This window comes from Phyllobates terribilis, unplaced genomic scaffold, assembly GCF_046119375.1.
Source record: "Phyllobates terribilis strain yellow unplaced genomic scaffold, ASM4611937v1 Scaffold_4__5_contigs__length_816908805, whole genome shotgun sequence".
Taxonomy (NCBI): Eukaryota; Metazoa; Chordata; class Amphibia; order Anura; family Dendrobatidae; genus Phyllobates; species Phyllobates terribilis.
The window spans coordinates 68545468-68754448 of record NW_027362764.1 but is presented as its reverse complement, the minus strand read 5'-3'; the positions used below and the strand labels follow the sequence as shown (position 1 = coordinate 68754448).

At 47.5% G+C, this 208981-nt stretch overlaps 1 protein-coding gene across 1 annotated transcript; it reads right to left on the bottom strand.

The window, feature by feature from the left end:
• Nucleotides 1–31395: 31395 nt before the first annotated feature.
• On the bottom strand, nt 31396–174114 carry SLC39A12 (solute carrier family 39 member 12). The gene is made up of 12 exons (XM_073677468.1): nt 173658–174114; nt 163227–163511; nt 154044–154245; nt 134297–134511; nt 131178–131358; nt 130906–131078; nt 113998–114165; nt 42922–43029; nt 41548–41626; nt 38182–38340; nt 34887–35074; nt 31396–31535 (listed from the first exon to the last, which is right to left on the bottom strand). Exons 1-12 carry the CDS (start codon nt 173928–173930, stop codon nt 31407–31409), a joined length of 2160 nt encoding a protein of 719 aa, XP_073533569.1. The 5' UTR covers nt 173931–174114; the 3' UTR covers nt 31396–31406.
• Between the last annotated feature and the right edge of the window lie 34867 nt (nt 174115–208981).

Sequence of the window (208981 nt, the reverse complement as noted above, 5' to 3'; positions counted from 1 at the left end):
ACCCGAGGACACTTCACCAGAAACAGACTGGGACACAGAGAGGCAGCAGCAGTACCGGAGAGTACAGGAGAGCGTGGAGCGAAGTCTCTGTCAGGCTAGGGAAAGACAAGAGAAAACTTACAACCAGTATGCTCCCGCTGTTCCCCTGGTACCCGGAGAGCAGGTCTTGAAGAGGAAGAGACGGCTCCACAAGTTGGACGACCAGTGGGAGAAGGACCCGTACACCGTACTGCCCTCAAGCCATGAAAACCCGAAGGTCTGTACCATCAGTAAAGATGGAGGGGAAACCACAGCCATTGTATCCCGGGACCACCTGAAGAAGTGTCCCGAACAACTGAGGAACCCTGAAGAGGAACAAGAAGACCATCGACCCGTAGAGGAAAGGGAAGATATGGTTAGTACCGTGCTCGGGGACTTCCCTCGGTCTTGGACTCAAGTCAATGGTGCAGTTGTGGTACCCGTCCTCACCTTCCTCCAACCATCATCCCAAGAACCTACGGAGCAACCGGTAGAGCTGGAAGAACAGCCGGTCCAGGAGGCAGAAGACTCTACACAAGCAGACCCGGAAAATCAACCCTCTGCTTATAGTGAGCATGCCATACCCCTAGTGAGCCAGAGGGCCCATGGACAGCTGCCCAGTTTACCCTTGGCAGCTCCTACACCCTGTAGTTCAGGGCCAGACAGTCAGCTCCGTAGGTCCACTAGGGCCACTAGAGGCCAGCTACCCGCACGTTGGAGGATCTAAATGTTTAAGCTATCTTTTAATGTTTACTTGTTTATAGTTGCTTGTGTATAATTTTGTGTTTCTAGTTCTTTTTAGGAGTCCTTGGTGGATTTACCGGGAATCCTTGTACATAGTTGGAGCGTAACCCAGGATGGACTAAAGACTGTTAAGGACTTGGGGCAGGACAGGCCCCTACCTGGTTACGTCTCCCTGTTTTGGTGAAATGGACACCTTGCTTTTCAAAACTGCACCCGGTTGCGGACACGCCGTAACCATCTTATGTGTTTTTCTTATTGTATTGTTATTGTTATACCTTGTTATGTTTTTCTAAAAAAAATATGTTTAGTCCCGGAGTACTAAATTTCACTAGGGGGGAATGTGACACCCCAGGGGTCTGGTTGCCACAGTGATAGAGATATTACGTCTGAGAGCAGGTGGGAGGTCCTTTGGTCAGGGATCCTGTGCATGCCACACCTCCTGCCCAGTCTTGGGAGGGGAAGGACTTCTCCTATATAAACCCGGGGCTGAGGCAGAGTAAGTGAGAAAGAAGACAGAACAAGAGTAGAGAAGAGAAGCAGCATAGCAAGAAACATCAGGAGCTCTGTGGGGAGCAGTGTTACAACGAGTCAGGGGCTGGCAGCTACAGAGCTCGCCCTGACTGAGAAGATTTCTTACCGGACCCGGAGTCCGAGGCTGTGGGGACTAACTCCTACCCAGCAGCAGAAACCGTCCGGCAGAGGATTTCAGGTCCTCTGGCCCAGAAGCCCGAAGGCACGGTCACACGCGTGGGACCAGCACCGCCATCGTGGAGCGGAAGCCATTAGAAGGCCCCGAGTCACCGGCCATACGGGTGAGCACCACACGGTACACTCAGGGACGTGGGCTACTTATTCCCGCCTCTAGCAAGGTAGCCAGAAGAGTACAGTTAGTTGGGAAGGCCTACAACTCCGCCTGGCCAGGGGAGATCCCATCTGCTCAAGGACTGACCAGGCCCCTATCACTAGCAAGTACTCCGGGAGGGTCTATCTTTGTCACCAGTAAAGACCCTGAACTACACCGCACCGTCTCTGAGTGGTTCCTGCTACCCCCATCATCCACGTCGGCTGCCCTGAGGCCATACCCCTCCCGTTGGGGGTTATACCATCCACGCTGCACCATCCTTCCACCGGCCTCAGCGGTCTGCCCTGCAGCGGCAGCTCCATAGCTGCATTCAACGGGTGGCGTAGTCACCAACCATCTACTGCTAGTACATCGCCGCTCAGTTTGACTCCCTGGGCGCGGACCGGGTCGCCGCCACGAGACTACAACCCTCAAGAGATCCGGCTCCGGGTAAGCTCCCGCGTGCGCAACGCAGCGCGACACAGGCCCAGGGGCGCGTCACATTGATTAAGATCTTTATGCAGAGTCTTGGACTTGCTGAGACATAACATTATACAGTTTTGACTCCTTCATTAGTATTCTTATACAGGTGCACTGCTCAAAAAAATAAAGGGAACACGTAAACAACACAATGTAACTCCAAGTCAATGACACTTCTGTGAAATCTACCTGTCCAGTTATGAAGCAGCTCTGATTGTGAATCAGTTTCTCCTGCTGTTGTGCAAATGGAACAGACAACTGGTGGAAATGATCAGCAATCAGCAAGATACCCCCTATAAAGGAGTGGTTCTGCAGGTGGTGACCACAGACCATTTCTCTGTTCTCATGCTTTTTGGCTGTTGTTTTGGTCACTTTTTCATTTTGCCATTGCTCTCACCCCTAGAGGTACAGTAGCATGAGGCAGTGTCTACAGTACAACCCACAGAAGTTGCTCAAGTAGTGCAGTTCATCCAGGATGGCACATCAGTGCGAGCTGTGGCAAGAAGAGTAGCTGTGTCTGTCAGCACAGTGTCCAGAGCATGGAGCAGATACCAGGAGATGTGGAGGGAGCCATAGGAGGGCAACAACTCAGCAGCAGCACTGTTACCTCCTTTGTGCAAGGAGGAACATGAGGAGCACTGCCAGAGCCCTGCAAAATGACCTCCATCAGGCCTCAAATGTGCATGTGTCTGTACAAACGGTTAGAAACCGACTCCATAAGGGTGGTATGAGGGTCCGACGTCCAAAGATGGGGGTTGTGCTCACAGCCCAACACCGTGCAGGACACTTGGCATTTGCCACAGAACACCTGGATAGGCAAAGTCGCCACTGGTACCCTGCGCTCTTTACAGATGAAAGCAGGTTCACACTGAGCACATGTGACAGACGTGATAGAGTTTGGAGACGCCGTGAAGAGCGATCTGCTGCCTGCAACATCCTTCAGCATGACCGGTTTGGCAGTGGGTCAGTAATGGTGTGGGGTGGCATTTCTTTGGAGGTCCGCACAGCCCTCCATGTGCTTGCCAGAGGTAGCCTGACTGCCATTAGGTACCGAGAAGAGATCCTCAGACCCCTTGTGAGACCATATGCTGGTGTGGTTGGCCCTGGGTTCCTCCTAATGCAGGACAATGTCAGACCTCATGTGGCTGGAGTGTGTCAGCAGTTCCTGCAAGATGAAGGCATTGAAGCTATGGACTGGCCCGCCCGTTCCCCAGACCTGAATCCGATTGAGCACATCTGGGACATCATGTCTCGCTCCATCCACCAACGTCACGTTGCGCCACAGACTGTCCAGGAGTTGGCGGATGCTTTAGTCCAGGTCTGGGAGGAGATCCCACAGGAGACCATCCACAACCTCATCAGGAGCATGCCCAGGCATTGTAGGGAGGTCATACAGGCACGTGGAGGCCACACACAATACTGAGCCTCATTTTGACTTGTTTTAAGGACATTACATCAAAGTTGGATCAGCCTGTAGTGTGTTTTTCCACTTTAATTTTGGGGGTGACTCCAAATCCAGGCCTCCATTGGTTAATAAATTTGATTTCCATTGATGATTTTTGTGTGATTTTGTTGTCAGCACATTCAACTTTGTACAGAACAAAGTATTCAATGAGAATATTTCATTCATTCAGATCTAGGATGTGTTATTTGAGTGTTCCCTTTATTTTTTTGAGCAGTGTATATGGCAGACCTGTCGACTGCTATTGGGTCTGTGGTAAGAGGGGACCATGCACTGAACTGATTTCCCTAAGGAAAGTCTACATGTAGGTTAGACATATAATACTGCCAGTATTTGAAATGCAATTAGCTACCCCTAATGGTGGCTCCTTACATATGGAGTTTTATCCCACTTAAAAAAAAGACATAGATGTGTTTAGTACTTACCGTCAAACTTTGTTTTTTATAGATAGATCAGCTTCAGTCCCTGGTTCGGTAGCTCACATTCCAGCCCTAGGTTTGACAGAAGGGGTCTGGTTGACTGGCTAATTTTAAAGGGGTTGTCCACTACTCGGGCAACCCCTTCTTAATCCATTTGTTTCCCCCCAGTAAAATAGTAACACTCATTCTCACATCAGGTGTTGGCACTGGTTCTCCCGGGGCTCGCATCACATTGTTATGTCATGCGATCCCTGAGGCCAATCAGTGTTGGTTTCACGCTCCCCTCCTTTGGACAAATCAAGACATCAGGAGGGCATGAGAATTGCTGCTGATGATCTCAATTAAGTCCTTAGTTGGAAAGAAGAATGAAGCCAGCGCTGATTAGTTGCAGGGCATAACAATGTCACGCAATCCTAGGGAGAACCAGTGATGAAACTGCTGGAACGGCTCCAAAGTTGAGTATAGGTGTTACACTTTTTCTAGGGGGAAACATAATGATTTAGAAAAGGTTGTACAAGTAGTGGACAACCCCTTTAATAACTAAGCCAACACCGTTTCTGTTTATGCATTGGTTATAAAAGAAAAAGGGAATTGGCTAGTCTATGACTAAGAAAGGGATGAGCTTAGCACATGAAATTTGCAGTCAGTCAGCCTCCATCACACACATCGCAGTTTACTTTCCCACGTAAAGTAGACGACCTGAAGTGGAGCACTAAACACTAGACCTGGTTGATAGCTAAAGATCAGGTACCTTTGAATATTAGTAAATTCTTCATAATCATATTATGAACATGTTGGAAAGTAATATTTGGAAAGTGTCCACAATACTTTAACTCTGTAGCTATGCTAATAGAAGTAGCAGATTTGTGGGTCTGTGTTTTATGCTTGTTAGACTTACTATATGCTAGGAATCAACATGGTCTGAATGTATTTTTGGAGTTCTGCAACCAGTTCCTTGGCATTTTTAGACAAGTGTGTGGCCCAGGAGTGCTTGGCTTTATCTCCGCCATCAATACTGCTACCAAATTTGCTACAACTTTACCTATTACAAGCAGAAGAATTCTTCTATCCACTGTGCTCTGGGCTCTTTTGGTCCTACCTGAAAACTGTCTTCCCAAGAAAATGTCCTTCAAGTACCGTAGTAATATTTGGGCATTATGGCTCTGTAATTCCAGTATCAGATTGTGGTATAATTTAACCTTTGGATTATTATGTTAGCTTTATTTTTATTAGTTTTATTTTGCTAGCACAGTTAATGTTTAGTCACTGAATGGTGATTTTATATCTGCACTACAGTGGGAGATCCATACTATGCCACTTGGTTCTAGCCATTTTAATCATACCAGGTCTACCACTATTGCAGCATTACTATTTATGCAGTTCTTTGCATCTCTAGATGAGCTTTGTACTCCTATCTTTGTATGGCCTCTCTATAAGAGATGTACATGGGTGATATGCTACTTAAAATAGTTTAGTAACCTGGCCCTTGTTGGAAAAGACATACACCAGCAATGGTGCAAGTTAATTTTACTATTTTACTCATTAGGAGGTAACTAGCTTGATGAGACTCTTTAAGAGGTAACGAGCTTGAACACAGGTAGATGATTAGCATACAGCAACAAGCTAACACTGGAGATACTTTGATCGTATTTCAGAGCGTCTGCTGGCAAACACCTCAGCAGCACTTCCTTCTATCAGACACAATCCTTGTTTCTTTCACAACTCAGCTCAATATCGATCTACAGTGATAGTCACAGCTCCTTCTCACAGTCACCCTTCTTGTCAATAGTGGTGTAGGCCAACATCCAGGACTGTCCTGTTGTCTCCGGTATGGTTGGAATCTATGGATTTATTTTTTGATCATTCATTCACAGCAGCCATAACTTTTTTATTTGACATAACTTTCAATATATGAGGTCTTTATGAGGAAGTTACATTATGTTAAACATGTCTGTAAGGCCATAATCATACATAGTGTAAATGTTGTATGTTGCATTTTTTCCTGCAGGTGTCTGCACCAAACTATGCAATACCAATCTTTTCTGGTTGCTGAATTCTTTTATGTGTTTTTGCCCTTATTTGATGCATTTTTGGTGCATATTTGATGCAGAGTTGTTTTAATGTGTTTTTTATAGTACAGATAGCTTTGATTGTACACTTAAAAATGCAACTGCATTTTTTCAGGTTCGCCATAGAAGCCATATAAAATAATGCACCAAAGCAGTTCAACGACAGGCGGGGAGGAGGAACCACTGAGCAGAGACTGCACGACAGGAGACTACACACCACAGACAGACAGAGAGTGAGTCAAAGTCAGGATGTAGCTCTGACGTCCCGGGACAGTGTGACAGCTCCCCCAAATCAGAACTGTCCTGCTGGATCCAGGATGGTTGGGAGCTATGTTACAAGGTAACAGGTTTACTAGTCCAGTAGTAAAAATCTCCTGCTAATAAAACTGTGATTTTATCAAAACTACAGCAAGCAGCACAATAATTAACAAGTCACTGGAATCAGGTTCTCTGCCTCTAAATTATGCTGCCTTCACATTAGGTGGCAAAAACCTGAAGCAGCAACAGTCTGTAACATTTGTAGGAGGGTGGTTGACCCATTTTCAACTCTCTTACAAGCTATTCATAGACTCACATAACAATGTAGGCAGCTCTGGTGCAATAGACACAAATTCTGCACAGCCCAAGTCCCTAAAAATTCATCTTGAAGACCCCCAACAGCTTATAATACTATGTTGATGTACATTGTCTGCAAATAACAACTACAAAACCCCTTCAACATTTGTCTGACGGTAAGGATTAATCCTATTGCAGCTATTGCAAAATTTCTCCAGAATCTTTTATTCTGCAGTTAAATGAAAGCAAAAATTATGTGAGTCTGACAAGAACACACAATTAAAAAGTCTGCTGAAGACATAAACCACGTCTGAATCACTAAATATATCAAGATCTTTGTCAGGTACAAATAGTTCTAGGAGCGCATGAGGCAGAAGACGAATGATCTTCAGCTGTACGTATGACACCGTAACCGTATTGTTTTTACTTTTTACTTTGTATAATGTACCATCACCTTTAATAAATTTTCATATTTTTCAGCTATTTTTTGGAAAGAGGCTGTGACAAGGACTGATCAATCACATCCTACTTGAATATCTCCTGGGGAAACCACGCTGACATGTTGACCACCAGTACCTTTAAAAGAGTATTCCCACTCCAGTAAGTGTTGACATAAAACTAGAACATGCCTTCACCCAATAGTTTCTGGGTTCTGGGGGGTCCGAAGGTTCCACTGGATCATTTATCAATCCTGGGTTTCCCGATGCTGCTTCAGTGTTGCATTCTTTCAAAGTTTTGTTCAACACCCAGATTTCCATATGTGTGATCTATCTTGCCATTCCTGTCTACACTAACCCAGTACGACACCCAGCTTTCCATATGTGTGATCTATCTTGCTATTCCTGTCTACACTAACCCAGTATGACACCCAGCTTTCCATATGTGTGATCTATCTTGCCATTCCTGACTGCATTAACCTGGTACAACACCCAGCTTTCCATATGTGTGATCTATCTTGCCATTCCTGTGTGCACTAACCTAGTACGACACCCAGCTTTCCATATGTGTGTATATCTGGCCATTCCTGTCTGCACTAACCTGGTATGTTTGTAAGCTGACCACAGCACGACCCCTGTTCAACACTTTTCTTTTCTTTATGACCAGCCTGTTTTACTTTGCTTGTGTTTTATATCCTGCATCTGGCCTAATTTGTACTTATCTGATAAACATGGGTCAGAGGCCTCTCCCCTCTGCTTAACAGCTGATTGCATTTGCTAGCATATATATTGTGAAGTCATACAAGTGTGGCATTGAATTAATTCTGAATTGAACCTGAAGAGAACAGAAGGAAACAGAATACCCAGGCAAAGTAAACAATGTTTCTGTTTGTTTTCACTCTCTCCACTATAGTCCTTCACTTTCTACTAACCCCCTAATCCCTACATCTAATAAGGAACAGTTCATCTCTTCCTCTATCCTCCCCATTCATCTCACCTCCTCCTCAGAACTATTCCTCAATATTCACTCCTGTGTCTCCAAAAACAGACTACCACCTCACGGCCTCTCCTGCTCCCACCTGCTAACACTTTCCCTGCTCCTTCTGACTGCCGGCGATATCTAGCCAAATCCTGGCCCTCCTCAGCACATCCCCATAGTCACTTCCGCCTCCTATCCACGATCTGTCACAAATTCTCCCAACCTTTCAAACCTTATACCCATCCGCCCAGCCCCCGCTTCCCCAGTCCCACTAACAGGAGCTCTATGGAAGGTTCTCTCCGTCTGCAACAAACTTTCCTACATCCATGATCTTTTCATTACTAACAAACTGTCCTTCCTCAGCATCAACGAAACTTGGCTCACCCCCTCTGACAGTCTCCGCAGCTGCATTTTCGTACGGTGGATTCCATCTTTCTCACACATCCTGCTCCAATGGCAAACATGGTGGAAGAGTAGGTTTTCTCCTGTCAGATAACTGCTCCTTCACCCATATCCCACTGCCACCCTCCATTACTCTCCCCTCTTTTGAGGTGCACTGTGTGCGCATCTACTTCCCCTCCAACCGGCCGTCATTTACCGCCCCCCAGGTCCAGCCACCACCTTCTTTGACCACTTCACCACCTGGCTGCTTCATTTCCTTTCCGCTGACATCCCACTATCATCATGGGCGACTTCAGCATCCCCATTGACACTTCCCACTCATCTGTCTCCAAGCTTCTAACCCTCACTTCCTTCTTCAGCCTTGCTCAATAGTCTTCTGACCCCACTCACAAAGATGGCAACACACTGGACCTCATCTTCTCCTGCCTTTGTTCCCTATCTAACCTCTCTAGCTCACCTCTCCCTCTTTCTGACCACAACCTACTCACATTCTCTTCACTCTCCTCTCCAGGTGCACAAGCCCCACTCCACAAACTTGCACACCCTTGCAGAAATCCCAGACAACTTGACCTACATTCACTTTCTGAATCCCTTCTCCCTCTCACAGGCATAAGTTGATTACATGATGCAGATGCTGCTGCCACTTTATATAACACCACAACAGCTGCAGCTCTCAATTCGGTTGCCCCCCTCATACATACCACAGCTCGCCCACTTAACAGACAATCCTGGCACACCAACTTGACTAAAGAACTGTGAAGGGCCTCCAGGGTTGCTGAGCGGAAATGGAAAAGGTCCCACTCCAATGAGCATTTCATCGCATTCAAACAGTTCCTCACTACTTTCAAGTCCACACTTACTGCAGCAAAACAAACCTACTTCTCATCTCTCATATGCTCCCTGTCTCACAACTCGAAACAGCTATTCAACATTTTCAATTCTCTCCTCCATCCCCCAGCACTCCCTCCCTCTCCTCTCATATCAGCCGAAGACTTTGCCTCATTCTTCAAGTAGAAGATTGACCCCATCAGACAAAGCTTTTGCCTAAAGTCCCCACAGCCCCTCCTCATATCTACTCAACCCTCTTCCTCCAAAACCAGCTTCTCCACCATTACGGACGATCAACTTTCCTCTTAACTCTCCAAATCACACCTCACCACCTGCGAACTTGACCCAATCCTGTCCCACCTCATCCCTAACCTCACAACAGTCTTCATCCTAACCTTAACCCACCTTTTCAACCTGTCACTAACAACTGGTGTCTTTCTTTCATGCTTCAAACATGCCTCAATCACACCTAGCCTCAAAAAGCCATCCCTTGACCCATCCTCTCTGTCTAGCTATTGCCCCATATCACTTCTCCCTTACACCTCAAAACTACTGGAACAACACGTCCATTCTGAACTGTCCTCCTACCTCTCCTCCTGCTCCCTCTTTGACTGCTTACAATCTGGCTTCCCACGGCACCACTCCACTGAAACTGCCCTGAGTAAAGTTACCACGACCTACTAACTGCCAAAAACGACACTACTCTGTTCTCCTCCTCCTGGACCTGTCATCTGCCTGTGACACAGTGGACCACTCCCTCTTACTACAGACTCTCTCATCTCTTGGCATCAAAGACTTGGCCCTAGCTTGAATCTTCTCATATTTAACAGACAGGTCATTCAGTGTCTCCCACTCACACACCGCCTCCTCATCTCGCCCCCTATCTGTCGGTGTCCCCCAAGGTTCAGTCTAGGACCCCTGCTCTTCTCCATCTACACCTTTGGCCTTGGACAGCTCATAGAGTCCCATGGCTTTCAGTATCACCTCTATGCTGATGACACACAGATCTACCTCTCTGGACCCAATATCTCCTCCCTACTAACCAGAATCCCACAATGCCTTTCCGCTATTTCATCCTTGTTCTCTGACAGATTTCTAAAACTTAACACAGATAAAACTGAATTCATAATCTTTCCATCGTCTCACTCAAACCCCCCAACTGACCTATCCATCAAAGTCAGTGGCTGCCCACTCTCCCCAGTCCTGCAAGCTCACTGCCTCGGGGTAACCCTGGACTCTAATCTCTCCTTCAAACCACATATCCAAGCCCTTTCCACTTCCGGCCAACTTCATCCAAAAATATCTCCCGAATCCGCACATTCCTCAATCACGAATCTGCAAAAACATTAGTGCACGCCATCATCATCTCTCGCCTCGACTACTGTAACTGACGCACCCCCAGGGCCGTGGGGTACTCGGCAGCTGGGCCTATGGATGCCGGTATGGGGAATATCACGGTGGCTGACCCGGTCCTTGACCCAGGGCGGTCAATAAAAGGGGGGGGGGAATTATTATTTATAGGGGATTTGTGAAGTTTTTGGAAGTGTTCTTGACGCCACCTGTGGAATGCGGCTAAAGGGAGCTGCCGCTGCGGAGTAGTCCTCTGGAGCTGGTGTTATGACAGCAGGGATGGTGTGGCTCTCCACAGGAAGAGCTAGTTCCAGGACGTGTAAGGTGCGCTGGGCGTTGTGGTGCCGGGAGGAAACGGCACAAATGAAAGAATGGACGGAGGCAGTATGGTGCAGTCATCCGAGTTTTTACTCACAGTTCTTATGGCAGTTCCACTGGTGCACTGCACGGGTGCCAGCCTCCCACGTCGCAGTGCGTTCGCCAGGCAGGGGTTCAGCTCTTCCTCAGGCAGATTAGGAGCACCTGACAGAACCCCACTTTCTTGTGTTCCTAGCTAGACCGTCTTCACGCTGGGTCTTTCTCCCTCCTGCCCTGCGCTTCCCCACTCTCAATCCCGCTCGGGTGCTCTGAGGTCCCTCCTGTCTTGCTGGAGTTCCCAGACCTGCTTGACCCTCACAGAGATTAGAATAGGGCTGTGGCAACTGGTCTATGGAAGCCAGAAGCCTCCAGTTTTTCCAGCCGAGACTTGAAGTTACATGACTGGTCCAGGGGCCGGTCCCCTTCTTGCGGCCTACGATCCCTCTGTCTTCTGACAGATTGGGGGCGTACGGGTGCCGTCCTACACACGCCGTACCCCCTAGGATCCCTTCTGTAGATCGGAGCCTACTCCTCTGCTCCCCTCCTGGGCCTCTAGGACTGGGCCCTACTTATAGAGCAGAGCTCCTAAAGAGCCTCTGCTCCCAGACTGACTTCCTGAACTGTTCTTCTGAACTGCACTGCCACCCTAAGATGGCTTCCCTTTAAAGACCCCCTTCTATGGTGCTCCGCTAAACTGCTTCCTCCACCCACACCCACTACTGGTTCCCCCTACCTCTGGGTTCCCCCCACTCCAGCCAGGGACAGGGCTCAGCAGCTGCGCACATGCATGTTGCCCTTCCAGCTGGCCTGGAGTACTGTAGTGTTGAATGTGGGTGTTGGGGTTCCGGGCAGCACTCCCTCCTTACCTGAGAGAAGGAGATACCACACCTCTGGGTGAGGTGCAGTACTTCTGTGGCGACTGAACCCTCACGGGCGCCACATAACCTCCTGCTCTGTGGCCTCCTGTCTAACTCTCTCGCACCCCTCCAATCTATCCTAAACTCTGCGGCCCAACTAATCCACCTGTCCCCCGCTATTTCCTGGCCTCTCCTCTCTGTCAATCCCTTCACTGGCTCTCCATTGCCCAGAGACTTCAGTTCAAAACCCTAACCATGACATACAAAGTCATCCACAACCTGTCTCCTCCATATATCTGTGACCTAGTCTCCCGATACTACCTACACGCAACCTCCGATCCTCACAAGATCTCCTTCTCTGCTCCTATCTTATGTCCTCTTCCCACAATCGTATACTAGATTTCTCCCGTGCACCCCTCTACTCTGGAACTCTCTACCCCAATACATCAGACTCTCGCCTACCTTGAAAAACCTTCAAAAGGAACCTGAAGACCCACCTCTTCAGACAAGCCTAACCCTCGCTCCACCATACCGCTGCACGACCAGCTCTACCCTCACCTACTGTATCCTCACCCATCCCCTGTAGATTGTGAGCCCTCGCTGGCAGGGTTCTCGGAGCTCCTGTACCAGTCGCCGACTTGTATTGTTCAAAATTTATTGAAATTTGTTTGTGCTATGTATATCCCTTTCACATGTAAAGCGCCATGAAATAAATGGCACTAGAATAATAAATAATAATATTAAAAATTAATGAATCTGCTGCAGCTCCCTGCACAGGCATATGGCTGGGGGCACTGCAGCCCCTTTATTGTCGGGAGGCTCAAAAATTGGAACTTTGATTCCAATGATCATTAAAGGGGTTTTCTGAAAATTTTAAAAACTAACTGTACTTATTGCACACTCCCATTGTCCAGCACTGAGTTGCTGATAGCACTTCAGCCAAACAGCGAGCTCATTGGCTCTGAGATGTCTACTGAACTCACTGTTTGCCTGCAGCACTCTCAACGGTAGTACTGTAGACAATAACGGACACCAGGAGCAGTGGCGGAGACTCACAACTGGACCAAGTAAGGGTGAGTACAGTCGGTTCTTTTAAAACAAGCTGCTCTTGGGGACAGAAGTTATCTGAAAACAGAAAATCCCTATCATTAAGTGATGGGCCTTATGGAAGTGGGAATACCCATTTAAGCATGGTGGGTACTCAGTGATGCCTACAGTGAAGCATGGTGGGGGCTCAGTAATGCCTGCTGTGAAGCATGGTGGGGGCTCAGTGAAGCCTACAGTTAAGAATGGTGAGGGCACAGTGATGCCTGCAGTGAAGCATGATGGTGGCTCATTGATGCCTACAGTGAAGCATGGCGGTGACTCAGTGATGCCTATAGTGAAGCATGGTGGTAGCTTAGTGATGCCTACAGTGATACCTGGTATTGGTTCAGTGATTGTCTGGGGCTGCTTTGCTTCCTCTGGCACTGGGAACCTGCAACCTGCAGCATGTGGAGGGCAAGATGGATTCAATGAAGTATCTGGGAATCCTGGAAGAAAACATTGTCTTCTGTGAGGAAGCTGAAGCTTGGGCATCATGATCCCTAACATACTTCACAGCACACCAAGGCTTGGTTTCAGAAGTCCTAGAAAATTCTAGGGTGGCCATCAGAGTTACCTTACTTGAACTTCACAGAAAATCTTTTTGAGACTTGAAGAAGGTGGTTGCAGCATGTAAGCCAAAAAATATTAGTGAATTGCAGACCATCACACATGAGAAATGGGCTGCCTTTCCTCAGGAACGCAGCCAGAAACTGATGTCTAACTATGCATCACGTCTGCAGCAGATTATAACAGCCAGAGTGGCTTTACTAAGTACTAGATTTTTGTCCTATCAATAGGGGATGACTTATTAACTTGGGACATACTCAATACTTGGCTGAATTGAATGTGAAGGTGTATAGGTTGTAGAGCCTACTTTATTCGCTGGGATTTGCAGGCATTTGGCTGTCTACTAGTGTTGATCGAGTACTAAAATGCTCGGGTGCTCGAAGCTCGGGCCGAGCTCGCCGTGATACTCGGGTGCTCGACCCGAGCAACGAGCCCAATGTTAGTCTATGGGAGACCCGAGCATTTTTGCGGTGGCACCCCCGGCAGTCTTTTAAAAGCCTAACAAGTGCCCAAAACGATAGTGACAGTGCTCAAATGACATGGGGACAGCATGGGGATCGCCCCAGGAAGCATTTCTGACCCCCAGGTCACAACGTGGTCAGAGGTATTAAGCCACTTTTACGGGCTCACAATAAAACGTTCAAAAACGAAACTGAAACTTTTTTCCTGTGAAATATGTTAAGGAATTTATTTTCCAGGGTAAAGACTTGTGTATAAGGCAAAATAAATAACCAAAAACAAAAATACTCCTCCACACCTTGGGCTATGTTCACAAGTAGCATTTTTTTAGGCGTTTTTGCACTTTTGTATTGCTTTCAACTGTGACAAATGCATTCACTGGGAAATGTCATTTTAACATTTTACAACCTTATCTGGCCATGTGCTGTGTGACACATACATAAAGTGCTGAAAAGACATGGGAACAGCATGGGGAAGACCCCTGGAAGCATCTCTGACACCCAGGTCACTGTCTAAAAGTGTGCCCATCATAAGTGATCCTTGCAGAAGATGCAGGCTTGCAACTATCCCCGTGCAAGTTCTAGTCCCAGGGCAGTGTTCAATTGTACCTCCCCCATTCCTTGCAATACGAGCGCAAGTATGCAGCCTGCCACCCACCCACCCCCAGGCTGCAATACTATACTGCTTGCTTTCTTGCACTTGAAATTGGGCCTTTTAGGCATGTGGAGGCGGAATCTGGCCACCACGTCATGGCTGCGTTGGCGGCCTGGAATCCATACTCAGTCCCCAGCCGCCCGGCGGCCGGGTGTCCATGCTCGGTCCCCAGCCGCCTGGGGGCAGCCGGGTGTCCATAAACGGTCCCCAGCCGCTCCTATTTCTCCTTGGAACATCCCCCCACACACTTTTCTTAGCCCGGCCTACTTTAGGGCAGCATTGGACGAGCCCACCAGAGAACCAGACTCCTCCGGTGGGCCCTGGCTTCTCCATCAGGGGAGTTGAGAGTGCCAAGGTGAGGAGCATGATGATGATGACAGAAGTTAGCATCTGCATTGTTTTCTTTTAATGCAAGTGTAAGTGTGCAGCCTGCCACCCACCCACCCCCAGACTGCAATGCCATACTGCTAGCTTGCACTTGAAATGGGGCCTTTTAGTTTGGAGGAGGCCGAAGCTGGCCACTACCTCATGGCTGCTTCGGCAGCGAGGTATTCATACTCAGTCCCCAGCCGCCCCTATTTGTCCTGGTGTGCCTTATACATAAGATTAAGCGCGTATACCAAAACATTACCTGTGCCCTCCCCAGTGCATTTAGTGGGAAGGAGAGCCTATTCCGCTGTAGTGTGTGCATGCCAAACCCCTGTTCATGGTACATGCGAAGATGCCTCCCACCCTACACCTGTCATTGCAGACTTGCTAGTATCCCCGTTCAAGTCCTTGTCCTAGGGCAGTGTTCAATTGTACCTCTCCCATTCCTTGCAATGCAAGCGCAAGTATGCAGCCTGCCACACACCCACCCCCAGGCTGAAATACCATACTGCTTGCTTGCTTGCACTTGAAATTGGGCCTTTTAGGCATGTGGAGGCGGAATCTGGCCACCACGCCATGGCTGCGTCGGCGGCCTGGTATCCATACTCAGTCCCCAGCCCCCCGGTGGCCGGATGTCCCCGCTTGCTCCCCAGCCTCCAGGGGGCGGCCGGGTGTCCATACTCGGTCCCCAGCCACCCCTATTTGTCCCGGTAACCTTTCCCACACTTTTCTTAGCCTGGCCTGCTTTAGGGCAGCTTTGGCCGAGCCCACCAGACAACCAGACTCCTCCGGTGGGCCCTGGCTTCTCCATCAGGGGAGTTGAGAGTGCCAAGGTGAGGAGCATGATGAGGATGATAGAAGTTAGCATCTGCTTTGCTTTGTTGTAATGCAAGCGCATGTATGTAGTAGCGGCTAGGCCTGAGGTGGTAAGCGTTTTGGCGCATATCCTACCTCCTCCGAGGATTGCAGGATGTTTTCCTGCTACTATCCAAGTTCTATGACTCCCGTTAAAACAAAGCTTCAGGTGATAAATGATGGATGAGGTAGTGGCAAAGGAGAAAGAGCAGGAGGAACAGGGACCATTCACATCAATATCAGGCCAGTCAACCAGATATGTCTTGTAGGATATGTTTCTGTAACAAAAGGAGCAGTTCGGCTACACAGTTATAGGGCATACAGTGAGTGCAATGCCTACCAAAAATTTCGAGGCACTCCAATGCCCCTTGGAAATGACATGGAGGTCAGAGGGCCTTAACTAAACCTTTTTTTCCATTTATAGCAACTGGGTTTCCTGTGCACTGTTGGCCTAAGCAGTGAGTGGAAGGCTTTCCAAAAATTATGAGGAACTGCAATGCCCCTTACATGAGCCATGCAGTACAGCATATTACAAACATAAGTCCCATTATTGGGGAGTGGGTCTCCCATAGTATTTGCTTATGCCTTCCAAGCAAAAGCTTCCAAAAATTAGGACGGAGCTACTTGCAATGCCCCTTACAAGAGCCATGCAGTACAGCATATTACAAACATAAGTCCCATTATTGGGGAGTGGGTCTCCCATAGTATTTGCTTATGCCTCCCAAGCAAAAGCTTCCAAAAATTAGGACAGAGCAACTTGCAATGCCCCTTACAAGAGCCATGCAGTACAGCATATTACAAACATAAGTCCCATTATTGGGGAGTGGGTCTCCCATAGGATTTGCTTATGCCTTCCAAGCAAAAGCTTCCAAAAATTAGGACGGAGCTACTAGCAATGCCCCTTACAAGAACCATGCAGTACAGCATATTACAAACATAAGTCCCATTATTGGGGAGTGGGTCTCCCATTGGATTTGCTTATGCCTTCCAAGCAAAAGCCTCTGAAAATTAGGACGGAGCAACTTGCAATGCCCCTTACAAGAGCCATGCAGTACAGCATATTACAAACATAAGTCCCATTTTTGGGGAGTGGGTCTCCCATAGGATTTGCTTATTCCGTGTCCTCACCAAGATGACGACTGACCATGCTCTCCTCCTCCTCCCCCCTGTCCTCAGGCCACCCACGCTGAACCGACGGTATGACACTTGTACAGGTACTACCGTCTACAGCGCATGATAGCAGCGCCTGTTCTTCCTCCTCCTCCTCCTCCTCTCACTCATTGTCCCCCAATGCACGTTGGGATGAGATGAGGCTGGGCTGTGTGTAATTGCCCACTACGGCTTCTTGAATCATCTCATCATACTTTGGCTGCAATGCCTCCTCTTTAATTCTCTGCAGAGAGCGTTGCAAAAGACAGACAAGTGGGATGCTGACACTAATGATGGCGTCATCGCCACTCACTATCTTGGTGGCCTCCTCAAAGTTTGTCAGGATGGTACATATGTCAGACATCCAGGTCCACTCATGAGGTCTTATGTGTGGAGTCTGACCTGAATATCGACGGCCTTGTTGCAGCTGGTACTCCACAACTGCTCTCTTATGCTCACAAATCCTTTGACATGTGGAGGGTAGAGTTCCAACGTGTGGGGACATCACACACCAGTCGGTGTGCCGGAAGCTGCAAACGCTGCTGCAACACAGCAAGGGCGGCGGAAGCTGTAGCCGACTTGAGAAAGTGAGCTGACAGGCGGCGTACTTTCACGAGCAGATCTGGCAACTCGGGGTACGATTTAAGAAACCGCTGAACCACGAGGTTAAGCACATGTGCCAGGCATGGTACGTGTGTGATCTCACCTCGCCTCAGAGCCGCCATCAGGTTACGGCCATTGTCACACACGACCATGCCGGGATGTAGGTTCAGCGGTCTCAGCCACAGATCTGCCTGCTCTTTCACAGCTGTCCACAACTCACAAGCAGTGTGAGGTTTATCACCTAAGCTTATGAGTTTCAGCACAGCCTGTTGCCGCTTGGCGGAGGCAGTACTGCAGTGCTTCCAGCTTGTAACTGATGTGGTGATATCTGAGATGGAGGCTGAACATGAGGAGGAGGAGGAGGATGATGCGCAGGAGCTATACACTGTGGGGGCAACTATGACTGACATAGGGCCCGCAATCCTCGGTGTGGGGAGGACGTGCTCCGTCTCAAGGTCCGACTGGGTCCCGGCTTCCACTATGTTTACCCAGTGTGCCGTCAGAGAGATGTACCGTCCCTGGCCACAAGCACTTGTCCACGTGTCCGTTGTCAGGTGGACTCTCCCAGTAACTGCGTTGTTGAGGGCATGGCAGATGCTTTGGGACACGTGCGTGTGTAGTGCGGGGATGGCACACCGGGCAAAATAGTGTCGGCTGGGGACCGAGTACCGAGGGACGGCCACCGCCATAAGATTGCGGAAGGATTCCGTCTCCACCAGCATAAAAGGCAACATTTCCAACGCAAGCAGTCGTGAAATGTGCGAATTTAGGACTGTGGCCTGTGGGGCATTAGCTGCGAATTTCCGCTTTCGTTCAAAGGTCTGGGATATGGACAATTGAACACTGCGGTGGGATGTGGACGTGGACGTTGATGCTGTTTCTTGAGAAACTGCCATAACAAGTGAAGACTGAGAGGAGGGGGCATCTTTACATGCAGTATGGACAGGGGATTGCCTTGCACACACAACAGGGGGTTCTATTGCATGCACAACAGTGAAAGAAGCAGTGGTGACACCCGCTGACACTGGTCGTGGACCCTGGGTTTCGCCCCACAAAGTCGGGTGCTTTGCTGCCATGTGCCTGATCATGCTGGTGGTGGTCAGGCTGGTAGTTTTGTTACCCCTGCTGATGCTGGCATGGCAGGTGGAACATATGGCCTTTTTGGGGTTATCAGCAGAGTCTTTAAAAAAATTCCAGACTCTGGAAGACCTACCGCTTGTACTGGCAACGTCCCTCGTGTTGGTGTTACGGGGAACGGTTGCCCGCCTTCTGTCTGCGGCCACCACACTGCTTCTTCCTGCCTGTTGGGGTACTCTGCCTCCCTCCCCTTGTGTGCTGCTGGCCTCACTCTGCATGACCTCCTGCTACGTTGGGTCAGTTACTAGATCATCCACCACCTCCTCCTCTTCCACTTGCGCACCACAATGCTCCTCCTCACTTCCTGGCAATTGTGTCTCGTCATCGTCCACCTCTTGTGACAAATTGCCAGCGTCGACTTCCTGTGGCCGTGGCTGTTCAAATATTTGGGCATTGCTACATGGGATCTCCTCTTCCACCACTTCAAGCGTATCAGGCGAGGGGCACAAATATGGAAATGGACCAGTGAACAGCTCTTCAGAGTGTCCAAGTGTGGGATCAATTGCTGTCTGACGACACTCGGCATGGTGGGAGGAAGGAGCATCAGGGTGAGGAGGAGTATGCGGTCGAGACTCACGGCTACTAAGAGTTGACCATGTGGAAGACAGACCGGAGGTGGTGGTGCCCAGGTAACTGGAAGTATTATCTGCTATCCAATTAATAACCTGTTCACACTGATCAGTTTGCAATACTGGTGTTGTTCTGTGCTTCCCTAGTAATTCGGTCAAGAAGTGGGAGCGAGAAGATGTGGCTGTTGGTTGTGGCACATTTTCACCTTGGCCACGGCCCCGTCCTCTGCACGAACCATCACCAGAACGTCCACTTCCACGTCCCTTGCCACGCGCCTTGCCCATTGTAAAGGAAGTAAAATAGCTTACACTTGCACTATCAATGGAAAAAGGGTAATAAAAAGTAGATTAGAACCGTGGAAGAGGAAAACCACAGTTCTATTTCTCTGGCCTACACCCGACTCTTTTAAACAATCTGAACAATCAGGGAGAAACTATTACTGTTTTTCTTTACGTAAAAAATACCAAAACCTGAATAATAGAGATTTTTTTACCGTGGGATGGCAAAACCACAGTTATTGTTTACTGGGGTATACCAGACTTATTTAAATATATAGATTTGCGGCTGAACAGTGAGCCACACACTCAAACTGTGTTTTTTTAGATACCAAAGGCCCAAAACTGGATAGTACAGAGATTTGACCCGTGGAACTGCAAAACCACACTGGGATTTTTCGGGCCTACACCAGACTATTTTCAACAGATATATTTTTGTGTCACAACAGTCAGGAGACACTACTGTTTTTATTTACGGAAAATATACCAAAACCTGAATAATAGAGATTTTTTACCGTGGGATGGTAAAACCACAGTTATTGTTTACTGGGGTATACCAGACTTTTTTAAATATATAGATTTGCGGCTGAACAGTGAGCGACACACTCAAACTGTGTTTTTTTTAGATACCAAAGGCCTAAAACTGGATAGTACAGAGATTTGACCCATGGAACTGCAAAACCACACTGGGATTTGTCGGGCCTACACCAGACTGTTTTCAACAGATATATTTTTGTGTCACAACAGTCAGGAGACACTACTGTTTTTATTTACGGAAAATATACCAAAACCTGAATAATAGAGATTTTTTACCATGGGATGGCAAAACCACAGCTATTGTTTACTGGGGTATACCAGACTTTTTTAATTAGATATATTTGCGGCTGAACAGTGAGCGACACACTCAAACTATTTTTTTTTTAGATACAAATGGCCCAAAAGTGGATAATACAAAGGTTTGAACTGTGGAAGTGCAAAACAACACTTCTGTTTCTCTAGCCTACACCTGACTATTTTCATCAGATATATTTGTGTCTGAAAAATCAGAGACACGCTTTTTTTTGGGGGGGGGGACGACACACCAAAAGGTTAATAAGACGGGTATTTGTACAGTGTGAAGGAGGAAAAAAAAAAGAGGATTTAGATGAAAAAAAAAAGGATTTCTCCTGTCCCCTGAGACCTGTAGCTAAGTCCAGCAATTTCAGCAACAGGAGCAGCACACAGGACTGTAATGCAGCGTTTGCTGGTATAACCACTGCGTCTCCTATACAGCCTGCCTGCCTGATATCTGGGATGGATATTAGTCCTGAGAAGGACTGTTTGTTTGATCTGGCAGCCTTTACAGACCATACACTAACTATTTCGCAGTTTATATCTCTCCCTAAATCAGCAGCGCTGTCCCTACACTGTCTGATCCGGAGCGACTGTGTCCAAGATGGCGGCGCCCGGTTTTAAATACTCGAGGTGACGCTGTGCGGCCAGCCAATCACTGTAATGCCCACAACCAACATGGCTGCGGCATTACAGTGACTGGCTGGCAATCCCTGCATGTTCATTGGCTCTGTAAAGAGCGCCAAACATGCAGGGCGGAGACCCGAGCTCCCGCCCGAGTAACCCGGAAATGCTCGGTGCTCGCCGAACATCCTGAGTAGCGTGATGCTTGGGCGAGTACCGAGCAGTGTCGAGCATGTTCGCTCAACACTACTGTCTACCATACCTACACATAGAGGAAGTATAAAAGAGAATACATAAGTAAGAGATAGGCATAAGACACAAAATAGGAGCAAGATTACATATACAGTATATATATATATATATATATATATATATATATATATATATATATATATATATATATATATATATATATATATATATATATATATATATATATATATATATATAATGTATACTAGCTATTGAACCACCCGTTCTACGCCCGGGTGGCGAGCATTTTTATTGGCATATGGTCTCTCATGCTGGTTTGTGCTGCCCCCCTCCTGGTATTTGTGCTGCCCCCATCCTGTCCCCACCATCCTATACTGGTATGTGTGGTACCCCTCACCCCAATCCTGGTATGTGTGGTACCCCTCACCCCAATCCTGGTATGTGTGGTACCCCTCACCCCAATCCTGGTATGTGTGGTACCCCTCACCCCAATCCTGGTATGTGTGGTACCCCTCACCCCAATCCTGGTATGTGTGGTACCCCTCACCCCAATCCTAGTATGCGTGGTACCCCTCACCCCAATCCTGGTATGCGTGGTACCCCTCACCCCAATCCTGGTATGTGTGGTACCCCTCACCCCAATCCTGGTATGCATGGTACCCCATACCTCATCCCTATCCTGGTATGCATGGTATTCCTCATCCTGGTGTGCATGGCCCCCCTCATCCAAATCCCGGTGTGCTTGGCACCGCTCATCCCCCCATTCCCGGTGTGCGTGGCACCCCTTATCCCCCCCAATCCCGGTATGCGTGGCACCCCTCATCCCCCCAATCCCGGTATGCGTGGCACCCCTCATCCCCCCCAATCCCGGTATGCGTGGCAGCAGTCACCCCCCCCAATACCGGTGTGTGCGGCACTTCTCATCCCCCCAATCCCGGTATGCGTGGCACCCCTCATCCCCAATCCATGTAGGCGTGGCACCCCTCCCCCCCATTCCCGGTAAGCGTGGCACCCCTCACCCCCAATTCCGGTATGCGTGGCAACCCTCACCCCCAATCCCATTATGCGTGGCACCCCTCACCCCCAATCCCGGTATGCGTGGCACCCCTCATCCCTATCCTGGTATGTGTGGTACCCCTCACCCCCCAATCCTGGTATGCGTGGTACCCCTCACCCCCAATCCTGGTATGTGTGGTACCCCTCACTCCTGATCCTGGTATGTGTGGTACCCCTCACCCCCAATCCTGGTATGTGTGGTACCCCTCACCCCACAATCCTGTTATTTGTGGCCCCCTCATCCCTATCCTGGTGTGTATGGTATCCCTCATCCTGGTATGCATGGTACCCCATCCCTCATCCCAGTATGCATTGCACCCCTCATCCCCAATCCCGGCATGTGTGGCACCCCTCATCCCCAATCCTTGTATGCGTGGCACCCCTCATCCCCAATCCCGGTATGCGTGGCACCCCTCATCCCCAATCCCGGTATGCGTGGCACCCCTCATCCCCAATCCCGGTATGCGTGGCACCCCTCACCCCCAATCCCGGTATGCGTGGTACCCCTCACCCCACAATCCTGTTATGTGTGGTACCCCTCACCCCCAATCCCGGTATGTGTGGTACCTCTCACCCCAATCCTGGTATGTGTGGCCCCCTCATCCCTTTCACACTGTACACACATACAAAAAAAATAAACCGTTATACTCACCTTTCTTCTCTGTGCTCCAGCGCTGCTGCATCCTCTTCTGCCGGAGGCAGTGTAAATGTGTCTTCAGTAAAATGGCGCCGGATAGCGCAATACGCATGCGCCGGTCCGACACCTTCACTCCGCCCCCCGGTCTCCAGCGAAGAGAGGCGCCGCGGCAACGCTCCTACCGGTCAGGTAAGTATGTAAGTATGGCGCCGGAGATCCGCGGTAAGCGTTCAGTGTCTACGCATACCGCGCGATCTCCGGCGCCATACACCTCCTCTTACCTGTAACGGCTGGATGCCTGCTTCTGTCTGGAGCCAGACTGCGCGTCACGCATGTGCAGTCTATCGAGGCTTCAGACAGAGACACGCTTCTACGATTATATTATAGATATATGTAATGTATATATCATACTGATAGGCTTCAGATAGATATCGGTATTGTAAATAGAAGCTTTATATAGATGGATAGTCAGACGGATCGACATTATTTGCATTCATTATACCTTTCATTCCCGATCTGATTTCTTTCTGATGAATGGTCCTTACAATTTATTACCATGTAAAATATATACACCAGATGGCTCACGTATTTAAACATGAAGTTGACGCGCCCCTGGGCCTGTGTCGCGCTGCGTTGCGCACGCGGGAGCTTACCCGGAGCCGGATCTGTTGAGGGTTGTAGTCTCGTGGCGGTGATCCGGTCCGTGCCCAGGGAGTCAGACTAAGTGGCGCTGTTTTAGCGGTAGATGTTGGACGACTACGCCACCCGTTGAGTGCAGCCAGGGAGCTGCTGCTGCAGGGCAGACCGTTGAGGCCGGTGGTAGGATTGTGCAGCGTGATAGTATAACCCCCAACGGGAGGGGTATGGCCTCAGGGCAGCCGACGTGGATGATGGGGGTAGCAGGAACCACTCGGAGACGGTACTGTGTAGTTCAGGGTCTTTACTGGTGACAAAGATAGACCCTCCCGGAGTACTGGCTAGCGATTGGGGCCTGGTCAGTCCTTGAGCAGATGGGATCTCTCCTGGCCAGGCGGAGTTGTAGGCCTCCCAAACTAACGATACTCTTCTGGCTACCTTGCTAGAGGCGGGTATAAGTAGCCCACGTCCCTGAGTGTACCGTGTGGTGCTCACCCGTATGGCCGGTGACTCGGGGCCTTCGGGTTTCTGGGCCAGAGGACCTGCAATCCCCTGCCGGTCGGTTTCTGCTGCTGGATAGGAGTTAGTCCCCACAGCCTCGGACTCCGGGTCCGGTGATAACTTCTCAGTCAGGGCGAGCTCTGCAGCTGCCAGCCCCTGACTCCTTGTAACACTGCTCCCACAGAGCTCCTGTTGTTTCTTCCTATATTTGCTTCTTTTCTCTGCTTCTTCTCTACTCACTCACCCTGCCTCAGCCCTAGGTTTATATAGGGGAAGATCTTCCCCTCCCAGGATTGGGCAGGAGGTGTGGCATGCATAGGATCCCTGACCAAGAGACCTCCCACCTGCTCTCAGACATAACATTGCTGTTACTGTGGAAAACCAGACCCCTGGGGTGCCACATTCCCCCCTAGTGAAATTTAGTACTCCGGGACTAAACATATTTTAGAAAAACATAACAAGATATAACAATAACAATAAAGAAACACATAAAGGTGGTCACGGCATGTCCGTAACCGGGTGCAGTCTTTGAAGGAAGCAAGGTGTCCATTTCACCAAAACAGGGAGACGTAACCAGGTAGGGGTCTGTCCTGCCCCGAGTCCTTAACAGTCTTTAGTCCGTCCTGGGTTACGCTCCAACTATGTACAAAGGATTCCCGGTAAATCCACCAAGGACTCCTAAAAATAACTAGAAACACATAATTATACACAAGCAACAATAAACAGGTAACCACAAATAAAACAATTTATACACTTCAAATTCTCCAACGTGCAGGTAACTGGCCCCTATTGGCCCTAGTGGACCTACGGAGCTGACTGTCTGGCCCTGAACTACAGGGTGTAGGAGCTGTTAAGGGTAAACTGGGCAGCGGTCTACGGGCCCTTTGGCTCACTAGGGATATGGCAGGCTCACTGCAAGCAGAGGGTTGATCCTCCTGGTCTGCTGGTGTGGGGTCTTCTGCCTCCTGGACCGGCTGTTCTTCCAGCTCTACCTGTTGCTCCGTAGGTGCTTGGGATGCTGGTTGGAGGAAGGTGAGGACGGGTACCACAACTGCACCATTGACTTGAGTCCAAGACCGAGGGAAGTCTCCGAGCACAGTATTAACCATGTCTTCCCTTTCCTCTACGAGTCGAGGGTCTTCTTGTTCCTCTTCAGGGTTCCGTAGCTGTTCGGGACACTTCTTCAGGTGATCCCGGGATACAATGGTTGTGGTTTCCCCTCCGTCTTTACTGATGGTACAGACCTTTGGGTTGTCGTGGCTTGAGGGCAGTACGGTGTACGGGTCCTTCTCCCACTGGTCGTCCAACTTGTGGAGCCGTCTTTTTCTCTTCAAGACCTGCTCTCCGGGTACCAGGGGAACAGCGGGAGCATACTGGTTGTAAGTTTTCTCTTGTCTTTCCCTAGCCTGACAGAGACTTCGCTCCACGCTCTCCTGTACTCTCCGGTACTGCTGCTGCCTCTCTGTGTCCCAGTCTGCTTCTGGTGAAGTGTCCTCAGGTGTCAGGACTCCCATTTCCAGGTCAACAGGTAACTTACCAGGTCTCGCCCTCATTAGGTAAGCCGGGGTACAGTTGGTGGAACCTACCGGGATGTGGTTGTATAGGTCCACCAGATCGGGCAGCTTCTCAGGCCACAGACTGCGTTCTTCCAGGGGCAACGTTTTCAGAAGATCCATTACCACCTGGTTCATTTTCTCACAAAGTCCATTAGTTTGCGGATGATAGGGTGTCGTCCTTATCTTCCGGCAGCCATACAGAGTGCAGAATTCTTGGAAGACCTCCGCTTCAAAGGCAGGTCCCTGGTCTGTCAACACTTGGTCCGGGTACCCATGTGGACGGCAGAAATGCTGCTGGAAGGCTCTCGCTGCCGTTCGAGCTGTTAAGTCCTTGACGGGGACGACAACCAAGAACCGAGAGTAGTGATCCACGATGGTTAGTGCATAGACGTAGCCACTTCTGCTTGGGGTCAGTTTTACATGATCCAAGGCTACCAGTTCCAACGGCTGCCGGGTGACGATGGACTGCAGGGGAGTCTTCTGGCTGGCACGGTCCTTCCTTCTTAGGTTGCACGGGCCACAGTCTCTGCACCACCTCTCGATGGTTCCCCTCATGCCTACCCAGTGGAACCGCTCGCGCAGCAGGAACTCCAGCTTCTTCCATCCGAAGTGTCCAGCCCCGTCGTGGTATGCCTCCATCACCATGGCTGCGTCTCTTCGTGGCACCACTACTTGCCAGATTAGTTCATGCGTCCGGGAGTTAACCATTCTGCGGCACAACTTCCCCTTATAAAGGAACAGTCGACTCTTCTCAGCCCACAGTTGCTTGGCTTCCTCCGGAGCGTCTGGGTCAAGGCGAGCCTCTGGCCGAGTCAGCATCTCCTTCACCATTCGGACGGCAGGGTCACTGTCTTGCGTTTCCTCCCAGTTGTAGTGAGGCAAGGGGTTAAACGTAGCTGCTTGCTTACTCCTTACCCGGTGGGAATACTGGATAGTCCCATGCCGGTGGAACGCAGGGAGTTCGACTTCTTCCAGTCCCTCTGGATCTTCTCCTACGTCCGGTAGGTTTGGCATACTGGACAGGGCGTCCGCGTTGGTATTGGAGCGTCCTGTCCGGTATTTGATTGTGAACTCGTAGTTGGACAGACGGGCCATCCATCTCTGCTCTAGGGCACCGAGTCTTGCTGTGTCCAGGTGTGTCAACGGGTTGTTATCCGTGTACACGACGAACCGGGAAGAAGCGAGGTAGTGCTTAAAGCGTTCGGTGACTGCCCACACCACTGCCAGGAACTCTAGCTTAAATGAGCTGTAATTCTCAGGGTTTCTCTCGGTGGGTCGCAGTTTTCGGCAGGCGTAAGCGATTACTCGTTCTTTCCCCTGCTGGATCTGGGACAGCACGGCTCCTAGCCCGATGTTACTTGCGTCGGTGTAGAGGATAAAGGGCTGGCTGTAATCCGGGTACGCCAGGATTTCATCCCCCGTGAGGGCCATCTTCAGCTGGCGGAAGGACTCCTCTTCCAACTTCTCCCATCTGAAGGGCGGCTTCTGGTTCTTGGCCTTCCGGGACTGGCCTATCAGGAGGTCCTGCATAGGAGCTGCCTTTTTGGTGAAACCGGGGATGAACCTGCGGTAGTAGCCTACCAACCCGAGGAACTGCCGCACTTCCTTTACACTGGAGGGACTTGGCCATTCCTTAATTGCGGTGATCTTATCAGGGTCGGGAGCCACTCCGTCAGCGCTCACCACGTGTCCCAGGTACTGCACCTTTGGTTTCAGGAGGTGACACTTGGAGGGTTTCACCTTTAGGCCGTAGCTTGCCAGAGCTTCGAACACTTCCGCCAGGTGTTTCAGGTGGTCCTCATAAGTCTTAGAATATACGATGACATCGTCCAGGTACAACAGGACCGTCTCGAAGTTTCTATGGCCCAGACAGCACTCCATTAATCGTTGGAAGGTTCCTGGTGCGTTGCAGAGTCCGAACGGCATGCAGGTAAACTCACTAAGTCCCATCGGGGTGGTGAATGCGGTCTTCTCCCAGTCCGCCTCTGCTACAGGAACCTGCCAGTACCCACTAGTGAGATCCAAGGTAGAGAAGAAGTTAGCAGATCTTAAAGCAGCCAAAGACTCCTCTATCCTTGGTAAGGGGTACGCATCCTTGTGTGTGATACGGTTGATTTTCCGGTAATCTACACACATCCTCATGGTGTTGTCTTTCTTTTTGACTAAGACTAGTGGAGCTGCCCAGGGGCTACAGCTATCCCTGATCACCCCAGCCTCCTTCATGTCTCTAAGCATCCCCTTGGCGTGTTGGTAGTGTGCAGGGGGTACGGGTCGATACCTCTCTTTTATGGGAGGATGGTCTCCCGTGGGGATGTGGTGTTCTACCCCCTTGACTCGCCCGAAGTCTAACGGGTGTTTACTAAACACTCTCTTGTACTCTTGAACCACCCGATAGACTCCCTGTTTCTGATGTGAGGGAGTGGAGTCAGTACCCAAATGTAGTTGCTGACACCAGTCCTCCATTGTTTTCTTAGAGCCGTTACCTTCCTCCGGGTGAGATGGAGGCAATGGTTCCACAGATTGTATAGCATTTTGGTTAATGGTATATAATTTGGCTAGCGTGGCATACCGGGGCAGGTACACTTCCCTCTTCCCTATATTGATTATGCGAACGGGCACCCTCCCATGGCGCACATTAACCACCCCCCGTGCTGTCAAGATGGTGGGCCTACTGTCTGAGTAAACTGGTTCTACCATTGCCTGGTAATCTCTACCTCTCAGACCAATAGCTGCCCGGCACCAAATCATCATTTCACTTTTTGGGGGCATGGCAATAGGGAAAGGGTCACACATTCTCACGCTACCAATCTCACCGCCGGAGAGTTCCACCTGTTGCCGTCGCATCAGTGCCCGGATCTCTATTTGGAGCACTCGCTGCTCGCCGGAGCTGGCGTTCTTGGCAACCTGCTGTAAAAGGAAAATCACCTCTGCAAGACAATTTTCAATTACATTAGTTCCTAGAGTTATCTTTGGGTGACTCTCGTGTTTGTCAATGTCTACAATGATCAGTCCCTGTGCTGCCAGTTCAACTCTACCAATTTTAATGGTCACCTCTTTAAATCCGATCTGTGGCACGGGCTGACCATTGCTGGCGATGATACTCAAGTCGTCGTCAGGGTAGCGGGTAATATCCGAGTCATTCCAGTACTGCTTGAAGAGCACGTACGGAATGGTGGTGACCTGTGACCCGGTGTCCAGTAGGGCACTCATAGGAATGCCATCCAGTACCACAGGCAAGACTGGACGTCCTCCCACATATTTGTCGCGCCAGTTTGATGGGCCTGATGATCTTTTTCCTAGGGGTTGGCCCTCTACCCTAGGTTGTGCCAGTTTAAAGGACAGTACCTTGCCATATGTCCGGGTTGATTACAGCGGCGGCAGATGGGTCGTCCGTCCTCGTTGTATCGGTCACTGGGTCTTCCTCTGGCCGGTGGGGTCCTCCTTGGTCGACGCCACGGGATGTCCTCCGGTCCGGATGCCAGCTGGATCTTCCCTGGAGTGGAAACCTGTAAAGACTGCACAGTTCGGGTTAGCGCAGCAACGCTTTTAGCTAGCTCTTGGACCTGATGGTGCAGGTCGGGAGCCGAGTCATTGTTCAAAGCCTGCGCATCAGCTCCTACAGGCCCTGCCGACAAGGGCGCCGCCTCCTGGTGGTAGGTGGTAGTGGGGCGTCTGTGGGTCACAACGCCACCTGGTGCCGGTTCTCGGAGCACCCGGATGGCTCTGTCCTTGAACTGTGCAAATCCCAGATGAGGGTCCTGTAAGGCCATTGCCCGCAACTGGGTTCGGTGGGCATTGCAATATAAACCCTCTATAAATTGTTCAGTTAACAGCCTGTCCTCGTCTCCCACGCCGTCAGGGTCGGTCTGCTTAATGGCTCTCAGGGCCTCTTGTAGGTTCAGGGCATAGTCCCTTATACTCTCATGTGCCCGCTGTTTGCACCCGTAGAATCTAAGCTTGATCTCGGCTGAGGTGCGGGTATCAAAGGTGTCCCTCAGCCGGGTTAGTATCCCTGCGACAGTCCTCCCCCCAGGTGGCCAGGACTTTACCTCCCTTTGGGCTGCCCCGGTTAATTGGGCCACCAGGATGCTTTCTTTTTGCTCTTCTGTGAGGGGGTACACCTGGAAGAGGCTATCCAGTTTTTCTCTAAAGTCCTGCAGGGTATGTGACTCCCCTGAGTACTGGGGTAGCCAGGCTGCCCCCGGGATATAGGGCATGGTGAAAGGCATGACCGCAACAGCGGTGGCGCTGGCGGGGGTTGGAGCGGTGAAGCTCTCCTCCGTATCCGACATCCTTCTCTCCCCTAGTGGACCGTGGCCTACCTTGCGATGATCCTCTTCCGTAGGCCGCGGCTCCGCAGTGGATCGTCAGGGTTGAGGACCTTCCGTCGCGCTCCTGTGACGTCGGCGTCTGCTGGGCTCCTTCCAGGACCTTACGCAACGTCCGGACGTGAGGCGGGGCTTCAGTTCTCGCGCGTTTTAGGAGTCCACGCCCCTCTTCTTCCCGCGCGGCGTCCTCAAGATGGCGTCCAATGGCGGGAAAACTCCACGGATGGCGGGAAGAAGGCCGAAGATGGCGCCGGATGGCGGGAAAACTCCACCGATGGCGGGAAGAAAGCGGAAGATGGCGCCGGATGGCGGGAATCTTCACCACGGGTAAGTTTTCACAGTCTTTTTCAGGCACGCAGTACCCGGTGGTTGCGGGCACGAGATCCTGCCGACTACGCCAAAAGTTGACGCGCCCCTGGGCCTGTGTCGCGCTGCGTTGCGCACGTGGGTGCTTACCCGGAGCCGGATCTGTTGAGGGTTGTAGTCTCGTGGCGGTGATCCGGTCCGTGCCCAGGGAGTCGGACTAAGTGGCGCTGTTTTAGCGGTAGATGTTGGACGACTACGCCACCCGTTGAGTGCAGCCAGGGAGCTGCTGCTGCAGGGCAGACCGCTGAGGCCGGTGGTAGGATTGTGCAGCGTGATAGTATAACCCCCAACGGGAGGGGTATGGCCTCAGGGCAGCCGACGTGGATGATGGGGGTAGCAGGAACCACTCGGAGACGGTACTGTGTAGTTCAGGGTCTTTACTGGTGACAAAGATAGACCCTCCCGGAGTACTGGCTAGCGATTGGGGCCTGGTCAGTCCTTGAGCAGATGGGATCTCTCCTGGCCAGGCGGAGTTGTAGGCCTCCCAAACTAACGATACTCTTCTGGCTACCTTGCTAGAGGCGGGTATAAGTAGCCCACGTCCCTGAGTGTACCGTGTGGTGCTCACCCGTATGGCCGGTGACTCGGGGCCTTCGGGTTTCTGGGCCAGAGGACCTGCAATCCCCTGCCGGTCGGTTTCTGCTGCTGGATAGGAGTTAGTCCCCACAGCCTCGGACTCCGGGTCCGGTGATAACTTCTCAGTCAGGGCGAGCTCTGCAGCTGCCAGCCCCTGACTCCTGTAACACTGCTCCCACAGAGCTCCTGTTGTTTCTTCCTATATTTGCTTCTTTTCTCTGCTTCTTCTCTACTCACTCACCCTGCCTCAGCCCTAGGTTTATATAGGGGAAGTTCTTCCCCTCCCAGGACTGGGCAGGAGGTTTGGCATGCATAGGATCCCTGACCAAGAGACCTCCCACCTGCTCTCAGACATAACATTGCTGTTACTGTGGAAAACCAGACCCCTGGGGTGCCACAATATAACTTATTAAATTCATGTGTCTTCTATTTAAACAAAACAATAAGGACAAAAAACAACTTATAGATATTATAGGTCAGACATTGTTCTTAATACATAAAATCTTACTACATGGTCTGGAAAAAAAGCAATACAGTATAATAAAATGGTAACATCAATGTTATAGTTTAATTTTATGTTCATATATTGCTAATAGCAGCAGGCACAGCCATCCAAGGAGAAGGCCTAGATTTTGCAGGAAAAACATCAACCAAGGTCTCTGCGTCTGAATGTGAGTCATTTCGGGTAACTGCAAAAAATCAGATAAATATTAATAACACTATATCGAGAATGGAGATGGGGTTTCTATTAAGAAGATAATAGATAGATATGTAGATAGATATAATTGATAGATGATAGATAGATAGATATAAATGATAAATAGATAGATATGAGATAGATATATCTATCCCATGTCTATCTATCTCATATTTATATCTATCTATCTATCTATCTATCTATCTATCTATCTATCTATCTATCTATCTATCTATCTATCTATCTATCCCATATCAATCTATCTATATATCTATCTATCTCATATCTATTTCTCTATCTATATATCTATCTCATATCTATCTATCATCTATCTACAGTACAGACCAAAAGTTTGGACACACCTTCTCATTTAAAGATTTTTCTGTATTTTCATGACTATGAAAATTGTACATTCACACTGAAGGCATCAAAACTATGAATTAACACATGTGGAATTATATACTTAACAAAAAAGTGTGAAACAACTGAAAATATGTCTTATATTCTAGGTTCTTCAAAGTAGCCACCTTTTGCTTTGATGACTGCTTTGCACACTCTTGCCATTCTCTTGATGAGCTTCAAGAGGAAGTCACCGGAAATGGTCTTCCAACAATCTTGAAGGAGTTCCCAGAGATGATTAGCACTTGTTGGCCCTTTTGCCTTCACTCTGCGGTCCAGCTCACCCCAAACCATCTCGATTGGGTTCAGGTCTGGTGACTGTGGAGAGCAAAGCACAGATTTCCACTGGTCTAATGTCCATTCCATGTGTTCTTTAGCCCAAACAAGTCTTCTGCTTGTTGCCTGTCCTTAGCAGTGGTTTCCTAGCAGCCATTTTACCATGAAGGCCTGCTGCACAAAGTCTCCTCTTAACAGTTGTTGAAGAGATGTGTCTGCTGCTAGAACTCTGTGTGGCATTGACCTGGTCTCTAATCTGAGCTGCTGTTAACCTGCGATTTCTGAGGCTGGTGACTCGGATAAACTTATCCTCAGAAGCAGAGGAGACTCTTGGTCTTCCTTTTCTGGGGCGGTCCTCATGTGAGCCAGCTTCTTTGTAGCGCTTGATGGTTTTTGCAACTGCACTTGGGGACACTTTCAAAGTTTTCCCAATTTTTCACACTGACTGACCTTCATTTCTTAAAGTAATGATGGCCACTCGTTTTTCTTTACTTAGCTGCTTTTTTCTTGCCATAATACAAATTCAAACAGTCTTTTCAGTAGGACTATCAGCTGTGTATCCACCAGACTTCTGCACAACACAACTGATGGTCCCAACCCCATTTATAAGCCAAGAAATCCCACTTATTAAACCTGACATGGCACACCTGTGAAGTGAAAACCATTTCCGGTGACTACCTCTTGAAGCTCAACAAGAGAATGCCAAGAGTGTGCAAAGCAGTCATCAAAGCAAAAGGTGGCTACTTTGAAGAACGTAGAATATAAGACATATTTTCAGTTTTTTCACACTTTTTTGTTAAGTATATAATTCCACATGTGTTAATTCATAGTTTTGATGCCTTCAGTGTGAATGTACAATTTTTCATAGTCATGAAAATACAGAAAAATCTTTAAATGAGAAGGTGTGTCCAAACTTTTGGTCTGTACTGTATCATCTATCATATATATCTATCCCATGTCTATCTATCTAACGGATAGATAGATAGATATGGGATAGATAGATAATAGATGGATAGATAGATAATATATAGATGATAGATAGATATGAGATAGATAGAGAAATAGATATCAGATAGATATATAATAGATAGATATGAGATAGATATATAGATAGATAGATAAATAGATATGGGATAGATTGTCACGGGTGTGTCAGAGGTGACAGACAGTCACCCTGCAGTGGGTTACTGGAGATCTCTACATTTGGCATTGCAGACAGTTTCTTAGATAAGAGGCTGTCTTTAGGTCCGAGCGGCTACCTCTCTCTTGCTAATTAGCTCTCTGGCCTGGGTGTATATATACCTGGTGTGTCTGAGAGGGAGTCGCCGGCTATATCCATTTCTACTTGTGAAGCTTAGCAGGAGCAGTACTTCGTCCTCTCTGGAGCTTGAGGTTGTGTGCTTATTTGGAGTCCATCTAAAGCTAAGCCATTTCTCCTGTTTTGTCCACCCTTGTTGTCTATACAGTTTAGTGGAGGTTGATTAGTGCTCATCTCCTTCCATCCCTAGCCGTAGTCATAAGCCAGGGAGAGTAGGGCGAGGCATGCGTGCGGCGATTGCTGAGGAGGCAATATAGGATTGATAGTTGAGACAGGGTGACGCTAGACCAGACTAGGAGGTCTCCATTTCCCCCCTTTCCCTAGTGTCTGGGCTCACTTTCCCTTTTCCCTCTGTGTTGCACTAAGTCTTCCCCACACCTGGCGTGACATAGATAGATAGATAGATAGATGGATAGATATGGGATAGATAGAGGGATATATAGATATGAGATAGATGGATAGATAGATATATATGAGATAGATAGCAGTAAAATGACAGCCACAATAGGACTAGGATCTTGTAACGAAGCTGCAGCAAGTCTGATGTTGTTTCAGCATGACACAAGACTGTGGATCCATCTGACGATTATCATATTTCTGACATTAAACTAGAAAGAAATTTTCCAGATGGGTTTTTGTTTAATCTTTCGACTCATGTGTCAATTCCATCTAATGATAGATGTTTTGAGGTTTTTATATCGAGATGATTCAAGAAGGGTCGGACGCATTATGAAACATTTTGCATTAGTTTATATGAAGCACTCATATTATGTTATCTTATTAAATGCCAGCCAACTCGAGTCAGCAACTGGAGGAGGCAGCAAAGACACCATCGATTAGTTGCAGGTTTTGCGCAAAGTCAACTTCTTATAGCAAAAAATAAGTTGAGGTTTATAGTTATCCAAAAACAAGTTTGTGTGAGGCGTACACTGATCATGATGACTGAATAACAGGAACACGATCCTCTGTGCACATTACATGCAAGTCATCCGAAGCCACCAATTTCCAGCCAGATCGACTGACCATCTCATGTGCTTGGCGTTTTCCGACCCTTTGGGGAAGGGGGAGTGAGAAGCATCGAGGAAGAGGAAAGGGTATGATTATCCATTCCACAAATCCATTTGTTTAAAGAGATTAGGGGCTAACAGAGATGTCTGGCAGTATACTTCTTCTGCTCATTCAAAACACATGAACGTTCGGTGCAGATAAGTAATCATTTGCATGGAGTGGTGGCCCTGTCATTTTATTCTTGTGATGATCGGGGATCACAGCGATCAGACCACTACAAGACAGCACTTTTCTGTGTATATGAGGGTGATGAAGTGATATAGCACTGTAGTAATCACTCACCATCTCCACTAGTGACAGATACAGGAACATTCCTGCGGTGATAGCAAATATCCAGATCTGTACATCGGGGTTGCTGGACACTGAGAGGCCAATGTAGAGACCAGCGAAGGCTGTTAATGCACTGATAAAGTTCATGAGAAAGGCAATTTTTGCTGTAAGTCCAGTATTCAGTAACACTGCAAAATCTCCTGTAAGATAAAAAAAAGTTTTTTTTTTCCTTAAAGGGAGTCTTTTAACACAAAATTACTTTTGAAACCAAGCACAGGCTCTCGGTGCACCCTCAGCACAGTTGAGCAGATTAGTGTACCTCCACACCTACTTGTTTTCCATCGATCTTCATCTTTCTCTGACTCTGTAAAGCGAAATGAAGAAAGAGGAGGGCGAAGATAGTTGGAAAACAAGAAGGTGTGAATGAGCACTGAACTGTTTAAACAGACACAAGACTTAAAAGGGTGTTCTCAAGTTTGAACGTTATCTCCTATCCAAAGAATAGGGGATATGCTTCCGATTGTTGCAGGTCTGATGGCCGATCCCGAGAACCGGGGCTCTGAAAAGCCCCTGCTCATTGGAGCGGAGGTCAATAATGCGCACTGCCTCGCCATTCATTTTTATTAGGAGTGCCGAAGATCAGCCAAATAATGTGCTTGGCGATATTCGGCACTCCCATTAAGAATTAATGGAGCGGTAGTGCGCATGATCGATCTTTGCTCCATTCAGCGCTTTTCCTGGTTCTCTGGATTAATGGGGGCCATGGTGGTCTGACAGACAAACGATCAGGAAGTTGTCCCCTATCCCGTAGATAGAGGATAACTTTTAAACTTGAGAACACTCATTTAAATGACTGTATGGATAACATAGCAGACACCATCCACATCAATCCTAGATGGAGAGATGGCGCCTGCAGGCAGAGAGGATGCGCTGAGTATGGTCTGGAGACTCCCTTCAGACCACTTGGTGTCGATTAGCTTATAGCACTCAGAAAATATCAAGCTTCATATTAGATTTATGTGGGACAGCACAGGTTGTATAGAAAGATAGTAGAGTAAGAAAGAGGTTATTGTGTTCAGGCTTGCCAAATCTTACAGAGTTTGGTAGCTCTCATGAGAACTCATTGAAAAGCTATGGTCACAACACCGTGTCTTCTCTCACTCGAGAGAATCAGGCCAATTATGCTAATCACACTCTGATCAGAGTTTGATCACAGTGCGATTTTTTCAAAAAATGGAGGAAATGCAAAAAAAATCTCCATCCATGTTTTCCATGCACTCATTGACTAGCAAGGCCAAGTGTGATCTGAATATAAGACGCAAATCGTGCATGCTGAGATTGTTTACTTGGACAGACTCTGTCCGAGGAAAAAAATCAGACATGTGCACAGACCCATAGAATAACAATGGTCTGAGGGCGATCAGAACTTTTGTCGGATAGCACTAGGACCGAAAATACGGTTGTCTACACGAGCCCAAACAAAGAACTGTTGAGGGGTATGATTAAGCAGGATGGACACAGGGAGTGGATTTTACTTTTTATGTAGCTATGAATTTGGCTATTTGATATTATGTATGAACCGCCTAAATTTATGTATGGAATGACTATATTTATGAAGAGTATAAATAAAAGAACACTCCAGCAAGTCTTGGAGATTTTTGAAATCACAAGCTGAGCATTTCTTTTTCTATTACCGCTTATGTGGTGGTAATCTTGTCTATATCACTGTGTGCACATTCCATTTTATCTCTGTATGCGTCTATTCTACAGTATTATTGTCTCTTTGCATTTGAAAATTATTAAAGAAAACTATTTTTTATAACGTATGAAGTTGTGTTTATGTCGCGCCCCCGGGGCTGTGGGGTACTTTGCAGCACGGGCCTTTAGATACTTGGGGGGTATGGATATCATGGTGGCTGGCCCGGTCCGTGACCCAGGGCGGACAACTGAAAAGAGGGGAATGTATATTGGGATAATAGGTTTGTAAATGTTCGTAACGCCACCTGCGGTATCTGGTAATGGATTACCAGCGCTGCGAAAGTCCGCTGAGGCAGATGTTAGGGGCAGCTTCGATGGGACGGCTCCCCGCAGGTGGAGCAGGCCTCAGGGCAGTGTAATAGTGTAGATGGATAATGGTGCAGGGGAGAGACGGCAAGACGGTCCCGGAGGAAGGACGGACACTCACACGGGGGTAAGCTTCATTACCTTTACTGATGATGCTGCAGGTACGGTCCAGGGTACTCCAGGAGAAGGGCGCATTTCTGGACTCTCCCCAGTGAGCGGGTATAGGGCCTCCTGATCTGTTGCTTATTTTCCCTAAGCTTCTGGCCTGCCTGGAGCTGGGCCTAGCTTGGTTGCTCTCTCTCTCTCTGCACCTGCTGACCTGGTGGTAGGGCCTTCTCTTTGGATTTCACTCTCCCTGGACGCTGGGACCTCTGTGACTCCTGGCTCTGGTACTACAATCAGCAATAGGTGAGCCTGGGACCTGTAGTTCTCCAGGGGTTCCGGTGGTTCCTACTGGGTATAAGGAGTCCCTGTAGGCGCGAACACGGTGTCCGGTATATAAATCGGGGTGAGCTTACTATGCTCCTCTGCTCCCTTAGTTCCACTCTCCTTTTCTCCTCGCCGTCGACCACACTCGGGGCCCTCACTACTTGGCAGCTGGCGTGCTGCGTCTTCACAGCTCTCTGAGCGTCGGCACACTCTCTGCTCACTCAGAGCTGTGTTCCTATCTGAACACTAAACTGTGACTAATCTGAGCTGCCTAGCTCCACCTTCCCTATATATGTCCCTAGCGGGCTCCCTCTGCTGGTCTGAGGTGGTAGGGTGGAGGTGTGTGAATGTGTTGAGAGCCTATTGTGGAGAAGTCCATCCATGCACCCCTCTGGGATCTGTGGCACGAGTGCGCAGCAGGGCGCCACATTTACTCTAAGAATTTCTATTACCATAATTTTAGGAGAATAATGGCCAATTAGTATCTTGGCTGTATTGTAAGGTATGAATGGACTTTTTTTTAGTGGGAGAGAGGTAAGGTGCACTGTGTGTCAAAATTTTAGCAAAAATGTTTTGACTCAAAGTAAGCAAATAATAGGAGGTGTAAAAAAGTAAAAATGCACAAAATTTACTAATCAGCAGGAGCCACTTAAGACTATCTTGTCTAAGTTTACACTTAGTAAATATTAGGCACTTTTATCTTCCTGAGTGTGTCCTGTGGTTTACTAGTGTACTCGCTCTACATGAGTTACTACATTATTCCTTACAATCACAAATGTAACTACAATACATATCAGTGATTTGAAGTACATACCCATTTCATGGGGGATTTCATGACATAGAATTGCAATAGTTGTTGCCACGCCTGTTTCGGTTGAAGATGAAAATGCAGATCCTATAACCATGCCATCAGCAAAGTTATGCAGACTGTCTCCAACCAAGATCATTATTGCTAACAAGGTTATTCCTTTATCTAAAAAAGAAAAAAAAAGTATAAAAGATAATTTTTGCCATCATGTTTATTGCTTAATTGTTTCACATTAGTCAATATATGTAATCTTTATACTGGTTTTAAGGGTATGTGCCCACGGTCCAGACGCTGCGGAAGAGCTGCCTGCGGCTTCCGCTCATTTTATGCAAATGAGCGGCCAACATTTTTTTTTCACAAGCAGACTTTCCCCATAGAGGTTAGGTCTATGGGGAAAGCCCGCATGCAGACCCGCAGAAGAAACTGACATCCTGCGGTTTGGAAAGACGCGCCGCATGTCAGTATCCGCAGGTGCCCAGAAATGCATAGTGGACATGGGATTTCTACAAATCCCATCCACTATGCTGCAACATCTGGCCGCTGTGGGTTTGATGCTGCATAAGTCCGCAGGATCAAAAACCCGCAGCGGTCCGGATCGTCTGCACACACCCTAAAGAGGTTGGCTAGCAGATAAAAACTATTTTTTAAAAAGGCTCAGACTGTTATAAAAAAAAAATACTGTCACTAACCTTCACCGATTTTTCGCAGCTCCCATTCTGATGCTTATCTACTCCCTACTCGTCTCTACTCAACCTGGTTCTCGATACACCAGAAATGCCTGGAAATTCCTGCTCAGCCAATCAATGGCTGAGGAAAGTCATCACTATAGACAGCAATTGGTTGTATCAGTGACTAGCAGGGACCAGGTAAGCATTGAAACACTGCTGCGGGAATTGGTGCTGGTAATTATTTATTCCTTTCTTATTTTATACCAGTCTGAATAAAATATTTTTTATCCCCTCAATATCCCCTTTATTTTCTCTTTTTTATTATGGTCTTTAAGGAGTTATTCCTTTCTTTAGAAGTTATCACCTATCCATAGGATAAGCGATAAGTTGCTGATTAGTGGAGGTTCGTTCTCTGGCACTCCCACAGATTAGGAGACCAGGCTTTGTAGTGCTCCATCTGAATGGACAACTGGACAGGCATGTGCACCAATGCTCCATCCATTCTCCAATAGAATTCCAGAAGAAACGGAAAGCTGTATATTCTGCTGCCTCTGGCAGCCCTATAGTGAATGAATGGAGCGGTTGTCAAGTGCAGCCACCGGTTCATTTAGATGGGGCATATCAGATCTCAATTCTCGGGATTGATGGTGGTTCCAGCAAGTTGAATTCTGTCACAGGTGTGTCAGGTTCGACAGACAGTCATTCTGGATCCGGCTGTAGAAGGTCGCTGCACTTGGCCTTGCAGACACCTTCTTGATCCTTTCATCATCCCTCCCTCTCTAGAACCCAGCGGTGATCTCCACCTTCTGCTGCTAATTAACACACCCTTTCTGGATCTTTAAATACACTCTGTTTCTCCAGAGAGTTGCTGGTGATAGAGTTAATGCCTCTGTTCAGGTCTGGAATTCTAGCTGTTGGCTAGATTCTCCTTGGAGTTTCTTTGTGGATTGTAGTCGTGATCTCTCTGGTGTCTTCTCAAAGCTAAGTGTATCCCCTTGTCTGTTTCCCTGGTTCATCTTTAGTTGCAGTGGGGCTGACTAGTGCTTACCCCTCCCCCTCCCTACCTAGGGCCTAGCTCCAGGGTCAGCCAGGACTAAGGTATCCTGCTTGGCGATAGGTGCGGAACCTATTTAGGGACGATAGGGGAGTCAGGGCGTTGTTAGATCTGCTTAGGGGGTCTCCATTCCCCCTTTCCCTAGTTGCTGGGCTTCCCCCCTTTTCCCGTCATCGTACACTGGGTTCTTCCCATGCCTAGCCTAACAAATTCCCAGTAATGACTAAGTTTTCTTCTATCACATGGATAGGTGCTAACTTCTAAAGTAATTCTTTTTAATTATTTTTTCGTTAAGTACAATGACATTTTATTATAATTTTTGTCTCCTAGGGTTACTTCTGGCTCTCATTAGTGTTCTCCTGAATATTATATCTTGTCTGCCTCTAATGTTTCCATATGTGATCCTTTGGCATTCCAAACATTGACTCATTTTTGCCTGCCCAAACTATTTGGCACTAATTGACAACCTTGTTAGCCCTTGATACTCATCTTCTGTCTAAATTGCGTATGTGTGGCACGATTGTGATTTGCTTAGCTCCAATCATCTAAAATGGGCATAAAATTTTACACACTGTAGAACATTACATCAGCCAGAGAAAGATCAAATGACTTTTCACCTCACATAGTATAGCTGTCACGGGTGTGTCAGATGTGACAGACAGTCACCCTACAGTTGGTTGCAGAAGATCTCTTCGGTTGGCATTACAGACACCTTCTTGAATCTGTCTCACTCTAGGACCCAGTGGCTACCTCCCTCCTGCTAATTGACACCCAGGCCTGGGTGTTTAAATACTTTCTGTTTGCAGCATGGTGGTGCCGGTGATATTCACATGTTTCCTTGTGAAGGCTTGGAGCTGTTGCAGTCGACTTACTTCCTCCCCGGTGCTAGGAGGACGTTTAGTGTAATCTCTCTGAAGTCGGCTCAAGCTAAGCTACTTTTCCCCGTGTGTGTCTCCCTTGTTGTCTTTAGTTGTTAGTGGGGACTGACTACTGATCATTCCCCCTTCCCTTTCCAGGGCCTAGTGCTAGGGAAATACAGGGCTTAGGTTCCTGTGCGGCGATTGGTGAGGAACCAATATAGGGACGATATCAGGGTGATATCAGATCAGCCTAGAAAGTCTCCACTCCCCCTTACCCTAGCGTCTGGGCTCCCTTCCCCTCTTCCCTTCTTGTTGCACTTAGTCTTTCCCATACCTTGCGTGACAATAGCACAGCCAATAAAGGAATACTATCATAGCCAGTGTAAAAGCAGAAGCAGGAAATGCAGCAGCTGTCTTATAATGAATCTGGATAGTGAGAGGACGTCACTGCTCAGAAACAGAGATAGGGAGAGAAAGCCATAAAACACTGAAGAAACTGTACAAATAGTGTGTGACAGCACAGCAGTGAAGGTTACTGTGTAAGGAAAAGAAAATAGTATCATACAAATTTTTCATTGGCTTTGGAGCACTTTCAAATGATCACAAATTGACTAGCCGTCAATTGAATTACATGGGAAAATTTGGTAAATCTGACAAATTTGAATTTTAAAAGATTTATTCATCCAGAGTAACTATCGACACTTTAACAAGACTTGTGTGCCAATTATAACTGGTTAATGTTTCTTTTTCTTTACATAGGATTTAATATTTCTATCTCCAATGTACTTACGTTTCTTTCTAACTCTGAGATTGACTGGATTAATATCTGCTATCACACCATCTGTAGGTTCGCAGTCTTCTGGACTCCTCTATAAAAATAATCGTGAGAAATGTAATGTAAATTAAAAGATCACAAAAAATAAAGTTGTAAAATGCACATCTACCATATAACTAGTATTTATTATTTTAAACTTCATTATTTTACTATGGGTGCAGTGTTACATAGATATAATTAGGATTTTTAAAAGACTCATTCAATAGATGTGAACATTGCGTACTTTTAGCATTTAGTTTCTCCATGTAATGCTCTGTTCCTCATGATTTTTGGTCATTATGTAAGGTTTTTACCCATCAATGCAATTTGAAGTAAAACATTACATACTAAAAATATAATTTAAAACAGAACTATTAAAATGGAAAAATAAATAATAACATGACATTACATATGAATCATTACGATTTCTTCATATGTATAAGGTCCATTCGACTCATACAAAAGTCATACTTTACTAAGTCTAAAAATTATAGCAGTAGCCCGTATCCAAGAGGAATTAATATAAATGTGTCTTTTTGAACTTAAAAGTGCATTTAGAAGACCGATTTCAGCCTGTTAAAGAGCACTGATTAATAGTAAGTTTAGGGCAGCATCTCACCACATATAAATTGATATGTAGGTAGTGGTTGCAAGTATGCCAAAAAGAGAATGTCTTGGCCGGCTCTGGATGTGTCCCCAATAAATCCCAATTTATTTTGGATCTTTTGAAATTTGTACTGTACAATAATTATTTTTTATTTGAAGATAATTTTTATTTACAGTGCCGTGGTACCGCCATGTGCTCTAATGTAACACCAACTTACGCTAATATCTACATGGCAGCCATGGAGGATAATTTCATCTACACTTATTCATATTGAATGCACATTCGGTGCTGGCTGAGATATATTGATGACATATTTGTTATTTGGACAGGTACTGAGGAACTACTTTCTGAATTCCATAGTACATTAAATCACATATATTCAGAACTGCAATTCACTATAACATATTCCAGTAGTGAGCTGCAGTTTCTGGATACAATTATTTACATTGAAGACGTGCAGTTCTATACGGACATTTTCTCCAAGTCAACTAACTGTAATTGTCTGTTGGATTTTTAGGAATAATCATCCCAGAACCATGACGAACAAAAGTGTAACAATGTTTTGAACTTTTGACTTTCAAACTCCATATCTCACCATCCACTACTGCTTCGAACTATTATTTTGCTGAATTTGCGCAGAGGTGAATATATGCTATGAACTTTACCATATACTGTAAATTAAAACAATCACAGTTACTTATTGACATCAGGATTATGTGGCTCCTTCACATCTCAAGACTTACGAGCTGAATAGTAGATGTTGATTTGGCTTTCCTTGACTGATCATTCAAGTGGGATTCCAGTGGGAGGTCGTGGGAATGTGTTAGGTGGCCATTCACTAGTGATAGTCCCTGCATAAAATATTGGAATATGATTAGAAAATTGTGAAACATGTAATTATTCTAGCTCAAAGAATGTGTACAATGATGGAAAAAAATCGTACTAGATCAGTTCCGGTAACCAGAAAAAAAGTAAAGTTTTGTGTATTTAACATCTAAAATATTTAAACCAAGGGCGTACATAAAATCATGGGGACCTATAGCAAGGGTTAATATTGGGCCCCCCAATGTAACTCCATCAGGTTCTTGCAAACACATCACATTGGGCCAATAGTAATGATAGAGGATCCCTCTTGACTACGTAGATGCCATGGTCGCTGTTCACCACAACAACCACAGTGGTTATGCTGCTTCAGTTAGAAATAGTTTCAATTAGAGCATCTGCTGGGTATGGAGTGGTCTTGGCACATGAGTCTACTCCATGTCATGCCTTCCAACATCTACCATATGTATACACAGTGATGTCAGGGGAAGTGAGAGGACACCATGCTCACGAACTTACGAGCCACTAGCAGCTTCATATTGTGCTGCTATTGGTTTATTTATATCCCCTTAGGTACCTTGGCATGCATAAAGGCCTCCGCACATATTAGATAGCTGTCTGGCAAACAATCATTTGGCCAACAGCTCTCTCCCCACCCTCATAGGCATTCCTGTGTCCTCTATGAGAGAGACACACCAAGACCCTTCTGACAGCAGTTTATGTCAGAATTGGCCATTCAATAATTCAATAGGCGGGATCATTTTCTCCCCCAACATCATTTGTAAGGGCAGAGTTGGGAGACCCTGATACACATTAGACTGTAGGATGATTTCACCAGCATCAACAGGTTGTTTTTTTAAAGTAAGATCATGATAGACATAGATATATACACTGTGTGCAGAATTATTAGGCAAGTTGTATTTTAGAGGATTATTTTTATTATTGATCAACAACTATGTTCTCAATCAACCCCAAAGACTCATAAATATCCAAGCTTAATATTTTTGGAAGTTGGAGTGGGTTTTTTTTAGATTTGGCTATCTTAGGAGGATATCTGTGCAGGTAACTATTACTGTGCAGAATTATTAGGCAACCTAATAAAAACCAAATATAATCCCATCTCACTTGTTTATTTTCACCAGGTAAACCAATATCAGTGCACAAAATTTAGAAATAAACATTTCTGACATGCAAAAACAAAACCCCCAAAAATTAGTGATCAATATAGCCACCTTTCCTTATGATGACACTCAATAGCCTTTCATTCATAGATTCTGTCAGTTGCTTGATCTGTTTTCGATCAACATTGCATGCAGCAGCCACCACAGCCTCCCAGACACTGTTCCGAGAGGTGTACTGTTTTCCCTCCCTGTAGATCTCACATTTTATGATGGACCTCAGGTTCTCTATGGGGTTCAGGTGTTCAGATCAGGTGAACAAGGGGGCCATGTCATTATTTTTTCTTCTTTTAGACCCTTACTGGCCAGCCAGTGGAGTAGTTAGATGCATGTGATGGAGCATTGTCCTGCATGAAAATCATGTTTTTCTTGAACGATACCGACTTCTTCCTGTACCACTGCTTGAAGAAGTTGTCTTCCAGAAACTGGCAGTAGGTCTGGGAGTTGAGCTTCACTCCATCCTCAACCCGAAAATGTCCCACAAGTTCATCTTTAATAATACCAGCCCATACCAGTACCCCACCTCCACCTTGCTGGTGTCTGAGTTGGAGTGGAGCTCTCTGCCCTTTACTGATCCAGCCTCTGGCCCATCCATCTGGCCCATCAAGAGTAACTCTCATTTCATCAGTCCATAAAACCTTTGAAAAATCAGTCTTAAGATATTTATTGGCCCATTCTTGACGTTTTATCTTATGTTTCTTGTTCAAAGGTGGTCATTTTTCAGCCTTCCTTACCTTGGCCATGTCCCTGAGTATCGCACACCTTGTGCTTTTAGATACTCCAGTAACGCTGCTCTGAAATATGGCAAAACTGGTGGCGAATGGCATCTTGGCAGCTTCACGCTTGATTTTCCTCAATTCATGGGCAGTTATTTTGTGCCTTTTTTGGCCAACACGCTTCTTGTGACCCTGTTGACTCTTTGCCATGAAACGCTTGGTTATTCCGTGATCACGCTTCAAAAGTTTGGAAATTTCAAGACTGCTGCATCCCTCCGCAAGACATCTCACAATTTTGGACTTTTCAGAGCCAGTCAAATCTCTCTTCTGACCCATTTTGCCAAAGGAAAGGAAGTTGCCTAATAATTAAGCACACCTTATATAGAGTGTTGATGTCATTAGTCAACACCCCTCTTCATTACAGAGATGCACATCACCAGATTTACTTAATTGATAGTTGGCTCTCACGCCTATGCAGCTTGGAGTAGGACAACATGTATAAAAAGTATCATGTGATCAAAATACTTATTTGCCTAATAATTCTGCACACAGTGTGTATGTATATGTGTATATATATATATATATATATATATATATATATAAAGTACAGACCAAAAGTTTGGACACACCTTCTCATTTAAAGATTTTTCTGTATTTTCATGACTATGAAAATTGTACATTCACACTGAAGGCATCAAAACTATGAATTAACACATGTGGAATTTTATACTTAAAAAAAAAGTGTGAAAGAACTGAAAATATGTCTTATATTCTAGGTTCTTCAAAGTAGCCACCTTTTGCTTTGATGACTGCTTTGCACACTCTTGCCATTCTCTTGATGAGCTTCAAGAGGTAGTCACCGGAAATGGTTTTCACTTCACAGGTGTGCCCTGTCAGGTTTAATAAGTGGGATTTCTTGCCTTATAAATGGGGTTGGGACCATCAGTTGTGTTGTGCAGAAGTCTGGTAGATACACAGCTGATAGTCCTACTGAATAGACTGTTAGAATTTGTATTATGGCAAGAAAAAAGCAGCTAAGAAAAGAAAAACGAGTGGCCATCATTACTTTAAGAAATGAAGGTCAGTCAGTGCGAAAAATTGGGCAAACTTTGAAAGTTTCACCAAGTGCAGTTGCAAAAACCATCAAGCGCTACAAAGAAACTGGCTCAAATGAGGACCCCCCCAGGAAAAGAAGACCAAGAGTCACCTCTGCTTTTGAGGATACGTTTTTCCGAGTCACCAGCCTCAGAAATCGCAGGTTAACAGCAGCTCAGATTAGAGACCAGGTCAATGCCACACAGAGTTCTAGCAGCAGACACATCTCTATAACAACTGTTAAGATGAGACTTTGTGCAGCAGGCCTTCATGGTAAAATTGCTGCTAGGAAACCACTTCTAAGGACAGGCAACAAGCAGAAGAGACTTGTTTGGGCTAAAGAACACAAGGACTGGACATTAGACCAGTGGAAATCTGTGCTTTGGTCTGATGAGTCCAAATTTGAGATCTTTGGTTCCAACCACCGTGTCTTTGTGTGACGCAGAAAAGGTGAACGGATGGACTCTACATGCCTGGTTCCCACCGTGAAGCATGGAGGAGGAGGTGTGAAGGTGTGGGGGTGCTTTACTGGTGACACTGTTGGGGATTTATTCCAAATTGAAGGCATACTGAACCAGCATGGCTACCACAGCATCTTTCAGCGGCATGCTATTCCATCCGGTTTGCGTTTAGTTGGACCATCATTAAATTTTCAACAGGACAGTGACCCCAAACACACCTCCAGGCTGTGTAAGGGCTATTTGACGAAGAAGGAGAGTGATGGGGTGCTACGCCAGATGACCTGGCCTCCACAGTCAACAGACCTGAACCCAATCGAGATGGTTTGGGGTGAGCTGGACCGCAGAGTGAAGGCAAAAGGGCCAACAAGTGCTAAGCATCTCTGGGAACTCCTTCAAGATTGTTGGAAGACCATTTCCGGTCACTACCTCTTGAAGCTCATCAAGAGAATGCCAAGAGTGTGCAAAGCAGTCATCAAAGCAAAAGGTGGCTACTTCGAAGAACCTAGAATATAAGACATATTTTCAGTTGTTTCACACTTTTTTGTTAAGTATATAATTCCACATGTGTTAATTCATAGTTTTGATGCCTTCAGTGTGAATGTACAATTTTCATAGTCATGAAAATACAGAAAAATCTTTAAATGAGAAGGTGTGCCCAAACTTTTGGTCTGTACTGTATATAAAACATTTAAAAAAATACATGTAACAGAAAAACCTGATTAAAACAATAGGTTGCTATCTGATAACAGATTCCCTTTAAGACTGCTGGTGAATCTATTCTGTATTTTTCTGTGTTGTAGGATAGCCTGGATTGCTTTACACTTAAGAACATGTTGGTTCAGGATAAATCCGGAGTACAGGAATTTCACTGTGTAGTAATGTTTAGTTCTAGAATCTGGAATTTAAACAAACCACAAGAGCCCTCAATTATGTCTAAGCCACCACTTTTCTATGAAGTTCTTCTGCAGCCTAATGTTCTATTATACTTCTATTTCTGAACATACAGTGATTCAAAAATACTCTGATCAGATTGATAGGCCTGCTCCACTCTGCAGCATGACATTAATAGGTGGAGCATTCCTAAATTGAAGCCAGTTATCAATGTAGGCTTTAAATAGAAGCTACACATCAAAAGCACAAATTCCTTGGCTCCATACGTAAACAGCTTCAGGTTCTTCTGATGATGAGCAGACTGAATACACTTGTTTATGCTGAGCAAAGTTCTTCAAGTTGAGTCAGACCAGATGTCATAAAGTGCTCCACTGACTGGGAACAGTAGACAAAAACATGTGAATTGACTGGTATTCCACCAAGTTCCTTGACTAGTGCCAACTATGTTTCCAATTTTGATTCAATATTAAAAGTTCATGAATGATGAAAAATTGATTATTTCATTTGTTAAGGGTTAAGTGTCCCAATCTTGTGACCACAACCATGGAAATAGAATTGCAATTTTTTATATTGAGCATTAGTTTGCATGGAAAAATAGCAGAATGTGTTATTCTGGTCAAATTATTTATATGGCTGTCTGAACCTGGCCTTCCTGTGATGTGGTGGTAAAGCCTTAGTTACTTACCGGTAACGGGATTTTTCGGAGCCCATGACAGCACCACGAGAGAGAGAGGATCTGCCCATCAAGGACAGGAAACCTACAGATTAAAAAGGGCGGCACCTCTCTCCCGCCTCAGTTTAGTTAACAGAGCATGAGAGGACCACCAAGGTTAATTACAACAAAACAAATTAATTTTAAGCCAATTACTATAACTAACTTCCCCTGAGGGTGCAAAAAAGGAAAATAACTCTACAGGAGTGCGAAAACACCAGTGTAGGGAGGGAATATAAGGGTGCTGCCATGGGCTCCGAAAAATCCCGTTACCGGTAAGTAACTAAGGTTTTATTCATACTCCCATGACAGCACCACAAGAGAATTACAGAGACGAAAGGAGATTAGGGAGGCACCACAGCTTGAAGCACCCTTCTCCCAAAGGTGAGATCAGAAGAGTCACCTAAATCCAATCTATAATGCCTATAGAAGGTGGAGGGAGAAGACCAGGTGGCAGCCTTACATATGTCTTCAATGGAAACCCCCGTCTTCTCTGCCCAGGAGGTTGCTACTGCTCTGGTGGAGTGAGCCCTCAACCCCTCTGGTACTTCCTTATCCCCCGAAGAGTAGGCGAGGGTGATGGCCTCTCTAATCCACCTCGCAATCGTAGATTTTGAAGCTTTACAACCTTTCCTAGCCCCCTGATGATAAACAGGAAACTATCTTTCCTAAAACTGTGTGAAACCTCCAGGTATTTAAGTACACACCTCCTAACATCCAATGTGTGTAGTTTCTCCTCTTTCTGATTCTTAGGGGGAAAACAAAAAGTTGGAAGATTAACCTCCTGAGTCCTATGGAATCGTGAGACTACCTTTGGAAGAAAGGCTGGGTCAGGCTTTAATACAATTCTATCATCCAGAATTTGAGTAAATGGTGGGGATATAGAAAGAGCCTGTATGTTACTTACTCTTCTGGCTGAAGTCAGGGCAACTAACAGGGCTGTTTTAAGAAGAATAATTTTCTGTGAGGCTGAATCTAGGGGCTCGAAGGGAGGGTTAGTCAAGGCATTTAGGACTAGATTTAAATCCCAGGGAGAGGATTTAGTTTTAATAATAGGTCTACACCTAAAAAAGGCTTTTATAAACCACGCTACCCAATAATTAGCTGCTATATCGGAAGTAAACAAAGCTCCTAAAGCCGAAACTTGTACTTTCAATGTACTAGTGGTAAGGCCCTGTTCTAAACTCCGCTGTAGAAATTCTAGTATTTTCCCAATAGGGGGCTCATCCTCTGGTTTAAATTTTGAAAAGGACAGAAACTTCCTCCAATTCCTAGCGTAGATGCGGGTAGTAACGGGTTTTCTGCTACATAGGAGAGTGTTTACTACATTTGTGGAAAAACCTTTGCTAGTTAACAACACCCTTTCAAATTCCAAGCTGTTAAATGGAGATTTGTGGCTGGAGGATGGGAAACCGGACCCTGAGTGAGAAGGTCCGGAAACTCCGGAAGAACCCAGGGGTCTGATATGGACATTCTCCGGAGGCAAGAGAACCACGGTCTCTTGGCCCAAAAGGGGCATATGAGGATCATTCTGGCTTTGTCTGCCCTGATCTTCCTTATGACTGACGGAAGCAGGACCATGGGAGGGAATGCATACGCCAAAGGAAACTCCCAGGGAACCATGAAGGCGTCCACTACCAGGGGCCTTTCTCTGGGGTTTAGGGAACAAAACGCTGCCACCTTTCGATTGGATTTTGTCACAAACAAGTCCACTGTTGGAAGACCCCACATTGCCACAATCCTGGAAAATATCTGAGGGTTCAAGGACCATTCTCCTTCTTTTATGGAAGTACGGCTGAGAAAATCTGCTGTGACGTTTTCTTTCCCTCTTAGATGAACAGCAGAAAGGGAGAGACAATGATCCTCTGCATTCTGAAGAAGTCTGTCCGCTACTCTCATTAAGTCTTTTGAACGGGTTCCCCCTTGACGATTTATATATGCTACTGAGACTTGATTGTCTGAGAGTATACGGACATCCTGGCCCTGTAAATATACAAGGAACTTATTGAACGCATAATCAACCGCCAAAAGTTCCTTAACATTTGAGGAAAACTATACCTCATTTTCTGACCAGGTCCCCTGAATTAAGTTACCTTCAAAATGAGCTCCCCAACCTGTAGCACTTGCATCTGTAGTCAAGACTGCAGTAGGTTTACATTCCCAAGGGGCTCCGCTAGAAAGATTAGTGTGTACCAACCACCAATGAAGGGATTGTAAGGAGCGAGGGGCCAAGGTAAACTCCCGGTCTAGATGTCCATCTAGGATTGAGTCATTATACAATATATCCCATTAAAGTGCCCTTGAGTGAAATTGGGACCAACGCACTGAGGTTAAACTTGAGGTCAGGGACCCTAATAATGATATGGCTTTACGGAGTGACATAGAGGGTCTATCCATACAATGTTTCACTAAGCCCTGGATTTTTGCAATCTTTTCTTCTGATAAATAGCATAACTGTCTTTCAGAATCTAAAATGACCCCCAGGAACTGTTGAGCTTTTAGTGGAGTCAACCTAGATTTTTCCAGATTTAGACCTAGTCCTTCTAGGACAGAAATTGTTACCTGAAGGTGGGCCTCGCATTGAACAAAGGAGTTCCCCATTATCAGGAAATCATCAAGGTAAGGGATTATTAAGATGTGTTTTTCTCTTATATGGGCCATAACCTTTGCCACTAGTTTGGTAAAAACTCTCGGGGCTATAGCCAACCCAAAGGGAAGGGCGGTATACTGGAAGTGTTTAACCACCCCTCTTATTTCAATGGCCACCCTCAAATACTTTTGATAATCCTTATGAATGGGAACATGGTAATATGCATCTTTAAAATCCAGAACTACCATATAACAGTGGGGAAAAAGTAATTTTATTATCGTTGTTAAGGATTCCATTTTAAAGGTGTCTATTTTAAGAAAGCTATTTAAGGGTCTTAAATTTATGATTGTCCTGAAACACCCATCCGGTTTGGGGACCAGGAAGAGCGGAGCGTAAAATCCGTGACCCTCTTCTGTTTCCAGAACCTCAATCAGGACGTTTCTCTTTATTAGGTCTTGAATTTCCGATACAAGGGCAGTCTGCCGCTCTGGGAAGGAACTAGAGGGAATAATCATGAAGCTACTGTAAGGAAGAGTTTGAAATTGAAATTTAAGACCAAATCTAATCAGGCTCAAAATCCAATTACTATGTGAAATACGGTCCCAAGCCGGGAAAAATAATGACAATCTCCCTCCCACCTGGGTCGATTGTGATTCCCCTGGCTTCTGCTCATCTTTGGAAGAAGAACCAAAGAGTAGGCCTCTACCTTTGCGACCTCTTTCTTCGAATTTCTCATGTTCTCTGAAAAATCTTTTTCGGGCAAATTTCTTTTTCTGAAACGATTTCTTAAAAGAGGGTAGAGGTACAGACGGAAATCCCTTCTTAGGATCTCCGGCTTTTTCCAACAGTTCATCCATGGTCTGGCCGAAAAGATATTCCCCCTCACAAGGAATTGTACAAAGTCTAGACTTCGTTTGTACATCTCCAGGCCAGCATTTAAGCCATAGGGCTCGCCGAGCAGCATTTGATAGAGCTGATGATTTTGCTGCCAATCTAACCGAGTCCGCAGACGCATCAGCTAGAAAGGCCGCTGCACCCTGGACTAGGGGAAGGGAAGAAATAATCTCCTTCCTTGAGACACCCTCCTTTAGTTGGTTGTCTAGCTGTTCCAGCCAGACCATCAGGGCTCTGGATGTGCAGGTGGCTGCCACTGCTGGTTTCAGGGCTCCTGCAGCTGTCTCCCATACACCTTTCAGGAAGGTATCGGCTCATCTGTCCAGGGGGTCTCTTAATGCTCTCATGTCGTCCAAGTGGAGAGAAGACTATTTTGATGCCTTAGCAATGGCAACATCTAGCCTTGGTGCTTTTGACCAAGAGGAACATGTGGCATCATCAAATGGATACCTCCTTTTGAAGTAGGGAGGAATGCTGCCCTTCCTGTCTGGCTTTTTCCACTCTTTATCAATAAGATCTTTAACTTTTGTATTCATGGGGAAACATCTCTTCTTTTTCTGACCTAATCCCCCAAACATTACATCCTCTACAGATTTTTCTAGTCTCGTGTCCACAATGCCCATGATAGTTCGGACAGCTTTCACCAAGGCATCAACCTCCTGCAGAGGAAAACACTGTCTATCCGACTCGCTATTAGAGGAAGAGAGGGAAGAGGAAGAAATGTCTGAGATATCAGAGCCTGAGCCTGGCTGAGGGTCCCGAGGAGAATGCCTGGACTCAGAATTCCCTCGCAAAGCCTTGCCTATTTCTTCTTTGATTAAAGTCTTTAGACCTAAGGAAAACCCCGGGGTTTCTTCCGTCATTACCTTGTCAATACAAGGTTGGCACAATTTCTCAATATATGCATCAGGGAGTGGATTGTTGCATAGGGCACATTCCTTATGTTTAGTTTTAAATGAACATTTCTTGCTCGTAGAAGCAGAAGAAGCCATCTTAACCAGCGGAGGATCACGCCGAACAACCGGACCTTCCTTCCTACTTTTTGCGGTGAACTTTATAGTTGAACGATTGGACCCAGACCGGAAACGTCGTTGCACTACCTGTTGTGAGGGCTCCCCAGAGGGCTGCTCCTGCAGCAGTTGTTCTTGCTGAGGTGATAGCTGCTCCTGTGTATCTCCCATGTTTACCAAGGAAAAAACAATGGGCTGGGAAGCACCTCTGTATGTTGCCAGGTCCCTTTTATACTGGCCATACCTGGTACCTGTGTGGTGGGTTTTCGGAAGGAATTTCCCCCTCCCCCCCCAGGTGGGCTGATCACTGGCTGTTAGCAGCACTGGCGGAACGCCCCTGGACTTTCCTCCCATCCGGTGAACAAACTCCTGCTCCGGCGTGCTCACCATGCTCGCATGCGGTCCCCTACTTCCTGCCCGTGTGCGAGCTCCGCCCACTTCCGGTGGAGCCTCCGACGCACCGGAAACAAGTCACAGGGCTGCGCCTGTCATGTTCCCCGCCGGCGCGGCCCAGATCTCTTGCGTAGCATAGCGGGGGGGATGCCCGCATGCGGCTCCACACATGGCGGACCATCTATCTCCACAAGAGGGGAAGTCACGCCGGCTGCAACGCACACGGAGGTGCCCTAATGAGCCCTGCCGTGGCGTCTCCAGAGGTCCAGGACCGACTAGGGCAGGAAACTTCACCGCTCCAGATACCCTGTCGATTCCATCTGGGGCAAGAGACCATCTTCATCCTGCAGGTAAGCCTGAGAGGTCTCCCATCAAGGACAGGAAACCTAAACTGAGGCAGGAGAGAGGTGCCAACCTTTTCAACCTGTAGGTTTCCTGTCCTTGATAGGCGGATCCTCTCTCTCTCGTGGTGCTGTCATGGGAGTACGAATAAATAATGGATAAAAGAGGTGTTATGCACCTGTCACAGATCCGGGCTTTGCTCCCTTCACCTCTATCCGCTAAGCTCTGTTGTGCTCCACATTGGGCTTTGTAGATGGACCGGCATGATTCCATGTGATTATCTGCCTATGCCAATGTGGAACCCCAGGGGTCTGGTTACCACAGTAATAGCAATATTACGTCTGTGAGCAGGTGGGAGGTCTCTTGGTCAGGAATCCTAAGCATGCAACATCTCCTGCCCAGTCCTGGGAGGGGAAGAACTTCCCCTATATAAACTGGGGCTGAGGCGGGGTTAGGGAGAAGAAGAGGAGTCCCAGACAGAGACACAGTCTGGTCTGGAGTGGAGCTGATACAGGGAGAGCAAGATCAGGAGCTCTGTGGGAGCAGTGATAAAAGGGGTCAGAGACTGGAAGCTGTAGAGCTCGTCCTGACTGAAGAGATCTCACCGGACACGGAGTCCGAGGCTGTGGGGACTGAGCCATACCCAGCAGCAGAAACCGACCGGCAGGGGATTTCAGGTCCTCTGGCCAAGAAACCCGAAGGCACGGTCACACGCAAGGGACCAGCACCGCTGTCGTGGAGCGGAGGCTACCAGAAGGCCCCGAGTCACCGGCCATACGGGTGAGCACCACACGGTACACTCAGGGACGTGGGCTACTTTTACCCGCTTCTAGCAAGGTAGCCAGGAAGAGTACAATTAGTGGGGAGGCCTACAACTCCGCCTGGCCAGGGGAGATCCTATCTGCTCACGGACTGACCAGGCCCCGATCGCTAGCCAGTACTCCCGGGAGGGTCTACCTTTGCCACCAGTAAAGACCCTGAACTACACCGCACCGTCTCTGAGTGGTTCCTGGTGCCTGCGAGCAATTCTACTATCCCCATCATCCACGTCCGCTGCCCTGAGGCCATACCCCTCCCGTTGGGGGTTATACTATCCACGCTGCACAACCGTACCACCGGCCTCAGCGGTCTGCCCTGCAGCGGCGGTTTCATAACCGCATTCAACGGGTGGCGTAGTCGAACACTATAACATCTTATACTAAACTCCGCCGCTTAGTTTGACACCCTGGGCACGGACCGGGTCACCGCCACGAGGACTACTATCCCCAGCAGATCCGGCTCCGGGTATCCCCCTGCGCAGCAGAAGCAGCACAGGCCCAGGGGGCGCGTCAACTTTGGAGTAGTCGGCAGAGGGGCGTGGACTCCGTCCGGACGTTGCGTAAGGTCCTGGAAGGAACCCAGCAGACGCCGACGTCACAGGAGCGCGACGGAAGGTCCTCAACCCTGACGATCCACTGCGGAGCCGCGGCCTACGGAAGAGGATCATCGCAAGGTAGGCCACGGTCCACTAGGGGGGAGGAGGATGTCGGATACGGAGGAGAGCTTCACTGCCACAGCCACCGCCAGCACCACCGCTGCTGCGGTCATGCCTTTCACCATGCCCTACATCCCGGGGGCAGCCTGGCTACCCCAGTACTCAGGGGAGTCACATACCCTAAATGACTTCAGAGAAAGGCTGGATAGCCTCTTCCAGGTGTACCCCCTCACAGAAGAGCAAAAAGTGAGCATCCTGGTGGCTCAATTAACAGGGGCAGCCCAAAGGGAGGTAAAGTCCTGGCCACTTGGGAGGAGGAGGACTGTCGCAGAGATACTAGCCCGGCTGAAGGACACCTTTGATACCCATACCTCAGCCGAGATCAAGCTTAGATTCTACGGGTGCAAGTAGCGAGCACATGAGAATATAAGGGACTATGCGCTAAACCTACAAGAGGCCCTGAGAGCCATTAAGCAGGCCGACCCTGACGGCGTGGGAAACGAAGACAAACTGTTGACTGAACAATTTATAGAGGGTCTACATTGTAATGCCCACCGAACCCAGTTGCGGGCCATGGCCTTACAGGACCCTCATCTGGACTTTGCACAGTTCAAGGACAGAGCCATCCGGGTGCTCCGAGAACCGGCACCAGGTGGCGCTGTGACCCACAAACGCCCTGCTACCACTTACCACCAGGAGACGGCGCCCTTGTCGGCAGGGCCTGTGGGAGCTGATGCGCAGGCTTTAAACAATGACCCGGCTACAGACCTGCACCATCAGGTCCAAGAGCTAACTAAAAGCGTTGCCGCGCTAACCCGAACTGTGCAGTCTTTACAGGTTTCTACTCCAGGGAAGATCCAGCTGGCATCCGGACCGGAGGATATCCCGTGGCGCCGACCAAGGAGGACCCCACCGGCCAGAGGAAGACCCAGCGACCGATACAACGAGGACGGACAACCCATCTGCCGCCGCTGCAATCAACCCGGACATATGGCAAGGTACTGTCCTTTAAACTGGCACAACCTTGGGTAGAGGGCCAACCCCTAGGAATAAGATCACCAGGCCCATCGAACTGGCGTGACAAATACGTGGGAGGACGTCCAGTCTTGCCTGTGGTACTGGATGGCATTCCTATGAGTGCCCTACTTGACACCGGGTCACAGGTCACCACTATCCCGTACGTGCTCTTCAAGCAGTACTGGAATGACTCGGATATAACCCGCTACCCAGACGACGACTTGAGTATCATCGCCAGCAATGGTCAGCCCGTGCCACAGATCGGATTTAAAGAGATGACCATTAAAATCGGTAAAGTCGAACTGGCAGCACAGGGACTGATCATTGTAGACATTGACAAGCGCGAGAGTCACCCAAAGATAACTTTGGGAACTAATGTGATTGAAAATTGTCTTGCGGAGGTGATTCTCATTTTACAGCAGGTTGCCAAGAACGCCAGCTCCGGCCAGCAGCGAGTGCTCCAAAAAGAGATCCGGGCACTGATGCGACGGCAACAAGTGGAACTCTCCGGTGGTGAGATAGGTAGCGTGAGAATGTGTGACCCGTTCCCTATTGCCATGCCCCCAAAAAGTGAGATGATGATTTGGTGCCGGGCAGCTATTGGTCTCAGAGGTAGAGACTACCAAGCAATGGTAGAACCCGTCTACTCAGACAGTAGGCCCACTATTTTGACAGCACGGGGGGTGGTTGATGTACGCCATGGGAGGGTGCCCGTTCGCATAATAAATATCGGGAAGAGGGAAGTGTACCTGCCCCGGTATGCTACGCTAGCCAAATTGTATACCATCAACCAAAATTCTGTACAGTCCGTGGAACCCTTGCCTCCATCTCATCCAGAGGAAGGTAACGGCTCTAAGCAACAAATGGAGGACTGGTGTCAGCAACTGCATTTGGGTACTGACTCCACTCCCTCACACCAGAAACAGGGAGTCTATCGGGTGGTTCGAGAGTACGAGAGAGTGTTTAGTAAACACCCGCTAGACTTCGGGCGAGTAAAGGGGGTAGAACACCACATCCCCACGGGAGACCATCCTCCCATAAAGGAGAGATACCGACCCGTACCCGCTGCACACTACCAACACGCCAAGGGGATGCTTAGAGACATGAAGGAGGCTGGGGTAATCAGGGATAGCTGTAGCCCCTGGGCAGCTCCACTAGTCTTGGTTAAAAAGAAAGACAACACTATGAGAATGTGTGTAGATTACCGGAAAATCAACCGTATCACACACAAAGATGCGTACCCCTTACCAAGGATAGAGGAGTCTTTGGCTGATTTAAAATCTGCTAACTTCTTCTCCACCTTGGATCTCACTAGTGGGTACTGGCAGGTTCCTGTAGCAGAGGCGGACCGGGAGAAGACCGCATTCACCACCCCGATGGGACTTAGCGAGTTTACCTGCATGCCGTTCGGACTCTGCAACGCACCAGGAACCTTCCAACGATTGATGGAATGCTGTCTGGGACACCGGAACTTTGAGACGGTCCTGCTGTACCTGGACGATGTTATAGTTTATTCCAAAACCTACGAGGACCACCTGAAACACCTGGCGGAGGTGTTTGAAGCCCTGGCAAACTACGGTCTGAAGGTGAAACCGTCGAAGTGTCACCTGCTAAAACCAAAAGTGCAGTACCTGGGACACGTGGTGAGTGCTGACGGAGTGGCCCCCGACCCTGATAAGATCACCGCGATTAAGGAATGGCCAAGACCCTCCAGTGTAAAGGAAGTGCGGCAGTTCCTCGGGTTGGTAGGCTACTACCGAAGATTCATTCCCGGTTTCACCAAAAAGGCAGCTCCTATGCAGGACCTCCTGATAGGCCAGTCCAGGAAGGCCAAGAACCAGAAGCCGCCCTTCAGATGGGAGAAGCTGGAAGAAGAGTCCTTCCGCCAGCTGAAGATGGCCCTCACGGGGGATGAAATCCTGGCGTACCCTGATTACAGCCAGCCCTTTATCCTCTACACCGACGCAAGTAACATTGGGCTGGGAGCCGTACTGTCCCAGATCCAGCAGGGGAGAGAACGGGTAATTGCTTACGCCAGCCGAAAACTGCGACCCACCAAAAGAAACCCTGAGAATTACAGCTCATTCAAGCTAGAGTTCCTGGCAGTGGTGTGGGCAGTCACCGAACGCTTTAAGCACTACCTCGCCTCTTCCCGGTTCACCGTGTACACGGATAACAACCCGTTGACACACCTGGACACTGCAAGACTCGGTGCCCTGGAGCAGAGATGGATAGCCCGCCTGTCCAACTATGAGTTCACGATCAAATACCGGGCAGGACGCTCCAATACCAACGTGGATGCCTTGTCCAGAATGCCAAACCTACCGGACGTAGGGGAAGATCCAGGGGAACTGGAAGAAGTTGAACTCCCCGCGTTTCACCGTCATGGGACTACCCAGTATTCCCACCGTGTAAGGGGTAAGCAATCCGCTACGTTCAACCCCTTACCTCATTACAACTGGGCAGAAACGCAAGACAGTGACCCCGCCGTCCGACTGGTGAAGGAGATGCTGACTCAGCCAGATGCCCGCCTTGACCCAGACGCTCCGGAGGAGACCAAGCAACTTTGGGCTGAGAAGAGTCGACTGTTCCTTTACAAGGGGAAGTTGTGCCGCAGAATGGTTAACTCCCGGACGCATGAACTGGTCTGGCAAGTAGTGGTGCCAAGAAGAGACGCGGCAATGGTACTGGAGGCATACCACGACGGAGCTGGGCACTTCGGATGGAAGAAGCTGGAGTTTCTGCTGCGCGGGCGGTTCCACTGGGTAGGCATGAGAGGAACCATCGAGAGGTGGTGCAGAGACTGTGGCCCATGCAACCTAAGAAGGAAGGACCGTGCCAGCCAGAAGACTCCCCTGAAGTCCATCGTCACCAGGCAGCCGTTGGAACTGGTAGCCTTGGACCATGTAAAACTGACCCCCAGCAGAAGTGGCTACGTCTATGCGTTAACCATCGTGGATCACTACTCCCGGTTCTTGGTTGTAGTCCCCGTCAAGGACTTAACGGCTCAAACAGCAGCTAGAGCCTTCCAGCAGCACTTCTGCCGTCCACACGGATACCCAGAGCAGGTGCTGACGGACCAAGGACCTGCCTTTGAAGCGGAAGTCTTCCAGGAGTTCTGCACTCTGTATGGCTGCCGGAAGATAAGAACAACACCCTATCATCCGCAAACCAATGGACTCTGCGAGAAGATGAACCAGGTGGTGATAGACCTTCTGAAAACATTGCCCCTGGAAGAACGCAGTCTGTGGCCTGAGAAACTGCCTGATCTGGTGGACCTATACAACCACATCCCTGTAGGTTCTACCAACTGTACCCCGGCTTACCTAATGAGAGCAAGACCTGGTAAGCTGCCTGTTGATCTGGATATGGGAGTCCTGACACCCGAGGACACTTCACCAGAAGCAGACTGGGACACAGAGAGGCAGCAGCAGTACCGGAAAGTACAGGAGAGCGTTGAGCGAAGTCTCTGTCAAGCAAGAGAAAGACAGGAGAAGACTTACAACCAGCATGCTCCCGCTGTTCCCCTGGTACCTGGAGAGCAGGTCTTGAAGAGGAAAAGACGGCTCCACAAGTTGGACGACCAGTGGGAGAAGGACCCGTACACCGTACTGCCATCAAGCCATGAAAACCCAAAAATCTGCACAATCAGTAAGGATGGAGGAGAAACCACAGCCATTGTCTCCCGAGATCACCTGAAGAAGTGTCCCGAGCAACTACGAAACCCTGAAGAAGATCAAGAAAACCCTCGACCCGCAGAGGAAAGGGAAGAGATGGTCAGTACTGTACTCGGAGACTTCCCTCGGTCTTGGACACAAGTAAATGGCGCTGTTGTGGTACCCGTCCTCACCTTCCTCCAGCCAGCATCCCAAGTGCCTACGGAAAAACAGGTAGAGCTGGAAGAGCAGCCGGTCCAGGAGGCAGAAGACCCCACACAAGCAGACCAGGAGAATCGACCCTCTGCTTATAGTGAGCCTGCCGTGCCCCTAGTGAGCCAAAGAGTCCGTAGACAGCTGCCCAGCTTACCTTTGACAGCTCCTACACCCTGTAGCTCAGGACCGGTCAGTAAGCTCCGTAGGTCTACTAGGGCCACTAGAGGCCAGTTGCCCGTACGTTGGAGGATCTAAAGTGTTCAGACTGTTTTATTGGTATTTACCTGTTTACTGTTGCTTGTAAATAATTATGTTTTTTCTAGTTATTTTATAGGTGTCTTTTGTGGATTAACCGGAACTCTGTTGTATATATGTTTGGAGCGTAACCCAGGAACGGACTAAAGACTGTTAAAGACTTGGGGCAGAACAGACCCCTACCTGGTTACGGCTCCCTGTTCTTTGGTGAAATGGACACCCTTTTTGCTTCAAAAATTGCACCCGGTTGCGGACACGCCGTGACCACCCTAATGTATTTTTCCTTATTGTATTGCTCCTGTTTATACCCTGTTATGTTTTCAAAAATATGTTTAGTCCCGGAGTACTAAATTTTACTAGGGGGGAATGTGGAACCCCAGGGGTCTGGTTACCACAGTAATAGCAATATTACGTCTGTGAGCAGGTGGGAGGTCTCTTGGTCAGGAATCCTAAGCATGCAACATCTCCTGCCCAGTCCTGGGAGGGGAAGAACTTCCCCTATATAAACTGGGGCTGAGGCGGGGTTAGGGAGAAGAAGAGGAGTCCCAGACAGAGACACAGTCTGGTCTGGAGTGGAGCTGATACAGGGAGAGCAAGATCAGGAGCTCTGTGGGAGCAGTGATAAAAGGGGTCAGAGACTGGAAGCTGTAGAGCTCGTCCTGACTGAAGAGATCTCACCGGACACGGAGTCCGAGGCTGTGGGGACTGAGCCATACCCAGCAGCAGAAACCGACCGGCAGGGGATTTCAGGTCCTCTGGCCAAGAAACCCGAAGGCACGGTCACACGCAAGGGACCAGCACCGCTGTCATGGAGCGGAGGCTACCAGAAGGCCCCGAGTCACCGGCCATACGGGTGAGCACCACACGGTACACTCAGGGACGTGGGCTACTTTTACCCGCTTCTAGCAAGGTAGCCAGGAAGAGTACAATTAGTGGGGAGGCCTACAACTCCGCCTGGCCAGGGGAGATCCTATCTGCTCACGGACTGACCAGGCCCCGATCGCTAGCCAGTACTCCCGGGAGGGTCTACCTTTGCCACCAGTAAAGACCCTGAACTACACCGCACCGTCTCTGAGTGGTTCCTGGTGCCTGCGAGCAATTCTACTATCCCCATCATCCACGTCCGCTGCCCTGAGGCCATACCCCTCCCGTTGGGGGTTATACTATCCACGCTGCACAACCGTACCACCGGCCTCAGCGGTCTGCCCTGCAGCGGCGGTTTCATAACCGCATTCAACGGGTGGCGTAGTCGAACACTATAACATCTTATACTAAACTCCGCCGCTTAGTTTGACACCCTGGGCACGGACCGGGTCACCGCCACGAGGACTACTATCCCCAGCAGATCCGGCTCCGGGTATCCCCCTGCGCAGCAGAAGCAGCACAGGCCCAGGGGGCGCGTCACCAATACAAGAACTACCAAGATACACACCTGTGTCTTGGTATTAATACTTTTAGTGTTTCTGAGTCCTGTTTGCATGCAACCTGTTTTTGGTCTCCTATCCACCTGCAGACTTTCAGGACCTCTGCTACCTGCTTCTGGTCTGCGGTCTGCCTGCAGCTTACAGGATGTCTTGTTTCCGCCTGCGGCTTACAGGGCCTCTGCTACCTGTTTCCAGTCTCCCAAGACTTCTGCTACATGTTTCTGGTCTTCTATCCGCCTGCAGCTTCCAGAGTATCTCCTGTCCACCTGTGGCTTCCAGGACTTCTTCTACCTGTTCCCGTTCTTCCAGGACCTCGGTTACCTGTTTCCGGTCTCCTGCCTCACTGCGGCTTCCAGGGCGTCTCCTGTCCACCTGCAGCTTTCAGGAGCTCTGCTATCTGTTCCCAGTTTTCCAGGACCTCTGCTACCTGTTCGTCGTCTCCTGTCCACCTGCGGGTTGCAAAAAAGTCTCCAGTCCACTTGTGGTTTCCTGGACCTCTGCTAACTGTTCCCGGTTTTTCCAGGACCTCTTCTACCTGTTACCGGTCTCCTGTCGACCTGCGGCTTCCAGAACGGCTCCTTTCTGCGTGGGGCTTCCAGGACCTCTGCTACCTGTTCCCGGCCTCCTGTCTGCCTGCGATCTCCAGATTTTTGCTACCTGTCTGCAATCTCCCGGACATCTGCTACTTGTTTCTGGTGTGCCTCAGCTGCCTGCTGCACTGATGCTTGAGAACTGTGTGCCCACCTAGACCTAGGACTTTGAGGATCCACCTGACAGGAGGTTGTCCCATAAAGGCAACTTCTTGACAGAGTTTTGGGGAGGGAGTCTCTTTCAAAGGGCCAAACACTGTTCTACTTTAATGAGGGTCAAACACCCAAAAACAGTTGTTTGAGATGAGGTTTTACCTTAGCTGTTATGCCTGGTCATGTTGCAAAGCTTGTTAAAAGGTTTACCATTGACTTATAAGCTAGCTACTGCCATTAGGTTGCACTTTCAGAATTATTTTATTTTATTAGCTAATTTGCATACTTTATTCGCCATGGATTAACTTGAAGCCCTTAGGCCCAAATGCAACAGGTCCCCTAAATATCACTGGTCTATAATATTGGTCTTTTCATATGCGCCAAAGGAACCTTTTGGGCCCCCCTAGGCTCTGGGCAGGACAACTGGAACTCTTTTTCCACAATAGTTATGGCATTGTTGCATTGCCAATAAGACACCATAGTTGAAAGATTATCTTGTAGAGGCCATATCCCCTACTATAGTTGGAATTTTTAAAAAATGTTTTTTATATGTTCTAAATATAGTATTCCTTTAAGGTGATTGTCCCTTTCCAACTAAATTTTGAACATAGGATCAGTGACGTGTATTAAAAAACAAACACTGAGCTTTGCTTACCCTTCCCAAGCCTATCACTGCATTTATATCATTTCCCTGGTTTCTGTTGATCAGCTGCAGTGATGGTGTCATATTAACAGTGTTTCAGCCAATCTCTGAGCCCAGCGACACATGGCCGCAGGCTGTCGATGTGACATTGTGGCACCCTAGGGGTCTGGTTTCCACAGTAACAAGCAATGTTATGTCTGAGAGCAGGTGGGAGGTCTCTTGGCCAGGGATCCTGTGCATGCCACACCTCCTGCCCAGTCTTGGGAGGGGAAGACCTTCCCCTATATAAACCCGGGGCTGAAGCAGGGTTAGTCAGTCAAGGAGAGTAGAGACAATAAACAGTCACAGGAAGAAACAGCAGAAGCTCAGTGGGAGCAATACTACTACAAGTCAGGGGCTGGCAGCTGCAGAGCTCGCCCTGACTGAGAAGCTTTCTTACCGGACCCGGCGTCCGAGGCTGTGGGGACTAATCCTTACCCAGCAGCAGAAACCGACCGGCAGGGGATTGCAGGTCCTCTGGCCCAGAAACCCGAAGGCACGGTCACACGCGTGGGACCAGCGCCGCCATCGTGGAGCGGAAGCCATTAGAAGGCCCCGAGTCACCGGCCATACGGGTGAGCACCACACGGTACACTCAGGGACGTGGGCTACTTATATCCGCTTCTAGCAAGGTAGGCAGAAGAGTACAGTCAGTTTGGGAGGCCTACAACTCCGCCTGGCCAGGGGAGATCCTATCTGCTCAAGGACTGACCAGGCCCCGTTCGCTAGCAAGTACTCCGGGAGGGTCTATCGTTGTTACCAGTAAAGACCCTGAATTACACCACACCGTCTCTGAGTGGTTCCTGCTACCCTCATCTTCCACGTCGGCTGCCCTGAGGCCATACCCCTCCCGTTGGGGGTTATACTATCACGCTGCACAATTCTACACCGGCCTCAGCGGTCTGCCCTGCAGCGACAGCTCCATAGCTGCAAATCAACGGGTGGCGTAGTCGACACTCCAATAACATCTATCAAGACTGCCACACACTGAGTTGACTCCCTGGGCACGGACCGGGTCCCCGCCACTCGGAGACTACAACCCTCATCTGATCCGGTTCCGGGTAAGCCCCCGTGCGCGAGACGCTGCGCGACACAGCAGGCCCAGGGGCGTGTCAACTTTGGCGTAGTCGGCAGGATTTCGTGCCCGCAACCACCGGGTACTGCGTGCCTGAAAAAGAGACTTTTAAAACTTACCATCCGTGAAGTTTTCCCACCATCGGTGAAGATTCCCGCCATCCGGCGCCATTTTCAGCCTTCTTCCCGCCATCTGTGAAGATTCCCGCCATCCGGCGCCATCTTCAGCCTTCTTCCCGCCATCCGTGGAGTTTTCCCGCCGTTGGACGCCATCTTGAGGACGCCGCGCGGGAAGAAGAGGGGCGTGGACTCCGAAAGCGCGCGAGAACTGAAGCACCGCCTCACGGCCGGACGTTGCGTAAGGTCCTGGAAGGAGCCCAGCAGACGCCGACGTCACCGGAGCGCGACGGAAGGTCCTCAACCCTGACGATCTACTGCGGAGCCGCGGCCTACGGAACAGGATCATCGCAAGGTAGGCCACGGTCCACTAGGGGGGAGGAAGATGTCGGATGCGGAGGAGAGCTTCATTGCCTCAACCCCCGCCAGCGCCACCGCTGCTGCAGTTATGCCCTTCACCATGCCCTATATCCCGGGAGCAGCTTGGCTACCCCAGTACTCAGGGGAGTCACATACCCTGCATGACTTTAGAGAAACGCTGGATAGCCTCTTCCAGGTGTACCCCCTCACAGAAGAGCAAAAAGTGAGCATCCTGGTGGCCCAACTAACCGGGGCAGCCAAAAGGGAAGTAAAATCCTGGCCACCTGGGAGGAAGACTGTCGCAGGGATACTAACCCGGCTGAAGGATACCTTTGATACCCGCACCTCAGCCGAGATTAAGCTTAGATTCTACGGGTGCAAGCAGCGAGCGCATGAGAGTATAAGGGACTATGCACTAAACCTACAAGAGGCCCTGAGGGCCATTAAGCAGACCGACCCTGATGGAGAGGGAAACGAGGACAGGCTGTTGACCGAACAATTTATAGAGGGACTATATTGTAATGCCCACCGAACCCAGTTGCGGGCGATGGCCTTACAGGATCCCCATCTGGGCTTTGCACAGTTCAAGGACAGAGCCATCCGGGTGCTCCGAGAACCGGCACCGGGTGGCGTTGTGACCCACAGGCGCCCAGCTATCACTTACCACCAGGAGGCGGCGCCCTTGTCGGCAGGGCCTGTGGGAGCTGATGCGCAGGCTTTGGACAATGACCCGGCTCCAGACCTACACCATCAGGTCCAAGAGCTAGCTAAGAGCGTTGCTGCGCTAACCCGAACTGTGCAGTCTTTACAGGTTTCCACCCCAGGGAAGATCCAGCTGGCATCCGGACCGGAGGACATCCCGTGGCGTCGACCAAGGAGGACCCCACCGGCCAGAGGAAGACCCAGTGACCGATACAGCGAAGACGGACGACCCATCTGCCGCCGCTGCAATCAACCCGGACATATGGCAAGGTACTGTTCTTTAAACGGGCGCAACCTGGGGTAGAGGGCCAACCCCCAGGAAAAAGATCACCAGGCCCATCGAACTGGCGCGACAGATATGTGGGAGGACGTCCAGTCTTGCCTGTGGTACTGGATGGCATTCCCATGAGTGCCCTACTGGACACCGGGTCACAGGTCACCACCATCCCGTACGTGCTCTTTAAGCAGTACTGGAATGACTCGGATATTACCCGCTACCCTGACGACGACTTGAGTATCATCGCCAGCAATGGCCAGCCCGTGCCACAGATCGGATTTAAAGAGGTGACCATCAAAATCGGTAGAGTCGAACTGGCAGCACAGGGACTGATCATTGTAGATATTGACAAACATGAGAGTCACCCAAAAATAACTCTAGGAACTAATGTAATTGAAAATTGTCTTGCAGAGGTGATTTTCCTTTTACAGCAGGTTGCCAAGAACGCCAGCTCCGGCGAGCAGCGAGTGCTCCAAATAGAGATCCGGGCACTGATGCGACAGCAACAGGTGGAACTCTCCGGCGGTGAGATTGGTAGCGTAAGAATGTGTGACCCTTTTCCTATTGCCATGCCCCCAAAAAGTGAAATGATGATTTGGTGCCGGGCAGCTATTGGTCTGAGAGGTAGAGATTACCAGGCAATGGTAGAACCAGTTTACTCAGACAGTAGGCCCACCATCTTGACAGCACGGGGGGTGGTTAATGTACGCCATGGGAGGGTGCCCGTTCGCATAATCAATATCGGGAAGAGGGAAGTGTACCTGCCCCGGTATGCCACGCTAGCCAAATTATATACCATTAACCAAAATGCTATACAATCTGTGGAACCCTTGCCTCCATCTCACCCGGAGGAAGGTAACGGCTCTAAGAAAACAATGGAGGACTGGTGTCAGCAACTACATTTGGGTACTGACTCCACTCCCTCACATCAGAAACAGGGAGTCTATCGGGTGGTTCAAGAGTACGAGACAGTGTTTAGTAAACACCCGTTAGACTTCGGGCGAGTCAAGGGGGTAGAACACCACATCCCCACGGGAGACCATCCTCCCATAAAAGAGAGGTATCGACCCGTACCCCCTGCACACTACCAACACGCCAAGGGGATGCTTAGAGACATGAAGGAGGCTGGGGTGATCAGGGATAGCTGTAGCCCCTGGGCAGCTCCACTAGTCTTAGTCAGAAAAAAAGAAAACACCATGAGGATGTGTGTAGATTACCGGAAAATCAACCGTATCACACACAAGGATGCGTACCCCTTACCAAGGATAGAGGAGTAATTGGCTGCTTTAAGATCTGCTAACTTCTTCTCTACCTTGGATCTCACTAGCGGGTACTGGCAGGTTCCTGTAGCAGAGGCGGACCGGGAGAAGACCGCATTCACCACCCCGATGGGACTTAGCGAGTTCACCTGCATGCCGTTCGGACTCTGCAACGCACCAGGAACCTTCCAACGACTAATGGAGTGTTGTCTGGGCCACAGAAACTTCGAGACGGTCCTGTTGTACCTGGACGATGTCATCGTATATTCCAAGACGTATGAGGACCACCTGAAACACCTGGCGGAAGTGTTCGAAGCTCTGGCGAGTTACGGCCTAAAGGTGAAACCCTCCAAGTGTCACCTCCTGAAACCAAAGGTGCAGTACCTGGGACACGTGGTGAGCGCTGACGGAGTGGCTCCCAACCCTGATAAGAATAACCGCAATTAAGGAATGGCCAAGCCACTCCAGCGTAAAAGAAGTGCGGCAGTTCCTCGGGTTGGTAGGCTACTACCGAAGGTTTATTCCCGGTTTCACCAAAAAGGCAGCACCTATGCAGGACCTCCTGATAGGCCAGTCCCGGAAGGCCAAGAACCAGAAGCCGCCCTTCAAATGGGAGGAGCTGGAAGAAGAGTCCTTCCGCCAGCTGAAGATGGCCCTCACGGGGGACGAAATCCTGGCGTACCCAGATTATAGCCAGCCCTTTATCCTCTACACCGACGCCAGTAACATCGGGCTAGGAGCCGTACTGTCCCAGATCCAGCAGGGGAAGGAACGAGTAATCGCCTACGCCAGCCGAAAGCTGCGACCCACCGAAAGGAACCCCGAGAATTACAGCTCATTTAAGCTAGAGTTCCTGGCCGTAGTATGGGCAGTCACCGAGCGCTTTAAGCATTACCTCGCTTCTTCCCGGTTCACCGTGTACACGGATAACAACCCGTTGACACACCTGGACACGGCAAGACTCGGTGCCCTGGAGCAGAGGTGGATGGCCCGTCTGTCCAACTACGAGTTCACAATCAAATACCGGGCCGGACGCTCCAATACCAACGCGGACGCCCTGTCCAGGATGCCCAACCTGCCGGACGAAGGAGAAGATCCGGAGGGACTGGAAGAAGTTGAACTCCCTGCGTTCCACCGTCATGGGACTATCCAGTACTCCCACCGGGTAAGGAGTAAGCAGGCTGCTACGTTGAACCCCTTACCTCACTACAACTGGGCGGAAACGCAAGACAGCGACCCTGCCGTCCGACTGGTGAAGGAGATGCTGACTCGCCCGGAGGCTTGCCTTGAACCAGACGCTCCGGAGGAAGCCAAACAACTATGGGCAGAGAGGAGTCGACTGTTCCTTTACAAGGGGAAGTTGTGCCACAGAATGGTTAACTCCCGGACGCATGAACTACTCTGGCAAGTAGTGGTGCCACGAAGAGATGCAGCCATGGTGATGGAGGCATACCACGATGGAGCTGGACACTTCGGGTGGAAGAAGCTGGAGTTCCTGCTGCGCGAGCGATTCCACTGGGTAGGCATGAGGGGAACCATTGAGAAGTGGTGCAGAGACTGTGGCCCGTGCAACCTAAGAAGGAAGGACCGTGCCAGCCAGAAGACTCCCCTGCAGTCCATCGTCACCCGGCAGCCGTTGGAACTGGTAGCCTTGGATCATGTAAAACTGACCCCAAGCAGAAGTGGCTACGTCTACGCACTAACCATCGTGGATCACTACTCCCGGTTCTTGGTTGTCGTCCCCGTCAAGGACTTAACAGCTCGAACAGCAGCGAGAGCCTTCCAGCAGCATTTCTGCCGTCCACACGGGTACCCGGACCAAGTGTTGACAGACCAGGGACCTGCCTTTGAAGCGGAGGTCTTCCAAGAATTCTGCACTCTGTATGGCTGCCGGAAGATAAGGACGACACCCTATCATCCGCAAACTAATGGACTTTGTGAGAAAATGAACCAGGTGGTAATGGATCTTCTGAAAACGTTGCCCCTGGAAGAACGCAGTCTGTGGCCTGAGAAGCTGCCCGATCTGGTGGACCTATACAACCACATCCCGGTAGGTTCCACCAACTGTACCCCGGCTTACCTAATGAGGGCAAGACCTGGTAAGTTACCTGTTGACCTGGAAATGGGAGTCCTGACACCCGAGGACACTTCACCAGAAGCAGACTGGGACACAGAGAGGCAGCAGCAGTACCGGAGAGTACAGGAGAGCGTGGAGCGAAGTCTCTGTCAGGCTAGGGAAAGACAAGAGAAAACTTACAACCAGTATGCTCCCGCTGTTCCCCTGGTACCCGGAGAGCAGGTCTTGAAGAGGAAGAGACGGCTCCACAAGTTGGACGACCAGTGGGAGAAGGACCCGTACACCGTACTGCCCTCAAGCCACGAGAACCCGAAGGTTTGTACCATCAGTAAAGACGGAGGGGAAACTACAGCCATTGTATCCCGGGACCACCTGAAGAAGTGTCCCGAACAACTGAGGAACCCTGAAGAGGAACAAGAAGACCATCGACCCGTAGAGGAAAGGGAAGATATGGTTAGTACTGTGCTCGGGGACTTCCCTCGGTCTTGGACTCAAGTCAATGGTGCAGTTGTGGTACCCGTACTCACCTTCCTCCAACCAGCATCCCAAGCACCTACGGAGCAACAGGTAGAGCTGGAAGAACAGCCGGTCCAGGAGGCAGAAGACCCCACACCCGCAGACCAGGAGGATCAACCCTCTGCTTGCAGTGAGGCTGCCATATCCCTAGTGAGCCAAAGAGCCGGTAGACAGCTGCCCAGTTTACCCTTGACAGCTCCTACACCCTGTAGTTCAGGGCTAGACAGTCAGCTCCGTAGGTCCACTAGGGCCACTAGAGGCCAGTTACCCGCACGCTGGAGGATTTAAAGTGTATAAATTGTTTTATTTATGTTTACCTGTGTATTGTTGCTTGTGTATAATTTTGTGTTTCTAGTTATTTTTAGGAATCCTTGGTGGATCTACCGGGAATCCTTGTACAATTAGTTGGAGCGTAACCCAGGATGGACTAGAGACTGTTAAGGACTCGGGGTAGGACAGACCCCTACCTGGTTACGTCTCCCTGTTTTGGTGAAATAGACACCTTTGTTTCTTCAAAAACTGCACCCGGTTACGGACATGCCGTGACCACCTTTATGTGTTTCTTTATTGTATTGTTATTGTTATATCTTGTTATGTTTTTCTAAAATATGTTTAGTCCCGGAGTACTAAATTTCACTAGGGGGGAATGTGGCACCCCAGGGGTCTGGTTTCCACAGTAACAAGCAATGTTATGTCTGAGAGCAGGTGGGAGGTCTCTTGGCCAGGGATCCTGTGCATGCCACACCTCCTGCCCAGTCTTGGGAGGGGAAGACCTTCCCCTATATAAACCCGGGGCTGAAGCAGGGTTAGTCAGTCAAGGAGAGTAGAGACAAGAAACAGTCACAGGAAGAAACAGCAGAAGCTCAGTGGGAGCAATACTACTACAAGTCAGGGGCTGGCAGCTGCAGAGCTCGCCCTGACTGAGAAGCTTTCTTACCGGACCCGGCGTCCGAGGCTGTGGGGACTAATCCTTACCCAGCAGCAGAAACCGACCGGCAGGGGATTGCAGGTCCTCTGGCCCAGAAACCCGAAGGCACGGTCACACGCGTGGGACCAGCTCCGCCATCGTGGAGCGGAAGCCATTAGAAGGCCCCGAGTCACCGGCCATACGGGTGAGCACCACACGGTACACTCAGGGACGTGGGCTACTTATATCCGCTTCTAGCAAGGTAGCCAGAAGAGTACAGTCAGTTTGGGAGGCCTACAACTCCGCCTGGCCAGGGGAGATCCCATCTGCTCAAGGACTGACCAGGCCCCGTTCGCTAGCAAGTACTCCGGGAGGGTCTATCGTTGTTACCAGTAAAGACCCTGAATTACACCGCACCGTCTCTGAGTGGTTCCTGCTACCCTCATCTTCCACGTCGGCTGCCCTGAGGCCATACCCCTCCCGTTGGGGGTTATACTATCACGCTGCACAATTCTACACCGGCCTCAGCGGTCTGCCCTGCAGCGACAGCTCCATAGCTGCAAATCAACGGGTGGCGTAGTCGACACTCCAATAACATCTATCAAGACTGCCACACATTGAGTTGACTCCCTGGGCACGGACCGGGTCCCCGCCACTCGGAGACTACAACCCTCATCTGATCCGGTTCCGGGTAAGCCCCCGTGCGCGAGACGCTGCGCGACACAGCAGGCCCAGGGGCGCGTCAACATCAGCACAACAGCCTTACACACTCTGTCTTATATACTGCAGGCTGTTGTTGAAAGTGTCTCTGCACAGGCGGCGCAGTGACATCACTGCTTGTGCTGGCCAGGGCAGAAGAGAACTCAATGGCTATGGTCATCAAGGATCAGATTAGGTGACTACAACTTTTATTTTTTTCAAGGGGTGCCATTATTATATTTAGGGGGCACTGAAGAGGGCATTATTGCTTAAAGTGGACACTAAGGGGGGCATGATTACTCAAAGAGGCACTCAGGAAGCATTTTTACCTTTATGGGGGAATTAATACTGCTGGGCATAAAGGGCACACAGCGGGGGCATTATTAATTTCTGTTGAGCACACAGTGGGTCCTATTAGAGTGTGAAATCAGAAAGTGAGCATTATTACTGTGTGACACATAGGGGGCACAATTACTGTGTGTGGCACAAATAATGACACTTTTACTGTTTAGGATTAGTGATGAGCGAACGTGTTTGCCACTGCTCCGTACTCGCCCGAGCATCACTGTGCTCGACGAGCTTGGCGCTCGGCGAGTATTTTCGGGTTGCTCGGGCGGGAACTCAAGTCCCCTACCTGCATGTTTGGCGCTCTTTAGAGAGCCAATGAACATGCAGGGATAGCCTGCCATGCACTGTAGTGCCGTTGCCATGTTGGTTGTGGGCATTACAGTGATTGGCTGGCCGCACAGCGTCATCATGTCTATATAAGACCTGGCGCCGCTATGCTCGTCACAGTCTACCCCGGAATCAGGCCGAGTAGGGAGAGCTGCTGCTGTGTCAGGGAGGGATTTGCTTCTTTATAATTAGTATATATATATTCAACAACATATATACAGTATATATCCATCTGAACTAACAGTCCTTATGAGGACTAAGCCAGCTGCATATATTCAGTGGTGATAGCAGGAGTTAGGCAGGCAAGTAGTGTATGTGGCAGACTGCAGTGCATGATACAGCACAAGAGGGTCCATTGAACGTCGTGTTAGTATATTTATTTCACAACATATATATATATATATATCCATCTGAACTAACAGTCCTTCTGAGGACTAATGCTGCTGCATATAATCAGTGCTAGGCAGGCAGTGTATGTGGCAGACTGGAGTATGATACAGCACAAGAGGGTTTATTGAACGTTCTGTCTGCTGCTGCTGTAATAATTACAGATATTTGTAGACATAGCCCCACATATCAGGGGCCAGGAAAAAAAATAATTTGATCTTAATCCTGGTTATTTGCTTAAAAAGCAATCCAGTGTACACCATTTTTCTGCTCCATTTGCTTGTTCTCATTGCAGAATAAAGCCAGATCTGTTCCATATTTCAGCGATAAAAATCCAGAAATTTAAACTGAACGTGGAAAATATTGGCCTCCTTTCCCATTCTGTTGCAGTGTGTCGGTGAAGCTATTCACACTAGGTCTCTGTGTAGAATAGTATTAGTAAATTACAGGCCTGCTATTTAAAACCGTGGTTCTCTGTCAGACATAACACCTTTAAGAGTGTTCCAAAATCAGACATTTCTTCCATTTTCATTCCGTTGCAGTGTGTTGGTCAAGCTATTCACACTAGACGTCTGTGAAGGATAGTATTAGCAAATTATAGGCCTGCTATTTAAAACTGTGGTTCTCTGTCAGACATAACACCTATAATTGTATTCCAAAATCAGACATTTCTTCCATTTTCATTCTGTTGCAGTGTGTCAGTCAAGCTATTCACACTAGGTGTCTGGGAAGGATAGTATTAGCAAATTACAGGCCTGCTATTTAAAACCATGGTTCTCTGTCAGACATAACACCTATAAGAGTGTTCCAAAATCAGCCATTTCTTCCATTTTCATTTCGTTGCAGTGTGTCAGTCAAGCTATTCACAGTAGGTCTCTGTGTAGAATAGTATTAGAAATTACAGGCCTACCATTAACAACCGTGGTTCTCTGTCAGACATAACACCTATAAGAGTGTTCCAAAATCAGACATGTTCACTTCTCCATTTGAAGATCTGGGCATCTCGCCCGGCCAGCATCAAGTGAGTCAAGAGGAGAACGTGTGTAGCGATGCCTAAATATTGGAGCAGCCATGGTCACACAAAGGCGATGGTGGGAAAGTGCAATTACTGTCGCAAGAGGTGGATGATGATGATGATGATGATGAGACACAATTGCCAGAAAGTCAGTAGGAGGACCAGGGTGCGGAAGTGGAAGACGAGGTGGTGGATGATATAGTAACTGACCCAACCTGGCAGGGGGACATACAGAGTGAGGACAGCAGCACACAGAGGAAGGGAGGCAGAGCACCACGACAGGCAGGTAGAAGCAGTATGGTGGACGCAGGCACAAGGCAGGAAAGCGTTCCTCGTAACGCCAAAACGAAAGAAGTTGCCAGTACAACTGTTAGGTCTTCCCAAGTCTGGTTATTTTTTAAAGACTCTACAGATAACCCCAAAAAGGCCATTTTCACCACCTGCCAGGCCAGCATCAGCAGGGGTAGCAAAACTAGCAGCCTGACCACCACCAGCATAATCAGGCACACGGCAGCAAAGCACCTGACTAAGTGGGCCGAACCCCAGGGTCCAGGAACAGTGTCTGAGGGTAACACCACTGCTTGTTCCGCTGTTGTGCGTTCACGCCAATCCCCTGTCCATGGTTCATGCCAAGATGCCTCCCGCCTTGCATCTGTCGTTGAACACTCTCAACTATCACCATCAGCAAACACGTCCACGTCTTTGTCCCAGGGCAGCGTTCAGTTGTCCCTACCCCAGTCCTTGGAACACAAGCGCAAATACGTAGCCAACGCCCCACAGGCCACACTACTAAATTCACACATTTCGCGAATGCTTGCGCTCGAAATGTTGCCTTTTAGGCTCGTGAAGACGGAAGCTTTCCGCAACCTGATGGCGGTGGTCATCCCTCTGTACTCGGTCCCCAGCAGCCAATATTTCTCCCGGTGTGCCATCCCCGCATTACACGAACACCTGTACAACAACATTAGATGTTCCCTCAACAACGCAGATACTGGGAAAATCCACCTAACCACTGACACGTGGACAAGTGCTTATGGGCAGGGACGGTACATCTCGCTGACGGCACACTAGGTTAATATACAAGAAGACGGGACCCAGTCGGACCTTGGGACGGAACACGTCCTCCCGACTCCGAGAATTGCGGGCCCTGGGCCAATCATGGTTTCAGGGTTGACCCCACATTCTACAGCTTCTGCACCTCCTCTTCCTCCTCCTCCTCTTCAGCCTCCATCTCCGAAATGACCACAAAAGTCACAAGCTGGAAGCACTGCAGCACGGCCTCGGCCATGCGGCAACAGGCTATGCTGAAGCTAATATGCTTAGGTGACAATCTGCACAACGCTGAAGAGTTGTGGACAGCTCTGAAAGAGCAGGCAGATCTGTGGCTGACACCACTGACCCTAAAGCCAGGTATGGTCATGTGTGACAATGGCCGGAACCTGGTGGCAGCTCTGAAACGAGGCGAGCTTACACACGTACCATGCCTGGCCCATGTGCTTAACCTCGTGGTTCAGCGGTTTCTCAAAACGTACCTGGATCTGTCAGATCTGCTTGTCAAAGTACGCCACCTGTGTGCCCATTTTAGAAAGTCAGCTACAGCTTCCGCCGCCCTTGCCTTGCTTCAGCAGCGTTTGTGGCTACCATCTCACCGACTGATCTGCGATGTCCCCACGTGTTGGAACTCTACATTCAGATGTTGGGAAGGATTTGTGAGCAGAAGAGGGTAGTTGTTGACTACCAGCATCAACAAGGCTGTCGGTATTCAGGTCAGACTCCACACATAAAACCTCAGGAGTGGACATGGATGGCAGACATATGTACCATTCTCCAAAACTTTGAGGACTCCACCAAGATGGTGAGTGGTGATGACACCATAATTAGTATCACCATCTCGCTTCTCTGTCTTCTGAAACGCTCTCTGTTCACAATTAAAGAGGATGCATTGTAGGCGGAGCACGATGAGATGGAGCAAGGAACCATACAGGGTGATTCCACACAGCCCTGCCTCCACCACCATATCACCACCATATGTACCATATCAACATATCTACATCTCTTGCAAGGGACACTGAAGTTCCTCCAAATTTTTGGCAGCCGATGCTTCACTGCATAGACAAACAGTATGGGAGACACACTTCCTAATAATGGGAACATTGTTTTCAGGAGGCCCTACGACCTCTAATGTACGTCTCTTGCAAGGGGCATTGAAGTGCCTCCAAATTTTTGACAGCCATTGCAGTCACTGCATAGGCAAACAATATGGGAGACCCTCTCCTTTCTAATGGGAATATGTCATTACTGAGGCCCACCTCTATGTGTCTTTAAATTGTTAGTGGGGTTTTTCCTAAATTTTGGCAGCCATTGGACTCACTGCATACCCTATAACTGTATAGCAGACCCTCTCCTTTTTAATGGGAACATGTCGTTACTGTGGCCCAGCTCTATGTGTCTTTAAATTGTTAGTGGGGTTTTTCCTAAATTTTGTCAGCCGTTGGACTCACTGCATACCCTATAACTGAATAGCAGACCCTCTCCTTTCTAATGGGAACATGTCGTTACTGTGGCCCAGCTCTATGTGTCTTTATCCTTTTTAAAGCTGATTCTTACAGCTGACATGTGTCCGCAACAGCCGCAGGTGGAACCGCGATCCACCCGCAGCTGTTAACCAGTTAAATTCCGCTGTCAATCTCTGACAGCGGCATTTAACATCGCCACGCCGGAAGTGCGGCATTAGCCCGCCCATTGGTAACCGCGTCACATGATCGTGGGTCACCGATGCGTGGGCATGACAACTTGGGGTCTGCAGCAGACCCCTGTGGTTGTCATGTAAAGATTGCTATGAGCGCCACATAGTGGTCGGCGCTCATAGCACATGATCATTTATACTGCATACAGGCGATCTGCTCTCCGCCTGTATGCAGTAGAAGCAATCAGACAACTGCTGCTTCTAGTCTCTTATGGAGACTATTGAAGCATGCAGAAAGTGTAAAGAAATGTTTTTAAAAATATTAAAAAAATAAAAAAATATAAAAGTTTAAATCACCCCCCTTTTCGTCCCATTGAAAATAAAATAAAAAAAAACAACCCACATACACATATTTGGTATCGCCACGTTCAGAATCGCCTGATCTATCAATATAAAAAAATAATTAATCCGATCGGTGAGCGTTGTAAAAAAATTTTAAACGCCAGAATTACGTTTTTTGGTCACCACAACAGTGCAATAAAATGCAATAACGGGCGATCAAAACATCGGATCTACCCCAAAATGGTATAAATAAAAACGTCAGCTCGGCGCACAAAAAATAAGCCCTCACCCGGCCCCAGATCCCAAAAAATGGAGACGCAACAGGTCTCGGAAAATGGCGCCATTTTTTTTTTTTTTAGCAAACTTTGGATTCTTTTTCACCACTTAAATAAAAAAGAACCTATACATGTTTGGTATCTACGAACTTGTAATGACCTGGAGAATAAGAATGCAGGTCAGTTTTAGCATTCAGTGAACGTGGTAAAAAAAACAACAAAAAAAAACAACTGTGGTATTGCACTTTTTTTGCAATTTCACCGCACTTGGAATGTGTCTTTAAATTGTTAGTGGGGTTTTTCCTAAATTTTGGCATCCGTTGGACTCACTGCATACCCTATAACTGTATAGCAGACCCTCTCCTTTTTAATGGGAACATGTCGTTACTGTGGCCCAACTCTATATGTCTTTAAATTGTTAGTGGGGTTTTTCCCAAATTTTGGCAGCCCTTGCATTCACAGCATGGGCATTACCACTATAGGAGACCCGCTCCTTAATGATGGGAACATTTTTTTTATTGAGCCCCTCCTCTATGTCTCTTCAAAGGGATATTGGGCTGCGTCCAAATTTTTGGCAGCCTTTGCAGTCACTGCATATGTAATAACAGTATAGGAGACCCGCTCAATAATAATGGGAACAACAAAACATAGCCAACTGCTGGCCCTTTCAGAATAGTAAGGGCCGCCTGATGGCCCTATAAAAATAGGCTTTGTGTCTTTCACAATCCCTCCATCATAAATTAGACAGGATGTGTCTGATGATGTGTCACACACCACATGGCCAGATACGGTTGTAAAATGTTAAAATGACATTTCCCAGTGAATGCATTTGTCTTGGTTGAAAGCAATGCAAAAGTACAAAAACGCATCAAAAACGCTACGTGTGAACATAGCCCAAGGTGTGGAGGAGCATTTTTGTTTTTGCTTATTTATTTTGCCTTATATACAAGTTTGGGGCTGCAAACATCAGAGAATTAGGGGTAGCAGCAACATTTGGAATTTGTGTAGGGATGTTGCTGGAGATGTGAGAATTAATATGTGTGGCGCTCCTGAGGGTTCAGTCGCCACAGGGGTACTGCACCTCAGATAGAGGTGTAGTATCTCCTCTTCCGGGTAAGGATGGAGCATCACACAGGACCCTACTTCACACTCAACCCTACACCACTCCTGTCCTGTAGGGGGCCTAAATGCACCAGGGTGCTGCCCCGGCCCGGGAGAGAGGAGATGGGGGGAACCAAAGATAGGGGGAACCAAGTAGTGGGTGAGGGTGGAGGAAACACTTACAGGAAGCACATACAGTATCATATATAATATACGGCCATCTTATGTTCAAGGTCTTTGATTGTGGGTCTTCTGTCAGGGTCCAGCAAGAGTCTGCAGCTGGCTGAAGATTTGCGGTCCTCGTACTCTGGCCTTGAGACGAGGAGCGGGTCAGAGTTAACCAGTGTCTCTACCCGGTCAGGGTCCTGTTCTAAGAAGGCCTTGGAGGGGAGCAGAGGAGATAGGCTCCACAGGCAAAAGGATCCCAGGGGGATACGGACGGAGTGGAGTCGCCACCTGTATTCTTCACACTGGCTTAGCCAGAGGGATTCCTGCTGCAAGAGGGGTGACTCGCCCCAGATATCTGACTGTGTACTTCACGTCACTGTTGGAAAAGCCCGGCGGCTTAGTGGATCCCAGGGAGGAACACAAGCGGGAGGAGATAAGAAGGAGAGGAACACACCAGCGGGGTCTTAACAGGTGCTCCTGATCTACCTGGGAAGTGCTGAACCCCCTACCCGGTGGCCGCAGTATGCCGTGTGAAGCAGAGAGAAGCTTTGCGGCTGAAAGTTCATCTAAAGTGAGTAAAGACCCGGATGACTTCATTCACCGCCTCCGCTTGTTTATTCTTGCGCGGCACTGCACCCACCATTCCTCCATACTGATCGTGCACCAAACACTGCCCTGAGGCCTACTCCGTCTGTGGGGAGTAGTACCAACCAAGCTGCCAGAACATCAACCTCAGAGGACTGTTGCAGCGCTGGTGGCCTTCACCAGAAACCACAGGTGGCGTAGTCGAACAACCACTCATCCCAAAAATCCCATTTTCTTTTCAAGGCCACGACTGCATCCCTGCGACATCTGCAAGGCCCGGCTCCGAGTACCCCACTGCTCAGGGTGTTATGATCTGCTACAAGAACTAAGGAAAGATAGGAAAACTGTCCCTACAATAGGACTAAGCTGATTCCCTACGATGCAGCAGGCAACCTGTTCCTTGTGAACAGACCCGCCTTCATCCTCAGCTAGTCTGAACGCAGACCTATAGATATAAGGGAGGGGTCCCTAAAAGTACTAAGGACTGGGACAAAATTGGACACCTCCTAGCAGAAGTTGTAGCGGAGCAAAAAGACAAACAGACAAAAATACTTAGAGGTCCAAGGACCAAGCAAACTATAGAGATAGGTAAAAAGCACCTGGCTAGATTAAGAGTCAAAGTAACACTGAAGTCCAGCAAAGCCAGAAGGGCGGAGCTGGAATAAATAGGCAGCAGGTCATGTGACCACAAAATAGAAAAAAACTAACAGGAGGGTTCTAACAGTACCCCCTCTTCTATGAGGATCCTCCAGGCCCAGGCCTATCAGGAAACCTCCTGTGAAACGCTCTGATAAGTCTAGGAGCAGAGACATCATCTGCCCTTACCCAGGAGTTATCCTCAGGACCGAAACCCTTCCAAGCGACGAGATACAGCAATCTCCCTCTATGCCTTCTGGAATTCAGGATACGAGAAATTTCATATTCACCGTCTTCCACCACCGGAGGAACTGTGACAGTGGCATCCCTATCCGATACATCAGCTTTTTTCAACAAGGAAAAATGAAACACCGGAGTAATCTTCCAGGAGGAGGGAACCTCCAACCTAACAGCAGACTGGTTAACCACCCGAAGCACCTTAAATGGTCCCACAAACGTCGGACCCAATTTCTTAGAAGGAATCCTCAACCGCAGATTCTTTGAGGACAACCAAACCATGTCACCAACCGTAAACAAAACCTCTTGACATTTCCTGTTAAAATACTTCTTAGACTTTTTGTTAGCCTCTTGAAGATTACAACGTACATCAGTCCAAACTCTCTCCAAATCACCGGAAAAATTCTCCTCCTCCGGCACAGCCGACACCAATTTGGAGAACGAACCAAACAACGGATGTCTCCCAGTACAACAAAAAAATGGAGAACACCCAGCAGAAGAGGATGTATGATTGTTAAGAGCAAATTCAGCAAGTGGCAGAAACTCAGACCACCCCTCTTCATTGTCTGCCAGAAAACAACGCAAAAACTGCTCAACAACCTGGTTCTTTCTTTCTGTCTGTCCATTAGACTCAGGATGATACCCAGATGAAAATGACAAATGGACTCCCAACCTGTCACAAAAAGCACGCCAAAAACGAACCACAAACTGAGGTCCCCTATCAGAAACAATGTCGGTGGGAACGCCATGGAGTCTGACAATTTCCTTGACAAAAGCCTTAGCGAGTGTCTTAGCGCAGGGTAGTTTAATGAAAGGAACCAAGTGACACATCTTGCTAAAACGGTCCACGACCACCCAGATGACAGAGAAACCCTCGGACACAGGAAGGTCAGTAATAAAATCCATTGCAAGCTGCGTCCAACGTGCACTAGGAACCTCCAGAGGGCAAAGCAACCCCGCCGCAGGAGCATGTGAAGCCTTTGATCTAGTGTAGCACCCCGAGGGCTCGGCTGCTACAGGGGTATTGCACCTCGAACCAGAGGTGTGGTATTCCACTCCCGGGTAAGGATGGAGGGTGGGACTGAGCTCAGCTTGTTGCATGCACTACACTCATCCCATTTCCGGGGGACAGAACAACGGTACTCCCACCAGATAGATGTGCAGGTACGACAGCGTCTGTCCCTGGCTGGAGTGGGAGGGGGGGAGGAACATCCCAGTAGTGTAGGAGCAGTCAGGGGAGGGACTCTGGGCATAGGAGGAGCCCATGGTTGCATTGTGACCTGGGCTCGGGTGTCAGAGGGAGTATATAAGGTGGGCACCATCTTGAGACAGGGTCTGTTCTGAGAGAGAGTTCAGCCAGAGAGGGCTGACAGGGAGCGGTGGCTCCGGCTGGGCCCAGCTCCAGAGCCAGGCCTGGAGTGAAGGCCTGAGGCAGAGAGAGGAAGGAGAAGAAGGAACAGGAACACCAAGAGAAGCCCAGAGACGCATGAGTAGAGGGAACCCTGAGATCCCACAAGAGAACAAGAACGGGTGAAGGGTTGGCAGAAAAGGGTACCGGATCCCAAACTGGTAGAGGCTAATTATCCTTAGCCAGGAACCGGAGGTCGTGGACAAGTTTTGGCGCGACCCCTCACCATATCCACCAGGAAGGCAAACCACGCATAGGGTCAGGGAAGCCGGGAAAGGTTTCGCCACCAAAAGGCCCGAGGGAGCCGGACATAGGTGGGTCCCTGGTGGGGACGGCCCGTAGGAAGGAAGAGAGGGGAGCTCAGGACCACGCTCTGGAACTGCCCGGGAGTTGGCCGAGTCCCGCACCTGGTGGACGCAGCACGGCTCGGGTGGTCACTCTTGGCCGAAGTGACCGGAGCAACACCTGTGAGTAAAAGCCTTGAAACTGCACCACACGTCTCTGAGCTTCCTTGCTGCACCATCACTACCACTATCATCCACATCTGCTGCCCTGAGGCCATACCCCTCCCGTTGGGGGTTATACCATCCACGCTGCACATCCGTACCACCGGCCTCAGCGGACTGTCCTGCAGCGGCGGCTTCATAGCCGCATTCAACGGGTGGCGTAGTCGAACATTCTAACATCTACTGCTAAAGACTGCCGCTCAGTTTGACTCCCTGGGCACGGACCGGGTCACCGCCACGAGACTACTACCCCCATCTGATCCGGCTCCGGGTAAGCCCCCGTGCGCGCGATGCCGCACGACACAGCAGGCCCAGGGGCGCGTCACTAGTACACACAGTACATTGACGCACCCATTTAATGATTTCCTTCTGCCACCCAGGCCACCAAAAACTGCGACCTACCAGTCTCTTAGTCTCAGAAATTCCTGGATGACCTGCCAACCGAGACTCATGATACTCCACAAACAACTCTCTCCTAAAGGTTCTAGGTACAAACAACCTCCCATGGGGAGTGTTAGATGGGGCATCCTCCTGGGCTTTCAGAATCCCATCTTCCAAAACGGAGTCCAATGCTGCTATCACAACTCCTTCCTGTAAAATGCTCTCCTCCTCCTCGGTACCAACCATGGGAGAAAAGCTGCGAGATAAAGCATCAGCTTTAACATTCTTAGTACCCGGGATGTAAGTAACAGGAAAAATTAAACCGCAAAAAAAAAAGAGCCCACCTAGCCTGACGGGCATTCAAGCGCTTGGCAGCATCTAGATAGATCAAATTCTTATTATCAGTGAAAACCTGAATGGGAAATTTAGCACCTTCCAAGAAATGACGCCAATGTTCAAATGCGAGTTTGATAGTCAGCAATTCCCGATTACCAACATCGTAATTAAGTTCGGTTTCAGAAAATTTTTTCGAAAAAAAAGCACAGGGATGAACCCCATCCTTGTTCTCCTGAGACAAAACCGCACCGACCCCCACCGAAGAAGCATCAACCTCGACCAAAAAAGGCTTGGTCTCATCAGCCTGCATAAGGATGGGGGCAGAACTGAACCTCTCCTTGAGATACACAAAAGCTTCAATGGCCTCAGTAGTCCACTGGACCGTATTCGCACCTTTCCTGGTGAGATCGGTCAGCGGCTTAACAATTATAGAAAAATTCTTAATGAATTTTCTGTAATAATTGGCGAAACCCAAAAATCTCTGTATCGATTTTAAACCAATAGGCCTAGGCCATTCTTGCACAGCCTGAACCTTCACCGGGTCCATCTCAAAGCCCTCGCTGGAGATAATGTAGCCCAAAAAACTAATCCTCTGCACAGCGAACTCACATTTCTCCAGCTTAGCAAAAAGTGAATTGTCACTTAATAACTGCAATACCTCACATACGCTCTGCCAATGAGACTCTAGATGTGGCGAATAAATCAAAATGTCATCCAAATACAGAACCACATTCTTACCAATCAAAGGTCTCAGGATGTCATTAATAAGGTACTGAAAAACGCTGGTGCATTGGTAAGACCAAAAGGCATAACCAGATTCTCAAAATGACCCACCGGGCTGATAAAAGCAGTCTTCCATTCATCACCCTCCTTCATTCGCAACAAATTGTATGCCCCCCGGAGATCAATTTTAGAGAACCACTTGGCCCCCACTAACTGGTTAAACAAGTCAGGAATTAACGGCAGTGGGTAGGAATTGCGTACGGTAATTTTATTAATTTCTCGAAAGTCCAGACATGGACGTAAACCGCCGTCCTTTTTTTTTTACAAAAAAAAATCCAACAGCCACAGGTGACTTAGAAGGTCTAATGTGACCAGCAGCCAAGCTCGTCTGTATGTATTCCTCCAAGGCCTTTCTTTCAGGGATAGTAAGATTAAATAAGCGACTCTTGGGAAGAGTAGCTCCAGGAACAAACTCAATGGTGCAATCATAGTACCTATGAGGAGGTAGAATTTGCGACTCCTCCTCTGAAAAAAACTTCCAAAAATCCTGAATAGGTACAGGTAATTCCCCTCTTTCCACAGCAGCAATGCGACCGTTACAACATTTATCATAACACTTAGGACTCCAAGATTTAATCTCATTAGTAGACCAGTCCAGAAAAGAATTGTGCAGTTTTAACCAAGGCAAACCTAAAACTACTGGAGAAGGTAAATTATTTAATACCACTAAATCCAAATTCTCTTGGTGAATACCATTAACAGTGAGGGGAAATTCAAAAACCTTGTGAGCAACACATTTCAAAGGAGTGTTATCAACAGCAACCACAGAAATAGGAGATGACAAAGGTTTTGTCATGGTTGTGTCGCCACGAAGATTGTCACGATTGCACAGCCTGACTTCTCGCAGCTGAGTTTTTGGTGCTTTGTGCTTTTCGGCAGTGAGGGAGTTAACTCTCTCTCTCTCTGTGCTAGACAAGGTCCAGCCTCGCCCAGCTGCAATCAATTCTGCAGTAGTGAGATTCCTTCATATGTCTGCTGCTCTGTTAGGGAAGTGTCGGTGAAAGCATTTCATGCAGACTAACAGAGCGGATCGTGGTATTTGGAGTTTCAGAGATAAGTGTATTTGGAGTGTTTTTTCCCTTCCTCGCTTTATCATTTATCTCCTTTCCCGTTGGTGTTCCCTCTGTTGTAGTTGTGTAGTTTTTGTATGCAAGGTGGTTTTGGTTTTACCCTTGTACTGTCTCGTTCGTCTAAGTACTGAGTGTTGGCATATTATTACCTGTCCCCTTTTGTTGTGATCGGGGTCCTTCTCAGGACTAGATTACTTAGGTGCAGGGATCCTCAGGAGGTAGGGGTTACGCTGGCGGCCTGGACCTCTGTACCTTTAACAGTACCTCCAGGTTGAGGGATTAGTCAGGGCCCCAGCTCAGGGTCAGCTTAGGCCCCCTACCTCCAGTACACAGAGACAGCGTGACAGGTTTGGGTTCCAATTTAAGTTTTTCCAAAACTCCCTCATCAATCACATTCAGTGTAGAACCACAATCCACAAATACTTGAAATTCAATCAACTCCATCTGCAATGAGGTACTCTCTGAAAGAAATACTCCCTTAGAGTTTAAACAAGCAATACGGGCGTAACTGACCTTTTTTTTTTCTTTGTTTAACAGAAGCCCACAGTTCTTAACAAAATGGTCAGATTTACCACAATAAAAACACAATCCCTTGGAAAACCTGCGGTCTTTTTCCTGAGAGCGGAGTGACATCGCCCCAATCTCCATCGGTTCTCTGTCGTCCGAGCAGACCCTCTGATGACTAGGAGCTGCCATAGCAGGAGTTTTCTCCTCATTAACCCTGGCACGCAGTCTCCTGTCCACCCGTATAGCTAATTGCATGGCTTCTTGCAAGGTTCCAGGTGCTGGGAAAGCAATCAGCAGATCCTTAACCCTTTCACTTAAACCAGCAAGAAACAAACATTTTAATGCCGAATCATTCCATCTCACTTCAGAAGACAACCTTCTGAAGTGTGTACAATAATTTTCAACATCACCCGACCCCTGCCTTAAACGTCTCAGTTGTGTCTCAGCAGAAGAGACTCGATCAGGATCGTCATACAACAACCCCATAGCAGAAAAAAAATCTTCCACTGATCTAAAACACGGATCATTAGGTTGGAGAGAAAAAGCCCATCCCTGTGGTTCCTTGCAGAAAAGTGACCTGATAAACCCAATGCGCTGTGATTCATTCCCAGAGGACCTGGGTCTCAAACGAAAATATAATAAACAAGCATTTTTAAAGGAAAAAAAATCTTGTTGTTTACCATAAAAAAAATCAGGCAGCCCTACCTTCGGTTCAACAAAATGCGCTCCAGGACAGCTACTCACGTGTTGCTGGAGGTCGGCCACCTCAAGAGACAATCCCTGCAGGCGTTGAGCCAATTCCTGAACAAACACCATGCTGATCTCCGGATCGCTTTCCTTAGGATTTTTTCTTTTTTTTGATTTTGGGCTGGACTTACTGTTATGATCTGCTACAAGAACTAAGGAAAGATAGGAAAACTGTCTCTACAATAGGACTAAGCTGATTCCCTACGATGCAGCGGGCAACCTGTTCCTTGTGAACAGACCCGCCTTCGTCCTCAGCTAGTCTGAACGCAGACCTATAGATATAAGGGAGGGGTCCCTAAAAGTACTAAGGACTGGGACAAAATTGGACACCTCCTAGCAGAAGTTGTAGCGGAGCAAAAAGACAAACAGACAAAAATACTTAGAGGTCCAAGGACCAAGCAAACTATAGAGATAGGAAACAAGCATCTGGCTAGATTAAGAGTCAAAGTAACACTGAAGTCCAGCAAAGCCAGAAGGGCGGAGCTGGAATAAATAGGCAGCAGGTCACGTGACCACAAAATAGAAAAAACTAACAGGAGGGTTCTAACACAGGGAGGGCGAGTCATATGTATCTATGTTGCAAACTCTGCAGACAAAGAAGTTGGTATGGTGGTCTGGGCACAAATGTAAAAGATGAAAAAGTAAACGGCTCCAATCATAAAGAACCTGTAATTCATTATATATAACTGTACTGTAATCATTGATGTTGTCTGTAGAAATCAACCAATATATGCGATCACATATTGGTGGGGGGGTTTCACTGTTGTAGAACTCACCTCAGGGGCTCTGAAAATATGACATGGTGGCCAAAAAACAATCAAGCAAAATTTTCACTTTGAAAGCCAAATTGTGCTTCTTCTCTTCTGAGCCCTGCCATGTGCAGAAACAGTAGTGTATGACTATATATAGGGTACTATACTTAAGAGCAATTAAGTAAGAACAGTGACAGTGTTGGTTACTGTACTTGTTATTTAGTGTTAAAATAAAGGATTTATTAAAAAAAAATCCTATGGATGCACCATTTCTGGGGCGGCTGATGGCTGGTGTTTTTAGCCTGGGAGGGGGCCAATATTCATGGCACCCTTCCTGGGCTATTAATATCAGCCCCCAGCTGTCTGCCTAGCCTTTGCTAGCTATTAAAATAGGGGGGACCCCACGTAATTTTTTTGGGGGGTCACCCATTTTAATAGCTGGTAAAGGCTAGGTATTCAGCTGGGGGCTGATATTAGTAGCCTGGGAAGCTCCGTGGGTATTACACCCTTCCCAGGCTTCAAACATCTGCCCCAGCCGTCTGCTTAACCTCCGCTAGAGACTAAAATTACGGGGAACCCCACGCCAATTTTTTTTTTTTAATAAATCCTTTATTTTAACACTAAATGACAAGTACAGTAATCAACACTATCACTGTACTTATTATATATGTGACTGGCATGTTTCTATCTATCTAATCTATGTGTAATGCTCTATTCTTTCTGTTCTAAATTGTCTGGTACCGGTGTATGCCGCTGATGAATTGCCGGCCGGCATTTTTAAAGAGACAAAAACACTATTCTTTTTTTTTTTAATAAATCCTTTATTTTAACACTAAATAACAAGTACAGTAACCAACACTGTCACTGTACTTATTATATATGTGACTGATATGTTTCTATCTATCTAATCTATGTGTGATGCTCTATTCTTTCGTTTCTAAATTGTCGGGTACCGGTGTATGCCGCTGATGAATTGCCGGCCAGCGTTTTTAAAGAGAGGGGTGCATGAAAATCGGAGGGCACTAGTGTGTTCCAAGTGCCCTGCTATGTTTTTCATGCACCCTCCTATATACCCTGCCTGCCTGTCTGCCTATATATTCTGCCTGCCTGACGTTTAATTGAGCACTGTTCCCATCGATTTGGGCAATTTTTCACCTTCTGCAGACCGCCGGGGGGACCACCAGAAAAATGCTCGAGTTTCCCATAGACTTACATTGGGCTCGTTGCTCGGGTCGAGTGTAATAGTGGGGAAGGGCGTAGCCTTCCCTTGGTACTGAGATAGTTAAAGGGAGTGTTCCTGAAGTCAGACCTCTCTGAACTGTTGGTAGACCAAGCTAAGGGGTTAGCTTTACTGGTCCAGTCAGTAGAGTAAAGGGGGAACTTAGTGCCCGGATCAAGCCTTGAGTGATATAGAGCTTGTTCCTGGCATAATTCATTGTGGGCTGCAGTACCTGTAAACAGCCACAAGATGCCACTGTTCTGAGTGCAGAGGTCAGGTTGAGTCTGCTAGCAGGGTTGCAGACAGTGATGAGTTAATGCTGTGTGATGACAGCTCACAGGGGGTGGGCACATTGGCAAAAAGCCTCAGTTTTAGTGTCCAGAGGCCATTAAGAGACAGTACGGGGAATCGTGCGGGCAGCCTGACTATAGTGGCTGCTAGGGTAGACGGGAGCTCTACACCCTCAGACAGTGGGATCACTACTGTGCAAGTATCCTCACGCAAGAGCAAGAGTCCTGTTAGCTGGTCGGAGAAACTCATCAGAGATAGTGAGGACCCGAGGCACTTCTAGTCTGCAGGAAGCAGGAAGAAGATAAATAGGACTCCAGGCTAGGACGTGGGGGAGACATTTGATCCAGGTCACTGTTAATGTTACAGAAGAGTCTCGTGGACTAGAGATAGAGTCACCGAGATGCTTCACTTAAAGAGGGAACCAGGGCTGAAGATGTTGCCAGTGCCTGTGAGAGAGATGATAGCCTGTCGGGCCTTATCCATTATATCTGCCTGTAAATACTGTAAATATTCCTCTTCCTCAAGTAAAGTTCAAGTTCTGGTTAAGAACCTCGTGTCCTCTGAATTTATTGCTGCCCTGGTCCCAGAAGAGAAATGCCTGGAGACAGCCGCGATCGGATGGCTTGAAGTAAGTGAAGAGCACCACATACACAGCCACACTTCAGAGGGAGGACACGTATTGTCTGTAGGGTGCCATAGCGAGTGGGGACTACAGCTCGCCCACGACTACCTCGCTGGGGCACCTTACATTTGGCGTAGTCGGCAGGATGCAAGCTCCTTGCATGAAGAAAGCGGGGAAGAGCCGACGCAGAACACTGAGGAGAAAGTGTTGGAAGGCATGCGGCCCAAGATGGCGGCCCGAAGCATGGATTCCAAGATGGTGACGACGGCGGTAAAGTCCGGGGGAAGAACCGCCTATCGTGGGAGTGGACGGCGCTGGAGAGCGCGAAAAGATGTCCAGCCCCTACGAGTTCCGGCCCAAAGAGGGATGGGCCCAGCGGTGAAGATGCGTCCCAGGATGGGACGTCAAGAGAGGAAGAGGACGCGGCGTAAAGTGAAGCCTGGCCCCATGAGTATCAGCGCGCACAGAGAGGGGGCGCAGCTGAAGGGGGAGCGGCCGAGAGTGACGAGTGATGCGGCGGTCGCGTCAGAAGGCCGGCCTAGGAAGAGGCGGAGCTGGACGCGCAGGACGCGCGTCACCGGTAAGCGACCGGCGCCATTTTCTGTCTGACACGTCAGGAGAAGGAGATCTGGCAGCGGACGTCTTGCAAGAATGGCAGCCTCAGAGCCTAACAGCGTGTGAGAGACCGGCGGAGAGTTGGAACCCCTGCAGATTATTACCCCAGGGGCCGCGGCTGGAAGCTGTTCGCCGGCGGGCGCTGCCCGCGAACCGTTGCCTTTACCCCCAGTGGCTGTCCAGTGGGCCACTAGGCCCGATCCGGAGCTGGGCCTGCTACTTCACGAGCTTCGTGTGTGGTGCTGGAGCCGGATACCGGAGGAGTCGTTCCCCTCAGCTGAGGGAGGAGAACATCCCGGTGGGGCCGGAGCAATAGTTGCAGCGGAGCTAAGAGAAGGTGAGCGGTCCATGCCCCAGCGGCCGGTCACCCCTGTAGAACCTGCCCCAGCAGCCTCGGCAGCAACAGAGGCCCTCAGGCCCTCAAGAGGCGGAGCAGAAGAGAAGCCCCCTAAAAGAAAGGCCCCGCAAGATAGCTTCTGGTCATTGGCCTTGGAGGCCCTACATTCCCCCTCCGCAGAGCGGTACACCAAGCCCGGAAGTCCACAGTGGGCCACCTGCGACCCTCCGATGACCTCGCGGGAGCAGCGGCAGTGGACCGACACCTTCCTAAGAGGCTGCCTAGAGGGGTCCAACGCGGCGCGGAGGGAGTCAGGGGAGGACTCCCAGACCCGGGGGCGGGTTGTGGAGTTCCGTGTCCGCGAGGGATACGGGTTCCTCGAGGAAGAGTGGACCGGGCATGAGGTGTTTGTCAGCCGGGAAGCCGTCAAGCGCGAATACCTGCCCGATCGCCTCCACAACCTGCATGAAGGGGAGATAGTTTACTTCGTGAAATGCGAGTGTGCAAGGGGGTGGTACGCGGCTGCGGTCATCCGCCCATATAAATGGGAGGACGTCCTGGAAAAGGACAGGCAGGTCTTCCGGCGAAGAGCTGAGAGGGAGGCTCGGCAACGTCGGGCTAGGGAAGCCCCTGGAGGATTCGTGTCCCCTCCCAAGGCCGGCATCCCACAGGAAGAAGAGTCTGGACGCCAGCAGCGGGGAGCTGGCGTCGAAAAAGAGAAGGATGTCCCGGGTTGTAATAGGGCTGACTCTCCCAGTGAGGCTGTAGGCTCAACCACCAAACACCCAGAAGGGGCCGAGGCGGTTAGTCGTGGAGTCGCCGAAAGGACTCAGGCTGCTGTCAGTCAGGAGGTTCACAACTTCACCGTGACTAGCTACGGCCCCACACAGGTTGGCTGTGGCAGCGCCACCTCCTCGGATGAGGACCCCGGGCGTAGCCGATACCCTGACCAGCCCTGGAGGTGGAAGAAGCCACCTTCCTCTACAGCATGGGCCGCCTTAATGAAGGAAAGGAAGGAGGCCCGAAAGAAGTGAGCTGGCTGAAAGGTCCGTTGACCTTCCACTTTCCTCTTTAGGACCCATCGATGGTGGTCTTGTCTGCAGTTTGGGACTGTTACCCAGTGGGGGCGGAGTGCCCCATGTTGATTTAAGTTGAAAAAAAATAAATAAATAAAAATGGAGGACTGTTCCCCTACCTCCCAGGCCAGGAAGGCCTTAAGCAGCACCCAAAAGTTGTGTGCCCAGGAGAGCTACTCTTTTGTTTTTACTTTTTATTTTTATTTTTGTTGCGCCTGTTGCGCCTTTTTCTGCTGGAATTTACAATGCTGAGGCACACCTTGAGGATGGATATCCTCCAAACCTAAGAGACTTGCGGCCTAGCGGGAAGAACCGGTGACCCCCGCTAGGGCCAAGAAGAAAGAGACTCACAGGGTGTTACCTGTGACTGTGTGCCTCAGAATGCAGCCCTCAAAGGAGATTGGGGGCTATTGAGGTGTTGGCCTGCCCTAAAAATATGGACATGGACATTGCGTTTCCAGGGTCCTTGCCAAGAAGGACCGGTACCTCTGAGGGGTTGATAATGGACTGTCCTGAATTGCTGTTCCGGGGCCCTTAACCGAGAAGGGCCGGTCTTCCATCCAAGAAGATGACCTCAGGACCAGTCGTTTGCTAAAATGTTTTAGTAAAATTTAGTAATGTGATATAATGTCATAGCTGCTGATTTGTGTTTATTGTTTAGTGTGGTCGGGGACGACCAACATTAAAGTGTCGGGGAATGTAATAGTGGGGAAGGGCGTAGCCTTCCCTTGGTACTGAGATAGTTAAAGGGAGTGTTCCTGAAGTCAGACCTCTCTGAACTGTTGGTAGACCAAGCTAAGGGGTTAGCTTTACTGGTCCAGTCAGTAGAGTAAAGGGGGAACTTAGTGCCCGGATCAAGCCTTGAGTGATATAGAGCTTGTTCCTGGCATAATTCGTTGTGGGCTGCAGTACCTGTAAACAGCCACAAGATGCCACTGTTCTGAGTGCAGAGGTCAGGTTGAGTCTGCTAGCAGGGTTGCAGACAGTGATGAGTTAATGCTGTGTGATGACAGCTCACAGGGGGTGGGCACATTGGCAAAAAGCCTCAGTTTTAGTGTCCAGAGGCCATTAAGAGACAGTACGGGGAATCGTGCGGGCAGCCTGACTATAGTGGCTGCTAGGGTAGACGGGAGCTCTACACCCTCAGACAGTGGGATCACTACTGTGCAAGTATCCTCACGCAAGAGCAAGAGTCCTGTTAGCTGGTCGGAGAAACTCATCAGAGATAGTGAGGACCCGAGGCACTTCTAGTCTGCAGGAAGCAGGAAGAAGATAAATAGGACTCCAGGCTAGGACGTGGGGGAGACATTTGATCCAGGTCACTGTTAATGTTACAGAAGAGTCTCGTGGACTAGAGATAGAGTCACCGAGATGCTTCACTTAAAGAGGGAACCAGGGCTGAAGATGTTGCCAGTGCCTGTGAGAGAGATGATAGCCTGTCGGGCCTTATCCATTATATCTGCCTGTAAATACTGTAAATATTCCTCTTCCTCAAGTAAAGTTCAAGTTCTGGTTAAGAACCTCGTGTCCTCTGAATTTATTGCTGCCCTGGTCCCAGAAGAGAAATGCCTGGAGACAGCCGCGATCGGATGGCTTGAAGTAAGTGAAGAGCACCACATACACAGCCACACTTCAGAGGGAGGACACGTATTGTCTGTAGGGTGCCATAGCGAGTGGGGACTACAGCTCGCCCACGACTACCTCGCTGGGGCACCTTACACGAGCACCCGAGTATTCCAATGTGCTCGACCCGAGCTTCGAGCACCCGAGCATTTTAGTGCTCGCTCATCACTAGTTATCTACTATACTAATACCTCAGGGGTTCTGCAAATGCAATATGTCAGCCGAATTTTTTTTAATCAAAATTAGTGCTTGAAAGCCAAATGGCGCTCTTTCCCTTCAGAGCCCTACAGTGTGCCCAAACAGGTAATGTATGACCACATATAGGGTTTTTCCATACAGTTTGAAAAAACTGTGTAATAAATTGCGGGGTGCTTATCCTTTCATAATCTTTTGATGTAATAAATAAAATAATTAAAACCAAAATAATTAAAATCAAATATATTAGAAAAAATACAGTTTCTAATTTGCATCAGCCCGTACTATAAAACTCTATCAAACACTTTTGGGATCAAAATGCTCAATACACCCAAAGATAAATTGCATTATATAGATGCCTGACAGCTGCATTCCTCCAGGACATGACCTGTGTATAGCTAGTCTAGTTTTAGTGTAGCGTATGTATGCAATGACTAAGGACATAAGCGTCTGAAACGCGTATCGATTACTCTGGAGTTTTTTATGGATTTCCAATAAAGAAGAATTTTTTTATGAGAACCCAGTGCTGGATGTACCTTCCTTTTCTCTTCATTGTTCCTTGCTATACTACAAGACATCGGTACAGAGGAGATCCTAAGTCCATGGGTGAGCTGAATACCAGGTTACCACAAGGTTTCCTATGACTTTCATTAAAATGCTCAATACATCCAAAGATAAATTGCATTATATAGATGCCTGAAAAAATCATAATAAAGATAAGGCCCCAAAATCCACAAAGTGCATTTTAATCTCTAAGGCTTTTGTTTCAGTCAAGTAGTACACTAGGTCCACATAGGGCATTTCTAAAATCTGCAGAAACAGGGTAATAAGAATTAAAGAGGTTTTGCACTACTAATTTAATGCCCTTTCATATGTCCTAACTCTTCCTAACTATCAGTTTTCTAATATACTTCTATTACCTATCCTGCTCCTGTAAGCTCATCTCTATGTTGGTCATCTAGTCTTCTGTTCCGGAATAGGACGAACTGAGTAGCGCACGTCATTAGTGGGGGCGCGACTACCTCTTAGATCAGACTTCACTCTCTTCCTCTACCTGGATCCGTGCCGATGCTTTTGAGTGCCATGCCTTGAGTTGACGAGTGCTGTGATATGCTGCTCCTCATTAGAAAGTATATCACAGGGCTTCTCAGCTGAAGGAACGTCACTTCAAAGCTTTGTCAGAGTCAGTCTGCACCACGCATGACAGAGCTGAGATCAGGCTTCAATCTCCTTTCTGATTGGATCCTGCCTATGCTTTAAAGTGCGCTCCCACCAATGATGTGCGCTGCTCAGTTCATCTGATTCCGATTTCCAGATCAGTAGTAGCAGAGCCAGAATCACAACAGAAGACTAGATGACCTGTAAGGAGGTAGACAGGAGAGAAGACAAGCACATGTGATGCCTAATTGAGTAACTGCAAGCCAACTCCACCATTTCCTGGTCAAAGGCAAAAGTGAAAGTAAAGAAGGAATTATAGTGGTAGGAACCCTAAAAGTTGAAATGTATGTTCCCAGGGAAGAGATTGAAGACGATTCTGGGTCAGGTGACACCTGTGTCACAGTTACTAATTTTAAAAGGCCTGGACAAGTCGAGAAGGGAGGAGTTGGCGCCAGAACCTATACCAGGCAGGTCAGGTGGCCACAAAGTGGGCTTACAGCTACCATAACAACAGAAGGATCCAAGAGCGGTCAGATTTCGGAGAAAGGCTGAGCTGTGAGGAAGACCATAACCAGCCACAGTAGAAGACCGTAAGCAACGCCGGTAGAAGACTGTAAGCAACACCAGTAGAGGACCGTAAGCAATGCCAGAAGAAGACCGTGACCAGGCTTGGGAGACGATCCAGGTGTAGCAGAGGACCGTTCCTGTGGGCGCAGTGGACCGTTCCTGTAGGCCGTTATTTCCAGCGTAGACGTATGGTAAAGGGTTTGGGTTCAGGCCATGCTTCAGGGAACAGAGATGGCCAGTGTAATGAGCACATTGTATACCTAGTGACTCATATATCTATAACTTGCAGCCTAGAAATACCGGTGACCCCCGCTAGGGCCAGTGTAGCGATTAGAGATGCTTATAGAGACTACGACGGGAACAGGCCTAGTATTGAGAGTAATGCCTGTTAAGCTGAGACATAAAGGCATTAATATTAATAGCATTAATATGCAAATTGTCTCTTCAGAAAGGAAGAGGACTAAAACTCTAGTGCCACCTGCAGGAAGTAGCAATCCTAAAAGTCAATAATGACCCTTTAACAAGCCTTATCACATGACTTAGGATGTAAGCCAGAATCAGAAACTCAATTTGCAGACACTGTGTTTCGAGGTACTGACCCTCGTCAGTACAAAGTGTGAGTTCTGGTTTGGCTGGGTGAGAGGCATCAGACCGGTATCTAAGGGGTAACTTTTCTCCTTGCGGAGAGAGACATGTTAATCATGTCAAGGTGAGGAGACTTTTAAAGTCGCAGTGCTCCTCTGGGAAATATGCAAATTGTCTCTTCGGAGAGGAAGAGGACTAGAACTCTAGTGCCACCTACAGGAAGTACCAATCCTAAAATAGCATTAATAGTCATTTAACTGCTGGATAATAAGAAAATTAAGAACAATGTATATAATATAAAATTGCATAGATGTTACATTTAGTCACATCGCTGTGTTCTGATAGTATAGTGTCATAGCATACTGCATTGATCTTGCTACTGTTACCCCCAATCTAGTGCTTACCTGTATATAAATACTTATAGATAGATTTTGTTTCTGTTTAGTCAAATGAATAGTGTTGGTTAAGTACCAGTCTCCTAATTGTCTGTGCTGTTGAATTGAAGTAACTTGCTTACAGGCCCACACAGAGATACGCTTACAGGAGCAGGGCAGGTAATAGAAGTATATTAGCAAACTGATAATTAGGAAGACTTAGGAAAGGGGGAGAAATTAGTAGCGGAAAACCTCTTTACTTGATTTTCCCTGCTTTGGATGGCTGTGTTACAGAATAAAAATGGCTAAAATTGAATATCTGCATATCAAATTTCATAAGCACTTCAAGGCCACTTTTGAACTGAATACGTCCCTAAAAAATAGGCTTCTGAAAGGTTGTAATGTATAAAAAAAAATAAAAGGAGGTATAAAAAATTATAGAGAAAAAGGTGTTCATGCAGCAGCCGCTATATCAAATCTCCTCCACCCTCTTTTTTCCTGGGAATCTCTTTCCTACAAATAACTTTGCTTTCCATCAGACACATTGTCACGATTAAGAGCATTTTGCTCGAAACGCGTAAACCAAGCGTCTGGATACCCAATGCCAGGATTTTGTGTTTTTTTTCCAGTTTTTAATGTTAATCCAAATTAATATTAAGTTTTAATTTTTTGGGTTTTGATATAGCGGCTGCTGGATGAACACCCTTTTCTCCTGCATTATTTAACCCAAGAACAGGCCTGGAGCTATCCGTACACCGATCCCTATCTAGCATTCCTCCTTCACTGGTGAGCTGATGGCTTTTTCCCCCCCTTTCTCACTGTATTTTGATAAAAAAAATGATGCCAACATAAAATACACATATGATAAATGACGCGCCCTGGGCCTATGTGATGCAGCGTTGCGCACGCAGGGACTACCCGGAGCCGGATCTGATAGGGGTAGTAGTCTCGTGGCGGTGACCCGGTCCGTGCCCAGGGAGTCAGACTAAGTGGCGGTATATTAGCAGTAGATGTAGAACGACTACGCCACCCGTTGAATGCAGCTATGGAGCTGCCGCTGCAGGGCAAACCGCTGAGGCCGGTGGGAGGATGGTGCAGCGTGGATGGTATAACCCCCAACGAGAGGGGTATGGCCTCAGGGCAGCCGACGTGGATGATGGGGGTAGCAGGAATCACTCAGAGACGATACGGTGTAGTTCAGGGTCTTTACTGGTGACAAAGATAGACCCTCCCGGAGTACTGGCTAGCGGTCGGGGCCTGGTCAGTCCTTGAGCAGATGGGATCCCCCTTGGCCAGGCGAAGTTGTAGGCCTCCCCAACTAATTGTACTCTTCTGGCTACCTTGCTAGAGGCGGGTAAAAGTAGCCCACGTCCCTGAGTGTACCGTGTGGTGCTCACCCGTATGGCCGGTGACTCGGGGCTGGTCCCACGCGTGTGACCGTGCCTTCGGGTTTCTTGGCCAGAGGACCTGAAATCCCCTGCCGGGCGGTTTCTGCTGCTGGGTCTGGGTTAATCCCCACAGCCTCGGACTCCGGGTCCGGTGGTAACTCTTCAATCAGGGCGAGCTCTACAGCTGCCAGCCCCTGATTCCCTTTTAGCACGACTTCCCCAGAGCTCCTGATCTCTCTTTCCTATAGCTGCTTCTCTTCTTCTCAACTCTTCTCTAACCCTGCCTCAGCCCCAGGTTTATATAGGGGAAGTCCTTCCCCTCCCAGGACTGGGCAGGAGGTGTGGCAGGCATAGGATTCCTGACCAAGAGACCTCCCACCTGCTCTCAGACATAACACTGCTGTTACTGTGGAAACCAGACCCCTGGGGTGCCACATTCCCCCCTAGTGAAATTTAGTACTCCGGGACTAAACATATTTTAGAAAAACATAACCAATACAAACAGAAACGGTACAATAAAAAAAAACATATTAGAATGGTCACGGCGTGTCCGCAACCGGGTGCAGTTTTTGAAGAAAAGCAAGGTGTCCATTTCACCAAAACAGGGAGACGTAACCAGGTAGGGGTCTGTCCTGCCCCGAGTCCTTAACAGTCTTTAGTCCATTCGTAAGTTACGCTCTAACCAATTGTACAAGGATTCCCGGTAAATCCACCAAGGACTCCTAAAAATAACTAGAAACACATAATTATTTACAAGTAACAGACAGGTGACCACAAATAAAACAATTTAAACACTTCAAATTCTCCAACGTGCGGGTAACTGGCCTTTAGTGGCCCTAGTGGACCTACGGAGCTGACTGTCTGGCCCTGAACTACAGGGTGTAGGAGCTGTCAAGGGTAAACTGGGCAGCTGTCTACAGGCTCTTTGGCTCACTAGGGGTATGGCAGGCTCACTATAAGCAGAGGGTTGATCCTCCTGATCTGCTTGTGTGGAGTCTTCTGCCTCCTGGACCGGCTGTTCTTCCAGCTCCACCGGTTGCTCCGCGAGTACTTGGGATGCTGGTTGGAGGAACGTGAGGACGGGTACCACAACTGCACCATTGACTTGAGTCCAGGACCGAGGGAAGTCTCCGAGCACAGTACTAACCACATCTTCCCTTTCCTCTACGGGTCGAGGGTCTTCTTGTTCCTCTTCAGGATTCCGTAGCTGTTCGGGACACTTCTTCAGGTGATCCCGGGATACAATGGTTGTGGTTTCCCCTCCGTCTTTACTGATGGTACAGACCTTCGGGTTGTCGTGGCTTGAGGGCAGTACGATGTACGGGTCCTTCTCCCACTGGTCGTCCAACTTGTGGAGCCGTCTTTTCCTCTTCAAGACCTGCTCTCTGGGTACCAAGGGAACAGCGGGAGCATACTGGTTGTAAGTTTTCTCTTGTCTTTCCCTAGCTAGACAGAGACTTCGCTCCACGCTCTCCTGTACTTTCCGGTACTGCTGCTGCCTTTCTGTGTCCCAGTCTGCTTCCGGTGAAGCGTCCTCGGGTGTCAGGACTCCCATCTCCAGGTCAACAGGTAGCTTACCGGGTCTTGCTCTCATTAGGTAAGCCGGGGTACAGTTGGTGGAACCTACAGGGATGTAGTTGTATAGGTCCACCAGGTCGGGCAGCTTCTCAGGCCACAGACTGCGTTCTTCCAGGGGCAATGTTTTTAGAAGATCTATCACCACCTGGTTCATTTTCTCACAAAGTCCATTCGTTTGCGGATGATAGGGTGTCGTCCTGATCTTCCGGCAGCCATACAGAGTACAGAACTCTTGGAAGACCTCCGCTTCAAAGGCAGGTCCCTGGTCCGTCAGCACCTGCTCTGGGTAGCCGTGTGGACGGCAGAAGTGCTGCTGGAAGGCTCTAGCTGCTGTTTGAGCCGTTAAGTCCTTGACGGGGACGACAACCAAGAACCGGGAGTAGTGATCCACAATGGTTAATGCGTAGACGTAGCCACTTCTGCTTGGGGTCAGTTTTACATGATCCAAGGCTACCAGTTCCAACGGCTGCCGGGTGACGATGGACTGAAGGGGGGTCTTCTGGCTGGCACGGTCCTTCCTTCTTAGGTTGCATGGGCCACAGTCTCTGCACCACCTCTCGATGGTTCCTCTCATGCCTACCCAATGGAACCGCCCGCGCAGCAGGAACTCCTGCTTCTTCCATCCGAAGTGCCCAGCCCCGTCGTGGTATGCCTCCATCACCATAGCTGCGTCCCTTCTTGGCACCACTACTTGCCAGATCAGTTCATGCGTCCGGGAGTTAACCATTCTGCGGCACAACTTCCCCTTGTAAAGGAACAGTCGACTCTTCTCTGCCCACAGTTGCTTGGCCTCCTCCGGAGCGTCTGGGTCAAGGCGAGCTTCTGGCTGAGTCAGCATCTCCTTCACCAGCCGGACGGCAGGGTCACTGTCTTGCGTTTCCGCCCAGTTGTAGTGAGGTAAGGGGTTGAACGTAGCGGCTTGCTTACCCCTTACACGGTGGGAATACTGGATAGTCCCATGACGGTGGAACGCAGGGAGTTCGACCTCTTCCAAATCTTCTGAATCCTCACCCTCGTCCGGTAGGTTTGGCATCCTGGACAGGGCGTCCGCGTTGGTATTGGAGCGTCCTGCCCGGTATTTGATTGTAAACTCATAGTTGGACAAGCGGGCCATCCATCTCTGCTCTAGGGCACCGAGTCTTGCAGTGTCCAGGTGTGTCAACGGGTTGTTATCCGTGTACACGGTGAACCGGGAAGAAGCGAGGTAGTGCTTAAAGCGTTCGGTGACTGCCCACACCACTGCCAGGAACTCTAGCTTAAATGAGCTGTAATTCTCAGGATTTCTTTCGGTGGGTCGCAGTTTTCGGCTGGCGTAAGCAATTACCCGTTCTTTCCCCTGCTGGATCTGGGATAGTACGGCTCCTAGCCCGATGTTACTGGCGTCGGTGTAGAGGATAAAGGGTTGGCTATAATCAGGGTACGCCAGGATTTCATCCCCCGTGAGGGCCATCTTCAGCTGGCAGAAGGACTCTTCTTCCAACTTCTCCCATCTGAAGGGCGGCTTCTGGTTCTTGGCCTTCCTGGACTGGCCTATCAGGAGGTCCTGCATAGGAGCTGCCTTTTTGGTGAAACCGGGTATGAACCTTCGGTAGTAGCCTACCAACCCGAGGAACTGCCTCACTTCCTTTACACTGGAGGGGCTTGGCCATTCCTTAATTGCGGTGATCTTATCAGGGTCGGGAGCCACTCCGTCAGCACTCACCACGTGTCCCAGGTACTGCACCTTTGGCTTCAGGAGGTGACACTTGGAGGGTTTCACCTTTAGGCCGTAACTTGCCAGAGCTTCAAACACTTCCGCCAGGTGCTTCAGGTGGTCCTCGTAGGTTTTGGAGTAGACGATGACATCGTCCAGGTATAACAGGACCGTCTCAAAGTTCCGGTGTCCCAGACAGCACTCCATCAATCGCTGGAAGGTTCCTGGTGCGTTGCAGAGTCCAAACGGCATGCAGGTAAACTCACTAAGTCCCATCGGGGTGGTGAATGCAGTCTTTTCCCGATCCGCCTCTGCTACAGGAACCTGCCAGTACCCGCTAGTGAGATCCAAGGTGGAGAAGAAGTTAGCAGATTTTAAAGCAGCCAAAGACTCCTCTATTCTTGGTAAGGGGTACGCATCTTTGTGTGTGATACGGTTTATTTTCCGGTAATCTACACACATTCTCATGGTGTTGTCTTTCTTTTTGACCAAGACTAGTGGAGCTGCCCAGGGGCTACAGCTTTCCCTGATTACCCCAGCCTCCTTCATGTCTCTAAGCATCCCCTTGGCGTGTTGGTAGTGTGCAGGGGGTACGGGTCGATACCTCTCTTTTATGGGAGGATGGTCTCCCGTGGGGATGTGATGTTCTACCCCCTTGACTCGCCCGAAGTCTAACGGGTGTTTACTAAACACTCTCTCGTACTCTTGAACCACCCGGTAGACTCCCTGTTTCTGGTGGGAGGGAGTGGAGTCAGTACCCAAATGTAGTTGCTGACACCAATCCTCCATTTGTTGTTTAGAGCCGTTACCTTCCTCCGGAGAAGATGGAGGCAAGGGTTCTACAGACTGTATAGAATTCTGATTGATGGTATACAATTTGGCTAGCGTGGCATACCGGGGCAGGTACACTTCCCTCTTCCCGATATTTATTATGCGAACGGGCACCCTCCCATGGCGTACATTGACCACCCCCCGTGCTGTCAAAATGGTGGGCCTACTGTCTGAGTAAACTGGTTCTACCATTGCCTGGTAATCTCTACCTCACAGACCAATAGCCGCCCGGCACCAAATCATCATTTCACTTTTTGGGGGCATGGCAATAGGGAAAGGGTCACACATTCTCACGCTACCAATCTCACCGCCGGAGAGTTCCACCTGTTGCCGTCGCATCAGTGCCCGGATCTCTTTTTGGAGCACTCGCTGCTGGCCGGAGCTGGCGTTCTTGGCAACCTGCTGTAAAATAAAAATCACCTCTGCAAGACAATTTTCAATTACATTAGTTCCTAGAGTTATCTTAGGGTGACTCTCGCGCTTATCAATGTCCACAATGATCAGTCCCTGGGCTGCCAGCTCGACTCTACCGATTTTAATGGTCACCTCTTTAAATCCGATCTGTGGCACGGGCTGACCATTGCTGGCGATGATACTCAAGTCGTCGTCAGGGTAGCGGGTTATATCCGAGTCATTCCAGTACTGCTTGAAGAGCACGTACGGGATGGTGGTGACCTGTGACCCAGTGTCCAGTAGGGCACTCATAGGAATGCCATCCAGTACCACAGGCAAGACTGGACGTCCTCCCACATATTTGTCACGCCAGTTTGATGGGCCTGATGATCTTTTTCCTAGGGGTTGGCCCTCTACCCTAGGTTGTGCCAGTTTAAAGGACAGTACCTTGCCATATGTCCGGGTTGATTGCAGCGGCGGCAGATAGGTTGTCCGTCCTCGTTGTATCGGTCGCTGGGTCTTCCTCTGGCCGGTGGGGTCCTCCTTGGTCGGCGCCACGGGATGTCCTCCGGTCCGGATGTCAGCTGGATCTTCCCTGGAGTAGAAACCTGTAAAGACTGCACAGTTCGGGTTAGCGCAGCAACGCTTTTAGCTAGCTCTTGGACCTGATGGTGCAGGTCGGGAGCCGGGTCATTGTTCAAAGCCTGTGCATCAGCTCCCACAGGCCCTGCCGACAAGGGCGCCGCCTCTTGGTGGTAAGTGGTAGTGGGGCGTCTGTGGGTCACAACGCCACCTGGTGCCGGTTCTCGGAGCACCCGGATGGCTCTGTCCTTGAACTGTGCAAATCCCAGATGAGGGTCCTGTAAGGCCATTGCCCGCAACTGGGTTCGGTGGGCATTGCAATATAAACCCTCTATAAATTGTTCAGTCAACAGCCGGTCCTCGTCTCCCACGCCGTCAGGGTCGGTCTGCTTAATGGCTCTCAGGGCCTCTTGTAGGTTTAGTGCATAGTCCCTTATACTCTCTTGTGCTCGCTGCTTGCACCCGTAGAATCTAAGCTTGATCTCGGCTGAGGTGCGGGTATCAAAGGTATCCTTCAGCCGGGTTAGTATCCCTGCGACAGTCCTTCCCCCAGGTGGCCAGGACTTTACCTCCCTTTGGGCTGCCCCAGTTAATTGGGCCACCAGGATGCTCACTTTTTGCTCTTCTGTGAGGGGGTACACCTGGAAGAGGCTATCCAGCTTTTCTCTAAAGTCATGCAGAGTATGTGACTCCCCTGAGTACTGGGGTAGCCAGGCCGCTCCCGGGATATAGGGCATGGTGAAAGGCATGACTGCAGCAGCGGTGGCGCTGGCGGGGGTTGAGGCAGTGAAGCTCTCCTCCGTATCCGACATCTTCCTCCCCCCTAGTGGACCGTGGCCTACCTTGCGATGATCCTCTTCCGTAGGCCGCGGCTCCGCAGTGGATCGTCAGGGTTGAGGACCTTCCGTCGCGCTCCTGTGACGTCGGCGTCTGCTGGGCTCCTTCCAGGACCTTACGCAACGTCCGGACGTGAGGCGGGGCTTCAGTTCTCGCGCGCTTTCGGAGTCCACGCCCCTCTTCTTCCCGCGCGGCGTCTTCAAGATGGCGTCCAACGGCGGGAAAACTCCACGGAAGGCGGGAAGAAGGCTGAAAATGGCGCCGGATGGCGGGAATCTTCACCGATGGCGGGAAGAAGGCTGAAGATGGCGCCGGATGGCGGGAATCTTCACCGATGGCGGGAAGAAGGCTGAAGATGGCGCCGGATGGCGGGAATCTTCACCACTGGTAAGTTTGAACAGTCTTTTTCAGGCACGCAGTACCCGGTGGTTGCGGGCACGTAATCCTGCCGACTACGCTAAAAGTTGACGCGCCCTGGGCCTATGTGATGCAGCGTTGCGCACGCAGGGACTACCCGGAGCCGGATCTGATAGGGGTAGTAGTCTCGTGGCGGTGACCCGGTCCGTGCCCAGGGAGTCAGACTAAGTGGCAGTATATTAGCAGTAGATGAAGAACGACTACGCCACCCGTTGAATGCAGCTATGGAGCTGCCGCTGCAGGGCAAACCGCTGAGGCCGGTGGGAGGATGGTGCAGCGTGGATGGTATAACCCCCAACGGGAGGGGTATGGCCTCAGGGCAGCCGACGTGGATGATGGGGGTAGCAGGAATCATTCAGAGACGATACGGTGTAGTTCAGGGTCTTTACTGGTGACAAAGATAGACCCTCCCGGAGTACTGGCTAGCGGTCGGGGCCTGGTCAGTCCTTGAGCAGATGGGATCCCCCTTGGCCAGGCGGAGTTGTAGGCCTCCCCAACTAATTGTACTCTTCTGGCTACCTTGCTAGAGGCGGGTAAAAGTAGCCCACGTCCCTGAGTGTACCGTGTGGTGCTCACCCGTATGGCCGGTGACTCGGGGCCTTCTAGTGGCTTCCGCTCCACGACGGCGGTGCTGGTCCCACGCGTGTGACCGTGCCTTCGGGTTTCTTGGCCAGAGGACCTGAAATCCCCTGCCGGGCGGTTTCTGCTGCTGGGTCTGGGTTAATCCCCACAGCCTCGGACTCCGGGTCCGGTGGTAACTCTTCAATCAGGGCGAGCTCTACAGCTGCCAGCCCCTGATTCCCTTTTAGCACGACTTCCCCAGAGCTCCTGATCTCTCTTTCCTATAGCTGCTTCTCTTCTTCTCAACTCTTCTCTAACCCTGCCTCAGCCCCAGGTTTATACAAGGGAAGTCCTTCCCCTCCCAGGACTGGGCAGGAGGTGTGGCATGCATAGGATTCCTGACCAAGAGACCTCCCACCTGCTCTCAGACATAACACTGCTGTTACTGTGGAAACCAGACCCCTGGGGTGCCACAATAAATTTTAATTATTAACTATTTTTTGTGATATACTTGTTAATTATTGTTAATTAACTAATTGTTAATTAATTGTTAATAATTAACTATTTTGTGTGATATACTTGTTTTAAGATCAGACACATTAAAGGTTAAAAATGTAAAAATTTTTTATTTTTTTTATTTTTTTAAATAAACTCAGAACAGATCGACCTAAATTTATGGAAAATATGATGTATCACAATTATTTCCACTTAAAGTGATTTGAAAAATGGGGCTGTATCCTAGTTATTAACCCCTTAATAACATCTGACGTACTAATACGCGTCTGTGCCCTGGGACTTAAGAGCCAGACCCGTATTAGTACGTCATCGCGATCGCGCGCGCACACAGGCTGTGCGGGCGCGATCGCCGCCGGGTGTCAGCTGATTGTCACAGCTGACACCCGGTACTATGTGCAGGGAGCGGTCCTGCACCGCTCCCAGCACATTAACCCCCGCGATGCTGCGATCGAAGTCGATCGAAGTCGATCGCGGCATTGCGGGGGCAAGGGGAGGTGATCGGCGATACTCACCTCCTCTTCCGGCTTCCAGCGCAGTCTGCAAAGGCTTCCCGGGTGTTGCCATGACGACCCGATGTCGTCATGACAACATCCGGGTCACCAGAGAGCAGGAAGATTGCTTGGACATGCGCAGTGCATCTCCAAGCAATCTTCACACTGTGCACTTCTGACAGCCTTCATGGCATAGGGATGGTGCTCCATTCCTGTGCCATGCAGGCGATCAGAAAAAAAAAGTGAAAGTCCCAGAGTGGGACAAAGTAATAAAGTGTATAAACTGTGTGAAAGTGGAAAAAAAAAAAAAAATGTGCAAAAATATTATAAAAAAATAAAAAAAATAATACACCAAAAATAAAAATATAATGTACCCATCAATAAATATTATTATAAAAAAAGAAAAAAAAAACAATAAAAGTACACATATTTGGTATCGCCGCGTCCAGAACAACCTGACCTATAAAACTGTCCCACTAGTTAACCCCTTCAGTGAACACGGTAAAAAAAAAAAAAACGAAGCAAAAAACAATGCTTTATCACCATACCGCCAAACAAAAAGTGGAATAACACGCGATCAAAAAGACGCATATAAATAAAAATGATACCGCTGAAAACGTCATCTCGTCCCGCAAAAAACAAGCCGCCATACAGCTCCATCAGCCGAAAAATAAAAAAGTTATAGCTCTCAGAATAAAGCGATACTAAAAAATATTTTTTTCTATAAAATAGCTTTTATTGTGTATAAGCGCCAAAACATAGAAAAACGATATAAATGTGGTACCGCTGTAAACGTACTGACCCAAAGAATAAAGCTACCTCATCAATTTTACCACATGCGGAACAGAATAAAAAAAAAAAAAAAAAAACAATTCCTGAATTGTTGGTTTTTGTTTATTCTGCCTCCCAAAAATTGGAATAGAAAGCGATCAAAAAATGTCACGTGCCTGAAAATGGCACCAATAACAACGTCAAGTCATCCCGCAAAAAACGAGCCGTCACATGACTGTCTGCCAAAATCTGGAAAAATTATAGCTCTCAAAATATGGCGATGCAAAAACTAGATTTTACAAAAAATGCGTCTTTTAGTGTGTGACAGCTGTCAGTCATAAAAACCCCATATGATTCTGGCATTGCTGTAATCACACCGACCCGAAGAATAAAGTCGTCTAATCACTTATACCGCACAAGGAACGGCGTCAAAAATAAACTCTTGGGTTAGGATTGGGCTAGGGTTAGGGCTGGGTTTGGGGCTAGGGCTGGGTTTGGGGCTAGGGTTGTGCTGGGGCTAGGGTTGTGCTGGGGCTAGGGTTGTGCTGGGGCTAGGGTTGTGCTGGGGCTAGGGTTGTGCTGGGGCTAGGGTTGTGCTGGGGCTAGGGTTGTTCTAGGGCTAGGGTTGTGCTAGGGTTAGGGCTGGGGTTGGGATTTTTTTCAAAAGTAAGAAAAAAAGATGACGATATGGCGACTAGTGTTGAGAGCAAGTGCTCGCTACTTGAGTTTGCATCGGGTGCTCTGGTATGCATTGAGTATCGTGGGTATTTGAGTGACATGCTCGAGTCTCTGCCCCATATGCTTCGCGGCCAAAAAACTTTACGGGGATTGCCTGCCATGCACGAGCGATCCCCGCATGTTTTTTTTTGGGTGTCTAATAACCGTGAAACATGCGGAGCAGGGACTCGAGCATGTCACTCGAGCACACGCTGTACATGGTGCATACCTGAGTACCCGATGCAAACTCAAGTAGCGAGCACTTGCGCTCAAGACTAATGACAACTTATTCAATATGATGACCTAATGTAAACAAATTCTGTGCCGTACCTCTGGGTTCAAAATGTTCACTATACACCTTAATAAAATCCTTGAGGGGTATAGTTTCCAAAATGGGGACACTTGTGGGGGAGCTCCACTGTTTAGGCACATCACGGGCTCTCCAAACGCGACATGGTGTCCGCTAACAAATTGAATGGAAAATCGGCTCAAATTGTTAGCGGACGCCATGTTGCTTTTGGAGAGCCCCTGTGTGCCCAAACATTGGAGCTCCCCCACAAGTGACCCCATTTTGGAAACTAGACCCCCCAAGGCATCTATCTAGATGCATAGTGAGCACTTGGAACCCCCAGGTGCTTCAGAAATTGATTCGTAAAAATGAAAAAGTGAAAAAAAAAACACTTTTTCATTTTTATGAATCAATTTGTGAAGCACCTGGGGTTCCAAGTGCTCACTATGAATCTAGATAGGTGCCTTGGGGGGTCTAGTTTCCAAAATGGGGTCACTTGTGGGGGAGCTCCAATGTTTGGGCACACAGGGACTCTCTAAATGCAACATGGTATCCGCTAACAAATTGAATGGAAAATCGACTCAAATTGTTAGCGGACACCACATTGCGTTTGGAGAGCCCCTCTGTGCCCAAACTTTGGAGCTCCCCCACAAGTGACCCCATTTTGGAAACTAGACCCCCCAAGGCACCTTTCTAGATGCATAGTGAGCACTTGGAACCCCCAGGTTCTTCACAAATTGATTCGTAATAATGAAAAAGTGAAAAAAAAAACACTTTTTCATTTTTATGAATCAATTTGTGAAGCACCTGGGGTTCCAAGTGCTCACTATGAATCTAGATAGGTGCCTTGGGGGGTCTAGTTTCCAAAATGGGGTCACTTGTGGGGGAGCTCCAATGTTTGGGCACACAGGGACTCTCCAAATGCAACATGGTATCCGCTAACAAATTGTCGGCTCAAATTGTTAGCGGATATCATGTTGCATTTGGAGAGTCCCTGTGTGCCCAAACATTGGAGCTCCCCCACAAGTGACCCCATTTTGGAAACTAGACCCCCCAAGGCACCTATCTAGATGCATAGTGAGCACTTGGAACCCCAGGTGCTTCACAAATTGATTCATAAAAATGAAAAAGTGTTTTTTTTTTCACTTTTTCATTATTACGAATCAATTTGTGAAGCACCTGGGGGTTCCAAGTGCTCACTATGCATCTAGAAAGGTGCCTTGGGGGGTCTAGTTTCCAAAATGGGGTCACTTGTGGGGGAGCTCCAAAGTTTGGGCACAGAGGGGCTCTCCAAACGCAATGTGGTGTCCGCTAACAATTTGAGCCGATTTTCCATTCAGTTTGTTAGCGGATACCATGTTGCATTTAGAGAGTCCCTGTGTGCCCAAACATTGGAGCTCCCCCACAAGTGACCCCATTTTGGAAACTAGACCCCCCAAGGCACCTATCTAGATGCATAGTGAGCACTTGGAACCCATAGGTGCTTCACAAATTGATTCGTAAAAATGAAAAAGTGTTTTTTTTTTCACTTTTTCATTTTTACGAATCAATTTGTGAAGCACCTGGGGGTTCCAAGTGCTCACTATGCATCTAGAAAGGTGCCTTGGGGGGTCTAGTTTCCAAAATGGGGTCACTTGTGGGGAAGCTCCAAAGTTTGGGCACAGAGGGGCTCTCCAAACGCAATGTGGTGTCCGCTAACAATTTGAGCCGATTTTCCATTCAATTTGTTAGCGGATACCATGTTGTATTTAGAGAGTCCCTGTATGCCCAAACATTGGAGCTCCCCCACAAGTGACCCCATTTTGGAAACTAGACCCCCCAAGGCACCTATCTAGATGCATAGTGAGCACATGGAACCCCTAGGTGCTTCACAAATTGATTCGTAAAAATGAAAAAGTGTTTTTTTTTTCACTTTTTCATTTTTACTAATCAATTTGTGAAGCACCTGGGGGTTCCAAGTGCTCACTATGCATCTATAAAGGTGCCTTGGGGGGTCTAGTTTCCAAAATGGGGTCACTTGTGGGGGAGCTCCAAAGTTTGGGCACACATGGGCTCTCCAAACACAACATGGCGTCCGCTAATTATTCAAGCAAATTTTACAATCAAAAAGTCAAATGGCGCTCCTTCCCTTCCGAGCCCTGCCGTGCGCCCAAACAGTGTTTCTTCCCCAAATATTGGGCATCTGCGTGGCCAGGGGAAATTGCACAACAAATTTTGGGGTCCATTTTTTCTTGTTACCCCTGTGAAAATAAAAAAAATTGGGTCTAAAGTAACATTTTTGTGAAAAAAGTTAAATGTTCATTTTTTTCTTCCACATTCAAAAAATTCCTGTGAAGCACCTGAAGGGTTAATAAAGTTCTTGAATGTGGTTTTGAGCACCTTGAGGGGTGCAGTTTTTAGAATGGTGTCACTTTTGTGTATTTTCTGTCATAAAGACCTCTCCAAGTGACTTCAAATGTGATGTGGTCCCTAAAAAAATGGTTTTATAAATTTTGTTGGAAAAATGAGAAATCGCTGGTCAACTTTTAACCCTTATAGCTCCCTAACAAAAAAAAATTTTGGTTCCAAAATTGTGCTGATGTAAAGTAGACATGTGGGAAATGTTATTTATTAACTCTTTTGTGTGACATATCGCTCTGATTTCAGGGCTTAAAAATTCAAATTTTGAAAATTGCAAAATTTTCAAAATTTTCGCCAAATTTCCGTTTTTTTCACAAATAAACGCAAGTGATATCGAAGAAATTTTTCCACAATCATGAAGTACAATATGTCACGAAAAAACAATCTCAGAATCAGGGGGATCCGTTGAAGCGTTCCAGAGTAATTACCTCATAAAGTGACAGTGGTCAGAATTGTAAAAATTGGCCCCGTCATTAACGTGCAAACCACCCGCGGGTCTTAAGGGGTTAAGGAGTTAAAGACTATATAATCCTATAATTTCCTACACTTACACTGTGACTGTACCCACCAGTTTTTAAACTACCAATCAAGGCAGTGGCTACTATTCTTTACCTTGGCAGACAGTTCACGTCTTTTCTGAAAACCAAGGCCCTGGCTGCTCTTATCTTTGGCAAGGCACCATTACTCAAATACTTTAGTATTTAACATTTTTATTCAAGACTTGGGACTGGAATTTTATGCAGATAAGTTACTGAATACTCTATAGAAGATATAAGTGTCCAATTAGTTGTATATATTTGTATATTGTTTAGTGGCCTTTTTAGTTAGTGCTAATTTTTATCATCTTTTCCAAGGGGGTTAGAATCACAGGATCCTCTGGGGCGTGTCTTTAGACTGTTCTGCAAAATTACACTGTGAGCCACGCCCCCTTGGTAAAGACCATAAAAATGATAACTAAACAAAAAAGGCCCATATCTCTGCAACCGAATATTGAATTTTAAAAAAAAAGAAAACGAAAAAAATTATATACTGATGGGAACAAGAGAAGGGAAAAAGAGAAAAATCAGCCTACTTTTGATTTGGTGACAAATACTCTTTTAGAAGAAAAAAAAACATGGAGGATATGACAATTTTGCTTGTGGTTGAAGATGACCTGGCAACTAGTAGTTATTGCCGGGAAAAAAATGCTTCCGTCATTTAATTTTCCTTGCAGAAACTAGGCTGAGGGCTTATGGGCAACCATTTAAAGGCTTGTGGTAATATCAGGAATTGCTGGGATTTTTTTAAAAAAAATTTGAGTATTTTTTTTACATTTTAGTGTTACTTCCGAATATTTCTTCAAATCTAAAAAGGCGGCTCTGCAACAGGATAATTCACAATTGTTTACTGCATTGTAGGTTACAGGAAGCTCAGAATAAAGAATTCTAGAATCCCGTCATCAATCACGTCTTGTTTAGAAGCAATGAAAGACCTCATAAAGCGTTAGTTAATATAACATAGAGCTAAGTACGCTCTTTTGTTGGCCTGTTAAGTGATTGCGACATAGAACAGCTCTGGAAATCCAACAAAAGAAACAGCAAAAATTATTCCTCTGTAATCCTTAAATGAGCTCAAGTGTATTATTGTAAGTTATGTAATTGAAAATACATTTAAATCTCGCACATTACTAGTACAGGTCCTGGAAACAACAAACGTCGAGCCAAAGTCACATTCTTCGACTTTTGCCTGATATTCTCAGGGGAGTAAGATCTGTAACCAGCGAAATGTATTACCATGAAGCCATATTAACAGTAGGTTAGTGGGTGCTATTTTACCCACTTGACAACTGTACTACCGGGCTGTACTCTAAGTATAACCCTCTGTTCACACCTGCATTTTTTTTTTCAGTTGTTTCTCTGCTCGGGACTCAGACAGACCCCATTATAGTCAATGAAACCTCAAACAAACTCAATATAGTCAACGGAACTTCTGGAACTTCAGCTGGAACTTCTAATTTAGTTTGGATCTATTTCGCAATGGATTCGTTTTCCACACGAACTCCATTTCTAAAACAGAACACGGTAACAGAACTCAAAATGGTGTGAACTGAACCTAATCCAGTAAAACCCCGAAAGGGTGCAAAGGAAGAAGTCACATCTAGGGCTTGGTGCCTAGAAACCATTGTGCAACATAAGACACCAGCATTATAAATATACTTGCCACTGCCTGAAGATGAGCATCTGGGAGGAGTACGTATTTACCGGCAAAGCAACGGCCCATTTCTGAAGTCACACACCTTAATACTCATTCCTTGCCTTCCCATGCCTTGTTCCCTGACTCCCAGAATCACTGGTTTCCGTGAGGTTTCACCATACTAAGGAGATTTGCTGACTCTTCTGGGAGGGTTGCCAAGTATGAGTAAAAATAGCACATGATAGGCGGGGGCCTTGGTACAAATTTTGCATTGTGGCCCATGAACTTCAAGTTGCTGTATGCCTCTGACCAGTGTTGAACTATGGTGCCAGGGGCCCACCAATAATAATGACTATGGGGGACCACTGTTCAGCTATATACAAATATTACATTCATGTACCTATGCTTCTATATAATAATAAACAGGGGAGTTAATTAAATGAATGATGAGATGCTGCTCTGGTCTGTGCATGGTGAATCAAGTGTATTTTGCCAACTATTTCTTATATAGGGTGGTAGAAGGCTCACTCCTGCATAGCGGCCCACCAGGGGATTCACCTGTTCACCCGTGGGCCAGTCCAATCCTACCTCTGATATACCGTATATTCCGGCGTATAAGACGACTTTTGAAGACTGAAAAATCTTCTGTCTAGTCTGGGGTCATCTTATACGCCGGTAATGCTTTTGAACTTTCAGAAATTGACATGCGGGGATACTCTGGGGGTGTTAATAAGCTGCCGTGGCCGTATCCCTGCCATGTCGGAGTTAATATAAGGTGGAGGGAGTTAAAATACGGCGGCGGTAGGTCCAGACAGTCAGCGCTTCTGTGCTGAAACGGACACATCGCTGCGTATTCCCAGCTCCGGACACAGCGCAGGGCTTCTGTGCCGACAGTTTTCACTTGTCACAGAAGCGGTGCGCTGTGTCCGGAGCAGGGAAGTTCGCATCGCTTCTGTGACAATATATGAAAAGCCGGCAATTCAGCAGCGGCATAAGCCGGCACCCGACAATTTAGAATAGAAAGAATAGAGCATCACACATAGATTAGATAGATAGAAACATGTCAGTCACATATATATGAAGTACAGTGACAGTATTGCTTACTGTACTTGTCATTTAGTGTAAAGGATTTATTAAAACAAATATTAGTGTTTTCATGCACCGTCTCTTTAAAAAAGCCGGCCGGCAATTCAGCATCTGTACCCGACAATTTATAACAGAAAGATAGAGCATCACACATAGATTAGATAGATAGAAACATGTCAGTCACATATATAAGAAGTACAGTGACAGTGCTGGTTACTGTACTTGTCATCTAGTGTTAAAATAACGGATTTATTTTAAAAAAAATTGGCGTGGGGTTCCCCTTAATTTTAGTCTCTAGCGGAGGTTAAGCAGACAGCTGGGGCAGATGTTTGAAGCCTGGGAAGGGGGTAATACCCACGGAGCTTCCCAGGCTACTAATATCAGCCCCCAGCTGAATACCTAGCCTTTACTAGCTATTAAAATGGGGGACCCCCCCAAAAAAATGACGTGGGGTCCCCCCTAATTTAATAGCTAGCAAAGGCTAGGCAGACAGCTGGGGGCTGATATTAATAGCCCAGGAAGGGAGCCATGAATATTGGCCCCCTCCCAGGCTAGAAACATCAGCCGTCAGCCGCCCCAGAAATGGCGCATCCATAGGATGCGCCAATTCTGGCACTTAGCCTCGCTCTTCCACGCTGCCCTGGTGCGGTGGCAGGGGGTAATAGGGCTGGGGTTGATGTCAGCTTATAATGCCAGCTGACATCAAGCCCAGGTTAGTAATGGAGAGGCGTCTATAAGACACCCCCATTACTAACCCCATAGTCAAAGTTAAAAAAAAACACAAACACCCAGAATAAAGTCCTTTAATTGAAATAAACACACAATTCTTTATTGTTCTAAATTAAACCATACTTACCATCACGCCCATTCCAGCTGAAGCCAACGATCTCCTGCAATAAAAGTAAAATAATAAAGCAACCTCATCCTTACCTCTCCATGGTTCCCAGGACCGGTCCAGCTCTGCTACATTCACATGACAGGCTGGACCGCAGCAGAACGCTGCCATCCACCCTGTCATCCCGCAGACACTGAGAAGCGCAGGCATGCTTGCGCTCTGCAGTGTCTGGCTGTGACGGCATCCAGATGAGCCGACAATGAACTCAGCTCACCTCCTGGACGTCCGTCACTGACAGCGTGGGAAACTTCTACTGCGCATGCGGGGAGCAGGAGAATTTTCCCACGCTGTCAGTGACGTGCATGAGGTGAGCCGAGTTCATTGGACATGATCTCGGCTCATCTGGATGCCGTCACAGTCAGACACTGAGGAGCACAAGCATGCCTGCGCTTCTCAGTGTCTGCCGCATGGCAAGCTGAACGGCAGCGTTCTGCTGCGGTGCAGCCTGTCATGTGAATGTAGCAGAGCTGGACCGGTCCTGGGAACCATGGAGAGGTAAGGATGAGGTTGCTTTATTATTTTACTTTTATTGCAGGAGATCGTTGGCTTCAGCTGGAATGGGCGTGATGGTAAGTATGGTTTAATTTAGAACATTAAAAAATTGTGTCTTTATTTCAATTAAAGGACTTTATTCTGGGTGTTTGTGTTTTTTTTAATTACTTTACTAGAAATTCATGGCGGTCATGTCTAATATTGGCGTGACCCCATGAATTTCGGGCTTAGGGCCAGCTGATAATGCCAAGCTGGCCTTAACCCCTTTATTACCCAGTGAGCCACCGCACCAGGGCCCTGGATGAGTTGGGTACAGCGCCAGAAGATGGCGCTTCTATGAACGCGCCATTTTCCGGGGTGGCTGCGGACTGCAATTTGCAGCGGGGGGGGGCCAGAAAGCTTGGGCCTCCCTGCGCTGCAGATTCCAGCCCCCAGCTGCCTAGTTGTACCTGGCTGGACACAAAAATAGGGCGAAGCCCCACGTCTTTTTTTTTTAAATTATTTCATGAAATAATTAAGAAAAAAAGGGCTTCCCTATATTGTTGTGTCCGGCCAGGTACAAATAGGCAGCTGGTGGTTGGGGGCAGCCCGTTCCTGCCTGCTGTACCTGGCTGGACACAAAAATATGGCGAAGCCCACGTCAACATTTTTGGGAAAAATTAATTACAAAATTAATAATAATTTAGGGACTGCATCTTTATTAACCCCTCAATTGTCATTTAGTGTTAAAATAAAGGATTTTTTAAAAAGAAAATTGGTGTGGGATCCCCCATCATTATAGTCTCTAGCGGAGGTTAAGCAGACGGCTGGGGCAGATGTTTGAAGTCTGGGAAGGGGGTAATACCCACGGAGCTTCCCAGGCTACTAATATCAGCCCCCAGCTGAATACATAGCCTTTACTAGCTATTAGAATGGGGGACCCCCCCAAAAAATGACGTGGGGTCCCCCCTATTTTAATATGTTTATGAGTGACAGTTTTCCTGCTATATACCTGCATGTCATAAGAATTTAAATTAAAAAAAGGACCATGTTAAATTCAAATCTGTTTTTTTTTAATTTTTACCGGTGTTTGGTATGCGTTGGAAAAGGGGTAGTCTTATACGGTGAATATATCCTAAACTCTATATTTTAACAGGAAAGTAGGGGGGTCGTCTTATACACCAGGTCGTCTTATACGCCGGAATATACGGTATCTATAGAATAATAGGCCAAACAGGATCATGTGTCCAAAATAGATGCAATTGATGCAGTCAAATGGTCTGTGTCGACAAGTCAGCATGCACTCTTTTATGTCATCCATTGCTGATCAGTGGATGCAACATATGTTATTAGGTAACTGAAGAAATTACAGTCTGTTTTTAGAGTTTTTTAGATATAGGCAGATACTTATTCAGCATGCAATAGCATCAGGGAGGCATCTGATTGGCTTCAATTTTTTTCTGAGGCAGAATAAGGACCCCAACCATCCATCCAATATCATTCAGAACTATATTCAGTGTAAAGAAGAAAAAGGAGTCCTGGAAGCGATGATATGGCCTCACACAGCCTCGATCTCTCAACATGTTTGGCATTACATGAATAGATGAATTTGTACAAGCAACATCCACAGAAGATCTGTGGTCAGTTCTCCAAGATGTTTGGAATAAACTTCCTTCTGAATTCCTTCAAAAATTGTGTGAAAGTACCTAGGAGAATTGATACTTTGAGGCTGTTTAGAAGGCAAATATTGCTGTGATTTAGATTTCTCTTTTGTTCATTCACTTTGCATTGCTTTAATTGATACAAATTAACTATTAACACTTTTAGATTTTGAAAGCTTCTTTCTTTACAGCATTTTTTCCACAACTGCCTAAAACTTTTGCACAGTATTGTATATGTACATACATGCCCACCTGTCTTGTTGATGAAATAATGAGAAAGGAAAGCTTGTTAATGAGAAAGAATCCATGAATTCCTCCAATCATGCCCAATATTTTCCATAAATATTGCTTTTCCTCCAAGTACAGTTCCCCATCTTGTCCATGATGCTCATGTGAAATATTGTCATGAATGCCCAGAACCTGCAGAAAATGTAAAATTTAAGAAACAAAATAATGAAAATCCAGTTTAATATGATCTCTGTATTTTAATACTATTAATGATAAATACTTGTATATACTGATAAAAAAAACTCAAAAGAAAATGAAGCAAGAAAGCCCAAATATAAAAATAAAAACTTTTATTAGTTAATCAGGACAATACATGATAAAAGATAAAAAGAGAATATAAGACACAGAGAATGCCCCTCCTTCTCCTTCCAAGATCAGGTAATCAAAATCACTTTAAAAACATTTAAATTAAAAATGTATGATAATATTTACACAATCCGTAAGCCTCAAAACAAACACAGGTAAACAAAGTGTTAATGGCTTAATGCCTATATACAAAAGGTGCAGTGAAGTGTGAGCCGCTAAAGCTAAAACAGCCATAATCCCCACAGGGGTCAGACATCAAATAAAAGAAAGAGTGCAACATGACAAGTAATGAGAAAAACTTGCAAAGTTTAGGAGGGCAGGGAGCGAAACCCCAATGCGCGTTTCGCATGAGCTTCTTCCAGGGGGCAGTAGAATCCACTGTTGCAATTTTACTAAAGCCTACCAGGAGATGAATCTGGACAAGCGCCGCATGCGGCGAGGATGGTGCTGGCGTGAACTTTAAAAAAGGAGGGTGATACAGACTCGGGGCAAAGCCGAAGACCCTACCCAAAATCCCACCCCTTTGGACTAAAAGGTTATTACACCCAAAACTTCAAATGTTGGTTAAACAACAACCAGGAAGCGTGTTTCTTCACTAAGGGCTCCCTCACACCAGCGTACACATCAGACAAATATTATTCAATGGGGCAGTGTTGATGCACGATATTATTCACTGATAGAATCTGTCAGTGAAAAAAATTGCAGCATGCTGCGATTTAACTTTGAAATTGGATGTCACTCACCTATTCAAGTCTATGGGTGCTTGGAAAACCTCAGACTGTGCTCAGATGACATCTGAGTGCAGTCCAATTTCTGCAGACTCCCAGAATGGAGAAGATGGAGAAATTTTGTTTTTCATCTTCTCCTCACCTGTGCTACAGTTTTCTCAGCCAAGGAAATCTGATCACACTATGCTGAGACTGAGCAAACTGTTATCAGAGTTTGGTCAGAGTGTCATTTGCATAATCAGCCCCATTCTATCCAATGAGAGAAACGATGTCTGTCTGACCGTAGGCTAAAGGTATCTATTAAATGTGTAAAACAGCGCCATTATGGCCATGCCTTTACCTTAACATGCAAAATTGTGATGACATGTTCTCTTTAAATCAGGTTTTTATGTTAAAAGTATATTTTTAAAATTGTAGTAATTTTTTTATATTTCATATCACAATCTGTATTAAAAAAAAAGTCAAAATTTTGCAAATTATATACCAATACTTCATGTTCTTTACAGAATACATTTTAGCAGTATCATTTTCATCACCGACAAGACTACAATGACAGGTAACACCTCTATATACAGTAGATAACACAGAATCCACAAATCATTATAGGTGATATCACAGCTCACCTCCTCCTCCTCCTGTACAATGACTGATTTTTATCAGTCTCTATATAGAGTAGATAACACAGGATCCACCAATCACTATTGGTGAAGTCCCAGCTCACCTCCTCCTCCTCCTGTACAATGACTGATTTTATCAGTCTCATAGAGTAGATAACCGCGGATCCACCAATCACTATAGGTGATGTCACAGCTCACCTCCTCCCCCTGTACAATGACTGATTTTTATCAGTCTCTATATAGAGTAGATAACACAGGATCCACCAATCACTATAGGTGAAGTCACAGCTCACCTCCTCCCCCTGTACAATGACTGATTTTTATCAGTCTCTATATACAGTAGATAACACAGGATCCACCAATCACTATAGGTGATGTCACAGCTCACCTCCTCCTGCTGTACAATGACTGATAACAGCACTATATACAGTAGATAACACAAGATCCACCAATCACTATAGGTAAAGTCACAGCTCACCTTCTCCTCCCCCTGTACAATGACTTATAACACCTCTATATCCAGTAGATAACACAGGATCCACCATTCACACTTAGTGATGTCACAGCTCACCTCCTCCCCCTGTACAATGACTGATAACACCTCTATATACACTAGATAATACAGGATCCACCATTCACAATAGGTGATGTCACAGCTCACCTTCTCCTCCCCCTGTACAATGACTTATAACACCTCTATATCCAGTAGATAACACAGGATCCACCATTCACACTTAGTGATGTCACAGCTCACCTCCTCCCCCTGTACAATGACTGATAACACCTCTATATACAGTAAATAACCCAGGATCCACCATTCACAATAGGTGATGTCACAGCTCACCTCCTCCTCCTCCTGTACAATGACTGCTCACACCTCTACATACAGTAGATAACACAGGATCCACCATTCACAATAAATGATGCCACTGCTCCCCTCTCCTATCTCCCTTAACAATGACTTCTGCACACACTTATTAGATGCTTCAATGAAATGCATTAGTACATTAGCAGCGATAGACTGACTCAAATCCTATGTTTCGCATTGGATCATTTATCGATCATGTGCAAAGGTCATTGAGAAGGGAGAGGGAAGAGGTGAGCTATAACATCATTTATTGTGAATGTGTTATCGGTATTAGAGGTGCTACCTGTCATTGTAACCCTGTCTATAATGATAGTGAGACTTCTGAAAAGACTTCTGTAAGGAACAGTCTAAAACAGCTCCAGTGGCCAGTATGAAAATTGTTAGATTTTTTTTATTATTATTACAGATTTGTGATATGAGAAAAAACTTGATGTAAATAATTGGTGATTTTCTGATGATACATCATGAAAAAAATAACAGAGGTAAAAAATAACAGAGTCCATCCAGATCTGCATCATTAAATTGTAGTATGACTGAATGCTTTGTTTTCGTTCCTATGTACAGAAATCTGCCCCTCTCTTATCATCAAAATTCATCTTTTATTATCTCTGTTGCATCCATTTGACTTCTCAATACTCTTGCCCCAAAATGTTCTCCCATAAGAATGGCAACTGCAATATGCAGTGGTGGACATACCATTGGCACAATCTTTGCAGTTGCGCAAGGGCCCAATAGGTAATGGGGCCCATTTCTACCTGCAAAGCAGGTGGAATTGTGCATTATGATCAGCCATTGGACTGGAAATGGCCCTTCTACTGCTCTTGCAGAGGTGCCCTCTTCTGTCTGTGCAATGTGGTGCAGGGCGGTAGCTGTAGGTGAAGTGCTTGTCTCTTACTCCCCGGCACGTAACATGATGGTGTGGCGCCCGTGAGGGTTCAGTCGCCACAGAGGTACTGCACCTCACCCAGAGGTGTGGCATCTCCTTCTCTCAGGTAAGGATGGAGTGCTGCCCGGGACCCTAACACCTGCACTCAACACTACACTACTCCAGACCGGCTGGAAGGGCATTATGCACTGCTTTCTGCTGGCCCCATCCATGGCTGGAGTGAGGGGAACCAAAGTGAGGGGGAACCATGTAGTGGGTGTGGGTGGAGGACGCAGACCAGGGGAGCACTTGAAGAGGAGACATTTATATATATAGGGAAGCCATCTTTTTAAGGAGTGGAACGGAGAGAGGGAGAGTGTGAGGACGTAGGGAGCGGAGGCTCTTCAGTAGCTCTGCTCGGGAGGCAGGCTTGGCCTGTCATGCCCAAGATTGAGAGAGGAGTGGGAGCAGGAGGAAGGCTCCAGGAACTAAAGGGATCCCAGGGGGTACTGTGAGTGCAGGACGGCACCCGTACGCCCGAATCTGGCAGGCGGTAGAGTGATCAGGCCGGAAGAAGGGAACCGGTCCCTGGACTAGCTGAGTTACTTTAAGTCTCAGCTGGAAAACTGGAGGCTTCTGCACTTTCAAGGTGCAGTTGCCACATCCGCACCTAAGCCGCCGAAAAGGGCACCAAGTAAGGTCCGGGAACTCCAAGTTGCCCAGAGGGATCTCAAGGTACCTGATCGGGACTTTGTGTGGCGGGGAGCAGGGCAGGAGGGAGAGACCCAGTGCGGGAAGTCGGCTAAGAAAGGAACATACAGAGAGGGGTCCCGTTAAGTGCTCTTGAGATACTTGAGGGAGTGCTGAACCCCTGCCTGGTAAACGCAGCGCGACGTGGGAGGCTGTCACCTGTACAGTGCAACCTGAGGAACCTAATAACTGTGAGTAAACTCGGATGACTGCACCCCACTGTCTCTATCAGTTATTATTGCTGCTGCGTGATCGCTCCTGCACTACAAAGCCCAGCATCACCATCTGCACCTACGCTGCCCTGGAGCTGAGCTCTGCCTGTGGGGAGCCGCACCAACCCAGCTGCCCTAACATCTGCTCCAGAGGTCTGCAGCAGCGCTGGTACTCATTATCAGGAACCACATGTGGCGTCACGAGACAAAACTATTATTCATCCCTTCAAGCAACAACCCCTTTTTTAAGAGTGACCCCAGGGTACGGGCCCGGGAGCCGACCGCTGTGACATCCCAAGAAGGTAAAGGCCCGGGTACCGAGTCCCCCATATCCCCCCTGGGCGAGTCATCTCTTCCTGGCGTCACGAACAGGATTCGAACAAACCCGTTAGCACCGGGTATTGTGCGCCTACAGACTGTTTTTCTTCACTGAATGTGGCGCCCGCCCCAGAAGAACGGGAGCCATTATGTGTGTTCTCAAAGACAACAAGGAATCACCTTCCATCGTGGACCGGGCCCCAGAGTGGCGCCAAAAGCGAGGCCCACCCCGAGCAACAGTGACCATATATGTAGATGTGTCTATCAAAGTGGGGGGGGGCCGCCCCTAGGAGTGACCGACAACAGACTGCCATGGAAACGCCCCGAAAGGGGAGAGGAGGAGGAGAGAAGCAGTGGAGACAGGGTGTGGTCTCAACCAGTCTAGACAGACCGCACCCGGCAGCCAGCATGGACGGAAGCCAGGACCGAGCTTCCGCCCCTGGCCTGCAGCGACAAGGGACCCCCCTCACCCTGGAGGGAGAGATATCCAAGCTGTCCCCAGAGGATACCGAGTTCCTCCAAGCAGAGGTGTAGGAGCTGAGCCGCAAAGTGGAGGAGGCCCAGCAGGCAGCGGTTGCGAAGGGGAAAGAGGAGCTGCTAAAGAAGATTTCAGCCCGGCGACAGCAAGTGCTACGTGTCGCCAGCAGCATCCCAGCCCCGGCGGAGTCTGATGAGCGCCAGGAGGCAGCGTGCAGCACAGGAGCAGGTAGGAGAAGTTCTCCTGTCCCGGGCGCTGAAAGCGCTGACCTGCTCCTGGGCCTCCTGCAGAACCCTCCGTCCCCGGGCGTGTACGCCCTAGAGCAGATTCTGAGCCCGGAACCTCTAACCTCGGGCTCCTACTCTGCGGACCTGCTGCTCGGCCCCCTTCCGGAACCGCCAGCCCCTGCACCCGAGTGGGTGTACGGGACCCCCTCTTATGACTGGTCCACCAGATTCGAGGACCAGCAAGGACCCCCTCTAGCGCCAATAGAAGCACCCCAGGTTGCCTGCCAGGAAGGAGAAGAATTTAGGTGGGACAACCGGGGGGGGGGGGGACCTCATGGGGTTCCCACAGGAGACCCAGGCCCAAGCTCTCCAGAGGGAGGCAAGAACTCCTGCAGTTGGAGAAAGAGCAGCGCACCCGGACAGATGGAGGCCCGGAACAAGTCCGCCAAGGCTAAAGTCCGCCAGGCCGAGTCCGTCAAGCCCAGTCCCCGGGTGGAAGGGCTCATAGTTAAATTCGACCTGGAAGCCGGATGGGGCTTTATCCGGGCTCCACAATTTGCACGGGATATCTTCGTCAATCGGCGGGATGTCGAGCCCCACCTTGAAACGGGCCATCCCGACAGAAATCTGTATCCCGGTGACTGTGTCACTTACACCAGACTCCACGGGGAACGCGGGTGGTATGCCCTCCAAGTACATAGTGTGGTCGAGGAGGAAGAGGACATACCCCTGCAGCCTGAGGCTGATGACCTGGCTGGGTCAGTCGGCAAAAACCAGGAATATCCCCCCCGGCGGGGACACCACTACTGAGCAAAAGTAAGTGGAACTGAACAGTATGAATAGTTACCCGTAAGGGTACAGAAGAAAATTTGGGTGCGAACTTGAAAAAAAATTAAAAATGTGAGCATTTAGTTACCCGTAAAGGGTATAAAGACTTGCAGGCTGAGGACTGTGAGCAACCGAAAACTGTCCATTGTAAATAGTTGCACTTATTAAAGTGCCCCCTATTGGTTTTATATTAAGAGACCACTGAACAAAAACCCGCTTGGCGTGGCCGAAGATGTGGTCCAACACCTGGATCACTTATGCCCTGTAGCCACGCCCAGGGCCTAAGTTGAGGGTTTTCAGACGGGTCCCTTATGCTATTCATGTTGCAACTTCACCAGTGAGATGGACACCTGGTTATGGGACTCACTGTAATTTTAAGAAGAATGTCTTATATGAAATATGTTTTAAATACTTGAAGAAAGTTTTATAATGTTTTGATAGAAGTAACCAGTAAAGTTTAAGAAAAAGTGCCTCCCATAAAGGGAAGAAAGCGTTTGTTTATAATCTTATATGTGATGCATCTAAAAATTGCATGTCTGTAAAATACCCTGTTTCTTGCTCTGTTCCAGCCCGCAGACATGCTGTGTTTTACCAAGGGGGTATGTGGTGCCCATCAGGGTTCAGTTGCCACAGAGGTACTGCACCTCACCCAGAGGTGTGGCATCTCCTTCTCTCAGGTAAAGATGGAGTGCTGCCCGGGACCCTAACACCTGCACCCAACACTACACTACTCCAGACCGGCTGGAAGGGCATTATGCACTGCTTTCTGCTGGCCCCGTCCATGGCTGGAGTGGGGGGAACCAAAGTGAGGGGGAACCATGTAATGGATATGAGTGGAGGACGCAGACTAGGGGAGCACTTGAAGAGGAGACATTTATATATATATAGGGAAGCCATCTTTTTAAGGAGTGGAACGGAGAGAGGGAGAGTGTGAGGACGTAGGGAGCGGAGGCTCTTCAGGAGCTCCGCTCGGGAGGCAGACTTGGCCTGTCATGCCCAAGATTGAGAGAGGAGTGGGAGCAGGAGGAAGGCTCCAGGAACTAAAGGGATCCCAGGGTGTACGGTGAGTGCAGGACGGCACCCGTATGACCGAATCTGGCAGGCGGAAGAGGGATCAGGCCGCAAGAAGGGAACCGGTCCCTGAACTAGCCGAGTTACTTTAAGTCTCAGCTGGAAAACTGGAGGCTTCTGCACTTTCAAGGTACAGTTGCCACATCCGCACCTAAGCCGCCGAAAAGGGCACCAAGTAAGGTCCGGGAACTCCAAGTTGCCCAGAGGGATCTCAAGGTACCTGATCGGGACTTTGTGTGGCGGGGAGCAGGGCAGGAGGGAGAGACCCAGCGCGGGAAGTCGGCTAAGAAAGGAACATACAGAGAGGGGTCCCGTTAAGTGCTCTTGAGATACTTGAGGGAGTGCTGAACCCCTGCCTGGTAAACGCAGCGCGACGTGGGAGGCTGTCACCTGTACAGTGCAACCTGAGGAACCTAATAGCTGTGAGTAAACTTGGATGACTGCACCCCACAGTCTCTGTCAGTTATTGCTGCTGCGTGATCGCTCCTGCACTACAATGCCCAGCATCACCATCTGCACCTACACTGCCCTGGAGTTGAGCTCTGCCTGTGGAGAGCCGCACCAACCCAGCTGCCCTAACATCTGCTCCAGAGGTCTGCAGCAGCGCTGGTACTCATTACCAGAAACCACAGGTGGCGTCACGAGACAAAACTATTATTTATCCCTTCGAGCAACAACCCCTTTTTTAAGAGTGACCCCAGGGTACGGGCCCGGGAGCCGACCGCTGTGAGATCCCAAGAAGGTAAAGGCCCGGGTACCGAGTCCCCCATATCCCCCCTGGGCGAGTCAATGGGGTCCTGGCTGGGGGTGTGGACCTGTGCTATAACTTGCTGGGGATTATATACAGTAGATAGCAGGTACACATCTTTATGAATGTTTCCTTCACAACACAAATCATTTTTCACAGTTCCAATTCTTTCCTCTTTACTCCCTCGTTCTCTGTCTTCAGCTTTCCTCTCAGCTTCACCACAACCCAGTTTAGTACTACAGTCCTGTTAGCAAGAGCCCTAATCTCAATCTGTGGTTCCGCATCTTTTTTCCCCTCTAGGGAACCATATTGCCAGCATGGTCGGTACTTAACCTCTATGTCACTGGCCTTGGAACTCCCACCTGGGACACTCTCTTCATCTCACGTACTCTGTCCCATCGAGACCCGTTACCTCTCTGAGTTGAAAACTCTGGGCCTTACTACTAGGCGTCCTCTCCCAAGATCCGTCTCCGATCGATCACTCTATCTCTCGGTCACTTCTCTGCTTCCTTCCACTAGGATCTCGCTATTCACTGTCATGGTCTCCTCTCTTGTTAGGGACAGCCACGACATTCGGCACTGCTCACTGACCAGACCTTAGGTCTGCTTTCTATGGCCACTGGACCCTATCTGACGTTCTGACAGGAAACTGTCTCTGTCCCTTTAGCTTATGCCTTCCACTTTGGGCTAGTCCCTACCATTAACTCGAACTCTCCCTATTGTATGAGCCAAACACAATACCAACTCTATTAACGCATGTCACAATTCAGATGACACAATACAACATTACACTTGTTCTTCAAGGGGGAACGAAGGCTATATGTCCATCTGTGGCACCCCAGGGGTCTGGTTACCACAGTAATAGAAATATTACGTCTGAGAGCAAGTGGGAGGTTTCCTGGTCAGGAGTCCTTAAACATGCAACACCTCCTGTCCCAGACCAGATAGGGGATGAATCTGCTCTATATAAACTGGATCTGGGGCGGGGTTAGTTCAGTTAGAGCCTGGAGTGAAGTTCCAGACACAGGGAAAGCAACAGCTAGGAGCTGTGTAGGAGCAGGAGCTGAGTGCCAGGGACTGGAAGCAGATATTGCTCGTCCTGGCTGAAGATACTACGACCGGACAACGGAGTCCGAAGCTGTGGGGATCTCTAAGTCCAGCAGCAGAAACCAGCCGTCAGGGGATTCCAGGTCCTCTGGCTGTAGAAGCCCGGAGGCTCAGTCACGAGCAAGGGACCAGCACCGCCATCGAGGAGCGGAGGCTATCAGAAGGCCCCAAGTCACCAGCCATACGGGTGAGCACCACACGGTATACTCGGGGATGTGGGCTACTTCCACTCGCTTACAGCAAGGTAGCTAGGAAGAGTGCAGACAGATGGGGAGGCCTACAACTCCACCTGGCCAGGGGAACTCCTGTTTGTTCACAGACTGACCAGGCCTCTTATGCTAGCCAGTACTCCAGGGAGGGTCTGCCTTATCATCATCAGTAAAGACCCTGAACTGCACTGCAAAGACTCTGAGTCGTTCCTGCTTCACCCGTGCACCATCACTCCCATCATCCACACTCACTGCCCTGAGGCTATGCTCCTCCCATGGGGAGTTGTCCCATCCTCTGCTGCGCACACAACACCAGCCTCAGCGGTCTGCCTCGCAGCGGCGGTACACCCTGACCGCAATCCACGGGTGGCGTAGTCGGACATTAAATCATAAAAACCCTATAAAAGACTGCCACTGCTTTGACCACCCTGAGCCACGGGACCAGGTCGCCACCACGGAGACTACAACCCCCAGAGACCCGGCTCCGGGTAACCCACATGCGCGCACACACACGGCCCAGGGGGTGCGTCAACTTTTGGCATAGTCGGCAGGAATGTGACCAACCCGCCACAAAGGGGTATTGCGCGCCTGAAAAGACTGTACACGTACCTTAAGGGGAGGTTTCCCGCCATCCGGAGCCGTTTCCCGCCATCTTCGGTCGTTTCCCGTCATCTTCATTCGTCTCCCGCCATCTTCAGTCGTTTTCCCGCAGTCTTCAGCCGTTTTCCCGCCATCGGACGCCATCTACAGGATGCCGTGCGGGAAGAAGAGGGGCGTGGATGTCCAAACCGCGCGAGATCTGAAGCCCCGCCCTATGCACCGACTCTGCGCAAGGTCCTGGAAGGAGAGAGAGCGACGCTGACGTCACCGGGACGCGACGAAAGGTCCTCGCCCGGAGCAGCACCAGCGGAGCCGCAGCCTACGAAGGAAGAGCAGCAAAAGGTAGGCCACAGTTAACTAGGGGGGCGGAAGATACCAGGAATGGAGGGAGCTCCCACCGCCAGCGTGGCCGCTGCCGCAGTAATGCCATTTACAATGCCTTACATCCCCTAAGCGACTTTAAAGAGAAACTGTACAGCCTATTTAAAGTGTACCCCCTGACGGAGGGACAAAAAGTGAGCATATTGATAGGCCAGCTAACCGGCGCAGCCCAACGTGAAGTAAAATCCTGGTCAGTCAGGGACAAGGAGACCGTGAAGGAGATCTTAGCCCGTCTGAAGGACACTTTTGATACCCGTACCTCAGCAGAGATCAAAATGAGATTTTATGTGTGCAAGCAGCAGGCCCAAGACAGTATAAGAGACTATGCTTTGAAATTGCAGGAGGCCCTGGGAGCCATTAAACAGGCAGACCCTGACAGTGTGCGGAATGCAGATGAACTGTTGACTGAGCAATTCATTGAGGGTCTGCTGTCCAACGCCCACCGAACCCAGTTACGTGCAATGGCCTTGCAGAACCCTGGGTTAGACTTTGCAAAGTTCAAAGACAGGGCCATCCGGGTGCTCCGAGAACCGGCACCGGGTAGCGCTGTAACCCACCGGTGCCCTGCTATTACCTATCACCAGGAGGCGGCGCCCTTGTCTGCAGAGCCTGTGGGAGCTGGTGTGCAGGCTTTGGATAAAGACCCGGCTGCAGACCTGCACCATCAGGTCCAAGAACTGACCAAAAGCGTTGCCGCATTAACCAGGACTGTGCAGTCGTTACAGGTATCCTCTCTAGGAAGGATCAAGCTGGCCATCAGTCCGGAGGACGTCCCGTGGCGCCGACAGAGGAGGATCCCATCGTCCAGAGGAAGACCCAGCGACCGCTATAATGAGGACGGACAGCCCATCTGCCGCCGCTGCAACCAACCAGGACATATGGCAAGGTACTGTAATTTAAACGATTCCAACCGGGGGCAAAGGGCCAACCCCCAGGCGTAAGATCATCAGGCCCATCAACCTGACATGACAAGTATGTGGGGGGACGACCGGTCTTGCCTGTGGTACTGGATGGCATTCCCATGAGTGAACTGTTGGACACCGGGTCGCAGGTGACCACCATCCCCTATGTACTTTTCAAGCAATACTGGGATGACACGGATATTACCCGTTACCCAGATAATGACTTCAGCATCATCGCCAGTAATGGTCAGCCCGTGCCGCAGGTCGGGTTCAAGGAGGTGACCATCAAAATTGGTAAAGTTGAACTGCCGGCGCAGGGACTGATTATTGTGGACATTGACCGTTGTGAAAGTCACCCTAAAATAACCTTGGATACTAACGTTATTGAGAATTGCCTTTCAGAAGTAATTGCCATTTTACAGCAGGTTGCGTTGAACGCCAGCTCCGGCCAGCAGCGTGTCCTACAAAAGGAGATCCGGGCACTGATGAAACGGCAACAGGTAGAACTGTCGGGTGGTGAGATTGGTAGCGTTAGGATGAGTGACCCGTTCCCTATCGCCATGCCCCCAAAGAGTGAGATGATGATCTGGTGTTGGGTAGCTATTGGTCTGTGGGGTAGAGACTACCAAGCTATGGTAGAACCCGTTTACTCAGATAGTAGGCCCATCATTTTGACGGCACGGGGGGTGGTTGATGTCCGCCATGGGAGGGTACCTGTCCGCATCCTAAACATTGGGGAAAGAGAAGTATACTTGCCCCGGTATGCCACGCTAGCCAAATTGTTCACCATTAACCAGAACTCTGTAAAGGCCGTGGAACCCTTGCCTCCATCTCCCCCAGAGGAAAGCAACGGCTCCAAGAAACAAATGGAGGACTGGTGCCAGAAGCTGCACGTAGGCACTGGCTCCACTCCCCCACACCAGAAACAGGGGGTCTACCGGGTGGTTCAGGAGTACGAAAGGGTCTTTAGCAAACACCCGCTAGACTTTGGGCAAGTAAAGGGGGTAGAACATCAAATCCCCACAGGAGACCATCCACCCATAAAAGAGAGATACCGGACTGTACCCCCTGCACACTATCAGAACGCCAAGGGAATGTTGCAAGAAATGAAGGAGGCTGGGGTAATCAGGGATAGCTGTAGCCCCTGGGCAGCTCCACTAGTTCTTGTGAAAAAGAAAGATGGCACTATGAGGATGTGTGTAGATTACAGAAAGATCAACCGTATCACACACAAAGATGCGTACCCGTTACCTAGGATAGAAGAATCTTTAGCTGCATTAAAATCTGCTAACTTCTTCTCCACTTTGGATCTTACTAGCGGGTACTGGCAGGTTCCTGTAGCAGAGGCAGACAAGGAGAAGACCACGTTTACCACCCCGATGGGTCTCAGCGAATTCAACTGTATGCCGTTCGGACTCTGCAACGCATCAGGGACCTTCCAGAGGCTGATGGAGTGCTGTCTGGGGCACAGAAATTTTGAGACGGTCCTGCTATACCTGGACGATGTCATTGTGTATTCCAAGACCTATGAGGACCACCTAAAGCACCTGGCAGAAGTGTTCGATGCTCTGGCAGGCTTCGGCCTAAAGGTGAAACCCTCCAAGTGTCATCTACTGAAACCAAGGGTGCAGTACCTGGGACACGTGGTGAGTGCTGATGGAGTAGCTCCTGACCCTGATAAGATCACAGTGATTAAGGACTGGCCAAGACCCTCCAACATAAAGGAAGTGAGGCAGCTCCTCGGGTTGGTAGGCTACTACCGAAGATTCATTCCTGGCTTCACCAAAATGGCCGCTCCTATGCAGGACCTCCTAATAGGCCAGTCCAGAAAGGCCAAAAACCAGAAGCCACCCTTCAGGTGGGACAAGCTGGAAGAGGAGTCCTTCCGCCAGCTGAAGATGGCCCTCACGGGGGATGAAATCCTGGCGTACCCTGATTATGGCCAGCCCTTTATTCTCCACACGGACGCGAGCAACATCGGACTAGGAGCGGTGCTGTCCCAGATCCAGCAGGGGTGAGAACGGGTAATCGCTTATGCCAGCCGAAAACTACGGCCCACAGAGAGAAACCCTGAGAATTATAGCTCCTTCAAGATAGAGTTCCTGGCAGTGGTGTGGGCAGTGACGGAACGATTCAAGCATTACCTTGCCTCTTCCAAGTTCACCGTGTACATGGACAACAACCCGTTGACACATCTGGACACTGCGAAACTTGGTCTCCTGGAGCAGAGATGGATGGCCCGCCTGTCCAACTATGACTTCACCATCAAATATCGGGCAGGACGCTCAAATGCCAACGCAGATGCCCTGTCCAGGATGCCGAACGTACCGGACGGAGGGGAAGATCAAGAGGAACTGGAAGAGATCGAACTCCCTGCGTTCCACCGTCATGGGATTACCCAGTATTCCCACCGTGTAAGGGACAGGCACTCTGCTACGTTCAATCCCTTACCACACTACAGCTGGGCGGAGACGCAAGACAGTGACCCAGCAGTCCGCCTGGTAAAAGAGATGCCCAGACGCCCCGGAGGAGACCAAGCAGCTGTGGAAGGAGAAGAGTACACTGTTTCTCTACAAGGGGAAGCTGTGCCGGAGAACTGTCAACTCCCGGACACATGAACTGACCTGGCAGGTAGTGGTCCCGAGACGAGACGCGGCTATGGTTCTGGAGGCATACCACGATGGAGCAGGGCACTTCGGATGGAAGAAGCTGGAGTTCCTGTTGCGTGGACGGTTCTTCTGGGTAGGCATGAGAGGAGCCATCGAGAGATGGTGCAGAGACTGTGGCCCGTGCAACCTAAGAAGGAAGGACCGTGCCAGCCAGAAGACTCCTCTGCAGCCCATCATCACCAGGAAGTCACTGGAGCTGGTAGCTCTGGACCATGTGAAACTGGCTCCAAGCAGATCTGGGTACGTCTACGCCCTCACCATCGTAGATCACTACTCCCGGTTCCTGGTGGTGGTCCCTGTCAAAAACTTAACGGCTCAAACAGCAGCCAGAGCCTTCCAGCTGCACTTCTGCCGTCCACACGGGTATCCGGAGCAAGTGTTGACGGACCAAGGACCAGCCTTCGAAGCAGAGGTCTTCCATGAGTTCTGCAACCTGTATGGCTGCAGGAAGATAAGAACAACGCCCTATCACCCTCAGACCAACGGACTATGTGAGAAAATGAACCAGGTAGTGAAAGACTTGCTAAAAACGTTGCCCCTGGAAGAACGCAGTCTGTGGCCTGAAAAACTACCTGATCTGGTGGACTTGATAACCACATCCCCGTAGGTTCCACCAACTGTACCCCGGCTTACCTAATGATAGCAAGGCCTGGTAAGCTGCCAATTGACCTGGAGATGGGAGTCCTGACACCCGAGGACACCTCACCAGAAGCAGACTGGGACACGGAACGGCAGCAGCAGTACCGGACAGTACAGGAGGCCGTGGAGCGAAGTCTGTCTCAAGCAAGAGGAAGTCAAGACAGGACTTATAACCAACATGCTCCCGCTGTTCCCCTGGCACCTGGAGAGCAGGTCTTGAAGAGGAAGAGACGGCTCCACAAGTTGGATGACCAGTGGGAGAAGGACCCGTACACCGTACTGCCCTCAAGCCATGAGAACCCAAAAGTATGTGTCATCAGTAAGGACGGAGGAGAGACCACAGGCACTGTCTCCAGAGACCACCTGAAGAAGTGTCCCGAGCAGCTACAAGGTGCTGAAGAAGACCAGGATATCCTTCAACCCGCAGAGGAAAAGGAAGAAATGATCAGTACCGTACTCGGAGACTTTCCCCGGTCCTGGACTCAAGTCAACAACGCAGTTGTGGTACCCGTCATCACCTTTCTCCAGCCAGCCCCTCAAGGGCCTACAGAAGAACAGGGAGTGTCGGGAGAGCAGCCAGCCCAGGAGGCAGAAGGATCCATACAAAAAGCCCAGGAGAATCAACCCTCTGCTATTAGTGAGCCTGTCGTGCCCCTAGTAAGCCAAAGAGTACTCAGGAAGCTGCCAGGCCTACCCGCAACACCTCCTACACCCTGTACTGCAGAGCCAGAGAGTGGGTTACGTAGGTCCACCAGGAGCACTAGAGGACAAATGCCCGCTCGCTGGAAAATCTAGAAAGTAATGTGGATTAACCTGTAAATTGCAAATGCTGAAAATGGTTTATGTTTTTGTTGCCTGTTTAGTCATTATGTTTCTCTAGTTACCCTGCAGGTTTATTTGGACTGACAGGTTATGGACGCTGAATAACCGGAACTACATTGTAAATAGTTGCACTTGGTGCCTCTTGCGAAGTCGGCCACGGAAGAAAAACCTGTCTGGCGTGGCCCCGTGTGGTCCAAAGTAGTTAGCTTCGCCTTGCAGCCACGCCCAGGGCCAACGTTTGGGGTTTGCTTTGGACAGGTCCCCTACTCCATTCTAAAACTTTACCTTGGGTGATATGGACACCCGGTTACGGAAATCCCGTGACCATCAAGACAAAATGTACTTTTTCCTGTTATTGTTTATACCCTTGTATTTGTGTTTTTCTTAAAAATGTGTTTAGTCCCGGAGTACTAAATTTCACTAGGGGGGAATGTGGCACCCCAGGGGTCTGGTTACCACAGTAATAGAAATATTACGTCTGAGAGCAAGTGGGAGGTTTCCTGGTCAGGAGCCCTTAAACATGCAACACCTCCTGTCCCAGACCAGATAGGGGAGGAATCTGCCCTATATAAACTGGATCTGGGGCGGGGTTAGTTCAGTTAGAGCCTGGAGTGAAGTTCCAGACACAGGAAAAGCAACAGCTAGGAGCTGTGTAGGAGCAGGAGCTGAGTGCCAGGGACTGGAAGCAGATATTGCTCATCCTGGCTGAAGATACTACGACCGGACAACGGAGTCCGAGGCTGTGGGGATCTCTAAGTCCAGCAGCAGAAACCAGCCGGCAGGGGATTCCAGGTCCTCTGGCTGTAGAAGCCCAGAGGCTCAGTCACGAGCAAGGGACCAGCACCGCCATCGAGGAGCAGAGGCTATCAGAAGGCCCCAAGTCACCAGCCATACGGGTGACAACCACACGGTATACTCAGGGACGTGGGCTACTTCCACTCGCTTACAGCAAGGTAGCCAGGAAGAGTGCAGACAGACGGGGAGGCCTACAACTCCACCTGGCCAGGGGAACTCCTGTTTGTTCACAGACTGACCAGGCCTCTTATGCTAGCCAGTACTCCCGGGAGGGTCTGCCTTATCATCATCAGTAAAGACCCTGAACTGCACTGCAAAGACTCTGAGTCGTTCCTGCTTCACCCGTGCACCATCACTCCCATCATCCACACTCACTGCCCTGAGGCTATACTCCTCCCGTGGGGAGTTGTCCCATCCTCTGCTGTGCACACAACACCAGCCTCAGCAGTCTGCCTCGCAGCGGCGGTACACCCTGACCACAATCCACGGGTGGCGTAGTCGGACATTAAATCATAAAAACCTTATAAAAGACTGCCACTGGTTTGACCAGCCTGAGCCATGGGACCGGGTCGCCGCCACGGAGTCTACAACCCCCAGAGACCCGGCTCTGGGTAACCCACACGCGCGCACACACACGGCCCAGGGGGCGCTTCACATCTCCTTACATCTGTGTCTGCCAGTGGCAATACCGATACAAATATGTCGCTTCAATAAATGGAAAATAAAGCTTACCTGAGGAATCAGATGCAACAAAGCATCCCCCGAGAGTGTCCCCACAGCCAGTCCCACGAACAGCTGTAAGATGAGTTTATAGCTCTCTTCACAAGAACTGAATATAATGAGAGTAGCTCCAAACATGGATCCGATTGTCAGAAGTAAAACCGCAATTGTGCTGTATCCATACCCTGTACAACAACACATGGAAAACTATGATAGTACAAAAAAAAAAACAAATCAAAAAATGCAAATTAATTATTGAAAAGACAATATAGTGGGAGACTCACTTTCTAGGGTGGTGGGAGGTGGGAGCTGTGTACTCGTGAAGTCTTGTACTGGGCATGTGCAGGAGAGAAGCTGGTGGATTATTGCCGGGCTCATCTGTTTAAACTGTTCCTGGGAAATTGGAGATCGGCTATTTTGTAGAACAATTTTCACAAGTTCATATGCAGAAAAACAATGATGGCTCTAAAATAAGAAACAAAGCAGCTTTAAAAAAATAAATAAATACAACTGGTTAACATGTTTTTACATATGAAGTAGTGGTATGGCTGTATAGGCGCTTTTCCCTTAATAAAAATTATAGGTGTCCGATGTGTGATGAGAAATCTTGGAGTCAAATGTAAATCAGGCTGGAAGTGCATTGGGGGCGTGTCAATGCACTTTCTTAGCTTCCTTCAAGTCACATGAAGACAGTCCCTGTCTATATGTCTTATTAGGGCATATGGATATCACATATGTAAAGTAACTCCCGTTCTGGATGACATAAGCCATTCGGGTATCACGGTCATTCATCCTAATGGCCACCATGTAATAATGGCTGCTGCAATGAAAAGGCCTGTCTGGATGTAGTAATCCCCAACATAATTATTGACTGCAATTTGATAGGGGTTGTCTAGAAGTTTAATAAAAAAAATATGATCTCCTCACCCTTAAAGGGTTAGGGTATGAGCACACATTAAATATTTGCAGCAGAAAAAAATTGCTGCAAATGCTAATATGTTGGCAGGAGAAATGCAGCAAAAAAATGTATTTATTTTTGACACTTTTTTGGTGTGCTTTTGACACTTTTTTTGCATATGTTTTCCCCACTCATTAGTATGTGTGAAATCTGCAACCAAAATGCTGAAAGAATTGACATGTTGCAGATTTAAATTTGCGGCAAATCTGCAAGAAAAAAAAAAGCAACGTGTGCATGAGACTTCAGGAATCTTATTTGCTTTGCTAGCACTGGGAAAGACATCAGGTTTTGTGACATCTGCACAGAAAAAAATGCAAAAAAAAGAGACAAAACCGTACAGTGTGCACAGACCCTTAGAGTCCTTCATTCTAAAGGCTCTAGGGGTTTCTTCTTACCAGATATACAGTATATCACTCCTATAAACTCCTGCATTGTTTATGACAGCACTGCTGGGTTAGATATTCATTCGACTGCCCTATATGAAAATAATAAAATCAGTTGTTTTCATCTTCCCCTGCTCTCCATCACTGTTCCCATTGACTATTTATAGGCAGCATTGGTGATGTCAAGACTGCACCACACATGATTTCAACAGCCAATCACTGGGCTCGGTGGTGAAGCAGATGTAGATAGAATGAGCCCAGTGATTTGCTGCCATGGTCACATGCACTGTAGTTATGATGACATCACTGATGCCTGTAAACAACTACAGAGAGCAGCAGCAGAGAAGTGACGCACCCCTGGGCCTTCGTCGCGCGGCATCGCGCGCACGGGAGCTTACTCGGAGACGGATCTGTTGAGGGTTGTAGTCTCGTGGCGGTGACCCGGTCCGTGCCCAGGGAGTCAAACTGAGCGGCGATGTATCAGCGGTAGATGATGGACGACTACGCCACCCGTTGAATGCAGCTATGGAGCTGCCGCTGCAGGGCAGACCGCTAAGGCCGGTGGAAGGATGGTGCAGCGTGGATGGTATAACCCCCAACGGGAGGGGTATGGCCTCAGGGCAGCCGACGTGGATGATGGGGGTAGCAGGAACCACTCAGAGACGATGCGGTGTAGTTCAGGGTCTTTACTGGTGGCAAAGATAGACCCTCCCGGAGTACTGGCTAGCGGTTGGGGCCTGGTCAGTCCTTGAGCAGATGGGATCTCCCCTGGCCAGGCGGAGTTGTAGGCCTCCCAAACTAACGATACTCTTCTGGCTACCTTGCTAGAAGCGAGTATAAGTAGCCCACGTCCCTGAGTGTACCGTGTGGTGCTCACCCGTATGGCCGGTGACTCGGGGCCTTCTAGTAGCTTCCGCTCCACGACGGTGGTGCTGGTCCCATGCGTGTGACCGTGCCTTCGGGTTTCTTGGCCAGAGGACCTGAAATCCCCTGCCTGACGGATTCTGCTGCTGGGTAGGAGTTAGTCCCCACAGCCTCGGACTCCGGGTCCGGTAAGAAATCTTCTCAGTCAGGGCGAGCTCTGCAGCTGCCAGCCCCTGACTCCTTGTAGCACTGCTCCCACAGAGCTCCTGTTGTTTCTTCCTATGCTGCTTCTCTTCTCTACTTCTGGCATGGCCCAGGAGCTGGGCCCAGCCGGAGCCACAGCTCCCTGTCAGCCCTCCTGGCTGAACTCTCCCTCTGAACTCCCTAACCCTGCCTCAGCCCCAGGTTTATATAGGGGAAGTCCTTCCCCTCCCAGGACTGGGCAGGAGGTGTGGCATGCATAGGATTCCTGACCAAGAGACCTCCCACCTGCTCTCAGACATAACACTGCCGTTACTGTGGAAACCAGACCCCTGGGGTGCCACAGAAGCAACGCTAAAGCAGGGGATAGTAAGTACAGCTGATTTTATTACTTTTAGGCCCTGGTGTCACTCACTGCTTCTATCTCTGCCCTCTACCGACATCTTTCACAGAAGCTGTGGAGATAGAGCAGAGTGCCAGTGCTGCACTCACCTCTCCCACCGAGTCCATCGCCCAAGATCCAAGATGTTTTCAGAGGTGGCGTCAATGCAATAAACTAGTGAGCAACTGCAGCGCAGCCCTCTGGATGACGTACTTTTCCCGGGAAGGAAGATGGACGCTGTGGACAGTGAGTGCATCCCCAGCCTCCTGTGATGTCACATTTGAGACTCCTCTCAAACAAAACAGAAGTGCAGTAAAAAAAACAATTTAGGGATTAACTAGGTAGGGAAAAGTGAAAAATTTTGTGTAATAAAACAAATTACAAAAGTGGTTAGGGTATGAGGATAGATATTTAGAAAATACGTTTAAGGTGTCAGACCACCCCTTTAAGCTCTACACCTGGGGCACCCACATAAATCAAAAGGCCCCATAGCAAAAAAAAACTAGAATGGGCCCTCAAATTCATGAACATTTTTTATTGGGAGCATATCTCAATGACTTTGGCCCCATTCTCCTCTAGTAACTTCTAACACAGTGCAGAGTATTCATGCATTACCGTGAGCCATCCGGCTGAATGACCCTGACTCTCAGGTATATTATTATGGCCTCCTTCAGGCTTTTCATTATCATTCATCGATGTCATTGCTGGAACAGGTAATGGCTCATGGCTTGTTCCTGGGATTACAAGACTTCGCTGCTTTCTCCTATGGTTATGGTCAGGCTTGATACAGGTCAATGCTGCTTTCAGTCTTCCCATGAGTTCATCTATTTCTGATATATAATCAAACATAATAGATCACTACTTATATTATTTATTGCATTTCAGGTTTAGTTTTTTTAAATGGTTGAAGGTCATATACAGGACACCATACACAATGTGCACTATATGGAGTATTTGGACATGCGACTTAATCATTAAATTCAGGTTTCTTATTTAGTCCCATTGCCCCAGGTGTATAATATCGAGCCCCATTACCTCCAGCGTATAAATCTAGCCCCTCACCACCGGTGTATAGCATCCGGCCCCTCACCCCTGGTTTATAACATCCGGCCATTCTCCCTCCTCCCCCCATATAATATCTGTTACTTCACCCCCGGTGTATAACATCTGGCAACTTGTCCCCCCGGTGTATAACATCTGGCCCTTCGCTCCCCGTGTATAACATCTGGCCCCTCTCCATGCTTACTGCCTTTACTAATGTGTGATAGAATGGCTTATGCAGTCCTGATACCGGTGTCACAAATCCGTTCATTACATTTCTTCCCTCCTAAATCTTCCCCGTCACCTGTGAGTGATATTATTGAGAAATGGAAGGAACCGCAGCAACTCAGCCCCAAAGTGAATACCCCGTAATGTTAAAGAGCAGGGGGCCGAGTGCTGAGTAGCAGAGGGCGGAAAAGTCACTAATGCTCTGCTGACTCCATAACTGCAAAGTTCGTCTGATATTAATGTGGCACCCCTGCGGGTTCAGTTGCCACAGAGGTACTGCATCTCACCCAGAGGTGTGGTATCCCACTCTCAGGTAAGGATGGAGTACTGCCTGTGACCCACACACTTGCACCCATTACACTCCACTTCAGAGGGAAGGGCGAGATTGCTCCTAAGGGAGAGCACAATCCCTGGTCCCTAGCTGGAGGGTGGAACCATGTAGTGGGTGTGGGTGGAGGAAGTAGTTTAGGGGAGCACTTCAGTAGGAGTATATAAAGAGGGAACCATCATGGAAGAGAGAGTTCAGTCTGAGAGGAGAAGGAGAGGGAGCAGGAGCTCTGTAGGAGCTCTGCTCAGAGGAGCAGGCCTAGAGTGAGAGGCCCAGGAGGACTGGCAGGACGAGGAAGGGAGCAGAGGGAAGGCTCCAGAAGTGAGGGGATCCTATGGGCGCGGGAAGTGCAGAAAGCCACCCGTGCGCCCGAATGTGCAGGAACGTGGAGGGATCAGGCCGCAAAGGGGCCTGGCCCCTAACTAGTGGAGAATTACAAGGCTCAGCTAGAAACCAGAGGCTTCTGTACTTTCAGGGTGCAGCTGCTCACAACCGCAACTACATCGCTAAAAAGGTAGCCACATACAGTAGGATTCAGGGGACTGCAGGTTGCCCGCCAAAATCCGAGGTTACCGGCTTGGGATACTGGTTGCGAGGCACACCGCAGGAAGACGACCGAGGAAGGCACACAGAATGGGGTCCCGTTATGTACTCCTGAAACACCTGGGAGTTCGCTGAACCCCTGCCTTGGTAAACACAGGATGGCGTGGGAGGTTACCCTGGTCCTGGTTGCCCGGAGTTCAACAACTGTGAGTAAACCTTGAAGACTGCACCCCACTGTGTCCTAGAATTATTATCTGCGCCATCATCCCCTGCACTACACTGCATAGCAACATCTACCTCACTAATCATCACGGCACCGCCCTGGAGCTAAGCTCTGCCTGTGGAGAGCTGAACCAACTCTGCTGCATCACCATCAGCTCCAGGGGATCTGCACCGCAGCGGTGGCTCCATATAGTCGTATACCACAGGTGGCGTCACGAACATTAAACTATAATAACTATTATCCCCTTTTATTGACCGCCGTGGGTCACGGACCGGGTCACTGCCACTGTGACATCCCCCAGCATCGACCGGCCCGGCTACCGAGTACCCCACGGCCCAGGGGGAGCGTCATTAAAATCAACACAAAAGCTGGATTTCCATGGCTGCATCCAAGCCTTACATCACCATGTACAATGCAAAGGGTCAGATAGAAACATATTCTGTGGAATGATGAATCCCACTACTCTGTCTGTTGTCTGATGGATGACTCTGGGTTTGGCAGTTGCCCGGAGAACATTACCTGCCTGACTGCATTGTGCCTGCTTTAAAGTCTGGTGGAGGAGGATACTATTGGGATGTTTTCTGGGGTCAGCATAGGTTCCTTAATTACAGTGATGAGAAATCTTAATTCTTCAACATACGACATTTTGGACAATTGTAGCTTCCAACTTTATGGGAACAGTTTTGTGAAGGCCCTTTTCTATTCCAAATGACTGTGCCCAGTGCACAAGGTCCATAAAGACATGGTTGGGGGAGTTTGTTGTAGAAGAACATGTCCAGCCGCACAGAACCCTGACTGAAACTCCATCCAACACCTTTGTGATGAACTAGAACAGAGATTGTGAGCCTGGCCTCTCCTCTAACATCAGTGACTGTCCTGACGAATGCTCTTCGGAATGAATGAACAAAAAGTCGATATTGACTTGTAGGATTGCTACTTCCAACAGGTAGTGCTAGAGCTCTAGTCCTCTTCCTCTCTGAAGAGACAATTTGCATATATAATTTCCCAGAGGAGCAGTGCATGGCTTAAAAGTCTCCTCACCTTGGCGTGCCAGGCTTGACATGTCATTCTCTGCATGGAGAAACTTTACCCCTTGGATCCCGGTCAGAAGCCTCTCACACAGCTAAACCAGATCTCACTCTTTGCACTGACGAGGGGCAGTACCATGAAACACAGTGTCTGCAAATTGAGATTCTGCTTTGGCTTTTATCCTAAGTCATGTGACAAGGCTCGTTAAAGGGTCGATATTGACTTTTAGGATTGCTACTTCCAATAGGTGGCACTAGAGTTCTAGTCCTCTTCCTTTCTGAAGAGACAATTTGAACAGACACCTCCAACATTTTGTAGAAAGCCTCTCCAGAAGAGGGGAAGTTGTTATAAGTGTAAAGGGCAGGCCATCTCCCTATAAATGCCTATGGATGTAGAACGGGAGGTCATAAAAGCACTTGTAGGTGTAGTCTGAAGGTGTCCCAATACTTTTATCCATAAACAGTAGTTAGATAGAGCATTGCAAAGTGTGATTACTCTTACTGTAAAGAACTCATTTTAGTATCGATTTGAAATGCCTGACTTCGACTTTCAAATAATGCATCCTGGCCCTATATACAGTGCAAGTACATTAGAACGGTGATTATATTCTACAGCACCTCAATGTAAGAGAAATCTTTACTCTCATTTTAAAGCCTGGAACCTAAAACAGAACCCCATACTCCGAAAGATACCTTACAGTGGATTAATAGAAGAGCAATATTATATTTGGACGATAGTTTGGTAACATTTATTTTTTACCTTAGAATCAGTTCTTATTTTATATTAAGTACTTCTTAATTTATTGGTAACTGGTATAACGATAACCTTCTCTCTTACTCATGGGTGTAGTTATACAGGATGCACTGATAGCATACGCCGCATGACCTCCCATCCCCTTAGGGAGCACGCATGCCCTGGTACTGCATGAAGACACCAGTATTTTTTTAAATTTTATTTAAAAAAAATGTAAAAAGTTTCAAAGCAAAGAAGAGGCCATTATTATAAATTACACAAACTTCTTATTCAAATTTGTGTTTAACCCCTAGAAATTGGGAATGGTGAAAGCGATGTAAAATGGGGTGCATGTTGAAAACATTTGCACAACCCTTCTCTGGCATCCGCTTCAATTCTCCGTGGCAGCTAGTCAAGGGCTGTGTAAGCTTTCTTGGCCAGTACTCAAATGCCGTCATCCTGAGTGCCTCTTGCAATTGGCAGGCCCCAATGACATCGTCATGTTGTGGCACGACACGTCATGACGTTGTGTGAGGCTGCATATAATGTCTTGACTAGTGTTGAGCGAATTTGTTCGGCATTTCAAATTCGGGTTTGTGTTCAGGGTTCCGGCTTGTTCATGCCAAAAAATCGGCTCCGCCCATGAACATCCCTGATTTGCCAAGCTGTCACACAGATAACATCCGAACAAATTTGCTCAACACTAAACTTGACATCGTGGAACCTCATAGTTACAAGAGTTTCGCAGGATGCCGGCATTCAAGTGCCGGCTGAGGAAGTTTGCACGGAGTACTGAAGTGATCTTTTGTTCATTCCTAGTGCATAGGTAACCATATTGAATATTATGAATTATGATCTGTTTGTAATTTTGCCTATCCATTTAAAAAAAAGGCAGATGGTCGGTCAGTGGTGTTGGCATATGCAACAGATCAGGACTTACTATAAGTGAAAGGAGGACTTTATGCTAACCAGACAGCAGATGGCGATAGTGTGTATAGTTATATGCTTGCTATAATGAGGGGAGAAAAGCTCTCAATTGTTGGTTGTTTTTATTTCCTGTGTTTTTCTTTCTTTCCTGAATGTGTTATGTAAGCAGCACACGGACTGTGTATCTCAATTGCATCTGAATTGTATCTCATGTTTAACCAGTATGAAGTAAATACTGTTTACTCAAGATATCCTTCTGATTGAAGCTCTCGTAAGTACAGTGGTGACTGTAAGAAGATGCACTCTGCGACAGGTTATGGGCCCAGGCAACCCAGGACGCAGCCCAGACACTAAAGCCCAGACACTACAGGCCCGCACTACAAGAGGATCCTGGTTTATAACCCCAGATAACGGAGCACACAGATAAGCTCTGTAAACAGAAGGAAATAAATCCAGATACAGAGTGACAAAGGAATTCATGATCCCAGGAGCTGGATATAATTACAGAGAATTCAACACAGGCAGGACATACAGGAACTATCAGCAAGAAGAAAAAACAGGAGAATATCTTCAGTACAACTATCTAAACAAGTAAGACTATATAAAGATGATGAGTAACACAGAACTGAAATTCACAGTAGCTAAACTGAATAGTGAAAATTATCAATTATGGAAATTCAAAGTAGAGATGTTGTCTAAGGATGATTTATGGGAAGTAATTGTTACAGAAAGACCAGATCAAGATAATCAGACGTGGAATAAGAAGAATAGACAAGCGAGAGCCACCATTAGCTTATTAGTGAATGATGCTCAATTAATACATATAAGAAATGAAGAAACAGCTAAAGGAATGTGGGAAGAATTAAGAAAACTGTATGAAAGACCTAGCTTGAATCACAAGTTATTTTTATTAAGAAAGCTTTACAGTATGAGATTGAGTGCAAATGACGACATGCAGAAGCACATATTCTCAATGATGGAAGTGATATCACAGCTAGAGATGAGCGTTGTTCTACTCGAACTGTTCGCCAATCTCAAATTCGAGCTGTTTTGGGCGGTGTTCGAGCCGTTCGGCGAACACGAACAATTTGAGAAAAATTTGGCTTTTCGAGGTTATGTTCGATAACTGTTCGTGCACCAAAATCATAACTGGATTTTTTCTCAGTAATGATGAAAATTAATGTTAATACGCAGTTTGAGTGTACAGCGGGGTGGGGGGAGGGGCAGGGGATGGATCTCTGCAGGAACAATGAAGATCTCCATTTTTTTTTCTCTTTCCCGCATTTACAGTGGGGAGGTGCAATCTGTCAGCCTATCAGCAGCGCACACACGGAGCGAAGTGCTTTTTTTCACACAAGCAAGGGCATGTATCATTGGCAGTGTATGTCACATATCCTTGCCCTATAAGACCAAGCCATTTTCCCCGTCGCCACCATTTTCTCACTGCTGCAGCTGCGTGTTAGACGGCACCGCTGTTGCTGTGTGCGCTATACCTTGTTAATTTCAAGCCAATTTTCGCACAAATCTACAGATAGCTTGGGAGTAGGGAATAGTTGTGATTGCAGTCCTTTTAAGGACTAGGTTACAGCATTTCCTACGACTTTTATCAGGCAGGTCTGTGCTATTAAATAGATAGATTGTGGGAGTAAAGACTAATTGTAATTGGAGTCCTTTTCAGGACTAGGTTACATCAGTTCCTATCAGTTTTTGCCAGGCAGGTCTGTGCCAGTGCTGTGCAAGTTTTTTTCACAGCATTTGGCTGAATCTAGCAAAGCTAATCCTTTTTGGCCTATTGCAGAGTGTGTTAGTCAGTGGAGTAGCCTATCTGTGTTGCAAGATATACCACCTGTGTATAGAATACCAATTTTTTTACTGCACCTAGTGAAGTAAAATCTTTTGGGCATAGCATCATTCTATTAGTCCATCTATACTGACCTCCATCAGGTTGCAAATTGAATATATTTTTTTCTGCATCTACCTCTGAAAAAATATTGGGCTTCTAGCTGTGTGTGGGACTTGTTCTATTAATCCATCTATACAGACCTCCATCAGGTTGCAAACTGAATATATTTTTTTCTGCATCTACCTCTGAAAAAATATTGGGCTTCTAGCTGTGTGTGGGACTTGTTCTATTAATCCATCTATACAGACCTCCATCAGGTTGCAAACTGAATATATTTTTTTCTGCATCTACCTCTGAAAAAATATTGGGCTTCTAGCTGTGTGTGGGACTTGTTGTATTAGTCCATCTATATTGACCTCCATCAGGTTGCAAACTGAATATATTTTTTTCTGCATCTACCTCTGAAAAAATATTGGGCTTCTAGCTGTGTGTGGGACTTGTTCTATTAATCCATCTATACAGACCTCCATCAGGTTGCAAACTGAATATATTTTTTTCTGCATCTACCTCTGAAAAAATATTGGGCTTCTAGCTGTGTGTGGGACTTGTTGTATTAGTCCATCTATACTGACCTCCATCAGGTTGCAAACTGAATATATTTTTTTCTGCATCTACCTCTGAAAAAATATTGGGCTTCTAGCTGTGTGTGGGACTTGTTCTATTAATCCATCTATACAGACCTCCATCAGGTTGCAAACTGAATATATTTTTTTCTGCATCTAGCTCTGAAAAAATATTTGGACTTCTAGCAGTGTGTGGGACTTTCTCTATTAGTCCATCTATACTGACCTCCATCAGGTTGCAAATTGAATATAATTTTTTTCTGCATCTAACCCAGCCAATAGTTTTGGCCTAATACCACAGTTTGGCCACTCAGCTCTGCTCGGTTCCCATCCATTGTTTTTTTGTGCAAACAACTCCAGAGTTGTTAATTAGTTAACCACCAAAATGAGTGGAAAAAGGCCTGCTGCTGGTGGAAAGGGGAATAGGCGTGTTGGGAAGGGGAAAAAAGGTTGTGTCCGTGGGGTAGGTGTTAAAGCAACAGTAACATCTGCAGAAGAAAGACCATCTTCCAGCCAAACTAAAATGTCTACTTCTTTTAGTGGACAATGTGATAAGATCCCTTTCTTACGGCCACGCCAATCGCTACAAATTCCAGATGAGGCACAAAAACAGCAGGTGCTTCAACGGATATCAAGTGCTCCTTTAAGTGGGCTCTCCTCCACATCAACTTCAACATCACAAATACTCCAGTCCTCAAAGGTGTCACCCCAATCGCACTTGCTTCCTCACAGCTCCCAAATCTCCAGCTGCCCGTCTGAGTATGAGGTAGAACAGATGGTTGAGTCTGCAGAGCTGTTTACTCATACTATAGCCTGGGAATCAGAGGTCGACTCCAGCGCTTCTGTGAATCCAGACGAGGAAATGATCTGCACTGATGCCCAGAATCTTTATGAGTCGGATCCAGGACCAGACGCAGAAGGTTCTGACCATAATGTAGACCCTCATTCCCAAACTGTAACTCCTGTTGGTGGAGACAATGAGGAAGACGATGATAAGACTCAAATACCTGATTGGAGCGACAACTTTAGTTTTTTGTCAGGGCAGGAACAGGTTGGCTCTGAGGACGACGGGTGTGATAACGCACAGGGTGATGATGATGAGGTTGGAGATCCCACTTACTGTCAACCCACAGTCAGCCAAGAGATGAGGTCAGCAGAGGAGGTGGAGGAAGAAGCTAGTGACGACGAGGTCAGGTTGCGCCTTCCTGGACAGAGACGTAGTACTGGAAGCATGTCAACAACTGCATCCTCAAACACAACTCTGCCTCTCACCACAAGTGGTGGTGGCTCTTCAGGTCGCATTGGTGCTAAGCCTTGCATAGCCTGGGCATTTTTTCAGATCGATAAAGATGACCCAACTCGTGTTATCTGTAACATTTGTCAGCAAAAGCTAAGTAGAGGCCAAAAAATACATAGTTTGAGTACTTCATGCATGAACCGGCACATGGACATGAAGCATAAGTTGCAGTGGGAAGCTCAGTGTGCTACAATGCGGCCTAGCCGGCCGGGCCAACCACCGTCTGCCATATCTTGTGCATCCGCGGCCTCTTCATCCTCTGTGACTGGGGGGACAGCAGTCACACCTGTTTCGGGGCGCAGACCTGCCACCTCTTTACCCGCAACAGCCAGCGTGATTGGCAGGTCATCATTTTCTTTGGAGGTGGTAACACCAGCTGGTCTTGAGCGCTGTCCGACATCGATAGCACCACCTTTGGATCAAGGCAACCTAACATGTCCGCCTGCATCTTCCTCACAGACCGGCAGTTTGCCGGGGACACCCTTATCAACCCCGTCTAAGCACAATAGCCAGCCCTCGTCCCTCAGATGTGGACAAGTAAAAGACCATTTCCTCCTAGCCATGAGAAAGCTAAGAGGTTGAATTTCACCATCTGCAAGTTCTTGGCTACAGAAATGCTGCCTTTCCGCCTGGTGGACACAGAGGATTTTCGAGACCTTATGTCCGTCGCAGTGCCCCAGTACCAGATGCCCAGTCGGCACTACTTCTCAAAGAAAGGTGTGCCTGCGCTCCACCAGCATGTCGCACACAACATCACCGCTTCTTTGAGAAACTCTGTGTGTGACAGGGTGCATTTCACCACAGACACTTGGACGAGTAGGCATGGACAGGGGCGTTACATGTCGCTGACTGGGCACTGGGTAACTATGGTGACAGCAGGACAAGGGGCTGCTGTCCAAGTCTTGCCGTCCCACGAGTTGTGCGTCAATCCTCTTTATGTCAAAGTTCCTCCACTGCTTCTGCCTCCTCAACCTCCTCTCGGTCTTCCACCTGCACCCAAAGCCTGTCTGGTCATGCCACAAGCTTTCTAACTGCGCAGAAGGGATCCTGCACACCTCCTTATTATGCTGGCAGTAGGGCTCAGCGTCATCAGGCGGTTTTTACATTGAAATGTCTGGGAAATGTGAGTCACACAGCTGAGGAGTTGTGGTCAGCTCTGGAGAACCAATTTCATGAATGGTTGTCTCCACTGGACCTGAAACCAGGGAAGGCCGTGTGCGACAATGCTGCAAACCTGGGTGCGGCCCTTCGCCGGGGCAATGTCACACACGTGCCTTGTATGGCTCACGTGTTGAACCTGGTTGTCCAGCAATTTTTAGCCCACTATCCCAGACTAGATGGCCTTCTGCAGAGGGCACGGTCGCTGTGTGCTCACTTTCGCCGTTCGCATCCCGCAGCTCAGCGACTTACATCTCTACAGAAGTCGTTGGGCCTGCCACTTCACCGGCTAAAATGCGATGTGCCTACCCGGTGGAATTCAACTCTGCACATGTTGCAGCGACTGTGGCAGCACCGACAAGCTCTGGTGCAATACGTTCTGACATATAGCCTGGGCCAACGAGATCCAGAGGTGGGGCAAATCACGCTGGAGGAGTGGTCTCAGATCAGGGACCTATGCACCCTTCTGCACAGTTTTGAAATGGCGACGAAGATGTTTAGTGCTGACGATGCCATTATCAGCATGACTATTCCGGTGATTTACATGCTGGAGCACATGTTAAACAGAATTCGGAGTCAGGTGGTGGCACAAGAGGAGGTGGAGGAAGTAGAGGAGGAGGAGTTGTATGCGGAAGGGCTAACATCTGCAAGGTCCAGACGGTCGGCAGCACCAAGGCGGCAGGCATGTGAGGGTGGGGGAGATGGTTTTACCAGGGCGCATGGTAGCAGCCAAACTAGTGAGGAAGGTGCAGGAGCCCAGGAAGAAGTGGAGGACGAACTGATGGAAGACTCATCAGATGAGGGAGACCTTGATCACATTTTTGTTGTGCGAGGTTGGGGGGAGAGGACAGAGGAAGGAAGCATGATTGTTACCTCGCCACCAACACAACAGGGACTTGGTGCTCCTGGATGCGCAACACACATGAGTGCCTTCTTGCTGCACTACCTGCAACATGACCCTCGAATTGTGAGAATTAGAAATAATCCTGACTACTGGGTTGCCACACTGTTAGATCCCCGGTACAAAAGTAAATTTGCAGAAATTATTCCTGCCATAGAAAGGGATGCACGCATGCAGGAGTATCAGCAGAGACTGTTGCAGAATCTTACATGTGCTTTTCCACAAAATACCAGTGGTGCACGTAGTGAATCTCACAGTTCCAACTTGCCAACCGTGGGATCGTCAAGTGTTCAGCACTCAAACCGTAACAGAACCACAGTATCTGCTGGTAACATCAATTTTGCGGAATCATTTCACCACTTTTTTAGCCCATCCTTTGCAAGGCCACAGGAGACAAGAAGTCTGACACATAGTCAACGCCTAGAGACGATGGTACAGGAGTATCTCCAAGTAAACATTGAAGCCACGACTGTGTCACTGGACCCTTGCTCTTTTTGGGCTTCCAATCTGGATAAATGGCCGGAGCTAGCCACTTACGCCTTGGAGATCTTGTCATGCCCCGCAGCCAGCGTTCTGTCTGAACGTGTGTTCATCGCTGCTGGTGGTGTGCTGACAGATAAGCGCACGCGGCTCTCCACTGATAATGTAGACAGACTCACGTTCATAAAGATGAACAAATCATGGATCCGAAACGACTTTTCTACCCCTGTGTCATCCTGGGGAGAGTAAAAGCTTGATGATTGGTTAAAATCACCCTACCAACCGTTTTAAGCTTTCAAATTACTAATCATGTTTATCTGTATCTTGGCTGGAAAATAATTTGGGCTTTGTAGCAGTGTGCAGCACTGATTCTATTAGGCCATCTATAATAAGCTCCACCAGATTTAAAATTACTAATCATGTTTATCTGTATCTTGACTGGAAAATAATTTATGCTTTGTAGCAGTGTGCAGCACTGATCCTATTAGGCCATCTATACTAAAGCTTCACCAGATTTAAAATTAATAATAATTTTTAGCTGCATCTAGCCCGGAAAATAATTTTGGGGCTCCGAGATGCGCAAGACACATAAGTGCCTTCTTGCTGCACTACCTGCAGCATGACCCTCATATTGTCAGAATTCGAAGTAATCATGACTACTGGGTTGCCACACTCTTAGATCCCCCAAACTTTTCGATCAACCTTTTCATTTTAATAAAGACCAAAAAAATGGTCATTTTTGAAATTATAAGCATTAGCAGGTTGTTAGAAACTGAAATCAAACAGTTTTCAACTCAAAACTTTATTCTAGGTGATGTTACATTTTCACATAGGACCCCTTGTTCGAAAGGAGCTTCTGAACTCTCTCGTCCATTGAATTTGTCAGGTTTTGGATGGTTTCTGCTTCAATTGTTTTGCATGAGGACAGAATACCCTCCCAGAGCTGTTGCTTAGATGTGAACTGCCTCCCGCCATCATAGACACTCCTTTTAATGATGCTCCAAAGGTTCTGAATGGGGTAGAGGTCAGGGGAGCATGGGGGTCACACAATAAGTTTGTCCCCTTTTATGCCCATATCAGCCAGAGATGCAGATGTAATATGTGCAGCATGAGATGGTGCATTATCATGCAGAAAAATGATCTTGCTGTGAAATACACGGTTCTTCTTCTTGAACCATGGCAGGAAGTGCTGTTTGAGAAAATCCACATACATTATGGAGTTCATCTTTAGCGCCTTCAGGGATCCTAAAGGGGCCGACAATCTCTCTCCCCATGATTCCAGCCCAAAACATTACTCCACCTCCTCCTTGTTGGCGCTGTAGCCGTGTTTGCGTGGGGTGTCCATCAACCAGCCATCCTCCACTCCATCCATCTGGACCATCGAGCGCTGCACGGCACTCATCCGTGAACAAAACAGTTTTGAAATCAGTCTTCATGTAATGTTTGGCCCACTGGAGCCGTTTCTGCTTGTGTGAAGTGGATAGAGGAGGTCGACAGGATGGCGTATGCACAGCTGCAAACCTCAGAAGGACCCTGCATCTTGTTGTTCGGGGGACGTTGGAGGCACAAGCAGCTTCAAAAACTTGTCTGCTGCTATGACAAGGCTTTTTTGCCGCTGCTCTTTCAACCTGACGTAATTGCCTGTAGGAAAGAGTCCTCAATTTGCCCTTATCAGCACGCACACGTGTGTACTGTGAATCAGCTACATACTTCTTGATTGCCAAGACACTTCATCCTGATCATCGCACAATGTTGATTGTAGTCATGCCTTGACCTAAACACTCCACAATTTGTTGCTTCTCAGCAGCCGACACATCCTTTTTCTTTCCCATTTTGGCAGAAAATGTAGGCTGCTTAATAATGTGAGACAGCCTTCTTAAGTAGTCTTGCCTTTCATTGGACACACCTGCCAAACTAATTAGCACAGGTGTCTGCAATTGCTTACAGTGATATAAAGAGCCCTGACACACATCACCATCAATGAGTTTAACTGACAAACAAACAAATTCTTCCCTTATCACTCCTAAACACTTTTTGCATAATAATTTGGGACACAGTGTACATGTGCTTTTCCACAAAACACCAGTGGTTCACGTAGTGAATCTTACAGTTCTAACTTGCCAACCGTGGTCTGTATGGAGTTGTTCAATAAAGGGCCCAAAATTAAGTAAACATAGATGGGAGAGGTCTCTATGAATAGGAATTCCTAAGTATTTGATACCCTGTGAGGGCCAGGCAAAGGGAAAGTTGGACTGGATGGAATCCTATATGGATTTGGGGAGGGAGACATCGAGGGCCTCAGACTTCGCTGCATTGATTTTAAAATTTGACCATGTAACAAAGTGATCTATTTCAGCCATAACAGCATGGATGGATATATGTGATTGAGTGATATATACTAGGACATCATCAGCAAATAGAGAGCACTTGTACTCGGTGCCTCCCACCTCAATCCACCTAATATTGGGGTTATGGCGAATTGATGAGAGCAGGTGCTCCGTCACTAGGATGTATAAGAGAGGGGACAGAGAACATCCCTGCCTTGTCCCATTGGTGATTGTGAAAGGTGATGAAAATGTTCTGACGCGCCCCCTGGGCCTTGGGACACCCGGAGCCGGACCCTTTTTGGTGGATGCTGGTGGTTGTAGTCTCCGTGGCGGCAACCCGGTTCCGTGGCTCAGGGCGGTCAAACCAGTGGCGGAACTATTTATGTGGTTTTGATGTTTAAATGTCCGACTACGCCACCCGTGGATTGCGGTCAGAGTGAACCGCCGCTCCAGGGCAGACCGCTGAGGCTGGTGTTGTGGGTGCAGCAGAGCGTAGCATAACTCCCCACGGGAGGAGTATAGCCTCAGGGCAGTGTATGCGGAGGATGGGGGTGATGGTGCAGGGCAGCAGCAGTAATGACACGGAGTCAGTGATGCAGTCCAGGGCCTTTACTCACAGTTCTTATTATCCAGACCACAGCTGCAGGTAACGGCTGCCCACGTCGTACTGTGCTCACCAGGTGAGGGGCTCAGACAACTCCCAGATAACTTTGGAGTGCTTCACAGGACCCCCTTTGTGTGTCCTTTGTCTGGCCTTTCTTACCAACCCTTCTGTCCGGCTGCCTCGGGCCTCCTCTTGGTAAACTTGGCGCCAGTTTCCCTGACCCTATGTGGTGCCTTCCTAGCGGGTGTAGCGAGGGGCTGCGCCACATAAAATGTCACAGCCTCCTGTTTCTAGCTGAGGGTCGTTTCCTGCCTCCACTAGTTTCGGGGACCGGTCTCCCCCTTTGGCCTGACCCCTCCACGCAGGTGGATTCGGGCGTGCGGTGGCGACTCGCCCGTCCGCACCCCTGAGATCCCTTCGTTCCTCGTTCCTGGAGCCTTCTCCGCTCCTCTTCCTTCCTTCTCCCTCTTCCAGGCCTGGGCCTCTGTTACTAGGCCCGCCTCCGGAGCAGAGCTCATGCAGAGCCCCTGCTCCCTGCCACTTCTGCTCAGACTTCTCTGCACTGAACTAAGATGGTGCCCACGTTTTATACTCCCTTCTCAATGCACCCAGGAACTGCTTCCTCCCTGCTCCTGCACTACAGGGTTCCCCTTCCTCAGTGTTCCCTCCCCCCACTCCAGCCAGGGACAGGGACTGTCGTGCCCATCTCAGGGGCATATTGGTCGCCCTGCCCCACGGCAATGTGGTGTAATGCATGCAGGTGTCGGGTCCTGATCCACACTACATCCTTACCTGAGAGTGAGATATCACACCTCTGGGTGAGGTGCAATACCTCTGTAGCAACCGAGCCCTCAGGGTGCTACAGTTCCATTTATCTTCAGCCTAGGTGACGTATTGCGATACAGGGCCGTGATTTTGGCTATAAAAGGGTCCCCTAGACCCCTACCCCAAGCTTTTTAAGAGAATCATATATGGCGTGCCAGGAGACTCTATGGAATGCTTTCTCAGCATCCAACGAGAGTATCTAATTACAAATTTTTAACTGCATCTAGCCCAGGAAATACTTTGTGCCTAGTAGCAGGGTCTGCTAGTCAGCGGATTATCCCGGCTGTTAAGCAAGCTAAACCACCTGTAGTTTGGACACTTCATTTTTTCAAAGGAAATGCTTCGGGACCACGGGATACTCAGTGAAGAGCATCAGGAGGCACCCCAAGGCATAGGAGCTCGGACTGGCAGTAGGATGCCTTGCGGTGGACAGCCGAGCTCGATCCTTATAAAAGCTTTTTAACTGCAGCAGCTTTAGTGGACGCTACTGGAGCTGGAATTACGCGGCTGCTGGCATGAGACTTGCCCTCCAATAGATCCTTGTAAATGGATTTAAAGTGTATTTATTCAAATTAGAGAGACAATTTAAATTAAAAAGCTTAGAGCTGCCTCCACCACAGGGGGGCTCGCTCGACCCACCAGCGGACAGGCACCAGTATTGGGAGAGGGGGGCTGGCCGTCAGGGTTCACCGCGGCTCTGGCACAAACCCGGCGACACGGAGGTGGCACGGGCAGGAGCGGACTGAACGTGTCGGCTTCTCACTTTTTGGATTTTAGAAGGGCATGACATGCCTATATCTGTGTCCCCCCCTCCTTTTACTCCTCCACCTCTTTTCTTTTCGCATGACTATATGTACTTGTCACTTTTCCATGTGTTAGTTGTGTCTTCTGAGCAGTTTGTCAGCTTTTGGACACCTTTGAAGGTGTTTTCTATGTGTTTCTATGTGTTTTTGTTTGCCTGCCATTGGTTTTAACGGTGTTCGAAGGTGTTCGACGAACAGTTCGACGAACAGTTCGGCGAACACACGGGTGTTCGACGAACCGAACTGAACTCGAACACTACGGGGGTGGCTCAACACTAATCACAGCTAAGATCTATTGGTGAAGACATTAAAGATAGTCATGTAGCAGCTATATTATTGTGCAGTTTACCAGATTCGTATGCAGCCTCGATAAATGCCCTTGAGACGAGACAAGAAACTGACATTACATTAGATTTTGTGAAAACAAGACTAATAGATGAATATCAGAGAAGAAAAGAACAAAGAAATGATTCTTCTACTGAAAAGTACAGTGAAAACGCTCTTAAAGCTACAGAATTTAAAAAACCCTATAATAAAGAGACAAGAGAATGCTTCAGCTGTAAGAAAAAAGGTAATTTAAAGAAAGACTGTACCATATGGAAAGCAGAACGACAAAAATTACAACATAAAAAGCATACACAGAAAGTAAAAAACACAATTTCCGATTCATGTGAGAATAATTGGAATGGCACATTTAAAGTAAAAGACAAGAAATCATCACTTGGTTGGTTTATTGATTCAGGAGCAACGAGTCATATGACAAGTGACAAGAATTTCTTTACTGATCTTGATTTAGATAAGAAAGAAGCCATTTATCTTGCAGATGGAAGCAAAATAACCGCAGAAAGTATCAGACAATGTATGCTAAATTGTTCAAACAAGTTAGGACAAGATTCAAAGATACTTGTACAGGATGTGTTGTATGTTCCAAAATTGGAAGGTGGATTATTATCTGTGAAACGTTTAACAGCAAAAGGACTTACAGTAAAATTCAAAGACAATGAGTGTGCAATTATTGCAGGAAACAAGGTGATAACCAAAGTCAAGGCAGATGAACAATTATATCATTTTGACACACCAAAGGAACAGATGAAGGTATGTACACATGATCACAAAACTTGTATTCACATGTGGCATAGACGTCTAGGACATAGACACCCTGACAGTATAAGGGAACTACAGAGAAAAGAATTGACAAAAGATTTAAAGATATCAGATTGCTCAATTACCGTCAGACGTGAATGTATAAAATCCAAAGCCACAAGGATATCTATTCCAAAAGAAAGTGAGATGAAAAGCGAAAGACCACTTGATTTGGTGCATACTGACGTATGTGGACCCATGAAAGTGACTACATCAGGAGGCAATAGATACATGTTGACTTTTATAGACGACTACTCAAGATACACAGTCACATACTTAATTAAAAACAAAAGTGAAGTTTTTGATAAACTTGTAGACTATGTAACAAGATCAAGTAACAAATTTCAAAGAAAGCCAATTGTCATCAGAGGTGATAATGGAGGTGAATTTACAGGTCACAGAACAGAAGACTACTTAAGACAAAATGGAATAGAACACCAGAAAACTGTTCCATACACACCTGAACAAAATGGAGTAGCAGAAAGGAAAAACAGAACTCTAACAGAAATGATAAGATGCATTCTGACGGATTCCAAACTACCAGAGAAATATTGGGGTGAGGCAGCAATGACAGCTACATATCCTTAGAACCGACTTTTTTTCCAGAAAACTGACGAAAACTCCATATAAACTGTAGCAAGGTATGAAACCAAGTGTCAATCATTTAAAAGTTTTTGGATGTAAAGTTTTTATATTCATTCCAACAGAAAAACGTTCCAAACTTCAAAACAGATCCATGGAAGGAATATTCGTTGGATATAGTGAAAATTGCAAAGGATATAGAATCCTAGATGCCAAAACAGACAGAGTTACGGTGAGTAACAGTGTGACATTCATTGAAGATTTAAATGAAGACATTATGATTTCAGTTGAAACAAAAAATGAGAAAAACAATAGTGACATAACTGCAGAAATATCTGATGAGAAAGAAGTAGAAATTAATGAAGAACAAAATACTGAAAGTGAAGAATCACAACTACAAACAGACACAGAACCAAGACGTTCAATGAGAGAGAACAAGGGAAAACCACCAAAACGTCTCTCATACAAGACAAGCATAAGAAAAATCTATGAGCCTACCTCTTGGGAAGACATATCTAAACTTCCTGAAGAAGAAGCTAATAAATGGATAGAAGCAGCAGAAACAGAAATTAAATCCATGCATGATTCAAATACATGGACACTAACAGATTTGCCAGAAGGAAGAAAAGCCATAGGATGTAAATGGATTTTTAAAGTAAAATACCAAACAGATGGCACAGCTGAAAGATACCGAGCAAGACTCGTAGCTAAAGGGTATTCTCAAAAATATGGAGAAGACTATGATGAGACATTTGCTCCAGTTGTCAAACACGCTACAATAAGAACTTTACTTACAGTTGCAGCAATGAAACAGATGGAACTGAGACATCTGGATGTAAAGACAGCTTTTCTGAATGGAGATTTAACAGAAGACATTTACATGGAACAACCTCCAGGATTCAAAGATGAAAGAAATCCAAACAAAGTTTGAAAACTACAGAAAAGCATATATGGTTTAAAGCAAGAAGCTAAAGCGTGGAATGACAAAATCACGGAAGTACTTACAAATGAAAAATTTCAAAGAAGCAAAGCTGATCCATGCTTGTACACAAAAAGGCTGATTAATAGATGGATTTATATACTCGTATATGTAGACAACATTTTGATTTGTTTTAAACAAGAAAGGGATAAAGAAAACATTATAAAAATCCTGAAGCAACATTTCGAAATCAAAGACTTGGGAAATGTAAAACAGTACCTAGGAATACAGGTAGAAAGAGAAGAAGACGGAAGTTTCCTACTGAATCAAAATCACATGATTCAAGACATAACAGAAAAATTTGGATTAAAGGATGCAAAAACAGTAAAGTCTCCAATGGAAAATAATTATCTCAAAGAGATGAACAGTGAAAAAAATATTCTAACAAATAATGAAGAATAAAGAACAGCAATAGGAAAAGTACTGTATCTAGCGACCGTTACAAGACCAGACATCGCAGCAGCAGTAGGAATCCTGAGTAGAAAGGTATCAAAACCAAATAAAGCTGATTGGAGTGCCGTGAAGAGAGTAATGCGTTATTTGAAAGGAACTAGCAATGTTAAGCTGAAATTACCCACAAGTGATAATTGCATTTTAACAGGATATGTTGATGCAGATTGGGCTGGAGATCCAACTGACAGAAGATCTACCAGTGGACATATTTTTTTTCTCTCAGGTGGACCAATAAGTTGGACAAGTAAGAAAGAGTCAATTGTGACACTGTCTTCAACAGAAGCAGAATATGTTGCCGCAGCACATGCGAGTCAAGAAGTACTGTGGTTAAGACAATTGTTGACAGAATTAGGACAACCACAGTTGGAACCAACAAAACTGAAAGAGGACAATCAAGGATGTCTTGTTCTTGCTCAGATGGAAAGAGTCAATCCAAGAACCAAGCATATTGATGTGAAATATAATTTCTTGAGAGATCATCAGGAACAAGGAGTCTTGAAGTTAGAGTATTGTCCTACTGAAGAAATGACAGCAGACATCTTCACGAAGGCGTTGAATGCTGATAAACACCAGAGACTAATAAAAAAGTTGGGTTTGATTGAATAAGTCCTTACTGTTGAGAAAGGGTGTTGGCATATGCAACAGATCAGGACTTATTATAAGTGAAAGGAGGACTTTATGCTAACCAGACAGCAGATGGCGAAAGTGTGTATAGTTATATGCTTGCTATAATGAGGGGAGAAAAGCTCTCAATTGTTGGTTGTTTTTACTTCCTGTGTTTTTCTTTCTTTCCTGAATGTGTTATGTAAGCAGCACACGGACTGTGTATCTCAATTGTATCTGAAGTGTATCTCATGTTTAACCAGTATGAAGTAAATACTGTTTACTCAAGATATCTTGCTGATTGAAGCTCTCGTAAGTACAGTGGTGACTGTAAGAAGATGCACTCTGCGACAAGTGGTGGGCGAGGAGAGTAATGTTACTGATTTTGCATTTGGGTATCAGAAGCTGTAAGTGACACCTGTACTGTTATCCCCAATTCGTTTTTAAATGATGTGTACAGAAGCTAAAGTGCGTGACCAAAATCCGCAATGCAAAAATCTGTGCGACTCCGTAGCCTAAATCTGAAAAACATATCTAATTATTGGAGACATAGAGACCGAGCAAATAGAGATACACGTGACAGTTTGTATTAAAGAACAAAGCACTCTCTCAAACTACATATTGTTCATGATGGAACATTCATACATATTCATACCTTCATTGATATTCTGAATATTTGAGAAGATTTACCTGCAGCGTACAGTTCACTTGTTCTATTTAAGGATTTGAAAATGGAATCTGTAAAAAAGTCCACGCTGGGTAATGAGTCTCTTCTCACGCAGATGTGTTGAATGGAGGCTGTGACAATCACTTCAGCAAGTTTGGGGAGACTCATTTCATCTATATTGTGCATCACGCCAAAGTCCTTCTCCAAAGAACTGACATCTGAACACTGAAAAACCAAAATGAGGGACTTTAATTATCTTGTATCGTGATTAGTACATTGGACAATGACAATGCAAAGCCTTGAAAGAGTATTCATACCCCGTAAACTTGTCCACATTTTTTCGTGTTACACCCACAATCTTAAATGCATTTTATTTGGATTTTATGTGATATACCAACACAAAGCAGCAAGTATTTGTGAAGTGTAAAGGAAATGATACATGGTTTTCTAAATATTTTAAAAATATAAATCTCAAAATTGCATTTGTATTTGGCCCCTCTGAGTCAATACTTTGTAGGACCTCCTTTCACTGCAATTACTGCTGCACGTCTTTTACAGGGATGTCTCTTCCAGCTTTGCACATCTAGAGGCTGAAATTTTTACCCATTTTTCTTTGAAATTACAGTAGCTATAGCTCAGTGAGATTGGATGAAGAGCGCCTGTAACAGCAATTGTACCACAAACAACCTGCAGAGGGAGTCACTATTTTTTTTGGAAGAAAGCAGCCATGTTTTTCAAATACTAAATAAACGCTCTTAAAAATCAATTTACACTTGATGCATACATGCATACATACATATACAGCGAGACCCCTTTAAATTTTTCACTCTTTGTTTCATTGCAGCCATTTGGTAAATTCTAAAAAGTTCATTTTTTTTCTCATTAACGTGCACTCTGCACCCCATCTTGACTGAAAAAAAACGTAGAAATTTTTGCAAATTTATTAAAAAAAACCTGAAATATCACATGGTCATAAGTATTCAGACCCTTTGCTCAGTATTGAGTAGAAGCACCCTTTTGAGCTAGTACTGTCATGAGTCTTCTTGGGAATGATGCAACAAGTTTTTCACATCTGGACTTGGGGATCTTCTGCCATTCTTCCTTGCAGATCCTCTCCAGTTCCGTCAGGTTGGATGGTGAATGTTGGTGGACAGCCATTTTCAGGTCTCTCCAGAGATGCTCAATTGGGCTTAGGTCAGGCCTCTGGCTGGGCCAGTCAAGAATGGTCACAGAGTTGTTCTGAAGCCACTCCTTTGTTTTTTTAGCTGTGTGCTTAGGGTCATTGTCTTGTTGAAAGGAGAACCTTTGACCAAGTGGGCCAGCCGTGTTACTCCAACTCTCGGCTGGGAAAACCGGAGGCTTCTAGCTTACATAGTCAGTTGCCGAAGCCTCATTCTAATCCCCGTGAGGGTCAAGCAGGTCCGGGAACTCCGACGAGACAGGAGGGACTTCAGAGCACCCGAGCGGGATTGAGAGTGGGAAGCGCAGGGCAGGAGGGAGAAAGACCCAGCGTGAAGACGGTCTAGCTAGGAACATGAGAAAGTGGGGTTCTGTCAGGTACTCCTAATCTGCCTGAGGAAGTGCTGAACCCCTGCCTGGTGAACGCAGCGCGACGTGGGAGGCCGACAACTGTACAGTACACCAGTGGAACTGTCATAAGAACTGTGAGTAAAAACTCGGATGACTGCACCGCACTGCCTCCGTCCATTCTTTCATCTGCGTCATCTCTCCCTCCTGGCACTACAACCCCCGGCACAACCTATACTAACTACACTGCCCTGGAGCTAGCTCTACTTGTGGAGAGCCACACCATCCCTGCTGCCGTAACACCAGCTCCAGAGGACTGCTCCGCAGCGGCGGCACCCTTTAGCCGCAATCCACAGGTGGCGTCACGAACTTTCCAAATCCCCTATAAATATCCCCTCTTTACTGACCGCCCTGGGTTACGGACCGGGCCAGCCACCGTGATATTGTGACGTACGCTGGAAGCCCTACCCTGGGAAGACGGGGTACTCGGAGCCGGGTCCTGTATGGTAGATGGGGTGCAGCCGTGGCCCGGACCCGCTCCGTGCCCAGGGCCGTCACATTAAAAAGGATGTAATGAGCTATCAGGGTTGAGTGGTTGCTATCGACTACGCCACCTGTGGTACCTGGTGAAGGCCACCAGCGCTGCTGCAGTCCTCTGAGGCGGGACGTTGTGGCAGCCGTCGTTGTTGCTACTCCCCACAGGCGGAGCAAGGCCTCAGGGCAGAGACAAAGGATGGAGGGAGTCGTAGTGTAGGAGGTCTGGTGCTGCGTAGTGCGGTGTAATGCAGAATAAAGAGTCCGGAGGCCATAGGGGTTAACTTCCAGAGTTTTTTACTCACAGTGTAGAGTATAGCTTCAAGGTTTCTCCCTGCTCCTCGCGGAGTTCTGAGGTCACCAGAGACGAAGGTCCATCAACCTCCGAGTAAGTCGAGTGTTCAATCAGGACCCTGCACCGGAGTGTTCCTAGACTTCAGACCAGGTCCTTTCCTGTCTGTGTGTGTGTAGATAGGCCGGGCCTCCCTCTGAACTTCACTCAGAAAAAGGGTACGGGTGGCAGCTCCGCTCCTTCCGTTACCCGATGGGATCCTCCGGGCCTACCGGGCTTCCCTGACCAGGACGTGGAGTAGCAAGGTCAGGTATCAGGGGGCGGTACCCCTTTTGCAGCTGGAATCCCTCTGAATAGATCAGGTAGGCGAGGACAGGTGGCGTATACCGCTCCATCTGCATCCTCCCCGGGATCCATTTGCGGTGGAGCTACACTCCTAAGCTCCGGGCCTTCTTGGTCATGGTCCTTGACCGGGCTGAGACATACATCGTCTGCAGCCTGCCCCTCGACCCAAGGCCGGGGTACGGGGGCCGTACCTCCATCCTCTGCAGGTCCACACAGGATCCACGCTCAGGGAGGAAGGTCACGTTCAGAGAACAGTCAAAGAACCATCAAAAGAACCAAGAGCCAAGATGGTTGGGTATTAAATATGAAATTTAAAGTGTCACTAAAATGTGAGTCCTCCACCCTCACCCACTAATTGGTTTCCCTATCTCTTGGTTCCCCAGTCTCCCAACTCCAGTAGGGGCAGCACCTAGTGCTTTCTAGCCCCCTCTGGTGGGAGAAGTGTTGTGTTGGATGTGGAGGTAGGGTCCTGACCATCGCACTGTTCTTACCTCAAAGGAGGAACACTACACCCCATTAAAGAGGTGCAGCATCCCTGTGGCGGTCGAACCCTCAGGGGCGCCACATTCCCCCCTGGTGAAACACAGCACGTCCGCGGGCTGCGAAGAGAGTAATACCTGGTACAGTCTTTTTTTTTTTTATATATATAACAATAAACCAACTTCCCTTTATGGGAGGCACTTCTTCTTAAACGTTTCAAACAAAATATAACAATATAAAAGTACAAAGGTATAAAAACATAAAAGTGCTAGAATTATCTAGAGGCATTTATGCACAGACTGACGGGTTAAGGTGCAAGGACGAAAAGGCAGTTCAGAAGCGTGAGGGACCTGTCCCAAACCCCCAACGTAGGCCCTGGGGTGCCTGCAGGGCATGAAGATCCCGAGTTGGACCTCCAGGAGAGTCACTCCAGACAGGTTTTTCTTCTGAGGTCTGAGGTAGGAATAGCCGCGGTTTTACATAAAACCAATAAGGAGCACCTAAAGAGATGCAAACTATTTACAAGTAAGGAGTCTGTCTGCTGCAAGTCCGCAGTGACCAATGTCTCTAGAAACCGGGATTTAAATTAGAACATAACATAAACAGTACAACTTTAAACAAGTTACAACTGCGAGGCTGCTTAACTCTCGGGTTCCCTCCTGGGAAAAGGGTCATTCCTCCCGTGGAGGCTGACCGGTCCTCTGAGGCTGAGCGCGAGGGGGCTTCGCCCCCGGACACCTTGTGGACGTCCAGGGCGTACCACCCCCGCACCCCATTGTGGCGGGTGTACTTGACTATGTCACCCGGGACGAGGTTCCGGCCAGGGTGTCCCTTTTTCAGTCGCGGCTCGACGTCCCGCCGGCTGCCGAAGACATCGTGCTCGTGCTGGGAAATCCGAATGAATCCCCACCCCGCCTCGTGGTGGAAGCGGACTACTTGCCCTTCCACACGGGGGCTTGGACGGGTAGCTTCCTCCTGTCGGGCCCGGGGCTTTGCAGCCTTGGCGCGCACCTTGAGGCACTAGCAGCGGATCTCCCTCTGGCGTTGCTCCCGGCTGAGTTGGAGAATCTGCTCACGGCACCGCTCGCTCCTCCTCTGCGCTTCAGCCCGGGTCTCCCGGGGGAAGCCGATCAGGTCCCCCCCCTGGTTGTCCCAGGCCCACTCCTCAGCCGCCGGCCAGGTGTCTGTCGGTGCGGGTAGCGGTGTCAGTGGGGGTTGCTGCGGGTCCTCTGCAAGTGCGGACCAGTCCGGGTTGGCATCGGTGGACACCCCAGCAGCCTCAGGCACTTCCGATTCGGGAGTTGGGCGGCAATGCAGGTCTCCTCCAATAGCAGAAGCTTGCAGCTCCTGGGCAAAGACCTGCTCCTAGGTGACCGCGCCGGGCAGGAGATACTCGGCCATGAGGTCCAGTACGGGTACGGTAGGTTCAGCAGCCGGGGCAGGGGTAGCACACTCACCCACCTCTGGGCCGCTTGCGACCTCTGTCACCGCTTCTCCCTGAGATCCAGCTCCTTGGCGGCGGGTCCGGATGCGTAGCAGCATTTCCTCCCGCCACGCAGCAGACGCCGCCTTCTGGGCCTCATCCAGTCTCCGTGCAAGACCCGGGGCTTCCTGTTGGAGAAATTCAATGTCTCTCGCTGTAAGTCTGGTGCCGCTTCGCTCCCTGCCGGGGAAAGGACCTGGGCCGGGTTCGGAAGGCTCGTTTGTTGCACTCCAGCAGCGTCCATGTCCGCTCCTGAAGGTCGCCAAACTCCAACTGCAATGGCCGCACCTTGTTGTGTTTCTTCTTCCTCCTCTTTCAGGGCGGCCCCGCGGCGGTATGCTGACAGGCATGCCTTCATTCAGCCCATCCATTTTGACGGGCATTACCCCGCGGACAGTCTCTAATGGAAGGGGCGGTCCACACTTTTGGCGCCATGTGGGAGCCTGGCCCACAATGGGAGGTGTTAGGAGACTGTCTTTTTGATGCACTATGGCGTCTATTCCTCTTGGGCGGGCGCCATTTTAAGTGGAAAACGACCGTTCAAGGTGTAAGGCACACAGTACCCAGTGGCAATGGGTAATTCCTTATTTTGCTGCGGGCACGCGATCCTGCCGACTACGCCAAGTTGTGACGTGCGCTGGAAGCCCTACCCTGGGAAGATGGGGTACTCGGAGCCGGGTCCTGTATGGTAGATGGGGTGCAGCCGTGGCCCGGACCCGCTCCGTGCCCAGGGCCGTCACATTAAAAAGGATGTAATGGGCTATCAGGGTTGAGTGGTTGCTATCGACTACGCCACCTGTGGTACCTGGTGAAGGCCACCAGCACTGCAGCAGTCCTCTGAGGCGGGATGCTGTGGCAGCCGTCGTTGTTACTACTCCCCACAGGCAGAGCAGGGCCTCAGGGCAGAGACAAAGGATGGAGGGAGTCGTAGTGTAGGAGGTCTGGTGCTGCGTAGTGCGGTGTAATGCAGAATAAAGAGTCCGGAGGCCAAAGGGGTTAACTTCCAGGGTTTTTTACTCATGGTGTAGAGTACAGCTTCAAGGTTTCTCCCTGCTCCTCGTGGAGTTCTGCGGTCACCAGAGACGAGGGTCCATCAACCTCCGAGTAAGTCGAGTGTTCAATCAGGACCCTGCACCGGAGTGTTCCTAGACTTCAGGCCGGGTCCTTTCCTGTCTGTGTGTGTGTAGATAGGCCGGGCCTCCCTCTGAACTTCACTCAGAAAAAGGGTACGGTTGGCAGCTCCGCTCCTTCCGTTACCCGATGGGATCCTCTGGGCCTACTGGGCTTCCCTGACCAGGACGTGGAGTAGCAAGGTCAGGTATCGGGGGCCGGTACCCCTCTTGCAGCCGGAATCCCTCTGAATACATCAGGTAGGCGAGGACAGATGGCGTATACCGCTCCGTCTGCATTTCCCCCGGGATCAATTTGCGGTGGAGCTACACTCCTAAGCTCCGGGCCTTCTTGGTCATGGTCCTTGACCGGGCTGAGACATACATCGTCTGCAGCCTGCCCCTCGACCCAAGGCCGGGGTACGGGAGCCGTGCCTCCATCCTCTGCAGGTCCACACAGGATCCACGCTCAGGGAGGAAGGTCACGTTCAGAGAACAGTCAAAGAACCATCAAAAGAACCCAGAGCCAAGATGGCTGTGTATTAAATATGAAATTTAAAGTGTCACTAAAATGTGAGTCCTCCACCCTCACCCACTAATTGGTTCCCCTATCTCTTGGTTCCCCAGTCTCCCAACTCCAGTAGGGGCAGCACCTAATGCCTTCTAGCCCCCTCTGGTGGGAGAAGTGTTGTGTTGGATGTGGAGGTAGGGTCCTGACCATCGCACTGTTCTTACCTCAAAGGAGGAACACTACACCCCATTAAAGAGGTGCAGCATCCCTGTGGCGGTCGAACCCTCAGGGGCGCCACAATATCCCCCATCGGCATCCAGGGGCCCGGCTGCCGAGTACCCCACGGCCCAAGGGGCGCGTCAGCAGGAGACCCAGAAGGGCCCCACTGCTCATACAGAGATGTAAAAAAGCTAGACTGCAGTTTGACAAAATGTATGTGAGTAAGCCAAAATCCTTCTGGGAAAGTGTCTTGTGGACAGGTTAGACCAAGATAGAGCTTTTTGATAAAGCACATCAATCTACTGTTTATTGAAAACGGAATGAAGTCTACAAAGAAAAGAACACAATACTTACACGCAAATATAGAGGTTGTTCTGAGATGTTTTGGGGCTGTTTTACTGTCTCTGGCGCGGGGTGCCTTGACTGTGTTCAAGGCATAATGATATCTGAAGATTATCAAAGGATTTTGGTTCGAAATGTAGTGCCCAGTGTTAGAAATCTGGGTTTGTGTCCTAGGTCATGGGTCTTCCAGCAGGACAATGATCCCAAACATACTTCAATAAGCCACCAGAAATGGATGGAAACAAACACTGGAGAGTTCTGAAGTGGCCAGAAATGTGTCCGGATCTAAATCCCATTGAACACTTGTGGAGAGATCTTAAAATTGCAGTTGGGAGAAGGCGCCTACAAATATGAGAGACCTGGAGCAGTTTGCAAAAGAAGAGTGGTCCAAAATTCCAGTTGAGAGGTGTAAGAAGCTTGCTGATGGTTATAGGAAGCGATTGATTGCAGTTATTTATTCCAAAGGGCGTGCAACCAAGTATTATGTTGAGGGTGCCAACAATTTGGTCTGGCCCATTTTTGGGGTTTTGTGTAAAATTATGTCCAATTTGCCTTTTTTCCAGTTTTTTGTGCTCCAATACACACAAAAGAAATAAACATGTGTATAACAAAACATGTGTGATTGCAAAATTGCAATAATTTTCTAGCAGAAATACATTTATTTTCTGGAAAAATGTAAAGGGTGCCAGCACTTTCAGCCATGACTGTATATATATATTTTTTTATCAGATCAAATTGTTCACCTTTTTGGGACATTTTTTTTACATAAATGCATATATTTGTGGTTAAAAATCATTTTTGCAATTGAGGTTCATCTAAAATTTTGCACCATTTGCTTTCTGTAGCCTCAGTATTGCAATGTCTATTGCTGGCTGTAGAATAAATTATCTGAGAATCAGTCAGTGAGCTGGATTTGATGGTCTGATGAGAGAGTATAAATCTCTTTTATCTGTCTTTCTCTGACTTGATCACAGCTGATTTATGACCGCAGACCACATCAAAGTTAAATGTACAGGGAAACAAAGAAGTTGTAAAAACCAAACGATGGAACATTTTTAATGAAACCTAATTGCTAAAATTATTTTTAGCTCCAAATACTTGCATTTAAAGAGGACCTGTCACTTGCTCAAAAAATCATTATAACATGTAAGAAATACTGAGCTCTTCTAATTCTGCTGATTTTTCCATTTTGCTCTGCTTCACTCCATTGCAGAGATATTCACATTTGTTCCTTTTGTAGCTTAATGTGAGAAATCTTTGCATGTAGGTATCTCTTCAAAAACTTCTTCGGAGGCATATGCTTTCAACCCCTTTCTCCTAGATGATCACAATCATAGCTCAACAGTTAATTTAACAGACACTGCACAGCTATATTGGCAGCATCCTGGAGGAATAAAAGTGCATGCCCCTGGAAAAGTCTCTGAAGAAATGCCTACAAGCAGAGATTTCACATATTGAGCTCCAACTGCAACAAATGTGAATATCTCTGCAATAGAGCGATGCAGCGCAGAGTGGAAAAAAGAATCAGAATTGCCGGCGTTCAGGGATTTTTAAAAGGTATCTACCACATTTTTTTGCCCAGGTGACAAGTCCCCTTGTAAGAAAGCATCTAGACAGGTCCAAGAAGGAGTATATATGACACCGAGGTGCCTAGCCTTGGTGATATGAAAGCTGGAGAAGAAGGCTCCAGAAGTTCTGAGAGGTGTTTTTAATGGGCCCAGATTTTGGGTCCAGGTTTTAGGAACAATCTGGAAGAGCTGGGCAGGACTGGTCACTCCCATCCTCCAATTCAGGAGGTGCAGCTGGTGTAAAAGGGAAGCTGAGCTGCTGCAGAGTTGTCTATCAGTACAGGTGTAAGCACTTGTGGAACTTGGCTCTGTAAGGTGTAGGGACCTGTGATCCTTTGCAGACTTGAATGAACTTAATTGTAAATGGGCGACCCTGTACTTCATGAGGACATTGTTTTCTTCTGTTATAATTGTTTTTGTTTTGCCTGGAGTCCTCTGAAGTTTATGAAGATAATAAACTTCACCTGCTTGGACTCAGCCACATTGTCTGCTTGCACCAGTGTGAATCCTACCTGCCTGAAAGTGAGTGAAACCTTACACCCTCTAAGTAAAAAAACAAAGTTATTCCAAAAAGAGGACAACCATATGTTTGCATACATGCTCTATCGGTAGGGGATCATATAATAGATAGATAATGGAAATAGAGCAATTGGGATACAGATTGATTGAACTGTTCCCAAGGTACTGGCTGGGGACTTTATTGCATTTTTAACAGTTCCTGCATAGTAAATTATATGATTTTCCTAAAATCTATATTGTTATTCGAAAACTAGTGTAAACCAGATATACGTCTTACCCCTTGTCCATGGACTATTTGGAAATGGCGCCTTGTTTCCTGTAGAATATTCTCTAGTTCGTTGGTAGACAAATAATGACAGTCTTCATCTTTCCTTAGATTGAGTATACTGTTGCGATAGAATAGATAGTCCATGTTCAACACATCAGAAGATGAGGAGCAGAAGTCTTCCTTATTCAGTATATAGAACAGAAGAATGACTGATATCTTCTGCATTGTATCATCATCCAATTTACTTGTGAGTCCTTTACCAGCCATTGATAGAAGAGTATCAGCTTGAAGACACTAAAGCAATATAACACATGAGAAAACATGGTAAGTTGTTGAGGATGTGACGAACATTTTGACAGTGCAGTAGCTGAAATGGGACCATGGGTCAAAGGGAACTGGAATCACATGCCTTCACCCCCCTATTTGCATGCAGTGATGGACCCAGATATATTCAGCAAAGCAAAAAAAGGCACCGTTTATTGGCCATAGCAAAGTCTTTTATCATTTTTAGACCACCCCCTGGGATCTCTTCTTTGGGGCTGTTGATATCTGGTGAAATTGTCATTTGCTTCAGCAGCAAGCATTGATTGTGTAGTGGGAAGAAGGGCCAGACGAGGAAAGTAGGGGCTGGCAGTATGAAAAAGGCTTTTAGATTTGCACAAAATTATACACTATATTAATTTAAAAGTATGATACGCAGCAAAACACAGTGTGGTACCAAATTGGTCTGTAATATCTATAATATCTATGTGATGTTAAAGGGGCTGTACTGTTTCAAAGACTCTACAGCAATGCTAGAGAACCTATCGCACGCGTGCCAGAGGGGACACGCAGAGCCCTCCCTAAGGGCATGCGTGCCGTCACCGCAGCATGAGCGCTCCTGGACCTGGCCGGGCGGGTGAGTACTCAGAGCTCGCTGACGCCAGCCCCTACTTCAGCTAGATGTGAGTTCTCTGACACACAACTAGCTGAAGTGTATTGCAGCGCACAAACTTGCAGGCCCATGCGTGGCGTCCACGCGACTAGGCGTATGACAGTGACATCATGCGCCCCGTCGCTAGGACGCTGGAGTCAGCTGCCGGCTACAGGAGAGGATGCAGCGCAGGACAGGAAGGAAGGTGAGTAGGAGCGTTTATTAGGCTTTTTTTTTGTATGCACCAGTAGGATGGGGGGGGGGCAGCATATATACATGAATTGGAGGGGGGGGGCAGCATATTACATGGATTGGGGGGGAAAGGCAGCATATATACATGGATTGGGGGGGAAAGGCAGCATATATACATGGATTGGGGGGAGGCAGCATATATACATGGATTGGGGGGAGGCAGCATATATACATGGATTGGGGAAGGCAGCATATATACATGGATTGGGGAAGGCAGCATATATACATGGATTGGGGGAGTACAACAACTAGAGAAAACTGAGTATATGGCATCAAATAGAACATGTGCGGGACATTGGCGCAGCACGGACAATTACAGATCCTCGGGAGTTGAAGACACTACCCCGGCACTTTAAGGCTGTTCACAACTGTGACCCTCGTTCGCTTAAGGTGCAGGGGATTGATAAAGTGTGTCTCGGCTCCCGGGGAGGCAATGCCAAACGCCTCCTGGCACAAAAGGAGGCAAGATGGATCATTACTCTTGACACCTGGGCACTGCGGGGTCTGAACGAAAATCTAGGCTTTTCATCATTTCTATGATCCATGATGGTGCTGTTCTGCGTCTTGGATGTACTATCATATATATATGTTTTTGATGATTCAATTGATATTGGGATGAGCGACACTGGTTTAGGGGTATTTGATATCCTCCCCGTGTTACACCTGACTTAACAGTCTGGTTGCTCTACATATAAGTTTTTGTGCTCTCTTGTGGTCCCTGCTATCTAATATATACCTACAGTGGCGGGGCGTGCTTATGTGGTTTTCCCAATTTTAACATTTCTTTTAATTCTTCCTATTTTTTTTTTTCTTTCACCTTTTTGATTTTAGTCTTTATAACAATGGTCCCTATTCCGGCTCTGATGTCCTTATTCTTTTGAAAACGCCTGTGAATCAAAATATAGATGAATGACTGACCAGCTTTGATGGACTTAACTGACTGCCCACCTTCTGCCATGAGACCCAAGCCTGCGAATCCTTGCATCTCATTATATGAATCTTTATCATGTTTACATTGACTTGTATGTCTAATATATATGATGTTATAGATCTGTGTCTATTTAAGATCTGGATATATTGCTATGGTGATGGTATGATGCAGCTTTATTAGGTGGGCGGTGCGCATGCGCGGGGCTACTTACCCTCCTACGGTCCCGCGTGTTAGTCTCCATGGCGTTGGCGACGCTCCGGGTGTTGTTCTGTCAGCGCTTCCGGGGCATCGCCGTTGTCTTGACGGACACGGCGGGGGGCGGGACGGTGTGGTGGTCCCCACGCATGCGGCGGATACGCCTTCCGGTTGGCGGCCATCTTCTTCCGGTCACATGACCGAACATGTGACCATTTTAGCGCTATATTTAAAAAGACGCCGGTATTTGGAACAGCGACGCCTCTTGAGAAAGCATATCACGCGAAACGCGCGTCGAGGCTTGTGGGCTCTACATCTGCTCGCTCCTGCTCCTTTGGTCCACCCCCTTATCTCTCTCTTCCCCTCTTCTTTCACTCTTATTGATATTTAGACGGGTGAGTTATTCATGTCTGAAGCAACACATATCTGAGTTATTTCCTCTGATGTTTGATGCCTGTAGTAGCCTATATATATATGTATATTGTAGTTCCAGAATGCTATTGACTCTTTAAATAACTCACTATTTGCTTCCACCCTAATGTCTTATCATGTATGGAGACTTGGTTAACCCTGTGATCTGGGAAGATTGTTTCATTTAGTGTATGTACCAGGATTTTTTCCTGACCACTTATGTACATTGGTACTTGCTTCCCCTTGGTTTAAGCATGACTATGGCCATTTTTCCATATGCCTTCTTACCCTGACATGCTCTGCAACTCACATTTACTTGAGATATGTATTTTATTATGTGATTCTTTTACTCTTAATAAAGCTTTTTCTATTTGATGCCATATACTCAGTTTTCTCTAGTTTTTGTATTTACTTTTGAGTAGGCTATGTTTTCATGGTTATGGAGTATAAGCTGTTTTTCTTCTATATTTCCTACCCATGATGCTACGAATGTTGGTCGATGTGTATTTAATGGATTGGGGGGAGGCAGCATATATACATGGATGGGGGGAAGGCAGCATATATAAATGGATTGGTGGGGGTGGGAGGCAGCATATATACATGGATTGCTAGGGGGGAGGCAGCATATATACATGGATTGGTGGGGGGGGAGGCAGCGTATATACAGTACATGGATTGGTAGGGGGGAGGCAGCATATATACATGGATTGGGGGAAGGCAGCATATATACATAGATTGAGGGGGGAGGCAGCATATATACATGGATTGCTAGGGGGGAGGCAGCATATATACATGGATTGGTGGGGGGAGGCAGCGTATATACAGTACATGGATTGGTAGGGGGGGAGGCAGCATATATACATGGATTGAGGGGGGAGGCAGCATATATACATGGATTGGGGAGGAGGCAGCATATATACATGGATTGAGGGGGCAGGCAGCATATATACATGGATTGGGGGAAGGCAGCATATATACATGGATTGGGGGGGAGGCAGCATATATACATGGATGCGGAAGGCAGCATATATACATGGATTGGGGGGGAAGGCAGCATAAATACATGGATTGGTGGGGGGGAGGCAGCATATATACATGGATGGGGGGAGGCAGCATATATACATGGATTGGGGGGACGGCAGCATATATACATGGATGGGGGAAGGCAGCATATATACATGGATGGGGGAAGGCAGCATATATACATGGATGGGGAAGGCAGCATATATACATGGATTGAGGGGGGAGGCAGCATATATACATGAATGGGGGAAGGCAGCATATATACATGGATTGGGGGGGAAGGCAGCATAAATACATGGATTGGTGGGGGGGAGGCAGCATATATACATGGATGGGGGAGGCAGCATATATACATGGATGGAGGAAGGCAGCATATATACATGGATGGGGGGAAAGGCAGCATATATACATGGATTGGTGGGGGGAGGCAGCATATATACCTGGATTGAGGGGGGGAAGGCAGCATATATACATGGATTAGGGGGGAAGGCAGCATATATACATGGATTGGGGGGAGGCAGCATATATACATGGATGGAGGGGAAGGCAGCATATATACATGGATTGGGGGGGAGGCAGCATAAATACATGGATTGGTGGGGGGGAGGCAGCATATATACATGGATGGGGGGGAGGCAGAATATATACATGGATTGGGGGAAGGCAGCATATATACATGGATGGGGGGAGGCAGCATATATACATGGATTGAGGGGGAAGGCAGCATAAATACATGGATTGGTGGGGGGAGGCAGCATATACAGTTAGGTCCATATATATTTGGACAGAGACAACATTTTTCTAATTTTGGTTCTAGACATTACCACAATGAATTTTAAACAAAACAATTCAGATGCAGTTGAAGTTCAGACTTTCAGCTTTCATTTGAGGGTATCCACATTAAAATTGGATGAAGGGTTTAGGAGTTTCAGCTCCTTAACATGTACCACCCTGTTTTTAAAGGGACTAAAAATAATTGGACAATTGACTCCAAGGCTATTTCATGGACAGGTGTGGTCAATCCCTTCGTTATGTCATTCTCAATTAAGCAGATAAAAGGCCTGGAGTTGATTTGAGGTGTGGTGCTTGCATTTGGAAGGTTTTGCTGTGAAGTAAACATGCAGTCAAAGGAGCTCTCCATGCAGGTGAAACAAGCCATCCTTAAGCTGCAAAAACAGAAAAAAAACATCCGAGAAATTGCTACAATATTAGGAGTGGCAAAATCTACAGTTTGGTACATCCTGAGAAAGAAAGAAAGCACTGGTGAACTCATCAATGCAAAAAGACCTGGGCGCCCACGGAAGACAACAGTGGTGGATGATCGCAGAATAATCTCCATGGTGAAGAGAAACCCCTTCACAACAGCCAACCAAGTGAACAACACTCTCCAGGAGGTAGGCGTATCAATATCCAAATCTACCATAAAGAGAAGACTTCATGAAAGTAAATACAGAGGGTTCACTGCACAGTGCAAGCCACTCATAAGCATCAAGAATAAAAAGGCTAGACTGGACTTCGCTAAAAAACATCTAAAAAAGCCAGCACAGTTCTGGAAGAACATTCTTTGGACAGATGAAACCAAGATCAACCTCTACCAGAATGATGGAAAGAGAAAAGTATGGCGAAGGCGTGGTACAGCTCATGATCCAAAGCATACCACATCATCTGTAAAACACGGCGGAGGCAGTGTGATGGCTTGGGCATGAATGGCTGCCAGTGGCACTGGGTCACTAGTGTTTATTGATGATGTGACACAGGACAGAAGCAGCCGAATGAATTCTGATGTATTCAGAGCCATACTGTGTGCTCAGATCCAGCCAAATGCAGCCAAACTGATTGGTCGTCGTTTCATACTACAGATGGACAATGACCCAAAACATAAAGCCAAAGCAACCCAGGAGTTTATTAAAGCAAAGAAGTGGAATATTCTTGAATGGCCAAGTCAGTCACCTGATCTGAACCTAATTGAGCATGCATTTCACTTGTTAAAGACTAAACTTCAGACAGAAAGGCCCAAAAACAAACAGCAAATGAAAACCACCGCAGTGAAGGCCTGGCAGAGCATCAAAAAGGAGGAAACACAGCGTCTGGTGATGTCCATGAGTTCAAGACTTCAGGCAGTCATTGCCAACAAAGGGTTTTCAACCAAGTACTAGAAATGAACATTTTATTTACAATTATTTAATCTGTCCAATTACTTTTGGTCCCTTTAAAAACAGGGTGGCACATGTTAAGGAGCTGAAATGCCTAAACCCTTCATCCAACCCTTCATTCCAATTGGATACCCTCAAATGAAAGCTGAAAGTCTGAACTTGAACTGCATCTGAATTGTTTTGTTTGAAATTCATTGTGGCAATGTCTAGAACCAAAATTAGAAAAATGTTGTCTCTGTCCAAATATATATGGATCTAACTGTATGCATGGATGGGGGGGAAGGCAGCCTATATACATGGATTAGGGGGGGAGGCAGGATATATACATGGATTGGGTGGAGGCAGCATATATACATGGATGGGGGGAAGGCAGCATATATACATGAACTGGGGGGGAGGCAGCATATATACATGGATTGGTGGGGGGGAGGTAGCGTATATACATGGATTGGTGGGGGGGAGACAGCATATATATGACGCGCCCCCAGGGCAGTGGGGTACTCAGCAGCCGGGCCTCCAGATGCTGGTGGGGGATCACGGTGGCTGACCCGGTCCGTGGCCCAGGGCGGTCACCCAAAAGGGCATTATTTATAGGGGATTTGTAAAGTGTTTGTGACGCCACCTGTGGAATGTGGCTAAAGGGAGCTGCCGCTGAGGAGCAGTCCTCTGAGGCAGATGGTAGGGCAGCTTGTGATGGAACGGCTCCCCACAGGTGGAGCGGCCTCAGGGCAGCGTGGGGGAACGGATGGTGGATGGGTGAGAGACGGCCAGGATGGTTCAGGGAGAAATGACAGACACTCACATGGGGGTTCGGTTCGGTACCTTTACTGGTGGAGATGCAGGTATGGTCCAGGGTACTCAATACGCAGGGTGCACTTCTGGACTCTCCCCAGTGAGCGGGTATAGGGCCTCCTGATCCGTTGCTACCACTTGCTAAGCTTCTAACCTGCCTGGAGCTAGGCCTGGCTTTGTTACTGTCTCTCTTTCTCCCTTGCACCTGCTGACCTGGTGGTAGGGCCTTCTCTTGGAGATCACTCTCCCTGGATGCTGGGGCCTCCGTGACTCCTAACCATGGTACAATAGACAGTGTTGGTCAACCTGGGACATGTAGTCCTCCAGGTATCCGGTGGTCCCTAATGGGTATAAAGGGCCCCCGCAGGCGCTGACCCGGTGTCCGGTGTATACTTCGGGGTGAGCCTGGTACGCTCCTCTGCCCCCCTCAACTCCTCTCTCCTTTCCTCCTCGCCGTCAGCCACACTCAGGGCCCTCACTACGGCAGCAGCAGACGAGCTGCGTCTTCGCTGGTCTAAGTGCCAGCACACACTCTGAACTAACTTCTGACTTCTCACAGAACTAACTGAGCTGCCTGGCTCCACCCTCCCTATATATATCCCTATCGGGCTCCCTCTACTGGTCTGAGGTGGTAGGGTGGAGGTATGTGAATGTGTGAGGGCCTCTTGTGGAGAAGTCCATCCATGCACCCTACTGGGTTCTGTGGCACCTGTGCGTAGCAGGGCGCCACATATACATGGATTGGTGGGGGGAGACAGCATATATACATGGATTGGTAGGGGGGAGGCAGCATATATGCATGGATTGGGGGGGAGGCAGCATATATACATGGATTGGGGGAAGGCAGCATATATACATGGATTGGTAGGGGGGAGGCAGCATATATGCATGGATTGGGGGGGAGGCAGCATATATACATGGATTGGGGTAAGGCAGCATATATACATGGATTGGGGGGCAGGCAGCATATATACATGGATTGGTGGGGGTGAGGCAGCATATATACATGGATTGAGGGGAAGGCAGCATATATACATGGATTGGGGAGGCAGCATATATACTTGGATTAGGGGAGAAAGGCAGCATATATACATGGATTGGTGGGGGTGAGGCAGCATATATACATGGATTGGCGGAGGGGGTGAAGGCAGCATATATACATGGATTGGTGAGGTGAAGGCAGCATATATACATGGATTAGGGGGGTAGGCAGCATATATACATGGATTGAGGGGGGAAGGCAGCATATATAAATGGATTGGGGGGCAGCATATATACATGGATTGAGGCATATAGCAAGATGGGGGTGAGCACATTCTTTATTTCTACCGTCTCATACCCCTGAGAATGCCAAGAGTGTGCAAAGCAGTCATCAAAGCGGTGGCTACTTTGAAGAACCTAGAATATAAGACATATTTTCAGTTGTTTCACACTTTTTTGTTAAGTATATAATTCCACATGTGTTAATTCATAGTTTTGATGCCTTCAGTGTGAATGTACAATTTTCAAAGTCATGAAAATACAGAAAAATCTTTAAATGAGAAGGTGTGTCCAAACTTTTGGTCTGTACTGTACATTTGTAATATTTAGTTTGAATAACAATCAAATATTTTTTTTTAAACAAGTTGATTTTCAATTTAGCAAAACCTATATCGGATATACTTAGGAAGTTATAAATTGCATTTCATCACTAATTATTTAATTAGATGCAGATCAATAATGTTTACCTCTGACTAAATTTATTTTACATCTTGTAAACAAGTGTCAAAAGTAAACTTGGCATTCATGACTGAAGTCCATCATCTATCAACTGGTAGCCAAAGCTGGTAATAAGTTATTCTGAAGGGCAGGACAAGGACTTGAAAGGGGCTAGATAATAAAAATCATTATCACTCCTTGCTTATAATAACTAGGGTTCACAGAGGTAGGACTCCCATGAATCACTAGAATGGAAGTTCCAAACCCATGATCTGTAGGAGTTTAAATGGGGCGTGGGTAATGCATGTCCACTACTGCTAAATTAATTGTTTATAAGACTGATGGAGATACCTGAATATTGTGTCCAGTTATCTGTCAGTCCATTGTCTTGTAGTGGCGCAAGATTGCACATGCACAGTCACAGTTCCATTTAAACTCCTCCATAATGAGGATTTTGATCTCTTATTTTAGTGATTGGTGGCAGCCCCAGCAGTGGATTGGTGCTAAATATTTTCCATAGACCATTAACTCCTAAGAGGAAAAAACATTTTATGGTGGATCAGAAAATAAATGATATAAAAGAGTTAACTAACTTTGTTCAGTTCTGGAAACTTCACCATCAAAAAGCAATTTATAAAATTCAATGGGTCCAAAGTAGGGCTACAAAAGTAGTGGAAGGTCTTAAGGGTTTATTTTAAGCTCAGATATTTTTGACACATCCACAAGATTTCTCATAAATGTCAAATCGATGTGAGTCCAAGGGGTGCAATTCCTGCCAAACCTTTGTCTCATAGACAACATCAGTGCAGGGGTGGCCGTACTCTCAACGTAGACTCCAGTAGAAGCTTAGAAAAAATAACGAGCAAGCTTGCTTAGTCCTGGGCCTGAGAGAGCAGAGAATGATAAAGGAATTCTTTCTTTGGTGTTCTTTTAATCCTTGTCTCGGATACGCGGTGTTAGTCTTTTGAAGAGTGTTTCCTTAAGAATTGTATTGAATTATGTAGGTTCCCAGTATGACCTAAGACTGCACAAATTTATAAATTTCAGACCATGATGTGATAAGAGATATATAGAGTAATAATCCACTTCTTATGGCTTAGAATAATAGTAAAACATTTTATCAAAAGGTTAGGCAAGTACTGTATAAAATTTACTGTAGGAATTCGGAATACAACAAGTAAATGGAGTGACAGTGAGTCTAATTTTTGATAATTGGTGGATCGTTGTTGTTATCATTGTTACTAATAATCATTTTAAATGCTAGTCCCTATAAAACAATAATTACTACATTTTATTGAATCATTTAAGAATAACATTGTTGTATTATGTATATTTATTTAAAAATATAATTATGTTAATTCTGTCAAATTTGCAGAAAATACATTCAAAATTAATTTCAATTGAAAGTTTTTCATTTCTATGCCCAACATCCTAAATTTTAAGTTCATGAAAAATGTTGGTGAAAAATCACATATATTGTTTTTTTACAAAATTATCTCCATTGCATTGCAAAGGCTTAAGTTTTCTTTCTAAATGCAACTTCTTGGGATATTCAGAACTCTTGAACTGAAGAAAAAATATTCTGAGCACGTACACTGACACAATGACTGTGGTGTGGCATAAAGAATGCTACCGGAATACTAATTCTGTGTGCCAACATACTTACCTCAAACTAAATAAAATCTATTTACCTATGCTTGCACTGTTTTAATGCTACAATTACAATGCGTTTTAATATAATTGATTGTATTTCTGTCTCTCACTCTATATGTATATAATACATATACATACATATTTTATAAAACTACACATTTATGAAATACAATTGCAAAATACACTTTGTTTTAAATCTACATTTTGCAGGAAAAGTAAAAAATAAACTAAATGTAATTGAAAAAAATATATACATTTAAATAAGTAATTACCATTTTAACTAAAACAACAACTTGCATTTTTTTTTTAGAAATTGTAAATTTCAATCTCAAATTGTAAAGATAAAAACTATGGATTAAATATTAGCATGAGTTGGAAAAAAACATTTGTGGCTCAGGTTTTCATAATCACTTACTGACCCGATTACAAGTTTGCTGTCTGCCATTTAAATTGCTAGGACATTCGACCTTCTCCAGCAATAATGTTAAAATCTCTTTTGAGCTGTTCCTGCGGAGATCTGTTTCATTTCCAGGCATTAAAGTATGAAGAGTTTGCAGAAGTCCTCTGTAGCTGTAGGTCTGGTTGGTTTCCTCATGGCGGGATTCAGCATGTGCTTCCATGTAGAGTATACAAAATGAAAAGAAAAATGCTTTTATCCAAAAAGGATGCTTCGTCCTCATGATGACACCCATGTTAGGAAACTAAATATCCAGAGCATATAGAATCCCAGTGCCTCAAGTGCAGTATGAAGACTTTAAAGGTTAATACAAAGAAGCCTGCTAAGTAGAATGACTGCAATGTGTTTTGAAGGAATTTATTAATTGGTTCACTAAGCTGATTTGCAGTGACAAGCTGCTTCTAGACAACAGGGGGTCTGTGCACGGTTTACTGCATAAAACAGCCAAATTCACACCCATGAAGACATATGAAATGCTCTAGCTTTTCGCAAATGAAAATTGGGAGCAAACTGGTTGAAGAAATCTAAACTACAGTAAAGTTTTATAGAAAAAATAAATAAAAAAGCCTACTTTAATTACTGTAACCCCTTAAGGATCGAGTGATTTTTCATGTTTGCGTTTTTATTTTTTCCTACCCTTCTTCTAAGAGCCATAACTGTTTTATTTTTCCATCGACATAGCCATATGAGGGCTTATTTTTTGTGAGACAAGTTATAGTTTTGAATACCATTATTCATTTTATTATTCAATGCACTGGAAAATGTGAAAGAAATTCTACATGCGGCGATATTCTAAAAAAAAAAAAGCGCCTTAATTTTTTTGGCTTTTGTTTTTATCATGTTCATTCCGTTGTAAAACTGAGTTTGAATCATGATTTTTCAGGTCAGTTCAATTATGATGGTACCATACTTACATGTTTTATTTAGGTGGAGAAAAAACCTTTTTGTTTTTTGTCACCATTTTTTGTGTCTCCTATATTTTACGTCAGTTGAAGTGAGGGCTTATTTTTTGCATGACAAACTTAGGTTTTATTAATACCAATTGATAATATTTTACTGCGTATTTTTCAGGGAGGAGATGTGACCGAAAAAAAAAAATCACAATTCTGTAATATTTTTGTTATGGTGTTTACCGTATTGGATAATTAATTTTATATTTTGATAGATTGAACTTTCATTGGCGCAGTGAAACCAAATATGTTTTTTTAGTTTTTCAATATCTTTATTTTTAATAAGAGAAAATAAGAGTGATTCAGATTTTTAGAATTTTTTTAGTTATTTAAGTCATGTTAACCCATTGGTGCCCCATGATTGTTTTGTGAGTGGTGATGGGAGTCGGTGAGCACTGACGCACGTTTCATTTCAATGCTGCCATCAGAGATTGACGACGGTATTTCAATGGCTAACAGCAGCGATGAGCTTTAACTTCTGCTTTTAGTAAAAAATGCTGGCTATGTAATATAGCCTGCATCGGCCGCGTGTGGAGAGCGCTCAGCTCCTGCACTTATGCACATGTATGTGATTTTGTTTTAAGGGGTTAAGCAGTTTTAATCAAGAATTGAAATTATATTATGTTCAAGTTAATATTTTCTGTAAAATAATGTAAACTTGATATGTCAATGTAATTTAGGAAAACACATGATGCATAATTTTGGGCTGAGGGCTATCAAAGAGAATGATTTTGAGGTACACGTTCCATTTACACAGTACTTCTGCATGCCCAGTATTCATCACATAATGATCTTTGCCTTTATTACTGTACACACAGATTATATTGTTACGGATCAGGGTGGTGGAACCTCTGTGCTGCGGTACAAGGAGGGACCAGAAGGGCGTAACTAGGTATCAACTCGGACCGACCAAGGCCGTACGGCGGCTCAATCGACTCCGTGACCAGGGAAGGACCGAGCAGAGGGACCAGGTGCTACTCTGGGGACCGACCTTGTATGAGAGCAGGTGACTCCCACGGGTCAGAAGGCAGGGACTGACCGGTACAGCAGATGAGCAAGGCAGGCAGGCTGACGGGTGATCCGGGCAGACGGACCGGCAGGCGCGGCAGGTAACAGGCAGGAGCCTACGGGTAGGCTGTCAGGCAGGCACGGCTGGTGATGGGCAGGGACCTCTAGGTAGGCTGTCAGGTGGTCACGGCAAGTGACGGGCAGGAGCCTCTAGGTAGGCTGTCAGGTGGTCATGGCAAGTGACAGGCAGGAGCTTCTAGGTAGGCTGTCAGGTGGTCATGGCAAGTGACAGGCAGGAGCCTCTAGGTAGGCTGTCAGGTGGTCACAGCAAGTGACGGGCAGGAGCCTCTAGGTAGGCTGTCAGGTATACACGGCAGGTGTAGGCAGGAGCCTCCAGGTAACAGGCAAGTTCTCCAGGTAGGCAAGCTAGCCTAGCCCATAGACAGACTGGCGGGTTTGACCGCAGGCAGACCGTCGGGCTGGAGAGTGTCCTTGGCAGGCGGAGACAGGTAGCAGGTGAAGGCTCCGGATAAGCGGACTGGCCAAGCCCATAGACAGACTAGCGGACTGGGCTGTAAGCAGACTGTCGGGCTGGACTGGTAATCAGGCTGGCAGACTGGACTGATAGTCAGACGGACTGGACTGGTAGTCAGACAGGCAGCAGGACCTGTGGGTTGAAGCAGGGTTTAGCATACAGAGCAACAACTTTGCACGGGCACCTCCATATTGGAGGAGGTGACTTTTTAGGACGGCGCGCGCGGTCCCTTTAAGAGGGAGGGAGCGCGCGAGCGTGCGCCCTAAGCACAGAGCCGGGGAGGCTGCGTGCACCAGCAGCAGCTGCAAGGAGGCCAGAAGATGCCGGAGCAGGACCGCGGCAGTAAGGGGGACGGCGTCTCAGCCGGGCAGGAGGCAGAGACGCCGATGCTACATATATCAACAATAAAATCAAATAAATTATGAATCATCCCGTAAGAAATAGACAATAGAGGCACAACTGTGGCTCCACAATTAACTTCAAATGGGATTGTCTTCTGCTGAACCTTCTGCCTTCTGAGGCCCATTATTGTTTCAAAATCTGGGCTGTTTGGAACCTATGTGGGACAGCCCTATCTTGCATTCAGATTTGTCCACTCTTACCTTTGCTTGAATTTCATTTAAGACTACTTCTTACAAAAAATTCGACATGCAATTCACATCATAACTAGTGTTGAGCCACCCCCGTAGTATTCGAGTTCGGTTCGTCGAACACCTTCGAACACCGTTAAAATCAATGGCAGGCAAAAAAAACCACATAGAAACACATAGAAAACACCTTCAAAGGTGTCCAAAAGCTGAGAAACTGCTCAGAAGACACAACTAACACATGGAAAAGTGATAAGTACATATAGTCATGCGAAAAGAAAAGAGGTGGAGGAGTAAAAGGAGGGGGAGACACAGATATAGGCATGTCATGCCCTTCTAAAATCCAAAAAGTGAGAAGCCGACACGTTCAGTCCGCTCCTGCCCGTGCCACCTCCGTGTCGCCGGGTTTGTGCCAGAGCCGTGGTGAACCCTGACGGCCAGCCCCCCTCACCCAATACTGGTGCCTGTCCGCTGGTGGGTCGAGCGAGCCCCCCTGTGGTGGAGGCAGCTCTAAGCTTTTTAATTTAAATTGTCTCTCTAATTTGAATGAATACACTTTAAATCCATTTACAAGGATCTATTGGAGGGCAAGTCTCATGCCAGCAGCCGTGGTAATTCCAGCTCCAGTAGCGTCCACTAAAGCTGCTGCAGTTAGAAAGCTTTTATAAGGATCGAGCTCGGCTGTCCACCGCAAGGCATCCTACTGCCAGTCCCAGCCCCTATGGGGTGCCTCCTGATGCTCTTCACTGAGTATCCCGTGGTCCCAAAGCATTTCCTTTGAAAAAATTAAGTGTCCAAACTACAGGTGGTGTAGCTTGCTTAACAGCCGGGATAATCCGCTGACTAGCAGACACTGCTACTAGGCACAAAGTATTTCCTGGGCTAGATGCAGTTAAAAATTTGTAATTAGATACTCTCGTTGGATGCTGAGAAAGCATTCCATAGAGTCTCCTGGCACGCCATATATGATTCTCTTAAAAAGCTTGGGGTAGGGGTCTAGGGGACCCTTTTATAGCCAAAATCACGGCCCTGTATCACAATACGTCACCTAGGCTGAAGATAAATGGAACTGTAGCACCCTGAGGGCTCGGTTGCTACAGAGGTATTGCACCTCACCCAGAGGTGTGATATCTCACTCTCAGGTAAGGATGGAGTGTGGATCAGGACCCGACACCTGCATGCATTACACCACATTGCCGTGGGGCAGGGCGACCAATATGCCTCTGAGATGGGCACGACAGTCCCTGTCCCTGGCTGGAGTGGGGGGAGGGAAAACTGAGGAAGGGGAACCCTGTAGTGCAGGAGCAGGGAGGAAGCAGTTCCTGGGTACATTGAGAAGGGAGTATAAAAGGTAGGCACCATCTTAGTTCAGTGCAGAGAAGTCTGAGCAGAAGTGGCAGGGAGCAGGGGCTCTGCATGAGCTCTGCTCCGGAGGCGGGCCTAGTAACAGAGGCCCAGGTCTGGAAGAGGGAGAAGGAAGGAAGAGGAGCGGAGAAGGCTCCAGGAACGAGGAATGAAGGGATCCCAGGGGTGCGGACGGGCGAGTCGCCACCGCACGCCCGAATCCACCTGCGTGGAGGGGTCAGGCCAAAGGGGGAGACTGGTCCCCGAAACTAGTGGAGGCAGGAAACGACCCTCAGCTAGAAACCGCAGGCTGTGACATTTTATGTGGCGCAGCCCCTCGCTACACCCGCTAGGAAGGCACCACATAGGGTCAGGGAAACTGGCGCCAAGTTTACCAAGAGGAGGCCCGAGGCAGCCGGACAGAAGGGTTGGTAAGAAAGGCCAGACAAAGGACACACAAACGGAGTCCTGTGAAGCGCTCCAAAGTTATCTGGGAGTTGTCTGAGCCCCTCACCTGGTGAGCACAGTACGACGTGGGCAGCCGTTACCTGCAGACGTGGTCTGGATAATAAGAACTGTGAGTAAAGGCCCTGGACTGCATCACTGACTCCGTGTCGTTACTGCTGCTGCCCTGCACCATCACCCCCATCCTCCGCATACACTGCCCTGAGGCTATACTCCTCCCGTGGGGAGTTATGCTACGCTCTGCTGCACTGTGGGTCTGCCCTGCAGCGGCGGTTCACTCTGACCGCAATCCACGGGTGGCGTAGTCGGACATTTAAACATCAAAACCACATAAATAGTTCCGCCACTGGTTTGACCACCCTGAGCCACGGAATCGGGTCGCCGCCACGAAGACTACAACCACCAGCATCCACCAAAAAGGGTCCGGCTCCGGGTGTCCCAAGGCCCAGGGGGTGCATCAGAACATTTTCATCACCTTTCACAATCACCAATGGGACAAGGCAGGGATGTCCTCTGTCCCCTCTCTTATACATCCTAGTGACGGAGCACCTGCTCTCATCAATTCGCCATAACCCCAATATTAGGTGGATTGAGGTGGGAGGCACCGAGTACAAGTGCTCTCTATTTGCTGATGATGTCCTAGTATATATCACTCAATCACATATATCCATCCATGCTGTTATGGCTGAAATAGATCACTTTGTTACATGGTCAAATTTTAAAATCAATGCAGCGAAGTCTGAGGCCCTCGATGTCTCCCTCCCCAAATCCATATAGGATTCCATCCAGTCCAACTTTCCCTTTGCCTGGCCCTCACAGGGTATCAAATACTTAGGAATTCCTATTCATAGAGACCTCTCCCATCTATGTTATCTTAATTTTGGGCCCTTTATTGAACAACTCCATACAGACCACGGTTGGCAAGTTAGAACTGTAAGATTCACTACGTGAACCACTGGTGTTTTGTGGAAAAGCACATGTACACTGTGTTCCAAATTATTATGCAAAAAGTGTTTAGGAGTGATAAGGGAAGAATTTGTTTGTTTGTCAGTTAAACTCATTGATGGTGATGTGTGTCAGGGCTCTTTATATCACTGTAAGCAATTGCAGACACCTGTGCTAATTAGTTTGGCAGGTGGGTCCAATGAAAGGCAAGACTACTTAAGAAGGCTGTCTCACATTATTAAGCAGCCTACATTTTCTGCCAAAATGGGAAAGAAAAAGGATGTGTCGGCTGCTGAGAAGCCACAAATTGTGGAGTGTTTAGGTCAAGGCATGACTACAATCAACATTGTGCGATGATCAGGATGAAGTGTCTTGGCAATCAAGAAGTATGTAGCTGATTCACAGTACACACATGTGCGTGCTGATAAGGGCAAATTGAGGACTCTTTCCTACAGGCAATTACGTCAGGTTAAAAGAGCAGCGGCAAAAAAGCCTTGTCATAGCAGCAGACAAGTTTTTGAAGCTGCTGGTGCCTCCAACGTCCCCCGAACAACAAGATGCAGGTTCCTTCAGAGGTTTGCAGCTGTGCATACGCCATCCTGTCGACCTCCTCTATCCACTTCACACAAGCAGAAACGGCTCCAGTGGGCCAAACATTACATGAAGACTGATTTCAAAACTGTTTTGTTCACGGATGAGTGCCGTGCAGCGCTCGATGGTCCAGATGGATGGAGTGGAGGATGGCTGGTTGATGGACACCCCACGCAAACACGGCTACAGCGCCAACAAGGAGGAGGTGGAGTAATGTTTTGGGCTGGAATCATGGGGAGAGAGATTGTCGGCCCCTTTAGGATCCCTGAAGGCGCTAAAGATGAACTCCATAATGTATGTGGATTTTCTCAAACAGCACTTCCTGCCATGGTTCAAGAAGAAGAACCGTGTATTTCACAGCAAGATCATTTTTTTGCATGATAATGCACCATCTCATGCTGCACATAAAACATCTGCATCTCTGGCTGATATGGGCATAAAAGGCGACAAACTTATGGTGTGACCCCCATGCTCCCCTGACCTCTACCCCATTCAGAACCTCTGGAGCATCATCAAAAGTAGTGTCTATGATGGCGGGAGGCAGTTCACATCTAAGCAACAGCTCTGGGAGGGTATTCTGTCCTCATGCAAAACAATTGAAGCAGAAACCATCCAAAACCTGACAAATTCAATGGACGAGAGAGTTCAGAAGCTCCTTTCGAACAAGGGGTCCTATGTGAAAATGTAACATCACCTAGAATAAAGTTTTGAGTTGAAAACTGTTTGATTTCAGTTTCTAATAACCTGCTAATGCTTATAATTTCAAAAATGACCATTTTTTTGGTCTTTATTAAAATGAAAAGGTTGATCGAAAAGTTTGGGGGATCTAAGAGTGTGGCAACCCAGTAGTCATGATTACTTCGAATTCTGACAATATGAGGGTCATGTTGCAGGTAGTGCAGCAAGAAGGCACTTATGTGTCTTGCGCATCTCGGAGCCCCAAAATTATTTTCCGGGCTAGATGCAGCTAAAAATTATTATTAATTTTAAATCTGGTGGAGCTTAGTATAGATGGCCTAATAGGATCAGTGCTGCACACTGCTACAAAGCCCAAATTATTTTCCAGTCAAGATACAGATAAACATGATTAGTAATTTTAAATCTGGTGGAGCTTATTATAGATGGCCTAATAGAATCAGTGCTGCACACTGCTACAAAGCCCAAATTATTTTCCAGCCAAGATACAGATAAACATGATTAGTAATTTGAAAGCTTAAAACGGTTGGTAGGGTGATTTTAACCAATCATCAAGCTTTTACTCTCCCCAGGATGACACAGGGGTAGAAAAGTCGTTTCGGATCCATGATTTGTTCATCTTTATGAACGTGAGTCTGTCTACATTATCAGTGGAGAGCCGCGTGCGCTTATCTGTCAGCACACCACCAGCAGCGCTGAACACACGTTCAGACAGAACGCTGGCTGCGGGGCATGACAAGATCTCCAAGGCGTAAGTGGCTAGCTCCGGCCATTTATCCAGATTGGAAGCCCAAAAAGAGCAAGGGTCCAGTGACACAGTCATGGCTTCAATGTTTACTTGGAGATACTCCTGTACCATCGTCTCTAGGCGTTGACTATGTGTCAGACTTCTTGTCTCATGTGGCCTTGCAAAGGATGGGCTAAAAAAGTGGTGAAATGATTCCGCAAAATTGATGTTACCAGCAGATACTGTGGTTCTGTTACGGTTTGAGTGCTGAACACTTGACGGTCCCACGGTTGGCAAGTTGGAACTGTGAGATTCACTACGTGCACCACTGGTGTTTTGTGGAAAAGCACATGTAAGATTCTGCAACAGTCTCTGCTGATACTCCTGCATGCGTGCATCCCTTTCTATGGCAGGAATAATTTCTGCAAATTTACTTTTGTACCGGGGATCTAACAGTGTGGCAACGCAGTAGTCAGGATTATTTCCAATTCTCACAATTCGAGGGTCATGTTGCAGGTAGTGCAGCAAGAAGGCACTCATGTGTGTTGCGCATCCAGGAGCACCAAGTCCTTGATGTGTTGGTGGCGAGGTAACAATCATGCTTCCTTCCTCTGTCCTCTCCCCCCAACCTCGCACAACAGAAATGTGATCAAGGTCTCCCTCATCTGATGAGTCTTCCATCAGTTCGTCCTCCACTTCTTCCTGGGCTCCTGCACCTTCCTCACTAGTTTGGCTGCTACCATGCGCCCTGGTAAAACCATCTCCCCCACCCTCACATGCCTGCCGCCTTGGTGCTGCCGACCGTCTGGATCTTGCAGATGTTACCCTTCCGCATACAACTCCTCCTCCTCTACTTCCTCCACCTCCTCTTGTGCCACCACCTGACTCCGAATTCTGTTTAACATGTGCTCCAGCATGTAAATCACCGGAATAGTCATGCTGATAATGGCATCGTTAGCACTAAACATCTTCGTCGCCATTTCAAAACTGTGCAGAAGGGTGCATAGGTCCCTGATCTGAGACCACTCCTCCAGCGTGATTTGCCCCACCTCTGGATCTCGTTGGCCCAGGCTATACGTCAGAACGTATTGCACCAGGGCTTGTCGGTGCTGCCACAGTCGCTGCAACATGTGCAGAGTTGAATTCCACCGGGTAGGCACATCGCATTTTAGCCGGTGAAGTGGCAGGCCCAACGACTTCTGTAGAGATGTAAGTCGCTGAGCTGCGGGATGCGAACGGCGGAAGTGAGCACACAGCGACCGTGCCCTCTGCAGAAGGCCATCTAGTCTGGGATAGTGGGCTAAAAATTGCTGGACAACCAGGTTCAACACGTGAGCCATACAAGGCACGTGTGTGACATTGCCCCGGCGAAGGGCCGCACCCAGGTTTGCAGCATTGTCGCACACGGCCTTCCCTGGTTTCAGGTCCAGTGGAGACAACCATTCATGAAATTGGTTCTCCAGAGCTGACCACAACTCCTCAGCTGTGTGACTCACATTTCCCAGACATTTCAAAGTAAAAACCGCCTGATGACGTTGAGCCCTACTGCCAGCATAGTAAGGAGGTGTGCAGGATCCCTTCTGCACAGTTAGAAAGCTTGTGGCATGACCAAACAGGCTTTGGGTGCAGGTGGAAGACCGAGAGGAGGTTGAGGAGGCAGAAGCAGTGGAGGAACTTTGACATAAAGAGGATTGACGCACAACTCGTGGGGACGGCAAGACTTGGACAGCAGCCCCTTGTCCTGCTGTCACCATAGTTACCCAGTGCCCAGTCAGCGACATGTAACGCCCCTGTCCATGCCTACTCGTCCAAGTGTCTGTGGTGAAATGCACCCTGTCACACACAGAGTTTCTCAAAGAAGCGGTGATGTTGTGTGCGACATGCTGGTGGAGCGCAGGCACACCTTTCTTTGAGAAGTAGTGCCGACTGGGCATCTGGTACTGGGGCACTGCGACGGACATAAGGTCTCGAAAATCCTCTGTGTCCACCAGGCGGAAAGGCAGCATTTCTGTAGCCAAGAGCTTGCAGATGGTGAAATTCAACCTCTTAGCTTTCTCATGGCTAGGAGGAAATGGTCTTTTACTTGTCCACATCTGAGGGACCGAGGGCTGGCTATTGTGCTTAGACGGGGTTGATAAGGGTGTCCCCGGCAAACTGCCGGTCTGTGAGGAAGATGCAGGCGGACATGTTAGGTTGCCTTGATCCAAAGGTGGTGCTATCGATGTCGGACAGCGCTCAACACCAGCTGGTGTTACCACCTCCAAAGAAAATGATGACCTGCCAATCACGCTGGCTGTTGCGGGTAAAGAGGTGGCAGGTCTGCGCCCCAAAACAGGTGTGACTGCTGTCCCCCCAGTCACAGAAGATGAAGAGGCCGCGGATGCACAAGATATGGCAGACGGTGGTTGGCCCGGCCGGCTAGGCCGCATTGTAGCACACTGAGCTTCCCACTGCAACTTATGCTTCATGTCCATGTGCCGGTTCATGCATGAAGTACTCAAACTATGTATTTTTTGGCCTCTACTTAGCTTTTGCTGACAAATGTTACAGATAACACGAGTTGGGTCATCTTTATCGATCTGAAAAAATGCCCTGGCTATGCAAGGCTTAGCACCCATGCGACCTGAAGAGCCACCACGACTTGTGGTGAGAGGCAGAGTTGTGTTTGAGGATGCAGTTGTTGACGTGCTTCCAGTACTACGTCTCTGTCCAGGAAGGCGCAACCTGACCTCGTCGTCACTAGCATCTTCCTCCACCTCCTCTGCTGACCTCATCTCTTGGCTGACTGTGGGTTGACAGTAAGTGGGATCTCCAACCTCATCATCATCACCCTGTGCGTTATCACACCCGTCGTCCTCAGAGCCAACCTGTTCCTGCCCTGACAAAAAACTAAAGTTGTCGCTCCAATCAGGTATTTGAGTCTCATCATCGTCTTCCTCATTGTCTCCACCAACAGGAGTTACAGTTTGGGAATGAGGGTCTACAATATGGTCAGAACCTTCTGCGTCTGGTTCTGGTTCCGACTCATAAAGATTCTGGGCATCAGTGCAGATCATTTCCTTGTCTGGATTCACAGAAGCGCTGGAGTCGACCTCTGATTCCCAGGCTATAGTATGAGTAAACAGCTCTGCAGACTCAACCATCTGTTCTACCTCATACTCAGACGGGCAGCTGGAGATTTGGGAGCTGTGAGGAAGCAAGTGCGATTGGGGTGACACCTTTGAGGACTGGAGTATTTGTGATGTTGAAGTTGATGTGGAGGAGAGCCCACTTAAAGGAGCACTTGATATCCGTTGAAGCACCTGCTGTTTTTGTGCCTCATCTGGAATTTGTAGCGATTGGCGTGGCCGTAAGAAAGGGATCTTATCACATTGTCCGCTAAAAGAAGTAGACATTTTAGTTTGGCTGGAAGATGGTCTTTCTTCTGCAGATGTTACTGTTGCTTTAACACCTACCCCACGGACACAACCTTTTTTCCCCTTTCCAACACGCCTATTCCCCTTTCCACCAGCAGCAGGCCTTTTTCCACTCATTTTGGTGGTTAACTAATTCACAACTCTGGAGTTGTTTGCACAAAAAAACAATGGATGGGAACCGAGCAGAGCTGAGTGGCCAAACTGTGGTATTAGGCCAAAACTATTGGCTGGGTTAGATGCAGAAAAAAATTATATTCAATTTGCAACCTGATTGAGGTCAGTATAGATGGACTAATAGAACAAGTCCCACACACAGCTAGAAGCCCAAATATTTTTTCAGAGGTAGATGCAAAAAAAAAATTGTATTCAGTTTGCAACCTGATGGAGGTCAGTATAGATGGACTAATAGAACAAGTCCTACACACAGCTAGAAGCCCAAATATTTTTTCAGAGGTAGATGCAGAAAAAAAATATATTCAGTTTGCAACCTGATGGAGGTCAGTATAAATGGACTAATAGAGAAAGTCCCACACACTGCTAGAAGGCCAAATATTTTTTCAGAGCTAGATGCAGACAAAAAATTATTTTTAATTTGCAACCTGATGGAGGTCAGTATAGATGGACTAATAGAGAAAGTCCCACACACTGCTAGAAGGCCAAATATTTTTTCAGAGCTAGATGCAGAAAAAAATTATATTCAGTTTGCAACCTGATGGAGGTCTGTATAGATGGATTAATAGAACAAGTCCCACACACAGCTAGAAGCCAAATATTTTTTCAGAGGTAGATGCAGAAAAAAATATATTCAGTTTGCAACCTGATGGAGGTCAGTATAGATGGACTAATAGGGAAAGTCCCACACACTGCTAGAAGGCCAAATATTTTTTCAGAGCTAGATGCAGACAAAAAATTATTTTTAATTTGCAACCTGATGGAGGTCAGTATAGATGGACTAATAGAGAAAGTCCCACACACTGCTAGAAGGCCAAATATTTTTTCAGAGCTAGATGCAGATAAAAATTATTTTTAATTTGCAACCTGATGGAGGTCAGTATAGATGGACTAATAGAGAAAGTCCCACACACTGCTAGAAGGCCAAATATTTTTTCAGAGCTAGATGCAGAAAAAAATTATATTCAGTTTGCAACCTGATGGAGGTCAGTATAGATGGACTAATAGAACAAGTCCCACACACAGCTAGAAGCCCAAATATTTTTTCAGAGGTAGATGCAGATAAAAATAATTTTTAATTTGCAACCTGATGGAGGTCAGTATAGATGGACTAATAGAGAAAGTCCCACACACTGCTAGAAGGCCAAATATTTTTTCAGAGCTAGATGCAGACAAAAAATTATTTTGAATTTGCAGTGTGATGGAGGTCAGTATAGATGGACTAATAGAACAAGTCCCACACACTGCTAGAAGGCCAAATATTTTTTCAGAGCTAGATGCAGAAAAAAATTATATTCAGTTTGCAACCTGATGGAGGTCAGTATAGATGGACTAATAGAACAAGTCCCACACACTGCTAGAAGCCCAAATATTTTTTCAGAGCTAGATGCAGAAAAAAATTATATTAAATTTGCAACCTGATGGAGGTCAGTATAGATGGACTAATAGAATGATGCTATGCCCAAAAGATTTTACTTCACTAGGTGCAGTAAAAAAATTGGTATTCTATACACAGGTGGTATATCTTGCAACACAGATAGGCTACTCCACTGACTAACACACTCTGCAATAGGCCAAAAAGGATTAGCTTTGCTAGATTCAGCCAAATGCTGTGAAAAAAACTTGCACAGCACTGGCACAGACCTGCCTGGCAAAAACTGATAGGAACTGATGTAACCTAGTCCTGAAAAGGACTGCAATTACAATTAGTCTTTACTCCCACAATCTATCTATTTAAGAGCACAGACCTGCCTGATAAAAGTCGTAGGAAATGCTGTAACCTAGTCCTTAAAAGGACTGCAATCACAACTATTCCCTACTCCCAAGCTATCTGTAGATTTGTGCGAAAATTGGCTTGAAATTAACAAGGTATAGCGCACACAGCAACAGCGGTGCCGTCTAACACGCAGCTGCAGCAGTGAGAAAATGGTGGCGACGGGGAAAATGGCTTGGTCTTATAGGGCAAGGACATGTGACATACACTGCCAATGACACATGCCCTTGCTTGTGTGAAAAAAAGCACTTCGCTCCGTGTGTGCGCTGCTGATAGGCTGACAGATTGCACCTCCCCACTGTAAATGCGGGAAAGAGAAAAAATAATGGAGATCTTCATTATTCCTGCAGAGATCCATCCCCTGCCCCTCCCCCCGCCCCGCTGTACACTCAAACTGCGTATTAACATTAATTTTCATCATTACTGAGAAAAAATCCAGTTATGATTTTGGTGCACGAACAGTTATCGAACATAACCTCGAACAGCCGAATTTTTCTCAAATCATTCGTGTTCGCCGAACGGCTCGAACACCGCCCAAAACAGCTCGAATTTGAGATTGGCGAACAGTTCGAGTCGAACAACGCTCATCTCTAATCATAACCACTGGGGAGCCAAAAATCGACACATATAGCATAAACAACTCCTGAAGATTATTACAGAGTCATGTTTTGTCATCTGATGTCACACATATAGGGATACACTGAGCAAATGGAAAATGTAAAGAATGGAAAATCTGTAGTTATGTACCTTTAATCGAGCCTCTTTGATCACCCAATAGTGCAGTGAAAATGATTTTCTAGGTGAGTGTTCATCTCAAGGAAGATGGTCTGTATTCATAGAACATAGGAGACTAAAAATCCACGAAACAAATCTGATTTTGATTTGGGGTGCATTTCTTAAAGACATTGCATTCCTTCCAGTTTTTTGGTATGAATTCTTCCCAATTAATGGCTTTCTGATTTGCTACAAATTCATCAAATAATTTTCACCTTTTCTCAATTTGTCTTTTGTGGTTTAGTTGGGTTTCTGATTCTTATGTCAATTTGCCTTTTCTAGATGTTTTAGACTGATTTATAAAATGTAACTTTTTTTAAAAAGTCGCAAAATTTAGTACAACTCCACTCTAGTCCCCTTCTGGAGGGATTTTATAAACTCTGGTTTAAAAGTACCATTTATTGCAACATTTTGAAAAATGTGTGACTTTTTGCACTAAAAAGTCGCAACAATGGTTAAAAACTAGTGATGAGCGAGCACTAAAATGTTCGGGTACTCGTTGCTCGAGTCGAGCAAATTGGAATACTCGAGTGCTCGGTCCGAGCAACGAGCCCAATGTAAGCCTATGGGAAACTAGAGCATTTTTCCGGTGGCCCCTTCCCGTGGAGGTCTGCAGGGGGCCTAAAAATTGCAGAAATCGATGGGAACAGTGCTGAAATGACATGGGAACAGCATGGAGAAGACCCCTGGAAGCATCATTGACTCCCAGGTCACTGCTGTGAACAATGTTGTCAGAGTATTACGCCACTTTTACGGACTCACAATAAAACATACAAAAACAAAGCCAAAATGTTGTTTCCTGGGAAAAATGTTAATGAACATCCTTTCCAGGGTAATAACTTGTCTATAAGGCAAATTAAATAACCAAAAACAAAAATGCTCCTCCACACCTTGGGCTATGTTCACATGTAGCGTTTTTGATGCGTTTTTGCACTTTTGCATTGCTTTCAATGGTGAAAAATACATTTACCAGTAAATGTCATTTTAACATTTTACTACCTTATCTTGTCATGTGGTGTGTGAGATATCACCAGACACATCCTGTTTCATTTATGAAGGAGGGACTCTGAAAGTCACAAAGCCTATTTTTATAGGGCCAGCAGGTGTCCCTTACTATTCTTAAAGGGCAGTAGTTGGCCCTCACTATGGTTAGAGGGCCATCAGCTGACTATGCTTTGTTGTTCCCATTATTAAAGAGTGGGTCTCCTATACTGTTATTGCATATGCAGTGACTGCAAGGGCTGCCAAAAATTTAGACGCACCCCAATACCCCTTTAAAGAGACATAGAGGAGGGCTTCAATAAAAAAAATGTTCCCATTATAAAGGAGTGGGTCTCTTATAGTGGTAATGCCCATGCAGTGACTGCAAGTGCTGCCTAAATTTGTGAAATACCCCAATACCAATTTGAAGACACATAGAGGTAGGCCTCAGTAACTACATGTTCCTATTAGAAAAGAGCGGTTCTGCTATACAGTTATTGCGTATGCACTGACTGCAATGGCTGCCTAAATTTTGGACACATCCCAATACCTATTTGACGAAACATAGAGGAGGGCCTCAATAACAACATGTTCCCATTAGAAAGGAGCAGTTCTGCTATACAGTTATTACGTATGCAGTGACTACAATGGCTGCCTAAATTTGGGAAATACCCCAATACCAATTTAAAGACATATAGAGGTGGGCCTCAGTAACAACATGCTCCCATTAGAAAGGAGCAGTTCTGCTATATGTAGTGATGACCCAAAAGGGGCCAGTAAAAACATTTCTGCTTTCATAGGACTCTGTGGAATCATTTATGCTTTGATGTATTACCTGGTGTCATTCTGTTAAATTAAATGTAAATTGTTGCTCTGTAATACCACTGGAGACCAGCAGGTGGTGGTATGAGGGTCGGCAATGGACTGTATTGGAGGATGTCTGATCAACATCCTCTACAGTCTGGTGACTATGGTGACCAGGGGGAGTTGGCAGTTAGCAGTTGATCATAGAATCATAGAATCATAGAATGGTAGAGTTGGAAGGGACCTCCTGGGTCATCTGGTCCAACCCCCTGCTCAAAGCAGGATTCACTAAATCATCTCAGACAGATGTCTGTCCAGCCTCTGTTTGAAGACGTCCATTGAAGGGGAACTCACCACCTCTCGTGGCAGCCTGTTCCACTCATTAATCACCCTAACTGTCAAAAAGTTTTTTCTAATATCTAATCTGTGTCTCCTCCCATTTAGTTTCATCCCATTGTTTCTAGTCTTTCCTTGTGCAAATGAGAATAAAGATGATCCTTCTACAATGTGACAGCCCTTGACATATTTGTAGACAGCTATTAAGTCTCCTCTCAGTCTTCTTTTTTGCAAGCTAAACATTCCCAAATCCTGCAACCGTTCCTCATAGGACATGGTTTGCAGACCAGTCACCATTCTGGTCGCTCTTCTCTGAACTTGTTCCAGTTTGTCTATGTCTTTTTAAAATGTGGTGCCCAAAACTGTACACAGTATTCCAGATGAGGTCTGACCAAAGAGGAGTAAAGACCGATAATGACTTCACGTGATCTAGACTGTATGCTTCTGTTAATACATCCCAGAATTGTATTTGCCTTTTTTGCTGCTGCATCACACTGTTGACTCATGTTCAGTCTATGATCTATTAGTATATCTAAGTCTTTTTCATATGTACTGTTAACTCTTAACTCTATTCCTCCCATTCTGTATATGCTTTTTTTCATTTTTATTGCCCAGATATAGTACTTTGCATTTTTCCCTGTTAAAAAACATTCTGTTGGTTGCAGCCCACTGCTCCAGTTTATTTAGGTCTTTTTGAATCCTCTGTCTCTCTTCTCTAGTATTAGCTATCCCTCCTAGCTTTGTGTCATCAGCAAATTTAATCAGTTTACCCTCAATTCCTTCATCTAAATCATTGATGAAGATGTTGAACAATACAGGTCCCAGGACAGAGCCCTGTGGTACCCCACTTGAGACATTCATCCAGCTGGATGAATGTCTCAAGTGGATGGTTATAGCATGTCAAGCCTGTCTAGAGGTAAGGCGTAGGGTACAAGGGCTGCTAGGATTAAGTATCTTGTCAGACAATGTTTTTAGAGCCCATTGCAGCAAGGCTAAACCTTTTCCCATATCACCATATCAAAGTATCAGTCCCGTTGCCATCCAGCTGGCACCTAAATGGAAACCAGTAGTGTTGAGCGAGCATGCTCGACACTACTCGGTACTCGCCCGAGCATCTCACTACTCGGGATGTTCGGTGAGCACCGAGCATTTCCGGGTTACTCGGGCGGGAACTCGGGTCTCCGCCCTGCACGTTTGGCGCTCTTCACAGAGCCAATGAACATGCAGGGATTGCCAGCCAGTCACTGTAATGCCGCAGCCATGTTGTTTGTGGGCATTACAGTGATTAACTGGCTGCACAGCGTCACCTCGAGTATTTAAAACCGGCCGCCGACATCTTGAACACAGTCGCTACGGATCAGACAGTGTAGGGTCAGTGCTGCTGAGCTAGGGAGAGATTTATACTCCGAAATAGTTAGTGTAGGGTCTCTAAAGCCTGCCAAATCATACAAACAGTCCTCAGGACTAATATCCATCCCAGATGATCAGGCAGGCAGGCAGGCAGGCTGTATAGGAGACGCAGTGGTTATACCAGCAAACGCTGCATTACAGTCCTGTGTGCTCCTGTTGGTCAAATTGCTAGACTTATCACCCCGGTCTCAGGGGCCAGGAAAAATGTTTTTTTTTTTCATCTAAATCCTGTATTTTTTTTTCCCTCAGTCAGACTGTCCAAATACACGTCTTATTAACCTTTTGGTCTCCCGCCCCCCCCCCAAAAAAAAAAAAATTGAGTGTGTCTGTGACTGTTCAGACACCAATATATCTGTTTAAAAGAGTCTGGTGTAGGCCAGAAAAATATAACTGTGGTTTTGCAGTTCCACGGGTGAAATCTCTGTATTATCCTGTTTTTGCCGTAAAAAAAAACTGTAATAGTGTCTCCCTGACTGGTCAGACACCAATATATCTGTCTAAAAGAGTCTGGTGTACACCACATAACTATAACTGTGGTTTTGCAGTTCCACGGGTCAAATCTCTGTATTATCCAGCTTTTGGTATTTTTTCCGTAAAGAAAAACAGTAATAGTGTCTCCCTGATTGTTCAGACACAAATATATCTGTTTGAAAGATTCTGGTGTAGGCCAGAAAAATATAACTGTGGTTTTGCAGTTCCACGGGTCAAATCTCTGTATTATCCAGCTTTTGGTATTTTTTGCCGTAAAGAAAAACAGTAATAGTGTCTCCCTGATTGTTCAGACACAAATATATCTGTTTGAAAGATTCTGGTGTAGGCCAGAAAAATATAACTGTGGTTTTGCAGTTCCACGGGTCAAATCTCTGTATTATTCTGTTTTTGGCATTTTTTTCCGTAAAGAAAAACAGTAATAGTGTCTCCCTGATTCTTCAGACACAAATATATCTGTTTGAAAGATCCTGGTGTAGGCCAGAAAAATATAACTGTGGTTTTACAGTTCCACGGGTCAAATCTCTATATTATCCAGCTTTTGGTATTTTTTCCATAAAGAAAAACAGTAATAGTGTCTCCCTGATTGTTCAGACACAAATATATCTGTTTGAAAGATTCTGGTGTAGGCCAGAAAAATATAACTGTGGTTTTGCAGTTCCACGGTTCAAATCTCTGTATTATCCAGATTTTGGTATTTTTTCCGTAAAGAAAAACAGTAATAGTGTCTCCCTGATTGTTCAGACACAAATATATCTGTTTGAAAGATTCTGGTGTAGGCCAGAAAAATATAACTGTGGTTTTGCAGTTCCACGGGTCAAATCTCTGTATTATCCAGTTTTTGGCATTTTTTCCATAAAGAAAAACAGTAATAGTGTCTCCCTGATTGTTCAGACACAAATATATCTGTTTGAAAGATTCTGGTGTAGGCCAGAAAAATATAACTGTGGTTTTGCAGTTCCACGGGTCAAATCTCTGTATTATCCAGCTTTTGGTATTTTTTCCGTAAAGAAAAACAGTAATAGTGTCTCCCTGATTGTTCAGACACAAATATATCTGTTTGAAAGATTCTGTTGTAGGCCAGAAAAATATAACTGTGGTTTTGCAGTTCCATGGGTCAAACCTCTGTATTATCCAGCTTTTGGTATTTTTTCCGTAAAGAAAAACAGTAATAGTGTCTGCCTGATTGTTCAGACATAAATATATCTGTTTGAAAGATTCTTGTGTAGGCCAGAGAAATATAACTGTGGTTTTCCTCTTCCACGGTTCTAATCTCCTTTATATTACCCTTTTTCCATTGATAGTGCGAGTGTAAGCTATTTTACTTAATTTAAAATGGGCAAGGCGCGTGGCAAGGGACGTGGAACTGGACGTTCTCATGATGGTGCGTGTAGAGGATGGGGCCGTGGCCAAGGTGAAAATGTGCCACAACCAACAGCCACATCTTCTCGCTCCCACTTCTTGACTGAATTACTAGGGAACCACACTACAACACCAGTATTGCGAACTGATCAGTGTGAATATGTTATTAATTGGATAGCAGATAATACTTCCAGTTACCTGGGCACCACCACCTCCGGTCTGTCTTCCACACGGTCAAGTTTTAGTAGCCGTGAGTCTCGACCGCATACTCCTCCTCACCCTGATGCTCCTTCCTCCCACCATGCCGAGTGTCGTCAGACAGCAACTGATCCCACACTTGGACACTCTGAAGAGCTGTTCACTGGTCCATTTCCAGATCTGTGCCCCTCGCCTGCTCCGCTTGAAGTGGTGGAAGAGGAGATCCCATGTAGCGATGCCCAAATATTTGAACAGCCACGGCCACAGGAAGTCAACGCTGGCAATTTGTCACAAGAGGTGGACGATAACGAGACACAATTGCCACGAAGTGAGGAGGAGGATCGTGGTGCACAAGTGGAAGAGGAGGAGGTGGTGGATGATCTAGTAACTGACCCAACATGGCAGGAGGACACGCAGAGCGAGGCCAGCAGCACATTGGGGGAGGGAGGCAGAGTACCCCAACAGGCAGGAAGAAGCAGTGTGGTGGCCACACACAGAAGGCGGGCAACAGTTCCCCGTAACACCAACACGAGGGACGTTGCCAGAACAACCGGTAGGTCTTCCAGAGTCTGGAATTTTTTTAAAGACTCTGCTGATAACCCCAAAAAGGCCATTTGTACCACCTGCCATGCCAGCATCAGCAGGGGAGACAAAACTACCAGCCTGACCATCACCAGCATGATCAGGCACATGGCAGCAAAGCACCCGACTTTGTGGGGCGAACCCCAGGGTCCACGACCAGTGTCAGCGGGTGTCACCACTGCTTCTTCCGCTGTTGTGCGTGTAATAGAACCCCTTATTGTGTGTGCAAGGCAATCCCCTGTCCATACTGCATGAAAAGATGCCCCCTCCTCTCAGTTTTCACTTGTTATGGCAGTTTCTCAAGAAACAGCATCAACGTCCACGTCCACGTCTCACCGCAGCGTTCAATTGTCCATATCCCAGACCTTTGAAAGAAAGCGCAAATTCGCAGCCAACGCCCCACAGGCCACAGTCCTAAATTCGCACATTTCACGACTGCTTGCGCTGGAAATGCTGCCTTTTAGGCTGGTGGAGACGGAATCCTTCCTCAACCTTATGGCGGTGGCCGTCCCTCGGTACTCGGTCCTCAGCCGACACTATTTTGCCCGGTGTGCCATCCCCGCACTACACAAGCACGTGTCCCAAAACATCTTCCGTGCCCTCAACAACGCAGTTACTGGGAGAGTCCACCTGACAACGGACACGTGGACAAGTGCTTGTGGCCAGGGACGGTACATCTCCCTGACGGCACACTGGGTAAACATAGTGGAAGCCGGGACCTAGTCGGACCTTGGGACGGAACACATCCTCCCCACACCGAGGATTGCGGGCCCTATGTCAGTCAGAGTTACCCCCACAGAGTACAGCTTCTGCACCTCATCCTCCTCCTCATGTTCAGCCTCCATCTCAGATATCACCACATCAGTTACAAGCTGGAAGCACTGAAGTACTGCCTCAGCCAAGCAGCAACAGGCTGTGCTGAAACTCATAAGCTTAGGTGATAAACTTCACACTGCTTGTGAGTTGTGGACAGCTGTGAAAGAGCAGGCAGATCTGTGGCTGAGACCGCTGAACCTACATCCAGGCATGGTCATGTGTGATAATGGCCGTAACCTGGTGGCGGCTCTGAGGCGAGGCGAGATCACACACGTATCATGCCTGGCTCATGTGCTTAACCTTGTGGTTCAGCGGTTTCTTAAATCGTACACTGAGTTGCCAGATCTGCTCGTCAAAGTACGCCGCCTGTCAGCTCATTTTGGCAAGTCGGCTACAGCTTCCGCCGCCCTTGCTGTGTTGCAGCAGCATTTGCAGCTTCCGGCACACCGACTGGTGTGTGATGTCCCCACATGTTGGAACTCTACCCTCCACATGTTGCAAAGGATTTGTGAGCAGAAGAGAGCAGTTGTAGAGTACCAGCTGCAACAAGGCCGTCTATATTCAGGTCAGACTCCACACATAAGACCTCAGGAGTGGACCTGGATGTCTGACATATGTACCATCCTGACAAACTTTGAGGAGTCCACCAAGATGGTGAGTGGCGATGACGCCATCATTAGCGTCAGCATCCCACTTGTCTGTCTTTTGCAACGTTCTCTGCAGAGAATTAAAGAGGAGGCATTGCAGCCAGAGTACGATGAGATGGATCAAGAAGCCGTAGCGGGCGATTACACACAGCCCAGCCTCATCTCATCGCAACGTGCATTGGGGGACAATGAGGGAGAGGAGGAGGAAGAACAGGAGCTGGTATCATGCGCTGTAGATGGTAGTAACTGTACAACTGTCATACCGTCGGTTCAGCGTGGGTGGCATGACGACAGGGGGGAGGAGGAGGAGAGCATGGTCAGTTGTCATCTTGGTGAGGACACGGAAGTCTTGCCCGTTACCAGTGTGGCACGCATGGTTGACTTTATGTTACGCTGCCTTAACCGTGACCCTCACGTTGTAAAAATGTTGGGTGACAGTCATTACTGGTTGGTGACACTTTTAGACCCCCGCTAAAACGAGTACTTTCACTCTCTTATTCTTGAGGTGGAGAGGTCTACAAAAATGGGGCAGTACCAGAAGGCCCTTGCTGCAGAACTGTTAAAAAAATTCCCATCTGAACACGCTAGCGGCAGAGGTCACAGTTCGTTGACCAACCAAGGCGTACAGGCGAGAGAGACGCAACTCCAATCCAGCAGAGGCAGGGGAACACTGTCAACATTCTGGGACAGTTTTCTGAGACCCGCCCAACTTACAGGCCCTGAGGCGCGGGGGAACTCTCACAAGGAGTGGAAAGTTTCAAAAGATGGTGAGGGAGTACCTTGCCGACCGTACCAGCATCCTCCGTGATTCCTCTGTGCATTTTAATTATCGGGTACCCAAGCTGAACACTTGGAATGAACTCACTCTGTATGTCTTGGAGGTCCTGGCCTGCCCTGCCGCTAGCGTGTTATCGGAGCGTGTTTTTAGTGCCGCTGGGGGAATTATAACTGATAAATGCACTCGCCTGTCAACTGACAATGCTGACAAGCTGACCCTTATCAAAATGAACAAGGGCTGGATTGGGCCAGACTTCTCATCACCATCAAATGACAGCAGAGTAACATAAAGTCAAATCCACTGTGTTATTTCGGGAGGTGTATTCCCATGCACCGCTTCACACCCACACATAGGTATACGCTTCCTCATTTCGGCTGTATTTTACTCTTCTCCTTATCCTCAGCCTCCACCACCACTATACCACCAGGGTGACCTTGGTCCGTGCTGCCAGCATTGCAAGTTCCTCCCTCCTAATTTATAGCAGCTTTTGCTTGGAAGGCATAGGCAAAGACTATGGGAGACCCACTCCCCAATAATGGGAATAATGTTTTTAAGATGCTGTACTGCATGGCTCTTCCAAGGGGCATTAAAACCATCTTGTTAAGCTACTGCGACCTCCACGTCTCTTCCAAGGGGCATTAAAACCATCTTGTTAAGCTACTGCGACCTCCACCACTTTTCCCAGGGGCATTAAAACCGTCTTGTTAAGCTACTGTGACCTCCACCACATTTTCAAAGGGCATTGATATTGTCTTTTTATTCCACTGCGACCTCCGCGTCTCTTCTAAGGGGCATTAAAACCATCTTGTTAAGCTACTGTGATCTCCACCACTTTTCCAAGGGGCATTAAAACCATCTTGTTAAGCTACTGCGACCTCCACGTCTCTTCCAAGGGGCATTAAAACCATCTTGTTAAGCTACTGCGACCTCCACGTCTCTTCCAAGGGGCATTAAAACCGTCTTGTTAAGCTACTGCGACCTCCACGTCTCTTCCAAGGGGCATTAAAACCGTCTTCTTAAACCATTCTGAACTTCACAGCTCTTCCAAGGGGCATTAAAACCGTCTTGTTAAGCTACTGCGACCTCCACGTCTCTTCCAAGGGGCATTAAAACCATCTTGTTAAGCTACTGCGACCTCCACATCTCTTCCAAGGGGCATTAAAACTGTCTTGTTAAACCATTCTGAACTTCACAGCTCTTCCAAGGGGCATTAAAATGTTGTTTTTAATTAACTCTAACCTCCATGACTCTTCCAACGGGCATTGCATTTCCTCCTAATTTTAGTCAGCTTTGCTTTTCAATGCATAGGCGAACACTAAGGGAGACCCACTCCCCAATAATGGGTAGAAGGTTTTTAGTATGCTTTAATCCACGTCTGTTTCAAGGGCCATTGCAGTTCCTCATGACCCAGTTGCTATAAATGGAAAAAACGGTTTAGTTAAGGCCCTCTGACCTCCATGTCACTTCCAAGGGGCATTGCAGTGCCTCGAAATTTTTGATAGGCATTGCACTCACTGTATGCCCTATAACTGTGTAGCCGAACCACTCCTTTTGGTACAGAAGCACATCCTACAAGACGTGTGGTTGACTGGCCTGATATTGATGTGAATAGTCCCTGTTCCTCCTGCTCTTTCTCCTTTGCCACCACCTCATCCATCAACTGGGATAGTAGCAGGAAAACATCCAGAAATCCTCGGAGGAGGTACGATATGCGCCAAAACGCTGACCACCTCAGACCTAGCCGCTACTACATACATGCGCTTGCATTCCAAGGATCAGAAAACTAAGGAGATGGATGTCCTCATGATCATGAATAATTTACTCGTTGTGTAGGAGGCCGACCACTGCTGCTGTCTAACTTTTGAACTTTGTGTTGAAGCCTGATTGACCCAGGACCCGCAATCCTCTATGTCTGGAGGACGTGTTGCATCCTAGTGTCCAACTATGTCCCAGCTTCCACAATATTAACCCAGTGTGAAGGCCTGAGATGGACCATCCTTGGCCACATTCACTTGTCCACGTGTTTGTGGTTAGGCTGTCCTTCAAATAGGGGCGGCTGGGGACTGTTTATGGACACCCGGCCGCCCCCAGGCGGCTGGGGACCGTGTGTGGACACCCGGCCGCGGGGCGCCTGGGGTCCCGAGTATGGACACCCGGCCGCCCCCTGGCGGCTGGGGACCGAGCGTGGACACCTGGCCGCGGGCGGCTGGGGACTGAGTATGGATACCAGGCCGCCGACGCAGCCATGACGTGGTGGCCAGATTCCGCCTCCACATGCCTAAGAGGCCCAATTTCAAGTGCAAGCTAGCTAGCAGTATGGTATTGCAGCCTGGGGGTGGGTGGGTGGCAGGTTGCTCACTTACGCTTGCATTCCAAGAAAACAAAGCAGATGCTAACTTCTATCATCATCATGCTCCTCACCTTGGCACTCTCAACTCCCCTGATGGAGAAGCCAGGGCCCACCGGAGGAGTCTGGTTCTCTGGTGGGCTCGTCCAATGCTGCCCTAAAGCAGGCCGGGCTAAGAATAGTGTGTGGGGGGAAGTTGACAGGATAAATAGGGCGGCTGGGGACCGTTTATGGACACCCGGCCGCCCCCAGGCGGCTGGGGACCGTGCGTGGACACCCGGCCGCGGGGCGGCTGGGGACCGAGTATGGACACCCGGCCGCCCCCTGGCGGCTGGGGACTGAGTATGGATACCAGGCCGCCGATGCAGCCATGACCTGGTGGCCAGATTCCGCCTCCACATGCCTAAAAGGCCCAATTTCAAGTGCAAGCAAGCTAGCAGTATGGTATTGCAGCCTGGGGGTGGGTGGGTGGCAGGCTGCATACTTGCGCTTGCATTGCAAGGAATGGGGGAGGTACAATTGAACACTGCCCTGGGACAAGGACTTGCACGGGGATAGTTGCAAGTCTGCATCTTCTGATGTGGCAAGGATCACTTCTGATGGGCACACTTTTAGGCTGTGACCTGGGTGTCAGAGATGCTTCCAGGGGTCTTCCCCATGCTGTTCCCATGTCTTTTCAGCACTGTATGCATGTGTCACACAGCACATGGCCAGATAAGATTGTAAAATGTTAAAATGACATTTCCCGGTGAATGCATTTGTCACGGTTGAAAGCAATACAAAAGTGCAAAAACGCATAAAAAATGCTACTTGTGAACATAGCCCAAGTTGTGGAGGAGTATTTTTGTTTTTGGTTATTTATTTGACCTTATACACAAGTCTTTACCCTGGAAAGGAAGTTCCTTAACATATTTCACAGGAAAGCACTTTCAGTTTCGTTTTTGAACGTTTTCTTGTGAGCCCGTAAAAGTGGCTTAATACCTCTGACCACGTTGCTGACAGCAGTGACCTAGGGGTCAGAAATGCTTCCTGGGGCGATGCCCATGCTGTCGCCATGTCTTTTGAGCACTGTCACTATCGTTTTGGGCATTTTTTAGGCTTTCTACAGACTGCCGGGGGTGCCGCCGCAAAAATGCTCGGGTCTCCCATAGACTAACATTGGGCTCGTTGCTCGGGTCGAGCACTCGAGTATCACGGCGAGTTCAGCCCGAGCTTCGAGCACCCGAGCATTTTAGTGCTCGCTCAACACTAGAAACCAGTATTGTAGCTAATTGCTGAAGAACCTGCAGTGGAGAATTGCATTGCTGAAGAACCTGCAGTGGAGAATTGCATTGCTGAATAAACTGCAGTGGAGAATTGCATTGCTGAAGCAGAAGAACCTGCAGTGCAAAACTGCATTGTTGAAGCAGACGAACCTGCAGTGCAGAATTGCATTGTTTATGCAGAAGAACCTGCAGTGGAGAATTGTATTGTTGAAGCTGAAGAACCTGCAGTGGAGAATCGCATTGTTGAAGCAGACAAACCTGCAGTGGAGAATTGCATTGTTGAAGCAGAAGAACCTGCAGTGGAGAATTGCATTGTTGAAGCAGAAGAACCTGCAGTGGAGAACTGCATTGTTGATGGAGAATAACCTGCAGTGGAGAATTTCATTGTTGAAGCATAAGAACCTGCAGTGGGGAATTGCATTGTTGAAGCAGGAGAGCCTGCAGTGGGGAATTGCATTGTTGAAGCAGAGGAACCTCTAGTGGATAATTGCATTGTTGAAGCAGAAGAACCTGCAGTGGAGAACTACAATGTTGAGGCTGAAGAATCTACAATGGACAATTGCAATGTTGAGCCTGAAGAATTTACAATGGAGAATTGTGCTGTATTAGCAGAAGAAACTATAATGGAGAATTGTGATGTAATATCAGAAGAACCTATAATAGATAGTTCATCATCAGCAGAATTGATAAATGAAAACATTGTTGAACCAGAGATCCTTGAAGAAGTGATGCCTCCTCAAGATAACCGCTTAATATTGCCGTGTTTTGAAGATGTATCTGACAGCATTGAGCAGAATGCATCTCCAAAACTTCCTGATATTTGCTTTATAGTAAATACAGGAGGAATAAGTAAAGAACAGTATGATCGCTGGTCTGAAACTTCTGATGACAATTTTGAATGTATATGTTTTTTTTTTCACTTTTTCATTTTTACGAATCAATTTGTGAAGCACCTGGGGGTTCCAAGTGCTCACTATGCATCTAGATAGGTGCCTTGGGGGGTCTAATTTCCAAAATGGGGTCACTTGTGGGGGAGCTCTAAAGTTTGGGCACACAAGGGCTCTCCAAACGCAACATGGTGTTCGCTAACAATTTGAGCCGACATTTTGTTAGCGGATATCATGTTGCATTTGGAGAGTCCCTGTGTGCCCAAACATTGGAGCTCCCCCACAAGTGACCCCATTTTGGAAACTAGATCCCCCAAGGCACCTATCTAGATTCATAGTGAGCACTTGGAACCCCAGGTGCTTCACAAATTGATTCATAAAAATGAAAAAGTGTTTTTTTTTTCACTTTTTCATTTTTACGAATCAATTTGTGAAGCACCTGGGGGTTCCAAGTGCTCACTATGCATCTAGAAAGGTGCCTTGGGGGGTCTAGTTTCCAAAATGGGGTCACTTGTGGGGGAGCTCCAAAGTTTGGGCACAGAGGGGCTCTCCAAACGCAACGTGGTGTCCGCTAACAATTTGAGCCGATTTTCCATTCAATTTGTTAGCAGATACCATGTTGCATTTGGAGAGTCCCTGTGTGCCCAAACATTGGAGCTCCCCCACAAGTGACCCCATTTTGGAAACTAGACCCCCCAAGGCACCTATCTAGATGCATAGTGAGCACTTGGAGCCCCCAGGTGCTTCACAAATTGATTCGTAAAAATGAAAAAGTGTTTTTTTTTTCACTTTTTCATTTTTAAGAATCAATTTGTGAATCACCTGGGGGTTCCAAGTGCTCACTATGCATCTAGAAAGGTGCCTTGGGGGGTCTAGCTTCCAAAATGGGGTCACTTGTGGGGGAGCTCCAAAGTTTGGGCACACAGGGGCTCTCCAAACACAACATGGCGTCCGCTAATTATTCAAGCAAATTTTACAATCAAAAAGTCAAATGGCGCTCCTTCCCTTCCGAGCCCTGCCGTGCGCCCAAACAGTGTTTTTTCCCCAAATATTGGGTATCTGCGTGCCCAGGGGAAATTGCACAACAAATTTTGGGGTCCATTTTTTCTTATTAACCCTGTGAAAATAAAAAAAATTGGGTCTAAAGTAACATTTTTGTGAAAAAAGTTAAATGTTCATTTTTTTCTTCCACATTCAAAAAATTCCTGTGAAGCACCTGAAGGGTTAATAAAGTTCTTGAATATGGTTTTGAGCACCTTGAGGGGTGCAGTTTTTAGAATGGTGTCACTTTTGGGTATTTTCTGTCATAAAGACCTCTCAAAGTGGCTTCAAATGTGATGTGGTCCCTAAAAAAATGGTTTTGTAAATTTTGTTGGAAAAATGAGAAATCGCTGGTCAACTTTTAACCCTTATAGCTCCCTAACAAAAAAAAATGTTGGTTCCAAAATTGTGCTGATGTAAAGTAGACATGTGGGAAATGTTATTTATTAACTCTTTTGTGTGACATATCTCTCTGATTTCAGGGCTTGAAAATTCAAATTTTTAAAATTGCAAAATTTTCAAAATTTTCGCCAAATTTCCATTTTTTTCACAAATAAACGCAAGTGATATCGAAGAAATTTTTCCACAATCATGAAGTACAATATGTCACGAAAAAACATTCTCAGAATCAGGGGGATCCGTTGAAGCGTTCCAGAGTAATTACCTCATAAAGTGACAGTGGTCAGAATTGTAAAAATTGGCCTGGTCATTAACGTGCAAACCACCCTCGGGGCTTAAGGGGTTAAGGACTATAAGAAAAGTTAAAGCTCAAAGATATTCTCCCTTTCACTACAGTTGATTAAGGTATGAAACGCCATCGGACAAATCAAATTCTGACATCTCTGTCACCCTTAATGAGTGTGTACAGTCCAATTACTTAAAGTTGAGTAGTGTTGGCTTGAGTAATGCTGCAGTAGATAGAACTTCAGGCAGTCAGCTAACAGAGGAGTGTGGCCAGCAGGCATGAACATCTGTACCAGTTTACTCCAAGTCCCAATCTTTTAAGAACATTATATCAGATCTGTGTACGAGTCTGCACTCAAGGTTCTAGAATGTTGCAAGAGAGAATGAGCAAAAAATGTCTTTTTACATATACAGTTATTTCATATGCAGTGACTGCAACGGCTGCCTAAATGTAGGAAAAACCCCAATACCAATTTAAAGACACACAGAGGTGGGCCTCAGTAACAAAATGTTCCCATTATAAAGGAGTGGGTCTCCTATACTGTTCTTGTGTATGCAGTGACTGCAACGGCTGCCAAAAATTTGGAGGCACTCCATTGCCCCTTGGAAGAGATGTAGAGGAGGGACTCATGAAAAAATGTTCCCATTATGAGGAAGTGGGTCTCCTATACTGTTATTGCCTATGCAGTGAATGCAAGGGCTGCCAAAAATTTGGATGCATCTAAATACCCCTTTGAAGGGTCATAGAGGTGGGTCTCAGTAAAAAAATGTTCCCATTATAAAGGAGTGGGTCTCCTTTAGTGGTAATGCCCATGCAGTGAATGCAAGGGCTGCCAAAAAAATGAACTCACTCCAATGCCCCTTGGAAGAGACGTAGAGGAGGGCCTCATGAAAAAAATGTTCCCATTACAATGGAGCGGGTCTCCTGTACTTGTAATGCCCATGCACTAAGTGGCTTAAAAACATTTACCCCTGAGGGGTATATATGTACATACTGTATAACAAACATTTCCTACGAGCATCATAAACACCCTTAAAAAAAATTATGTGGGCGTTGCATCATGGTCACCCTGCTGATATGGTGGTAGAGGATGAGGATGAGGAGAAAGAGGAGGACAACAGCAAATAGACAAAATCAGGAAGCGTATACCCATGTCTGGGTGTGAAGAGGTGCATGGAAATCGACCCCCCCCAAAAAAACCCACTGGATTTGAGTTTATGTTACGCTGCTATCATTCGGTGGTGTTGAGAAGTCTGGCGCAATCCTGCCCTTGTTCATTTTTATAAGAGTGAGCCTGTCAGCATTTTCAGTTTACAGGCAAATGCGCTTATCAGTTATAATTCCACCAGCGGCACTAAAAACCCGCACCTGACAAAATACTAGTGGCAGGGAAGGCCAGAACCTCCAAGGCGTAGAGGGCTAGTTCATGCCATGTGTCCAGGTTGGATACCCAATAATTATAAAGCACAGAGGAATCACGGAGGACGTTGGTACGGTCGGCAAGGTACTTATTCAGCATCTTCTTAAAATTATAGCTCCTTGTGAGAGTACCATGCGCATCAGGGCCTGTGTGATGGGAGGATCTGAGAAAACTCTCCCAGACAGTATTCCCCTACCTCTGCTGGATCGTATTCGTGTCTCTCTCACTTGTACTCCTTGGTTGTCCAACGAACTGTGATCTCTGCTGCCAGTGTTTTCAGATGAGAATTTTTAAATAATTCTGCAACAAGGGCCTTCTGGTATAGCACCATTTTACTAGACCTGTCCGGTGCGGGAATGAGAGATAGAAAGTTCTCCTTGTAGCGTGTGTCTAGAAGTGTCATCAACCAGTAATGACTGTCACCCAAAATTTGGACAACGCGAGAGTCACAGGAAAGGCAGCGTAACATAAAGTCAGCCATGTGTGCCAGACTGCTAACAGGCAAGACTTCCATGTCCTCACCAAGAGGACGACTGACCATGCTTTCCTCCTCATCCTCCTCCTCCTCTTCCCTCTCCTCAGGCCATTCACGCTGAATAGACGGTATAACAGTTATGTGGGTAATACCGTCTATAGTGCAGGAAACCAGATCCTGTTCTGCCTCCTCCTCCTCTTCCTCATTGTCACCCAATCAACGTTGGGATAAGATGAGGCTGGGCTGTGTGGAATCACCCTGTATGGTTCCTTGCTCCATCTCATTGTACGCCGCCTGTAATTCCTCCTATTTGTGAGCAGCCATCATTTCGGAAGTCAGAGAAGTGGGATGGTGACGCTAATTATGATGTCATCGCCGCTCACCATCTTGTGGAGTCCTCAAAGTTTTGGAGGACGGCACAGATGTGTGACATCCATGCCCACTCCTGAGGTGTTATGTGCGGAGGCTGACCTGAATACTGATGGACGTTTTGAAGCTGGTACTCAACAAGTGCACTGTGCTGCTCACAAATCCTTCCCAACATCTGCAATGTAGAGTTCCAATGCGTGGGGACATCGCACACCAGTTGGTGAGCTGGAAGCTGCAAACGTTGCTGAAGCACGGCAAGGGCGACTGAAGCTGGAGCTGACTTTCTATAATGTGCACACACACGGCGTATTTTTACAAGCACTCAGGCAGATCTGGATAGGTTTTAAGAAACAGCTGAACCACTCGGTTGAGCACATGGGCCAGGCATGATACATGTGTTAAGTTGCCTCGCTTCAGAGCTGCCACCAGGTTCTGGCCATTGTCACACATGACCATGCCTGGCTGTAGGTTCAGCGGTGACAGCCAGAGATCTGCCTGCTCTTTTAGAGCTGTCAACAACTCTTCAGCGATGTGCGGTTTGTCACCTAAGCATATTAGCTTCAGCACAGCCTGTTGCCGCTTGGCCGAGGCAGTGCTGCAGTGCTTCCAGCTTCCGACTGATGTGGTCATTTCGGAGATGGAGGCTGAAGAGGAGGAGGAGGTGCAGGAGCTGTAGAATGTGGGGGCATCCCTGATTGACTCAGGGCCCGCAATCCTCGGCGTCGGGAGGACGTGTTCCGTCCCAAGGTCCGACTGGGTCCCAACTTCTGCTATATTAACCCAGTGTGCCGTCAGCGATATGTACCATCCCTGCCAACAAGCACTTGTCCACGTGTCCGTGGTTGGGTGGACCTTCCAAGTAACTGCGTTGTTGAGGGCACGGCTAATGTTCTGGGACATGTGCTTGTGTAATGCGGGGACGGCACACTGGGAGAAATAGTGGCGGCTGGGGACCGAGTACCGAGAGACAAGCGCCGCCTTCTGTCAATATGAGCCTAAAAGGCAACATTTCGAGCACAGTCATTCGAGAAATGTGTGAGTTTAGTAGTGTGGCACATGGGGCATTGGCTGCGTATTTGCGCTTGTGCTCCAAGGACTGGGGTAGGGACAACTGAACGCTGCACTGGGACAAGGAAGTGGACGTGGACGCTGATGGTGGTAGTTGCGAGTGTGCAACGACAGGTGCACGAAGGGAGGCATCTTCGCATGCGCCATGGATTGGCATGCACGCACAACAGCGGAACAAGCAGTGGTGCCACCCGCAGACACTGTTTCTGGACCCTGGCGTTTGACCACCTAGTCAGATGTTTTGCTTTCATGTGCCTGAACATGCTGGTGGTGGTCAGGCTGCTAGTTTTGCTACCCCTGCTGAATCTGGCCTGGCAGATGGTGCAAAAGGACTTTTTGGTGTTATCTGCAGAGTCTTTAAAAAAAACACCAGACTCGGGAAGACCTAACAGTTGTACTGGCAACTTCCGTCGTGTGGGTGTTCTGAAGAAACATTGCCCGCCTTATGTCTGTGGACACCACATTGCTTGTTCCTGCTTGTTGTGGTGCTACGCTTCCCTCCCTCTGTGTGCTGCTGTAGTCGCACTGCATGTCACCTTGCCAAGTTGGGTCAGTGACTTCATCGTCCACCACCTCGTCTTCCATTTCTGCACCCTGGTCATCCTCATGACTTTCTGGCAATTGTGTCTCATCATCATCCACCTCTTGTGACAGTAATTGCACTTTCCCACCATTGTCTTCGTGTGACCGTGGCTGCTCAAATATTTGGGCATCACTACATGTGATCTTATCTTGCCCCGCTTGAAGCTGGCCAGGCGAGAGGCCAGAAGAATCTATAAATGGAAAAATTTGAAGCTCTTTGAAGTGTCCAAGTGTGGGATCAGTTGTCTCCAGGCACTCGGCATGGTGGGAGGAAGGAGGATCAGGGTGAGGAATATGCGGTCCAGACTCATGGCTACTGAGACTTGACCATGTGGAAGAAAGGGTGGTGGTAGCAAAGTGACTGGAAGCATTATCTGCTATCTAACCAACAACCTTTTGACACTGCTCTAGGTTCAATAGTGGTGTGTTGCGGTCCCCTAGTAATTGGGACAGGAAGGTAGAGCGACATGATGTGGGTGCTTGTTGTGGCACAATTTCAGCTTGCCCACGGCCTCGGCCTCTGCATGCACCATGACGTCCACTTCCCCGTCCCTTGCCACGCGCTTTGCCCATTTTAAATGGAGGACAATATTTTCCACGGTCACCAAAAATGGCTGGATTTGTACCGCAGTTATATGTGATACGTCTGATGGACGCCCACGGTTTTAAACAGCGGGCTTGTAGTTTCTTATTATTCACACCGACCATGTGTGAATAGCTTCACTGACACACTGCTACAAACTGTAAATGAAGGACAATATTTTCCACGGTTGCTACAAATTTCGGTATTTTTATCGCTGTAATATGGAATCACATCTGATGATGGAAAAGATCTGTCTGTATTCTGCTGTGCTAAAAAGCAAATGGAGCAGTAAAATGTTGGACTCCATTACTTTTTTAGAAAATAATCAAGATTAAGATAAAAAAAAAAAACTTAGCCCTGGCCCCTGCTATCTGGGGCTATGTCTACGGATATCTGTAACAGCAAGAGCAGATAGAACGTGCAATGGACACTATTGTGCTGTATAGTGTTCACAATCTCTGCCTGCCTAACTCCTGCTATCACCACTGAATATATGCAGCTGGATTAGTCCTCAGAAGAACTGTTAGTTCAGATGGATATATATATACTCCTGGAGTACCTATATCTAACTATTACACCGCCAATTCTGTACCTCACTCAGTAGCACTTCTCCCTACTCTGCCTGTTTCCGGGTTAGACTGTGACGAGCATAGGGCCACCAGGTCTTATATAGACCCGATGACGTTATGCGGCCAGCCAATCACTGTAATGCCACAACCAACATGGCTACGGCATTACAGTGCGTGGAAAGCAATCCCTGCATGTTCATTGGCTCTCTAAAGAGCGCCAAACATGCCTGAACATCCCGGAAATACTCGCCGAGTGCAGAGCATGTCGAGCAGTGAGATGCTCGGGCGAGTACCAAGCAGTAGCAAGCACGCTAGCTCATAACTATTAAAACAGAAAAAAATACATTGTTGGTCTGTGCACAAAATTCATGAATTGCGTGTACCATTTTGACAAATTTGGCGCAAAAAAAATGCAAAAGCCACAAGTCAAAAAGAAAAGTGACATAAAGGGACTTTGCCAGCACAGAATGATTGTTTAAACCAAGTACAGGCACTCAGTGCTTCACGGCGAAGCCAATCAATTAAATTAAATACAGTACACCTTCCCATTTGCATAATATATCTCTTATTTTGCACTTATATCTGTCCCCAAACACCTATAAATGATGTGTCCAAGCAATATAAAGAAGATGGCAACAGGAAATCTACCTTCTTAGATAACAAAGATAAATAAAGATGGTAGCATTAGTTTCTAATAAAATGTACATAATGGCCGTTGAACAACTTTGTTCAAAATAATGACTAATTGTAGCATTGGAGGTACTTAAAAAATTCACTAATACATTGCTTTGTATAAAATCAATGGCATAGCTATATTGGGTGGAGAGTAGTGTTGAGCATTCCGATACTGAAATATCGGGTATCGGCCTATATTCGCGGTATCGGAATTCCGATACTTAATTCCGATACTTTTACAATATCGAATACCGGAATCGGAAGTTCCCTTAATGCCTGCGCTCTGCAGTGTCTCTGAAGGATGACAAGCTGGATGGCAGCGCTCAAATCAATTTTTTTTAAATTATTTCATGAATTTCCTGAAATAATTAAAAAAAAATTGACGTGGGGCTTCGCACTATATTTGTGTCCAGCCAGGTACAGCAGGCAGGAACGGGCTGCCCCCAACCACCAGCTGCCTATTTGTACCTGGTTGGACACAACAATATAGGGAAGCCCTATTTTTCTTAATTATTTCATGAATTTCATGAAATAATTAAAAAAAAAATACGTGGGGCTTCGCCCTATTTTTGTGTCCAGCCAGGTACAACTAGGCAGATGGGGGCTGGAATCCGCAGTGCAGGGAGGCCCAAGCTTTCTGGGCCCCACCCGCTGCAAATTGCAGTCCGCAGCCACCCCCGAAAATGGCGCGTTCATAGAAGCGCCATCTTCTGGCGCTGTACCCAACTCATCCAGGGCCCTGGTGCGGTGGCTCACTGGGTAATAAAGGGGTTAAGGCCAGCTTGGCATTATCAGCTGGCCCTAAGCCCGAAATTCATGGGGTCACGCCAATATTAGACATGACCACCATGAATTTCTAGTAAAGTATTTAAAAAAAACACAACACCCAGAAAAAAGTCCTTTAATTGAAATAAACACACAATTCTTTATTGTT

Bases quoted from the DNA above. Each gene is read 5' to 3' on its own strand.
- SLC39A12 (XM_073677468.1), bottom strand. From the start codon at position 173,930: ATGGGTGTCATCATGAGGACGAAGCATCCTTTTTGGATAAAAGCATTT. The intron at 154,246-163,226 runs GTAAGACGTATA...TTGGTTTTTCAG, and splicing joins AAATAGTCCATGGACAAGGG to TGTTCAGATGTCAGTTCTTT. The intron at 41,627-42,921 runs GTAAGTCTTGAG...TTATTTTTATAG, and splicing joins CAACATCTACTATTCAGCTC to AGGAGTCCAGAAGACTGCGA.